At 49.4% G+C, this 268,126-nt stretch overlaps 1 protein-coding gene across 1 annotated transcript; it reads left to right on the forward strand.

Moving 5' to 3' along the window:
- The first annotated feature begins 131,393 nt into the window (after positions 1-131,393).
- On the forward strand, positions 131,394-240,916 carry gjz1 (gap junction protein zeta 1). The gene is made up of 2 exons (XM_087981815.1): positions 131,394-131,559; positions 240,043-240,916. The coding sequence occupies exon 2, from the start codon at positions 240,043-240,045 to the stop codon at positions 240,754-240,756; it is 714 nt and encodes a 237-aa protein (XP_087837941.1). The 5' UTR covers positions 131,394-131,559; the 3' UTR covers positions 240,757-240,916.
- The last annotated feature ends 27,210 nt before the right edge of the window (positions 240,917-268,126 follow it).

Below are 268,126 nucleotides of genomic sequence, written 5' to 3' on the forward strand. Positions count from 1 at the left end.
CTCAGTCCTCTCTCTCTATCTCAGGGAGATATCTGTACACTGACTGGTGTCTCTCAGTCACCTCTCGCTCTCTCAGGGAGATATCTGTACACTGACTGGTGTCTCACAGTCCTCTCTCTCTATCTCAGGGAGATATCTGTACACTGACTGGTGTCTCTCAGTCCCCTCTCTCTCTCAGGGAGATATCTGTACACTGACTGGTGTCTCTCAGTCCCCTCTCTCTCTAAGGGAGATATCTGTACACTGACTGGTGTCTCTCAGACCACTCTCTCAAGGAGATATCTGTACATTTACTGGTGTCTCTCAGAACCCTCTCTCTCTCTCAGGGAGATATCTGTAGACTGACTGGTGTATCTCAATCCCCCCTCTCTCTCTGGGAGATATCTGTACACTGACTGGTGTCTCTCAGTCTCCCCTCTCTCTCTCAGGGAGATATCTGTACACTGACTGGTGTCTCTCAGTCCCCTCTCTCTCTCAGGGAGATATCTGTACACTGACTGGTGTCTCTCAGTCCCCTCTCTCTCTCTCAGGGAGATATCTGTACACTGACTGGTGTCTCTCAGTCCCCTTTCTCTCTCTCAGGGAGATATCTGTACACTGACTGGTGTCTCTCAGTCCCCGCTCTCTCTCTCAGGGAGATATCTGTACACTGACTGGAGTCTCTCAGTCCCCTCTCTCTCAGGGAGATATCTGTACACTGACTGGTGTTTCTCAGTCCCCTCTCAAACTCTCTGGGAGATATCTGTACACTGACTGGTGTCTCTCAGTCCCCCCTCTCTCAGGGAGATATCAGTACACTGACTGGTGTCTCTCAGTCCTCCCTCTCTCAGGGAGATATCTGTACACTGACTAGTGTCTCTCAGTCCCCGCTCTCTCAGGGAGATATCTGTACACTGACTGGTGTCTCTCAGTCCCCTCTCTCTCTCAGGGAGATATCTGTACACTGACTGGTGTCTCTCAGTCCCCTTTCTCTCTCAGGGAGATATCTGTACACTGACTGGTGTCTCTCAGTCCCTTCTCCCTCTCTCTCTCTGGGAGATATCTGTACACTGACTGGTGTCTCTCAGTCCCCTCTCTCTCAGGGAGATATCTGTACACTGACTGGTGTCTCTCAGTCCCCTTTCTCTCTCAGGGAGATATCTGTACACTGACTGGTGTCTCTCAGTCCGCTCTCTCTCTCAGGGAGATATCTGTACACTGACTGGTGTCTCTCAGTCCCCCCTCTCTCTCAGGGAGATATCTGTACACTGACTGGTGTCTCTCAGTCCCCTCTCTCTCTCAGGGAGATATCTGTACACTGACTGGTGTCTCTCAGTCCCCTCTCTCTCAGGGAGATATCTGTACACTGACTGGTGTCTCTCAGTCCCCTCTCTCTCTCAGGGAGATATCTGTACACTGACTGGTGTCTCTCAGTCCCCGCTCCCTCTCTCAGGGAGATATCTGTACACTGACTGGTGTCTCTCTGTCCCCTCTCTCTCAGGGAGATATCTGTACACTGACTGGTGTCTCTCAGTCCCCCCTCTCTCTCTCAGGGAGATATCTGTACAATGACTGGTGTCTCTCAGTCCCCCCTCTCTCTCAGGGAGATATCTGTACACTGACTGGTGTCTCTCAGTCCCCTCTCTCTCTCAGGGAGATATCTGTACAATGACTGGTGTCTCTCAGTCCCCCCTCTCTCTCAGGGAGATATCTGTACACTGACTGGTGTCTCTCAGTCCCCTCTCCCTCTCTCAGGGAGATATCTGTACACTGACTGGAGTCTCTCAGTCCCTTTCTCTCTCAGGGAGATATCTGTACACTGACTGGTGTCTCTCAGTCCACTCTCTCAAGGAGATATCTGTACACTGACTGGTGTCTCTCAGTCCCCTCTCTCTCTCAGGGAGATATCTGTACACTGACTGGTGTCTCTCAATCCCCCTCTCTCTCAGCGAGATATCTGAACACTGACTGGTGTCTCTCAGTCCCTTTCTCTCTCAGGGAGATATCTGTACACTGACTGGTGTCTCTCAGTCCTCTCTCTCTCTCAGGGAGATATCTGTACACTGACTGGTGTCTCTCAGTCCACTCTCTCATGGAGATATCTGTACATTGACTGGTGTCTCTCAGTCCCCTCACTCTATCTCAGGGAGATATCTGACACTGACTGGTGTCTCTCAGTCAACTGTCTCTGTCTCAGGGAGTGATCTGTCCACTGACTGGTATCTCTCAGTCCCTCTCTCTCTGTCAGGGAGATATCTGACACTGACTGGTGTCTCTCAGTCCCCCCTCTCTCTCTCTCTCAGGGAGATATCTGTACACTGACTGGTGTCTCTCAGTCCCCTCTCTCTATCTCAGGGAGATATCTATACACTGACTGGTGTCTCTCAGTCCTCTCTCTCTCTCAGGGAGATATCTGTACACTGACTGGTGTCTCTCAGTCCCCTCTCTCTCTCTCAGGGAGATATCTGTACACTGACTGGTGTCTCTCAGTCCCCCCTCTCTCTATCACAGGGAGATATCTGTACACTGACTGGTGTCTCTCAGTCCCCTCTCTCTCTCAGGGAGATATCTGTACACTGACTGGTGTCTCTCAGTCCCCTCGCTCTTTCAGGGAGATATCTGTACACTGACTGGTGTCTCTCAGTCCCCTCTCTCTCTCAGGGAGATATCTGTACACTGACTGGTGTCTCTCAGTCCCCTCTCTCTCTCTCAGGGAGATATCTGTACACTGACTGGTGTCTCTCAGTCCCTCCTCTCTCTCAGGGAGATACCTGTACACTGACTGGTGTCTCTCAGTCCCCGCTCTCTATCTCAGGGAGATATCTGTACACTGACTGGTGTCTCTCAGTCCTCTCTCTCTCTCAGGGAGATATCTGTACACTGACTGGTGTCTCTCAGTCCCTCCTCTCTCTCAGTGAGATATCTGTACACTGACTGGTGTCTCTCAGTCCCCTCTCTCTCTCTCAGGGAGATATCTGTACACTGACTGGTGTCTCTCAGTCCCCGCTCTCTATCTCAGGGAGATATCTGTACACTGACTGGTGTCTCTCAGTCCCTCCTCTCTCTCAGGGAGATATGTGTACACTGACTGGTGTCTCTCAGTCCCCTCTCTGTCAGGGAGATATCTGTACACTGACTGGTGTCTCTCAGTCCCCTCTCTCTCAGGGAGATATCTGTACACTGACTGGTGTCTCTCAGTCCCCTCTCTCTCTTTCTCAGGGAGATATCTGTACACTGACTGGTGTCTCTCAGTCCCCTCTCTCTCTTTCTCAGGGAGATATCTGTACACTGACTGGTGTCTCTCAGTCCCCTCTCTCTCGGGGAGATATCTGTACACTGACTGGTGTCTCTCAGTCCCCTCTCTCTCTCAGGGAGATATCTGTACACTGACTGGTGTCTCTCAGTCCCCCCTCTCTCTATCTCAGGGAGATATCTGTACACTGACTGGTGTCTCTCAGTCCCCTCTCTCTCTCAGGGAGATATCTGTACACTGACTCGTGTGTCTCAGTCCCCCCTCTCTCTCAGGGAGATATCTGTACACTGACTGGTGTCTCTCAGTCCCCTCTCTCTCTCAGGGAGATATCTGTACACTGACTGGAGTCTCTCAGTCCACTCTCGCTCTGAGGGAGATATCTGTACAATGACTGGTGTCTCTCAGTCCCCTCTCTCTCTCAGGGAGATGTCTGTACACAGACTGGTGTGTCTCAGTCCACTCTCTCTCTCAGGGAGATATCTGTACACTGACTGGTGTCTCTCAGTCCTCTCTCTCTCTCTCAGGGAGATATCTGTACACTGACTGGTGTCTCTCAGTCCCCTCTCTCTCAGGGAGATATCTGTACACTGACTGGTGTCTCTCAGTCCCCTCTCTCTCTCTCTGGGAGATATCTGTACAATGACTGGTGTCTCTCAGTCCCCTCTCTCTCTCAGGGAGATGTCTGTACACAGACTGGTGTGTCTCAGTCCACTCTCTCTCTCAGGGAGATATCTGTACACTGACTGGTGTCTCTCAGTCCTCTCTCTCTCTCAGGGAGATATCTGTACACTGACTGGAGTCTCTCAGTCCCCTCTCTCTCTCAGGGAGATATCTGTACACTGACTGGTGTCTCTCATTCCCCTCTCTCTCTCTCTCTCAGGGAGATATCTGAACACTGACTGGTGTCTCTTAGTCCCCTCTCACTCTCAGGGAGATATCTGTACACTGACAGGTGTCTCTCAGTACCCTCACACTCTCAGGGAGATATCTGTGCCCTGACTGGTGTCTCTCAGTCCCCTCTCTCTCTGGGAGGTATCTGTACACTGACTGGTGTCTCTCAGTCCCCTCTCTCTCTCTCAGGGAGATATCTGTACACTGACTTGTGTCTCTCAGTCCCCTCTCTCTCTGAGCGGATATCTGGACACGGACTGGTGTCTCTCAGTCCCCTCTGCCACTTGTAGAGATATCTGTGCACTGACTGGTGTCTCTCAGTCCCCCCTCTCTCTCTCAGGGAAATATCTGTACACTGACTGGTGTCTCTCAGTCCCCTCTCTCTCTCTCAGGGAGATATCTGTACACTGACTGGTGTCTCTCAGTCCTCTCTCTCTCTCAGGGAGATATCTGTACACTGACAGGTGTCTCTCAGTCCCCTCTCTCTCTCTCAGTGAGATATCTGTACACTGACTGGTGTCTCTCAGTCCTCTCTCTCTCTCTCAGGGAGATATCTGTACACTGACTGGTGTCTCTCAGTCCCCTCTCTCTCTCAGGGAGATATCTGTACACTGACTGGTGTCTCTCAGTCCCCTCTCCCACTTGTGGAGATATCTGTACACTGACTGGTGTCTCTCAGTCCCCCCCTCTCTCTCTCAGTGAGATATCTGTACACTGACTGGTGTCTCTCAGTCCCCTCTCTCTCTCAGGGAGATATCTGTACACTGTCTGGTGTCTCTCAGTCCCCCCTCTCTCTCAAGGGAGATATCTGTACACTGACTGGTGTCTCTCAGTCCCCTCTCTCTCTCAGGGAGATATCTGTACACTGACTGGTGTCTCTCAGTCCCCTCTCTCTCAGGGCGATATCTGTACACTGACTGGTGTCTCTGAGTCCCCTCTCTCTCTCTCAGGGAGATATCTGTACACTGACTGGTGTCTCTCAGTCCCCTCTCTCTCTCAGGGAGATATCTGTACACTGACTGGTGTCTCTCAGTCCCCTCTCTCTCTCAGGGAGATATCTGTACACTGTCTGGAGTCTCACAGTCCCCCCTCTCTCTCAGGGAGATATCTGTACACTGACTGGTGTCTCTCAGTCCCCTCTCTCTCAGGGAGATATCTGTACACTGACTGGTGTTTCTCAGTCCCCTCTCAATCTCTCAGGGAGATATCTGTACACTGACTGGTGTCTCTCAGTCCCCCCTATCTCAGGGAGATATCAGTACACTGACTGGTGTCTCTCAGTCCCCGCTCTCTCAGGGAGATATCTGTACACTGACTGGTGTCTCTCAGTCCCCTCTCTCTCTCAGTGAGATATCTGTACACTGACTGGTGTCTCTCAGTCCCCTCTCTCTCTCAGGGAGATATCTGTACACTGACTGGTGTCTCTCAGTCCCCTTTCTCTCTCAGGGAGATATCTGTACACTGACTGGTGTCTCTCAGTCCCCCCTCTCTCTCAGGGAGATATCTGTACACTGACTGGTGTCTCTCAGTCCCCTCACTCTCTCAGGGAGATATCAGGACACTGACTGGTGTCTCTCAGTCCCCTTTCTCTCTCAGGGAGATATCTGTACACTGACTGGTGTCTCTCAGTCCCCGCTCTCTCTCTCAGGGAGATATCTGTACACTGACTAGTGTCTCTCAGTCCCCGCTCTCTCAGGGAGATATCTGTACACTGACTAGTGTCTCTCAGTCCCCGCTCTCTCAGGGAGATATCTGTACACTGACTGGTGTCTCTCAGTCCCCTCTCTATCTCAGGGAGATATCTGTACACTGACTGGTGTCACTCAGTCCACTCTCTCAAGGAGATATCTGTACATTGACAGGTGTCTCTCAGAACCCTCTCTCTCTCTCAGGGAGAAATCTGTACACTGACTGGTGTATCTCAGTCCCCTCTCTCTCTCAGGGAGATATCTGTACACTGACTGGTGTCTCTCAGTCCCCTCTCTCTCTCAGGGAGATATCTGTACACTGACTGGTGTCTCTCAGTCCCCTTTCTCTCTCAGGGAGATATCTGTACACTGACTGGTGTCTCTCAGTCCCCTCTCTCTCAGGGAGATATCTGTACACTGACTGGTGTCTCTCAGTCCCCTCTCTCTCTCTCAGGGAGATATCTGTACACTGACTGGTGTCTCTCAGTCCCCCCTCTCTCTCTCAGGGAGATATCTGTACACTGACTGGTGTCTCTCAGTCTCCCCTCTCTCTCAGGGAGATATCTGTACACTGACTGGTGTCTCTCAGTCCCCTCTCCCTCTCTCAGGGAGATATCTGTACACTGACTGGAGTCTCTCAGTCCCTTTCTCTCTCAGGGAGATATCTGTACACTGACTGGTGTCTCTCAGTCCACTCTCTCAAGGAGATATCTGTACACTGACTGGTGTCTCTCAGTCCCCTCTCTCTCTCAGGGAGATATCTGTACACTGACTGGTGTCTCTCAGTCCCTTTCTCTCTCAGGGAGATATCTGTACACTGACTGGTGTCTCTCAGTCCACTCTCTCATGGAGATATCTGTACACTGTCTGGTGTCTCTCAGTCCTCTCTCTCTCTCAGGGAGATATCTGTACACTGACTGGTGTCTCTCAGTCCTCTCTCTCTCTCAGGGAGATATCTGTACACTGACTGGTGTCTCTCAGTCCCCTCTCTCTCTCAGGGAGATATCTGTACATTGACTGGTGTCTCTCAGTCCCCTCACTCTATCTCAGGGAGATATCTGTACACTGACTGGTGTCTCTCAGTCAACTGTCTCTGTCTCAGGGAGTGATCTGTCCACTGACTGGTGTCTCTCAGTCCCCTCTCTCTCTGTCAGGGAGATATCTGACACTGACTGGTGTCTCTCAGTCCCCCCTCTCTCTCTCTCAGGGAGATATCTGTACACTGACTGGTGTCTCTCAGTCCCCCCTCTCTCTCAGGGAGATATCTGTACACTGACTGGTGTCTCTCAGTCCCCTCTCTCTATCTCAGGGAGATATCTGTACACTGACTGGTGTCTCTCAGTCCTCTCTCTCTCTCAGGGAGATATCTGTACACTGACTGGTGTCTCCCAGTCCCCTCTCTCTCTCAGTGAGATATCTGTCACTGACTGGTGTCTCTCAGTCCCTCCTCTCTCTCAGGGAGATACCTGTACACTGACTGGTGTCTCTCAGTCCCCGCTCTCTATCTCAGGGAGATATCTGTACACTGACTGGTGTCTCTCAGTCCCTCCTCTCTCTCAGGGAGATATCTGTACACTGACTGGTGTCTCTCAGTCCCCTCTCTGTCAGGGAGATATCTGTACACTGACTGGTGTCTCTCAGTCCCCTCTCTCTCAGGGAGATATCTGTACACTGACTGGTGTCTCTCAGTCCCCTCTCTCTCAGAGAGATATCTGTACACTGACTGGTGTCTCTCAGTCCCCTCTCTCTCTTTCTCAGGGAGATATCTGTACACTGACTGGTGTCTCTCAGTCCCCTCTCTCTCTCAGGGAGATATCTGTACACTGACTGGTGTCTCTCAGTCCCCCCTCTCTCTATCTCAGGGAGATATCTGTACACTGACTGGTGTCTCTCAGTCCCCTCTCTCTATCACAGGGAGATATCTGTACACTGACTGGTGTCTCTCAGTCCCCTCTCTCTCTCAGGGAGATATCTGTACACTGACTGGAGTCTCTCAGTCCACTCTCTCTCTGAGGGAGATATCTGTACACTGACTGGTGTCTCTCAGTCCCCTCTCTCTCTCTCTGGGAGATATCTGTACACTGACTGGTGTCTCTCAGTCCCCTCTCTCTCTCAGGGAGATGTCTGTACACAGACTGGTGTCTCTCAGTCCCCTCTCTCTCTCAGGGAGATATCTGTACACTGACTGGTGTCTCTCAGTCCTCTCTCTCTCTCAGGGAGATATCTGTACACTGGCTGGAGTCTCTCAGTCCCCTCTCTCTCTCAGGGAGATATCTGTACACTGACTGGTGTCTCTCAGTCCCCTCTGTCTCTCTCTCTCAGGATGATATCTATACACTGACAGGTGTCTCTCAGTCCCCTCTCTCTCTCTCAGGGAGATATCTGTACACTGGCTGGAGTCTCTCAGTCCCCTCTCTCTCTCTCTCAGGATGATATCTATACACTGACTGGTGTCTCTCAGTCCCCTCTCCCACTTGTGGAGATATCTGTACACTGACTGGTGTCTCTCAGTCCCCCCCTCTCTCTCTCAGTGAGATATCTGTACACTGACTGGTGTCTCTCAGTCCCCTCTCTCTCTGAGGGAGATATCTGTACACTGACTGGTGTCTCTCAGTCCCCTCTCTCTCTCAGGGAGATATCTGTACACTGTCTGGTGTCTCTCAGTCCCCCCTCTCTCTCAAGGGAGATATCTGTACACTGACTGGTGTCTCTCAGTCCCCTCTCTCTCTCAGGGAGATATCTGTACACTGACTGGTGTCTCTCAGTCCCCTCTCTCTCAGGGCGATATCTGTACACTGACTGGTGTCTCTGAGTCCCCTCTCTCTCTCTCAGGGAGATATCTGTACACTGACTGGTGTCTCTCAGTCCCCTCTCTCTCTGGGAGGTATCTGTACACTGACTGGTGTCTCTCAGTCCCCTCTCTCTCTCTCAGGGAGATATCTGTACACTGACTTGTGTCTCTCAGTCCCCTCTCTCTCTGAGCGGATATCTGGACACTGACTGGTGTCTCTCAGTCCCCTCTGCCACTTGTAGAGATATCTGTACACTGACTGGTGTCTCTCAGTCCCACCTCTCTCTCTCAGGGAAATATCTGTACACTGACTGGTGTCTCTCAGTCCCCTCTCTCTCTCTCAGGGAGATATCTGTACACTGACTGGAGTCTCTCAGTCCCCTCTCTCTCTGAGCGGATATCTGGACACTGACTGGTGTCTCTCAGTCCCCTCTGCCACTTGTAGAGATATCTGTACACTGACTGGTGTCTCTCAGTCCCACCTCTCTCTCTCAGGGAGATATCTGTACACTGACTGGTGTCTCTCAGTCCCACCTCTCTCTCTCAGGGAAATATCTGTACACTGACTGGTGTCTCTCAGTCCCCTCTCTCTCTCTCAGGGAGATATCTGTACACTGACTGGAGTCTCTCAGTCCCCTCTCTCTCTCAGGGAGATATCTGTACACTGACTGGTGTCTCTCAGTACCCCCTCTCTCTCTCAGGGAGATATCTGTACACTGACTGGTGTCTCTCAGTCCCCTCTCTCTCTCACAGTGAGATATCTGTAAACTGACTGGTGTCTCTCAGTCCTCTCTCTCTCTCAGGGAGATATCTGTACACTGACTGGTGTCTCTCAGTCCCCTCTCTCTCAGGTCGATATCTGTACACTGACTGGTGTCTCTCAGTCCCCCCTCTCTCTCTCTCAGGGAGATATCTGTATACTGACTGGTGTCTCTCAGTCCCCTCTCTCTCTCTCAGGGAGATATCTGTACACTGACTGGTGTCTCTCAGTCCCCTCTCTCTCTCTCAGGGAGATATCTGTACACTGACTGGTGTCTCTCAGTCCCCTCTCCCACTTGTGGAGATATCTGTACACTGACTGGTGTCTCTCAGTCCCCCCCTCTCTCTCTCAGTGAGATATCTGTACACTGACTGGTGTCTCTCAGTCCCCCCTCTCTCTCAGGGAGATATCTGTACACTGTCTGGTGTCTCTCTGTCCCCCCTCTCTCTCAAGGGAGATATCTGTACACTGACTGGTGTCTCTCAGTCCCCTCTCTCTCACTCTCAGCGAGATATCTGTACACTGACTGGTGTCTCTCAGTCCCCTCTCTCTCTCTCAGGGAGATATCTGTACACTGACTGGTGTCTCTCAGTCCCCTCTCTCTCTCAGGGAGATATCTGTACACTGACTGGTGTCTCTCAGTCCCCTCTCTCTCAGGGCGATATCTGTACACTGACTGGTGTCTCTGAGTCCCCTCTCTCTCTCTCAGGGAGATATCTGTACACTGACTGGTGTCTCTCAGTCCCCTCTCTCTCTCCGGGGGATATCTGTACACTGACTGGTGTCTCTCAGTCCCCTCTCTCTCTCAGGGAGATATCTGTACACTGTCTGGAGTCTCTCAGTCCCCCCTCTCTCTCAGGGAGATATCTGTACACTGACTGGTGTCTCTCAGTCCCCTCTCTCTCAGGGAGTTATCTGTACACTGACTGGTGTCCCTCCGTCCCCTCTCTCTCTCAGGGAGATATCTGTACACTGACTGGTGTCTCTCAGTCCTCTCTCTCTCTCAGGGAGATATCTGTACACTGACTGGTGTCTCTCAGTCCCCTCTCTCTCAGGGAGATATCTGTACACTGACTGGTGTCCCTCAGTCCCCTCTCTCTCTCAGCGAGATATCTGTACACTGACTGGTGTCTCTCAGTCCCCTCTCTCTCTCTCAGGGAGATATCTGTACACTGACTGGTGTCTCTCAGTCCCCTCACTCTCTCAGGGAGATATGTGTACACTGACTGGTGTCTCTGAGTCCCCTCTCTCTCTCTCAGGGAGATATCTGTACACTGACTGGAGTCTCTCAGTCCCCCCTCTCTCTCAGGGAGATATCTGTACACTGACTGGTGTCTCTCAGTCCCCTCTCTCTCAGGGAGTTATCTGTACACTGACTGGTGTCTCTCAGTCCTCTCTCTCTCTCAGGGGGATATCTGTACACTGACTGGTGTCTCGCTGTCCCCTCTCTCTCAGGGAGATATCTGTACACTGACTGGTGTCCCTCAGTCCCCTCTCTCTCTCAGCGAGATATCTGTATACTGACTGGTGTCTCTCAGTCCCCTCTCTCTCTCTCAGGGACATATCTGTCCACTGACTGGTGTCTCTCAGTCCCCTCACTCTCTCAGGGAGATATGTGTACACTGACTGGTGTCTCTCAGTCCCCTCTCTCTCGGGGAGATATCTGTACACTGACTGGTGTCCCTCAGTCCCCTCTCTCTCTCAGGGAGATATCTGAACACTGACTGGTGTCTCTCAGTCCCCTCTCTCTCTCTCAGGGAGATATCATGTACACTGTCTGGTGTCCCTCAGTCCCCCCTCTCTCTCAGGGAGATATCTGTACACTGACTGGTGTCTCTCAGTCCCCTCTCTCTCTCTCTCAGGGAGAATCTGTACACTGACTGGTGTCTCTCAGTCCCCTCTCTCTCAGGGAGATATCTGTACACTGATTGGTGTCTCTCAGTCCCCTCTCCCACTTGTGGAGATATCTGTACACTGACTGGTGTCTCTCAGTCCCCCCCCATCTCTCTCAGGGAGATATCTGTACACTGACTGGTGTCTCTCATTCCCCTCTCTCTCTCAGGGAGATATCTGTACACTGACTGGTGTCTCTCAGTCCCCTCTCTCTCAGGGAGATATCTGTACACTGATTGGTGTCTCTCAGTCCCCTCTCCCACTTGTGGAGATATCTGTACACTGACTGGTGTCTCTCAGTCCCCTCTCTTTCTGAGGGAGATATCTGTACACTGACTGGTGTCTCTCAGTCCTCTCTCTCTCTCAGGGAGATATCTGTACACTGACTGGAGTCTCTCAGTCCCCTCTCTCTCTCAGGGAGATATCTGTACACTGACTGGTGTCTCTCATTCCCCTCTGTCTCTCTCTCAGGATGATATCTATACACTGACTGGTGTCTCTTAGTCCCCTCTCTCTCTCATGGAGATATCTGTACACTGACTGGTGTCTCTCAGTCCCCTCTCTCTCAGGGCGATATCTGTGCACTGACTGGTGTCTCTCAGTCCCCCCTCTCTCTCAGGGAGATATCTGTACACTGACTGGTGTCTCTCAGTCCCCTCTCTCTCAGGGAGATATCTGTACACTGACTGGTGTCTCTCAGTCCCCCCTCTCGCTCTCAGGGAGATATCTGTACACTGACAGGTGTCTCTCAGTACCCTCACACTCTCAGGGAGATATCTGTGCCCTGACTGGTGTCTCTCAGTCCCCTCTCTCTCTGGGAGGTATCTGTACACTGACTGGTGTCTCTCAGTCCCCTCTCTCTCTCTCCGGTAGATATCTGTACACTGACTTGTGTCTCTCAGTCCCCTCTCTCTCTGAGCGGATATCTGGACACTGACTGGTGTCTCTCAGTCCCCTCTGCCACTTGTAGAGATATCTGTACACTGACTGGTGTCTCTCAGTCCCCCCTCTCTCTCTCAGGGAAATATCTGTACACTGACTGGTGTCTCTCAGTCCCCTCTCTCTCTCTCAGTGAGATATCTGTACACTGACTGGTGTCTCTCAGTCCTCTCTCTCTCTCAGGGAGATATCTGTACACTGACAGGTGTCTCTCAGTCCCCTCTCTCTCTCTCAGGGAGATATCTGTACACTGACTGGTGTCTCTCAGTCCCCTCTCTCTCTCTCAGGGAGATATCTGTACACTGACTGGCGTCTCTCAGTCCCCTCTCTCTCTCTCAGGGAGATATCTGTACACTGACTGGTGTCTCTCAGTCCCCTCTCCCACTTGTGGAGATATCTGTACACTGACTGGTGTCTCTCAGTCCCCCCCTCTCTCTCTCAGTGAGATATCTGTACACTGACTGGTGTCTCTCAGTCCCCTCTCTCTCTGAGGGAGATATCTGTACACTGACTGGTGTCTCTCAGTCCCCTCTCTCTCTCAGGGAGATATCTGTACACTGTCTGGTGTCTCTCAGTCCCCCCTCTCTCTCAAGGGAGATATCTGTACACTGACTGGTGTCTCTCAGTCCCCTCTCTCTCTCAGGGAGATATCTGTACACTGACTGGTGTCTCTCAGTCCCCTCTCTCTCAGGGCGATATCTGTACACTGACTGGTGTCTCTGAGTCCCCTCTCTCTCTCTCAGGGAGATATCTGTGCACTGACTGGTGTCTCTCAGTCCCCCCTCTCTCTCTCAGGGAGATATCTGTACACTGACTGGTGTCTCTCAGTCCCCTCTCTCTCTCCGGGGGATATCTGTACACTGACTGGTGTCTCTCAGTCCCCTCTCTCTCTCAGGGAGATATCTGTACACTGACTGGTGTCTCTCAGTCCCCTCTCTCTCAGGGAGTTATCTGTACACTGACTGGTGTCCCTCAGTCCCCTCTCTCTCTCAGGGAGATATCTGTACACTGACTGGTGTCTCTCAGTCCTCTCTCTCTCTCAGGGAGATATCTGTACACTGACTGGTGTCTCGCAGTCCCCTCTCTCTCAGGGAGATATCTGTACACTGACTGGTGTCCCTCAGTCCCCTCTCTCTCTCAGCGAGATATCTGTACACTGACTGGTGTCTCTCAGTCCCCTCTCTCTCTCTCAGGGAGATATCTGTACACTGACTGGTGTCTCTCAGTCCCCTCACTCTCTCAGGGAGATATGTGTACACTGACTGGTGTCTCTCAGTCCCCTCTCTCTCGGGGAGATATCTGTACACTGACTGGTTTCCCTCAGTCCCCTCTCTCTCTCAGGGAGATATCTGAACACTGACTGGTGTCTCTCAGTCCCCTCTCTCTCTCTCAGGGAGATATCATGTACACTGACTGGTGTCCCTCAGTCCCCCCTCTCTCTCAGGGAGATATCTGTACACTGACTGGTGTCTCTCAGTCCCCTCTCTCTCTCTCTCAGGGAGATATCTGTACACTGACTGGTGTCTCTCAGTCCCCTCTCTCTCAGGGAGATATCTGTACACTGACTGGTGTCTCTCAGTCCCCTCTCTCTCAGGGAGATATCTGTACACTGACTGGTGTCTCTCAGTCCCCTCTCCCACTTGTGGAGATATCTGTACACTGACTGGTGTCTCTCAGTCCCCCCCTCTCTCTCTTAGTGAGATATCTGTACACTGACTGGTGTCTCTCAGTCCCCTCTCTCTCTGAGGGAGATATCTGTACACTGACTGGTGTCTCTCAGTCCTCTCTCTCTCTCAGGGAGATATCTGTACACTGTCTGGTGTCTCTCATTCCCCTCTGTCTCTCTCTCAGGATGATATCTATACACTGACTGGTGTCTCTTAGTCCACTCTCTCTCTCATGGAGATATCTGTACACTGACTGGTGTCTCTCAGTCCCCTCTCTCTCTCAGGGAGATATCTGTACACTGACAGGTGTCTCTCAGTACCCTCACACTCTCAGGGAGATATCTGTGCCCTGACTGGTGTCTCTCAGTCCCCTCTCTCTCAGTGAGATATCTGTACACTGACTGGTGTCTCTCAGTCCCCTCTCTCTCTGAGGGAGATATCTGTACACTGACTGGTGTCTCTCAGTCCTCTCTCTCTCTCAGGGAGATATCTGTACACTGTCTGGTGTCTCTCATTCCCCTCTGTCTCTCTCTCAGGATGATATCTATACACTGACTGGTGTCTCTTAGTCCACTCTCTCTCTCATGGAGATATCTGTACACTGACTGGTGTCTCTCAGTCTCCTCTCTCTCTCAGGGAGATATCTGTACACTGACTGGTGTCTCTCAGTCTCCTCTCTCTCTCAGGGAGATATCTGTACACTGACTGGTGTCTCTCAGTCCCCTCTCTCTCTGAGGGAGATATCTGTACACTGACAGGTGTCTCTCAGTACCCTCACACTCTCAGGGAGATATCTGTGCCCTGACTGGTGTCTCTCAGTCCCCTCTCTCTCTGGGAGATATCTGTACACTGACTGGTGTCTCTCAGTCCCCTCTCTCTCTCTCAGGAAGATATCTGTACACTGATGGTGTCTCTCAGTCCCCTCTCTCTCTCTCAGGGAGATATCTGTACACTGACTTGTGTCTCTCAGTCCCCTCTCTCTCTGAGGGATATCTGGACACTGACTGGTGTCTCTCAGTCCCCTCTGCCACTTGTAGAGATATCTGTACACTGACTGGTGTCTCTCAGTCCCCTCTCTCTCTCTCAGGGAGATATCTGTACACTGACTGGTGTCTCTCAGTTTCCCCTCTCTCTCTCGGGGAGATATCTGTACACTGACTGGTGTACCTCAGTACCCTCTCTCTCTCTCAGGGAGATATCTGTACACTGACTGGTGTCTCTCAGTCCCCTCTCTCTCTCACAGGGAGATATCTGTACACTGACTGGTGTCTCTCAGTCCCCTCTCTCTCTCTCAGTGAGATATCTGTACACTGACTGGTGTCTCTCAGTCCTCTCTCTCTCTCAGGGAGATATCTGTACACTGACTGGTGTCTCTCAGTCCTCTCTCTCTCTCAGGGAGATATCTGTACACTGACTGGTGTCTCTCAGTCCCCTCTCTCTCTCTCAGTGAGATATCTGTACACTGACTGGTGTCTCTCAGTTCCCACTCTCTCTCTCAGGCAGATATCTGTACACTGACTGGTGTCTCTCAGTCCCCTCTCTCTCTCTCAGGTAGATATCTGTACACTGACAGGTGTCTCTCAGTCCCCTCTCTCTCTCTCAGGGAGATATCTGTACACTGACTGGTGTCTCTCAGTCCCCCCCTCTCTCTCTCAGTGAGATATCTGTACACTGACTGGTGTCTCTCAGTCCCCTCTCTCTCTGAGGGAGATATCTGTACACTGACTGGTGTCTCTCAGTCCCCTCTCTCTCTCAGGGAGATATCTGTACACTGTCTGGTGTCTCTCAGTCCCCCCTCTCTCTCAAGGGAGATATCTGTACACTGACTGGTGTCTCTCAGTCCCCTCTCTCTCTCAGGGAGATATCTGTACACTGACTGGTGTCTCTCAGTCCCCTCTCTCTCAGGCCCATATCTGTGCACTGACTGGTGTCTCTCAGTCCCCTCTCTCTCTCAGGGAGATATCTGTACACTGACTGGTGTCCCTCAGTCCCCTCTCTCTCTCAGCGAGATATCTGTACCCTGACTGGTGTCTCTCAGTCCACTCTCTCTCTCAGGGAGATATCTGTACACTGACTGGTGTCTCGCAGTCCCCTCTCTCTCAGGGAGATATCTGTACCCTGACTGGTGTCCCTCAGTCCCCTCTCTCTCTCAGCGAGATATCTGTACCCTGACTGGTGTCTCTCAGTCACCCCTCTCTCTGTCAGGGAGATATCTGTACACTGACTGGTGTCCCTCAGTCCCCTCTCTCTCTCAGCGAGATATCTGTACACTGACTGGTGTCTCTCAGTCCCCTCTCTCTCTCTCAGGGAGATATCTGTACACTGACTGGTGTCTCTCAGTCCCCTCTCTCTCTCTCAGCGAGATATCTGTACCCTGACTGGTGTCTCTCAGTCACCCCTCTCTCTGTCAGGGAGATATCTGTACACTGACTGGTGTCCCTCAGTCCCCTCTCTCTCTCAGCGAGATATCTGTACACTGACTGGTGTCCCTCAGTCCCCTCTCTCTCTCGGGGAGATATCTGTACACTGACTGGTGTCCCTCAGTCCCCTCTCTCTCTCAGCGAGATATCTGTACACTGACTGGTGTCCCTCAGTCCCCTCTCTCTCTCTCAGGGAGATATCTGTACACTGACTGGTGTCTCTCAGTCCCCTCACTCTCTCAGGGAGATATGTGTACACTGACTGGTGTCTCTCAGTCCCCTCTCTCTCGGGGAGATATCTGTACACTGACTGGTGTCCCTCAGTCCCCTCTCTCTCTCAGGGAGATATCTGAACACTGACTGGTGTCTCTCAGTCCCCTCTCTCTCTCTCAGGGAGATATCTGTACACTGACTGGTGTCTCTCAGTCCCCCCTCTCTCTCAGGGAGATATCTGTACACTGACTGGTGTCTCTCAGTCACCCCTCTCTCTCTCAGGGAGATATCTGTACAGTGACTGGTGTCTCTCAGTCCCCTCTCTCTCTCAGGGAGATATCATGTACACTGACTGGTGTCCCTCAGTTCCCCCTCTCTCTCGGGGAGATATCTGCACACTGACTGGTGTCTCTCAGTCCCCTCTCTCTCTCAGGGAGATATCATGTACACTGACTGGTGTCCCTCAGTTCCCCCTCTCTCTCGGGGAGATATCTGCACACTGACTGGTGTCTCTCAGTCCCCTCTCTCTCTCAGGGAGATATCTGTACATTGACAGATGTCTCTCAGTCCCCTCTCTCTCAGGGAGATATCTGTACACTGACTGGTGTCTCCCAGTCCCCCCTCTCTCTCAGGGAGATATCTGTACACTGACTGGTGTCTCGCAGTCCCCACTCTATCTCAGGGAGATATCTGTACACTGACTGGTGTCACTCAGTCCCCCCTCTCTCAGGGAGTTATCTTTACACTGACTGGTGTCCCTCAGTCCCCTCTCTCTCTCAGGGAGATATCTGTACACTGACTAGTGTCTCTCAGTCCCCTCTCTCTCTCTCAGGGAGTTATCTGTACACTGACTGGTGTCTCGCAGTCCCCACTCTCAGGGAGATATCTGTACACTGACTGGTGTCCCTCAGTCCCCTCTCTCTCTCAGCGAGATATCTGTACACTGACTGGTGTCTCTCAGTCCCCTCTCTCTCTCAGGGAGATATCTGTACACTGACTGGTGTCTCTCAGTCCCCCCTCTCTCTCAGGGAGATATCTGTACACTGTCTGGTGTCTCTCAGTCCCCCCTCTCTCTCAGGGAGATATCTGTACACTGACTGGTGTCTCTCAGTCCCCTCTCTCTCAGGGAGTTATCTGTATACTGACTGGTGTCCCTCAGTCCCCCCTCTCTCTCAGGGAGATATCTGTACACTGACTGGTGTCCCTCAGTCCCCCCTCTCTCTCAGGGAGATATCTGTACACTGACTGGTGTCTCTCAGTCCTCTCTCTCTCTCAGGGAGATATCTGTACACTGACTGGTGTCTCGCAGTCCCCTCTCTCTCAGGGAGATATCTGTACACTGACTGGTGTCCCTCAGTAACCCCTCTCTCTCAGCGAGATATCTGTACACTGACTGGTGTCTCTCAGTCCCCTTTCTCTCTCTCAGGGAGATATCTGTACACTGACTGGTGTCTCTCAGTCCCCTCACTCTCTCAGGGAGATATGTGTACACTGACTGGTGTCTCTCAGTCCCCTCTCTCTCAGGGAGATATCTGTACACTGACTGGTGTCCCTCAGTCCCCTCTCTCTCTCAGGGAGATATCTGAACACTGACTGGTGTCTCTCAGTCCCCTCTCTCCCTCTCAGGGAGATATCATGTAAGCTGACTGGTGTCCCACAGTCCCCCCTCTCTCTCAGGGAGATATCTGAACACTGACTGGTGTCTCTCAGTCCCCTCTCTCTCTCTCTCAGGGAGATATCTGTACACTGACTGGTGTCTCTCAGTCCCCTCTCTCTCTCTCAGGGAGATATCTGTACACTGACTGGTGTCTCTCAGTCACCCCTCTCTCTCTCAGGGAGATATCTGAACACTGACTGGTGTCTCTCAGTCCCATCGCTCTCTCAAGGAGATATCTGTACACTGACTGGTGTCTCTCAGTCCCCTCTCTCTCTCAGGGAGATATCATGTACACTGACTGGTGTCCCTCAGTCCCCCCTCTCTCTCGGGGAGATATCTGCACACTGACTGGTGTCTCTCAGTCCCCTCTCTCTCAGGGAGATATCTGTACATTGACAGATGTCTCTCAGTCCCCTCTCTCTCAGGGGGATATCTGTACACTGACTGGTGTCTCTTAGTTCTCCCACCTCTCTCTCAGGGAGATATCTGTACACTGACTGGTGTCTCTCTGTCCCCTCTAACTCTCTCTCAGGATGATATCTATACACTGACTGGTGTCTCTCATTCCCTCTCTCTCTCATGGAGATATCTGTACAATGACAGGTGTCTCTCAGTACCCTCTCACTCTCAGGGAGATACCTGTGCACTGACTGGTGTCTCTCAGTCCCCTCTCTCTCAGGGAGATATCTGTACACTGACTGGTGTCTCTCAGTCCTCTCTCTCTCAGGGAGATATCTGTACACTGACTGGTGTCTCTCAGTCCCCTCTCTCTCTCAGGGAGATATCTGTACACTGACAGGTGTCTCTCAGTCCCCTCTCTCTGTCTCTCTCAGGGGGATATCTGGACACTGACTGGTGTCTCTCAGTCCCCTCTGCAACTTGTAGAGATATCTGTACACTGACTGGTGTCTCTCAGTCCTCTCATTCTCTCTCTCTCTCTCTCAGGGAGATATCTGTACACTGACTGGTGTCTCTCAGTCCCCCCTCTCTCTCTCAGGGAGATATCTGTACACTGACTGGTGTCCCTCAGTCCCCTCCCTCTCTCTCAGGGAGATACCTGTACACTGACTGGTGTCTCTCAGTCCCCTCTCTCTCTCTCAGGGAGATACCTGTACACTGACTGGTGTCCCTCAGTCCCCTCCCTCTCTCAGGGAGATATGTGTACACTGACTGGTGTCTCTCAGTACCCTCTCTCTCAGGGAGTTATCTGTACACTGACTGGTGTCCCTCAGTCCCCTCTCTCTCTCAGGGAGATATCTGTACACTGACTAGTGTCTCTCAGTCCCCTCTCTCTCTCTCAGGGAGTTATCTGTACACTGACTGGTGTCTCGCAGTCCCCTCTCTCTCAGGGAGATATGTGTACACTGACTGGTGTCCCTCAGTCCCCTCTCTCTCTCAGCGAGATATCTGTACACTGACTGGTGTCCCTCAGTCCCCCCTCTCTCTCGGGGAGATATCTGCACACTGACTGGTGTCTCTCAGTCCCCTCTCTCTCAGGGAGATATCTGTACATTGACAGATGTCTCTCAGTCCCCTCTCTCTCAGGGGGATATCTGTACACTGACTGGTGTCTCTTAGTTCTCCCACCTCTCTCTCAGGGAGATATCTGTACACTGACTGGTGTCTCTCTGTCCCCTCTAACTCTCTCTCAGGATGATATCTATACACTGACTGGTGTCTCTCATTCCCTCTCTCTCTCATGGAGATATCTGTACAATGACAGGTGTCTCTCAGTACCCTCTCACTCTCAGGGAGATACCTGTGCACTGACTGGTGTCTCTCAGTCCCCTCTCTCTCAGGGAGATATCTGTACACTGACTGGTGTCTCTCAGTCCCCTCTCTCTCTCTGAGGGAGATATCTGTACACTGACTGGTGTCTCTCAGTCACCCCTCTCTCTGTCAGGGAGATATCTGTACACTGACTGGTGTCCCTCAGTCCCCTCTCTCTCTCAGCGAGATATCTGTACACTGACTGGTGTCTCTCAGTCCCCTCTCTCTCTCTCAGGGAGATATCTGTACACTGACTGGTGTCTCTCAGTCCCCTCTCTCTCTCTCAGCGAGATATCTGTACCCTGACTGGTGTCTCTCAGTCACCCCTCTCTCTGTCAGGGAGATATCTGTACACTGACTGGTGTCCCTCAGTCCCCTCTCTCTCTCAGCGAGATATCTGTACACTGACTGGTGTCCCTCAGTCCCCTCTCTCTCTCGGGGAGATATCTGTACACTGACTGGTGTCCCTCAGTCCCCTCTCTCTCTCAGCGAGATATCTGTACACTGACTGGTGTCCCTCAGTCCCCTCTCTCTCTCTCAGGGAGATATCTGTACACTGACTGGTGTCTCTCAGTCCCCTCACTCTCTCAGGGAGATATGTGTACACTGACTGGTGTCTCTCAGTCCCCTCTCTCTCGGGGAGATATCTGTACACTGACTGGTGTCCCTCAGTCCCCTCTCTCTCTCAGGGAGATATCTGAACACTGACTGGTGTCTCTCAGTCCCCTCTCTCTCTCTCAGGGAGATATCTGTACACTGACTGGTGTCTCTCAGTCCCCCCTCTCTCTCAGGGAGATATCTGTACACTGACTGGTGTCTCTCAGTCACCCCTCTCTCTCTCAGGGAGATATCTGTACAGTGACTGGTGTCTCTCAGTCCCCTCTCTCTCTCAGGGAGATATCATGTACACTGACTGGTGTCCCTCAGTTCCCCCTCTCTCTCGGGGAGATATCTGCACACTGACTGGTGTCTCTCAGTCCCCTCTCTCTCTCAGGGAGATATCATGTACACTGACTGGTGTCCCTCAGTTCCCCCTCTCTCTCGGGGAGATATCTGCACACTGACTGGTGTCTCTCAGTCCCCTCTCTCTCTCAGGGAGATATCTGTACATTGACAGATGTCTCTCAGTCCCCTCTCTCTCAGGGAGATATCTGTACACTGACTGGTGTCTCCCAGTCCCCCCTCTCTCTCAGGGAGATATCTGTACACTGACTGGTGTCTCGCAGTCCCCACTCTATCTCAGGGAGATATCTGTACACTGACTGGTGTCACTCAGTCCCCCCTCTCTCAGGGAGTTATCTTTACACTGACTGGTGTCCCTCAGTCCCCTCTCTCTCTCAGGGAGATATCTGTACACTGACTAGTGTCTCTCAGTCCCCTCTCTCTCTCTCAGGGAGTTATCTGTACACTGACTGGTGTCTCGCAGTCCCCACTCTCAGGGAGATATCTGTACACTGACTGGTGTCCCTCAGTCCCCTCTCTCTCTCAGCGAGATATCTGTACACTGACTGGTGTCTCTCAGTCCCCTCTCTCTCTCAGGGAGATATCTGTACACTGACTGGTGTCTCTCAGTCCCCCCTCTCTCTCAGGGAGATATCTGTACACTGTCTGGTGTCTCTCAGTCCCCCCTCTCTCTCAGGGAGATATCTGTACACTGACTGGTGTCTCTCAGTCCCCTCTCTCTCAGGGAGTTATCTGTATACTGACTGGTGTCCCTCAGTCCCCCCTCTCTCTCAGGGAGATATCTGTACACTGACTGGTGTCCCTCAGTCCCCCCTCTCTCTCAGGGAGATATCTGTACACTGACTGGTGTCTCTCAGTCCTCTCTCTCTCTCAGGGAGATATCTGTACACTGACTGGTGTCTCGCAGTCCCCTCTCTCTCAGGGAGATATCTGTACACTGACTGGTGTCCCTCAGTAACCCCTCTCTCTCAGCGAGATATCTGTACACTGACTGGTGTCTCTCAGTCCCCTTTCTCTCTCTCAGGGAGATATCTGTACACTGACTGGTGTCTCTCAGTCCCCTCACTCTCTCAGGGAGATATGTGTACACTGACTGGTGTCTCTCAGTCCCCTCTCTCTCAGGGAGATATCTGTACACTGACTGGTGTCCCTCAGTCCCCTCTCTCTCTCAGGGAGATATCTGAACACTGACTGGTGTCTCTCAGTCCCCTCTCTCCCTCTCAGGGAGATATCATGTAAGCTGACTGGTGTCCCACAGTCCCCCCTCTCTCTCAGGGAGATATCTGAACACTGACTGGTGTCTCTCAGTCCCCTCTCTCTCTCTCTCAGGGAGATATCTGTACACTGACTGGTGTCTCTCAGTCCCCTCTCTCTCTCTCTCAGGGAGATATCTGTACACTGACTGGTGTCTCTCAGTCACCCCTCTCTCTCTCAGGGAGATATCTGAACACTGACTGGTGTCTCTCAGTCCCATCGCTCTCTCAAGGAGATATCTGTACACTGACTGGTGTCTCTCAGTCCCCTCTCTCTCTCAGGGAGATATCATGTACACTGACTGGTGTCCCTCAGTCCCCCCTCTCTCTCGGGGAGATATCTGCACACTGACTGGTGTCTCTCAGTCCCCTCTCTCTCAGGGAGATATCTGTACATTGACAGATGTCTCTCAGTCCCCTCTCTCTCAGGGGGATATCTGTACACTGACTGGTGTCTCTTAGTTCTCCCACCTCTCTCTCAGGGAGATATCTGTACACTGACTGGTGTCTCTCTGTCCCCTCTAACTCTCTCTCAGGATGATATCTATACACTGACTGGTGTCTCTCATTCCCTCTCTCTCTCATGGAGATATCTGTACAATGACAGGTGTCTCTCAGTACCCTCTCACTCTCAGGGAGATACCTGTGCACTGACTGGTGTCTCTCAGTCCCCTCTCTCTCAGGGAGATATCTGTACACTGACTGGTGTCTCTCAGTCCTCTCTCTCTCAGGGAGATATCTGTACACTGACTGGTGTCTCTCAGTCCCCTCTCTCTCTCAGGGAGATATCTGTACACTGACAGGTGTCTCTCAGTCCCCTCTCTCTGTCTCTCTCAGGGGGATATCTGGACACTGACTGGTGTCTCTCAGTCCCCTCTGCAACTTGTAGAGATATCTGTACACTGACTGGTGTCTCTCAGTCCTCTCATTCTCTCTCTCTCTCTCTCAGGGAGATATCTGTACACTGACTGGTGTCTCTCAGTCCCCCCTCTCTCTCTCAGGGAGATATCTGTACACTGACTGGTGTCCCTCAGTCCCCTCCCTCTCTCTCAGGGAGATACCTGTACACTGACTGGTGTCTCTCAGTCCCCTCTCTCTCTCTCAGGGAGATACCTGTACACTGACTGGTGTCCCTCAGTCCCCTCCCTCTCTCAGGGAGATATGTGTACACTGACTGGTGTCTCTCAGTACCCTCTCTCTCAGGGAGTTATCTGTACACTGACTGGTGTCCCTCAGTCCCCTCTCTCTCTCAGGGAGATATCTGTACACTGACTAGTGTCTCTCAGTCCCCTCTCTCTCTCTCAGGGAGTTATCTGTACACTGACTGGTGTCTCGCAGTCCCCTCTCTCTCAGGGAGATATGTGTACACTGACTGGTGTCCCTCAGTCCCCTCTCTCTCTCAGCGAGATATCTGTACACTGACTGGTGTCCCTCAGTCCCCCCTCTCTCTCTCAGGGAGATATCTGTACACTGACTGGTGTCTCTCAGTCCCCTCTCTCTCAGGGAGATATCTGTACATTGACAGATGTCTCTCAGTCCCCTCTCTCTCAGGGGGATATCTGTACACTGACTGGTGTCTCTTAGTTCTCCCACCTCTCTCTCAGGGAGATATCTGTACACTGACTGGTGTCTCTCTGTCCCCTCTAACTCTCTCTCAGGATGATATCTATACACTGACTGGTGTCTCTCATTCCCTCTCTCTCTCATGGAGATATCTGTACAATGACAGGTGTCTCTCAGTACCCTCTCACTCTCAGGGAGATACCTGTGCACTGACTGGTGTCTCTCAGTCCCCTCTCTCTCAGGGAGATATCTGTACACTGACTGGTGTCTCTCAGTCCTCTCTCTCTCAGGGAGATATCTGTACACTGACTGGTGTCTCTCAGTCCCCTCTCTCTCTCAGGGAGATATCTGTACACTGACAGGTGTCTCTCAGTCCCCTCTCTCTGTCTCTCTCAGGGGGATATCTGGACACTGACTGGTGTCTCTCAGTCCCCTCTGCAACTTGTAGAGATATCTGTACACTGACTGGTGTCTCTCAGTCCTCTCATTCTCTCTCTCTCTCTCTCAGGGAGATATCTGTACACTGACTGGTGTCTCTCAGTCCCCCCTCTCTCTCTCAGGGAGATATCTGTACACTGACTGGTGTCCCTCAGTCCCCTCCCTCTCTCTCAGGGAGATACCTGTACACTGACTGGTGTCTCTCAGTCCCCTCTCTCTCTCTCAGGGAGATACCTGTACACTGACTGGTGTCCCTCAGTCCCCTCCCTCTCTCAGGGAGATATGTGTACACTGACTGGTGTCTCTCAGTACCCTCTCTCTCAGGGAGTTATCTGTACACTGACTGGTGTCCCTCAGTCCCCTCTCTCTCTCAGGGAGATATCTGTACACTGACTAGTGTCTCTCAGTCCCCTCTCTCTCTCTCAGGGAGTTATCTGTACACTGACTGGTGTCTCGCAGTCCCCTCTCTCTCAGGGAGATATGTGTACACTGACTGGTGTCCCTCAGTCCCCTCTCTCTCTCAGCGAGATATCTGTACACTTACTGGTGTCTCTCAGTCCCCTCTCTCTCTCTCAGGGAGATATCTGTACACTGACTGGTGTCTCTCAGTCCCCTCACTCTCTCAGGGAGATATGTGTACACTGACTGGTGCCTCTCAGTCCCCTCTCTCTCTCTCAGGGAGATATCTGTACACTGACTGGTGTCTCTCAGTCCCGTCTCTCTCTCACAGGGAGATATCTGTACACTGACTGGTGTCCCTCAGTCCCCTCTCTCTCTCAGGGAGATATCTGTACACTGACTGGTGTCTCTCAGTCCCCTCTCTCTCAGGGAGATATCTGTACACTGACTGGTGTCTCTCAGTCCCCTCTCTCTCTATCAGGGAGATATCTGTACACTGACTGGTGTCTCTCAGTCCCCTCTCTCTCTCTCAGGGTGATATCTGTACACTGACAGGTGTCCCTCAGTCCCCTCTCTCTCTCAGGGAGATATCTGAACACTGACTGGTGTCTCTCAGTCCCCTCTCTCTCAGGGAGATATCATGTACACTGACTGGTGTCCCTCAGTCCCCCCTCTCTCTCAGGGAGATATCTGTACACTGACTGGTGTCTCTCAGTCCCGTCTCTCTCTCTCTCAGGGAGATATCTGTACACTGACTGGTGTCTCTCAGTCCCCTCTCCCTCTCTCAGGGAGATATCTGTACACTGACTGGTGTCTCTCAGTCACCCCTCTCTCTCTCAGGGAGATATCTGTACACTGACTGGTGTCTCTCAGTCCCCTCTCTCTCTCAGGGAGTTATCTGTACACTGACTGGTGTCTCTCAGTCCCCTCTCTCTCTCAGGGAGATATCTGAACACTGACTGGTGTCTCTCAGTCCCCTCGCTCTCTCAGGGAGATATCTGTACAATGACTGGTGTCTCTCAATCCCCTCTCTCTCTCAGGGAGTTATCTGTACACTGACTGGCGTCTCTCAGTCCCCTCTCTCTCTCAGGGAGATATCTGCACACTGACTGGTGTCTCTCAGTCCCCTCTCTCTCTCAGGGAGTTATCTGTATACTGACTGGTGTCTCTCAGTCCCCTCTCTCTCAGGGCGATATCTGTACACTGACTGGTGTCTCTCAGCCCCCTCTCCCTCTCAGGGAGATATCTGTACACTGACTGGTGTCTCTCAGTCCCCTCTCTCTCTCTCAGGGAGTTATCTGTACACTGACTGGTGTCTCGCAGTCCCCTCTCTCTCAGGGAGATATCTGTACACTGACTGGTGTCCCTCAGTCCCCTCTCTCTCTCAGCGAGATATCTGTACACTGACTGGTGTCTCTCAGTCCCCTCTCTCTCTCTCAGGGAGATATCTGTACACTGACTGGTGTCTCTCAGTCCCCTCACTCTCTCAGGGAGATATGTGTACACTGACTGGTGTCTCTCAGTCCCCTCTCTCTCAGGGAGATATCTGTACACTGACTGGTGTCCCTCAGTCCCCTCTCTCTCTCAGGGAGATATCTGAACACTGACTGGTGTCTCTCAGTCCCCTCTCTCTCAGCGAGATATCATGTACACTGACTGGTGTCCCTCAGTCCCCCCTCTCTCTCAGGGAGATATCTGTACACTGACTGGTGACTCTCAGTCACCCCTCTCTCTCTCAGGGAGTTATCTGTGCACTGACTGGTGTAACTCAGTCCCCTCTCTCTCTCAGGGAGATATCTGAACACTGACTGGTGTCTCTCAGTCCCCTCGCTCTCTCAGGGAGATATCTGTACACTGACTGGTGTCTCTCAGTCCCCTCTCTCTCTCAGGGAGTTATCTGTACACTGACTGGCGTCTCTCAGTCCCCTCTCTCTCTCAGGGAGATATCTGCACACTGACTGGTGTCTCTCAGTCCCCTCTCTCTCTCTCAGGGAGATATCTGTACACTGACTGGTGTCTCTCAGTCCCCTCTCTCTCTCAGGGAGTTATCTGTATACTGACTGGTGTCTCTCAGTCCCCTCTCTCTCAGGGCGATATCTGTACACTGACTGGTGTCTCTCAGTCCCCTTTCTCTCTCAGGGAGTTATCTGTATACTGACTGGTGTCTCTCAGTCCCCTCTCTCTCAGGGCGATATCTGTACACTGATTGGTGTCTCTCAGTCCCCTCTCTCTCTCTCAGGGAGATATCTGTACACTGACAGGTGTCTCTCAGTCCCCTCTCTCTGTCTCTCTCAGGGAGATATCTGTACACTGACTGGTGTCTCTCAGTCCCCTCTCTCTCTGAGCGGATATCTGTACACTGACTGATGTCTCTCAGTCCTCTCTCTCTCAGGGAGATATCTGTACACTGTCTGGTCTCTCTCAGTCCCCCCTCTCTCTCTCAGGGAGATATCTGTACACTGACTGGTGTCTCTCAGTCCCCTCTCTCTCTCAGGGAGATATCTGTACACTGACTGATGTCTCTCAGTCCCCCCTCCCTCTCTCAGGGAGATATCTGTACACTGACTGGTGTCTCTCAGTCCCCTCTCTCTCAGGGAGATATCTGTGCACTGACTGGTGTCTCTCAGTCCCCCCTCTCTCTCTCAGGGAGATATCTGTACACTGACTGGTGTCTCTCAGTCCCCCCTCTCTCTCTCAGGGAGATATCTGTACACTGACTGGTGTCTCTCAGTCCCCTCTCTCTCTCGGGGAGAGATCTGTACACTGACTGGTGTCTCTCAGTCCCCTCTCTCTCAGGGAGATATCTGTACACTGACTGGTGTCCCTCAGTCCCCTCTCTCTCTCAGGGAGATATCTGTACACTGACTGGTGTCTCTCAATCCCCTCTCTCTCTCAGGGAGTTATCTGTACACTGACTGGCGTCTCTCCGTCCCCTCTCTCTCTCAGGGAGATATCTGCACACTGACTGGTGTCTCTCAGTCCCCTCTCTCTCTCAGGGAGTTATCTGTATACTGACTGGTGTCTCTCAGTCCCCTCTCTCTCAGGGCGATATCTGTACACTGACTGGTGTCTCTCAGTCCCCTCTCCCTCTCAGGGAGATATCTGTACACTGATTGGTGTCTCTCAGTCCCCTCTCTCTCTCTCAGGGAGTTATCTGTACACTGACTGGTGTCTCGCAGTCCCCTCTCTCTCAGGGAGATATCTGTACACTGACTGGTGTCCCTCAGTCCCCTCTCTCTCTCAGCGAGATATCTGTACACTGACTGGTGTCTCTCAGTCCCCTCTCTCTCAGGGAGATATCTGTACACTGACTGGTGTCTCTCAGTCCCCTCACTCTGTCAGGGAGATATGTGTACACTGACTGGTGTCTCTCAGTCCCCTCTCTCTCAGGGAGATATCTGTACACTGACTGGTGTCCCTCAGTCCCCTCTCTCTCTCAGGGAGATATCTGAACACTGACTGGTGTCTCTCAGTCCCCTCTCTCTCTCAGGGAGTTATCTGTACACTGACTGGCGTCTCTCAGTCCCCTCTCTCTCTCAGGGAGATATCTGCACACTGACTGGTGTCTCTCAGTCCCCTCGCTCTCTCAGGGAGATATCTGTACACTGACTGGTGTCTCTCAGTCCCATCTCTCTCTCAGGGAGTTATCTGTACACTGACTGGCGTCTCTCAGTCCCCTCTCTCTCTCAGGGAGATATCTGCACACTGACTGGTGTCTCTCAGTCCCCTCTCTCTCTCAGGGAGTTATCTGTATACTGACTGGTGTCTCTCAGTCCCCTCTCTCTCAGGGCGATATCTGTACACTGACTGGTGTCTCTCAGTCCCCTTTCTCTCTCAGGGAGATATCTGTACACTGACTGGTGTCTCTCAGTCCCCTCTCTCTCTCGGGGAGATATCTGTACACTGACTGGTGTCTCTCAGTCCCCTCTCTCTCAGGGAGATATCTGTACACTGATTGGTGTCTCTCAGTCCCCTCTCTCTCTCTCAGGGAGATATCTGTACACTGACTGGTGTCTCCCAGTCCCCTCTCTCTCAGGGAGATACCTGTACACTGACAGGTGTCTCTCAGTCCCCTCTCTCTGTCTCTCTCAGGGAGATATCTGTACACTGACTGGTGTCTCTCAGTCCCCTCTCTCTCAGGGAGATATCTGTACACTGACTGGTGTCTCTCAGTCCCCTCTCTCTCTCAGGGAGATATCTGTACACTGACTGATGTCTCTCAGTCCTCTCTCTCTCAGGGAGATATCTGTACACTGACTGATGTCTCTCAGTCCCCTCTCTCTCTCAGGGAGATATCTGTACACTGACTCGTGTCTCTCAGTCCCCTCTCTCTCTCAGGGAGATATCTGTACACTGACTGATGTCTCTCAGTCCCCCCTCTCTCTCTCAGGGAGATATCTGTACACTGACTGGTGTCTCTCTGTCCCCCCTCTCTCTCTCAGTCAGATATCTGTACACTGACTCGTGTCTCTCAGTCCCCTCTCTCTCTCAGGGAGATATCTGTACACTGACTGATGTCTCTCAGTCCCCCCTCTCTCTCTCAGGGAGATATCTGTACACTGACTGGTGTCTCTCAGTCCCCTCTCTCTCAGGGAGATATCTGTACACTGACTGGTGTCTCTCAGTCCCCTCTCTCTCTCAGGGAGATATCTGTACACTGACTGGTGTCTCTCAGTCCCCCCTCTCTCTCTCAGGGAGATATCTGTACACTGACTGGTGTCTCTCAGTCCCCTCTCTCTCAGGGAGATATCTGTGCACTGACTGGTGTCTCTCAGTCCCCTCTCTCTCTCTCAGGGAGATATCTGTACACTGACTGGTGTCTCTCAGTCCCCTCTCTCTCTCGGGGAGATATCTGTACACTGACTGGTGTCTCTCAGTCCCCTCTCTCTCAGGGAGATATCTGTACACTGACTGGTGTCCCTCAGTCCCCTCTCTCTCTCAGGGAGATATCTGTACACTGACTGGTGTCTCTCAGTCCCCTCTCTCTCTCTCAGCGAGATATCTGTACACTGACTGGTGTCTCTCAGTCCCCTCTCTCTCTCAGGGAGATATGTGTACACTGACTGGTGTCTCACAGTCCCCTCTGACTCTCTCAGGGAGATATCTGTCCACTGACTGGTGTCCCTCAGTCCCCTCGCTCTCTCAGGGAGATATCTGTACAATGACTGGTGTCTCTCAATCCCCTCTCTCTCTCTCAGGGAGATATCTGTACACTGACTTGTGTCTCTCAGTCCCCTGTCTCTCTCTCAGGGAGATATCTGTACACTGACTGGTGTCTCTCAGTACCCACCCTCTCCCTCAGGGTGATATCTGTACACTGACTGATGTCTCTCAGTACCCCCGCTCTCTCTCAGGGAGATATCTGTACACTGACTGGTATCTCTCAGTCCCCTCCCTCATCTCAGGGAGATATCTGTACACTGACTGGTGTCTCTCAGTCCCCTCTCTCTCTCTGAGGGAGATATCTGTACACTGACTGGTGTCTGTCACTCCCCGCTCTCTCTCTCATGGAGATATCTGTACACTGACTGGTGTCTCTCAGTCCCCTCTCTCTCTCAGGGAGATATCTGTACACTGACTGGTGTCTCTCAGTCCCCACTCTCACTCAGGGAGATATCTGTACACTGACTGGTGTCTCTCAGTCCCCCCTCTCTCTCAGGGAGATATCTGTACACTGACTGGTGTCTCTCAGTCCCCTCTCTCTCTCTCAGCGATATATCTGGACACTGACTGGTGTCTCTCAGTCCCCTCTCTCTCTCAGGGAGATATCTGTACACTGACTGGTGTCGCTCAGTTCCCCCCCTCTCCCTCATGGTGATATCTGTACACTGACTGATGTCTCTCAGTCCCCCCCCCTATCTCTCTCTCTCAGGGAGATATCTGAACACTGACTGGTGTCTCACAGTCCCCTCTCTCTCTCAGGGAGATATCTGTACACTGACTGGTGTCTCTCAGTCCCCTCTCTCTCAGGGAGATATCTGTACACTGACTGGTCTCTCTCAGTCCCCCCTCTCTCTCAGGGAGATATCTGGACACTGACTGGTGTCTCTCAGTCCCCTCTCTCTCTCTCTCAGGGAGATATCTGTACACTGACTGGTGTCTGTCACTCCCCTCTCTCTCTCTCATGGAGATATCTGTACACTGACTGGTGTCTCTCAGTCCCCTCTCTCTCTCTCAGGGAGATATCTGTACACTGACTAGTGTCTCTCAGTCCCCTCTCTCTCTCAGGGAGTTATCTGAACACTGACTGGTGTCTCTCAGTCCCCTCTCTCTCTCTCTCAGGGAGATATCTGTACACTGACTGGTGTCTGTCACTCCCCTCTCTCTCTCTCATGGAGATATCTGTACACTGACTGGTGTCTCTCAGTCCCCTCTCTCTCTCTCTCTCAGGGAGTTATCTGTACACTGACTGGTGTCCCTCAGTCCCCTCTCTCTCTCAGGGAGATATCTGTACACTGACTGGTGTCCCTCAGTCCCCTCTCTCTCTCAGGGAGATATCTGTACACTGACTTGTGTCTCTCAGTCCCCTCACTCTCTCAGGGAGATATGTGTACACTGACTGGTGTCTCTCAGTCCCCTCTCTCTCAGGGAGATATCTGTACACTGACTGGTGTCCCTCAGTCCCCTCTCTCTCTCAGGGAGATATCTGAACACTGACTGGTGTCTCTCAGTCCCCTCTCTCTCTCTCAGGGAGATATCTGTACACTGACTGGTGTCTCTCAGTTCCCTCTCGCTCTCAGTGAGATATCTGTACACTGACTGGTGTCTCTCAGTCCCCTCTCTCTCTCTCTCTCAGGGAGATATCTGTACACTGACTGGTGTCTCTCAGTCCCCTCTCTCTCAGGGAGATATCTGTACACTGACTGGTGTCTCTCAGTCACCCCTCTCTCTCTCAGGGAGATATCTGTACAGTGACTGGTGTCTCTCAGTCCCCTCTCTCTCTCAGGGAGTTATCTGTACACTGACTGGTGTCTCTCAGTCCCCTCTCTCTCTCAGGGAGATATCTGTACACTGACTGGTGTCTCTCAGTCCCCTCTCTCTCTCAGGGAGATATCTATACACTGACTGGTGTCTCTCAGTCCCCCCTCTCTCTCAGGGAGATATCTGAACACTGACTGGTGTCTCTCAGTCCCCTCGCTCTCTCAGGGAGTTATCTGTATACTGACTGGTGTCTCTCAGTCCCCTCTCTCTCAGGGCGATATCTGTACACTGACTGGTGTCTCTCAGTCCCCTCTCTCTCTCAGGGAGATATCTGTACACTGACTGGTGTCTCTCAGTCACCCCTCTCTCTCTCAGGGAGATATCTGTACAGTGACTGGTGTCTCTCAGTCCCCTCTCTCTCTCAGGGAGTTATCTGTACACTGACTGGTGTCTCTCAGTCCCCTCTCTCTCTCAGGGAGATATCTGAACACTGACTGGTGTCTCTCAGTCCCCTCGCTCTCTCTGGGAGATATCTGTACACTGACTGCTGTCTCTCAGTCCCCTCTCTCTCTCAGGGAGTTATCTGTACACTGACTGGCATCTCTCAGTCCCCTCTCTCTCTCTCAGGGAGATATCTGTACATTGACAGATGTCTCTCAGTCCCCTCTCTCACAGGGGATATCTATCCACTGACTGGTGTCTCTTAGTCCTCCCACCTCTCTCTCAGGGAGATATCTGTACAGTGACTGGTGTCTCTCTGTCCCCTCTCTCTATCTCTCTGGGAGATATCTGTACACTGACTGGCGTCTCTCAGTCCCCTCTCTCTCAGGGAGATATCTGCACACTGACTGGTGTCTCTCAGTCCCCTCTCTCTCTCAGGGAGTTATCTGTATACTGACTGGGGTCTCTCAGTCCCCTCTCTCTCAGGGCGATATCTGTACACTGACTGGTGTCTCTCAGTCCCCTCTCTCTCTCAGGGAGATATCTGTACACTGACTGGTGTCTCTCAGTTCCCCTCTCTCTCAGGGCGATATCTGTACACTGACTGGTGTCTCTCAGTCCCCTCTCTCTCTCAGGGAGATATCTGTACACTGACTGGCATCTCTCAGTCCCCTCTCTCTCTCTCAGGGAGATATCTGTACATTGACAGATGTCTCTCAGTCCCCTCTCTCTCAGGGGATATCTATCCACTGACTGGTGTCTCTTAGTCCTCCCACCTCTCTCTCAGGGAGATATCTGTACAGTGACTGGTGTCTCTCTGTCCCCTCTCTCTATCTCTCAGGGAGATATCTGTACACTGACTGGCGTCTCTCAGTCCCCTCTCTCTCAGGGAGATATCTGCACACTGACTGGTGTCTCTCAGTCCCCTCTCTCTCTCAGGGAGTTATCTGTATACTGACTGGTGTCTCTCAGTCCCCTCTCTCTCAGGGCGATATCTGTACACTGACTGGTGTCTCTCAGTCCCCTCTCTCTCTCAGGGAGATATCTGTACACTGACTGGTGTCTCTCAGTTCCCCTCTCTCTCAAGGCGATATCTGTACACTGACTGGTGTCTCTTAGTCACCCCTCTCTCTCTCAGGGAGATATCTGTACACTGACTGGTGTCTCTCAGTCCCCTCTCTCTCTCAGGGAGTTATCTGTACACTGACTATCTATCTATCCACTGACTGGTGTCTCTTAGTCCTCCCACTGACTGTCTCTCTGTCCCCTCTTTCTATCTCTCAGGGAGATATCTGTACACTGACTGGTGTCTCTCATTCCCCTCTGTCTCTCTCTCAGGATGATATCTATACACTGACTGGTGTCTCTTAGTCCTCCCACCTCTCTCTCAGGGAGATATCTGTACACTGACTGGTGTCTCTCTGTCCCCTCTCTCTATCTCTCAGGGAGATATCTGTACACTGACTGGCGTCTCTCAGTCCCCTCTCTCTCAGGGAGATATCTGTACACTGACTGGTGTCTCTCAGTCCCCCCTCTCTCTCAGGGAGATATCTGTACACTGACTGGTGTCTCTCAGTCCCCTCTCTCTCTCTCAGGGAGATATCTGTACACTGACTGGTGTCTCTCAGTCCCCTCTCTCTCTCTGAGGGAGATATCTGTACACTGACTGGTGTCTCTCAGTCACCCCTCTCTCTCTCAGGGAGATATCTGTACACTGACTGTTGTCTCTCAGTCCCCTCTCTCTCTCAGGGAGATATCTGTACACTGACTGGTGTCTCTCAGTCCCCTCTCTCTCTCTCAGGGAGATATCTGTACACTGACAGGTGTCTCTCAGTCCCCTCTCTCTGTCTCTCTCAGGGAGATATCTGTACACTGACTGGTGTCTCTCAGTCCCCTCTCTCTCAGGGAGATATCTGTACACTGACTGATGTCTCTCAGTCCCCTCTCTCATCTCAGGGAGATATCTGTACACTGACTGGTGTCTCTCAGTCCCCGCTTTCTCTCTGAGGGAGATATCTGTATACTGACTGGTGTCTCTCAGTCCCCTCTCTCTCAGGGAGATATCTGTACACTGACTGGTGTCTCTCAGTCCCCTCTCTCTCTCTCATGAAGATATCTGTACACTGACTGGTGTCTCTCAGTCCCCCCTCTCACTCAGGGAGATATCTGTACACTGACTGGTGTCTCTCAGTCCCCCCTCTCTCTCAGGGAGATATCTGTACACTGACTGGTGTCTCTCAGTCCCCTCTCTCTCTCTCAGCGATATATCTGGACACTGACTGGTGTCTCTCAGTCCCCTCTCTCACAGGGAGGTATCTGTACACTGACTGGTGTCTCTCAGTCCCCTCTCTCTCTCAGGGAGATATCTGTACACTGACTGGTGTCTCTCAGTCCCCTCTCTCTCTCAGGGAGATATCTGTACACTGACTGGTGTCGCACAGTTCCCCCCCTCTCTCTCTCAAGGAGATATCTGTACACTGACTGGTGTCTCTCAGTCCCCTCTCTCCCTCAGGGTGATATCTGTACACTGACTGATGTCTCTCAGTCCCCCCCCTATCTCTCTCTCTCAGGGAGATATCTGAACACTGACTGGTGTCTCACAGTCCCCTCTCTCTCTCAGGGAGATATCTGTACACTGACCCGTGTCTCCCAGTCCCCTCTCTCTCTCTCAGGGAGATATCTGTACACTGACTGGTGTCTCACAGTCCCCTCTCTCTCAGGGAGATATCTGTACACTGACTGGTGTCTCTCAGTCCCCTCTCTCTCTCTGAGGGAGATATCTGTACACTGACTGGTGTCTCTCAGTCACCCCTCTCTCTCTCAGGGAGATATCTGTACACTGACTGTTGTCTCTCAGTCCCCTCTCTCTCTCAGGGAGATATCTGTACACTGACTGGTGTCTCTCAGTCCCCTCTCTCTCTCTCAGGGAGATATCTGTACACTGACTGGTGTCTCTCAGTCCCCTCTCTCTCAGGGAGATATCTGTACACTGACTGATGTCTCTCAGTCCCCTCTCTCATCTCAGGGAGATATCTGTACATTGACTGGTGTCTCTCAGTCCCCGCTTTCTCTCTGAGGGAGATATCTGTATACTGACTGGTGTCTGTCACTCCCCTCTCTCTCTCTCATGAAGATATCTGTACACTGACTGGTGTCTCTCAGTCCCCCCTCTCACTCAGGGAGATATCTGTACACTGACTGGTGTCTCTCAGTCCCCCCTCTCTCTCAGGGAGATATCTGTACACTGACTGGTGTCTCTCAGTCCCCTCTCTCTCTCTCAGCGATATATCTGGACACTGACTGGTGTCTCTCAGTCCCCTCTCTCACAGGGAGGTATCTGTACACTGACTGGTGTCTCTCAGTCCCCTCTCTCTCTCAGGGAGATATCTGTACACTGACTGGTGTCTCTCAGTCCCCTCTCTCTCTCAGGGAGATATCTGTACACTGACTGGTGTCGCACAGTTCCCCCCCTCTCTCTCTCAAGGAGATATCTGTACACTGACTGGTGTCTCTCAGTCCCCTCTCTCCCTCAGGGTGATATCTGTACACTGACTGATGTCTCTCAGTCCCCCCCCTATCTCTCTCTCTCAGGGAGATATCTGAACACTGACTGGTGTCTCACAGTCCCCTCTCTCTCTCAGGGAGATATCTGTACACTGACCCGTGTCTCCCAGTCCCCTCTCTCTCTCTCAGGGAGATATCTGTACACTGACTGGTGTCTCACAGTCCCCTCTCTCTCAGGGAGATATCTGTACACTGACTGGTGTCTCTCAGTCCCCGCTCTATCAGGGAGATATCTGTACACTGACTGGTGTCTCTCAGTCCCCTCTCTCTCAGGGGGATATCTGTACACTCACTGGTGTCTCTCAGTCCCCCCTCTCTTTCTCTCAGGGAGATATCTGTACACTGACTGGTGTCTCTCAGTCACCTCTCTCTCTCTCTCAGGGAGATATCTGGACACTGACTGGTCTCTCTCAGTCCCCCCTCTCTCTCAGGGAGATATCTGGACACTGACTGGTGTCTCTCAGTCCCCTCTCTCTCTCTCTCAGGGAGATATCTGTACACTGACTGGTGTCTGTCACTCCCCTCTCTCTCTCTCATGGAGATATCTGTACACTGACTGGTGTCTCTCAGTCCCCTCTCTCTCTCTCAGGGAGATATCTGTACACTGACTAGTGTCTCTCAGTCCCCTCTCTCTCTCAGGGAGTTATCTGAACACTGACTGGTGTCTCTCAGTCCCCTCTCTCTCTCTCTCAGGGAGATATCTGTACACTGACTGGTGTCTGTCACTCCCCTCTCTCTCTCTCTTGGAGATATCTGTACACTGACTGGTGTCTCTCAGTCCCCTCTCTCTCTCTCTCTCAGGGAGTTATCTGTACACTGACTGGTGTCCCTCAGTCCCCTCTCTCTCTCAGGGAGATATCTGTACACTGACTGGTGTCCCTCAGTCCCCTCTCTCTCTCAGGGAGATATCTGTACACTGACTTGTGTCTCTCAGTCCCCTCACTCTCTCAGGGAGATATGTGTACACTGACTGGTGTCTCTCAGTCCCCTCTCTCTCAGGGAGATATCTGTACACTGACTGGTGTCCCTCAGTCCCCTCTCTCTCTCAGGGAGATATCTGAACACTGACTGGTGTCTCTCAGTCCCCTCTCTCTCTCTCAGGGAGATATCTGTACACTGACTGGTGTCTCTCAGTCCCCTCTCGCTCTCAGTGAGATATCTGTACACTGACTGGTGTCTCTCAGTCCCCTCTCTCTCTCTCTCTCAGGGAGATATCTGTACACTGACTGGTGTCTCGCAGTCCCCCCTCTCTCTCTCAGGGAGATATCTGTACACTGACTGGTGTCCCTCAGTCACCCCTCTCTCTCTCAGGGAGATATCTGTACAGTGACTGGTGTCTCTCAGTCCCCTCTCTCTCTCAGGGAGTTATCTGTACACTGACTGGTGTCTCTCAGTCCCCTCTCTCTCTCAGGGAGATATCTGTACACTGACTGGTGTCTCTCAGTCCCCTCTCTCTCTCAGGGAGATATCTATACACTGACTGGTGTCTCTCAGTCCCCCCTCTCTCTCAGGGAGATATCTGAACACTGACTGGTGTCTCTCAGTCCCCTCGCTCTCTCAGGGAGTTATCTGTATACTGACTGGTGTCTCTCAGTCCCCTCTCTCTCAGGGCGATATCTGTACACTGACTGGTGTCTCTCAGTCCCCTCTCTCTCTCAGGGAGATATCTGTACACTGACTGGTGTCTCTCAGTTCCCCTCTCTCTCAGGGCGATATCTGTACACTGACTGGTGTCTCTCAGTCACCCCTCTCTCTCTCAGGGAGATATCTGTACAGTGACTGGTGTCTCTCAGTCCCCTCTCTCTCTCAGGGAGTTATCTGTACACTGACTGGTGTCTCTCAGTCCCCTCTCTCTCTCAGGGAGATATCTGAACACTGACTGGTGTCTCTCAGTCCCCTCGCTCTCTCTGGGAGATATCTGTACACTGACTGCTGTCTCTCAGTCCCCTCTCTCTCTCAGGGAGTTATCTGTACACTGACTGGCATCTCTCAGTCCCCTCTCTCTCTCTCAGGGAGATATCTGTACATTGACAGATGTCTCTCAGTCCCCTCTCTCACAGGGGATATCTATCCACTGACTGGTGTCTCTTAGTCCTCCCACCTCTCTCTCAGGGAGATATCTGTACAGTGACTGGTGTCTCTCTGTCCCCTCTCTCTATCTCTCTGGGAGATATCTGTACACTGACTGGCGTCTCTCAGTCCCCTCTCTCTCAGGGAGATATCTGCACACTGACTGGTGTCTCTCAGTCCCCTCTCTCTCTCAGGGAGTTATCTGTATACTGACTGGGGTCTCTCAGTCCCCTCTCTCTCAGGGCGATATCTGTACACTGACTGGTGTCTCTCAGTCCCCTCTCTCTCTCAGGGAGATATCTGTACACTGACTGGTGTCTCTCAGTTCCCCTCTCTCTCAGGGCGATATCTGTACACTGACTGGTGTCTCTCAGTCCCCTCTCTCTCTCAGGGAGATATCTGTACACTGACTGGCATCTCTCAGTCCCCTCTCTCTCTCTCAGGGAGATATCTGTACATTGACAGATGTCTCTCAGTCCCCTCTCTCTCAGGGGATATCTATCCACTGACTGGTGTCTCTTAGTCCTCCCACCTCTCTCTCAGGGAGATATCTGTACAGTGACTGGTGTCTCTCTGTCCCCTCTCTCTATCTCTCAGGGAGATATCTGTACACTGACTGGCGTCTCTCAGTCCCCTCTCTCTCAGGGAGATATCTGCACACTGACTGGTGTCTCTCAGTCCCCTCTCTCTCTCAGGGAGTTATCTGTATACTGACTGGTGTCTCTCAGTCCCCTCTCTCTCAGGGCGATATCTGTACACTGACTGGTGTCTCTCAGTCCCCTCTCTCTCTCAGGGAGATATCTGTACACTGACTGGTGTCTCTCAGTTCCCCTCTCTCTCAGGGCGATATCTGTACACTGACTGGTGTCTCTCAGTCACCCCTCTCTCTCTCAGGGAGATATCTGTACACTGACTGGTGTCTCTCAGTCCCCTCTCTCTCTCAGGGAGTTATCTGTACACTGACTGGTGTCTCTCAGTCCCCTCTCTCTCTCAGGGAGATATCTGAACACTGACTGGTGTCTCTCAGTCCCCTCGCTCTCTCTGGGAGATATCTGTACACTGACTGGCATCTCTCAGTCCCCTCTCTCTCTCAGGGAGATATCTGTACATTGACAGATGTCTCTCAGTCCCCTCTCTCTCAGGGGATATCTATCCACTGACTGGTGTCTCTTAGTCCTCCCACCTCTCTCTCAGGGAGATATCTGTACACTGACTGGTGTCTCTCTGTCCCCTCTTTCTATCTCTCAGGGAGATATCTGTACACTGACTGGTGTCTCTCATTCCCCTCTGTCTCTCTCTCAGGATGATATCTATACACTGACTGGTGTCTCACATTCCCCTCACTCTCAGGGAGATATCTGTACACTGACTGGTGTCTCTCAGTCCCCCCTCTCTCTCAGGGAGATATCTGTACACTGACTGGTGTCTCTCAGTCCCCTCTCTCTCTCTCAGGGAGATATCTGTACACTGACTGGTGTCTCTCAGTCCCCTCTCTCTCTCTGAGGGAGATATCTGTACACTGACTGGTGTCTCTCAGTCACCCCTCTCTCTCTCAGGGAGATATCTGTACACTGACTGTTGTCTCTCAGTCCCCTCTCTCTCTCAGGGAGATATCTGTACACTGACTGGTGTCTCTCAGTCCCCTCTCTCTCTCTCAGGGAGATATCTGTACACTGACAGGTGTCTCTCAGTCCCCTCTCTCTGTCTCTCTCAGGGAGATATCTGTACACTGACTGGTGTCTCTCAGTCCCCTCTCTCTCAGGGAGATATCTGTACACTGACTGATGTCTCTCAGTCCCCTCTCTCATCTCAGGGAGATATCTGTACACTGACTGGTGTCTCTCAGTCCCCGCTTTCTCTCTGAGGGAGATATCTGTATACTGACTGGTGTCTGTCACTCCCCTCTCTCTCTCTCATGAAGATATCTGTACACTGACTGGTGTCTCTCAGTCCCCCCTCTCACTCAGGGAGATATCTGTACACTGACTGGTGTCTCTCAGTCCCCCCTCTCTCTCAGGGAGATATCTGTACACTGACTGGTGTCTCTCAGTCCCCTCTCTCTCTCTCAGCGATATATCTGGACACTGACTGGTGTCTCTCAGTCCCCTCTCTCACAGGGAGGTATCTGTACACTGACTGGTGTCTCTCAGTCCCCTCTCTCTCTCAGGGAGATATCTGTACACTGACTGGTGTCTCTCAGTCCCCTCTCTCTCTCAGGGAGATATCTGTACACTGACTGGTGTCGCACAGTTCCCCCCCTCTCTCTCTCAAGGAGATATCTGTACACTGACTGGTGTCTCTCAGTCCCCTCTCTCCCTCAGGGTGATATCTGTACACTGACTGATGTCTCTCAGTCCCCCCCCTATCTCTCTCTCTCAGGGAGATATCTGAACACTGACTGGTGTCTCACAGTCCCCTCTCTCTCTCAGGGAGATATCTGTACACTGACCCGTGTCTCCCAGTCCCCTCTCTCTCTCTCAGGGAGATATCTGTACACTGACTGGTGTCTCACAGTCCCCTCTCTCTCAGGGAGATATCTGTACACTGACTGGTGTCTCTCAGTCCCCTCTCTCTCTCTGAGGGAGATATCTGTACACTGACTGGTGTCTCTCAGTCACCCCTCTCTCTCTCAGGGAGATATCTGTACACTGACTGTTGTCTCTCAGTCCCCTCTCTCTCAGGGAGATATCTGTACACTGACTGGTGTCTCTCAGTCCCCTCTCTCTCTCTCAGGGAGATATCTGTACACTGACAGGTGTCTCTCAGTCCCCTCTCTCTGTCTCTCTCAGGGAGATATCTGTACACTGACTGGTGTCTCTCAGTCCCCTCTCTCTCAGGGAGATATCTGTACACTGACTGGTGTCTCTCAGTCCCCTCTCTCTCTCAGGGAGATATCTGTACACTGACTGATGTCTCTCAGTCCCCTCTCTCATCTCAGGGAGATATCTGTACACTGACTGGTGTCTCTCAGTCCCCGCTTTCTCTCTGAGGGAGATATCTGTATACTGACTGGTGTCTGTCACTCCCCTCTCTCTCTCTCATGAAGATATCTGTACACTGACTGGTGTCTCTCAGTCCCCCCTCTCACTCAGGGAGATATCTGTACACTGACTGGTGTCTCTCAGTCCCCCCTCTCTCTCAGGGAGATATCTGTACACTGACTGGTGTCTCTCAGTCCCCTCTCTCTCTCTCAGCGATATATCTGGACACTGACTGGTGTCTCTCAGTCCCCTCTCTCTCAGCGATATATCTGTACACTCACTGGTGTCTCTCAGTCCCCCCTCTCTTTCTCTCAGGGAGATATCTGTACACTGACTGGTGTCTCTCAGTCTCCTCTCTCTCTCTCTCAGGGAGATATCTGGACACTGACTGGTCTCTCTCAGTCCCCCCTCTCTCAGGGAGATATCTGTACACTGACTGGTGTCTGTCACTCCCCTCTCTCTCTCTCATGGAGATATCTGTACACTGACTGGTGTCTCTCAGTCCCCTCTCTCTCTCTCAGGGAGATATCTGTACACTGTCTGGTGTCTCTCAGTCCCCCCTCTCTCTCAGGGAGATATCTGTACACTGACTGGTGTCTCTCAGTCCCCTCTCTCTCTCAGGGAGATATCTGTACACTGACTGGTGTCTCTCAGTCCCCCCCCTCTCTCTCAGGGAGATATCTGTACACTGACTGGTGTCTCCCAGTCCCCCCTCTCTCTCAGGGAGATATCTGTACACTGACTGGTGTCTCTCAGGGAGATATCTGTACACTGACTGGTGTCTCTCAGTCCCCTCTCTCTCAGGGAGATATCTGTACACTGACTGGTGTCTCTCAGTCCCCCCACTCTCTCTCTCAGGGAGATATCTGTACACTGACTGGTGTCTCTCAGTCTCCTCTCTCTCTCTCTCAGGGAGATATCTGTACATTGACTGGTCTCTCTCAGTCCCCCCTCTCTCTCAGGGAGATATCTGGACACTGACTGGTGTCTCTCAGTCCCCTCTCTCTCTCTCTCAGGGAGATATCTGAACACTGACTGGTGTCTGTCACTCCCCTCTCTCTCTCTCATGGAGATATCTGTACACTGACTGGTGTCTCTCAGTCCCCTCTCTCTCTCTCAGGGAGATATCTGTACACTGACTAGTGTCTCTCAGTCCCCTCTCTCTCTCTCAGGGAGTTATCTGTACACTGACTGGTGTCTCTCTGTCCCCCCCCTATCTCTCAGGGAGTTATTTGTACACTGACTGGTGTCCCTCAGTCCCCTCTCTCTCTCAGGGAGATATCTGTACACTGACTGGTGTCCCTCAGTCCCCTCTCTCTCTCAGCGAGATATCTGTACACTGACTGGTGTCTCTCAGTCCCCTCTCTCTCTCAGGGAGATATCTGTACACTGACTGGTGTCTCTCAGTCCCCTCACTCTCTCAGGGAGATATGTGTACACTGACTGGTGTCTCTCAGTCACCTCTCTCTCAGGGAGATATCTGTACACTGACTGGTGTCCCTCAGTCCCCTCTCTCTCTCAGGGAGATATCTGAACACTGACTGGTGTCTCTCAGTCCCCTCTCTCTCTCTCAGGGAGATATCTGTACACTGACTGGTGTCTCTCAGTCCCCTCTCGCTCTCAGTGAGATATCTGTACACTGACTGGTGTCTCTCAGTCCCCTCTCTCTCTCTCTCTCAGGGAGATATCTGTACACTGACTGGTGTCTCTCAGTCCCCTCTCTCTCAGGGAGATATCTGTACACTGACTGGTGTCTCTCAGTCACCCCTCTCTCTCTCAGGGAGATATCTGTACAGTGACTGGTGTCTCTCAGTCCCCTCTCTCTCTCAGGGAGTTATCTGTACACTGACTGGTGTCTCTCAGTCCCCTCTCTCTCTCAGGGAGATATCTGTACACTGACTGGTGTCTCTCAGTCCCCTCTCTCTCTCAGGGAGATATCTGTACACTGACTGGTGTCTCTCAGTCCCCTCGCTCTCTCTGGGAGATATCTGTACACTGACTGGTGTCTCTCAGTCCCCCCTCTCTCTCAGGGAGATATCTGAACACTGACTGGTGTCTCTCAGTCCCCTCGCTCTCTCAGGGAGATATCTGTACACTGACTGGTGTCGCTCAGTCCCCTCTCTCTCTCAGGGAGTTATCTGTACACTGACTGGTGTCTCTCAGTCCCCTCTCTCTCAGGGAGATGTCTGTACACTGACTGGTGTCTCTCAGTCCCCTCTCTATCAGGGAGATATCTGTACACTGACTGGTGTCTCTCAGTCCCCTCTCTCTCAGGGGGATATCTGTACACTCACTGGTGTCTCTCAGTCCCCCCACTCTCTCTCTCAGGGAGATATCTGTACATTGACCGGTGTCTCTCAGTCCCCCCTCTCTTTCTCTCAGGGAGATATCTGTACACTGACTGGTGTCTCTCAGTCTCCTCTCTCTCTCTCTCAGGGAGATATCTGGACACTGACTGGTCACTCTCAGTCCCCCCTCTCTCAGGGAGATATCTGTACACTGACTGGTGTCTGTCACTCCCCTCTCTCTCTCTCATGGAGATATCTGTACACTGACTGGTGTCTCTCAGTCCCATCTCTCTCTCTCAGGGAGATATCTGTACACTGTCTGGTGTCTCTCAGTCCTCTCTCTCTCTCAGGGAGATATCTGTACACTGACTGGTGTCTCTCAGTCCCCCCCTCTCTCTCAGGGAGATATCTGTACACTGACTGGTGTCTCTCAGTCCCCTCTCTCTCTCAGGGAGTTATCTGTACATTGGCCCGTGTCTCCCAGTCCCCCCTCTCACTCAGGGAGATATCTGTACACTGACTGGTGTCTCTCAGGGAGATATCTGTACACTGACTGGTGTCTCTCAGTCCCCTCTCTCTCAGGGAGATATCTGTACACTGACTGGTGTCTCTCAGTCCCCCCACTCTCTCTCTCAGGGAGATATCTGTACACTGACTGGTGTCTCTCAGTCTCCTCTCTCTCTCTCTCAGGGAGATATCTGTACATTGACTGGTCTCTCTCAGTCCCCCCTCTCTCTCAGGGAGATATCTGGACACTGACTGGTGTCTCTCAGTCCCCTCTCTCTCTCTCTCAGGGAGATATCTGTACACTGACTGGTGTCTGTCACTACCCTCTCTCTCTCTCATGGAGATATCTGTACACTGACTGGTGTCTCTCAGTCCCCTCTCTCTCTCTCAGGGAGATATCTGTACACAGACTAGTGTCTCTCAGTCCCCTCTCTCTCTCTCAGGGAGTTATCTGTACACTGACTGGTGTCTCTCAGTCCCCCCCCCTCTCTCTCAGGGAGTTATTTGTACACTGACTGGTGTCCCTCAGTCCCCTCTCTCTCTCAGGGAGATATCTGTACACTGACTGGTGTCCCTCAGTCCCCTCTCTCTCTCAGCGAGATATCTGTACACTGACTGGTGTCTCTCAGTCCCCTCTCTCTCTCAGGGAGATATCTGTACACTGACTGGTGTCTCTCAGTCCCCTCACTCTCTCAGGGAGATATGTGTACACTGACTGGTGTCTCTCAGTCCCCTCTCTCTCAGGGAGATATCTGTACACTGACTGGTGTCCCTCAGTCCCCTCTCTCTCAGGGAGATATCTGAACACTGACTGGTGTCTCTCAGTCCCCTCTCTCTCTCTCAGGGAGATATCTGTACACTGACTGGTGTCTCTCAGTCCCCTCTCGCTCTCAGTGAGATATCTGTACACTGACTGGTGTCTCTCAGTCCCCTCTCTCTCTCTCTCTCAGGGAGATATCTGTACACTGACTGGTGTCTCTCAGTCCCCTCTCTCTCAGGGAGATATCTGTACACTGACTGGTGTCTCTCAGTCACCCCTCTCTCTCTCAGGGAGATATCTGTACAGTGACTGGTGTCTCTCAGTCCCCTCTCTCTCTCAGGGAGTTATCTGTACACTGACTGGTGTCTCTCAGTCCCCTCTCTCTCTCAGGGAGATATCTGTACACTGACTGGTGTCTCTCAGTCCCCTCTCTCTCTCAGGGAGATATCTATACACTGACTGGTGTCTCTCAGTCCCCCCTCTCTCTCAGGGAGATATCTGAACACTGACTGGTGTCTCTCAGTCCCCTCGCTCTCTCAGGGAGATATCTGTACACTGACTGGTGTCGCTCAGTCCCCTCTCTCTCTCAGGGAGTTATCTGTACACTGACTGGTGTCTCTCAGTCCCCTCTCTCTCAGGGAGATGTCTGTACACTGACTGGTGTCTCTCAGTCCCCTCTCTCTCTCAGGGAGATATCTGTACACAGACTGGTGTCTCTCAGTACCCTCTCTCTCAGGGAGATATCTGTACACTGACTGGCGTCTCTCAGTCCCCTCTCTCTCTGGGAGATATCTGAACACTGACTGGTGTCTCTCAGTCCCCTCTCTCTCTCTCAGCGAGATATCTGTACACTGACTGGTGTCTGTCACTCCCCTCTCTCTCTCTCATGGAGATATCTGTACACTGACTGGTGTCTCTCAGTCCCCTCTCTCTCTCTCAGGGAGATATCTGTACACTGACTAGTGTCTCTCAGTCCCCCCCCTCTCTCTCAGGGAGTTATTTGTACACTGACTGGTGTCCCTCAGTCCCCTCTCTCTCTCAGGGAGATATCTGTACACTGACTGGTGTCCCTCAGTCCCCTCTCTCTCTCAGGGAGATATCTGTACACTGACTGGTGTCTCTCAGTCCCCTCTCTCTCTCAGGGAGATATCTGTACACTGACTGGTGTCTCTCAGTCCCCTCTCTCTCTCAGGGAGATATCTGTACACTGACTGGTGTCCCTCAGTCCCCTCTCTCTCTCAGGGAGATATCTGTACACTGACTGGTGTCCCTCAGTCCCCTCTCTCTCGCAGGGAGATATCTGTACACTGACTGGTGTCTCTCTGTCCCCTCTCCCTCTCAGGGAGATATCTGTACACTGACAGGTGTCTCTCAGTCCCCTCTCTCTGTCTCTCTCAGGGAGATATCTGTACACTGACTGGTGTCTCTCAGTCCCCTCTCTCTCAGGGAGATATCTGTACACTGACTGGTGTCTCTCAGTCCCCTCTCTCTCTCTCAGGGAGATATCTGTACACTGACTGGTGTCTCTCAGTCCCCGCTTTCTCTCTGAGGGAGATATCTGTATACTGACTGGTGTCTGTCACTCCCCTCTCTCTCTCTCATGGAGATATCTGTACACTGACTGGTGTCTCTCAGTCCCCCCTCTCACTCAGGGAGATATCTGTACACTGACTGGTGTCTCTCAGTCCCCCCTCTCACTCAGGGAGATATCTGTACACTGACTGGTGTCTCTCAGTCCCCCCTCTCTCTCAGGGAGATATCTGTACACTGACTGGTGTCTCTCAGTCCCCCCTCTCTCTCAGGGAGATATCTGTACACTGACTGGTGTCTCTCAGTCCCCTCTCTCTCTCAGGGAGATATCTGTACACTGACTGGTGTCGCACAGTTCCCCCCCTCTCTCTCTCAAGGAGATATCTGTACACTGACTGGTGTCTCTCAGTCCCCTCTCTCCCTCAGGGTGATATCTGTACACTGACTGATGTCTCTCAGTCCCCCCCCTATCTCTCTCTCTCAGGGAGATATCTGAACACTGACTGGTGTCTCACAGTCCCCTCTCTCTCTCAGGGAGATATCTGTACACTGACCCGTGTCTCCCAGTCCCCTCTCTCTCTCTCAGGGAGATATCTGTACACTGACTGGTGTCTCTCAGTCCCCTCTCTCTCAGGGAGATATCTGTACACTCACTGGTGTCTCTCAGTCCCCCCACTCTCTCTCTCAGGGAGATATCTGTACATTGACCGGTGTCTCTCAGTCCCCCCTCTCTTTCTCTCAGGGAGATATCTGTACACTGACTGGTGTCTCTCAGTCCCCTCTCTATCAGGGAGATATCTGTACACTGACTGGTGTCTCTCAGTCCCCTCTCTCTCAGGGGGATATCTGTACACTCACTGGTGTCTCTCAGTCCCCCCACTCTCTCTCTCAGGGAGATATCTGTACATTGACCGGTGTCTCTCAGTCCCCCCTCTCTTTCTCTCAGGGAGATATCTGTACACTGACTGGTGTCTCTCAGTCTCCTCTCTCTCTCTCTCAGGGAGATATCTGGACACTGACTGGTCTCTCTCAGTCCCCCCTCTCTCAGGGAGATATCTGTACACTGACTGGTGTCTGTCACTCCCCTCTCTCTCTCTCATGGAGATATCTGTACACTGACTGGTGTCTCTCAGTCCCCTCTCTCTCTCTCAGGGAGATATCTGCACACTGTCTGGTGTCTCTCAGTCCCCCCTCTCTCTCAGGGAGATATCTGTACACTGACTGGTGTCTCTCAGTCCCCTCTCTCTCTCAGGGAGATATCTGTACACTGACTGGTGTCTCTCAGTCCCCCCCCTCTCTCTCAGGGAGATATCTGTACACTGACTGGTGTCTCTCAGTCCCCTCTCTCTCTCAGGGAGATATCTGTACATTGGCCCGTGTCTCCCAGTCCCCCCTCTCTCTCAGGGAGATATCTGTACACTGACTGGTGTCTCTCAGTCCCCTCTCTCTCAGGGAGATATCTGTACACTGACTGGTGTCTCTCAGTCCCCCCACTCTCTCTCTCAGGGAGATATCTGTACACTGACTGGTGTCTCTCAGTCCCCCCTCTCTCTCAGGGAGATATCTGGACACTGACTGGTGTCTCTCAGTCCCCTCTCTCTCTCTCTCAGGGAGATATCTGTACACTGACTGGTGTCTGTCACTCCCCTCTCTCTCTCTCATGGAGATATCTGTACACTGACTGGTGTCTCTCAGTCCCCTCTCTCTCTCTCAGGGAGATATCTGTACACTGACTAGTGTCTCTCAGTCCCCTCTCTCTCTCTCAGGGAGTTATCTGTACACTGACTGGTGTCTCTCAGTCCCCCCCCTCTCTCTCAGGGAGTTATTTGTACACTGACTGGTGTCCCTCAGTCCCCCCTCTCTCTCAGGGAGATATCTGTACACTGACTGGTGTCCCTCAGTCCCCTCTCTCTCTCAGCGAGATATCTGTACACTGACTGGTGTCTCTCAGTCCCCTCTCTCTCTCAGGGAGATATCTGTACACTGACTGGTGTCTCTCAGTCCGCTCACTCTCTCAGGGAGATATGTGTACACTGACTGGTGTCTCTCAGTCCCCTCTCTCTCAGGGAGATATCTGTACACTGACTGGTGTCCCTCAGTCCCCTCTCTCTCTCAGGGAGATATCTGAACACTGACTGGTGTCTCTCAGTCCCCTCTCTCTCTCTCAGGGAGATATCTGTACACTGACTGGTGTCTCTCAGTCCCCTCTCGCTCTCAGTGAGATATCTGTACACTGACTGGTGTCTCTCAGTCCCCTCTCTCTCTCTCTCTCAGGGAGATATCTGTACACTGACTGGAGTCTCTCAGTCCCCTCTCTCTCAGGGAGATATCTGTACACTGACTGGTGTCTCTCAGTCCCCCCTCTCTCTCTCAGGGAGATATCTGTACACTGACTGGTGTCTCTCAGTCCCCTCTCTCTCTCTCTCTCAGGGAGATATCTGAACACTGACTGGTGTCTCTCAGTCACCCCTCTCTCTCTCAGGGAGATATCTGTACACTGACTGGTGTCTCTCAGTCCCCTCTCTCTCTCAGGGAGATATCTATACACTGACTGGTGTCTCTCAGTCCCCTCTCTCTCTCAGGGAGATATCTATACACTGACTGGTGTCTCTCAGTCCCCCCTCTCTCTCAGGGAGATATCTGAACACTGACTGGTGTCTCTCAGTCCCCTCGCTCTCTCAGGGAGATATCTGTACACTGACTGGTGTCTCTCAGTCCCCTCTCTCTCTCAGGGAGATATCTGTACACTGACTGGTGTCTCTCAGTCCCCTCTCTCTCAGGGAGATGTCTGTACACTGACTGGTGTCTCTCAGTCCCCTCTCTCTCTCAGGGAGATATCTGTACACTGACTGGCGTCTCTCAGTCCCCTCTCTCTCAGGGAGATATCTGCACACTGACTGGTGTCTCTCAGTCCGCTCTCTCTCTCAGGGAGTTATCTGTATACTGACTGGTGTCTCTCAGTCCCCTCTCTCTCAGGGCGATATCTGTACACTGACTGGTGTCTCTCAGTCCCCTCTCTCTCTCAGGGAGATATCTGTACACTGACTGGTGTCTCTCAGTTCCCCTCTCTCTCAGGGCGATATCTGTACACTGACTGGTGTCTCTCAGTCACCCCTCTCTCTCTCAGGGAGATATCTGTACAGTGACTGGTGTCTCTCAGTCCCCTCTCTCTCTCAGGGAGTTATCTGTACACTGACTGGTGTCTCTCAGTCCCCTCTCTCTCTCAGGGAGATATCTGAACACTGACTGGTGTCTCTCAGTCCCCTCGCTCTCTCTGGGAGATATCTGTACACTGACTGGTGTCTCTCAGTCCCCTCTCACTCTCAGGGAGTTATCTGTACACTGACTGGCATCTCTCAGTCCCCTCTCTCTCTCAGGGAGATATCTGTACATTGACAGATGTCTCTCAGTCCCCTCTCTCTCAGGGGATATCTATCCACTGACTGGTGTCTCTTAGTCCTCCCACCTCTCTCTCAGGGAGATATCTGTACACTGACTGGTGTCTCTCTGTCCCCTCTCTCTATCTCTCAGGGAGATATCTGTACACTGACTGGTGTCTCTACGTCCCCCCTCTCTCTCAGGGAGATATCTGTACACTGACTGGTGTCTCTCATTCCCCTCTGTCTCTCTCTCAGGATGATATCTATACACTGACTGGTGTCTCACATTCCCCTCACTCTCAGGGAGATATCTGTACACTGACTGGTGTCTCTCAGTCCCCCCTCTCTCTCTCAGGGAGATATCTGTACACTGACTGGTGTCTCTCAGTCCCCTCTCTCTCTCTCAGGGAGATATCTGTACACTGACTGGTGTCTCTCAGTCCCCTCTCTCTCTCAGGGAGATATCTGTACACTGACTGGTGTCTCTCAGTCCCCTCTCTCTCTCTCAGGGAGATATCTGTACACTGACAGGTGTCTCTCAGTCCCCTCTCTCTGTCTCTCTCAGGGAGATATCTGTACACTGACTGGTGTCTCTCAGTCCCCTCTCTCTCAGGGAGATATCTGTACACTGACTGATGTCTCTCAGTCCCCTCTCTCATCTCAGGGAGATATCTGTACACTGACTGGTGTCTCTCAGTCCCCGCTTTCTCTCTGAGGGAGATATCTGTATACTGACTGGTGTCTGTCACTCCCCTCTCTCTCTCTCATGGAGATATCTGTACACTGACTGGTGTCTCTCAGTCCCCCCTCTCACTCAGGGAGATATCTGTACACTGACTGGTGTCTCTCAGTCCCCCCTCTCTCTCAGGGAGATATCTGTACACTGACTGATGTCTCTCAGTCCCCTCTCTCATCTCAGGGAGATATCTGTACACTGACTGGTGTCTCTCAGTCCCCTCTCTCATCTCAGGGAGATATCTGTACACTGACTGGTGTCTCTCAGTCCCCTCTCTCTCTCTCAGGGAGGTATCTGTACACTGACTGGTGTCTGTCACTCCCCTCTCTCTCTCTCAGGGAGGTATCTGTACACTGACTGGTGTCTCTCAGTCCCCTCTCTCTCTCAGGGAGATATCTGTACACTGACTGGTGTCTCTCAGTCCCCTCTCTCTCTCTCAGGGAGGTATCTGTACACTGACTGGTGTCTGTCACTCCCCTCTCTCTCTCTCAGGGAGGTATCTGTACACTGACTGGTGTCTCTCAGTCCCCTCTCTCTCTCAGGGAGATATCTGTACACTGACTGGTGTCTCTCAGTCCCCTCTCTCTCTCTCAGGGAGGTATCTGTACACTGACTGGTGTCTGTCACTCCCCTCTCTCTCTCTCAGGGAGGTATCTGTACACTGACTGGTGTCTCTCAGTCCCCTCTCTCTCTCAGGGAGATATCTGTACACTGACTGGTGTCTCTCAGTCCCCCCTCTCTCTCAGGGAGATATCTGTACACTGACTGATGTCTCTCAGTCCCCTCTCTCATCTCAGGGAGATATCTGTACACTGACTGGTGTCTCTCAGTCCCCTCTCTCTCTCTCAGGGAGGTATCTGTACACTGACTGGTGTCTGTCACTCCCCTCTCTCTCTCTCAGGGAGGTATCTGTACACTGACTGGTGTCTCTCAGTCCCCTCTCTCTCTCAGGGAGATATCTGTACACTGACTGGTGTCTCTCAGTCCCCTCTCTCTCTCAGGGAGATATCTGTACACTGACTGGTGTCTCTCAGTCCCCTCTCTCTCTCAGGGAGATATCTGTACACTGACTGGTGTCGCACAGTTCCCCCCCTCTCTCTCTCAAGGAGATATCTGTACACTGACTGGTGTCTCTCAGTCCCCTCTCATTCAGGGTGATATCTGTACACTGACTGGTGTCTCTCAGTCCCCCCTCTCTCTCTCAGGGTGATATCTGTACACTGACTGATGTCTCTCAGTCCCCCCCCTATCTCTCTCTCTCAGGGAGATATCTGTACACTGACTGGTGTCTCTCAGTCCCCTCTCTCTCAGGGAGATATCTGTACACTGACTGGTGTCTCTCAGTCCCCTCTCTCTCAGGGGGATATCTGTACACTCACTGGTGTCTCTCAGTCCCCCCACTCTCTCTCTCAGGGAGATATCTGTACATTGACCGGTGTCTCTCAGTCCCCCCTCTCTTTCTGTCAGGGAGATATCTGTACACTGACTGGTGTCTCTCAGTCTCCTCTCTCTCTCTCTCAGGGAGATATCTGGACACTGACTGGTGTCTCTCAGTCTCCCCTCTCTCAGGGAGATATCTGTACACTGACTGGTGTCTGTCACTCCCCTCTCTCTCTCTCATGGAGATATCTGTACACTGACTGGTGTCTCTCAGTCCCCTCTCTCTCTCTCAGGGAGATATCTGTACACTGTCTGGTGTCTCTCAGTCCCCCCTCTCTCTCAGGGAGATATCTGTACACTGACTGGTGTCTCTCAGTCGCCTCTCTCTCTCAGGGAGGTATCTGTACACTGACTGGTGTCTCTCAGTCCCCCCCCTCTCTCTCAGGGAGATATCTGTACACTGACTGGTGTCTCTCAGTCCCCTCTCTCTCTCAGGGAGATACCTGTACATTGGCCCGTGTCTCCCAGTCCCCCCTCTATCTCAGGGAGATATCTGTACACTGACTGGTGTCTCTCAGTCCCCTCTCTCTCTCTCAGGGAGATATCTGTACACTGACTGGTGTCTCTCAGTTCCCCCTCTCTCTCTCAGGGAGATATCTGTACACTGACTGGTGTCTCTCAGTCCGCTCTCTCTCTCAGGGAGATATCTGTACACTGACTGGTGTCTCTCAGTCCCCTCTCTCTCTCTCAGGGAGATATCTGTACACTGACTGGTGTCTCTCAGTCCCCTCTCTCTCTCTCAGGGAGATATCTGTACACTGACTGCTGTCTCTCAGTCCCCTCTCTCTCAGGGAGATATCTGTACACTGACTGGTGTCTCTCAGTCCCCTCTCTCTCTCAGGGAGATATCTGTACACTGACTGGTGTCTCTCTGTCCCCTCTCCCTCTCAGGGAGATGTCTGTACACTGACTGGTGTCTCTCTGTCCCCTCTCCCTCTCAGGGAGATATCTGTACACTGTCTGGTGTCTCTCAGTCCCCTCTCTCTCTCAGGGAGATATCTGTACACCGACTGGTGTCTCTCAGTCGCCTCTCTCTCAGGGAGATATCTGTACACTGACTGGTGTCTCTTAGTCCCCTCTCTCTCTCAGGGAGATATCTGTACACTGTCTGGTGTCTCTGAGTCCCCTCTCTCACTCAGGGAGATATCTGTACACTGACTGGTGTCTCTCCGTCCCCTCTCTCTCTCAGGGAGATATCTGTACACTGACTGGTGTCTCTCAGTCCCCTCTCTCTCTCAGGGAGATATCTGTACACTGACTGGTGTCTCTCAGTCCCCTCTCTCTCTCAGGGAGATATCTGTACACTGACTGGTGTCGCACAGTTCCCCCCCTCTCTCTCTCAAGGAGATATCTGTACACTGACTGGTGTCTCTCAGTCCCCTCTCTCCCTCAGGGTGATATCTGTACACTGACTGATGTCTCTCAGTCCCCCCCCTATCTCTCTCTCTCAGGGAGATATCTGAACACTGACTGGTGTCTCACAGTCCCTTTCTCTCTCTCAGGGAGATATCTGTACACTGACCCGTGTCTCCCAGTCCCCTCTCTCTCTCTCAGGGAGATATCTGTACACTGACTGGTGTCTCTCAGTCCCCTCTCTCTCAGGGTGATATCTGTACACTGACTGGTGTCTCTCAGTCCCCTCTCTCTCAGGGGGATATCTGTACACTCACTGGTGTCTCTCAGTCCCCCCACTCTCTCTCTCAGGGAGATATCTGGACACTGACTGGTGTCTCTCAGTCTCCTCTCTCTCTCTCTGAGGGAGATATCTGGACACTGACTGGTCTCTCTCAGTCCCCCCTCTCTCAGGGAGATATCTGTACACTGACTGGTGTCTGTCACTCCCCTCTCTCTCTCTCATGGAGATATCTGTACACTGACTGGTGTCTCTCAGTCCCCTCTCTCTCTCTCAGGGAGATATCTGTACACTGTCTGGTGTCTCTCAGTCCCCCCTCTCTCTCAGGGTGATATCTGTACACTGACTGGTGTCTCTCAGTCCCCTCTCTCTCTCAGGGAGATATCTGTACACTGACTGGTGTCTCTCAGTCCCCCCCCTCTCTCTTAGGGAGATATCTGTACACTGACTGGTGTCTCTCAGTCCCCTCTCTCTCTCAGGGAGATATCTGTACATTGCCCCGTGTCTCCCAGTCCCCCCTCTCTCTCAGGGAGATATCTGTACACTGACTGGTGTCTCTCAGTCCCCACTCTATCTCAGGGAGATATCTGTACACTGACTGGTGTCTCTCAGTCCCCTCTCTCTCAGGGAGATATCTGCTCACTGACTGGTGTCTCTCTGTCCCCTCTCCCTCTCAGGGAGATATCTGTACACTGACTGGTGTCTCTCAGTCCCCCCTCTCTCTCAGGGAGATATCTGTACACTGACTGGTGTCTCTCTGTCGCCTCTCCCTCTCAGGGAGATGTCTGTACACTGACTAGTGTCTCTCTGTCCCCTCTCCCTCTCAGGGAGATATCTGTACACTGTCTGGTGTCTCTCAGTCCCCTCTCTCTCTCAGGGAGATATCTGTACACTGACTGGTGTCTCTCAGTCCCCTCTGTCTCACTCAGGGAGATATCTGTACGCTGACTGGTGTCTCTCAGTCCCCCCACTCTCCCTCAGGGTGATATCTGTACACTGACTGATGTCTCTCAGTCCCCCCCCTCTCTCTCAGGGAGATATCTGTACACTGTCTGGTGTCTCTCAGTCCACTCTCTCTCTCTCAGGGAGATATCTGTACACTGACTGGTGTCTCTCAGTCCCCCCTCTCTCTCACAGGGAGATATCTGTACACTATCTGGTGTCTCTCAGTCCCCTCTCTCTCAGGGAGATATCTGTACATTGACTGGTGTCTCTCAGTCCCCTCTCTCTCTCACAGGGAGATATCTGTACACTGACTGGGGTCTCTCAGACCCCTCTCTCTCTCTCAGGGAGATATCTGTACACTGACTGGTGTCTCTCAGTCCCCTCTCTCTCAGGGAGATATCTGTACACTGACTGGTGTCTCTCAGTCCCCGCTCTCTCTCTCAGTGAGATATCTGTACTCTGACTGGTGTCTCTCAGTCCCCACCCTCTCTCTCAGGGAGATATCTGTACACTGTCTGGTGTCTCTCAGTTCCCTCTCTCTCAGGGAGATATCTGTACACTGACTGGTGTCTCTCAGTCTCGCCTCTCTCACTCAGGGAGATATCTGTACACTGACTGGTGTCTCTCAGTCCCCTCTCTCTCAGGGAGATATCTGTACACTGACTGGTGTCTCTCAGTCCCCTCTCTCTCTCAGGGAGATATCTGTACAGTGACTGGTGTCTCTCAGTCCCCACTCTCTCTCTCAGGGAGATATCTGTACACTTACTGTTGTCTCTCAGTCCCCCCTCTCTCTCTCTCTGGGAGAGATCTGTACACTGACTGGTGTCTCTCAGTCCTCTCTCTCTCTCTCAGGGAGATATCTGTACACTGACTGGTGTCTTTCAGTCCCCTCTCTCTCTCTCAGGGAGATATCTGTACACTGACTCGTGTCTCCCAGTCCCCTCTCTCTCTCCGGGAGATATCTGTACACTGACTGGTGTCTCTCAGTCCCCTCTCTCACTCAGGGTGATATCTGTACACTGACTAGTGTCTCTCAGTCCCCTCTCTCTCTTTCAGGGAGATATCGGTACACTGACTGGTGTCTCTCAATGTCCTCTCACTCAGGGAGATATCTGTACACTGACTGGTGTCTCTTAGACCCCCCTCTCTCTTTCAGGGAGATATCTGTACACTGACTGGTGTCTCTCAGTCCCCTCTCTCACTCAGGGAGATATCTGTACACTGACTGGTGTCTCTCAGTCCCCTCTCTCTCTCAGGGAGATATCTGTACACTGACTGGTGTCTCTCAGTCCCCTCTCTCTCTTTCACATGGAGATATCAGTACACTGACTGGTGTCTCTCAGTCCCCTCTCTCTCTCTCAGGGAGATATCTGTACACTGTCTGGTGTCTCTCAGTCCCCTCTCTCTCTATCGGGGAGATATCTGTACACTGACTGGTGTCTCTCAGTCCCCCCCCTCTCCCTCAGGGTGATATCTGTACACTGACTGATGTCTCTCAGTCCCCCCCCTCTCTCTCAGTGAGATATCAGTACACTGACTGGTATCTCTCAGTCCCCTGTCTCTCAGGGAGATATCTGTACACTGACTGGTGTCTCTCAGTCCCCTCTCTCTCAGGGAGTTATCTGTACACTGACTGGTATCTCTCATTCCCCTCTCTCTCTCTCAGGGAGATATCTGTACACTGACTGGTGTCTCTCCGTCCCCTCTCTCTCAGGGAGATATCTGTACACTGACTGGTATCTCTCATTCCCCTCTCTCTCTCTCAGGGAGATATCTGTACACTGACTGGTGTCTCTCCGTCCCCTCTCTCTCTCAGCGAGATATCTGTACACTGACTGGTGTCTCTCAGTCCCCCCACTCTCCCTCAGGGTGATATCTGTACACTGACTGGTGTCTCTCAGTTTCCCCTCTCTCTCTCTCGGGGAGATATCTGTACACTGACTAGTCTCTCTCAGTCCCCTCTCTCTCAGGGAGATATCTATACACTGACTGGTGTCTCTCAGCCCACTCTCTCTCACTCAGGGAGATATCTGTACACTGACTGGTGTCTCTCAGTCCCCTCTATCTCAGGGAGATATCTGTACACTAACTGGTGTCTCTCAGTTTCCCCTCTCTCTCTCAGGGAGTTATCTGTACACTGACTGGTGTCTCTCAGTCCCCCCTCTCTCTCAGGGAGATATCTGTACACTGACTGGTGTCTCTCAGTCCCCTCTCTCTCACTCAGGGAGATATCTGTACACTGACTGGTGTCTCTCAGTTTCCCCTCTCTCTCTATCGGGGAGATATCTGTACACTGACTGGGGTCTCTCAGTCCCCTCTCTGTCAGGGAGATATCTGAACACTGACTGGTGTCTCTCAGTCTCGCCTCGCTCACTCAGGGAGATATCTGTACACTGACTGGTGTCTCTCAGTTTCCCCTCTCTCTCTCGGGGAGATATCTGTACACTGACTGGTGTCTCTCAGTCCCCTCTCTCTCAGGGAGATATCTGTACACTGACTGGTGTCTCTCAGTCCCCTCTCTCTCTCTCAGGGAGATATCTGTACAGTGACTGGTGTCTCTCAGTCCCCACTCTCTCTCTCAGGGAGATATCTGTACACTGACTGGTGTCTCTCAGTCCCCTCTCTCTCTCAGGGAGATATCTGTAAACTGACTGGTGTCTCTCAGTTTCCCCTCTCTCTCTCTCGGGGAGATATCTGTACACTGACTGGTGTCTCTCAGTCCCCTCTGTCTCACTCAGGGAGATATCTGTACACTGACTGGTGTCTCTCAGTCCCCTCTCTCTCTCAGGGAGATATCTGTACACTGACTGGTGTCTCTCAGTTTCCCCTCTCTCTCTCAGGGAGATATCTGTACACTGACTGGTGTGTCTCAGTCCCCCCCCTCTCTCTCAGGGAGATATCTGTACACTGACTGGTGTCTCTCAGTCCCCTCTCTCTCAGGGAGATACCTGTACACTGACTGGTGTCTCTCAGTCCCCCCTCTATCTCAGGGAGATATCTGTACACTGACTGGTGTCTCTCAGTCCCCCCGCTCTCTCTCAGGGAGATATCTGTACACTGACTGGTGTCTTTCACTCCCCTCTCTCTCTCAGGGAGATATCTGTACACTGACTGGTGTCTCTCAGTCCCCCCTCTCTCTCACTCAGGGAGATATATGTACACTGACTGGTGTCTCTCAGTCCCACCTCTCTCTCAGGGAGATATCTGTACACTGACTGGTGTCTCTCAGTTTCCCCTCTCTCTCTCTCAGGGAGATATCTGTACACTGACTGGTGTCTCTCAGTCCCACCTCTCTCTCAGGGAGATATCTGTACACTGACTGGTGTCTCTCAGTTTCCCCTCTCTCTCTCTCAGGGAGATATCTGTACACTGACTGGTGTCTCTCAAACCCCTCTCTCTCTCTCAGGGAGATATCTGTACACTGACTGGTGTCTCTCAGTCCCCCCTCTCTCAGGGAGATATCTGTACACTGACTGGTGTCTCTCAGTCCCCACTCTCTCTCTCAGGGAGATATCTGTACACTGACTGGTGTCTCTCAGTCCCCGCTCTCTCTCTCAGGGAGATATCTGTACACTGACTGGTGTCTCTCAGTCCCCGCTCTCTCTCTCAGTGAGATATCTGGACACTGACTGGTGTCTCTCATTCCCCTCTCTCTATCTCAGGGAGATATCTGTACACTGACTTGTGACTCTCAGACCCCTCTCTCTCAGGGAGTTATCTGTACACTGACTGGTGTCTCTCAGTCCCCTCTCTCTCTCTCAGGGAGATATCTGTACACTGACTGTTGTCTCTCAGTCCCCCCTCTCTCTCAGGGAGATATCTGTACACTGACTGTTGTCTCTCAGTCCCCCCTCTCTCTCAGGGAGATATCTGTACACTGACTGGTGTCTCTCAGTCCCCCCTCTCTCTCAGGGAGATATCTGTACACTGACTGGTGTCTCTCAGTCCCCCCTCTCTCTCAGGGAGATATCTGTACACTGACTGGTTTCTCTCAGTCCCCTCTCTCTCTCAGGGAGATATCTGTACACTGACTGGTGTCTCTCAGTCCCCCCTCTCTCTCAGGGAGATATCTGTACACTGACTGTTGTCTCTCAGTCCCCCCTCTCTCTCAGGGAGATATCTGTACACTGACTGGTGTCTCTCAGTCCCCCCTCTCTCTCAGGGAGATATCTGTACACTGACTGGTGTCTCTCAGTCCCCCCTCTCTCTCAGGGAGATATCTGTACACTGACTGGTTTCTCTCAAACCCCTCTCTCTCTCTCAGGGAGATATCTGTACACTGACTGGTGTCTCTCAGTCCCCCCTCTCTCAGGGAGATATCTGTACACTGACTGGTGTCTCTCAGTCCCCACTCTCTCTCTCAGGGAGATATCTGTACACTGACTGGTGTCTCTCAGTCCCCGCTCTCTCTCTCAGGGAGATATCTGTACACTGACTGGTGTCTCTCAGTCCCCGCTCTCTCTCTCAGTGAGATATCTGGACACTGACTGGTGTCTCTCATTCCCCTCTCTCTATCTCAGGGAGATATCTGTACACTGACTTGTGACTCTCAGACCCCTCTCTCTCAGGGAGTTATCTGTACACTGACTGGTGTCTCTCAGTCCCCTCTCTCTCTCTCAGGGAGATATCTGTACACTGACTGTTGTCTCTCAGTCCCCCCTCTCTCTCAGGGAGATATCTGTACACTGACTGTTGTCTCTCAGTCCCCCCTCTCTCTCAGGGAGATATCTGTACACTGACTGGTGTCTCTCAGTCCCCCCTCTCTCTCAGGGAGATATCTGTACACTGACTGGTGTCTCTCAGTCCCCCCTCTCTCTCAGGGAGATATCTGTACACTGACTGGTTTCTCTCAGTCCCCTCTCTCTCTCAGGGAGATATCTGTACACTGACTGGTGTCTCTCAGTCCCCTCTCTCTCTCATCGAGATATCTGTACACTGACTGGTGTCTCTCAGTCCCCCCTCTCTCTCTCTCTGGGAGAGATCTGTACACTGACTGGTGTCTCTCAGTCCCCTCTCTCTCTGTCAGGGAGAGATCTGTACACTTACTGGTGTCTCTCAGTCCCCCCTCTCTCTCTCTCTGGGAGAGATCTGTACACTGACTGGTGTCTCTCAGTCCTCTCTCTCTCTCTCAGGGAGATATCTGTACACTGACTGGTGTCTTTCAGGCCCCTCTCTCTCTCTCTCAGGGAGATATCTGTACACTGACTGGTGTCTCTCAGTCCCCCCTCTCTCTCAGGGAGATATGTGTACACTGACTCGTGTCTCCCAGTCCCCTCTCTCTCTCCGGGAGATATCTGTACACTGACTGGTGTCTCTCAGTCCCCTCTCTCACTCAGGGTGATATCTGTACACTGACTAGTGTCTCTCAGTCCCCTCTCTCTCTTTCAGGGAGATATCTGTGCACTGACTGGTGTCTCCCAGTCCCCCCTCTCTCTCAGGGTGATATCTGTACACTGACTAGTGTCTCTCAGTCCCCTCTCTCTCTTTCAGGGAGATATCTGTACACTGACTGGTGTCTCCCAGTCCCCCCCCCCTCTCTCAGGGTGATATCTGTACACTGACTAGTGTCTCTCAGTCCCCTCTCTCTCTCTCAGGGAGATATCGGTACACTGACTGGTGTCTCTCAGTGTCCTCTCACTCAGGGAGATATCTGTACACTGACTGGTGTCTCTCAGTTCCCCCTCTCTCTCTCTGGGAGATATCTGTACACTGACTGGTGTCTCTCAGTCCCCTCTCTCTCTCTCGAGGAGATATCTGTACACAGACTGGGGTCTCTCAGTCTCCTCTCTCTCTCTCTCTCTCTCTCTCTCAGGGAGATATCTGTACACTGACTGTCGTCTCTCAGTCCCCTTTCTCTCTCGAGGAGATATCTGTACATTGACTGGTGTCTCTCAGTCCCCTCTCTCTCTCGGGGAGATATCTGTACACTGACTGGTGTCTCTCAGTCCCCTCTCTCTCTCACAGGGAGATATCTGTACACTGACTGGTCTCTCTCAGTCCCTTCTCCCTCACTCTCAGGGAGATATCTGTACACTGACTGGTGTCTCTCAGTCCCCTCTCTCTCTCTCAGGGAGATATCAGTACACAGACTGGTGTCTCTCAGTTCCCACTCTCTCAGGGAGATATCTGTACACAGACTGGTGTCTCTCAGTCCCCTCTCTTTCAGGGAGATGTCTGTACATTGACTGGTGTCTCTCAGTCCCCCCTCTCTCTTTCAGGGAGATATTTGTACACTGACTGGTGTCTCCCAGTCCCCCTCTCTCTCAGGGAGATATCTGTACACTGACTGGTGTCTCCCAGTCCCCTCTCTCTCTCTCAGGGAGATATCTGTACACTGACTGGTTTCTCTGAGATCCCTCTCTCTCTCAGGGAGATATCTGAATACTGACTGGTGTCTCTCAGTTTCCCCTCTCTCTCTCACAGGGAGATATCTCTACACTGACTGGTGTCTCTCAGTCCCCTCTCTCTCTCTCAGGGAGATATCAGTACACAGACTGGTGTCTCTCAGTTCCCACTCTCTCAGGGAGATATCTGTACACTGACTGGTGTTTCTCAGTCCCCTCTCTCTCTCAGGGAGATATCTGTACACTGACAGGTGTCTCTCAGTCCCCGCTCTCTCTCTCAGTGAGATATCTGTACTCTGACTGGTGTCTCTCAGTCCCCTCTCTCTCTCTCAGGGAGATATCTGTACACTGACTGGTGTCTCTCAGTCCCCGCTCTCTCTCTCAGTGAGATATCTGTACACTGACTGGTGTCTCTCAGTCCCCTCTCTCTCTCTCAGTGAGATATCTGTACACTGACTGGTGTCTCTCAGTCTCGCCTCTCTCTCAGGGAGATACCTGTACACTGACTGGTGTCTCTCAGTCCCCTCTCTCTCAGGGAGATACCTGTACACTGACTGGTGTCTCTCAGTCCCCTCTCTCTCTCAGGGAGATATCTGTACACTGACTGGTGTCTCTCAGTCCCCGCTCCCTCTCTCAGTGAGATATCTGTACTCTGACTGGTGTCTCTCAGTCCCCTCTCTCTCTCAGCGAGATATCTGTACACTGACTGGTGTCTCTCAGTCCCCTCTCTCTCTCAGGGAGATATCTGTACACTGACTGGTGTCTCTCAGTCCCCGCTCTCTCTCTCAGTGAGATATCTGTACTCTGACTGGTGTCTCTCAGTCCCCCCTCTCTCTCTCTCAGGGAGATATCTGTACACTGTCTGGTGTCTCTCAGTTCCCACTCTCTCAGGGAGATATCTGTACACTGACTGGTGTCTCTCAGTCCCCCCTCTCTCTCTCAGGGAGATATCTGTACACTGTCTGGTGTCTTTCAGTTCCCACTCTCTCAGGGAGATATCTGTACACAGACTGGTGTCTCTCAGTCCCCTCTCTCTCAGGGAGATGTCTGTACATTGACTGGTGTCTCTCAGTCCCCCCTCTCTCTTTCAGGGAGATATTTGTACACTGACTGGTGTCTCCCAGTCCCCCTCTCTCTCAGGGAGATATCTGTACACTGACTGGTGTCTCCCAGTCCCCTCTCTCTCTCAGGGAGATATCTGTACACTGACTGGTGTCTCTGAGATCCCTCTCTCTCTCAGGGAGATATCTGAACACTGACTGGTGTCTCTCAGTTTCCCCTCTCTCTCTCTCGGGGAGATATCTGTACAATGACTGGTGTCTCTCAGTCCCCTCTCTCTCTCAGGGAGATATCTGTACACTGACTGGTGTCTCTCAGTCCCCTCTCTCTCTCAGGGAGATATCTGTACACTGACTGGTGTCTCTCAGTCCCCTCTCTCTCACTCAGGGAGATATCTGTACACGGACTGGTGTCTCTCAGTTTCCCCTCTCTCTCTCTCTCGGGGAGATATCTGTACACTGACTGGTGTCTCTCAGTCCCCTCTCAATCCCACAGGGCGATATCTGACACTGACTGGTGTCTCTCAGTCCCCCCTCTCTCTCAGGGAGATATCTGTACACTGACTGGTGTCTCTCAGTTCCCCCTCTCTCTCTCTGGGAGATATCTGTACACTGACTGGTGTCTCTCAGTCCCCTCTCTCTCTCTCGAGGAGATATCTGTACACAGACTGGGGTCTCTCAGTCTCCTCTCTCTCTCTCTCTCTCTCTCTCTCAGGGAGATATCTGTACACTGACTGTCGTCTCTCAGTCCCCTTTCTCTCTCGAGGAGAAATCTGTACATTGACTGGTGTCTCTCAGTCCCCTCTCTCTCTCGGGGAGATATCTGTACAATGACTAGTGTCTCTCAGTCCCCTCTCTCTCTCACAGGGAGATATCTGTACACTGACTGGTCTCTCTCAGTCCCTTCTCCCTCACTCTCAGGGAGATATCTGTACACTGACTGGTGTCTCTCAGTCCCCTCTCTCTCTCTCAGGGAGATATCAGTACACAGACTGGTGTCTCTCAGTTCCCACTCTCTCAGGGAGATATCTGTACACAGACTGGTGTCTCTCAGTCCCCTCTCTCTCAGGGAGATGTCTGTACATTGACTGGTGTCTCTCAGTCCCCCCTCTCTCTTTCAGGGAGATATTTGTACACTGACTGGTGTCTCCCAGTCCCCCTCTCTCTCAGGGAGATATCTGTACACTGACTGGTGTCTCCCAGTCCCCTCTCTCTCTCTCAGGGAGATATCTGTACACTGACTGGTGTCTCTGAGATCCCTCTCTCTCTCAGGGAGATATCTGAATACTGACTGGTGTCTCTCAGTTTCCCCTCTCTCTCTCACAGGGAGATATCTCTACACTGACTGGTGTCTCTCAGTCCCCTCTCTCTCTCTCAGGGAGATATCAGTACACAGACTGGTGTCTCTCAGTTCCCACTCTCTCAGGGAGATATCTGTACACTGACTGGTGTTTCTCAGTCCCCTCTCTCTCTCAGGGAGATATCTGTACACTGACTGGTGTCTCTCAGTCCCCGCTCTCTCTCTCAGTGAGATATCTGTACTCTGACTGGTGTCTCTCAGTCCCCTCTCTCTCTCTCAGGGAGATATCTGTACACTGACTGGTGTCTCTCAGTCCCCGCTCTCTCTCTCAGTGAGATATCTGTACACTGACTGGTGTCTCTCAGTCCCCTCTCTCTCTCTCAGTGAGATATCTGTACACTGACTGGTGTCTCTCAGTCCCCTCTCTCTCTCAGGGAGATATCTGTACACTGACTGGTGTCTCTCAGTCCCCTCTCTCTCTCAGGGAGATATCTGTACACTGACTGGTGTCTCTCAGTCCCCGCTCTCTCTCTCAGTGAGATATCTGTACACTGACTGGTGTCTCTCAGTCCCCTCTCTCTCTCAGCGAGATATCTGTACACTGACTGGTGTCTCTCAGTCCCCTCTCTCTCTCAGGGAGATATCTGTACACTGACTGGTGTCTCTCAGTCCCCGCTCTCTCTCTCAGTGAGATATCTGTACTCTGACTGGTGTCTCTCAGTCCCCCCTCTCTCTCTCTCAGGGAGATATCTGTACACTGTCTGGTGTCTCTCAGTTCCCACTCTCTCAGGGAGATATCTGTACACTGACTGGTGTCTCTCAGTCCCCCCTCTCTCTCTCAGGGAGATATCTGTACACTGTCTGGTGTCTTTCAGTTCCCACTCTCTCAGGGAGATATCTGTACACAGACTGGTGTCTCTCAGTCCCCTCTCTCTCAGGGAGATGTCTGTACATTGACTGGTGTCTCTCAGTCCCCCCTCTCTCTTTCAGGGAGATATTTGTACACTGACTGGTGTCTCCCAGTCCCCCTCTCTCTCAGGGAGATATCTGTACACTGACTGGTGTCTCCCAGTCCCCTCTCTCTCTCAGGGAGATATCTGTACACTGACTGGTGTCTCTGAGATCCCTCTCTCTCTCAGGGAGATATCTGAACACTGACTGGTGTCTCGCAGTTTCCCCTCTCTCTCTCTCGGGGAGATATCTGTACAATGACTGGTGTCTCTCAGTCCCCTCTCTCTCTCAGGGAGATATCTGTACAATGACTGGTGTCTCTCAGTCCCCTCTCTCTCTCAGGGAGATATCTGTACACTGACTGGTGTCTCTCAGTCCCCTCTCTCTCAGGGAGATACCTGTACACTGACTGGTGTCTCTCAGTCCCCTCTCTCTCTCAGGGAGATATCTGTACACTGACTGGTGTCTCTCAGTTTCCCCTCTCTCTCTCAGGTAGATATCTGTACACTGACTGGTGTGTCTCAGTCCCCCCCCCTCTCTCTCAGGGAGATATCTGTACACTGACTGGTGTCTCTCAGTCCCCTCTCTCTCAGGGAGATACCTGTACACTGACTGGTGTCTCTCAGTCCCCCCTCTCTCTCAGGGAGATATCTGTACACTGACTGGTGTCTCTCAGTCCCCTCTCTCTCACTCAGGGAGATATCTGTACACGGACTGGTGTCTCTCAGTTTCCCCTCTCTCTCTCTCGGGGAGATATCTGTACACTGACTGGTGTCTCTCAGTCCCCTCTCTCTCTCAGGGAGATATCTGTACACTGACTGGTGTCTCTCAGTCCCCTCTCAATCCCACAGGGCGATATCTGACACTGACTGGTGTCTCTCAGTCCCCTCTCTCTCACTCAGGGAGATATCTGTACACTGACTGGTGTCTCTCAGTCCCCTCTCTCTCACTCAGGGAGATATCTGTACACTGACTGGTGTCTCTCAGTTTCCCCTCTCTCTCTCTCGGGGAGATATCTGTACACTGACTAGTCTCTCTCAGTCCCCTCTCTCTCAGGGAGATATCTATACACTGACTGGTGTCTCTCAGCCCCCTCTCTCTCACTCAGGGAGATATCTGTACACTGACTGGTGTCTCTCAGTCCCCTTTCTCTCAGGGAGATATCTGTACACTGACTGGTGTCTCTCAGTCCCCTCTATCTCAGGGAGATATCTGTACACTGACTGGTGTCTCTCAGTTTCCCCTCTCTCTCTCAGGGAGTTATCTGTACACTGACTGGTGTCTCTCAGTCCCCTCTCTCACTCAGGGAGATATCTGTACACTGACTGGTGTCTCTCAGTCCACTCTCTCTCTCAGGGAGATATCTGTACACTGACTGGTGTCTCTCAGTCCCCCCTCTCTCACTCAGGGAGATATCTGTACACTGACTGGTGTCTCTCAGTTTCCCCTCTCTCTCTATCGGGGAGATATCTGTACACTGACTGGTGTCTCTCAGTCCCCTCTCTCTCTCTCTCAGGGAGATATCTGTACACTGACTGGGGTCTCTCAGTCCCCTCTCTCTCAGGGAGATATCTGTACACTGACTGGTGTCTCTCAGTCTCGCCTCTCTCTCAGGGAGATACCTGTACACTGACTGGTGTCTCTCAGTCCCCTCTCTCTCAGGGAGATACCTGTACACTGACTGGTGTCTCTCAGTCCCCTCTCTCTCTCAGGGAGATATCTGTACACTGACTGGTGTCTCTCAGTTTCCCCTCTCTCTCTCTCAGGTAGATATCTGTACACTGACTGGTGTGTCTCAGTCCCCCCCCCTCTCTCTCAGGGAGATATCTGTACACTGACTGGTGTCTCTCAGTCCCCTCTCTCTCAGGGAGATACCTGTACACTGACTGCTGTCTCTCAGTCCCCCCTCTCTCTCAGGGAGATATCTGTACACTGACTGGTGTCTCTCAGTCCCCTCTCTCTCTCTCAGGGAGATATCTGTACACTGACTGGTGTCTCTCAGTCCCCCCCCTCTCTCTCAGGGAGATATCTGTACACTGACTGGTGTCTTTCACTCCCCTCTCTCTCTCAGGGAGATATCTGTACACTGACTGGTGTCTCTCAGTCCCCCCTCTCTCTCTCAGGGAGATATCTGTACACTGACTGGTGTCTCTCAGTCCCACCTCTCTCTCAGGGAGATATCTGTACACTGACTGGTGTCTCTCAGTCCCCTCTCTCTGAGGGGATATCTGTATACTGACTGGTGTCTCTCAGTTTCCCCTCTCTCTCTCTCAGGGAGATATCTGTACACTGACTGGTGTCTCTCAAACCCCTCTCTCTCTCTCAGGGAGATATCTGTACACTGACTGGTGTCTCTCAGTCCCCCCTCTCTCTCTCAGGGAGATATCTGTACACTGACAGGTGTCTCTCAGTCCCCCTCTCTCTCAGGGAGATATCTGTACACTGACTGGTGTCTCTCAGTCCCCCCTCTCTCTCAGGGAGATATCTGTACACTGACTGGTGTCTCTCAGTCCCCTCTCTCTCTCAGGGAGATATCTGTACACTGACTGGTGTCTCTCAGTCCCCCCTCTCTCTCAGGGAGATATCTGTACACTGACTGGTGTCTCTCAGTCCCCTCTCTCTCTCAGGGAGATATCTGAACACTGACTGGTGTCTCTCAGACCCCCCTCTCTCTCTCAGGGAGATATCTGTACACTGACTAGTGTCTCTCAGTCCCCGCTCTCTCTCTCAATGAGATATCTGGACACTGACTGGTGTCTCTCATTCCCCTCTCTCTATCTCAGGGAGATATCTGTACACTGACTGGTGTCTCTCAGTCCCCCCTCTCTCTCAGGGAGATATCTGTACACTGACTGGTGTTTCTCAGTCCCCTCTCTCTCTCAGGGAGATATCTGTACCCTGACTGGTGTCTCTCAGTCCCCTCTCTCTCTCAGGGAGATATCTGTACACTGACTGGTGTCTCTCAGTACCCTCTCTCTCTCAGGGAGATATCTGTACACTGACTGGTGTCTCTCAGTCCCCTCTCTCTCTCAGGGAGATATCTGTACACTGACTGGTGTCTCTCAGTCCCCCCTCTCTCTCTCAGGGAGATATCTGTACACTTACTGGTGTCTCTCAGTCCCCCCTCTCTCTCTCTCTGGGAGAGATCTGTACACTGACTGGTGTCTCTCAGTCCTCTCTCTCTCTCTCAGGGAGATATCTGTACACTGACTGGTGTCTTTCAGTCCCCTCTCTCTCTCTCAGGGAGATATCTGTACACTGACTCGTGTCTCCCAGTCCCCTCTCTCTCTCCGGGAGATATCTGTACACTGACTGGTGTCTCTCAGCCCCTCGCTCACTCAGGGTGATATCTGTACACTGACTAGTGTCTCTCAGTCCCCTCTCCCTCTTTCAGGGAGATATCTGTACACTGACTGGTGTCTCCCAGTCCCCCCTCTCTCTCAGGGTGATATCTGTACACTGACTAGTGTCTCTCAGTCCCCTCTCTCTCTCTCAGGGAGATATCGGTACACTGACTGGTGTCTCTCAGTGTCCTCTCACTCTCAGGGAGATATCTGTACACTGACTGGTCTCTCTCAGCCCCTCGCTCACTCAGGGTGATATCTGTACACTGACTAGTGTCTCTCAGTCCCCTCTCTCTCTTTCAGGGAGATATCTGTACACTGACTGGTGTCTCCCAGTCCCCTCTCTCTCTCAGGGAGATATCTGTACACTGACTCGTGTCTCCCAGTCCCCTCTCTCTCTCCGGGAGATATCTGTACACTGACTGGTGTCTCTCAGCCCCTCGCTCACTCAGGGTGATATCTGTACACTGACTAGTGTCTCTCAGTCCCCTCTCCCTCTTTCAGGGAGATATCTGTACACTGACTGGTGTCTCCCAGTCCCCCCTCTCTCTCAGGGTGATATCTGTACACTGACTAGTGTCTCTCAGTCCCCTCTCTCTCTCTCAGGGAGATATCGGTACACTGACTGGTGTCTCTCAGTGTCCTCTCACTCTCAGGGAGATATCTGTACACTGACTGGTCTCTCTCAGCCCCTCGCTCACTCAGGGTGATATCTGTACACTGACTAGTGTCTCTCAGTCCCCTCTCTCTCTTTCAGGGAGATATCTGTACACTGACTGGTGTCTCCCAGTCCCCTCTCTCTCTCAGGGAGATATCTGTACACTGACTGGTGTCTCTCAGCCCCTCGCTCACTCAGGGTGATATCTGTACACTGACTAGTGTCTCTCAGTCCCCTCTCTCTCTTTCAGGGAGATATCTGTACACTGACTGGTGTCTCTCCGTCCCCTCTCTCTCTCAGGGAGATATCTGTACACTGACTGGTGTCTCTCAGTCCCCTCTCTCTCTCAGGGAGATATCTGTACACTGACTGGTGTCTCTCAGTCCCCTCTCTCACTCAGGGAGATATCTGTACACTGACTGGTGTCTCTCAGTTCCCCCTCTCTCTCTCTGGGAGATATCTGTGCACTGACTGGTGTCTCTCAGTCCCCTCTCTCTCTCTCAGGGAGATATCTGTACACTGACTGGGGTCTCTCAGTCCCCTCTCTCTCTCAGGGTGATATCTGTACACTGACTGGTGTCTCTCAGTCCCCTCTCTCTCTCGGGGAGATATCTGTACACTGACTGGTGTCTCTCGGTCCCCTTTCTCTCTCGAGGAGATATCTGTACACAGACTGGTGTCTCTCAGTCCCCTCTCTCTCTCGGGGAGATATCTGTACACTGACTGGTGTCTCTCAGTCCCCCCTCTCTCTCTCAGGGAGATATCGGTACACTGACTGGTGTCTCTCAGTGTCCTCTCTATCAGGGAGATATCTGTACACTGACTGGTGTCTCTCAGACCCCCCTCTCTCTTTCAGGGAGATATCTGTACACTGACTGGTGTCTCCCAGTCCCCCCTCTCTCTCAGGGAGATATCTGTACACTGACTGGTGTCTCTCAGTTTCGCCTCTCTCTCTCTCGGGGAGATATCTGTACACTGACTGGTGTCTCCCAGTCCCCCCTCTCTCTCAGGGAGATATCTGTACACTGACTGGTGTCTCTCAGTCCCCTCTCTCTCACTCAGGGAGATATCTGTACACTGACTGGTGTCTCTCAGTTTCCCCTCTCTCTCTCTCGGGGAGATATCTGTACACTGACTGATGTCTCTCAGTCCCCTCTCTCTCAGGGAGATATCTGTACACTGACTGGTGTCTCTCAGTCCCCTCTCTCTCTCTCTCAGGGAGATATCTGTACACTGACTGGTGTCTCTCAGTGCCCCCTCTCTCTCTCAGGGAGATATCTGTACACTGACTGGTGTCTCTCAGTCACCTCTCTCTCTCAGGGAGATATCTGTACACTGACTGGTGTCTCTCAGTTTCCCCTCTCTCTCTCAGTGAGATATCTGTACTCTGACTGGTGTCTCTCAGTCCCCCCTCTCTCTCTCTCAGGGAGATATCTGTACACTGTCTGGTGTCTCTCAGTTCCCACTCTCTCAGGGAGATATCTGGACACTGACTGGTGTCTCTCAGTCCCCCCTCTCTCTCTCAGGGAGATATCTGTACACTGTCTGGTGTCTTTCAGTTCCCACTCTCTCAGGGAGATATCTGTACACAGACTGGTGTCTCTCAGTCCCCTCTCTCTCAGGGAGATGTCTGTACATTGACTGGTGTCTCTCAGTCCCCCCTCTCTCTTTCAGGGAGATATTTGTACACTGACTGGTGTCTCCCAGTCCCCCTCTCTCTCAGGGAGATATCTGTACACTGACTGGTGTCTCCCAGTCCCCTCTCTCTCTCAGGGAGATATCTGTACACTGACTGGTGTCTCTGAGATCCCTCTCTCTCTCAGGGAGATATCTGAACACTGACTGGTGTCTCTCAGTTTCCCCTCTCTCTCTCTCGGGGAGATATCTGTACAATGACTGGTGTCTCTCAGTCCCCTCTCTCTCTCAGGGTGATATCTGTACACTGACTGGTGTCTCTCAGTCCCCTCTCTCTCTCAGGGAGATATCTGTACACTGACTGGTGTCTCTCAGTCCCCTCTCTCTCACTCAGGGAGATATCTGTACACGGACTGGTGTCTCTCAGTTTCCCCTCTCTCTCTCTCGGGGAGATATCTGTACACTGACTGGTGTCTCTCAGTCCCCTCTCAATCCCACAGGGCGATATCTGACACTGACTGGTGTCTCTCAGTCCCCCCTCTCTCTCAGGGAGATATCTGTACACTGACTGGTGTCTCTCAGTTCCCCCTCTCTCTCTCAGGGAGATATCTGGACACTGACTGGTGTCTCTCAGTCCCCTCTCTCTCTCTCGAGGAGATATCTGTACACAGACTGGGGTCTCTCAGTCTCCTCTCTCTGTCTCTCTCTCTCTCTCTCAGGGAGATATCTGTACACTGACTGTCGTCTCTCAGTCCCCTTTCTCTCTCAAGGAGAAATCTGTACATTGACTGGTGTCTCTCAGTCCCCTCTCTCTCTCGGGGAGATATCTGTACAATGACTAGTGTCTCTCAGTCCCCTCTCTCTCTCACAGGGAGATATCTGTACACTGACTGGTCTCTCTCAGTCCCTTCTCCCTCACTCTCAGGGAGATATCTGTACACTGACTGGTGTCTCTCAGTCCCCTCTCTCTCTCTCAGGGAGATATCAGTACACAGACTGGTGACTCTCAGTTCCCACTCTCTCAGGGAGATATCTGTACACAGACTGGTGTCTCTCAGTCCCCTCTCTCTCAGGGAGATGTCTGTACATTGACTGGTGTCTCTCAGTCCCCCCTCTCTCTTTCAGGGAGATATTTGTACACTGACTGGTGTCTCCCAGTCCCCCTCTCTCTCAGGGAGATATCTGTACACTGACTGGTGTCTCCCAGTCCCCTCTCTCTCTCTCAGGGAGATATCTGTACACTGACTGGTGTCTCTGAGATCCCTCTCTCTCTCAGGGAGATATCTGAATACTGACTGGTGTCTCTCAGTTTCCCCTCTCTCTCTCACAGGGAGATATCTCTACACTGACTGGTGTCTCTCAGTCCCCTCTCTCTCTCTCAGGGAGATATCTGTACACTGACTGGTGTCTCTCAGTCCCCGCTCTCTCTCTCAGTGAGATATCTGTACTCTGACTGGTGTCTCTCAGTCCCCTCTCTCTCTCTCAGGGAGATATCTGTACACTGACTGGTGTCTCTCAGTCCCCGCTCTCTCTCTCAGTGAGATATCTGTACACTGACTGGTGTCTCTCAGTCCCCTCTCTCTCTCAGGGAGATACCTGTACACTGACTGGTGTCTCTCAGTACCCACTCTCTCTCTCAGGGAGATATCTGAACACTGACTGGTGTCTCTCAGTCCCCCCTCTCTCTCTCAGGGAGATATCTGTACACTGACTGGTGTCTCTCAGTCCCCGCTCTCTCTCAGGGAGATATCTGTTCACTGACTGGTGTCTCCCAGTCCCCGCTCTCTCTCTCAGGGAGATATCTGTACACTGACTGGTGTCTCTCAGTCCCCTCTCTCTCTCTCAGGGAGATATCTGTACACTGACTGGTGTCTCTCAGTCACCTCTCTCTCTCAGGGAGATATCTGTACACTGACTGGTGTCTCTCAGTTTCCCCTCTCTCACTCGGGGAGATATCTGTACACTGTCTGGTGTCTCTCAGTCTCCCCTCTCTCTTTCAGGGAGATATCTGTACACTGACTGGTGTCTCTCAGTCCCCTCTCTCTCTCAGGGAGATATCTGTACACTGTCTGGTGTCTCTCAGTCCCCCCTCTCTCTTTCAGGGAGATATCTGTACACTGACTGGTGTCTCTCAGTGCCCTCTCTCTCTCTCTCAGGGAGATACCTGTACACTGACTGGTGTCTCTCAGTCCCCCCTCTCTCTCTCAGGGAGATATCTGTACACTGACTGGTGTCTCTCAGTCCCCCCTCTCTCTCTCAGGGAGATACCTGTACACTGACTGGTGTCTCTCAGTCCCCTCTCATTCAGGGAGATATCTGTACACTGACTGGTGTCTCCCAGTCCCCTCTCTCTCTCTCAGGGAGATGTCTGTACACTGACTGGTGTCTCTCAGTCCCCTCTCTCTCTCGGGGAGATTTCTGTACACTGGCTGGTGTCTCTCAGTCCCCTCTCTCTCTCAGGGAGATATCTGTACACTGACTGGTGTCTCTCAGTCACCTCACTCTCTCTCAGGGAGATATCTGTACACTGACTGGTGTCTCTCAGTCCCCTCTCTCTCAGGGAGATATCTGTACACTGACTGGTGTCTCTCAGTCCCCTCTCTCTCTCGGGGGGATTTCTGTACACTGGCTGGTGTCTCTCAGTCCCCTCTCTCTCTCAGGGAGATATCTGTACACTGACTGGTGTCTCTCAGTGCCCCCCCTACTCTCTCAGGGAGATATCTGTACACTGACTGGTGTCTCCCAGTCCCCGCTCTCTCTCTCTCGGAGATAACTGTACACTGACTGGTGTCTCTCAGTCCCCTCTCATTCAGGGAGATATCTGTACACTGACTGGTGTCTCCCAGTCCCCTCTCTCTCTCGGGGAGATTTCTGTACACTGGCTGGTGTCTCTCAGTCCCCTCTCTCTCTCAGGGAGATATCTGTACACTGACTGGTGTCTCTCAGTCCCCTCACTCTCTCTCAGGGAGATATCTGTACACTGACTGGTGTCTCTCAGTCCCCCCCCTCTCTCTCAGGGAGATATCTGTACACTGACTGGTGTCTCTCAGTCCCCTCTCTCTCTCAGGGAGATATCTGTACACTGACTGGTGTCTCTCAGTCCCCTCTCTCTCAGGGAGATATCTGTACACTGACTGGTGTCTCCCAGTCCCCGCTCTCTCTCTCAGGGAGATATCTGTACACTGACTGGTGTCTCTCAGTCCCCTCTCTCTCTCTCAGGGAGATATCTGTACCCTGACTGGTGTCTCTCAGTCCCCTCACTCTCTCGGGGAGATTTCTGTACACTGGCTGGTGTCTCTCAGTCCCCTCTCTCTCTCAGGGAGATATCTGTATGCTGACTGGTGTCTCTCATTCCCCTCTCTCTCTCAGGGAGATATCTTTACACTGACTGGTGTCTCTCAGTCCCCTCTCTCTCTCAGGGAGATATCTGTACACTGACTGGTGTCTCTCAGTCCCCTTACTCTCTCTCAGGGAGATATCTGTACACTGACTGGTGTCTCTCAGTCCCCCCCCTCTCTCTCAGGGAGATATCTGTACACTGACTGGTGTCTCCCAGTCCCCCCCCTCTCTCTCAGGGAGATATCTGTACACTGACTGGGGTCTCTCAGTCCTCTCTCTCTCTCAGGGAGATATCTGTACACTGTCTGGTGTCTCTCAGTCCCTCCCTCTCTCTTTCAGGGAGATATCTGTACACTGACTCGTGTCTCTCAGTCCCCTCTCTCACTCAGGGAGATAGCTGTACACTGACTGGTGTCTCTCAGTTTCCCCTCTCTCTCTCTCGGGGGGATATCTGTACACTGACTGGTGTCTCTCAGTCCCCTCTCTCTCAGGGAGATATCTGTACACTGACTGGTGTCTCTCAGTCCTCTCTCTCACTCAGGGAGATATCTGTACACTGACTGGTGTCTCTCAGTCCCCCCTCTCTCACTCAGGGAGATATCTGTACACTGACTGGTGTCTCTCAGTTTCCCCTCTCTCTCTATCGGGGAGATATCTGTACACTGACTGGTGTCTCTCAGTCCCCTCTCTCTCTCTCTCTCTCAGGGAGATATCTGTACACTGACTGGTGTCTCTCAGTCCCCTCTCTCTCTCTCTCGGGGAGATATCTGTACACTGACTGGTGTCTCTCAGTCCCCTCTCTCTCAGGGAGATATCTGTACACTGACTGGTGTCTCTCAGTTTCCCCTCTCTCTCTCTCGGGGAGATATCTGTACACTGACTGGTGTCTCTCTGTCCCCTCTCTCTCTCAGGGAGATATCTGTACACTGACTGGTGTCTCTCAGTCCCCTCTCTCTCTCTCTCTCTCAGGGAGATATCTGTACACTGACTGGTGTCTCTCAGTCCCCTCTCTCTCTGAGGGGATATCTGTATACTGACTGGTGTCTCTCAGTTTCCCCTCTCTCTCTCTCAGGGAGATATCTGTACACTGACTGGTGTCTCTCAGTACCCCCTCTCTCTCTCAGGGAGATATCTGTACACTGAGTGGTGTCTCTCACTTCCCTCTCTCTCTCAGGGAGATCTCTGTACACTGACTGGTGTCTCTCAGTCCCTCCTCTCTCTCTCAGGGAGATATCTGTACACTGACTGGTGTCTCTCAGTCCCCTCTCTCTCTCTCAGGGAGATATCTGTACACTGACTGGTGTCTCTCAGTTTCCCCTCTCTCTCTCTCGGGGAGATATCTGTACACTGACTGGTGTCTCTCAGTCCCCTCTCTCTCTCAGGGAGATATCTTTACACTGACTGGTGTCTCTCAGTCCCCCCTCTCTCTCAGGGAGATATCTGTACACTGACTGGTGTCTCTCAGTCCCCGCTCCCTCTCAGGGAGATATCTGTACACTGACTGGTGTCTCTCAGTCCCCTCTCTCTATCTCAGGGAGATATCTGTACACTGACTGGTGTCTCTCAGTCCCCCCTCTCTCTCAGGGAGATATCTGTACACTGACTGGTGTCTCTCAGTCCCCTCTCTCTCTCAGGGAGATATCTGTACACTGACTGGTGTCTCTCAGTCCCCTCTCTCTCTCAGGGAGATATCTGTACACTGACTGGTGTCTCTCAGTCCCCTCTCTCTCTGTCAGGGAGAGATCTGTACACTTACTGGTGTCTCTCAGTCCCCCCTCTCTCTCTCTGGGAGAGATCTGTACACTGACTGGTGTCTCTCAGTCCTCTCTCTCTCTCTCAGGGAGATATCTGTACACTGACTGGTGTCTTTCAGTCCCCTCTCTCTCTCTCAGGGAGATATCTGTACACTGACTCGTGTCTCCCAGTTCCCTCTCTCTCTCCGGGAGATATCTGTACACTGACTCGTGTCTCTCAGTCCCCTCTCTCTCTCTGGGAGAGATCTGTACACTGACTGGTGTCTGTCAGTCCTCTCTCTCTCTCTCAGGGAGATATCTGTACACTGACTGGTGTCTTTCAGTCCCCTCTCTCTCTCTCAGGGAGATATCTGTACACTGACTCGTGTCTCCCAGTTCCCTCTCTCTCTCCGGGAGATATCTGTACACTGACTAGTGTCTCTCAGGCCCCTCTCTCTCTTTCAGGGAGATATCTGTACACTGACTGGTGTCTCCCAGTCCCCCCTCTCTCTCAGGGAGATATCTGTACAATGACTAGTGTCTCTCAGTCCCCCCCTCTCTCTCAGGGAGATATCGGTACACTGACTGGTGTCTCTCAGTGTCCTCTCTCTCAGGGAGATATCTGTACACTGACTGGTGTCTCTTAGACCCCCCTGTCTCTTTCAGGGAGATATCTGTACACTGACTGGTGTCTCCCAGTCCCCCCTCTCTCTCAGCGAGATATCTGTACACTGACTGGTGTCTCTCAGTTCCCCCTCTCTCTCTCCATGAGATATCTGTACACTGACTGGTGTCTCTCAGTCCCCTCTCTCACTCAGGGAGATATCTGTACATTGACTGGTGTCTCTCAGTCCCCCCTCTCTCTTTCAGGGAGATATTTGTACACTGACTGGTGTCTCCCAGTCCCCCTCTCTCTCAGGGAGATATCTGTACACTGACTGGTGTCTCCCAGTCCCCTCTCTCTCTCAGGGAGATATCTGTACACTGACTGGTGTCTCTGAGATCCCTCTCTCTCTCAGGGAGATATCTGAACACTGACTGGTGTCTCTCAGTTTCCCCTCTCTCTCTCTCGGGGAGATATCTGTACAATGACTGGTGTCTCTCAGTCCCCTCTCTCTCTCAGGGAGATATCTGTACACTGACTGGTGTCTCTCAGTCCCCTCTCTCTCTCAGGGAGATATCTGTACACTGACTGGTGTCTCTCAGTCCCCTCTCTCTCACTCAGGGACATATCTGTACACGGACTGGTGTCTCTCAGTTTCCCCTCTCTCTCTCTCGGGGAGATATCTGTACACTGACTGGTGTCTCTCAGTCCCCTCTCAATCCCACAGGGCGATATCTGACACTGACTGGTGTCTCTCAGTCCCCCCTCTCTCTCAGGGAGATATCTGTACACTGACTGGTGTCTCTCAGTTCCCCCTCTCTCTCTCTGGGAGATATCTGTACACTGACTGGTGTCTCTCAGTCCCCTCTCTCTCTCTCGAGGAGATATCTGTACACAGACTGGGGTCTCTCAGTCTCCTCTCTCTCTCTCTCTCTCTCTCTCTCAGGGAGATATCTGTACACTGACTGTCGTCTCTCAGTCCCCTTTCTCTCTCGAGGAGAAATCTGTACATTGACTGGTGTCTCTCAGTCCCCTCTCTCTCTCGGGGAGATATCTGTACAATGACTAGTGTCTCTCAGTCCCCTCTCTCTCTCACAGGGAGATATCTGTACACTGACTGGTCTCTCTCAGTCCCTTCTCCCTCACTCTCAGGGAGATATCTGTACACTGACTGGTGTCTCTCAGTCCCCTCTCTCTCTCTCAGGGAGATATCAGTACACAGACTGGTGTCTCTCAGTTCCCACTCTCTCAGGGAGATATCTGTACACAGACTGGTGTCTCTCAGTCCCCTCTCTCTCAGGGAGATGTCTGTACATTGACTGGTGTCTCTCAGTCCCCCCTCTCTCTTTCAGGGAGATATTTGTACACTGACTGGTGTCTCCCAGTCCCCCTCTCTCTCAGGGAGATATCTGTACACTGACTGGTGTCTCCCAGTCCCCTCTCTCTCTCTCAGGGAGATATCTGTACACTGACTGGTGTCTCTGAGATCCCTCTCTCTCTCAGGGAGATATCTGAATACTGACTGGTGTCTCTCAGTTTCCCCTCTCTCTCTCACAGGGAGATATCTCTACACTGACTGGTGTCTCTCAGTCCCCTCTCTCTCTCTCAGGGAGATATCAGTACACAGACTGGTGTCTCTCAGTTCCCACTCTCTCAGGGAGATATCTGTACACTGACTGGTGTTTCTCAGTCCCCTCTCTCTCTCAGGGAGATATCTGTACACTGACTGGTGTCTCTCAGTCCCCGCTCTCTCTCTCAGTGAGATATCTGTACTCTGACTGGTGTCTCTCAGTCCCCTCTCTCTCTCTCAGGGAGATATCTGTACACTGACTGGTGTCTCTCAGTCCCCGCTCTCTCTCAGGGAGATATCTGTACACTGACTGGTGTCTCTCAGTCCCCTCTCTCTCTCAGGGAGATATCTGTACACTGACTGGTGTCTCTCAGTCCCCGCTCTCTCTCTCAGTGAGATATCTGTACACTGACTGGTGTCTCTCAGTCCCCTCTCTCTCTCAGCGAGATATCTGTACACTGACTGGTGTCTCTCAGTCCCCTCTCTCTCTCAGGGAGATATCTGTACACTGACTGGTGTCTCTCAGTCCCCGCTCTCTCTCTCAGTGAGATATCTGTACTCTGACTGGTGTCTCTCAGTCCCCCCTCTCTCTCTCTCAGGGAGATATCTGTACACTGTCTGGTGTCTCTCAGTTCCCACTCTCTCAGGGAGATATCTGTACACTGACTGGTGTCTCTCAGTCCCCCCTCTCTCTCTCAGGGAGATATCTGTACACTGTCTGGTGTCTTTCAGTTCCCACTCTCTCAGGGAGATATCTGTACACAGACTGGTGTCTCTCAGTCCCCTCTCTCTCAGGGAGATGTCTGTACATTGACTGGTGTCTCTCAGTCCCCCCTCTCTCTTTCAGGGAGATATTTGTACACTGACTGGTGTCTCCCAGTCCCCCTCTCTCTCAGGGAGATATCTGTACACTGACTGGTGTCTCTCAGTCCCCTCTCTCTCTCTCTCAGGGAGATATCTGTACACTGACTGGTGTCTCTGAGATCCCTCTCTCTCTCAGGGAGATATCTGAACACTGACTGGTGTCTCGCAGTTTCCCCTCTCTCTCTCTCGGGGAGATATCTGTACAATGACTGGTGTCTCTCAGTCCCCTCTCTCTCTCAGGGAGATATCTGTACACTGACTGGTGTCTCTCAGTCCCCTCTCTCTCTCAGGGAGATATCTGTACACTGACTGGTGTCTCTCAGTCCCCTCTCTCTCACTCAGGGAGATATCTCTACACGGACTGGTGTCTCTCAGTTTCCCCTCTCTCTCTCTCGGGGAGATATCTGTACACTGACTGGTGTCTCTCAGTCCCCTCTCTCTCTCAGGGAGATATCTGTACACTGACTGGTGTCTCTCAGTCCCCTCTCAATCCCACAGGGCGATATCTGACACTGACTGGTGTCTCTCAGTCCCCTCTCTCTCACTCAGGGAGATATCTGTACACTGACTGGTGTCTCTCAGTCCCCTCTCTCTCACTCAGGGAGATATCTGTACACTGACTGGTGTCTCTCAGTTTCCCCTCTCTCTCTCTCGGGGAGATATCTGTACACTGACTAGTCTCTCTCAGTCCCCTCCCTCTCAGGGAGATATCTATACACTGACTGGTGTCTCTCAGCCCCCTCTCTCTCACTCAGGGAGATATCTGTACACTGACTGGTGTCTCTCAGTCCCCTCTCTCTCAGGGAGATATCTGTACACTGACTGGTGTCTCTCAGTCCCCTCTATCTCAGGGAGATATCTGTACACTGACTGGTGTCTCTCAGTTTCCCCTCTCTCTCTCAGGGAGTTATCTGTACACTGACTGGTGTCTCTCAGTCCCCCCTCTCTCACTCAGGGAGATATCTGTACACTGACTGGTGTCTCTCAGTTTCCCCTCTCTCTCTATCGGGGAGATATCTGTACACTGACTGGTGTCTCTCAGTCCCCTCTCTCTCTCTCTCAGGGAGATATCTGTACACTGACTGGGGTCTCTCAGTCCCCTCTCTCTCAGGGAGATATCTGTACACTGACTGGTGTCTCTCAGTCTCGCCTCTCTCTCAGGGAGATACCTGTACACTGACTGGTGTCTCTCAGTCCCCTCTCTCTCAGGGAGATACCTGTACACTGACTGGTGTCTCTCAGTCCCCTCTCTCTCTCAGGGAGATATCTGTACACTGACTGGTGTCTCTCAGTTTCCCCTCTCTCTCTCTCAGGTAGATATCTGTACACTGACTGGTGTGTCTCAGTCCCCCCCCCTCTCTCTCAGGGAGATATCTGTACACTGACTGGTGTCTCTCAGTCCCCTCTCTCTCAGGGAGATACCTGTACACTGACTGGTGTCTCTCAGTACCCCCTCTCTCTCAGGGAGATATCTGTACACTGACTGGTGTCTCTCAGTCCCCTCTCTCTCTCTCAGGGAGATATCTGTACACTGACTGGTGTCTCTCAGTCCCCCCCCCTCTCTCTCAGGGAGATATCTGTACACTGACTGGTGTCTTTCACTCCCCTCTCTCTCTCAGGGAGATATCTGTACACTGACTGGTGTCTCTCAGTCCCCCCTCTCTCTCTCAGGGAGATATCTGTACACTGACTGGTGTCTCTCAGTCCCACCTCTCTCTCATGGAGATATCTGTACACTGACTGGTGTCTCTCAGTCCCCTCTCTCTGAGGGGATATCTGTATACTGACTGGTGTCTCTCAGTTTCCCCTCTCTCTCTCTCAGGGAGATATCTGTACACTGACTGGTGTCTCTCAAACCCCTCTCTCTCTCTCAGGGAGATATCTGTACACTGACTGGTGTCTCTCAGTCCCCCCTCTCTCTCTCAGGGAGATATCTGTACACTGACTGGTGTCTCTCAGTCCCCCTCTCTCTCAGGGAGATATCTGTACACTGACTGGTGTCTCTCAGTCCCCCCTCTCTCTCAGGGAGATATCTGTACACTGACTGGTGTCTCTCAGTCCCCTCTCTCTCTCAGGGAGATATCTGTACACTGACTGGTGTCTCTCAGTCCCCCCTCTCTCTCAGGGAGATATCTGTACACTGACTGGTGTCTCTCAGTCCCCTCTCTCTCTCAGGGAGATATCTGAACACTGACTGGTGTCTCTCAGACCCCCCTCTCTCTCTCAGGGAGATATCTGTACACTGACTGGTGTCTCTCAGTCCCCGCTCTCTCTCTCAATGAGATATCTGGACACTGACTGGTGTCTCTCATTCCCCTCTCTCTATCTCAGGGAGATATCTGTACACTGACTGGTGTCTCTCAGTCCCCCCTCTCTCTCAGGGAGATATCTGTACACTGACTGGTGTTTCTCAGTCCCCTCTCTCTCTCAGGGAGATATCTGTACCCTGACTGGTGTCTCTCAGTCCCCTCTCTCTCTCAGGGAGATATCTGTACACTGACTGGTGTCTCTCAGTACCCTCTCTCTCTCAGGGAGATATCTGTACACTGACTGGTGTCTCTCAGTCCCCTCTCTCTCTCAGGGAGATATCTGTACACTGACTGGTGTCTCTCAGTCCCCCCTCTCTCTCTCAGGGAGATATCTGTACACTTACTGGTGTCTCTCAGTCCCCCCTCTCTCTCTCTCTGGGAGAGATCTGTACACTGACTGGTGTCTCTCAGTCCTCTCTCTCTCTCTCAGGGAGATATCTGTACACTGACTGGTGTCTTTCAGTCCCCTCTCTCTCTCTCAGGGAGATATCTGTACACTGACTCGTGTCTCCCAGTCCCCTCTCTCTCTCCGGGAGATATCTGTACACTGACTGGTGTCTCTCAGCCCCTCGCTCACTCAGGGTGATATCTGTACACTGACTAGTGTCTCTCAGTCCCCTCTCCCTCTTTCAGGGAGATATCTGTACACTGACTGGTGTCTCCCAGTCCCCCCTCTCTCTCAGGGTGATATCTGTACACTGACTAGTGTCTCTCAGTCCCCTCTCTCTCTCTCAGGGAGATATCGGTACACTGACTGGTGTCTCTCAGTGTCCTCTCACTCTCAGGGAGATATCTGTACACTGACTGGTGTCTCTCAGTCCCCTCTCTCTCAGGGAGATACCTGTACACTGACTGGTGTCTCTCAGTCCCCTCTCTCTCTCAGGGAGATATCTGTACACTGACTGGTCTCTCTCAGCCCCTCGCTCACTCAGGGTGATATCTGTACACTGACTAGTGTCTCTCAGTCCCCTCTCTCTCTTTCAGGGAGATATCTGTACACTGACTGGTGTCTCCCAGTCCCCTCTCTCTCTCAGGGAGATATCTGTACACTGACTGGTGTCTCTCAGCCCCTCGCTCACTCAGGGTGATATCTGTACACTGACTAGTGTCTCTCAGTCCCCTCTCTCTCTTTCAGGGAGATCTCTGTACACTGACTGGTGTCTCTCCGTCCCCTCTCTCTCTCAGGGAGATATCTGTACACTGACTGGTGTCTCTCAGTCCCCTCTCTCTCTCAGGGAGATATCTGTACACTGACTGGTGTCTCTCAGTCCCCTCTCTCACTCAGGGAGATATCTGTACACTGACTGGTGTCTCTCAGTTCCCCCTCTCTCTCTCTGGGAGATATCTGTGCACTGACTGGTGTCTCTCAGTCCCCTCTCTCTCTCTCAGGGAGATATCTGTACACTGACTGGGGTCTCTCAGTCCCCTCTCTCTCTCAGGGTGATATCTGTACACTGACTGGTGTCTCTCAGTCCCCTCTCTCTCTCGGGGAGATATCTGTACACTGACTGGTGTCTCTCGGTCCCCTTTCTCTCTCGAGGAGATATCTGTACACAGACTGGTGTCTCTCAGTCCCCTCTCTCTCTCGGGGAGATATCTGTACACTGACTGGTGTCTCTCAGTCCCCCCTCTCTCTCTCAGGGAGATATCGGTACACTGACTGGTGTCTCTCAGTGTCCTCTCTATCAGGGAGATATCTGTACACTGACTGGTGTCTCTCAGACCCCCCTCTCTCTTTCAGGGAGATATCTGTACACTGACTGGTGTCTCCCAGTCCCCCCTCTCTCTCAGGGAGATATCTGTACACTGACTGGTGTCTCTCAGTTTCGCCTCTCTCTCTCTCGGGGAGATATCTGTACACTGACTGGTGTCTCCCAGTCCCCCCTCTCTCTCAGGGAGGTATCTGTACACTGACTGGTGTCTCTCAGTCCCCTCTCTCTCACTCAGGGAGATATCTGTACACTGACTGGTGTCTCTCAGTTTCCCCTCTCTCTCTCTCGGGGAGATATCTGTACACTGACTGATGTCTCTCAGTCCCCTCTCTCTCTCTCAGGGAGATATCTGTACACTGACTGGTGTCTCTCAGTTTCCCCTCTCTCTCTCTCGGGGAGATATCTGTACACTGACTGGTGTCTCTCAGTTTCCCCTCTCTCTCTCTCGGGGAGATATCTGTACACTGACTGATGTCTCTCAGTCCCCTCTCTCTCTCTCAGGGAGATATCTGTATACAGACTGGTGTCTCTCAGTCCCCTCTCTCTCAGGGAGATATCTGTACACTGACTGGTGTCTCTCAGTCCCCTCTCTCTCTCTCTCAGGGAGATATCTGTACACTGACTGGTGTCTCTCAGTGCCCCCTCTCTCTCTCAGGGAGATATCTGTACACTGACTGGTGTCTCTCAGTCACCTCTCTCTCTCAGGGAGATATCTGTACACTGACTGGTGTCTCTCAGTTTCCCCTCTCTCTCTCAGTGAGATATCTGTACTCTTACTGGTGTCTCTCAGTCCCCCCTCTCTCTCTCTCAGGGAGATATCTGTACACTGTCTGGTGTCTCTCAGTTCCCACTCTCTCAGGGAGATATCTGGACACTGACTGGTGTCTCTCAGTCCCCCCTCTCTCTCTCAGGGAGATATCTGTACACTGTCTGGTGTCTTTCAGTTCCCACTCTCTCAGGGAGATATCTGTACACAGACTGGTGTCTCTCAGTCCCCTCTCTCTCAGGGAGATGTCTGTACATTGACTGGTGTCTCTCAGTCCCCCCTCTCTCTTTCAGGGAGATATTTGTACACTGACTGGTGTCTCCCAGTCCCCCTCTCTCTCAGGGAGATATCTGTACACTGACTGGTGTCTCCCAGTCCCCTCTCTCTCTCAGGGAGATATCTGTACACTGACTGGTGTCTCTGAGATCCCTCTCTCTCTCAGGGAGATATCTGAACACTGACTGGTGTCTCTCAGTTTCCCCTCTCTCTCTCTCGGGGAGATATCTGTACAATGACTGGTGTCTCTCAGTCCCCTCTCTCTCTCAGGGAGATATCTGTACACTGACTGGTGTCTCTCAGTCCCCTCTCTCTCTCAGGGAGATATCTGTACACTGACTGGTGTCTCTCAGTCCCCTCTCTCTCACTCAGGGAGATATCTGTACACGGACTGGTGTCTCTCAGTTTCCCCTCTCTCTCTCTCGGGGAGATATCTGTACACTGACTGGTGTCTCTCAGTCCCCTCTCAATCCCACAGGGCGATATCTGACACTGACTGGTGTCTCTCAGTCCCCCCTCTCTCTCAGGGAGATATCTGTACACTGACTGGTGTCTCTCAGTTCCCCCTCTCTCTCTCTGGGAGATATCTGTACACTGACTGGTGTCTCTCAGTCCCCTCTCTCTGTCTCTCTCTCTCTCTCTCAGGGAGATATCTGTACACTGACTGTCGTCTCTCAGTCCCCTTTCTCTCTCAAGGAGAAATCTGTACATTGACTGGTGTCTCTCAGTCCCCTCTCTCTCTCGGGGAGATATCTGTACAATGACTAGTGTCTCTCAGTCCCCTCTCTCTCTCACAGGGAGATATCTGTACACTGACTGGTCTCTCTCAGTCCCTTCTCCCTCACTCTCAGGGAGATATCTGTACACTGACTGGTGTCTCTCAGTCCCCTCTCTCTCTCTCAGGGAGATATCAGTACACAGACTGGTGACTCTCAGTTCCCACTCTCTCAGGGAGATATCTGTACACAGACTGGTGTCTCTCAGTCCCCTCTCTCTCAGGGAGATGTCTGTACATTGACTGGTGTCTCTCAGTCCCCCCTCTCTCTTTCAGGGAGATATTTGTACACTGACTGGTGTCTCCCAGTCCCCCTCTCTCTCAGGGAGATATCTGTACACTGACTGGTGTCTCCCAGTCCCCTCTCTCTCTCTCAGGGAGATATCTGTACACTGACTGGTGTCTCTGAGATCCCTCTCTCTCTCAGGGAGATATCTGAATACTGACTGGTGTCTCTCAGTCCCCTCTCTCTCTCTCAGGGAGATATCTGTACACTGACTGGTGTCTCTCAGTCCCCGCTCTCTCTCTCAGTGAGATATCTGTACACTGACTGGTGTCTCTCAGTCCCCTCTCTCTCTCAGGGAGATACCTGTACACTGACTGGTGTCTCTCAGTACCCACTCTCTCTCTCAGGGAGATATCTGAACACTGACTGGTGTCTCTCAGTCCCCCCTCTCTCTCTCAGGGAGATATCTGTACACTGACTGGTGTCTCTCAGTCCCCGCTCTCTCTCAGGGAGATATCTGTTCACTGACTGGTGTCTCCCAGTCCCCGCTCTCTCTCTCAGGGAGATATCTGTACACTGACTGGTGTCTCTCAGTCCCCTCTCTCTCTCTCAGGGAGATATCTGTACACTGACTGGTGTCTCTCAGTCACCTCTCTCTCTCAGGGAGATATCTGTACACTGACTGGTGTCTCTCAGTTTCCCCTCTCTCACTCGGGGAGATATCTGTACACTGTCTGGTGTCTCTCAGTCTCCCCTCTCTCTTTCAGGGAGATATCTGTACACTGACTGGTGTCTCTCAGTCCCCTCTCTCTCTCAGGGAGATATCTGTACACTGTCTGGTGTCTCTCAGTCCCCCCTCTCTCTTTCAGGGAGATATCTGTACACTGACTGGTGTCTCTCAGTGCCCTCTCTCTCTCTCTCAGGGAGATACCTGTACACTGACTGGTGTCTCTCAGTCCCCCCTCTCTCTCTCAGGGAGATATCTGTACACTGACTGGTGTCTCTCAGTCCCCCCTCTCTCTCTCAGGGAGATACCTGTACACTGACTGGTGTCTCTCAGTCCCCTCTCATTCAGGGAGATATCTGTACACTGACTGGTGTCTCCCAGTCCCCTCTCTCTCTCTCAGGGAGATGTCTGTACACTGACTGGTGTCTCTCAGTCCCCTCTCTCTCTCGGGGAGATTTCTGTACACTGGCTGGTGTCTCTCAGTCCCCTCTCTCTCTCAGGGAGATATCTGTACACTGACTGGTGTCTCTCAGTCACCTCACTCTCTCCCAGGGAGATATCTGTACACTGACTGGTGTCTCTCAGTCCCCTCTCTCTCAGGGAGATATCTGTACACTGACTGGTGTCTCTCAGTCCCCTCTCTCTCTCGGGGGGATTTCTGTACACTGGCTGGTGTCTCTCAGTCCCCTCTCTCTCTCAGGGAGATATCTGTACACTGACTGGTGTCTCTCAGTGCCCCCCCTACTCTCTCAGGGAGATATCTGTACACTGACTGGTGTCTCCCAGTCCCCGCTCTCTCTCTCTCGGAGATAACTGTACACTGACTGGTGTCTCTCAGTCCCCTCTCATTCAGGGAGATATCTGTACACTGACTGGTGTCTCCCAGTCCCCTCTCTCTCTCGGGGAGATTTCTGTACACTGGCTGGTGTCTCTCAGTCCCCTCTCTCTCTCAGGGAGATATCTGTACACTGACTGGTGTCTCTCAGTCCCCTCACTCTCTCTCAGGGAGATATCTGTACACTGACTGGTGTCTCTCAGTCCCCCCCCTCTCTCTCAGGGAGATATCTGTACACTGACTGGTGTCTCCCAGTCCCCGCTCTCTCTCTCAGGGAGATATCTGTACACTGACTGGTGTCTCTCAGTCCCCCCTCTCTCTCAGGGTGATATCTGTACCCTGACTGGTGTCTCTCAGTCCCCTCACTCTCTCGGGGAGATTTCTGTACACTGGCTGGTGTCTCTCAGTCCCCTCTCTCTCTCAGGGAGATATCTGTATGCTGACTGGTGTCTCTCATTCCCCTCTCTCTCTCAGGGAGATATCTTTACACTGACTGGTGTCTCTCAGTCCCCTCTCTCTCTCAGGGAGATATCTGTACACTGACTGGTGTCTCTCAGTCCCCTTACTCTCTCTCAGGGAGATATCTGTACACTGACTGGTGTCTCTCAGTCCCCCCCCTCTCTCTCAGGGAGATATCTGTACACTGACTGGTGTCTCCCAGTCCCCCCCCTCTCTCTCAGGGAGATATCTGTACACTGACTGGGGTCTCTCAGTCCTCTCTCTCTCTCAGGGAGATATCTGTACACTGTCTGGTGTCTCTCAGTCCCTCCCTCTCTCTTTCAGGGAGATATCTGTACACTGACTCGTGTCTCTCAGTCCCCTCTCTCACTCAGGGAGATAGCTGTACACTGACTGGTGTCTCTCAGTTTCCCCTCTCTCTCTCTCGGGGGGATATCTGTACACTGACTGGTGTCTCTCAGTCCCCTCTCTCTCAGGGAGATATCTGTACACTGACTGGTGTCTCTCAGTCCTCTCTCTCACTCAGGGAGATATCTGTACACTGACTGGTGTCTCTCAGTCCCCCCTCTCTCACTCAGGGAGATATCTGTACACTGACTGGTGTCTCTCAGTTTCCCCTCTCTCTCTATCGGGGAGATATCTGTACACTGACTGGTGTCTCTCAGTCCCCTCTCTCTCTCTCTCTCTCAGGGAGATATCTGTACACTGACTGGTGTCTCTCAGTCCCCTCTCTCTCTCTCTCGGGGAGATATCTGTACACTGACTGGTGTCTCTCAGTCCCCTCTCTCTCAGGGAGATATCTGTACACTGACTGGTGTCTCTCAGTTTCCCCTCTCTCTCTCTCGGGGAGATATCTGTACACTGACTGGTGTCTCTCTGTCCCCTCTCTCTCTCAGGGAGATATCTGTACACTGACTGGTGTCTCTCAGTCCCCTCTCTCTCTCTCTCTCTCAGGGAGATATCTGTACACTGACTGGTGTCTCTCAGTCCCCTCTCTCTCTGAGGGGATATCTGTATACTGACTGGTGTCTCTCAGTTTCCCCTCTCTCTCTCTCAGGGAGATATCTGTACACTGACTGGTGTCTCTCAGTACCCCCTCTCTCTCTCAGGGAGATATCTGTACACTGAGTGGTGTCTCTCACTTCCCTCTCTCTCTCAGGGAGATCTCTGTACACTGACTGGTGTCTCTCAGTCCCTCCTCTCTCTCTCAGGGAGATATCTGTACACTGACTGGTGTCTCTCAGTCCCCTCTCTCTCTCTCAGGGAGATATCTGTACACTGACTGGTGTCTCTCAGTTTCCCCTCTCTCTCTCTCGGGGAGATATCTGTACACTGACTGGTGTCTCTCAGTCCCCTCTCTCTCTCAGGGAGATATCTTTACACTGACTGGTGTCTCTCAGTCCCCCCTCTCTCTCAGGGAGATATCTGTACACTGACTGGTGTCTCTCAGTCCCCGCTCCCTCTCAGGGAGATATCTGTACACTGACTGGTGTCTCTCAGTCCCCTCTCTCTATCTCAGGGAGATATCTGTACACTGACTGGTGTCTCTCAGTCCCCCCTCTCTCTCAGGGAGATATCTGTACACTGACTGGTGTCTCTCAGTCCCCTCTCTCTCTCAGGGAGATATCTGTACACTGACTGGTGTCTCTCAGTCCCCTCTCTCTCTCAGGGAGATATCTGTACACTGACTGGTGTCTCTCAGTCCCCTCTCTCTCTGTCAGGGAGAGATCTGTACACTTACTGGTGTCTCTCAGTCCCCCCTCTCTCTCTCTGGGAGAGATCTGTACACTGACTGGTGTCTCTCAGTCCTCTCTCTCTCTCTCAGGGAGATATCTGTACACTGACTGGTGTCTTTCAGTCCCCTCTCTCTCTCTCAGGGAGATATCTGTACACTGACTCGTGTCTCCCAGTTCCCTCTCTCTCTCCGGGAGATATCTGTACACTGACTCGTGTCTCTCAGTCCCCTCTCTCTCTCTGGGAGAGATCTGTACACTGACTGGTGTCTCTCAGTCCTCTCTCTCTCTCTCAGGGAGATATCTGTACACTGACTGGTGTCTTTCAGTCCCCTCTCTCTCTCTCAGGGAGATATCTGTACACTGACTCGTGTCTCCCAGTTCCCTCTCTCTCTCCGGGAGATATCTGTACACTGACTAGTGTCTCTCAGGCCCCTCTCTCTCTTTCAGGGAGATATCTGTACACTGACTGGTGTCTCCCAGTCCCCCCTCTCTCTCAGGGAGATATCTGTACAATGACTAGTGTCTCTCAGTCCCCCCCTCTCTCTCAGGGAGATATCGGTACACTGACTGGTGTCTCTCAGTGTCCTCTCTCTCAGGGAGATATCTGTACACTGACTGGTGTCTCTCAGTTCCCCCTCTCTCTCTCTGGGAGATATCTGTACACTGACTGGTGTCTCTCAGTCCCCTCTCTCTCAGGGAGATATCTGTACACTGACTGGTGTCTCTCAGTTCCCCCTCTCTCTCTCAGGGAGATATCTGTACACTGACTGGTGTCTCTCAGTTCCCCCTCTCTCTCTCTGGGAGATATCTGTACACAGACTGGGGTCTCTCAGTCTCATCTCTCTCTCTCTCTCTCTCTCTCTCTCAGGGAGATTTCTGTACACTGACTGTCGTCTCTCAGTCCCCTTTCTCTCTCGAGGAGATATCTGTACATTGACTGGTGTCTCTCAGTCCCCTCTCTCTCTTGGGGAGATATCTGTACACTGACTAGTGTCTCTCAGTCCGCCCCTCTCTCTCAGGGAGATATCGGTACACTGACTGGTGTCTCTCAGTGTCCTCTCTCTCAGGGAGATATCTGTACACTGACTGGTGTCTCTCAGTCCCCTCTCTCTTTCAGGGAGATATCTGTACACTGACTGGTGTCTCCCAGTCCCCCCTCTCTCTCAGGGAGATATCTGTACACTGACTGGTGTCTCTCAGTTTCCCCTCTCTCTCTCTCGCGGCGAGATATCTGTACACTGACTGGTGTCTCTCAGTCCCCTCTCTCTCACTCAGGGAGATATCTGTACACTGACTGGTGTCTCTCAGTTTCCCCTCTCTCTCTCTCGGGGAGATATCTGTCCACTGACTGATGTCTCTCAGTCCTCTCTCTCTCAGGGAGATATCTGTACACTGACTGGTGTCTCTCAGTCCCCTCTCTCTCTCTCTGGGAGATATCTGTACACTGACTGGTGTCTCTCAGTCCCCTCTCTCTCTCTCAGGGAGATATCTGTACACTGACTGGTGTCTCTCAGTCACCTCTCTCTCTCAGGGAGATATCTGTACACTGACTGGTGTCTCTCAGTTTCCCCTCTCTCTCTCGGGGAGATATCTGTACACTGACTGGTGTCTCTCAGTCCCCTCTCTCTCTCAGGGAGATATCTGTACACTGTCTGGTGTCTCTCAGTCCCCCCTCTCTCTTTCAGGGAGATATCTCCCCACTGACTGGTGTCTCTCAGTGCCCTCTCTCTCTCTCTCAGGGAGATATCTGTACACTGTCTGGTGTCTCTCAGTCCCCCCTCTCTCTTTCAGGGAGATATCTGTACACTGACTGGTGTCTCTCAGTGCCCTCTCTCTCTCTCTCAGGGAGATACCTGTACACTGACTGGTGTCTCTCAGTCCCCCCTCTCTCTCTCAGGGAGATATCTGTACACTGACTGGTGTCTCTCAGTCCCCTCTCTCTCAGGGAGATATCTGTGCACTGACTGGTGTCTCTCAGTCCCCTCTCTCTCTCTCAGGGAGATATCTGTACACTGACTGGTGTCTCTCAGTCCCCCCTCTCTCTCTCAGGGAGATATCTGTACACTGACTGGTGTCTCTCAGTCCCACCTCTCTCTCAGGGAGATATCTGTACACTGACTGGTGTCTCTCAGTCCCCTCTCTCTCAGGGAGATATCTGTACACTGACTGGTGTCTCTCAGTCCCACCTCTCTCTCAGGGAGATATCTGTACACTGACTGGTGTCTGTCAGTCCCCGCTCTCTCTCAGGGAGATATCTGTTCACTGACTGGTGTCTCCCAGTCCCCGCTCTCTCTCTCAGGGAGATATCTGTACACTGACTGTAGTCCCTCAGTCCCCTCTCTCTCTCTCAGGGAGATATCTGTACACTGACTGGTGTCTCTCAGTCACCTCTCTCTCTCAGGGAGATATCTGTACACTGACTGGTGTCTCTCAGTTTCCCCTCTCTCTCTCGGGGAGATATCTGTACACTGACTGGTGTCTCTCAGTCCCCTCTCTCTCTCAGGGAGATATCTGTACACTGACTGGTGTCTCTCAGTCCCCTCTCTCTCTCAGGGAGATATCTGTACACTGTCTGGTGTCTCTCAGTCCCCCCTCTCTCTTTCAGGGAGATATCTGTACACTGACTGATGTCTCTCAGTGCCCTCTCTCTGTCTCTCAGGGAGATACCTGTACACTGACTGGTGTCTCTCAGTCACGCCCCTCTCTCTCAGGGAGATATCTGTACACTGACTGGTGTCTCTCAGTCCCCCCTCTCTCTCTCAGGGAGATACCTGTACACTGACTGGTGTCTCTCAGTCCCCCCTCTCTCTCAGGGAGATATCTGTACACTGACTGGTGTCTCTCAGTCCCCCCTCTCTCTCTCAGGGAGATTTCTGTACACTGACTGGTGTCTCTCAGTCCCCTTTCATTCAGGGAGATATCTGTACACTGACTGGTGTTTCCCAGTCCCCTCTCTCTCAGGGAGATATCAGTACACTGACTGGTGTCTCTCAGTCCCCTCTCTCTCTCAGGGAGATATCTGTACTCTGACTGGTGTCTCTCAGGGAGATATCTGTACACTGACTGGTGTCTCTCAGACCCCTCTCTGTCTCAGGGACATATCTGTACACTGACTGGTGTCTCTCAGTCCCCTCTCTCTCAGGGAGATATCTGTACACTGACTGGTGTCTCTCAGTCCCCTCTCTCTCTCGGGGAGATTTCTGTACACTGGCTGGTGTCTCTCAGTCCCCTCTCTCTCTCTCAGGGAGATATCTGTACTCTGACTGGTGTCTCTCAGGGAGATATCTGTACACTGACTGGTGTCTCTCAGTCCCCTCTCTCTCTCGGGGAGATTTCTGTACACTGGCTGGTGTCTCTCAGTCCCCTCTCTCTCTCAGGGAGATATCTGTACACTGACTGGTGTCTCTCAGTCCCCTCTCTCTCTCAGGGAGATATCTGTACACTGACTGGTGTCTCTCAGTCCCCCCCCTTCTCTCTCAGGGAGATATCTGTACACTGACTGGTGTCTCCCAGTCCCCGCTCTCTCTCTCAGGGAGATATCTGTACACTGACTGGTGTCTCCCAGTCCCCGCTCTCTCTCTCAGGGAGATATCTGTACACTGACTGGTGTCTCTCAGTCCCCTCTCTCACTCTCAGGGAGATATCTGTACACTGACTGGTGTCACTCAGTCCCCTCTCTCTCTCAGGGAGATATCTGTACACTGACTGGTGTCTCTCAGTCCCCCCCCTTCTCTCTCAGGGAGATATCTGTACACTGACTGGTGTCTCCCAGTCCCCGCTCTCTCTCTCAGGGAGATATCTGTACACTGACTGGTGTCTCTCAGTCCCCCCTCTCTCTCTCAGGGAGATTTCTGTACACTGGCTGGTGTCTCTCAGTCCCCTCTCTCTCTCAGGGAGATATCTGTACACTGACTGGTGTCTCTCAGTCCCCTCACTCTCTCTCTGGGAGATATCTGTACACTGACTGGTGTCTCTCAGTCCCCTCACTCTCTCTCAGGGAGATATCTGTACACTGACTGGTGTCTCTCAGTCCCCTCACTCTCTCTCAGGGAGATATCTGTACACTGACTGATGTCTCTCAGTCCCCCCACTCTCTCTCAGGGAGATATCTGTACACTGACTGGTGTCTCCCAGTCCCCCACCTCTCTCTCAGGGAGATATCTGTACACTGACTGGGGTCTCTCAGTCCCCTCTCTCTCTCAGGGAGATATCTGTACACTGTCTGGTGTCTCTCAGTCCCTCCCTCTCTCTTTCAGGGAGATATCTGTACACTGACTCGTGTCTCTCAGTCCCCTCTCTCTCTCTCAGGGAGATATCTGTACACTGACTGGTGTCTCTCAGTTTCCCCTCTCTCTCTCTCGGGGAGATATCTGTACACTGACTGGTATCTCCCAGTCCCCGCTCTCTCTCTCAGGGAGATATCTGTACACTGACTGGTGTTTCTCAGTCCCCTCTCATTCAGGGAGATATCTGTACACTGACTGGTGTCTCTCAGTCCCCTCTCTCTCTCTGTCAGGGAGAGATCTGTACACTTACTGGTGTCTCTCAGTCCCCCCTCTCTCTCTCTCTGGGAGATATCTGTACACTGACTGGTGTCTCTCAGTCCCCTCTCTCTCTCAGGGAGATATCTGTACACTGACTGGTGTCTCTCAGTTTCCCCTCGCTCTCTCTCGGGGAGATATCTGTACACTGACTGGTGTCTCTCAGTCCCCTCTCTCTCTCAGGGAGATATCTGTACACTGACTGGTGTCTCTCAAGGGAGATTTCTGTACACTGACTGGTGTCTCTCAGTCCCCTCTCTCTCTCTCAGGGAAATATCTGTACACTGACTGGTTTCTCTCAGTCCCCTCTCTCTCTCAAGGGAGATGTCTGTACACTGACTGGTGTCTCTCAGTCCCCTCTCTCTGAGGGAGATATCTGTACACTGGCTGGTGTCTCTCAGTCCCCTCTCTCTCTCAGGGAGATATCTGTACACTGACTGGTGTCTCTCAGTCCCCTCATTCTCTCTCAGGGAGATATCTGTACACTGACTGGTGTCTCTCAGTCCCCCCCCTCTCTCTCAGGGAGATATCTGTACACTGACTGGTGTCTCTCAGTCCCCTCTCTCTCTCTCAGGGAGATATCTGTACACTGACTGGTGCCTCTCAGTCCCCTCTCTCTCTCAAGGGAGATGTCTGTACACTGACTGGTGTCTCTCAGTCCCCTCTCTCTGAGGGAGATACCTGTACACTGGCTGGTGTCTCTCAGTCCCCTCTCTCTCTCAGGGAGATATCTGTACACTGACTGGTGTCTCTCAGTCCCCTCATTCTCTCTCAGGGAGATATCTGTACACTGACTGGTGTCTCTCAGTCCCCTCATTCTCTCTCAGGGAGATATCTGAACACTGACTGGTGTCTCTCAGTCCCCCCCCTCTCTCTCAGGGAGATATCTGTACACTGACTGGTGCCTCTCAGTCCCCTCTCTCTCTCTCAGGGAGATATCTGTACACTGACTGGTGTCTCTCAGTCCCCTCTCTCTCTCAGGGAGATATCTGTACACTGACTGGTGTCGCTCAGTCCCCTCTCTCTCTCAGGGAGATATCTGTACACTGACTGGTGTCTCTCAGTCCCCTCATTCTCTCTCAGGGAGATATCTGTACACTGACTGGTGTCTCTCAGTCCCCCCCCTCTCTCTCAGGGAGATATCTGTACACTGACTGGTGTCTCCCAGTCCCCTCTCTCTCTCTCAGGGAGATATCTGTACACTGACTGGTGCCTCTCAGTCCCCTCTCTCTCTCTCAGGGAGATATCTGTACACTGACTGGTGTCTCCCAGTCCCCTCTCTCTCTCTCAGGGAGATGTCTGTACACTGACTGGTGTCTCTCAGTCCCCTCTCTCTCTCAGGGAGATATCTGTACACTGACTGGTGTCGCTCAGTCCCCTCTCTCTCTCAGGGAGATACCTGTACACTGACTGGTGTCTCTCAGTCCCCTCTCTCTCTCTCTCTCTCTCAGGGAGATATCTGTACACTGACTGGTGTCTCTCAGTCCCCTCTCTCTCAGGGAGAATTCTGTACACTGACTGGTGTCTCTCAGTCCGCCCTCTCTCTCTCTCTGGGTGATATCTGTACACTGTCTGGTGTCTCTCAGTCCCCCCTTTCTCTCAGGGAGATATCTGTACACTGACTGGTGTCTCTCAGTCCCCTCTCTCTCTCAGGGAGATATCTGTACACTGACTGGTGTCTCCAAGTCCCCCCTCTCTCTCTGGGAGATATCTGTACACTGTCTGGTGTCTCTCAGTCCTCTCTCTCTCTCAGGGAGATATCTGTACACTGACTGGTGTCTCTCAGTCCCCCCTTTCTCTCTCAGGGAGATATCTGTACACTGACTGGTGTCTCTCAATTCCCATCTCTCTTTCTCAGGGATATATCTGTACACTGTCTGGTGTCTCTCAGTCCCCTCTCTCTCTCAGGGAGATTTCTGTACACTGTCTGGTGTCTCTCAGACCCCTCTCTCTCTCTGGGAGATATCAGTACACTGTCTGGTGTCTCTCAGTCCCCTCTCTCTCTCAGGGACATATCTGTACACTGACTGGTGTTTCTCAGTCCCCCCTCTCTCTTTCAGGGAGATATCTGTACACTGACTGGTGTCTCTCAGTCCCCTCTCTCTCTCGGGGAGATATCTGTACACTGACTGGTGTCTCTCAGTCCCCTCTCTCTCTGAGGGAGATATCTGTACACTGACTGGTGTCTCTCAGTCCCCTCTCTCTCTCAGGGAGATATCTGTACACTGACTGGTGTCTCTCAGTCCCCTCTCTCTCTCAGGGAGATATCTGTACACTGACTGGTGTCTCTCAGTCCCCTCTCTCTCTCAGGGAGATATCTGTACACTGACTGGTGTCTCTCAGTCCCCTCCCTCTCTCTCAGGGAGATATCTGTACACTGACTGGTGTCTCTCAGTTTCCCCTCTCTCTCTCTCGGGGAGATATCTGTACACTGACTGGTGTCTCTCACTCCCCTCTCTCTCTCAGGGAGATATCTGTACACTGATTGGTGTCTCTCAGACCCCCCTCTCTCTCAGGGAGATATCTGTACACTGACTGGTGTCTCTCAGTCCCCTCTCTCTCTCAGGGAGATATCTGTACACTGACAGGTGTCTCTCAGTCCCCTCTCTCTCTGAGGGGATATCTGTACACTGACTGGTGTCTCTCAGTCCTCCCTCTCTCAGGGAGATATCTGTACACTGACTGGTGTCTCTCACTCCCCTCTCTCTCTCAGGGAGATATCTGTACACTGACTGGTGTCTGTCAGTCCCCCCTCTCTCAGGGAGATATCTGTACACTGACTGGTGTCTCTCAGTTTCCCCTCTCTCTCAGGGAGATATCTGTACACTGACTGGTGTCCTCACTCCCCTCTCTCTCTCAGGGAGATATCTGTACACTGACTGGTGTCTCTCAGTCCCCCCTCTCTCAGGGAGATATCTGTACACTGACTGGTGTCTCTCAGTCCCCCCTCTCTCTCTCAGGGAGATATCTGTACACTGACTGGTGTCTCTCAGTCCCCGCTCTCTCTCTCAGTGAGATATCTGTATACTGACTGGTGTCTCTCAGTCCACTCTCTCTCTCAGGGAGATATCTGTACACTGACTGGTGTGTCTCAGTCCCCCCTCTCTCTCTCAGGGAGATATCTGTCCACTGACTGGTGTCTCTCAGTTTCCCCTCTCTCTCTCAGGGAGATATCTGTACACTGACTGGTGTCTCTCAGTCCCCGCTCTCTCTCTTAGTGAGATATCTGTATACTGACTGGTGTCTCTCAGTCCCCTCTCTCTCTCAGGGAGATATCTGTACACTGTCTGGTGTCTCCAAGTCCCCCCCCTCTCTCTGGGAGATATCTGTACACTGTCTGGTGTCTCTCAGTCCTCTCTCTCTCTCAGGGAGATATCTGTACACTGACTGGTGTCTCTCAGTCCCCCCTCTCTCTCTCAGGGAGATATCTGTACACTGACTGGTGTCTCTCAGTCCCCTCTCTCTCTCAGGGAGATATCTGTACATTGGCCCGTGTCTCCCAGTCCCCCCTCTCTCTCAGGGAGATATCTGTACACTGACTGGTGTCTCTCAGTCCCCTCTCTCTCTCTCAGGGAGATATCTGTACACTGTCTGGTGTCTCCAAGTCCCCCCCCTCTCTCTGGGAGATATCTGTACACTGTCTGGTGTCTCTCAGTCCTCTCTCTCTCTCAGGGAGATATCTGTACACTGACTGGTGTCTCTCAGTCCCCCCTCTCTCTCTCAGGGAGATATCTGTACACTGACTGGTGTCTCTCAGTCCCCTCTCTCTCTCAGGGAGATATCTGTACATTGGCCCGTGTCTCCCAGTCCCCCCTCTCTCTCAGGGAGATATCTGGACACTGACTGGTGTCTCTCAGTCCCCTCTCTCTCTCGGGGAGATATCTGTACACTGACTGGTGTCTCTCAGTCCCCCCTCTCTCTCTCAGGGAGATATCTGTACACTGACTGGTGTCTCTCAGTCCCCTCACTCTCTCAGGGAGATATCTGTACACGGACTGGTGTCTCTCAGTCCCCTCTCTCTATCTCAGGGAGATATCTGTACACTGACTGGTTTCTCTCAGTCCCCCCTCTCTCTCAGGGAGATATCTGTACACTGACTGGTGTCTCTCAGTCCCCCCTCTCTCTCAGGGAGATATCTGTACACTGACTGGTGTCTCTCAGTCCCCTCTCTCTCTCTCAGGGAGATATCTGTACACTGACTGGTGTCTCTCAGTCCCCCCTCTCTCTCAGTGAGATATCTGTACACTGACTGGTGTTTCTCAGTCCCCTCTCTCTCTCTCAGGGAGATATCTGTACACTAACTGGTGTCTCTCAGTCCCCGCTCTCTCTCTCAGGGAGATATCTGTACACTGACTGGTGTCTCTCGGATCCCGCTCTCTCTCTCAGTGAGATATCTGTACACTGACTGGTGTCTGTCAGTCCTCTCTCTCTCAGGGAGATATCTGTACACTGACTGGTGTCTCTCAGTCCCCTCTCTCTCTCAGGGAGATATCTGTACACTGACTGGTGTTCTCAGTCCCCTCTCTCTCTCAGGGAGATATCTGTACACTGACTGGTGTCTCTCAGTCCCTTCTCTCTCTCAGGGAGATATCTGTACACTGACTGGTGTCTCTCAGTCCCCTCCCTCTCTCTCAGGGAGATATCTGTACACTGACTGGTGTCTCTCAGTTTCCCCTCTCTCTCTCTCGGGGAGGTATCTGTACACTGACTGGTGTCTCTCAGTTTCCCCTCTCTCTCTCGGGGAGATATCTGTACACTGACTGGTGTCTCTCAGTCCCCCCTCTCTCTCTCTCAGGGAGATATCTGTACACTGACTGGTGTCTCTCACTCCCCTCTCTCTCTCAGGGAGATATCTGTACACTGATTGGTGTCTCTCAGACCCCCCTCTCTCTCAGGGAGATATCTGTACACTGACTGGTGTCTCTCAGACCCCCCTCTCTCTCAGGGAGATATCTGTACACTGACTGGTGTCTCTCAGTCCCCTCTCTCTCTCAGGGAGATATCTGTACACTGACTGGTGTCTCTCACTCCCCTCTCTCTCTCAGGGAGATATCTGTACACTGACTGGTGTCTCTCAGTCCCCTCTCTCTCTCAGGGAGATATCTGTACACTGACTGGTGTCTCTCAGTCCCCTCTCTCTCTCAGGGAGATATCTGTACACTGACTGGTGTCTCTCAGTCCCCTCTCTCTCTCAGGGAGATATCTGTACACTGACTGGTGTCTCTCAGTCCCCTCTCTCTCTCAGGGAGATATCTGTACACTGACTGGTGTCTCTCAGTCCCCTCTCTCTCTCAGGGAGATATCTGTACACTGACTGGTGTCTCTCAGACCCCCCTCTCTCTCAGGGAGATATCTGTACACTGACTGGTGTCTCTCAGTCCCCCCTCTCTCTCAGGGAGATATCTGTACACTGACTGGTGTCTCTCAGTCCCCTCTCTCTCTCAGGGAGATATCTGTACACTGACTGGTGTCTCTCAGTCCCCTCTCTCTCTCAGGGAGATATCTGTACACTGACTGGTGTCTCTCAGTCCCCTCCCTCTCTCTCAGGGAGATATCTGTACACTGACTGGTGTCTCTCAGTTTCCCCTCTCTCTCTCTTGGGGAGGTATCTGTACACTGACTGGTGTCTCTCAGTTTCCCCTCTCTCTCTCGGGGAGATATCTGTACACTGACTGGTGTCTCTCAGTCCCCCCTCTCTCTCTCTCAGGGAGATATCTGTACACTGACTGGTGTCTCTCACTCCCCTCTCTCTCTCAGGGAGATATCTGTACACTGACTGGTGTCTCTCAGTACCCTCTCTCTCTCAGGGAGATATCTGTACACTGACTGGTGTCTCTCAGTCCCCTCTCTCTCAGGGCGATATCTGTACACTGACTGGTGTCTCTCACTCCCCTCTCTCTCTCAGGGAGATATCTGTACACTGACTGGTGTCTCTCAGTCCCCCCTCTCTCAGGGAGATATCTGTACACTGACTGGTGTCTCTCAGTCCCCTCTCTCTCTCTCAGGGAGATATCTGTACACTGACTGGTGTCTCTCAGTTTCCCCTCTCTCTCAGGGAGATATCTGTACACTGACTGGTTTCTCTCACTCCCCTCTCTCTCTCAGGGAGATATCTGTACACTGACTGGTGTCTCTCAGTCCCCCCTCTCTCAGGGGGATATCTGTACACTGACTGGTGTCTCTCAGTACCCCCTCTCTCTCTCAGGGAGATATCTGTACACTGACTGGTGTCTCTCAGTCCCCGCTCTCTCTCTCAGTGAGATATCTGTACACTGACTGGTGTCTCTCAGTCCCCTCTCTCTCAGGGAGATATCTGTACACTGACTGGTGTCTCTCAGTCCTCTCTCTCTCTCTCAGGGAGATATCTGTACACTGACTGGTGTCTCTCAGTCCCCTCTCTCTCTGAGGGGATATCTGTACACTGACTGGTGTCTCTCAGTCCTCCCTCTCTCAGGGAGATATCTGTACACTGACTGGTGTCTCTCACTCCCCTCTCTCTCTCAGGGAGATATCTGTACACTGACTGGTGTCTCTCAGTCCCCGCTCTCTCTCTCAGTGAGATATCTGTACACTGACTGGTGTCTCTCAGTCCCCTCTCTCTCAGGGAGATATCTGTACACTGACTGGTGTCTCTCAGTCCTCTCTCTCTCTCTCAGGGAGATATCTGTACACTGACTGGTGTCTCTCAGTCCCCTCTCTCTCTGAGGGGATATCTGTACACTGACTGGTGTCTCTCAGTCCTCCCTCTCTCAGGGAGATATCTGTACACTGACTGGTGTCTCTCAGTCCCCCCTATCTCAGGGAGATATCTGTACACTGACTGGTGTCTCTCAGTCCCCTCTCTCTCTCTCAGGGAGATATCTGTACACTGACTGGTGTCTCTCAGTTTCCCCTCTCTCTCAGGGAGATATCTGTACACTGACTGGTGTCTCTCACTCCCCTCTCTCTCTCAGGGAGATATCTATACACTGACTGGTGTCTCTCAGTCCCCCCTCTCTCAGGGGGATAACTGTACACTGACTGGTGTCTCTCAGTACCCCCTCTCTCTCTCAGGGAGATATCTGTACACTGACTGGTGTCTCTCAGTCCCCGCTCTCTCTCTCAGTGAGATATCTGTATACTGACTGGTGTCTCTCAGTCCACTCTCTCTCTCAGGGAGATATCTGTACACTGACTGGTGTCTCTCAGTCCCCTCTCTCTCTCAGGGAGATATCTGTACACGGACTGGTGTCTCTCAGTCCCCTCGCTCTCTCAGGGAGATATCTGTACACTGACTGGTGTCTCTCAGTCCCATCTCTCTCTCTCTCAGGGAGATATCTGTACACTGACTGGTGTCTCTCAGTCCCCCCTCTCTCAGGGGGATATCTGTACACTGACTGGTGTCTCTCAGTACCCCCTCTCTCTCTCAGGGAGATATCAGTACACTGACTGGTGTCTCTCAGTTTCCCCTCTCTCTCTCTCGGGGAGGTATCTGTACACTGACTGGTGTCTCTCAGTTTCCCCTCTCTCTCTCGGGGAGATATCTGTACACTGACTGGTGTCTCTCAGTCCCCTCTCTCTCTCAGGGAGATATCTGTACACTGACTGGTGTCTCTCAGTCCCATCTCTCTCTCTCTCAGGGAGATATCTGTACACTGACTGGTGTCTCTCAGTCCCCCCTCTCTCTCTCAGGGAGATATCTGTACACTGACTGGTGTCTCTCAGTCCCCTCTCTCTCTCAGGGAGATATCTGTACACTGATTGGTGTCTCTCAGACCCCCCTCTCTCTCAGGGAGATATCTGTACACTGACTGGTGTCTCTCAGTCCCCTCACTCTCTCAGGGAGATATCTGTACACTGACTGGTGTCTCTCAGTACCCTCTCTCTCTGAGGGGATATCTGTACACTGACTGGTGTCTCTCAGTCCTCCCTCTCTCAGGGAGATATCTGTACACTGACTGGTGTCTCTCACTCCGCTCTCTCTCAGGGAGATATCTGTACACTGACTGGTGTCTCTCAGTCCCCCCTCTCTCAGGGAGATATCTGTACACTGACTGGTGTCTCTCAGTCCCCTCTCTCTCTCTCAGGGAGATATCTGTACACTGACTGGTGTCTCTCAGTCCCCGCTCTCTCTCTCAGTGAGATATCTGGACACTGACTGGTGTCTCTCAGTTTCCCCTCTCTCTCAGGGAGATATCTGTACACTGACTGGTGTCTCTCAGTCCCCTCTCTCTCTCTCGGGGAGATATCTGTACACTGACTGGTGTCTCTCAGTCCCCCCTCTCTCAGGGGGATATCTGTACACTGACTGGTGTCTCTCAGTCCCCTCTCTCTCTCTCAGGGAGATATCTGTACACTGACTGGTGTCTCTCAGTCCTCTCTCTCTCTCTCAGGGAGATATCTGTACACTGACTGGTGTCTCTCAGTCCCCTCTCTCTCTGAGGGGATATCTGTACACTGACTGGTGTCTCTCAGTCCTCCCTCTCTCAGGGAGATATCTGTACACTGACTGGTGTCTCTCACTCCCCTCTCTCTCTCAGGGAGATATCTGTACACTGACTGGTGTCTCTCAGTCCCCCCTCTCTCAGGGAGATATCTGTACACTGACTGGTGTCTCTCAGTCCCCTCTCTCTCTCTCAGGGAGATATCTGTACACTGACTGGTGTCTCTCAGTTTCCCCTCTCTCTCAGGGAGATATCTGTACACTGACTGGTGTCTCTCACTCCCCTCTCTCTCTCAGGGAGATATCTGTACACTGACTGGTGTCTCTCAGTCCCCCCTCTCTCAGGGAGATATCTGTACACTGACTGGTGTCTCTCACTCCCCTCTCTCTCTCAGGGAGATATCTGTACACTGTATGGTGTCTCTCAGTCCCCCCTCTCTCAGGGGGATATCTGTACACTGACTGGTGTCTCTCAGTCCCCCCTCTCTCAGGGAGATATCTGTACACTGACTGGTGTCTCTCAGTACCCCCTCTCTCTCTCAGGGAGATATCTGTACACTGACTGGTGTCTCTCAGTCCCCGCTCTCTCTCTCAGTGAGATATCTGTATACTGACTGGTGTCTCTCAGTCCACTCTCTCTCTCAGGGAGATATCTGTACACTGACTGGTGTCTCTCAGTCCCCTCTCTCTCTCAGGGAGATATCTGTACACGGACTGGTGTCTCTCAGTCCCCTCGCTCTCTCAGGGAGATATCTGTACACTGACTGGTGTCTCTCAGTCCCATCTCTCTCTCTCTCAGGGAGATATCTGTACACTGACTGGTGTCTCTCAGTCCCCCCTCTCTCAGGGGGATATCTGTACACTGACTGGTGTCTCTCAGTACCCGCTCTCTCTCTCAGTGAGATATCTGTATACTGACTGGTGTCTCTCAGTCCACTCTCTCTCTCAGGGAGATATCTGTACACTGACTGGTGTCTCTCAGTCCTCCCTCTCGCTCTCAGGGAGATATCTGTACACTGACTGGTGTCTCTCAGCCCCCTCTCTCTCTCAGGGAGATATCTGTACACTGACTGGTGTCTCTCAGTACCCGCTCTCTCTCTCAGTGAGATATCTGTATACTGACTGGTGTCTCTCAGTCCACTCTCTCTCTCAGGGAGATATCTGTACACTGACTGGTGTCTCTCAGTCCTCCCTCTCGCTCTCAGGGAGATATCTGTACACTGACTGGTGTCTCTCAGTCCCCGCTCTCTCTCTCAGTGAGATATCTGTATACTGACTGGTGTCTCTCAGTCCACTCTCTCTCTCAGTGAGATATCTGTACACTGTCTGGTGTCACTCAGTCCCTTCCTCTCTCTTTCAGGGAGATATCTGTACACTAACTGGTGTCTCTCAGTCCCCTCTCTCTCTCAGGGAGATATCTGTACACTGACTGGTGTCTCTCAGTCCCCCCTCTCTCTCTCAGGGAGATATCTGTACACTGACTGGTGTCTCTCAGTCCCCTCTCTCTCTCTCAGGGAGATATCTGTACACTGACTGGTGTCTCTCATTCCCCCCTCTCTATCTCAGGGAGATATCTGTACACTGACTGGTGTCTCTCAGTCCCCTCTCTCGATCAGGGAGTTATCTGTACACTGACTGGTGTCTCTCACTCCCCTCTCTCGATCAGGGAGATATCTGTACACTGACTGGTGTCTCTCAGTCCCCCCTCTCTCTCAGGGAGATATCTGTACACTGACTGGTGTCTCTCAGTCCCCCCTCTCTATCTCAGGGAGATATCTGTACACTGACTGGTGTCTCTGAGTCCCCTCTCTCGATCAGGGAGTTATCTGTACACTGACTGGTGTCTCTCACTCCCCTCTCTCGATCAGGGAGATATCTGTACACTGACTGGTGTCTCTCAGTCCCCCCTCTCTCTCAGGGAGATATCTGTACACTGACTGGTGTCTCTCAGTCCGCCCTCTCTCTCTCTCTGGGTGATATCTGTACACTGACTGGTGTCTCCAAGTCCCCCCTCTCTCTCAGGGAGATATCTGTACACTGACTGGTGTCTCTGAGTCCCCTCTCTCTCTCAGGGAGATATCTGTACACTGACTGGTGTCTCCAAGTCCCCCCTCTCTCTCTGGGAGATATCTGTACACTGTCCGGTGTCTCTCAGACCCCCCTCTCTCTCAGGGAGATATCTGTACACTGACTGGTGTCTCTCAGTCCCCCCTCTCGCTCTGGGAGATATCTGTACACTGTCCGGTGTCTCTCAGACCCCCCTCTCTCTCAGCGAGATATCTGAACACTGACTGGTGTCTCTCAGTCCCCCCTCTCTCTCAGGGAGATATCTGTACACTGACAGGTGTCTCTCAGTCCCCTCTCTCTCTCAGGGAGATGTCTGTACACTGACTGGTGTCTCTCAGTCCCCTCTCTCTCTGAGGGGATATCTGTACACTGACTGGTGTCTCTCAGTCCTCCCTCTCTCAGGGAGATATCTGTACACTGACTGGTGTCTCTCAGTCCCCCTTTCCCTCTCTCAGGGAGATATCTGTACACTGACTGGTGTCTCTCACTCCCCTCTCTCTCTCAGGGAGATATCTGTACACTGACTGGTGTCTCTCAGTCCCCGCTCTCTCAGGGAGATATCTGTACACTGACTGGTGTCTCTCAGTCCCCCCTCTCTCTCTCAGGGAGATATCTGTACACTGACTGGTGTCTCTCAGTCCCCTCTCTCTCTCAGGGAGATATCTGTACACTGACTGGTGTCTCTCAGTCCCCTCTCTCTCTCAGGGAGATATCTGTACACTGACTGGTGTCTCTCAGTCCACTCTCTCTCTCAGGGAGATATCTGTACACTGACTGGTGTCTCTCAGTCCCCGCTCTCTCTCTCAGTGAGATATCTGTATACTGACTGGTGTCTCTCAGTCCACTCTCTCTCTCAGGGAGATATCTGTACACTGACTGGTGTCTCTCAGTCCACTCTCTCTCTCAGTGAGATATCTGTACACTGTCTGGTGTCACTCAGTCCCCTCTCTCTCTCTCTCAGGGAGATATCTGTACACTGACTGGTGTCTCTCAGTCCCCCCTCTCTCTCTCAGGGAGATATCTGTACACTGACTGGTGTCTCTCAGTCCCCTCTCTCTCTCAGGGAGATACCTGTACACTGACTGGTGTCTCTCAGTCCCCTCTCTCTCAGGGAGATATCTGTACACTGACTGGTGTCTCTCAGTCCCCTCTCTCTCTCAGGGAGATATCTGTACACTGACTGGTGTCTCTCAGTCCCCCCTCTCTATCTCAGGGAGATATCTGTACACTGACTGGTGTCTCTCAGTCCCCTCTCTCGATCAGGGAGTTAACTGTACACTGACTGGTGTCTCTCAGTCCCCTCTCTCGATCAGGGAGATATCTGTACACTGACTGGTGTCTCTCAGTCCCCTCTCTCTATCTCAGGGAGATATCTGTACACTGACTGGTGTCTCTCAGTCCCCCCTCTCTCTCAGGGAGATATCTGTACACTGACTGGTGTCTCTCAGTCCCCTCTCTCTCTCTCTCTCAATTATATATCTGCACACTGACTGGTTTCTCTCAGTCCCCTCTCTCTCAGGGAGATATCTGTACACTGACTGGTGTCTCCAAGTCCCCCCTCTCTCTCAGGGAGATATCTGTACACTGACTGGTGTCTCTCTGTCCCCTCTCCCTCTCAGGGAGATATCTGTACACTGACTGGTGTCTCTCAGTCCCCTCTCTCTCTCAGGGAGATATCTGTACACTGACTGGTGTCTCTCAATTCCCATCTCTCTTTCTCAGGGATATATCTGTACACTGTCTGGTGTCTCTCAGTCCCCTCTCTCTCTCAGGGAGATATCAGTACACTGTCTGGTGTCTCTCAGACCCCTCTCTCTCTCAGGGAGATATCAGTACACTGTCTGGTGTCTCTCAGTCCCCTCTCTCTCTCAGGGAGATATCTGTACACTGACTGGTGTCTCTCAGTCCCCCCTCTCTCTTTCAGGGAGATATCTGTACACTGACTGGTGTCTCTCAGTCCCCTCTCTCTCTCTCGGGGAGATATCTGTACACTGACTGGTGTCTCTCAGTCCCCTCTCTCTCTCAGGGAGATATCTGTACACTGACTGGTGTCTCTCAGTCCCCTCCCTCTCTCTCAGGGAGATATCTGTACACTGACTGGTGTCTCTCAGTTTCCCCTCTCTCTCTCTCGGGGAGATATCTGTACACTGACTGGTGTCTCTTACTCCCCTCTCTCTCTCAGGGAGATATCTGTACACTGACTGGTGTCTCTCAGTCCCCTCTCTCTCTCAGGGAGATATCTGTACACTGACTGGTGTCTCTCAGTCCCCTCCCTCTCTCTCAGGGAGATATCTGTACACTGACTGGTGTCTCTCAGTTTCCCCTCTCTCTCTCTCGGGGAGATATCTGTACACTGACTGGTGTCTCTCAGTCCCCTCTCTCTCTCAGGGAGATATCTGTACACTGACTGGTTTCTCTCAGACGCCCCTCTCTCTCAGGGAGATATCTGTACACTGACTGGTGTCTCCCAGTCCCCTCTCTCTCTGAGGGGATATCTGTCCACTGACTGGTGTCTCTCAGTTTCCCCTCTCTCTCTCAGGGAGATATCTGTACACTGACTGGTGTCTCTCAGTTCCCCCTCTCTCTCTGGGAGATATCTGTACACTGACTGGTGTCTCTCAGTCCCCTCTCTCTCTCTCTCTCAGGGAGATATCTGCACACTGACTGGTGTCTCTCAGTCCCCTCTCTCTCTCTCTGGGTGATATCTGTACACTGACTGGTGTCTCCAAGTCCCCCCTCTCTCTCAGGGAGATATCTGTACACTGAATGGTGTCTCTCAGTCCCCTCTCTCTCTCAGGGAGATATCTGTACACTGACTGGTGTCTCCAAGTTCCCCCTCTCTCTCTGGGAGATATCTGTACACTGTCTGGTGTCTCTCAGTCCTCTCTTTCTCTCAGGGAGATATCTGTACACTGACTGGTGTCTCTCAGTCCCCTCTCTCTCTCTCAGGGAGATATCTGTACACTGCCTGGTGTCTCTCAGTCCCCTCTCTCTCTCAGGGAGATATCTGTACATTGGCCCGTGTCTCCCAGTCCCCCCTCTCTCTCAGCGAGATATCTGGACACTGACTGGTGTCTCTCAGTCCCCTCTCTCTCTCAGGGAGATATCTGTACACTGACTGGTGTCTCTCAGTCCACTCTCTCTCTCAGGGTGATATCTGTACACTGACTGGTGTCTCTCTGTCCCCTCTCCCTCTCAGGGAGATATCTGTACACTGACTGGTGTCTCTCTGTCCCCTCTCCCTCTCAGGGAGATATCTGTACACTGTCTGGTGTCTCTCAGACCCCTCTCTCTCTCAGGGAGATATCAGTACACTGTCTGGTGTCTCTCAGTCCCCTCTCTCTCTCTCGGGGAGATATCTGTACACTGACTGGTGTCTCTCAGTCCCCTCTCTCTCTCTCAGGGAGATATCTGTACACTGTCTGGTGTCTCTCAGTCCCCTCTCTCTCACAGGGAGATATCTGGACACTGACTGGTGTCTCTCAGTCCCCCCTCTCTCTCAGGGAGATATCTGTACACTGTCTGGTGTCTCTCAGTCCCCTCTCTCTCAGGGAGATATCTGTACACTGACTGGTGTCTCTCAGTCCACTCTCTCTCTCTCAGGGTGATATCTGTACACTGACTGGTGTCTCTCAGTCCTCTTTCTCTCTCGAAGGGAGATATCTGTACACTGACTGGTGTCTCTGTGTCCCCTCTCTCTCTCAGGGAGATATCTGTACACTGACTGGTGTCTCTCAGTCCCTTCTCTCTCTCTCAGGGAGATATCTGTACACTGACTGGTTTCTCTGAGTCCCCTCTCTCTCTCAGGGAGATATCTGTACACTGACTGGTGTCTCTCAGTCCCCTCTCTCTCTCTCAGTGAGATATCTGTACACTGACTGGTGACTCTCAGTCCCCTCTCTCTCTCAGGGAGATATCTGTACACTGACTGGTGTCTCTCAGTCCCCTCTCTCTCTCTCAGGGAGATATCTGTACACTGACTGGTGTCTCTCAGTCCCCTCTCTCTCTCTCAGGGAGATATCTGTACACTGACTGGTGTCTCTCAGTCCCCTCTCTCTCAGGGAGATATCTGTACACTGACTGGTGTCTCTCAGTCCCCTCTCTCTCTCTCAGGGAGATATCTGTACACTGACTGGTGTCTCTCAGTCCCCGCTCTCTCTCTCAGTGAGATATCTGTACACTGACTGGTGTCTCTCAGTCCCCTCTCTCTCTCAGGCAGATATCTGTACACTGTCTGGTGTCTCTCAGTCCCCCCTCTCTCTCTGGGAGAGATCTGTACACTGACTGGTGTCTCTCAGTCCTCTCTCTCTCTCTCAGGGAGATATCTGTACACTGACTGGTGTCTCTGAGTCCCCTCTCTCTGTGTCAGGGAGACATCTGTACACTGACTGGTGTCTCTCGGTCCCCTCTCTCTCTCTCAGGGAGATATCTGTACGCTGACACGTGTCTCCCAGTCCCCTCTCTCTCTCTCAGGGAGATATCTGTACACTGACTGGTGTCTCTCAGTTCAACCCTCTCTCTCTCTGGGAGATATCTGTACACAGACTGGGGTCTCTCAGTCCCCTCTCTCTCTCAGGGAGATATCTGTACACTGACTGGTGTCTCTCAGTCCCCTCTCTCTCTCTCAGGGAGATATCTGTACACTGATTGGTGTCTCTCAGTCCCCTCTCTCTCTCAGGGAGATATCTGTACACTGACTGGTGTCTCTCAGTTTCCCCTCTCTCTCTCTCGGGGAGATATCTGTACACTGACTGGTGTCTCTCACTCCCCTCTCTCTCTCAGGGAGATATCTGTACACTGACTGGTGTCTCTCAGTTTCCCCTCTCTCTCTCTCAGGGAGATATCTGTACACTGACTGGTGTCTCTCAGTCCCCCCTCTCTCTCAGGGAGATATTTGTACACTGACTGGTGTCTCTCAGTCCCCTCTCTCTCTCTCAGGGAGATATCTGTACACTGACTGGTGTCTCTCAGTCCCCTCTCTCTCAGGGAGATATCTGTACACTGACTGGTGTCTCTCAGTCCCGTCTCTCTCAGGGAGATATCTGTACACTGACTGGTGTCTTTCAGTCCCCTCGCTCTCTCTCAGGGAGGTATCTGTACACTGACTGGTGTCTCTCAGTCCCCGCTCTCTCTCAGTGAGATATCTGTACACTGACTGGTGTCTCTCAGTCCCCTCTCTCTCTCAGGCAGATATCTGTACACTGTCTGGTGTCTCTCAGTCCCCCCTCTCTCTCTCTGGGAGAGATCTGTACACTGACTGGTGTCTCTCAGTCCTCTCTCTCTCTCTCAGGGAGATATCTGTACACTGACTGGTGTCTCTGAGTCCCCTCTCTCTGTGTCAGGGAGATATCTGTACACTGACTGGTGTCTCTCAGTCCCCTCTCTCTCTGAGGGGATATCTGTACTCTGTCTGGTGTCTCTCAGCCCCCTCTCTCTCTCTCAGGGAGATATCTGTACACTGACTGGTGTCTCTCAGTCCCCCCTCTCTCTCTCAGGGAGATATCTGTACACTGACTGGTGTCTTTCAGTCCCCTCTCTCGCTCAGGGAGATATCTGTACACTGACTGGTGTCTCTCAGTTTCCCCTCTCTCTCTCTCAGGGAGATATCTGTACACTGACTGGTGTCTCTCAGTCCCCTCTCTCTCTCAGGGAGATATCTGTACACTGACTGGTATCTCTCAGTCCCCTCTCTCACTCTCAGGGAGATATCTGTACACTGACTGGTGTCTCTCAGTCCCCTCTCTCTCTCAGGGAGATATCTGTACACTGACTGGTGTCTCTCAGTCCCCTCTCTCTCTCTCAGGGAGATATCAGTACACTGACTGGTGTCTCTCAGTCCCCTCTCTCTCTCAGGGAGATATCTGTACACTGACTGGTGTCTCTCAGTTTCCCCTCTCTCTCTCTCAGGGAGATATCAGTACACTGACTGGTGTCTCTCAGTCCCCTCTCTCTCACAGGGAGATATCTGGACACTGACTGGTGTCTCTCAGTCCCCCCTCTCTCTCAGGGAGATATCTGTACTCTGTCTGGTGTCTCTCAGTCCCCTCTCTCTCAGGGAGATATCTGTACACTGACTGGTGTCTCTGAGTCCCCTCTCTCTCTCTCAGGGTGATATCTGTACACTGACTGGTGTCTCTCAGTCCTCTTTCTCTCTTGCAGGGAGATATCTGTACACTGACTGGTGTCTCTCAGTCCCATCTCTCTCTCTCTCTCAGGGAGATATCTGTACACTGACTGGTGTCTCTCAGTCCCCTCTCTCTCTCAGGGAGATATCTGTACACTGACTGGTGTCTCTGAGTCCCCTCTCTCTCTCAGGGAGATATCTGTACACTGACTGGTGTCTCTCAGTCCCCTCTCTCTCTCTCAGGGTGATATCTGTACACTGACTGGTGTCTCTCAGTCCTCTTTCTCTCTTGCAGGGAGATATCTGTACACTGACTGGTGTCTCTCAGTCCCATCTCTCTCTCTCTCTCAGGGAGATATCTGTACACTGACTGGTGTCTCTCAGTCCCCTCTCTCTCTCAGGGAGATATCTGTACACTGACTGGTTTCTCTGAGTCCCCTCTCTCTCTCAGGGAGATATCTGTACACTGACTGGTGTCTCTCAGTCCCCCCTCTCTCTATCTCAGGGTGATATCTGTACACTGACTGGTATCTCTCAGTCCCCCCTCTCTCTCTCTCAGGGAGATATCGGTACACTGACTGGTGTCTCTCAGTCCCCTCTCTCTCTCTCAGGGAGATATCTGTACACTGACTGGTGTCTCTCAGTCCCCTCTCTCTCTCAGGGAGATATCTGTACACTGACTGGTGTCTCTCAGTCCCCTCTCTCTCTCAGGTAGATATCTGTACACTGACTGGTGTCTCTCAGTCCCCTCTCTCTCTCTCAGGGAGATATCTGTACACTGACTGGTGTCTCTCAGTCCCCGCTCTCTCTCTCTCAGGGAGATATCTGTACACTGTCTGGTGTCTCTCAGTCCCCCCCCTCTCTCACTCAGGGAGATATCTGTACACTGACTGGTGTCTCTCAGTCCTCTCTCTCTCTCTCAGGGAGATATCTGTACACTGACTGGTGTCTCTCAGTCCCCTCTCTCTCTCTCAGGGAGATATCTGTACACTGACTGGTGTCTCTCAGTCCCCTCTCTCTCTCAGGGAGATGTCTGTACGCTGACTCGTGTCTCCCAGTCCCCTCTCTCTCTCTCTGGGAGATATCTGTACACTGACTGGTGTCTCTCAGTCCCGCTCTCACTCAGGGAGATATCTGTACACTGACTGGTGTCTCTCAGTTCGCCCTCTCTCTCTCTGGGAGATATCTGTACACTGACTGGTGTCTCTCAGTTCCCCCTCTCTCTCTCTGGGAGATATCTGTACACTGACTGGTGTCTCTCAGTCCCCATCCTCTCTCTCAGGGAGATATCTGTACACTGACTGGTGTCTCTCAGTCCCCTCTCTCTCTCAGGGAGATATCTGTACACTGACTGGTGTCTCTCAGTTTCCCCTCCCTCTCTCTCGGGGAGATATCTGTACACTGACTGGTGTCTCTCACTCCCCTCTCTCTCTCGGGGAGATATCTGTACACTGACTGGTGTCTCTCACTCCCCTCTCTCTCTCAGGGAGATATCTGTACACTGACTGGTGTCTCTCAGTCCCCCCTCTCTCAGGGAGATATCTGTACACTGTCTGGTGTCTCTCAGCCCTCTCTCTCTCTCAGGGAGATATCTGTACACTGACTGGTGTCTCTCAGTCCCCTCTCTCTCTCAGGGAGATATCTGTACACTGACTGGTGTCTCTCAGTTTCCCCTCTCTCTCTCAGGGAGATATCTGTACACTGACCCGTGTCTCCCAGTCCCCTCTCTCTCTCTCAGGGAGATATCTGTACACTGACTGGTTTCTCTGAGTCCCCTCTCTCTCTCAGGGAGATATCTGTACACTGACCCGTGTCTCCCAGTCCCCTCTCTCTCTCTCTCAGGGAGATATCTGTACACTGACTGGTGTCTCTCAGTCCCTCCTCTCTCTCTCAGGGAGATATCTGTACACTGACTGGTGTCTCTCAGACCCCCCTCTCTCTCAGGGAGATATCTGTACACTGACTGGTGTCTCTCAGTTTCCCCTCTCTCTCTCAGGGAGATATCTGTACACTGACCCGTGTCTCTCAGTCCCCTCTCTCTCTCTCTCAGGGAGATATCTGTACACTGACTGGTGTCTCTCAGTCCCTCCTCTCTCTCTCAGGGAGATATCTGTACACTGACTGGTGTCTCTCAGACCCCCCTCTCTCTCAGGGAGATATCTGTACACTGACTGGTGTCTCTCAGTTTCCCCTCTCTCTCTCAGGGAGATATCTGTACACTGACCCGTGTCTCCCAGTCCCCTCTCTCTCTCTCAGGGAGATATCTGTACACTGACTGGTGTCTCTCAGTCCCTCCTCTCTCTCTCAGGGAGATATCTGTACACTGACTGGTGTCTCTCAGACCCCCCTCTCTCTCAGGGAGATATCTGTACACTGACTGGTGTCTCTCAGTCCCCTCTCTCTCTCTCGGGGAGATATCTGTACACTGACTGGTGTCTCTCACTCCCCTCTCTCTCTCAGGGAGATATCTGTACACTGACTGGTGTCTCTCAGTCCCCCCTCTCTCAGGGAGATATCTGTACACTGACTGGTGACTCTCAGTCCCCTCTCTCTCTCTCGGGGAGATATCTGTACACTGACTGGTGTCTCTCAGCCCTCTCTCTCTCTCAGGGAGATATCTGTACACTGACTGGTGTCTCTCAGTCCCCTCTCTCTCTCAGGGAGATATCTGTACACTGACTGGTGTCTCTCAGTTTCCCCTCTCTCTCTCAGGGAGATATCTGTACACTGACCCGTGTCTCCCAGTCCCCTCTCTCTCTCTCAGGGAGATATCTGTACACTGACTGGTTTCTCTGAGTCCCCTCTCTCTCTCAGGGAGATATCTGTACACTGACCCGTGTCTCCCAGTCCCCTCTCTCTCTCTCAGGGAGATATCTGTACACTGACTGGTGTCTCTCAGTCCCTCCTCTCTCTCTCAGGGAGATATCTGTACACTGACTGGTGTCTCTCAGTCCCCTCTCTCTCTCACAGGGAGATATCTGTACACTGACTGGTGTCTCTCAGTCCCCTCTCTCTCAGGGAGATATCTGTACACTGACTGGTGTCTCTCAGTCCCCTCACTCTCAGGGAGATATCTGTACACTGACTGGGGTCTCTCAGTCCCCTCTCTCTCTCTCGGAGAGATATCTGTACACTGACTGGTGTCTCTCAGTCCCCTCTCTCTCAGGGAGATATCTGTACACTGACTGGTGTCTCTGAGTCCCCTCTCTCTCAGGGAGATACCTGTACACTGACTGGTGTCTCTCAAACCCAACTCTCTCTTTCAGGGAGATATCTGTACACTGACTGGTGTCTCCCAGTCCCCCCTCTCTCTCAGGGAGATATCTGTACACTGACTGGTGTCTCTCAGTTTCCCCTCTCTCTCTCGTGGAGATAGCTGTACACTGACTGGTGTCTCTCAGTTTCCCCTCTCTCTCTCTCAGGGAGATATCTGTACACTGACTGGTGTCTCTCACTCCCCTCTCTCTCTCGGGGAGATATCTGTACACTGACTGGTGTCTCTCACTCCCCTCTCTCTCAGGGAGATATCTGTACACTGACTGGTGTCTCTCAGTCCCCTCTCTCTCTCTCAGGGAGATACCTGTACACTGACTGGTGTCTCTCAGTCCCCCCTCTCTCTCTCAGGGAGATATCTGTACACTGACTGGTGTCTCTCAGTCCCCTCTCTCTCTCACAGGGAGATATCTGTACACTGACTGGTGTCTCTCAGTCCCCTCTCTCTCAGGGAGATATCTGTACACTGACTGGTTTCTCTCAGTCCCCTCTCTCTCTCAGGGAGATATCTGTACACTGACTGGTGTCTCTGAGTCCCCTCTCTCTGTGTCAGGGAGATATCTGTACACTGACTGGTGTCTCTCAGTCCCCTCTCTCTCAGGGAGATATCTGTACACTGACTGGTTTCTCTCAGTCCCCTCTCTCTCTCAGGGAGATATCTGTACACTGACTGGTGTCTCTGAGTCCCCTCTCTCTCTCAGGGAGATATCTGTACACTGACTGGTGTCTCTGAGTCCCCTCTCTCTGTGTCAGGGAGATATCTGTACACTGACTGGTTTCTCTCAGTCCCCTCTCTCTCTCAGGGAGATATCTGTACACTGACTGGTGTCTCTGAGTCCCCTCTCTCTGTGTCAGGGAGATATATGTACACTGACTGGTGTCTCCCAGTCCCCCCTCTCTCTCAGGGAGATATCTGTACACTGACTGGTGTCTCTGAGTCCCCTCTCTCTGTGTCAGGGAGATATCTGTACACTGACTGGTGTCTCTCAGTCCCCTCTCTCTCAGGGAGATATCTGTACACTGACTGGTGTCTCTGAGTCCCCTCTCTCTCAGGGAGATATCTGTACACTGACTGGTGTCTCTCAAACCCAACTCTCTCTTTCAGGGAGATATCTGTACACTGACTGGTGTCTCCCAGTCCCCCCTCTCTCTCAGGGAGATATCTGTACACTGACTGGTGTCTCTGAGTCCCCTCTCTCTGTGTCAGGGAGATATCTGTACACTGACTGGTGTCTCTCAGTCCCCTCTCTCTCAGGGAGATATCTGTACACTGACTGGTGTCTCTGAGTCCCCTCTCTCTCAGGGAGATATCTGTACACTGACTGGTGTCTCTCAAACCCAACTCTCTCTTTCAGGGAGATATCTGTACACTGACTGGTGTCTCCCAGTCCCCCCTCTCTCTCAGGGAGATATCTGTACACTGACTGGTGTCTCTCAGTCCCCTCTCTCTCACTCAGGGACATATCTGTACACTGACTGGTGTCTCTCAGTCCCCCCTCTCTCTCTCAGGGACATATCTGTACACTGACTGGTGTCTCTCAGTCCCCCCTCTCTCTCTCAGGGAGATATCTGTACACTGACTGGTGTCTCTCAGTCCCCTCTCTCTCAGGGAGATATCTGTACACTGACTGGTGTCTCTCAGTCCCCCCTCTCTCACTCAGGGAGATATCTGTACACTGACTGGGGTCTCTCAGTCCCCTCTCTCTCTCTCGGGGAGATATCTGTACACTGACTGGTGTCTCTCAGTCCCCTCTCTCTCAGGGAGATATCTGTACACTGACTGGTGTCTCTCAGTCCCCCCTCTCTCTCTCAGGGAGATATCTGTACACTGTCTGGTGTCTCTCAGTTTCCCCTCTCTCTCTCTCGGGGAGATATCTGTACACTGACTGGTGTCTCTCAGTTTCCCCTCTCTCTCTCTCGGGGAGATATCTGTACACTGACTGGTGTCTCTCAGTTCCCCCTCTCTCTCTCTGGGAGATATCTGTACACTGACTGGTGTCTCACAGTCCCCTCCCTCTCTCTCAGGGAGATATCTGTACACTGACTGGTGTCTCTCAGTCCCGCTCTCACTCAGGGAGATATCTGTACACTGACTGGTGTCTCTCAGTCCCCTCTCTCTCTCTCAGGGAGATATCTGTACACTGACTGGTGTCTCTCAGTCCCCTCTCTCTCTCTCAGCGAGATATCTGTACCCTGACTGGTGTCTCTCAGTCCCCTCTCTCTCTCAGGGAGATATCTGTACACTGACTGGTGTCTCTGAGTCCCCTCTCTCTCTCAGGGAGATATCTGTACACTGACTGGTGTCTCTCAGTCCCCTCTCTCTCTCTCAGGGTGATATCTGTACACTGACTGGTGTCTCTCAGTCCTCTTTCTCTCTTGCAGGGAGATATCTGTACACTGACTGGTGTCTCTCAGTCCCATCTCTCTCTCTCTCTCAGGGAGATATCTGTACACTGACTGGTGTCTCTCAGTCCCCTCTCTCTCTCAGGGAGATATCTGTACACTGACTGGTTTCTCTGAGTCCCCTCTCTCTCTCAGGGAGATATCTGTACACTGACTGGTGTCTCTCAGTCCCCCCTCTCTCTATCTCAGGGTGATATCTGTACACTGACTGGTATCTCTCAGTCCCCCCTCTCTCTCTCTCAGGGAGATATCGGTACACTGACTGGTGTCTCTCAGTCCCCTCTCTCTCTCTCAGGGAGATATCTGTACACTGACTGGTGTCTCTCAGTCCCCTCTCTCTCTCAGGGAGATATCTGTACACTGACTGGTGTCTCTCAGTCCCCTCTCTCTCTCAGGTAGATATCTGTACACTGACTGGTGTCTCTCAGTCCCCTCTCTCTCTCTCAGGGAGATATCTGTACACTGACTGGTGTCTCTCAGTCCCCGCTCTCTCTCTCTCAGGGAGATATCTGTACACTGTCTGGTGTCTCTCAGTCCCCCCCCTCTCTCACTCAGGGAGATATCTGTACACTGACTGGTGTCTCTCAGTCCTCTCTCTCTCTCTCAGGGAGATATCTGTACACTGACTGGTGTCTCTCAGTCCCCTCTCTCTCTCTCAGGGAGATATCTGTACACTGACTGGTGTCTCTCAGTCCCCTCTCTCTCTCAGGGAGATGTCTGTACGCTGACTCGTGTCTCCCAGTCCCCTCTCTCTCTCTCTGGGAGATATCTGTACACTGACTGGTGTCTCTCAGTCCCGCTCTCACTCAGGGAGATATCTGTACACTGACTGGTGTCTCTCAGTTCGCCCTCTCTCTCTCTGGGAGATATCTGTACACTGACTGGTGTCTCTCAGTTCCCCCTCTCTCTCTCTGGGAGATATCTGTACACTGACTGGTGTCTCTCAGTCCCCATCCTCTCTCTCAGGGAGATATCTGTACACTGACTGGTGTCTCTCAGTCCCCTCTCTCTCTCAGGGAGATATCTGTACACTGACTGGTGTCTCTCAGTTTCCCCTCCCTCTCTCTCGGGGAGATATCTGTACACTGACTGGTGTCTCTCACTCCCCTCTCTCTCTCGGGGAGATATCTGTACACTGACTGGTGTCTCTCACTCCCCTCTCTCTCTCAGGGAGATATCTGTACACTGACTGGTGTCTCTCAGTCCCCCCTCTCTCAGGGAGATATCTGTACACTGTCTGGTGTCTCTCAGCCCTCTCTCTCTCTCAGGGAGATATCTGTACACTGACTGGTGTCTCTCAGTCCCCTCTCTCTCTCAGGGAGATATCTGTACACTGACTGGTGTCTCTCAGTTTCCCCTCTCTCTCTCAGGGAGATATCTGTACACTGACCCGTGTCTCCCAGTCCCCTCTCTCTCTCTCAGGGAGATATCTGTACACTGACTGGTTTCTCTGAGTCCCCTCTCTCTCTCAGGGAGATATCTGTACACTGACCCGTGTCTCCCAGTCCCCTCTCTCTCTCTCAGGGAGATATCTGTACACTGACTGGTTTCTCTGAGTCCCCTCTCTCTCTCAGGGAGATATCTGTACACTGACCCGTGTCTCTCAGTCCCCTCTCTCTCTCTCTCAGGGAGATATCTGTACACTGACTGGTGTCTCTCAGTCCCTCCTCTCTCTCTCAGGGAGATATCTGTACACTGACTGGTGTCTCTCAGACCCCCCTCTCTCTCAGGGAGATATCTGTACACTGACTGGTGTCTCTCAGTTTCCCCTCTCTCTCTCAGGGAGATATCTGTACACTGACCCGTGTCTCCCAGTCCCCTCTCTCTCTCTCAGGGAGATATCTGTACACTGACTGGTGTCTCTCAGTCCCTCCTCTCTCTCTCAGGGAGATATCTGTACACTGACTGGTGTCTCTCAGACCCCCCTCTCTCTCAGGGAGATATCTGTACACTGACTGGTGTCTCTCAGTCCCCTCTCTCTCTCTCGGGGAGATATCTGTACACTGACTGGTGTCTCTCACTCCCCTCTCTCTCTCAGGGAGATATCTGTACACTGACTGGTGTCTCTCAGTCCCCCCTCTCTCAGGGAGATATCTGTACACTGACTGGTGACTCTCAGTCCCCTCTCTCTCTCTCGGGGAGATATCTGTACACTGACTGGTGTCTCTCAGCCCTCTCTCTCTCTCAGGGAGATATCTGTACACTGACTGGTGTCTCTCAGTCCCCTCTCTCTCTCAGGGAGATATCTGTACACTGACTGGTGTCTCTCAGTTTCCCCTCTCTCTCTCAGGGAGATATCTGTACACTGACCCGTGTCTCCCAGTCCCCTCTCTCTCTCTCAGGGAGATATCTGTACACTGACTGGTTTCTCTGAGTCCCCTCTCTCTCTCAGGGAGATATCTGTACACTGACCCGTGTCTCCCAGTCCCCTCTCTCTCTCTCAGGGAGATATCTGTACACTGACTGGTGTCTCTCAGTCCCTCCTCTCTCTCTCAGGGAGATATCTGTACACTGACTGGTGTCTCTCAGTCCCCTCTCTCTCTCACAGGGAGATATCTGTACACTGACTGGTGTCTCTCAGTCCCCTCTCTCTCTCTCAGGGAGATATCTGTACACTGACTGGTGTCTCTCAGTCCCCTCTCTCTCAGGGAGATATCTGTACACTGACTGGTGTCTCTCAGTCCCCTCACTCTCAGGGAGATATCTGTACACTGACTGGGGTCTCTCAGTCCCCTCTCTCTCTCTCGGAGAGATATCTGTACACTGACTGGTGTCTCTCAGTCCCCTCTCTCTCAGGGAGATATCTGTACACTGACTGGTGTCTCTGAGTCCCCTCTCTCTCAGGGAGATATCTGTACACTGACTGGTGTCTCTCAAACCCAACTCTCTCTTTCAGGGAGATATCTGTACACTGACTGGTGTCTCCCAGTCCCCCCTCTCTCTCAGGGAGATATCTGTACACTGACTGGTGTCTCTCAGTTTCCCCTCTCTCTCTCGTGGAGATAGCTGTACACTGACTGGTGTCTCTCAGTTTCCCCTCTCTCTCTCTCAGGGAGATATCTGAACACTGACTGGTGTCTCTCACTCCCCTCTCTCTCTCGGGGAGATATCTGTACACTGACTGGTGTCTCTCACTCCCCTCTCTCTCAGGGAGATATCTGTACACTGACTGGTGTCTCTCAGTCCCCTCTCTCTCTCTCAGGGAGATACCTGTACACTGACTGGTGTCTCTCAGTCCCCCCTCTCTCTCTCAGGGAGATATCTGTACACTGACTGGTGTCTCTCAGTCCCCTCTCTCTCTCACAGGGAGATATCTGTACACTGACTGGTGTCTCTCAGTCCCCTCTCTCTCAGGGAGATATCTGTACACTGACTGGTTTCTCTCAGTCCCCTCTCTCTCTCAGGGAGATATCTGTACACTGACTGGTGTCTCTGAGTCCCCTCTCTCTGTGTCAGGGAGATATCTGTACACTGACTGGTGTCTCTCAGTCCCCTCTCTCTCAGGGAGATATCTGTACACTGACTGGTTTCTCTCAGTCCCCTCTCTCTCTCAGGGAGATATCTGTACACTGACTGGTGTCTCTGAGTCCCCTCTCTCTCTCAGGGAGATATCTGTACACTGACTGGTGTCTCTGAGTCCCCTCTCTCTGTGTCAGGGAGATATCTGTACACTGACTGGTTTCTCTCAGTCCCCTCTCTCTCTCAGGGAGATATCTGTACACTGACTGGTGTCTCTGAGTCCCCTCTCTCTGTGTCAGGGAGATATATGTACACTGACTGGTGTCTCCCAGTCCCCCCTCTCTCTCAGGGAGATATCTGTACACTGACTGGTGTCTCTGAGTCCCCTCTCTCTGTGTCAGGGAGATATCTGTACACTGACTGGTGTCTCTCAGTCCCCTCTCTCTCAGGGAGATATCTGTACACTGACTGGTGTCTCTGAGTCCCCTCTCTCTCAGGGAGATATCTGTACACTGACTGGTGTCTCTCAAACCCAACTCTCTCTTTCAGGGAGATATCTGTACACTGACTGGTGTCTCCCAGTCCCCCCTCTCTCTCAGGGAGATATCTGTACACTGACTGGTGTCTCTGAGTCCCCTCTCTCTGTGTCAGGGAGATATCTGTACACTGACTGGTGTCTCTCAGTCCCCTCTCTCTCAGGGAGATATCTGTACACTGACTGGTGTCTCTGAGTCCCCTCTCTCTCAGGGAGATATCTGTACACTGACTGGTGTCTCTCAAACCCAACTCTCTCTTTCAGGGAGATATCTGTACACTGACTGGTGTCTCTCAGTCCCCTCTCTCTCACTCAGGGACATATCTGTACACTGACTGGTGTCTCTCAGTCCCCCCTCTCTCTCTCAGGGACATATCTGTACACTGACTGGTGTCTCTCAGTCCCCCCTCTCTCTCTCAGGGAGATATCTGTACACTGACTGGTGTCTCTCAGTCCCCTCTCTCTCAGGGAGATATCTGTACACTGACTGGTGTCTCTCAGTCCCCCCTCTCTCACTCAGGGAGATATCTGTACACTGACTGGGGTCTCTCAGTCCCCTCTCTCTCTCTCGGGGAGATATCTGTACACTGACTGGTGTCTCTCAGTCCCCTCTCTCTCAGGGAGATATCTGTACACTGACTGGTGTCTCTCAGTCCCCCCTCTCTCTCTCAGGGAGATATCTGTACACTGTCTGGTGTCTCTCAGTTTCCCCTCTCTCTCTCTCGGGGAGATATCTGTACACTGACTGGTGTCTCTCAGTTTCCCCTCTCTCTCTCTCGGGGAGATATCTGTACACTGACTGGTGTCTCTCAGTTCCCCCTCTCTCTCTCTGGGAGATATCTGTACACTGACTGGTGTCTCACAGTCCCCTCCCTCTCTCTCAGGGAGATATCTGTACACTGACTGGTGTCTCTCAGTCCCGCTCTCACTCAGGGAGATATCTGTACACTGACTGGTGTCTCTCAGTCCCCTCTCTCTCTCTCAGGGAGATATCTGTACACTGACTGGTGTCTCTCAGTCCCCTCTCTCTCTCTCAGGGAGATATCTGTACACTGACTGGTGTCTCTCAGTTTCCCCTCTCTCTCTCTCTGGGAGATATCTGTACACTGACTGGTGTCTCTCAGTCCCCTCTCTCTCTCAGTGAGATATCTGTACACTGACCCGTGTCTCCCAGTCCCCTCTCTCTCTCACAGGGAGATATCTGTACACTGACTGGTTTCTCTCAGTCCCCTCTCTCTCTCAGGGAGATATCTGTACACTGACCCGTGTCTCCCAGTCCCCTCTCTCTCTCTCAGGGAGATATCTGTACACTGACTGGTTTCTCTCAGTCCCCTCTCTCTCTCTCAGGGAGATATCTGTACACTGACTGGTGTCTCTCAGTCCTCTCTCTCTCAGGGAGATATCTGTACACTGACTGGTGTCTCTCAGTCCCCTCTCTCTCTCACAGGGAGATATCTGTACACTGACTGGTGTCTCTCAGTCCCCTCTCTCTCAGGGAGATATCTGTACACTGACTGGTTTCTCTCAGTCCCCTCTCTCTCTCAGGGAGATATCTGTACACTGACTGGTGTCTCTGAGTCCCCTCTCTCTGTGTCAGGGAGATATCTGTACACTGACTGGTGTCTCTCAGTCCCCTCTCTCTCTCTCGGAGAGATATCTGTACACTGACTGGTGTCTCTCAAACCCAACTCTCTCTTTCAGGATGATATCTGTACACTGACTGGTGTCTCCCAGTCCCCCCTCTCTCTCAGGGAGATATCTGTACACTGACTGGTGTCTCTCAGTTTCCCCTCTCTCTCTCGGGGAGATAGCTGTACACTGACTGGTGTCTCTCAGTCCCCTCTCTCTCACTCAGGGACATATCTGTACACTGACTGGTGTCTCTCAGTCCCCTCTCTCTCACTCAGGGACATATCTGTACACTGACTGGTGTCTCTCAGTCCCCCCTCTCTCTCTCAGGGAGATATCTGTACACTGACTGGTGTCTCTCAGTCCCCTCTCTCTCAGGGAGATATCTGTACACTGACTGGTGTCTCTCAGTCCCCCCTCTCTCACTCAGGGAGATATCTGTACACTGACTGGTGTCTCTCAGTCCCCTCTCTCTCTCAGGGAGATATCTGTACACTGACTGGTGTCTCTCAGTTTCCCCTCTCTCTCTCAGGGAGATATCTGTACACTGACCCGTGTCTCCCAGTCCCCTCTCTCTCTCTCAGGGAGATATCTGTACACTGACTGGTTTCTCTGAGTCCCCTCTCTCTCTCAGGGAGATATCTGTACACTGACCCGTGTCTCCCAGTCCCCTCTCTCTCTCTCAGGGAGATATCTGTACACTGACTGGTGTCTCTCAGTCCCTCCTCTCTCTCTCAGGGAGATATCTGTACACTGACTGGTGTCTCTCAGTCCCCTCTCTCTCTCACAGGGAGATATCTGTACACTGACTGGTGTCTCTCAGTCCCCTCTCTCTCAGGGAGATATCTGTACACTGACTGGTGTCTCTCAGTCCCCTCACTCTCAGGGAGATATCTGTACACTGACTGGGGTCTCTCAGTCCCCTCTCTCTCTCTCGGAGAGATATCTGTACACTGACTGGTGTCTCTCAGTCCCCTCTCTCTCAGGGAGATATCTGTACACTGACTGGTGTCTCTGAGTCCCCTCTCTCTCAGGGAGATATCTGTACACTGACTGGTGTCTCTCAAACCCAACTCTCTCTTTCAGGGAGATATCTGGACACTGACTGGTGTCTCCCAGTCCCCCCTCTCTCTCAGGGAGATATCTGTACACTGACTGGTGTCTCTCAGTTTCCCCTCTCTCTCTCGTGGAGATAGCTGTACACTGACTGGTGTCTCTCAGTTTCCCCTCTCTCTCTCTCAGGGAGATATCTGTACACTGACTGGTGTCTCTCACTCCCCTCTCTCTCTCGGGGAGATATCTGTACACTGACTGGTGTCTCTCACTCCCCTCTCTCTCAGGGAGATATCTGTACACTGACTGGTGTCTCTCAGTCCCCTCTCTCTCTCTCAGGGAGATACCTGTACACTGACTGGTGTCTCTCAGTCCCCCCTCTCTCTCTCAGGGAGATATCTGTACACTGACTGGTGTCTCTCAGTCCCCTCTCTCTCTCACAGGGAGATATCTGTACACTGACTGGTGTCTCTCAGTCCCCTCTCTCTCAGGGAGATATCTGTACACTGACTGGTTTCTCTCAGTCCCCTCTCTCTCTCAGGGAGATATCTGTACACTGACTGGTGTCTCTGAGTCCCCTCTCTCTGTGTCAGGGAGATATCTGTACACTGACTGGTGTCTCTCAGTCCCCTCTCTCTCAGGGAGATATCTGTACACTGACTGGTTTCTCTCAGTCCCCTCTCTCTCTCAGGGAGATATCTGTACACTGACTGGTGTCTCTGAGTCCCCTCTCTCTCTCAGGGAGATATCTGTACACTGACTGGTGTCTCTGAGTCCCCTCTCTCTGTGTCAGGGAGATATCTGTACACTGACTGGTTTCTCTCAGTCCCCTCTCTCTCTCAGGGAGATATCTGTACACTGACTGGTGTCTCTGAGTCCCCTCTCTCTGTGTCAGGGAGATATATGTACACTGACTGGTGTCTCCCAGTCCCCCCTCTCTCTCAGGGAGATATCTGTACACTGACTGGTGTCTCTGAGTCCCCTCTCTCTGTGTCAGGGAGATATCTGTACACTGACTGGTGTCTCTCAGTCCCCTCTCTCTCAGGGAGATATCTGTACACTGACTGGTGTCTCTGAGTCCCCTCTCTCTCAGGGAGATATCTGTACACTGACTGGTGTCTCTCAAACCCAACTCTCTCTTTCAGGGAGATATCTGTACACTGACTGGTGTCTCCCAGTCCCCCCTCTCTCTCAGGGAGATATCTGTACACTGACTGGTGTCTCTGAGTCCCCTCTCTCTGTGTCAGGGAGATATCTGTACACTGACTGGTGTCTCTCAGTCCCCTCTCTCTCAGGGAGATATCTGTACACTGACTGGTGTCTCTGAGTCCCCTCTCTCTCAGGGAGATATCTGTACACTGACTGGTGTCTCTCAAACCCAACTCTCTCTTTCAGGGAGATATCTGTACACTGACTGGTGTCTCCCAGTCCCCCCTCTCTCTCAGGGAGATATCTGTACACTGACTGGTGTCTCTCAGTCCCCTCTCTCTCACTCAGGGACATATCTGTACACTGACTGGTGTCTCTCAGTCCCCCCTCTCTCTCTCAGGGACATATCTGTACACTGACTGGTGTCTCTCAGTCCCCCCTCTCTCTCTCAGGGAGATATCTGTACACTGACTGGTGTCTCTCAGTCCCCTCTCTCTCAGGGAGATATCTGTACACTGACTGGTGTCTCTCAGTCCCCCCTCTCTCACTCAGGGAGATATCTGTACACTGACTGGGGTCTCTCAGTCCCCTCTCTCTCTCTCGGGGAGATATCTGTACACTGACTGGTGTCTCTCAGTCCCCTCTCTCTCAGGGAGATATCTGTACACTGACTGGTGTCTCTCAGTCCCCCCTCTCTCTCTCAGGGAGATATCTGTACACTGTCTGGTGTCTCTCAGTTTCCCCTCTCTCTCTCTCGGGGAGATATCTGTACACTGACTGGTGTCTCTCAGTTTCCCCTCTCTCTCTCTCGGGGAGATATCTGTACACTGACTGGTGTCTCTCAGTTCCCCCTCTCTCTCTCTGGGAGATATCTGTACACTGACTGGTGTCTCACAGTCCCCTCCCTCTCTCTCAGGGAGATATCTGTACACTGACTGGTGTCTCTCAGTCCCGCTCTCACTCAGGGAGATATCTGTACACTGACTGGTGTCTCTCAGTCCCCTCTCTCTCTCTCAGGGAGATATCTGTACACTGACTGGTGTCTCTCAGTCCCCTCTCTCTCTCTCAGGGAGATATCTGTACACTGACTGGTGTCTCTCAGTTTCCCCTCTCTCTCTCTCTGGGAGATATCTGTACACTGACTGGTGTCTCTCAGTCCCCTCTCTCTCTCAGGGAGATATCTGTACACTGACCCGTGTCTCCCAGTCCCCTCTCTCTCTCACAGGGAGATATCTGTACACTGACTGGTTTCTCTCAGTCCCCTCTCTCTCTCAGGGAGATATCTGTACACTGACCCGTGTCTCCCAGTCCCCTCTCTCTCTCTCAGGGAGATATCTGTACACTGACTGGTTTCTCTCAGTCCCCTCTCTCTCTCTCAGGGAGATATCTGTACACTGACTGGTGTCTCTCAGTCCTCTCTCTCTCAGGGAGATATCTGTACACTGACTGGTGTCTCTCAGTCCCCTCTCTCTCTCACAGGGAGATATCTGTACACTGACTGGTGTCTCTCAGTCCCCTCTCTCTCAGGGAGATATCTGTACACTGACTGGTTTCTCTCAGTCCCCTCTCTCTCTCAGGGAGATATCTGTACACTGACTGGTGTCTCTGAGTCCCCTCTCTCTGTGTCAGGGAGATATCTGTACACTGACTGGGGTCTCTCAGTCCCCTCTCTCTCTCTCTCGGAGAGATATCTGTACACTGACTGGTGTCTCTCAAACCCAACTCTCTCTTTCAGGATGATATCTGTACACTGACTGGTGTCTCCCAGTCCCCCCTCTCTCTCAGGGAGATATCTGTACACTGACTGGTGTCTCTCAGTTTCCCCTCTCTCTCTCGGGGAGATAGCTGTACACTGACTGGTGTCTCTCAGTCCCCTCTCTCTCACTCAGGGACATATCTGTACACTGACTGGTGTCTCTCAGTCCCCTCTCTCTCACTCAGGGACATATCTGTACACTGACTGGTGTCTCTCAGTCCCCCCTCTCTCTCTCAGGGAGATATCTGTACACTGACTGGTGTCTCTCAGTCCCCTCTCTCTCAGGGAGATATCTGTACACTGACTGGTGTCTCTCAGTCCCCCCTCTCTCACTCAGGGAGATATCTGTACACTGACTGGGGTCTCTCAGTCCCCTCTCTCTCTCTCGGGGAGATATCTGTACACTGACTGGTGTCTCTCAGTCCCCTCTCTCTCAGGGAGATATCTGTACACTGACTGGTGTCTCTCAGTCCCCCCTCTCTCTCTCAGGGAGATATCTATACACTGACTGGTGTCTCTCAGTCCCCTCTCTCTCTCTCAGGGAGATATCTGTACACTGACTGGTGTCTCTCAGTCCCCCCTCTCTCTCTCAGGGAGATATCTCTCCACTGACTGGTGTCTCTCAGTTCGCCCCTCTCTCTCTCAGGGAGATATCTATACACTGACTGGTGTCTCTCAGTCCCCTCTCTCTCAGGGAGATATCTGTACACTGACTGGTGTCTCTCAGTCCCCCCTCTCTCTCTCAGGGAGATATCTATACACTGACTGGTGTCTCTCAGTCCCCTCTCTCTCTCTCAGGGAGATATCTGTACACTGACTGGTGTCTCTCAGTCCCCTCTCTCTCTCTCAGGGAGATATCTGTACACTGACTGGTGTCTCTCAGTCCCCTCTCTCTCTCTCAGGGAGATATCTATACACTGACTGGTGTCTCTCAGTCCCCTCTCTCTCTCTCAGGGAGAAATCTGTACACTGACTGGTGTCTCTCAGTCCCCCCTCTCTCTCAGGGAGATATCTGTACACTGACTGGTTTCTCTCAGTCCCCTCTCTCTCTCAGGGAGATATCTGTACACTGACTGGTGTCTCTGAGTCCCCTCTCTCTGTGTCAGGGAGATATCTGTACACTGACTGGGGTCTCTCAGTCCCCTCTCTCTCTCTCGGAGAGATATCTGTACACTGACTGGTGTCTCTCAAACCCAACTCTCTCTTTCAGGATGATATCTGTACACTGACTGGTGTCTCCCAGTCCCCCCTCTCTCTCAGGGAGATATCTGTACACTGACTGGTGTCTCTCAGTTTCCCCTCTCTCTCTCGGGGAGATAGCTGTACACTGACTGGTGTCTCTCAGTCCCCTCTCTCTCACTCAGGGACATATCTGTACACTGACTGGTGTCTCTCAGTCCCCTCTCTCTCAGGGAGATATCTGTACACTGACTGGTGTCTCTCAGTCCCCCCTCTCTCACTCAGGGAGATATCTGTACACTGACTGGGGTCTCTCAGTCCCCTCTCTCTCTCGGGGAGATATCTGTACACTGACTGGTGTCTCTCAGTCCCCTCTCTCTCAGGGAGATATCTGTACACTGACTGGTGTCTCTCAGTCCCCCCTCTCTCTCTCAGGGAGATATCTATACACTGACTGGTGTCTCTTAGTCCCCTCTCTCTCTCTCAGGGAGATATCTGTACACTGACTGGTGTCTCTCAGTCCCCCCTCTCTCTCTCAGGGAGATATCTCTCCACTGACTGGTGTCTCTCAGTCCCCCCTCTCTCTCTCAGGGAGATATCTATACACTGACTGGTGTCTCTCAGTCCCCTCTCTCTCAGGGAGATATCTGTACACTGACTGGTGTCTCTCAGTCCCCCCTCTCTCTCTCAGGGAGATATCTATACACTGACTGGTGTCTCTCAGTCCCCTCTCTCTCTCTCAGGGAGATATCTGTACACTGACTGGTGTCTCTCAGTCCCCTCTCTCTCTCTCGGGGAGATATCTGTACACTGACTGGTGTCTCTCAGTCCCCTCTCTCTCTCTCAGGGAGATATCTATACACTGACTGGTGTCTCTCAGTCCCCTCTCTCTCTCTCAGGGAGATATCTGTACACTGACTGGTGTCTCTCAGTCCCCCCTCTCTCTCAGGGAGATATCTGTACACTGACTGGTGTCTCTCAGTTTCCCCTCTCTCTCTCTCGGGGAGATATCTGTACACTGACTGGTGTCTCTCAGTTTCCCCCCTCTCTCTCTCAGGGAGATATCTGTACACTGACTGGTGTCTCTCAGTCCCCTCTCTCTCTCTCAGGGAGATATCTGTACACTGACTGGTGTCTCTCAGTCCCCTCTCTCTCAGGGAGATATCTGTACACTGACTGGTGTCTCTCAGTCCCCTCTCTCTCTCAGGGAGATATCTGTACACTGACTGGTGTCTCTCAGTTTCCCCTCTCTCTCAGGGAGATATCTGTACACTGAGTGGTGTCTCTCAGTCCCCCCCTCTCTCTCAGGAAGATATCTGTACACTGACTGGTGTCTCTCAGTCCACTCTCTCTCTCAGGGAGATATCTGTACACTGACTGGTGTCTCTCAGTCCCCACTCTCTCTCTGTCAGGGAGCGATCTGTACACTGACTGGTGTCTCTCAGTCCCCCCTCTCACTCTCTCAGGGAGATATCTGTACACTGACTGGTGTCTCTCAGTCCTCTCTCTCTCTCTCAGGGAGATATCTGTACACTGACTGGTGTCTTTCAGTCCCCTCTCTCTCTCTCAGGGAGATATCTGTACGCTGACTCGTGTCTCCCAGTCCCCTATCTCTCTCTCTGGGAGATATCTGTACACTGACTGGGGTCTCTCAGTCTCCTCTCTCTCTCTCTCAGGGAGATATCTGTACACTGACTGTCGTCTCTCAGTCCCCTTTCTGTCTCGAGGAGATATCTGTACACTGACTGGTGTCTCTCAGTCCCCTCTCTCTCTCGGGGAGATATCTGTACAATGACTGGTGTCTCTCAGTCCCTCCTCTCTCTCTCAGGGAGATATCTGTACACTGACTGGTGTCTCTCAGTCCCCCCCCTCTCTCTCAGGGAGATATCTGTACACTGACTGGTGTCTCTCAGTGTCCTCTCTCTCAGGGAGATATCTGTACACTGACTGGTGTCTCTCAGTCCCCCCTCTCTCTCTCAGGGAGATATCTGTACACTGACTGGTGTCTCTCAGTGTCCTCTCTCTCAGGGAGATATCTGTACACTGACTGGTGTCTCCCAGTCCCCCCTCTCTCTCAGGGAGATATCTGTACACTGACTGTCGTCTCTCAGTCCCCTCTCTCTCTCGGGGAGATATCTGTACACTGACTGGTGTCTCTCAGTCCCCTCTCTCTCAGGGAGATATCTGTACACTGACTGGTGTCTCTCAGTCCCCCCTCTCTCTCTCAGGGAGATATCTGTACACTGACTGGTGTCTCTCAGTCCCCCCTCTCTCTCTCAGGGAGATATCTGTACACTGACTGGTGTCTCTCAGTCCCCCCTCTCTCTCTCTGGGAGATATCTGTACACTGACTGGTGTCTCTCAGTCCCCTCTCTCTCAGGGAGATATCTGTACACTGACTGGTGTCTCTCAGTCCCCTCTCTCTCTCTCAGGGAGATATCTGTACACTGACTGGTGTCTCTCAGTGTCCTCTCTCTCTCTCAGGGAGATATCTGTACACTGACTGGTGTCTCTCAGTGTCCTCTCTCACGGAGGGAATGTAAGGGGTTACAAAATTAGGGAGGGGGTGTAGGGGGTTTACAGAGACGGAGGGTGAGCGTATAGGGGGGTTACAGAGACAGGGAGGGGCTGTAAGGGGTTACAGAGACAGGGAGGGGGTGTCGGGGGTTGCAGGGATAGGGAGGGGGTGTAGGGGGTTACAGAGATAGGGAGGGGGTGTAGGGGGTTACAGAGACAGGGAGGGGGTGTAGGGGGTTACAGAGATAGGTTGGGGGAGTAGGGGGTTACAGGGATAGGGAGGGGGTGGAGGGGGTTACAGGGAGAGGGAGGGGGTGTAGGGGGTTACAGGGATAGGGAGGGGGTGGAGGGGGTTACTGGGATAGGGAGGTGGTGTAGGGGGTTACCGGGATAGGGAGGGGGTGTAGGGGGTTACAGGGATAGGGAGGGGGTGTAGGGGGGTTACAGAGATAGGGTGGGGTTGTATGGGGTTACAGAGACAGGGAGGGGGTGTAGGGGGTTACAGAGACAGGGAGGGGGTGTAGGGGGTTTGCAGAGACAGGGAGGGGGTGTAGGGGGGTTACAGAGACAGGGAGGGGGTGTAGGGGGTTACAGAGACAGGGAGGGGGTGTAGGGGGTTTGCAGAGACAGGGAGGGGGTGTAGGGGGGTTACAGAGACAGGGAGGGGGTGTAGGGGGGTTACAGAGACAGGGAGGGGGTGTAGGGGGTTACAGAGACAGGGAGGGGGTGTAGGGGGGTTACAGAGATAGGGAGGGGGTGTAGGGGGTTACAGAGACAGGGAGGGGGTGTAGGGGGGTTACAGAGATAGGGAGGGGGTGTAGGGGGTTACAGGGATAGGGAGGGGGTGGAGGGGGTTACAGGGATAGGGAGGGGATGGAGGGGGTTACAGGGATAGGGAGGGGGTGGAGGGGATTACTGGGATAGGGAGGGGGTGTAGGGGGGTTACAGGGATAGGGAGGGGGTGGAGGGGGTTACTGGGATAGGGAGGGGGTGTAGGGGGTTACAGAGATAGGGAGGGGGTGGAGGGGGTTACAGAGACAGGGAGGGGGTGTAGGGGGTTACAGAGATAGGGAGTGGGTGTAGGGGGTTACAGATACAGGGAGGGGGTGTAGGGGGGTTACAGAGACAGGGAGGGGGTGTAGGGGGTTACAGAGATAGGGAGTGGGTGTAGGGGGATACAGAGACAGGGAGGGGGTGTAGGGGGTTACAGAGAAGGGAGGGGGTGTAGGGGGTTACAGAGACAGGGAGGTGGTGTAGGGGGGTTACAGAGACAGGGAGGGGGTGTAGGGGGTTACAGAGACAGGGAGGGGGTGTAGGGGGATACAGGGAGAGGGAGGGGGTGTCGGTGGATACAGAGACAGGGAGGGGGTGTAGGGGGTTACAGAGACAGGGAGGTGGTGTAGCGGGTTACAGAGACAGGGAGGGGGTGTAGGGGGGTTACAGAGACAGGGAGGGGGTGTAGGGGGTTACAGAGACAGGGAGGGGGTGTAGGGGGGTTACAGAGACAGGGAGGGGGTGTAGGGGGTTACAGAGACAGGGAGGGGGTGTAGGGGGTTACAGAGCCAGGGAGGGGGTGTAGGGGGTTACAGAGACAGGGAGGGGGTGTAGGGGGTTACAGAGACAGGGAGGGGGTGTAGGGGGGTTACAGAGACAGGGAGGGGGTGTAGGGGGTTACAGAGACAGGGAGGGGGTGTAGGGGGGTTACAGAGACAGGGAGGGGGTGTAGGGTGTTACAGAGATAGGGAGGGGGTGTAGGGGGGTTACAGAGACAGGGAGGGGGTGTAGGGGGTTACAGAGACAGGGAGGGGGTGTAGGGGGTTACAGAGACAGGGAGGGGGTGTAGGGGGTTACAGAGACAGGGAGGGGGTGTAGGGGGTTACAGAGACAGGGAGGGGGTGTAGGGGGTTACAGAGATACGGAGTGGGTTTGGAGTTGTTGGTGGTTGCCAGGGGAACAGTATGTTACAGGAGCCGGAGCTGGGAGTCTGTGAGGAATTCCGCACTATCTCCTGCTGAATGTCTCTGTGTCTGTGAGTGAGTGAATGCCCACAGTGCACTCTGTGGGAAGTGACCTTGGCCAGGCTCCAGGCAGTGGGTGTGGGGAAGACAGATCACATTCCTGGCTGCGGGAACGCTCTGGTCTGTCCTCAGGGATCAGGGAGAGACTGGGCGCTGTCTCTACACCCACAGCACCCCAACTGCTGGACGTCCCACGTTTACCGCAGTGTAAGTGTTCGGGAGCATCTGAGCCACGGGCAGGTGCCAGGGAGCAGTGACTCCCTCTCTCTGTCTCTGTCTGTGGGTGTTTGTGTGTGTGTGTCACACAGTCTGTCTCTCACTGAGACCATCCGACAGTGCGGCACTCCCTCAGCACTGACCCTCCAACAGTGCCCACTCCCCCAGCCCTGACGCTCCGACAGTGCCCACTCCCTCAGCACTGACCCTCCGACAGTGCCCACTCCCTCAGCACTGACCCCCTGACAGTGCCCACTCCCTCAGCACTGACCCTCCAACAGTGCCCACTCCCCCAGCCCTGACGCTCCGACAGTGCCCACTCCCTCAGCACTGACCCTCCGACAGTGCCCACTCCCTCAGCACTGACCCTCCCACTGTGCCCACTCCCTCAGCACTGACCCTCCCACAGTGCCCACTCCCTCAGCACTGACCCTCCGACAGTGCCCACTCCCTCAGCACTGACCCTCTGACAGTGCCCACTCCCTCAGCACTGACCCTCCGACAGTGCCCACTCCCTCAGCACTGACCCTCCGACAGTGCCCACTCCCTCAGCACTGACCCTCCGACAGTGCCCACTCCCTCAGCACTGACCCCCTGACAGTGCCCACTCCTTCAGCACTGACCCTCCGACAGTGCCCACTCCCTCAGCACTGACCCTCCGGTGCCCACTCCCTCAGCACTGACCCCCTGACAGTGCCCACTCCCTCAGCACTGACCCTCCCACAGTGCCCACTCCCTCAGCACTGACCCTCCCACAGTGCCCACTCCCTCAGCACTGACCCTCCGACAGTGCCCACTCCCTCAGCACTGACCCCCTGACAGTGCCCACTCCTTCAGCACTGACCCTCCGACAGTGCCCACTCCCTCAGCACTGACCCTCCGACAGTGCCCACTCCCTCAGCACTGACCCTCCGACAGTGCCCACTCCCTCAGCACTGACCCCCTGACAGTGCCCACTCCCTCAGCACTGACCCTCCCACAGTGCCCACTCCCTCAGCACTGACCCTCCCACAGTGCCCACTCCCTCAGCACTGACCCTCCGACAGTGCCCACTCCCTCAGCACTGACCCCCTGACAGTGCCCACTCCTTCAGCACTGACCCTCCGACAGTGCCCACTCCCTCAGCACTGACCCTCCGACAGTGCCCACTCCCTCAGCACTGACCCTCCGACAGTGCCCACTCCCTCAGCACTGACCCCCTGACAGTGCCCACTCCCTCAGCACTGACCCTCCGACAGTGCCCACTCCCTCAGCACTGACCCTCCGACAGTGCCCACTCCCTCAGCACTGACCCTCCGACAGTGCCCACTCCCTCAGCACTGACCCTCCGACAGTGCCCACTCACTCAGCACTGACCCTCCGACAGTGCGGCACTCCCTCAGCACTGACCCTCCGACAGTGCCCACTCCCTCAGCACTGACCCTCCGACAGTGCCCACTCCCTCAGCACTGACCCTCCGACAGTGCCCACTCCCTCAGCACTGACCCTCCGACAGTGCCCACTCCCTCAGCACTGACCCTCCGACAGTGCCCACTCACTCAGCACTGACCCTCTGACAGTGCCCACTCACTCAGCACTGACCCTCCGACAGTGCCCACTCCCTCAGCACTGACCCTCCGACAGTGCGGCACTCCCTCAGCACTGACCCTCCGACAGTGCGGCACTCCCTCAGCACTGACCCTCCGACAGTGCGGCACTCCCTCAGCACTGACCCTCCGACAGTGCGGCACTCCCTCTGCACTGACCCTCTGACAGTGCCCGTTCCCTCTGCGTGTGTATTTGTGTGGTTTCTCAGAGAGACCCAGGGTTGGCGGGGGGTGTGGGTGGTACCCAGCCTGAGAGGGGTCGGTCAGTGTCCCAAAAGCCGCTTTCGTATCCCAGTGTAAACGGCTTTGTGCCGGGATTTGGTGGTTTCAGTCCCTCCCCCAAGTTGTCCTTTCGATTTCGGGAATGGGGAAGGTCCATGCCAGTCATATCCCCCTGACAACCACTTCCTCACTGGGTGACTCAGCGCAGTGCCCAGCCTCCAACCCGAAAGCAGGAAACATCCAAATGCAGTTTGTGCAGCGAGTCTAACTGCTGCAGACACCAGCAGGATCCAAGCGGGAGGTACACTCCTGTCGCACCAGTATCTGCAGCTCACTCCTCCAGCCCATATCACCGTATCGTGGTGATCTGACAGCACTCGGATCCCAGAGGGTATCGGCTGGTCCTGGGGAGATCACTGAGCTGGAAACGCAGACTGCCCCTTGACGGGGACAGAGGTGAGTGCTGCTGTCTCACTCAGCCAGGGACCCGGGTTCGGTTACAACCCTATCCTCATCCAACAGTCCGTGTGGGGCTGGCACATTAACCCGTCAGCAATCCCTCCCACGATCCGAACCCTGCGCAGGCTGGGGATGGGGAGTTGTGCCAGTGTTCACCACCAACCACATCGAAGCGATTCCAAAATTAACCCAAACAAATAAATCAATTCACAATTCAGACATTACATCAGGCAGAGAGGACATTACAGAGCCACAAATCAGGAGGGTACAGTAATGTAGCGGTTATATTCCTGGTTTGGGATGTTAGAGGGTACAGTAATGTAGGGGTTATATTCCTGGTTTGGGATGGTAGAGGGTACAGTAATGTAGGTGTTATATTCCTGGTTTGGGATGGGAGAGGGTACAGTAATGTAGGGGTATTATTCCTGGTTTGGGATGGCAGAGCGTACAGTAATGTAGGGGTTATATTCCTGGTTTGGGATGGAAGAGGGTACAGTAATGTAGGGGGAATATTCCTGGTTTGGGATGGTAGAGGGTACAGTAATGTAGGGGTTATATTCCTGGTTTGGGATGTTAGATGGTACAGTAATGTAGAGGTTATATTCCTGGTTTGGGATGGTACAGGGTACAGTAATGTAGGGGTTATATTCCTGGTTTGGGATGGTACAGGGAACAGTAATGTAGGGGTTATATTCCTAGCTTGGGGGTGATAGTGGGGACAGGAATGTAGGGGTTATATTCCTGGTTTGGGATGGTAGAGGGTACAGTAATGTAGGGGTTATATTCCTGGTTTGGGATGGTAGAGGGTACAGTGAGGTAGGGGTTATATTCCAGGTTTGGGAAGGTTGAGGGTACAGTAATTTAGCGGGAATATTCCGGGTTTGGGATGGTAGAGGGTACAGTAATGTAGGGGTTATATTCCTGGTTTGGGATGGTAGAGGGTACAGTAATGTAGGGGTTATATTCCTGGTTTGGGATGGCAGAGGGTACAGTAATGTAGGGGTTATATTCCTGGTTTGGGATGTTAGAGGGTACAGTAATGTAGGGGTATATTCCTGGTTTGGGATGGTGGAGGGTACAGTAATGTCGGGGGTATATTCCTGGTTTGGGATGGTAGAGGGTACAGTAATGTAGGGGTTATATTCCTGGTTTGGGATGGAAGAGGGTACAGTAATGTAGGGGTTATATTCCTGGTTTGGGATGTTAGAGGGTACAGTAATGTAGGGGTTATATTCCTGGTTTGGGATGGTAGAGGGTACAGTAATGTAGGGGTTATATTCCTGGTTTGGGATGGTAGAGCGTACAGTAATGTAGGGGTTATATTCCTGGTTTGGGATGGAAGAGGGTACAGTAATGTAGGGGGTATATTCCTGGTTTGGGATGGTACAGGGAACAGTAATGTAGGGGTTATATTCCTGGTTTGGGATGTTAGATGGTACAGTAATGTAGAGGTTATATTCCTGGTTTGGGATGGTACAGGGTACAGTAATGTAGGGGTTATATTCCTGGTTTGGGATGGTTCAGGGAACAGTAATGTAGGGGTTATATTCCTAGCTTGGGGGTGATAGTGGGGACAGGAATGTAGGGGTTATATTCCTGGTTTGGGATGGTAGAGGGTACAGTGAGGTAGGGGTTATATTCCTAGTTTGGGAAGGTTGAGGGTACAGTAATTTAGCGGGAATATTCCGGGTTTGGGATGGTAGAGGGTACAGTAATGTAGGGGTTATATTCCTGGTTTGGGATGGTAGAGGGTACAGTAATGTAGGGGTTATATTCCTGGTTTGGGATGGTAGAGGGTACAGTAATGTAGGGGTTATATTCCTGGTTTGGGATGGGAGAGGGTACAGTAATGTAGGGGTTATATTCCTGGTTTGGGATGTTAGAGGGTACAGTAATGTAGGGGTATATTCCTGGTTTGAGATGGTGGAGGGTACAGTAATGTCGGGGGTATATTCCTGGTTTGGGATGGTAGAGGGTACAGTAATGTAGGGGTTATATTCCTGGTTTGGGATGGAAGAGGGTACAGTAATGTAGGGGTTATATTCCTGGTTTGGGATGGTAGAGGGTACAGTAATGTAGGGGTTATATTCCTGGTTTGGGATGGTAGAGGGGACAGTAATGTAGGGGTTATAATCCTGGTTTGGGATGGTAGAGGGTACAGTAATGTAGGGGTTATATTCATGGTTTGGGATGCTAGAGGGTACAGTAATGTAGGGGTAATATTCCTGGTTTGGGATGGTAGAGGGTACAGTAATGAAGGGTTTTTTTTCCTGGTTTGGGATGTTGGAGGGTACAGTGATGTTGGGGTTATATTCCTGGTTTGGGATGGTAGAGGGGACAGTAATGTAGGGGTTATATTCCTGGTTTGGGATGTTAGAGGGTACAGTAATGTAGGGGTTATATTCCTGGTTTGGGATGGTAGAGGGTACAGTAATGTAGGGGTTATATTCCTGGTTTGGGATGGGAGAGGGTACAGTAATGTAGGGGTTATATTCCTGGTTTGGGATGTTAGAGGGTACAGTAATGTAGGGGTATATTCCTGGTTTGGGATGGTGGAGGGTACAGTAATGTAGGGGGTATATTCCTGGTTTGGGATGGTAGAGGGTACAGTAATGTAGGGGTTATATTCCTGGTTTGGGATGGTAGAGGGTACAGAAATGTAGGGGTTATATTCCTGGTTTGGGATGGTAGAGGGTACAGTAATGTAGGGGTATATTCCAGGTTTGGGATGGTAGAGGGTACAGTAATGTAGGGGTTATATTCCTGGTTTGGGATGGTAGCGGGTACAGTAATGTAGGGGTTATATTCCTGGTTTGGGATGGTAGAGGGTACAGTAATGTAGGGGTTATATTCCTGGTTTGGGATGGTAGAGGGTACAGTAATGTAGGGGTTATATTCCTGGTTTGGGATGGTAGAGGGTACAGTAATGTAGGGGTTATCTTCCTGGTTTGGGATGGTAGAGGGTACAGTAATGTAGGGGTTATATTCCTGGTTTGGGATGGTAGAGGGTACAGTAATGTAGGGGTTATATTCCTGGTGTGGGATGGTAGAGGGTACAGTAATGTAGGGGTTATATTCCTGGTTTGGGATGGTTGAGGGTACAGTAATGTAGGGGTTATATTCCTGGTTTGGGATGGTAGAGGGTACAGTAATGGAGGGGTTATATTCCTGGTTTGGGATGGTAGAGGGTAAAGTAATGTAGGGGTTATATTCCTGGTTTGGGATGGTAGAGGGTACAGTAATGTAGGGGTTATATTCCTGGTTTGGGATGGTAGAGGGTACAGTAATGTCGGGGTTATATTCCTGGTTTGGGATGGTAGAGGGTACAGTAATGTAGGGGTTATATTCCTGGTTTGGGATGTTAGAGGGTACAGTAATGTAGGGGTTATATTCCTGGTTTGGGATGGTAGAGGCCACAGTAATGTAGGGGTTATATTCCTGGTTTGGGATGGAAGAGGTTACAGTAATGTAGGGGTTATATTCCTGGTTTGGGATGTTAGAGGGTACAGTAATGTAGGGGTATATTCCTGGTTTGGGATGGTGGAGGGTACAGTAATGTAGGGGGTATATTCCTGGTTTGGGATGGTAGAGGGTACAGTAATGTAGGGGTAATATTCCTGGTTTGGGATGGAAGAGGGTACAGTAATGTAGGGGTTATATTCCTGGTTTGGGATGGTAGAGGGAACAGTAATGTAGGGGTTATATTCCTGGTGTGGGATGGTAGAGGGTACAGTAATGTAGGGGTTATATTCCTGGTTTGGGATGGTTGAGGGTACAGTAATGTAGGGGTTATATTCCTGGTTTGGGATGGTAGAGGGTACAGTAATGTAGGGGTTATATTCCTGGTTTGGGATGGTAGAGGGTACAGTAATGTAGGGGTTATATTCCTGGTTTGGGATGGTAGAGGGTACAGTAATGTAGGGGTTATATTCCTGGTTTGGGATGGTAGAGGGTACAGTAATGTAGGGGTTATATTCCTGGTTTGGGATGGTAGAGGGTACAGTAATGTAGGGGTTATATTCCTGGTTTGGGATGGTAGAGGGTACAGTAATGTAGGGGTTATATTCCTGGTTTGGGATGGTAGAGGGTACAGTAATGTAGGGGTTATATTCCTGGTTTGGGATGGTAGAGGGTACAGTAATGTAGGGGTTATATTCCTGGTTTGGGATGGTCGAGGCTACACTAATGTTGGGGTTATATTCCTGGTTTGGGATGGTAGAGGGTGCAGTAATGTAGGGGTTATATTCCTGGTTTGGGATGGTAGTTGGTACAGTAATGTAGGGGGTATATTCCTGGTTTGGGATGGTAGAGGGGACAGTAATGTAGGGGTTATATTCCTGGTTTGGGATGGTAGAGGGTACAGTAATGTAGGGGTTATATTCCTGGTTTGGGATGGTAGAGGGTACAGTAATGTTGGGGTTATATTCCTGGTTTGGGATGGTAGAGCGTACTGTAATGTAGGGGTTATATTCCTGGTTTGGGATGGTATAGGTACAGTAATGTAGGGGTTATATTCCTGGTTTGGGATGGAAGAGGGTACAGTAATGTAGGGGGTATATTCCTGGTTTGGGATGGTAGAGCGTACTGTAATGTAGGGGTTATATTCCTGGTTTGGGATGGTATAGGTACAGTAATGTAGGGGTTATATTCCTGGTTTGGGATGGTAGAGGGTACAGTAATGTAGGGGGTATATTCCTGGTTTGGGATGGTAGAGCGTACTGTAATGTAGGGGTTATATTCCTGGTTTGGGATGGTAGAGGGTACAGTAATGTAGGGGGTATATTCCTGGTTTGGGATGTTGGAGGGTACAGTAATGTAGGGGCTATATTCCTGGTTTGGGATGGTAGAGGGTACAGTAATGTTGGGGTTATATTCCTGGTTTGGGATGGTCGAGGGTACAGTAATGTTGGGGTTATATTCCTGGTTTGGGATGGTAGAGGGTACAGTAATGTAGGGGTTATATTCCTGGTTTGGGATGGTAGAGGGTACAGTAATGGAGGGGTTATATTCCTGGTTTGGGATGGTAGAGGGTACAGAAATGTAGGGGTTATATTCCTGGTTTGGAATGGTAGAGGGTGTAGTAATGTAGGGGTTATATTCCTGGTTTGGGATGGTAGAGGGTACAGTAAGGTAGGGGTATATTCCTGGTTTGGGATGGTAGTGGGTACAGTAATGTAGGGGTTATATTCCTGGTTTGGGATGGTAGAGGGTACAGTAATGTAGGGGTTATATTCCTGGTTTGGGATGGTAGAGGGTACAGTAATGTAGGGGTTATATTCCTGGTTTGGGATGTTAGAGGGTACAGTAATGTAGGGGTTATATTCCGGGTTTGGGATGGTAGAGGGTACAGTAAGGTAGGGGTATATTCCTGGTTTGGGATGGTAGTGGGTACAGTAATGTAGGGGTTATATTCCAGTTTTGGGATGGTAGAGGGTACAGTAATGTAGGGGTTATATTCCTGGTTTGGGATGTTAGAGGGTACAGTAATGTAGGGGTTATATTCCTGGTTTGGGATGGTTGAGGGTACAGTAATGTAGGGGTTATATTCCTGGTGTGGGATGGTAGAGGGTACAGTAATGTAGGGGTTATATTCCTGGTTTGGGATGGTTGAGGGTACAGTAATGTAGGGGTTATATTCCTGGTTTGGGATGGTAGAGGGTACAGTAATGTAGGGGTTATATTCCTGGTTTGGGATGGTAGAGGGTACAGTAATGTAGGGGTTATATTCCTGGTTTGGGATGGTAGAGGGTACAGTAATGTAGGGGTTATATTCCTGGTTTGGGATGGTAGAGGGTACAGTAATGTAGGGGTTATATTCCTGGTTTGGGATGGTAGAGGGTACAGTAATGTAGGGGTTATATTCCTGGTTTGGGATGGTAGAGGGTACAGTAATGTAGGGGTTATATTCCTGGTTTGGGATGGTAGAGGGTACAGTAATGTAGGGGTTATATTCCTGGTTTGGGATGGTAGAGGGTACAGTAATGTAGGCGTTATATTCCTGGTTTGCGATGGTAGAGGCTACACTAATGTAGGGGTTATATTCCTGGTTTGGGATGGTAGAGGGTGCAGTAATGTAGGGGTTATATTCCTGGTTTGGGATGGTAGTGGGTACAGTAATGTAGGGGTTATATTCCTGGTTTGGGATGGTAGAGGGTACAGTAATGTTGGGGTTATATTCCTGGTTTGGGATGGTAGAGCGTACTGTAATGTAGGGGTTATATTCCTGGTTTGGGATGGTAGAGGGTACAGTAATGTAGGGGTTATATTCCTGGTTTGGGATGGTATAGGTACAGTAATGTAGGGGTTATATTCCTGGTTTGGGATGGTAGAGGGTACAGTAATGTAGGGGGTATATTCCTGGTTTGGGATGGTAGAGCGTACTGTAATGTAGGGGTTATATTCCTGGTTTGGGATGGTAGAGGGTACAGTAATGTAGGGGGTATATTCCTGGTTTGGGATGTTGGAGGGTACAGTAATGTAGGGGCTATATTCCTGGTTTGGGATGGTAGAGGGTACAGTAATGTTGGGGTTATATTCCTGGTTTGGGATGGTCGAGGGTACAGTAATGTAGGGGTTATATTCCTGGTTTGGGATGGTAGAGGGTACAGTAATGTAGGGGTTATATTCCTGGTTTGGGATGGTAGAGGGTACAGTAATGTAGGGGTTATATTCCTGGTTTGGGATGGTAGAGGGTACAGAAATGTAGGGGTTATATTCCTGGTTTGGAATGGTAGAGGGTGTAGTAATGTAGGGGTTATATTCCTGGTTTGGGATGGTAGAGGGTACAGTAAGGTAGGGGTATATTCCTGGTTTGGGATGGTAGTGGGTACAGTAATGTAGGGGTTATATTCCTGGTTTGGGATGGTAGAGGGTACAGTAATGTAGGGGTTATATTCCTGGTTTGGGATGGTAGAGGGTACAGTAATGTAGGGGTTATATTCCTGGTTTGGGATGTTAGAGGGTACAGTAATGTAGGGGTTATATTCCGGGTTTGGGATGGTAGAGGGTACAGTAAGGTAGGGGTATATTCCTGGTTTGGGATGGTAGTGGGTACAGTAATGTAGGGGTTATATTCCAGTTTTGGGATGGTAGAGGGTACAGTAATGTAGGGGTTATATTCCTGGTTTGGGATGTTAGAGGGTACAGTAATGTAGGGGTTATATTCCTGGTTTGGGATGGTTGAAAGTACAGTAATGTAGGGGTTATATTCCTGGTTTGGGATGGTAGAGGGTACAGTAATATAGGGGGTATATTCCTGGTTTGGGATGGTAGTGGGTACAGTAATTTAGGGGTTATATTCCAGGTTTGGGTTGATTGAGGGTACAGTAATGTAGGGGTATATTCCAGGTTTGGGATGGTAGAGGGTAGAGTAATGTAGGGGTATATTCCAGGTTTGGGATGGTAGAGGGTACAGTAATATAGGGGTTATATTCCTGGTTTGGGATGTTAGAGGGTACAGTAATGTAGGGGTTATATTCCAGGTTTGGGATGGTAGAGGGTACAGTAATGTAGGGGTTATATTCCTGGTTTGGGATGGTAGAGGGTACAGTAATGTAGGGGTTATATTCCTGGTTTGGGATGGTATAGGTACAGTAATGTAGGGGTTATATTCCTGGTTTGGGATGGTAGAGGGTACAGTAATGTTGGGGGTATATTCCTGGTTTGGGATGGTAGAGCGTACTGTAATGTAGGGGTTATATTCCTGGTTTGGGATGGTAGAGGGTACAGTAATGTAGGGGGTATATTCCTGGTTTGGGATGTTGGAGGGTACAGTAATGTAGGGGCTATATTCCTGGTTTGGGATGGTAGAGGGTACAGTAATGTTGGGGTTATATTCCTGGTTTGGGATGGTCGAGGGTACAGTAATGTAGGGGTTATATTCCTGGTTTGGAATGGTAGAGGGTACAGTAATGTAGGGGTTATATTCCTGTTTTGGGATGGTAGAGGGTACAGTAATGTAGGGGTATATTCCAGGTTTGGGATGGTAGAGGGTACAGTAATGTAGGGGTATATTCCAGGTTTGGGATGGTAGAGGGTACAGTAATGTAGGGGTTATATTCCTGTTTTGGGATGGTAGAGAGTACAGTAATGTAGGGGTTATATTACTGGTTTGGGATGTTAGAGGGTACAGTAATGTAGGGGTTATATTCCAGGTTTGGGATGGTAGAGGGTACAGTAATGTAGGGGTTATATTCCTGGTTTGGGATGTTAGAGGATACAGTAATGTAGGGGTTATATTCCTGGTTTGGGATGGTAGAGGGTACAGTGATGTAGGGGGTATATTCCTGGTTTGGGATGGTAGAGGGTACAGTTATGTAGGGGTATATTCCTGGTTTGGGATGGTTGAGGGTACAGTAATGTAGGGGTTATATTCCTGGTTTGGGATGGTAGAGGGTACAGTAAAGTAGGGGTTATATTCCTGGTTTGGGATGGTAGAGGGTACAGTAATGTAGGGGTTATATTCCTGGTTTGGGATGGTAGAGGGTACAGTAATGTAGGGGTTATATTCCAGGTTTGGGATGGTAGAGGGTACAGTAATGTAGGGGTTATATTCCTTGTTTGGGATGGTAGAGGGTACAGTAATGTAGGGGTTATATTCCTGTTTTGGGATGGTAGAGGGTACAGTAATGTAGGGGTTATATTCCTGGTTTGGAATGGTAGAGGGTACAGTAATGTAGGGGTTATATTCCTGGTTTGGGATGTTAGAGGGTACAGTAATGTAGGGGTTATATTCCTGGTTTGGGATGGTAGAGGGTGTAGTAATGTAGGGGTTATATTCCTGGTTTGGGATGTTAGTGGATACAGTAATGTAGGGGTTATATTCCTGGTTTGGGATGGTAGAGGGTACAGTAATGTAGGGGTTATATTCCTGGTTTGGGATGGTAGAGGGTACAGTAATGTCGGGGTTATATTCCTGGTTTGGGATGGTAGAGGGTACAGTAATGTAGCGGTTATATTCCTGGTTTGGGATGTTAGAGGATACAGTAATGTAGGGGTTATATTCCTGGTTTGGGATGGTAGAGGGTACAGTAATGTAGGGGTTATATTCCTGGTTTGGGATGGTAGAGGGTACACTAATGTAGGGGTTATATTCCTGGTTTGGGATGGTAGATGGTACAGTAAAGTAGGGGTTATATTACTGGTTTGGGATGGTAGAGGGTACAGTAATGTAGGGGAATATTCCAGGTTTGGGAGGGTAGAGGGTACAGTAATGTAGGGGTTATATTCCTGGTTTGGGATGGTAGAGGGTACAGTAATGTAGGGGTATATTCCAGGTTTGGGATGGTAGAGGGTACAGTAATGTAGGGGTTATATTCCTGGTTTGGGATGGTCGAGGGTACAGTCATGTAGGGGTTATATTCCTGGTTTGCGATGGTTGAGGGTACAGTCATGTAGGGGGCATATTCCTGTTTTGGGATGGTAGAGGGTACAGTAATGTAGGGGGTTTATTCCTGGTTTGGGATGTTAGAGGGTACAGTAATGTAGGGGTTATATTCCTGGTTTGGGATGGTAGAGGGTACAGTAATGTAGGGGTTATATTCCTGGTTTGGGATGGTAGAGGGTACAGTAATGTAGGGGTTATATTCCTCGTTTGGGATGGTATAGGGTACAGTAATGTAGGGGTTATATTCCTGGTTTAGGATGGTAGAGGGTACAGTAATGTAGGGGTTATATTCCTGGTTTGGGTTGGTAGTGGGTACAGTAATGTAGGGGTTATATTCCTGGTTTGGGATGGTAGTGGGTACAGTAATGTAGGGGTTATATTCCTGGTTTGGGATGGTAGAGGGTACAGTAATGTAGGGGTTATATTCCTGGTTTGGGATGTTAGTGGGCACATTAATGTAGGGGTTATATTCGTGGTTTGGGATGGTAGAGGGTACAGTAATGTAGGGGTTATATTCCTGGTTTGGGATGGTAGAGGGTACTGTGAGGGAGGGGTTATATTCCTGGTTTGGGATGGTAGAGGGTACAGTAATGTAGGGGTTATATTCCTGGAATGGGATGTTAGAGGGTACAGAAATGTAGGGGGTATATTCCTGGTTTGGAATGGTAGAGGGTACAGTAATGTAGGGGTTATATTCCTGGTTTGGGATGTTCGAGGATACAGTAATGTAGGGGTTATATTCCTTGTTTGGGATGGTTGAGGGTAAAGAAATGTAGAGGTTATATTCCTTGTTTGGGATGGTAGAAGGTACAGTAATGTAAGGGTTATATTCCTGGTTTGGGATGGTAGAGGGTACAGAAATGTAGGGGTTATATTCCTGGTTTGGGATGGTAGAGGGAACAGTAATGTAGGGGTTATATTCCGGGTTTGGGATGGTAGAGGGTACAGTAATGTAGGGGTTATATTCCAGGTTTGGGATGGTAGAGGGTACAGTAATGTAGGGGTAATATTCCTGGTTTGGGATGGTAGAGGGTACAGTAATGTAGGGGTTATATTCCTGGTTAGGGATGGTAGAGGGTACAGTAATGTAGGGGTTATATTCCTGGTTAGGGATGGTAGAGGGTACAGTAATGTAGAGGGTATATTCCTGGTTTGGGATGGTAGAGGGTACAGTAATGTAGGGGTTATATTCCTGGTTTGGGATGGTAGAGGGTACAGTAATGTAGGGGTTATATTCCTGGTTTGGTACGGTAGAGGGTACAGTAATGTAGGGGTTATATTCCTGGTTTGGGATGGTAGAGGGTACAGTAATGATGGGGTTGCATTCCTGGTTAGGAATGGTAGAGGGTGTAGTAATGTAGGGGTTATATTTCTGGTTTGGGATGGTAGAGGGTACAGTAATGTAGGGGTTATATTCCAGGTTTGGGATGGGAGAGGGTACAGTAATGTAGGGGTTATATTCCTGGTTTGGGATGGTAGAGGGTACAGTAATGTAGGGGTTATATTCCAGGTTTGGGATGGGAGAGGGTACAGTAATGTAGGGGTTATATTCCTGGTTTGGGATGGTAGAGGGTACAGTAAGGTAGGGGTATATTCCTGGTTTGGGATGGTAGTGGGTACAGTAATGTAGGGGTTATATTCCTGGTTTGGGATGGTAGAGGGTACAGTAATATAGGGGGTATATTCCTGGTTTGGGATGGTAGTGGGTACAGTAATGTAGGGGTTATATTCCAGGTTTGGGATGGTAGAGGGTACAGTAATGTAGGGGTATATTCCAGGTTTGGGATGGTAGAGGGTACAGTAATGTAGCGGTTATATTCCTCGTTTTGGATGGTCAAGGGTACAGTAATGTAGGGGCTATATTCCTGGTTTGGGATGGGAGAGGGTACAGTAATGTAGGGGCTATATTCCTGGTTTGGGATGGGAGAGGGTACAGTAATGTAGGGGATATATTCCTGTTTTGGGATGGTAGAGGGTACAGTAATGTAGGGGATATATTCCTGGTTTGGGATGGTAGTGGGTACAGTAATGTAGGGGATATGTTCCTGGTTTGGGATGGTAGAGGGTACAGTAATGTAGGGGTTATATTCCTGGTTTGGGATGGTCGAGGTGACAGTAATGTAGGGGTTATATTCCTGGTTTGGGATGGTAGAGGGTACCATAATGTAGGGGTTATATTCCTGGTTTGGGATGGTATAGGGTACAGTAATGTAGGGGTTATATTCCTGGTTTAAGATGGTAGAGGGTACAGTAATGTACTGGTTATATTCCTGGATTGGGATGTTAGAGGGTACAGAAATGTAGGGGGTATATTCCTGGTTTGGAATGGTAGAGGGTACAGTAATGTAGGGGTTATATTCCTGGTTTGGGATGTTAGAGGGTACAGTAATGTAGGGGTTATATTCCAGGTTTGGGATGGTTGAGGCTACAGTAATGTAGGGGTTATATTCCTGGTTTGGGATGGTAGAGGGTACAGTAACGTAGGGGTTATATTCCTGGTTTGGGATGTTAGAGGGTACAGTAATATAGGGGGTATATTCCTGGTTTGGGATGGTAGAGAGTAAAGTAATGTAGGGGTTATATTCCTTGTTTGGGATGGTAGAGGGAAAAGAAATGTAGAGGTTATATTCCTTGTTTGGGATGGTAGAGGGTACAGTAATGTAAGGGTAATATTCCTGGTTTGGGATGGTAGAGGGTACAGAAATGTAGGGGTTATATTCCTGGTTTGGGATGGTAGAGGGAACAGTAATGTAGGGGTTATATTCCTGGTTTGGGATGGTAGAGGGTACAGAAATGTAGCGGTTATATTCCTTGTTTGGGATGGTAGAGGGAACAGTAATGTAGGGGTTATATTCCTGGTTTGGGATGGTATAGGGTACAGTAATGTAGGGGTTATATTCCTGGTTTGGGATGGTAGAGGGTTCAGTAATGTCGGGGTTATATTCCTGGTTTGGGATGGTAGAGGGTACAGTAATGTAGGGGTTATATTCCTGGTTTGGGATGGTAGAGGGTACAGTAATGTAGGGGTTATATTCCTGGTTTGGGATGGTAGAGGGTACAGTAATGTAGGGGTTATATTCCTCGTTTTGGATGGTCAAGGGTACAGTAATGTAGGGGTTATATTCCTGGTTTGGGATGGGAGAGGGTACAGTAATGTAGGGGTTATATTCCTGGTTTGGGATGGGAGAGGGTACAGTAATGTAGGGGTTCTGTTCCTGGTTTGGGATGGTGGAGGGTACAGTAATGTAGGGGTTATATTCCTGGTTTGGGATGGTAGAGGGTACAGTAAGGTAGGGGTTATATTCCTGGTTTGGGATGTTAGAGGGTACAGTAATGTAGGGGTTATATTCCAGGTTTGGGATGGTAGAGGGTACAGTAATGTAGCGGTTATATTCCTCGTTTTGGATGGTCAAGGGTACAGTAATGTAGGGGTTATTTTCCTGGTTTGGGATGGTAGTGGGTACAGTAATGTAGGGGTTATATTCCTGGTTTGGGATGGTAGAGGGTACAGTAATGTAGGGGTTATATTCCTGGTTTGGGATGGTAGAGGGGACAGTAATGTAGGGGTTATATTCCTGGTTTGGGATGTTAGAGGGTACAGTAATGTAGGGGGTATATTCCTGGTTTGGGAAGGTAGAGGGTACAGTAATGTAGGGGTTATATTCCTGGTTTGGGATGGTAGAGGGTACAGTAATGTAGGGGTTATATTCCAGGTTTGGGATGGGAGAGGGTACAGTAATGTAGGGGTTATATTCCTGGTTTGGGATGGTAGAGGGTACAGTAAGGTAGGGGTATATTCCTGGTTTGGGATGGTAGTGGGTACAGTAATGTAGGGGTTATATTCCTGGTTTGGGATGGTAGAGGGTACAGTAATATAGGGGGTATATTCCTGGTTTGGGATGGTAGTGGGTACAGTAATGTAGGGGTTATATTCCAGGTTTGGGATGGTAGAGGGTACAGTAATGTAGGGGTATATTCCAGGTTTGGGATGGTAGAGGGTACAGTATTGTAGCGGTTATATTCCTCGTTTTGGATGGTCAAGGGTACAGTAATGTAGGGGCTATATTCCTGGTTTGGGATGGGAGAGGGTACAGTAATGTAGGGGTTATATTCCTGGTTTGGGATGGTAGAGGGTACAGTAATGTAGGGGTTATATTCCTGGTTTGGGATGGGAGAGGGTACAGCAATGTAGGGGTTATATTCCTGGTTTGGGATGGGGGAGGGTACAGTAATGTAGGGGTTCTGTTCCTGGTTTGGGATGGTGGAGGGTACAGTAATGTAGGGGTTATATTCCTGGTTTGGGATGGTAGAGGGTACAGTAAGGTAGGGGTTCTTTTCCTGGTTTGGGATGTTAGAGGGTACAGTAATGTAGGGGTTATATTCCAGGTTTGGGATGGTAGAGGGTACAGTAATGTAGCGGTTATATTCCTCGTTTTGGATGGTCAAGGGTACAGTAATGTAGGGGTTATTTTCCTGGTTTGGGATGGTAGTGGGTACAGTAATGTAGGGGTTATATTCCTGGTTTGGGATGGTAGAGGGTACAGTAATGTAGGGGTTATATTCCTGGTTTGGGATGGTAGAGGGGACAGTAATGTAGGGGTTATATTCCTGGTTTGGGATGTTAGAGGGTACAGTAATGTAGGGGGTATATTCCTGGTTTGGGAAGGTAGAGGGTACAGTAATGTAGGGGTTATATTCCTGGTTTGGGATGATGGAGGGTACCATAATGTAGGGGTTATATTCCTGGTTTGGGATGGTAGAGGGTACAGTAATGTAGGGGTTATATTCCTGATTTGGGATGGTAGAGGGTACAGTAATGTAGGGGGTATATTCCTGGTTTGGGATGGTAGAGGGTACAGTAATGTAGGGGGTATATTCCTGGTTTGGGATGTTAGAGGGTACAGTTATGTAGGGGGTATATTCCTGGTTTGGGATGGGAGAGGGTACAGTAATGTAGGGGTAATATTCCTGGTTTGGGATGGTAGAGGGTAAAGTAATGTAGGAGTTATATTCCTGGTTTGGGATGGTAGAGGGTACAGTAATGTAGGGGTTATATTCCTGGTTTGGGATGGTAGAGGGTACAGTAATGTAGGGGGTATATTCCTGGTTTGGGATGGTCGAGGGTACAGTAATGTAGGGGTTATATTCCTGGTTTGGGATGTTAGAGGGTACAGTAATGTAGGGGTTATATTCCTGGTTTGGGATGGTAGAGGGTACAGTAATGTAGGGGTTATATTCCTGGTTTGGGATGTTAGAGGGTACCATAATGTAGCGGTTATATTCCTGGTTTGGGATGGTAGAGGGTACCATAATGTCGGGGTTATATTCCTGGTTTGGGATGGTAGAGGGTACAGTAATGTAGGGGTTATATTCCTGGTTTGGGATGGTAGAGGGTACAGTAATGTAGGGGTTATATTCCTGGTTTGGGATGGGAGAGGGTACAGTAATGTAGGGGTTATATTCCTGGTTTGGGATGGTAGAGGGTACAGTAATGTAGCGGTTATATTCCTTGTTTGGGATGGTAGAGGGAACAGTAATGTCGGGGTTATATTCCTGGTTTGGGATGGTAGAGGGTACAGTAATGTAGGGGTTATATTCCTGGTTTGGGATGGTAGAGGGTACAGTAATGTAGGGGTTATATTCCTGGTTTGGGATGGTAGAGGGTACAGTAATGTAGGGGTTATATTCCTGGTTTGGGATGGGAGAGGGTACAGTAATGTAGGGGTTATATTCCTGGTTTGGGATGTTAGAGGGTACCATAATGTAGGGGTTATATTCCTGGTTTGGGATGTTAGAGGGTACCATAATGTCGGGGTTATATTCCTGGTTTGGGATGGTAGAGGGTATAGTAATGTAGGGGTTATATTCCTCGTTTTGGATGGTAGAGGGTACAGTAATGTAGGGGTTATATTCCTGGTTTGGGATGGGAGAGGGTACAGTAATGTAGGGGTTATATTCCTGGTTTGGGATGGTAGAGGGTACAGTAATGTAGCGGTTATATTCCTTGTTTGGGATGGTAGAGGGAACAGTAATGTCGGGGTTATATTCCTGGTTTGGGATGGTAGAGGGTACAGTAATGTAGGGGTTATATTCCTGGTTTGGGATGGTAGAGGGTACAGTAATGTAGGGGTTATATTCCTGGTTTGGGATGGTAGAGGGTACAGTAATGTAGGGGTTATATTCCTGGTTTGGGATGTTAGAGGGTACAGTAATGTAGGGGTTATATTCCTGGTTTGGGATGGTAGAGGGTACAGTAATGTCGGGGTTATATTCCTGGTTTGGGATGGTAGAGGGTACAGAAATGTAGGGGTTATATTCCTGGTTTTGGATGTTAGAGGGTACAGTAATGTAGGGGTTATATTCCTGGTTTGGGATGGTAGAGGGTACAGTAATGTAGGGGTTATATTCCTGGTTTGGGATGGTAGAGGGTACAGTAATGTAGGGGTTATATTCCTGGTTTGGGATGGTCGAGGGTACCATAATGTAGGGGTTATATTCCTGGTTTGGGATGGTAGAGGGTACAGTAATGTAGGGGTAATATTCCTGGTTTGGGATGTTAGAGGGTACAGTAATGTAGGGGGTATATTCCTGGTTTGGGATGGTCGAGGGTACAGTAATGTAAGGGTTATATTCCTGGTTTGGGATGGTAGAGGGTACAGAAATGTAGGGGTTATATTCCTGGTTTGGGATGTTAGAGGGTACAGAAATGTAGGGGTTATATTCCTGGTTTGGGATGTTAGAGGGTACCATAATGTAGGGGTTATATTCCTGGTTTGGGATGGTAGAGGGTACCATAATGTAGGGGTTATATTCCTGGTTTGGGATGGTAGAGGGTACCATAATGTAGGGGTTATATTCCTGGTTTGGGATGGTAGAGGGTACAGTAATGTAGGGGTTATTTTCCTGGTTTGGGATGGTAGTGGGTACAGTAATGTAGGGGTTATATTCCTGGTTTGGGATGGTAGAGGGTACAGTAATGTAGGGGTTATATTCCTGGTTTGGGATGTTAGAGGGTACAGTAATGTAGGGGGTATATTCCTGGTTTGGGAAGGTAGAGGGTACAGTAATGTAGGGGTTATATTCCTGGTTTGGGATGGTGGAGGGTACCATAATGTAGGGGTTATATTCCTGGTTTGGGATGGTAGAGGGTACAGTAATGTAGGGGTTATATTCCTGGTTTGGGATGTTAGAGGGTACCATAATGTAGGGGTTATATTCCTGGTTTGGGATGGTAGAGGGTACCATAATGTCGGGGTTATATTCCTGGTTTGGGATGGTAGAGGGTACAGTAATGTAGGGGGTATATTCCTGGTTTGGGATGGTAGAGGGTACAGTAATGTAGGGGTAATATTCCTGGTTTGGGATGGTAGAGGGTACAGTAATGTAGGGGTTATATTCCTGGTTTGGGATGGTAGAGGGTACAGTAATGTAGGGGTTATATTCCTGGTTTGTGATGTTAGAGGGTACAGTAATGTAGGGGGTATATTCCTGGTTTGGGATGGGAGAGGGTACAGTAATGTAGGGGTAATATTCCTGGTTTGGGATGGTAGAGGGTACAGTAATGTAGCGGTTATATTCCTGGTTTGGGATGTTAGAGGGTATAGTAATGTTGGGGTTATATTCCTGGTTTGGGATGGTAGAGGGAACAGTAATGTAGGGGTTATATTCCTGGTTTGGGATGGGAGAGGGTACAGTAATGTAGGGGTTATATTCCTGGTTTGGGATGGTAGAGGGTACAGTAATGTAGGGGTTATATTCCTGGTTTGGGATGGTAGAGGGTACAGTAATGTCGGGGTTATATTCCTGGTTTGGGATGGTAGAGGGTACAGTAATGTAGGGGTTATATTCCTGGTTTGGGATGGGAGAGGGTACAGTAATGTAGGGGTTATATTCCTGGTTTGGGATGGTAGAGTGTACAGTAATGTAGCAGTTATATTCCTTGTTTGGGATGGTAGAGGGAACAGTAATGTAGGGGTTATATTCCTGGTTTGGGATGGTAGAGGGTACAGTAATGTCGGGGTTATATTCCGGGTTTGGGATGGTAGAGGGTACAGTAATGTCGGGGTTATATTCCTGGTTTGGGATGGTAGAGGGTACAGTAATGTAGGGGGAATATTCCTGGTTTGGGATGGTAGAGGGTACAGTAATGTAGGGGTTATGTTCCTGGTTTGGGATGGTAGAGGGTACAGTAATGTAGGGGTTATATTCCTGGTTTGGGATGGTAGAGGGTACAGTAATGTAGGGGTTATATTCCTGGTTTGAGATGGGAGAGGGTACAGTAATGTAGGGGTTATATTCCTGGTTTGGGATGTTAGAGGGTTCAGTAATGTAGGGGTTATATTCCTGGTTTGGGATGGTAGAGGGTACAGTAATGTAGGGGTTATATTCCTGGTTTGGGATGGTAGAGGGTACAGAAATGTATGGGTTAAATTCCTGGTATTGGATGTTAGAGGGTACAGTAATGTAGGGGTTATATTCCTGGTTTGGGATGGTAGAGGGTACAGTAATGTAGGGGTAATATTCCTGGTTTGGGATGGTAGAGGGTAAAGTAATGTAGGGGTTATATTCCTGGTTTGGGATGGTAGAGGGTACAGTAATGTAGGGGTTATATTCCTGGTTTGGGATGGGAGAGGGTACAGTAATGTAGGGGTTATATTCCTGGTTTGGGATGTTAGAGGGTACAGTAATGTAGGGGTTATATTCCTGGTTTGGGATGGTAGAGGGTACAGTAATGTAGGGGTTATATTCCTGGTTTGGGATGGTAGAGGGTACAGTGAGGTAGGGGTTATATTCCTGGTTTGCGATGGGAGAGGGTACAGTAATGTAGGGGTTCTATTCCTGGTTTGGGATGTTAGAGGGTACAGTAATGTTAGGGTTATATTCCTGGTTTGGGATGGTAGAGGGTACAGTAATGTAGGGGTTATATTCCTGGTTTGGTATGGTAGAGTGTACAGTAATGTAGGGGGTATATTCCTGGTTTGGGATGGTCGAGGGTACAGTAATGTAAGGGTTATATTCCTGGTTTGGGATGGTAGAGGGGACAGTAATGTAGGGGTTATATTCCTGGTTTGGGATGTTAGAGGGTACCATAATGTAGGGGTTATATTCCTGGTTTGGGATGGTAGAGTGTACCATAATGTAGGGGTTATATTCCTGGTTTGGGATGGTCGAGGGTACCATAATGTAGGGGTTATATTCCTGGTTTGGGATGGTAGAGGGTACAGTAATGTAGGGGGTATATTCCTGGTTTGGGATGTTAGAGGGTACAGTAATGTAGGGGTTATATTCCTGGTTTGGGATGGGAGAGGGGACAGTAATGTAGGGGTTATATTCCTTGTTTGGGATGGTTGAGGGTAGAGTAATGTAGGGGTTATATTCCTGGTTTGGGATGGTAGAGGGTAAAGCAATGTAGGGGTTATATTCCTGGTTTGGGATGGTAGAGGGTACAGTAATGTAGGGGTTATATTCCTGGTTTGGCATGGTAGAGGGGACAGTAATGTAGGGGTTATATTCCTTGTTTGGGATGGTAGAGGGTACAGTAATGTAGGGGTTATATTCCTGGTTTGGGATGGTAGAGGGTACAGTAATGTAGGGGTTATATTCCTGGTTTGGGATGGGAGAGGGTACAGTAATGTAGGGGTTATATTCCTGGTTTGGGATGGTAGAGGGTACAGTGATGTAGGGGTTATATTCCTGGTTTGGGATGGTATAGGGTACAGTAATGTAGGGGTTATATTCCTGGTTTGGGATGGTAGAGGGTACAGTAATGTAGGGGGTATATTCCTGGTTTGGGATGGTAGAGGGTACAGTAATGTAGCGGTTATATTCCTTGTTTGGGATGGTAGAGGGTACAGAAATGTAGGGATTATATTCCTTGTTTGGGATGGTAGAGGGAACAGTAATGTAGGGGTTATATTCCTGGTTTGGGATGGTAGAGGGTACAGAAATGTAGGGGTTATATTCCTTGTTTGGGATGGTAGAGGGTACAGTAATGTAGCGGTTATATTCCTGGTTTGGGATGGTAGAGGGTACAGTAATGTAGGGGTTATATTCCTGGTTTGGGATGGTTGAGGGTACAGTAATATCGGGGTTATATTCCGGGTTTGGGATGGTAGAGGGTACAGTAATGTTGGGGTTATAATCCTGGTTTGGGATGGTAGAGGGTACAGTAATGTAGGGGTTATATTCCTGGTTTGGGATGGTAGAGGGTACAGTGAGGTAGGGGTTATATTCCTGGTTTGGGATGGTAGAGGGTACAGTAATGTAAGGGTTATATTCCTGGTTTGGGATGGTAGAGGGTACAGTAATGTAAGGGTTATAATCCTGGTTTGGGATGGTAGAGGGGATAGTAATGTAGGGGTTATATTCCGGGTTTGGGATGGTAGAGGGTACAGTAATGTTGGGGTTATAATCCTGGTTTGGGATGGTAGAAGGGACAGTAATGTAGGGGTTATATTCCTGGTTTGGGATGGTAGAGGGTACAGTAATGTAGTGGTTATATTCCTGGTTTGGGATGGTAGAGGTTACAGTAATGTAGGGGTTATATTCCTGGTTTGGGATGTTAGAGGGTACAGTAATGTAGGGGTTATATTCCTGGTTTGCGATGGTAGAGGGTACAGTAATGTAGGGGTTATATTCCGCGTTTGGGATGGTAGAGGGTACAGTAATGTTGGGGTTATAATCCTGGTTTGGGATGGTAGAGGGTACAGTAATGTAGGGGTTATATTCCTGGTTTGGGATGGTAGAGGGTACAGTAATGTAGGGGTTATATTCCTGGTTTGGGATGGTAGAGGGTACAGTGAGGTAGGGGTTATATTCCTGGTTTGGGATGGTAGAGGGTACAGTAATGTAGGGGTTATATTCCTGGTTTGGGATGGTAGAGGGTACAGTAATGTAGGGGTTATATTCCTGGTTTGGGATGGTAGAGGGTACAGTAATGTAAGGGTTATATTCCTGGTTTGGGATGGTAGAGGGTACAGTAATGTTGTGGTTATATTCCTGGTTTGGGATGGTAGAGGGTACAGATATGTAGGGGTTATATTCCTGGTGTGGGATGGTAGAGGGTACAGTAATGTAGGGGTTATATTCCTGGTTTGGGATGGTAGAGGGTACAGTGAGGTAGGGGTTATATTCCTGGTTTGGGATGGTAGAGGGTACAGTAATGTAGGGGTTATATTCCTGGTTTGGGATGGTCGAGGTGACAGTAATGTAGGGAGAATTTTCCTGGTTTGGGATGGTAGAGGGTACAGTGAGGTAAGGGTTATATTCCTGGTTTGGGATGTTAGAGGGTACAGTAATGTAGGGGTTATATTCCTGGTTTGGGATGGTAGAGGGTAGAGTAATGTAGGGGTTATTTTCCTGGTTTGGGATGTTACAGGGTACAGTAATGTAGGGGGTATATTCCTGGTTTGGGATGGTCGTGGTGACAGTAATGTAGGGAGAATTTTCCTGGTTTGGCATAGTAGAGGGTACAGAAATGTAGGGGTTATATTCCTGGTTTGGGATGGTAGAGGGTACAGTAATGTAGGGGTTATATTCCTCGTTTGGATGGTAGAGGGTACAGTAATGTAGCGGGTATATTCCTGGTTTGGGATGGTAGAGGATACAGTAATGTAGGGGTTATATTCCTCGTTTGGATGGTAGAGGGTACAGTAATGTAGCGGGTATATTCCTGGTTTGGGATGGTAGAGGGTACAGTAATGTAGGGGTTATATTCCTGGTTTGGGATGGTAGAGGGTACAGTAATGTAGGGGCTATATTCCTGGTTTGGGATGGGAGAGGGTACAGTAATGTAGGGATTATATTCCTGGTTTGGGATGGTAGAGGGTACAGTAATGTAGGGGCTATATTCCTGGTTTGGGATGGGAGAGGGTACAGTAATGTAGGGGTTATATTCCTGGTTTGGGATGTTAGAGGGTACAGTAATGTAGAGGGTATATTCCTGGTTTGGGATGGTAGTGGGTACAGTAATGTAGGGGTTATATTCCTGGTTTGCGATGGGAGAGGGTACAGTAATGTAGGGGTAATATTCCTGGTTTGGGATGGTAGAGGGTAAAGTAATGTAGGGGTTATATTCCTGGTTTGGGTTGGTAGATGGTACAGTAATGTAGGGGTTATATTCCTGGTTTGGGATGGTAGAGGGTACAGTGAGGTAGGGGTTATATTCCTGGTTTGGGATGGTAGAGGGTACAGTAATGTAGGGGTTATATTCCTGGTTTGGGATGGTAGAGGGTACAGTAATGTAGGGGTTATATTCCTGGTTTGGGATGGTAGAGGGTACAGTAATGTAGGGGTTATATTCCTGGTTTGGGTTGTTAGAGGGTACAGTAATGTAGGGGTTATATTCCTGGTTTGGGATGGTAGTGGGTACTGTGATGTTGGGGTTATATTCCTGGTTTGGGATGGTAGAGGGTACAGTAATGTAGGGGTTATATTCCTGGTTTGGGATGGGAGAGGGTACAGTAATGTAGGGGTAATATTCCTGGTTTGGGATGGTAGAGGGTAAAGTAATGTAGGGGTTATATTCCTGGTTTGGGATGGTAGAGGGTACAGTAATGTACGGGTTATATTCCTGGTTTGGGATGGTAGAGGGTACAGTAATGTAGGGGTTATATTCCTCGTTTTGGATGGTCAAGGGTACAGTAATGTAGGGGTTATATTCCTGGTTTGGGATGGTAGAGAGTAAAGTAATGTAGGGGTTATATTCCTGGTTTGGGATGGTAGAGGGTACAGTAATGTAGGGGTTATATTCCTGATTTGTGATGGGAGAGGGTACAGTAATGTAGGGGTTATATTCCTGGTTTAGGATGCTAGTGGGTACAGTAATGTAGGGGTTATATTCCTGGTTTGGGATGGTAGTGGGTACAGTAATGTAGGGGGTATATTCCTGGTTTGGGATGGTAGAGGGTAAACTAATGTAGGGGTTATATTCCTGGTTTGGGATGTTAGAGGGTACAGTAATGTCGGGGTTATATTCCTGGTTTGGGATGTTAGAGGGTACAGTAATGTAGGGGGTATATTCCTGGTTTGGGATGGGAGAGGGTACAGTAATGTAGGGGTTATATTCATGGTTTGGGATGGTAGAGGGTACAGTAATGTAGGGGTTATATTCCTGGTTTGGGATGGTAGAGGGTACAGTGATGTAGGGGTTATATTCCTGGTTTGGGATGGTCGAGGGTACAGTAATGTCGGGGTTATATTGCTGGTTTGGGATGGTAGAGGGTACAGTAATGTAGGGGTTATATTCCTGGTTTGGGATGGTATAGGGTACAGTAATGTAGGGGTTATATTCCTGGTTTGGGATGGTTGAGGGTACAGTGATGTAGGGGTTATATTCCTGGTTTGGGATGGTAGAGGGTACAGTAATGTAGGGGTTATATTCCTGGTTTGGGATGGTAGAGGGTACAGTAATGTAGGGGTTATATTCCTGGTTTGAGATGGTAGAGGGTACAGTAAAGTAGAGGTTATATTCCTGGTTTGGGATGGTCGAGGATACAGTAATGTAGGGGTTATATTCCTGGTTTGGGATGGTAGTGGATACAGTAATGTAGGGGTTATATTCCTGGTTTGGGATGGTAGAGGGTACAGTAATGTAGGGGTTATATTCCTGGTTTGGGATGTTAGAGGGTTCAGTAATGTCGGGGTTATATTCCTGGTTTGGGATGGGAGAGGGTACAGTAATGTTGGGGTTATAATCCTGGTTTGGGATGGTAGAGGGTACAGTAATGTAGGGGTTATATTCCTGGTTTGGGATGGTAGAGGGTACAGTAATGTAGGGTTAATATTCCTGGTTTGGGATGGGAGAGGGTACAGTAATGTAGGGGGTATATTCCTGGTTTGGGATGGTAGAGGGTACAGTAATGTAGGGGGAATATTCCTGGTTTGGGATGGTAGAGGGTACAGTAATGTAGGGGTTATATTCCTGGTTTGGGATGGTAGAGGGTACAGTAATGTAGGGGTTATATTCCTCGTTTTGGATGGTCAAGGGTACAGCAATGTAGGGGTTATATTCCTGGTTTGGGATGGACAAGGGTACAGTAATGTAGGGGTTATATTCCTCGTTTTGGATGGTCAAGGGTACAGCAATGTAGGGGTTATATTCCTCGTTTTGGATGGTCAAGGGTACAGTAATGTAGGGGTTATATTCCTGGTTTGGGATGGGAGAGGGTACAGTAATGTAGGGGTTATATTCCTGGTTTGGGATGGTAGAGGGTAAAGTAATGTAGGGGTTATATTCCTCGTTTTGGATGGTAGAGGGTACAGTAATGCAGAGATTATATTCCTGGTTTGGGATGGTAGAGGGTACAGGAATGTAGGGGTTATATTCCTGGTTTGGGATGGTAGAGGGTACAGTAATGTAGGGGATATATTCCTGGTTTGCGTTGGTAGATGGTACAGTAATGTAGGGGTTATATTCCTGGTTTGGGATGGTAGAGGGTACAGTAATGTAGGGGATATATTCCTGGTTAGGGATGATAGAGGGTACTGTAATGTAGGGGTTATATTCCTGGTTTGGGATGGTAGAGGGTACAGTAATGTAGGGGTTATATTCCTGGTTTGGGATGGTAGAGGGTACAGTAATGTAGGGGTTATATTCCTTGTTTGGGATGGTAGAGTGTACAGTAATGTAGGGGTTATATTCCTGGTTTGGGATGGTAGAGGGTACAGAAATGTAGGGGTTATATTCCTGGTTTGGGATGGTAGAGGGTACAGTAATGTAGGGGATATATTCCTGGTTTGCGTTGGTAGATGGTACAGTAATGTAGGGGTTATATTCCTGGTTTGGGATGGTAGAGGGTACAGTAATGTAGGGGTTATATTCCTGGTTTGGGATGGTAGAGGGTACAGTAATGTAGGGGTGACATTCCTGGTTTGGGATGGTAGAGGCTACAGTAATGTAGGGGTTATATTCCTGGTTTGGGATGGTAGAGGGTACAGTAATGTAGGGGTTATATTCCTGGTTTGGGATGGTTGAGGGTACAGTAATGTAGGGGTTATATTCCTGGTTTGGGATGGTAGAGGGTACAGTAATAGAACATAGAACATAGAAGAATACAGCGCAGTACAGGCCCTTGGGCCCTCGATGTTGCGCCGATCCAAGCCCACCTAACCTACACTAACCCACTATCCTCCATATACCTATCCAATGCCCTCTTAAATGCCCATAAAGAGGGAGAGTCCACCACTGTTACTGGCAGGGCATTCCATGAACTAACGACTCGCTGAGTGAAGAACCTACCCCTAACATCAGTCCTATATCTACCCCCCCTTAATTTAAAGCTATGCCCCCTTGTAATACCCGACTCAATACGCGGGAAAAGGTTCATACTGTCGACCCTATCTAACCCCCTAATCATCTTGTACACCTCAATCAAGTCACCCCTAAACCTTCTTTTCTCTAGTGAAAACAGCCCCAAGTGCCTCAGTCTTTCCTCATACGATTTTCCTTCCATACCAGGCAACATCCTGGTAAACCTCCTCTGCACCCGTTCCAATGCCTCCACATCCTTCCTATAGTATGGCGACCAAAACTGCACACAATATTCCAGATGCGGCCGTACCAGAGTCTTATACAACTGCATCATGACCTCAGGACTCCGGAACTCAATTCCTCTACCAATAAAAGCCAGTACGCCATATGCCTTCCTCACCGCACTATTTACCTGGGTGGCAACTTTCAGAGATCTGTGTACATGGACACCAAGATCCCTCTGCTCATCCACACTACCAAGTATCCGACCATTAGCCCAGTACCCCATCTTTTTGTTATTCTTCCCAAAGTGAATCACCTCGCACTTAGCTACATTGAATTCCATCTGCCACCTTTCTGCCCAGCTCTGCAGCTTCTCTATATCCTGCTGTAACCTGCCACATGCTTCCTCACTGTCAACAACTCCTCCGACTTTTGTGTCATCCGCAAACTTGCTCACCCAACCTTCTAACCCCTCTTCCAGGTCATTTATAAAAATGACAAACAGCAATGGTCCCAAAACAGATCCTTGCGGAACACCACTAGTGACGGCACTCCATGAAGAAACTTTGCCATCAACTACTACCCTCTGTCTTCTTCCATCCAGCCAATTCCTAATCCAAACCTCCAACTCACCCTCAATGCCATACCTCCGTATTTTCTGCAGTAGCCTACCATGGGGAACCTTATCAAACGCCTTACTAAAATCCATATATACCACATCTACCGCTTTCCCCTCATCAACCTCCTTCGTCACCTTTTCAAAGAATTCAATAAGGTTTGTGAGGCACGACTTGCCCTTCACAAAACCATGCTGACTATCCTTGATCACATTATTCCTATCTAGATGTTCATAAATCCTATCCCTTACAATTCTCTCTAAGATTTTGCCCACAACAGAAGTGAGACTCACCGGCCTATAGTTACTAGGGCTATCCCTACTCCCCTTTTTGAACAAGGGAACCACATTTGCTATCCTCCAGTCTTCTGGGACTACTCCTGTAGACAAAGAGGACATAAAAATCAAGGCCAATGGCTCTGCAATCTCCTCCCTTGCTTCCCAGAGAATCCTAGGATAAATGCCGTCAGGCCCAGGGGACTTATCTATTTTCACCTTTTCCAGGATTTCCAACACCTCTTCTCTACATACCTCAAAGCCATCCATTCTACTTATTTGTGCCTCAGTATTCTCATCGACAACAATGCCCTGTTCCTGAGTGAATACTGAAGAAAAGTATTCATTCAGTGTCTCCCCAATCTCTTCCGCCTCCACACGCAACTTCCCCCTACTATCCTTGACTGGACCTATTCCTACCCTAGTCATTCTTTTATTCCTAACATACCTATAGAAAGCCTTAGGGTTTTCCCTAATCCTATCTACTAAGGACCTTTCATGTCCCCTCCTTGCTGCTTTTAGCTCTCTCTTCAGGTCCTTCCTGGCTACCCTATAACTCTCAATCGCACCAATTGAACCTTCACGTCTCATCTTGAGATAGGCCGCCCTCTAGGGGTTATATTCCTGGTTTGGGATGGTAGAGGGTACAGTAATGTAGGGGTGACATTCCTGGTTTGGGATGGTAGAGGCTACAGTAATGTAGGGGTTATATTCCTGGTTTGGGATGTTAGAGGGTACAGTAATGTAGGGGTTATATTCCTCGTTTTGGATGGTCAAGGGTACAGTAATGTAGGGGTTATATTCCTGGTTTGGGATGTTAGAGGGTACAGTAATGTAGGGGTTATATTCCTGGTTTGGGATGGTAGAGGGTACAGTAATGTAGGGGTTATATTCCTCGTTTTGGATGGTCGAGGGTACAGTAATGTAGGGGGTATATTCCTGGTTTGGGATGGTAGAGGGTACAGTAATGTAGGGGTTATATTCCTGGTTTGGGATGGTAGAGGGTACAGTGAGGTAGGGGTTATATTCCTGGTTTGGGATGGTAGAGGGTACAGGAATGTCGGGGTTAAATTGCTGGTTTGGGATGGTAGAGGGTACAGTGATGTAGGGGTTATATTCCTGGTTTGGGATGGTAGAGGGTACAATAATGTAGGGGTTATATTCCTGGTTTGGGATGGTAGAGGGTACAGAAATGTAGGGGTTATATTCATGGTTTGGGATGGTAGAGCGTACAGTAATGTAGGGGTTATATTCCTGGTTTGGGATGGTAGTGGGTACAGTAATGTAGGGGTTATATTCCTGGTTTGGGATGGTAGAGGGTACAGTAATGTAGGGGTTATATTCCTGGTTTGGGATGGTAGAGGGTACAGTAATGTAGGGGTTATATTCCTGGTTTGGGATGGTAGAGGGTACAGTAATGTAGGGGTTATTTTCCTGGTTTGGGATGGTAGAGGGTACAGTAATGTAGGGGTTATATTCCTGGTTTGGGATGGTAGTGGGTACAGTAATGTAGGGGTTATATTCCTGGTTTGGGATGGTAGAGGGTACAGTAATGTAGGGGTTATATTCCTGGTTTGGGATGGTAGTGGGTACAGTAATGTAGGGGGTATATTCCTGGTTTGGTATGGCAGAGGGTACAGTAATGTAGGGGGTTTATTCCTGGTTTGGGATGGTAGTGGGTACAGTAATGTAGGGGGTATATTCCTGGTTTGGGATGATAGAGGGTACAGTAATGTAGGGGGTTTATTCCTGGTTTGGGATGTTAGAGGGTACAGTAATGTAGGGGTTATATTCCTGGTTTGGGATGGTCAAGGGTACAGTAATGTAGGGGTTATATTCCTGGTTTGGGATGGTAGTGGGTACAGTAATGTAGGGGTTATATTCCTGGTTTGGGATGGTAGAGGGTACAGTAATGTAGGGGTTATATTCCTGGTTTGGGATGGTCAAGGGTACAGTAATGTAGGGGTTATGTTCATCGTTTTGGATGGTAGAGGGTACAGTAATGTAGGGGTTATATTCCTGGTTTGGGATGGTAGAGGGTACAGTAATGTAGGGGTTATATTCCTGGTTTGGGATGGTAGTGGGTACAGTAATGTAGGGGCTATATTCCTGGTTTGGGATGGTAGAGGGTACAGTAATGTAGGGGTTGTATTCCAGGTTTGGGATGGTAGAGGGTACAGTAATGTAGGGGCTATATTCCTGGTTTGGGATGGTCGAGGGGACAGTTATGTATGGGTTATATTCCGGATTTGGGATGGTAGAGGGTACAGTAATGTAGGGGTTATATTCCTGGTTTGGGATGGTAGAGGGTACAGTAATGTAGGGGTTATATTCCTGGTTTGGGATGGTAGAGGGTACAGTAATGTAGGGGTTATATTCCTGGTTTGGGATGGTAGAGGGTACAGTAATGTAGGGGTTATATTCCTGGTTTGGGATGGTAGAGGGTACAGTAATGTAGGGGTTATATTCCTCGTTTGGATGGTAGAGGGTACAGTAATGAAGCGGTTATATTCCTGGTTTGGGATGGTAGAGGGTACAGTAATGTAGGGGTTATATTCCTGGTTTGGGATGGTAGAGGGTACAGTAATGTAGGGGTTATATTCCTCGTTTGGATGGTAGAGGGTACAGTAATGTAGCGGTTATATTCCTGGTTTGGGATGGTAGAGGGTACAGTAATGTAGCGGTTATATTCCTGGTTTGGGATGGTAGAGGGTACAGTAATGTAGGGTGAATATTCCTGGTTTGGGATGGTAGAGGGTACAGTAATGTAGGGGTTATATTCCTGGTTTGGGATGGTAGAGGGTACAGTAATGTAGGGGCTATATTCCTGGTTTGGGATGGTCAAGGGTACAGTAATGTAGGGGTTATATTCATGGTTTGGGATGGTAGAGGGTACAGTAATGTAGGGGTTATATTCCTGGTTTGCGATGGTAGAGGGTACAGTAATGTAGGGGCTATATTCCTGGTTTGGGATGGTCAAGGGTACAGTAATGTAGGGGTTATATTCCTGGTTTGGGATGGTAGAGGGTACAGTAATGTAGGGGTTATATTCCTGGTTTGCGATGGTAGAGGGTACAGTAATGTAGGGGCTATATTCCTGGTTTGGGATGGTCAAGGGTACAGTAATGTAGGGGTTGTATTCCTGGTTTGGGATGGTATAGGGTACAGTAATGTAGGGGGTATATTCCTGGTTTGGGATGGTAGAGGGTACAGTAATGTAGGGGTTATATTCCTGGTTTGGGATGGTAGAGGGTACAGTAATGTAGCGGTTATATTCCTGGTTTGGGATGGTAGAGGGGACAGTAATGTAGAGGTTATGTTCCTGGTTTGGGATGGTAGAGGGTACAGTAATGTAGGGGTTATATTCCTGGTTTGGGATGGTAGAGGGTACAGTAATGTAGGGGCTATATTCCTGGTTTGGGATGGTCGAGGGGACAGTTATGTATGGGTTATATTCCGGATTTGGGATGGTAGAGGGTACAGTAATGTAGGGGTTATATTCCTGGTTTGGGATGGTAGAGGGTACAGTAATGTAGGGGTTATATTCCTTGTTTGGGATGGTAGAGGGTACAGTAATGTAGGGGTTATATTCCTGGTTTGGGATGGTAGAGGGTACAGTAATGTAGGGGTTATATTCCTGGTTTGGGATGGTAGAGGGTACAGTAATGTAGGGGTTATATTCCTCGTTTGGATGGTAGAGGGTACAGTAATGAAGCGGTTATATTCCTGGTTTGGGATGGTAGAGGGTACAGTAATGTAGGGGTTATATTCCTGGTTTGGGATGGTAGAGGGTACAGTAATGTAGGGGATATATTCCTCGTTTGGATGGTAGAGGGTACAGTAATGTAGCGGTTATATTCCTGGTTTGGGATGATAGAGGGTACAGTAATGTAGCGGTTATATTCCTGGTTTGGGATGGTAGAGGGTACAGTAATGTAGGGTGAATATTCCTGGTTTGGGATGGTAGAGGGTACAGTAATGTAGGGGTTATATTCCTGGTTTGGGATGGTAGAGGGTACAGTAATGTAGGGGCTATATTCCTGGTTTGGGATGGTCAAGGGTACAGTAATGTAGGGGTTATATTCATGGTTTGGGATGGTAGAGGGTACAGTAATGTAGGGGTTATATTCCTGGTTTGCGATGGTAGAGGGTACAGTAATGTAGGGGCTATATTCCTGGTTTGGGATGGTCAAGGGTACAGTAATGTAGGGGTTATATTCCTGGTTTGGGATGGTAGAGGGTACAGTAATGTAGGGGTTATATTCCTGGTTTGCGATGGTAGAGGGTACAGTAACGTAGGGGTTATATTCCTGGTTTGGGATGGTATAGGGTACAGTAATGTAGGGGTTATATTCCTGGTTTGGGATGGTAGAGGGTACAGTAATGTAGCGGTTATATTCCTGGTTTGGGATGGTAGAGGGGACAGTAATGTAGAGGTTATGTTCCTGGTTTGGGATGGTAGAGGGTACAGTAATGTAGGGGTTATATTCCTGGTTTGGGATGGGAGAGAGTACAGTAATGTAGGGTTAATATTCCTGGTTTGTGATGGTAGAGGGTAAAGTAATGTAGGGGGTATATTCCTGGATTGGGATGTTAGAGGGTACCGTAATGTAGGGGTTATATTCCTGGTTTGGGATGGTAGAGGGTACAGTAATGTAGGGGTTATATTCCTGGTTTGGGATGGAAGAGGGTACAGTAATGTAGGGGTAATATTCCTGGTTTGGGATGTTAGAGGGTACAGTAATGTAGGGGTTATATTCCTGGTTTGGCATGGTAGAGGGTAAAGCAATGTAGGGGTTATATTCCTGGTTTGGGATGGTAGAGGGTAAAGTAATGTAGGGGTTATATTCCTGGTTTGGGATGGTAGAGGGTACAGTAATGTAGGGGTTATATTCCTCGTTTTGGATGGGAGAGGGTACAGTAATGTAGGGGTTATATCCCTGGTGTGGGATGGTAGAGGGTAAAGTAATGTAGGGGTTATATTCCTGGTTTGGGATGGTAGAGGGTACAGTAATGTAGGGGTTATATTCCTGGTTTGGGATGGTAGAGGGTACAGTAATGTCGGGGTTATATTCATGGTTTGGGATGGGAGAGGGTACAGTAATGTAGGGGTTATATTCCTGGTTTGGGATGGTAGTGGAGACAGTAATGAAGCGGTTATATTCCTGGTTTGGGATGGTAGAGGGTACAGTAATGTAGGGGTTATATTCCTGGTTTGGGATGGTAGAGGGTACAGTAATGTTGGGGTTATATTCCTGGATTGGGATGGTAGAGGGTACAGTAATGTAGGTGTTATATTCCTGGTTTGGGATGGTAGAGGGTACAGTAATGTAGGGGGTATATTCCTGGTTTGGGATGGTAGAGGGTACAGTAATGTAGGGGTTATATTCCTGGTTTGGGATGGTAGAGGGTAGAGTAATGTAGGGGCTATATTCCTGGTTTGGGATGGGAGAGGGTACAGTAATGTAGGGGTTATATTCCTGGTTTGGGATGGTAGTGGGTACAGTAATGTAGGGGTTATATTCCTGGTTTGGGATGGTAGAGGGTAGAGTAATGTAGGGGCTATATTCCTGGTTTGGGATGGTAGAGGGTACAGTAATGTAGGGGTTATATTCCTGGTTTGGGATGGTAGAGGGTACAGTAATGTAGGGGTTATATTCCTCGTTTTGGATGGTCAAGGGTACAGTAATGTAGGGGTTATATTCCTGGTTTGGGATGGTAGAGGGTACAGTAATGTAGGGGTTATATTCCTGGTTTGGCATGGGAGAGGGTACAGTAATGTAGGGGTAATATTCCTGGTTTGGGATGTTAGAGGGTACAGTAATGTAGGGGTTATATTCCTGGTTTGGGATGGTAGAGGGTACAGTAATGTAGGGGTTATATTCCTGGTTTGGCATGGGAGAGGGTGCAGTAATGTAGGGGTAACATTCCTGGTTTGGGATGGTAGAGGGTAAAGCAATGTAGGGGTTATATTCCTGGTTTGGGATGGTAGAGGGTACAGTAATGTAGGGGTATATTCCTCGTTTTGGATGGGAGAGGGTACAGTAATGTAGGGGTTATATCCCTGGTGTGGGATGGTAGAGGGTAAAGTAATGTAGGGGTTATATTCCTGGTTTGGGAGGGTAGAGGGTACAGTAATGTCGGGGTAATATTCATGGTTTGGGATGGGAGAGGGTACAGTAATGTAGGGGTTATATTCCTGGTTTGGGATGGTAGTGGAGACAGTAATGTAGGGGTTATATTCCTCGTTTGGATGGTAGAGGGTACAGTAATGTTGGGGGTATATTCCTGGTTTGGGATGGTAGAGGGTATAGTAATGTAGGGGTTATATTCCTGGTTTGAGATGGTAGAGGGTACAGTAAAGTAGAGGTTATATTCCAGGTTTGGAATGGTAGAGGGTACAGAAATGTAGGGGGTATATTCCTGGTTTGGGATGTTAGAGGGTTCAGTAATGTCGGGGTTATATTCCTGGTTTGGGATGGGAGAGGGTACAGTAATGTAGGGGTTATATTCCTGGTTTGGGATGGTAGAGGGTACAGTAATGTAGGGGTTATATTCCTGGTTTGGGATGGTAGAGTGTACAGTAATGTAGGGGTTATATTCCTGGTTTGGGATGGTAGAGGGTACAGTAATGAAGCGGTTATATTCCTGGTTTGGGATGTTAGAGGGTACTGTAATGTAGGGGTTATATTCCTGGTTTGGGATGGTAGAGGGTACAGTAATGTAGGGGTTATATTCCTGGTTTGGGATGGTAGTGGGTACAGTAATGTAGGGGTTATATTCCTGGTTTGGGATGGTAGAGGGTACAGTAATGTAGGGGTTATATTCCTCGTTTGAAATGGTAGTGGGTACAATAATGTAGGGGTTATTTTCCTGTTTTGGGATGGTAGAGTGTACAGTAATGTAGGGGTTATATTCCTGGTTTGGGATGGTAGAGGGTACAGTAATGTAGGGGTTATATTCCTGGTTTGGGATGTTAGAGGGTACTGTAATGTCGGGGTTATATTCCTGGTTTGGGATGGTAGAGGGTACAGTAATGTAGGGGTTATATTCCTGGTTTGGGATGGTAGTGGGTACAGTAATGTAGGGGCTATATTCCTGGTTTGGGATGGTAGAGGGTACAGTAATGTAGGGGTTGTATTCCAGGTTTGGGATGGTAGAGGGTACAGTAATGTAGGGGCTATATTCCTGGTTTGGGATGGTCGAGGGGACAGTTATGTATGGGTTATATTCCGGATTTGGGATGGTAGAGGGTACAGTAATGTAGGGGTTATATCCCTGGTTTGGGATGGTAGAGGCTACAGTAATGTAGGGGTTATATTCCTGGTTTGGGATGGTAGAGGGTACAGTAATGTAGGGGTTATATTCCTGGTTTGGGATGGTAGAGGGTACAGTAATGTAGGGGTTATATTCCTGGTTTGGGATGGTAGAGGGTACAGTAATGTAGGGGTTATATTCCTCGTTTGGATGGTAGAGGGTACAGTAATGAAGCGGTTATATTCCTGGTTTGGGATGGTAGAGGGTACAGTAATGTAGGGGTTATATTCCTGGTTTGGGATGGTAGAGGGTACAGTAATGTAGGGGTTATATTCCTCGTTTGGATGGTAGAGGGTACAGTAATGTAGCGGTTATATTCCTGGTTTGGGATGGTAGAGGGTACAGTAATGTAGCGGTTATATTCCTGGTTTGGGATGGTAGAGGGTACAGTAATGTAGGGTGAATATTCCTGGTTTGGGATGGTAGAGGGTACAGTAATGTAGGGGTTATATTCCTGGTTTGGGATGGTAGAGGGTACAGTAATGTAGGGGCTATATTCCTGGTTTGGGATGGTCAAGAGTACAGTAATGTAGGGGTTATATTCATGGTTTGGGATGGTAGAGGGTACAGTAATGTGGGGTTATATTCCTGGTTTGCGATGGTAGAGGGTACAGTAATGTAGGGGCTATATTCCTGGTTTGGGATGGTCAAGGGTACAGTAATGTAGGGGTTATATTCATGGTTTGGGATGGTAGAGGGTACAGTAATGTAGGGGTTATATTCCTGGTTTGCGATGGTAGAGGGTACAGTAATGTAGGGGCTATATTCCTGGTTTGGGATGGTCAAGGGTACAGTAATGTAGGGGTTATATTCCTGGTTTGGGATGGTAGAGGGTACAGTAATGTAGGGGTTATATTCCTGGTTTGCGATGGTAGAGGGTACAGTAACGTAGGGGTTATATTCCTGGTTTGGGATGGTATAGGGTACAGTAATGTAGGGGTTATATTCCTGGTTTGGGATGGTAGAGGGTACAGTAATGTAGCGGTTATATTCCTGGTTTGGGATGGTAGAGGGGACAGTAATGTAGAGGTTATGTTCCTGGTTTGGGATGGTAGAGGGTACAGTAATGTAGGGGTTATATTCCTGGTTTGGGATGGGAGAGAGTACAGTAATGTAGGGTTAATATTCCTGGTTTGTGATGGTAGAGGGTAAAGTAATGTAGGGGGTATATTCCTGGATTGGGATGTTAGAGGGTACCGTAATGTAGGGGTTATATTCCTGGTTTGGGATGGTAGAGGGTACAGTAATGTAGGGGTTATATTCCTGGTTTGGGATGGAAGAGGGTACAGTAATGTAGTGGTAATATTCCTGGTTTGGGATGTTAGAGGGTACAGTAATGTAGGGGTTATATTCCTCGTTTTGGATGGTCAAGGGTACAGTAATGTAGGGGTTATATTCCTGGTTTGGCATGGTAGAGGGTAAAGCAATGTAGGGGTTATATTCCTGGTTTGGGATGGTAGAGGGTACAGTAATGTAGGGGTTATATTCCTGGTTTGGGATGGTAGAGGGTACAGTAATGTAGGGGTTATATTCCTGGTTTGGGATGGTAGAGGGTACAGTAATGTAGGGGTTATATTCCTCGTTTGGATGGTAGAGGGTACAGTAATGAAGCGGTTATATTCCTGGTTTGGGATGGTAGAGGGTACAGTAATGTAGGGGTTATATTCCTGGTTTGGGATGGTAGAGGGTACAGTAATGTAGGGGTTATATTCCTCGTTTGGATGGTAGAGGGTACAGTAATGTAGCGGTTATATTCCTGGTTTGGGATGGTAGAGGGTACAGTAATGTAGCGGTTATATTCCTGGTTTGGGATGGTAGAGGGTACAGTAATGTAGGGTGAATATTCCTGGTTTGGGATGGTAGAGGGTACAGTAATGTAGGGGTTATATTCCTGGTTTGGGATGGTAGAGGGTACAGTAATGTAGGGGCTATATTCCTGGTTTGGGATGGTCAAGGGTACAGTAATGTAGGGGTTATATTCATGGTTTGGGATGGTAGAGGGTACAGTAATGTAGGGGTTATATTCCTGGTTTGCGATGGTAGAGGGTACAGTAATGTAGGGGCTATATTCCTGGTTTGGGATGGTCAAGGGTACAGTAATGTAGGGGTTATATTCATGGTTTGGGATGGTAGAGGGTACAGTAATGTAGGGGTTATATTCCTGGTTTGCGATGGTAGAGGGTACAGTAATGTAGGGGCTATATTCCTGGTTTGGGATGGTCAAGGGTACAGTAATGTAGGGGTTATATTCCTGGTTTGGGATGGTAGAGGGTACAGTAATGTAGGGGTTATATTCCTGGTTTGCGATGGTAGAGGGTACAGTAACGTAGGGGTTATATTCCTGGTTTGGGATGGTATAGGGTACAGTAATGTAGGGGTTATATTCCTGGTTTGGGATGGTAGAGGGTACAGTAATGTAGCGGTTATATTCCTGGTTTGGGATGGTAGAGGGGACAGTAATGTAGAGGTTATGTTCCTGGTTTGGGATGGTAGAGGGTACAGTAATGTAGGGGTTATATTCCTGGTTTGGGATGGGAGAGAGTACAGTAATGTAGGGTTAATATTCCTGGTTTGGGATGGTAGAGGGTAAAGTAATGTAGGGGGTATATTCCTGGATTGGGATGTTAGAGGGTACCGTAATGTAGGGGTTATATTCCTGGTTTGGGATGGTAGAGGGTACAGTAATGTAGGGGTTATATTCCTGGTTTGGGATGGAAGAGGGTACAGTAATGTCGGGGTAATATTCCTGGTTTGGGATGTTAGAGGGTACAGTAATGTAGGGGTTATATTCCTGGTTTGGCATGGGAGAGGGTGCAGTAATGTAGGGGTAACATTCCTGGTTTGGGATGGTAGAGGGTAAAGCAATGTAGGGGTTATATTCCTGGTTTGGGATGGTAGAGGGTACAGTAATGTAGGGGTTATATTCCTCGTTTTGGATGGGAGAGGGTACAGTAATGTAGGGGTTATATCCCTGGTGTGGGATGGTAGAGGGTAAAGTAATGTAGGGGTTATATTCCTGGTTTGGGATGGTAGAGGGTACAGTAATGTAGGGGTTATATTCCTGGTTTGGGAGGGTAGAGGGTACAGTAATGTCGGGGTTATATTCATGGTTTGGGATGGGACAGGGTACAGTAATGTAGGGGTTATATTCCTGGTTTGGGATGGTAGTGGAGACAGTAATGAAGCGGTTATATTCCTGGTTTGGGATGGTAGAGGGTACAGTAATGTAGGGGTGATATTCCTGGTTTGGGATGGTAGAGGGTACAGTAATGTAGGGGTTATATTCCTGGTTTGGGAGGGTAGAGGGTACAGTAATGTAGGGGTTATATTCATGGTTTGGGATGGGAGAGGGTACAGTAATGTAGGGGTTATATTCCTCGTTTGGATGGTAGAGGGTACAGTAATGAAGCGGTTATATTCCTGGTTTGGGATGGTAGAGGGTACAGTAATGTAGGGGTTATATTCCTGGTTTGGGATGGTAGAGGGTACAGTAATGTAGGGGTTATATTCCTCGTTTGGATGGTAGAGGGTACAGTAATGTAGCGGTTATATTCCTGGTTTGGGATGGTAGAGGGTACAGTAATGTAGCGGTTATATTCCTGGTTTGGGATGGTAGAGGGTACAGTAATGTAGGGTGAATATTCCTGGTTTGGGATGGTAGAGGGTACAGTAATGTAGGGTGAATATTCCTGGTTTGGGATGGTAGAGGGTACAGTAATGTAGGGGTTATATTCATGGTTTGGGATGGTCAAGGGTACAGTAATGTAGGGGTTATATTCATGGTTTGGGATGGTAGAGGGTACAGTAATGTAGGGGTTATATTCCTGGTTTGCGATGGTAGAGGGTACAGTAATGTAGGGGCTATATTCCTGGTTTGGGATGGTCAAGGGTACAGTAATGTAGGGGTTATATTCCTGGTTTGGGATGGTAGAGGGTACAGTAATGTAGGGGTTATATTCCTGGTTTGCGATGGTAGAGGGTACAGTAATGTAGGGGGTATATTCCTGGTTTGGGATGGTAGTGGGTACAGTAATGTAGGGGTTATATTCCTGGTTTGGGATGGTAGAGGGTACAGTAATGTAGGGGTTATATTCCTGGTTTGCGATGGTAGAGGGTACAGTAATGTAGGGGCTATATTCCTGGTTTGGGATGGTCAAGGGTACAGTAATGTAGGGGTTATATTCCTGGTTTGGGATGGTATAGGGTACAGTAATGTAGGGGGTATATTCCTGGTTTGGGATGGTAGAGGGTACAGTAATGTAGGGGTTATATTCCTGGTTTGGGATGGTAGAGGGTACAGTAATGTAGCGGTTATATTCCTGGTTTGGGATGGTAGAGGGGACAGTAATGTAGAGGTTATGTTCCTGGTTTGGGATGGTAGAGGGTACAGTAATGTAGGGGTTATATTCCTGGTTTGGGATGGGAGAGAGTACAGTAATGTAGGGTTAATATTCCTGGTTTGGGATGGTAGGGGGTAAAGTAATGTAGGGGGTATATTCCTGGATTGGGATGTTAGAGGGTACCGTAATGTAGGGGTTATATTCCTGGTTTGGGATGGTAGAGGGTACAGTAATGTAGGGGTTATATTCCTGGTTTGGGATGGAAGAGGGTACAGTAATGTAGGGGTAATATTCCTGGTTTGGGATGTTAGAGGGTACAGTAATGTAGGGGTTATATTCCTCGTTTTGGATGGTCAAGGGTACAGTAATGTAGGGGTTATATTCCTGGTTTGGCATGGGAGAGGGTGCAGTAATGTAGGGGTAACATTCCTGGTTTGGGATGGTAGAGGGTAAAGCAATGTAGGGGTTATATTCCTGGTTTGGGATGGTAGAGGGTACAGTAATGTAGGGGTTATATTCCTCGTTTTGGATGGGAGAGGGTACAGTAATGTAGGGGTTATATCCCTGGTGTGGGATGGAAGAGGGTAAAGTAATGTAGGGGTTATATTCCTGGTTTGGGATGGTAGAGGGTACAGTAATGTAGGGGTTATATTCCTGGTTTGGGATGGTAGAGGGTACAGTAATGTCGGGGTTATATTCATGGTTTGGGATGGGAGAGGGTACAGTAATGTAGGGGTTATATTCCTGGTTTGGGATGGTAGTGGAGACAGTAATGTAGGGGTTATATTCCTCGTTTGGATGGTAGAGGGTACAGTAATGTTGGGGGTATATTCCTGGTTTGGGATGGTAGAGGGTATAGTATTGTAGGGGTTATATTCCTGGTTTGGGATGGTAGAGGGTACAGTAAAGTAGAGGTTATATTCCAGGTTTGGAATGGTCGAGGGTACAGAAATGTAGGGGGTATATTCCTGGTTTGGGATGTTAGAGGGTTCAGTAATGTCGGGGTTATATTCCTGGTTTGGGATGGGAGAGGGTACAGTAATGTAGGGGTTATATTCCTGGTTTGGGATGGTAGAGGGTACAGTAATGTAGGGGTTATATTCCTGGTTTGGGATGGTAGAGGGTACAGTAATGTAGGGCTTATATTCCTCGTTTGAAATGGTAGTGGGTACAATAATGTAGGGGTTATTTTCCTGGTTTGGAATGGTAGAGGGTACAGTAATGTAGGGGTTATATTCCTGGTTTGGGATGGTAGAGGGTACAGTAATGTAGGGGTTATATTCCTGGTTTGGGATGTTAGAGGGTACTGTAATGTAGGGGTTATATTCCTGGTTTGGGATGGTAGAGGGTACAGTAATGTAGGGGTTATATTCCTGGTTTGGGATGGTAGTGGGTACAGTAATGTAGGGGTTATATTCCTGGTTTGGGATGTTAGAGTGTACAGTAATGTAGGGGTTATATTCCTGGTTTGGGATGGTAGAGGGTACAGTAATGTAGGGGTTATATTCCTGGTTTGGGATGGTAGAGGGTACAATAATGTAGGGGTTATATTCCTGGTTTGGGATGTTAGAGGGTACTGTAATGTAGGGGTTATATTCCTGGTTTGGGATGGTAGAGGGTACAGTAATGTAGGGGTTATATTCCTGGTTTGGGATGGTAGTGGGTACAGTAATGTAGGGGTTATATTCCTGGTTTGGGATGGTAGAGGGTACAGTAATGTAGGGGTTATATTCCAGGTTTGGGATGGTAGAGGGTACAGTAATGTAGGGGCTATATTCCTGGTTTGGGATGGTCGAGGGGACAGTTATGTATGGGTTATATTCCGGATTTGGGATGGTAGAGGGTACAGTAATGTAGGGGTTATATTCCTGGTTTGGGATGGTAGAGGGTACAGTAATGTAGGGGTTATATTCCTGGTTTGGGATGGTAGAGGGTACAGTAATGTAGGGGTTATATTCCTGGTTTGGGATGGGAGAGGGTACAGTAATGTAGGGGTTATATTCCTGGTTTGGGATGGTAGAGGGTACAGTAATGTAGGGGTTATATTCCTCGTTTGGATGGTAGAGGGTACAGTAATGAAGCGGTTATATTCCTGGTTTGGGATGGTAGAGGGTACAGTAATGTAGGGGTTATATTCCTGGTTTGGGATGGTAGAGGGTACAGTAATGTAGGGGTTATATTCCTCGTTTGGATGGTAGAGGGTACAGTAATGTAGCGGTTATATTCCTGGTTTGGGATGGTAGAGGGTACAGTAATGTAGCGGTTATATTCCTGGTTTGGGATGGTAGAGGGTACAGTAATGTAGGGTGAATATTCCTGGTTTGCGATGGTAGAGGGTACAGTAATGTAGGGGTTATATTCCTGGTTTGGGATGGTAGAGGGTACAGTAATGTAGGGGCTATATTCCTGGTTTGGGATGGTCAAGGGTACAGTAATGTAGGGGTTATATTCATGGTTTGGGATGGTAGAGGGTACAGTAATGTAGGGGTTATATTCCTGGTTTGCGATGGTAGAGGGTACAGTAATGTAGGGGCTATATTCCTGGTTTGGGATGGTCAAGGGTACAGTAATGTAGGGGTTATATTCCTGGTTTGGGATGGTAGAGGGTACAGTAATGTAGGGGTTATATTCCTGGTTTGGGATGGTAGAGGGTACAGTAATGTAGGGGTTATATTCCTGGTTTGGGATGGTATAGGGTACAGTAATGTAGGGGGTATATTCCTGGTTTGGGATGGTAGAGGGTACAGTAATGTAGGGGTTATATTCCTGGTTTGGGATGGTATAGGGTACAGTAATGTAGGGGGTATATTCCTGGTTTGGGATGGTAGAGGGTACAGTAATGTAGGGGTTATATTCCTGGTTTGGGATGGTAGAGGGTACAGTAATGTAGCGGTTATATTCCTGGTTTGGGATGGTAGAGGGGACAGTAATGTAGAGGTTATGTTCCTGGTTTGGGATGGTAGAGGGTACAGTAATGTAGGGGTTATATTCCTGGTTTGGGATGGGAGAGGGTACAGTAATGTAGGGTTAATATTCCTGGTTTGGGATGGTAGAGGGTAAAGTAATGTAGGGGGTATATTCCTGGATTGGGATGGCAGAGGGTACTATAATGTAGGGGTTATATTCCTGGTTTGGGATGATAGAGGGTTCAGTAATGTAGGGGTTATATTCCTGGTTTGGGATGGGAGAGGGTACAGTAATGTAGGGGTTATATTCCTGGTTTGGGATGGTAGAGGGTACAGAAATGTAGGGGTTATATTCCTGGTTTGGGATGATAGAGGGTTCAGTAATGTCGGGGTTATATTCCTGGTTTGGGATGGGAGAGGGTACAGTAATGTAGGGGTTATATTCCTGGTTTTTAGATGGTATAGGGTACAGTAATGTAGGGGTTATATTCCTGGTTTGGGATGTTAGAGGGTACAGGAATGTAGGGGTTATATTCCTGGTTTGGGATGATAGAGGGTACAGTAATGTAGGGGTTATATTCCTGGTTTGGGATGGTATAGGGTACAGTAATGTAGAGGGTATATTCCTGGTTTATGATGGTAGAGGGTACAGTAATGTAGGGGTTATATTCCTTGTTTGGGATGGTAGAGAGTACAGTAATGTAGGGGTTATATTCCTTGTTTGGATGGTAGAGGGTACAGTAATGTAGGGGGTATATTCCTGGTTTGGGATGGTAGAGGGTACAGTAATGTAGGGGTTATATTCCTGGTTTGGGATGGTAGAGGGTACAGTAATGTAGGGGTTATATTCCTGGTTTGGGATGGTAGAGGGTACAGTAATGTAGGGGTTATATTCCTGGTTTGGGATGGTAGAGGGTACAGTAATGTAGGGGTTATATTCCTCATTTGGATGGTAGAGGGTACAGTAATGTAGGGGCTATATTCCTGGTTTGGGATGTTAGAGGGTACAGTAATGTAGGGGTTATATTCCTGGTTTGGGATGGTAGAGGGTACAGTAATGTAGGGGTTATATTCCTGGTTTGGGATGGTAGAGGGTACAGTAATGTAAGGGTTATATTCCTGGTTTGGGATGTTAGAGGGTACAGTAATGTAGGGGCTATATTCCTGGTTTGGGATGGGAGAGGGTACAGTAATGTAGGGGTTATATTCCTGGTTTGGGATGGTAGAGGGTACAGTAATGTAGGGGTTATATTCCTGGTTTGGGATGGGAGTGGGTACAGTAATGTAGGGGTTATATTCCTGGTTTGGGATGGTAGTGGGTACAGTAATGTAGGGCTTATTTTCCTGGTTTGGGAATGTAGAGGGTACAATAATGTAGGGGTTATATTCCTCGATTTGGATGGTTAAGGGTACAGTAATGTAGGGGTTATATTCCTGGTTTGGGATGGTAGAGGGTACAGTAATGTAAGGGTTATATTTCTGGTTTGGAATGGTAGAGGGCACAGTAATGTAGGGGCTATATTCCTGGTTTGGGATGGGAGAGGGTACAGTAATGTAGGGGTTATGTTCCTGGTTTGGGATGGTAGTGGGTACAGTAATGTAGGGGTTATATTCCTGGTTTGGGATGGTAGAGGGTACAGTAATGTCGGGGTTATATTCCTGGTTTGGGATGGTAGAGGGTACAGTAATGTAGGGGGTATATTCCTGGTTTGGGATGGTAGAGGGTACAGTAATTTAGGGTTTATGTTCCTGATTTGGGATGGTAGAGGGTTTAGTAATGTAGGGGTTATATTCCTGGTTTGGGATGGTAGAGGGTACAGTAATGTAGGGGTTATATTCCTGGTTTGGGATGGTATAGGGTACAGTAATGTAGGGGGTATATTCCTGGTTTGGGATGGTACAGGGTACAGTAATGTAGGGGTTATATTCCTGGTTTGGGATGGTAGAGGGTACAGTAACGTAGGGGTTATATTCCTGGTTTGGGATGGTAGAGGGTACAGTGATGTAGGGGTTATATTCCTGGTTTGGGATGGTAGAGGGTACAGTAATGTAGGGGTTATATTCCTGGTTTGGGATGGTAGAGGGTACAGTAATGTAGGGGTTATATTCCTCATTTTGGATGGCAGAGGGTACAGTAATGTAGGGGGTATAATCCTGGTTTGGAATGGTAGAGGGTACAGTAATGTAGGGGTTATATTCCTGGTTTGGGATGGTAGAGGGAATAGTAATGTAGGGGTTATTTTCCTGTTTTGGGATGGTAGAGGGTACAGTAATGTAGGGGTTATATTCCTGGTTTGGGATGGTCGAGGGTACAGTGAGGTAGGGGTTATATTCCTGGTTTGGGATGGTAGAGGGTACAGTGATGTAGGGGGTATATTCCTAGTTTGCGATGTTAGAGGCTACAGTAATGTAGGGGTTATATTCCTGGTTAGGGATGTTAGAGGGTACAGTAATGTTGGGGTGACATTCCTGGTTTGGGATGATAGAGGGTACAGTAATGTTAGGGTTATATTCCTGGTTTTGGATGGTAAAGGATACAGTAATGTAGAGGTTATATTCCTGGTTTGGGATGTTAGAGGGTACAGTAATGTAGGGGTTATATTCCTGGTTTGGGATGGTAGAGGGTACAGTGAGGTAGGGGTTATATTCCTGGTTTAGGATGGTAGAGGGTACAGTAATGTAGGGGTATATTCCAGGTTTGGGATGGTAGAGGGTACAGTAATGTAGGGGTTATATTCCAGGTTTGGGATGGTGGAGGGTACAGTAATGTAGGGGTTATATTCCTGGTTTGGGATGTTAGAGGGTACAGTAATATAGGGGTTATATTCCTGGTTTGGGATGGTGGAGGGTACAGTAATGTAGGGGTTATATTCCTGGTTTGGGATGGTAGAGGGTACAGTAATGTAGGGGTTATATTCCTGGTTTGGGATGGTAGTGGGTACAGTAATGTAGGGGTTATATTCCTGGTTTGGGATGGTAGAGGGTACAGTAATGTAGGGGTTATATTCCTGGTTTGGGATGGTAGAGGGTACAGTAATGTAGGGGTTATATTCCTGGTTTGGGATGGTAGAGGGTTTAGTAATGTAGGGGTTATATTCCTGGTTTGGGATGGTAGAGGGTAAAGTAATGTAGGGGTTATATTCCTGGTTTGGGATGGTAGAGGGTACAGTAATGTAGGGGTTATATTCCTGGTTAGGGATGTTAGAGGGTACAGTAATGTAGGGGGTATATTCCTGGTTTGGGATGGTAGAGGGTACAGTAATGTAGGGGTTATATTCCTGGTTTGGGATGGTAGAGGGTTTAGTAATGTAGGGGTTATATTCCTGGTTTGGGATGGTAGAGGGTAAAGTAATGTAGGGGTTATATTCCTGGTTTGGGATGGTAGAGGGTACAGTAATGTAGGGGGTATATTCCTGGTTTGCGATGTTAGAGGGTACAGTAATGTTGGGGTGACATTCCTGGTTTGCGATGATAGAGGGTACAGTAATGTAGGGGTTATATTCCAGGTTTGGGATGGTAGAGGGTGCAGTAATGTAGGGGTTATATTCCTGGTTTGGGATGTTAGAGGGTACAGTAATGTAGGGGTTATATTCCTGGTTGGGGATGTTAGAGGGTACAGTAATGTAGGGGTTGTATTCCTGGTTTGGGATGGTAGAGGGTACAGTAATGTATGGGTTATATTCCTGGTTTGGGATGGTAGAGGGTACAGTAATGTAGGGGTATATTCCTGGTTTGGGATGGTAGAGGGTACAGTAATGTTGGGGTTATATTCCTGGTTTGGGATGTTAGAGGGTACAGTAATGTAGGGGTTATATTCCTGGTTTGGGATGGTAGTGGGTACAGTAATGTAGGGGTATATTCCAGGTTTGGGATGGTATAGGGTACAGTAATGTAGAGGTTATATTCCTGGTTAGGGATGGTAGAGGGTACAGTAATGTAGGGGTTATATTCCTGGTTTGGGATGGTAGTGGGTACAGTAATGTAGGGGTTATATTCCTGGTTTGGGATGGTAGATGGTACAGTAATGTAGGGGTATATTCCAGGTTTGGGATGGTAGTGGATACAGTAATGTAGGGGTTATATTCCTGGTTTGGGATGGTAGAGGGTACAATAATGTAGGGGTTATATTCCTGGTTTGGGATGTTAGAGGGTTCAGTAATGTCGGGGTTATGTTCCTGGTTTGGGATGGGAGAGGGTACAGTAATGTAGGGGTTATATTCCTGGTTTGGGATGGTAGAGGGTACAGTAATGTAGGGGTTATATTCCTGGTTTGGGATGGTCGAGGGGACAGAAATGTAGGGGTTATATTCCTGGTTTGGGATGATAGAGGGTTCAGTAATTTCGGGGTTATATTCCTGGTTTGGGATGGGAGAGGGGACAGTAATGTAGGGGTTATATTCCTGGTTTGGGATGGTAGAGGGTACAGTAATGTAGGGGTTATATTCCTGGTTTGAAATGGTAGAGGGTACAGTAATGTAGGGGGTATATTCCTGGTTTGGGATGGTAGAGGGTACAGTAATGTAGGGGTTATATTCCTGGTTTGGGATGATCGAGGGTACAGTGATGTAGGGGTTATATTCCTGGTTTGGGATGGTAGAGGGTACAGTAATGTAGGGGTTATATTCCTGGTTTGGGATGGTAGAGGGTACAGTAATGTAGGGGTTATATTCCTGGTTTGGGATGGTAGAGGGTACAGTAATGTCGGGGTTATATTCCTGGTTTGAAATGGTAGAGGGTACAGTAATGTAGGGGTTATATTCCTGGTTTGGGATGGTTGAGGATACTGTAATGTAGGGGTTATATTCCTGGTTTGGGATGGTACAGGGTACAGTAATGTAGGGGTTATATTCCTGGTTTGGGATGGTAGAGGGTACAGTAATGTAGGGATTATATTCCTGGTTTGGGATGGTAGAGGGCACAGTAATGTAGGGGTTATATTCCCGGTTTGGGATGGTAGTGGGTACAGTAATGTAGGGGTTATATTCCTGGTTAGGGATGTTAGAGGGTACAGTAATGTTGGGGTGACATTCCTGGTTTGGGATGGTAGAGGGTACAGTAATGTAGGGGTTATATTCCTGGTTTGGGATGGTATAGGGTACAGTAATGTAGGGGGTATATTCCTGGTTTGGGATGGTACAGGGTACAGTAATGTAGGGGTTATATTCCTGGTTTGGGATGTTAGAGGATACAGTAATGTAGGGGTTGTATTCCTGGTTTGGGATGGTAGAGGGTACAGTAATGTAGGGGTTATATTCCTGGTTTGGGATGGTAGAGGGTACAGTAATGTAGGGGTATAGTCCTGGTTTGGGATGGTAGAGGGTACAGTAATGTTGGGGTTATATTCCTGGTTTGGGATGTTAGAGGGTACAGTAATGTAGGGGTTATATTCCTGGTTTGGGATGGTAGTGGGTACAGTAATGTAGGGGGTATATTCCTGGTTTGGGATGGTATAGGGTACAGTAATGTAGAGGTTATATTCCTGGTTTGGGATGGTAGAGGGTACAGTAATGTAGGGGTTATATTCCTGGTTTGGGATGGTAGAGCGTACAGTAATGTAGCGGTTATGTTCCTGATTTGGGATGGTAGAGGGTTTAGTAATGTAGGGGTTATATTCCTGGTTTGGGATGGTAGAGGGTACAGTAATGTAGGGGTTATATTCCTGGTTTGGGATGGTATAGGGTACAGTAATGTAGGGGGTATATTCCTGGTTTGGGATGGTACAGGGTACAGTAATGTAGGGGTTATATTCCTGGTTTGGGATGGTAGAGGGTACAGTAACGTAGGGGTTATATTCCTGGTTTGGGATGGTAGAGGGTACAGTGATGTAGGGGTTATATTCCTGGTTTGGGATGGTAGAGGGTTTAGTAATGTAGGGGTTATATTCCTAGTTTGGGATGGTAGAGGGTACAGTAATGTAGGGGTTATATTCCTCGTTTTGGATGGTAGAGGGTACAGTAATGTAGGGGGTATATTCCTGGTTTGGGATGGTAGAGGGTACAGTAATGTAGGGGTTATATTCCTGGTTTGGGATGGTAGAGGGAACAGTAATGTAGGGGTTATTTTCCTGGTTTGGGATGGTAGAGGGTACAGTAATGTAGGGGTTATATTCCTGGTTTGGGATGGTAGAGGGTACAGTGAGGTAGGGGTTATATTCCTGGTTTGGGATTGTAGAGGGTACAGTGATGTAGGGGGTATATTCCTGGTTTGCGATGTTAGAGGCTACAGTAATGTAGGGGTTATATTCCTGGTTAGGGATGTTAGAGGGTACAGTAATTTTGGGGTGACATTCCTGGTTTGGGATGATAGAGGGTACAGTAATGTTAGGGTTATATTCCTGGTTTTGGATGGTAAAGGGTACAGTAATGTAGGGGTTATATTCCTGGTTTGGGATGTTAGAGGGTACAGTAATGTAGGGGTTATATTCCTGGTTTGGGCTGGTAGAGGGTACAGTAATGTAGGGGTTATATTCCTCGTTTGGATGGTAGAGGGTACAGTAATGTAGGGGGTATATTCCTGGTTTGGGATGGTAGAGTGTACAGTAATGTAAGGGTTATATTCCTGGTTTGAGATGGTAGAGGGTACACTAATGTGGGGGTTATATTCCTGGTTTGGGATGGTAGAGGGTACAGTAATGTAAGGGTTATATTCCTGGTTTGGGATGGTAGAGGGTACAGTAATGTAGGGGCTATATTCCTGGTTTGGGATGGGAGAGGGTACAGTAATGTAGGGGTTATATTCCTGGTTTGGGATGGTAGAGGGTACAGTAATGTAGAGGTTATATTCCTGGTTTGGGATGGTAGAGGGTACAGTAATGTAGGGGTTATATTCCTGGTTTGGGATGGTAGAGGCTACAGTAATGTAGGGGTTATATTCCTGGTTTGCGATGTTAGAGGGTACAGTAATGTAGGGGTTATATTCCTGGTTTGGGATGTTAGAGGGTACAGTAATGTAGGGGTTATATTCCTGGTTAGGGATGTTAGAGGGTACAGTAATGTTGGGGTGACATTCCTGGTTTGGGATGGTAGAGGGTACAGTAATGTAGGGGTTATATTCCTGGTTTGGGATGGTAGTGGGTACAGTAATGTCGGGGTATATTCCAGGTTTGGGATGGTAGAGGGTATAGTAATGTAGGGGTTATATTCCTGGTTTGGGATGTTAGAGGGTACAGTAATGTAGGGGTTATATTCCTGGTTTGGGATGGTAGAGGGTACAGTAATGTAGGGGTATATTCCTGGTTTGGGATGGTAGTGGGTACAGTAATGTAGGGGTTATATTCCTGGTTTGGGATGGTAGAGGGTACAGTAATGTAGGGGTTATATTCCTGGTTTGGGATGGTAGAGGGTACAGTAATGTAGGGGTTATATTCCTGGTTTGGGATGGTAGAGGGTACAGTGATGTAGGGGTTATATTCCTGGTTTGGGATGGTAGAGGGTACAGTAATGTAGGGGTTATATTCCTGGTTTGGGATGGTAGAGGGTACAGTAATGTCGGGGTTATATTCCTGGTTTGGGATGGTAGAGGGTACAATAATGTAGGGGTTATATTCCTGGTTTGGGATGGTAGAGGGTACAGTAATGTAGGGGTTATATTCCTGGTTTGGGATGGTAGAGGGTACAGTAATGTAGGGGTTATGTTCCTGGTTTGGGATGGTAGAGGGTACAGTAATGTAGGGGTTATATTCCAGGTTTGGGATGGTAAAGGGTACAGTAATGTAGGGGGTATATTCCTGGTTTGGGATGGTACAGGGTACAGTAATGTAGGGGTTATATTCCTGGTTTGGGATGGTAGAGCGTACAGTAATGTAGGGGTTATATTCCTGGTTTGGGATGGTATAGGGTACAGTAATGTAGGGGGTATATTCCTGGTTTGGGATGGTACAGGGTACAGTAATGTAGGGGTTATATTCCTGGTTTGGGATGGTAGAGGGTACAGTAATGTAGGGGTTATATTCCTGGTTTGGGATGGTAGAGGGTACAGTAATGTAGGGGTTATATTCCTGGTTTGGGATGGTAGAGGGTACAGTAATGTAGGGATTATAATCCTGGTTTGCGATGGTAGAGGGTACAGTAATGTAGGGGTTATATTCCTGGTTTGGGATGGTAGAGGGTACAGTAATGTAGGGGTTATATTCCTGGTTTGGGATGGTAGAGGGTTTAGTAATGTAGGGGTTATATTCCTGGTTTGGGATGGTAGAGGGTACAGTAATGTAGGGGTTATATTCCTGGTTTGGGATGGTAGAGGGTACAGTAATGTAGGCGTTATATTCCTGGTTTGGGATGGTAGAGGGAACAGTAATGTAGGGGTTATTTTCCTGGTTTGGGATGGTAGAGGGTACAGTAATGTAGGGGTTATATTCCTGGTTTGGGATGGTAGAGGGTACAGTGAGGTAGGGGTTATATTCCTGGTTTGGGATGGTAGAGGGTACAGTGATGTAGGGGGTATATTCCTGGTATGCGATGTTAGAGGCTACAGTAATGTAGGGGTTATATTCCTGGTTAGGGATGTTAGAGGGTACAGTAATGTTGGGGTGACATTCCTGGTTTGGGATGGTAGAGGGTACAGTAATGTAGGGGTTATATTCCAGGTTTGGGATGGTAGAGGGTACAGTAATGTAGGGGTTATATTCCTGGTTTGGGATGTTAGAGGGTACAGTAATGTAGGGGTTATATTCCTGGTTTGGGATGTTAGAGGGTACAGTAATGTAGGGGTTATGTTCCTGGTTTGGGATAGTAGTGGGTACAGTAATGAAGGGTTTACATTCCTGGTTTGGGATGGTAGATGGTACAGTAATGTAGGGGTTATATTCCTGGTTTGGGATGGTAGAGGGTACAGTAATGTCGGGGTATATTCCAGGTTTGGGATGGTAGAGGGTACAGTAATGTAGGGTTTATATTCCTGGTTTGGGATGGTAGAGCGTACAGTAATGTAGGGGTTATGTTCCTGATTTGGGATGGTAGAGGGTTTAGTAATGTACGGGTTATATTCCTGGTTTGGGATGGTAGAGGGTACAGTAATGTAGGGGTTATATTCCTGGTTTGGGATGGTAGAGGGTACAGTAATGTAGGGGTTATATTCCTGGTTTGGGATGGTAGAGGGTACAGTAATGTAGGGGTTATATTCCTGGTTTGGGATGGTATAGGGTACAGTAATGTAGGGGGTATATTCCTGGTTTGGGATGGTACAGGGTACAGTAATGTAGGGGTTATATTCCTGGTTTGGGATGGTAGAGGGTACAGTAACGTAGGGGTTATCTTCCTGGTTTGGGATGGTAGAGGGTACAGTGATGTAGGGGTTATATTCCTGGTTTGGGATGGTAGAGGGTACAGTAATGTAGGGGTTATATTCCTGGTTTGGGATGGTAGAGGGTTTAGTAATGTAGGGGTTATATTCCTGGTTTGGGATGGTAGAGGGTACAGTAATGTAGGGGGTATATTCCTGGTTTGGGATGGTAGAGGGTACAGTAATGTAGGGGTTATATTCCTCGTTTTGGATGGTAGAGGGTACAGTAATGTAGGGGGTATATTCCTGGTTTGGGATGGTAGAGGGTACAGTAATGTAGGGGTTATATTCCTGGTTTGGGATGGTAGAGGGAACAGTAATGTAGGGGTTATATTCCTGGTTTGGGATGGTAGAGGGTACAGTGAGGTAGGGGTTATATTCCTGGTTTGGGATGGTAGAGGGTACAGTGATGTAGGGGGTATATTCCTGGTTTGCGATGTTAGAGGCTACAGTAATGTAGGGGTTATATTCCTTGTATGGGATGTTAGAGGGTACAGTAATGTAGGGGTTATATTCCTGGTTAGGGATGTTAGAGGGTACAGTAATGTTGGGGTGACATTCCTGGTTTGGGATGATAGAGGGTACAGTAATGTAGGGGTTATATTCCAGGTTTGGGATGGTCGAGGGTACAGTAATGTAGGGGTTATATTCCTGGTTTGGGATGTTAGAGGGTACAGTAATGTAGGGGTTGTATTCCTGGTTTGGGATGGTAGAGGGTACAGTAATGTATGGGTTATATTCCTGGTTTGGGATGGTAGAGGGTACAGTAATGTAGGGGTATATTCCTGGTTTGGGATGGCAGAGGGTACAGTAATGTTGGGGTTATATTCCTGGTTTGGGATGTTAGAGGGTACAGTAATGTAGGGGGAATATTCCTGGTTTGGGATGGTAGTGGGTACAGTAATGTAGGGGTATATTCCAGGTTTGGGATGGTATAGGGTACAGTAATGTAGAGGTTATATTCCTGGTTAGGGATGGTAGAGGGTACAGGAATGTAGGGGTTATATTCCTGGTTTGGGATGGTAGAGGGTACAGTAATGTAGGGGTTATATTCCTGGTTTGGGATGGTAGATGGTACAGTAATGTAGGGGTATATTCCAGGTTTGGGATGGTAGTGGATACAGTAATGTAGGGTTATATTCCTGGTTTGGGATGTTACAGGGTACAGTAATGTAGAGGGTATATTCCTGGTTTGGGATGGTAGAGGGTACTGTAATGTAGGGGTTATATTCCTGGTTTGAGATGGTAGAGGGTACAGTAAAGTAGAGGTTATATTCCTGGTTTGAGATGGTAGAGGGTACAGTAAAGTAGAGGTTATATTCCTGGTTTGGGATGTTAGAGGGTTCAGTAATGTCGGGGTTATATTCCTGGTTTGGGATGGGAGAGGGTACAGTAATGTAGGGGTTATATTCCTGGTTTGGGATGGTAGAGGGTACAGTATTGTAGGGGTTATATTCCTGGTTTGGGATGGTCGAGGGTACAGAAATGTAGGGGTTATATTCCTGGTTTGGGATGATAGAGGGTTCAGTAATGTCGGGGTTATATTCCTGGTTTGGGATGGGAGAGGGTACTGTAATGTAGGGGTTATATTCCTGGTTTGGGATGGTAGAGGGTACAGTAATGTAGGGTTATATTCCTGGTTTGAAATGGTAGAGGGTACAGTAATGTAGGGGGTATATTCCTGGTTTGGGATGGTAGAGGGTACAGTAATGTAGGGGTTATATTCCTGGTTTGGGATGATCGAGGGTACAGTGATGTAGGGGTTATATTCCTGGTTTGGGATGGTACAGGGAACAGTAATGTAGGGGTTATATTCCTGGTTTGGGATGGTAGAGGGTACATTAATGTAGGGGTTATATTCCTGGTTTGGGATGGTAGAGGGTACAGTAAGGTAGGGGTTATATTCCCGGTTTGGGATGGTAGTGGGTACAGTAATGTAGGGGTTATATTCCTGGTTAGGGATGTTAGAGGGTACAGTAATGTTGGGGTGACATTCCTGGTTTGGGATGATAGAGGGTACAGTAATGTAGGGGTTATATTCCTGGTTTGGGATGGTAGAGGGTACAGTAATGTAGGGGTTATATTCCTGGTTTGGGATGTTAGAGGGTACAGTAATGTAGGGGGTTATATTCCTGGTTTGGGATGTTAGAGGGTACAGTAATGTAGGGGTTGTATTCCTGGTTTGGGATGGTAGAGGGTACAGTAATGTACGGGTTATATTCCTGGTTTGGGATGGTAGAGGGTACAGTAATGTAGGGGTATATTCCTGGTTTGGGATGGTAGAGGGTACAGTAATGTTGGGGTTATATTCCTGGTTTGGGATGTTAGAGGGTACAGTAATGTAGGGGTTATATTCCTGGTTTGGGATGGTAGTGGGTACAGTAATGTAGGGGTATATTCCAGGTTTGGGATGGTATAGGGTACAGTAATGTAGAGGTTATATTCCTGGTTTGGGATGGTAGAGGGTACAGTAATGTAGGGGGTATATTCCAGGTTTGGGATGGTAGTGGATACAGTAATGTAGGGGTTATATTCCTGGTTTGAGATGTTACAGGGTACAGTAATGTAGAGGGTATATTCCTGGTTTGGGATGGTAGAGGGTACAGTAATGTAGGGGTTATATTCCTGGTTTGGGATGGTAGAGGGTACAGTAATGTAGGGGTTATATTCCTGGTTTGGGATGGTAGAGGGTACAGTAATATAGGGGTTATATTCCTGGTTTGGGATGGTAGAGGGTACAGTAATATAGGGGTTATATTCCTGGTTTGGGATGGTAGAGGGTACAGTAAAGTAGAGGTTATATTCCTGGTTTGGGATGTTAGAGGGTTCAGTAATGTCGGGTTATATTCCTGGTTTGGGATGGGAGAGGGTACAGTAATGTAGGGGTTATATTCCTGGATTGGGATGGTAGAGGGTACAGTAATATAGGGGTTATATTCCTGGTTTGGGATGGTCGAGGGTACAGTAATGTAGGGGTTATATTCCTGGTTTGAAATGGTAGAGGGTACAGTAATGTAGGGGGTATATTCCTGGTTTGGGATGGTAGAGGGGACAGTAATGTAGGGGTTATATTCCTGGTTTGGGATGATCGAGGGTACAGTGATGTAGGGGTTATATTCCTGGTTTGGGATGGTAGAGGGTACAGTAATGTTGGGGCTATATATTCCTGGTTTGGGATGGTACAGGGTACAGTAATGTCGGGGTTATATTCCTGGTTTGAAATGGTAGAGGGTACAGTAATGTAGGGGTTATATTCCCGGTTTGGGATTGTAGTGGGTACAGTAATGTAGGGGTACTATTCCTGGTTTGGGATGGTAGAGGGTATAGTAATGTAGGGGTTATATTCCTGGTTTGGGATGTTAGAGGGTACAGTAATGTAGGGGTTATATTCCTCGTTTTGGATGGTCAAGGGTACAGTAATGTTGGGGGTATATTCCTGGTTTGGGATGGGAGAGGGTACAGTAATGTAGGGGTTATATTCCTGGTTTGGGATGGTAGAGGGTGCAGTGAGGTAGGGGTTATATTCCTAGTTTGGGAAGGTTGAGGGTACAGTAATTTAGCGGGAATATTCCTGTTTTGGGATGGTAGAGGGTACAGGAATGTAGGGGTTATATTCCTGGTTTGGGATGGTAGAGGGTACAGTAATGTAGGGGTTATATTCCTGGTTTGGGATGGTAGTGGGTACAGTAATGTAGGGGTATATTCCAGGTTTGGGATGGTAGAGGGTACAGTAATGTCGGGGTTATATTCCTGGTTTTGGATGTTAGAGGGTACAGTAATGTAGGGGTTATATTCCTGGTTTGGGATGGTAGTGGGTACAGTAATGTAGGGGTATATTCCTTGTTTGGGATGGTAGAGGGTACAGTAATGTAGGGGTATATTCCAGGTTTGGGATGGTTGAGGGTAAAGTAATGTAGGGGTTATATTCCTGGATTGGGATGGTAAAGGGTACAGTAATGTAGGGTTTATATTCCTGGTTTGGGATGGTAGATGGTACAGTAATGTAGGGGTTATATTCCTGGTTTGGGATGGTAGAGGGTACAGTAATGTAGGGGTTATATTCCTGGTTTGGGATGGTAGAGGGTACAGTAATGTAGGGGTATATTCCAGGTTTGGGATGGTAGAGGGTACAGTAATGTAGGGGTTATATTCCTGGTTTGGGATGTTAGAGCGTACAGTAATGTAGGGGTTATGTTCCTGGTTTGGGATGGTAGAGGGTACAGTAATGTAGGGGTTATATTCCTGGTTTGGGATGGTCGAGGGTACAGTAATGTAGGGGGTATATTCCTGGTTTGGGATGGTACAGGGTACAGTAATGTAGGGGTTATATTCCTGGCTTGGGGGTGATAGTGGGGACAGTAATGTAGGGGTTATATTCCTGGTTTCGGATGGTAGAGGGTACAGTAATGTAGGGGTTATATTCCTGGTTTGGGATGGTAGAGGGTACAGTAATGTAGGGGTTATATTCCTGGTTTGGGATGGTAGAGGGTACAGTAAGGTAGGGGTTATATTCCTGGTTTGGGATGGTAGAGGGTACAGTGATGTAGGGGTTATATTCCTGGTTTGGGATGGTAGTGGGTACAGTAATGTAGGGGTATATTCCTTGTTTGGGATGGTAGAGGGTACAGTAATGTAGGGGTATATTCCAGGTTTGGGATGGTTGAGGGTACAGTAATGTAGGGGTTATATTCCTGGTTTGGGATGGTAAAGGGTACAGTAATGTAGGGTTTATATTCCTGGTTTGGGATGGTAGATGGTACAGTAATGTAGGGGTATATTCCAGGTTTGGGATGGTAGAGGGTACAGTAATGTAGGGGTTATATTCCTGGTTTGGGATGTTAGAGCGTACAGTAATGTAGGGGTTATGTTCCTGGTTTGGGATGGTAGAGGGTACAGTAATGTAGGGGTTATATTCCTGGTTTGGGATGGTCGAGGGTACAGTAATGTAGGGTTTATATTCCTGGTTTGGGATGGTAGATGGTACAGTAATGTAGGGGTATATTCCAGGTTTGGGATGGTAGAGGGTACAGTAATGTCGTGGGTATATTCCTGGTTTGGGATGGTAGATGGTACAGTAATGTAGCGGTTATATTCCTGGTTTCGGATGGTAGAGGGTACAGTAATGTAGGGGTATATTCCTGGTTTGGGATGGTAGAGGGTACAGTAATGTCGGGGTTATATTCCTGGTTTGGGATGTTAGAGGGTACAGTAATGTAGGGGTTATATTCCTGGTTTGGGATGGTAGTGGGTACAGTAATGTAGGGGTATATTCCTTGTTTGGGATGGTAGAGGGTACAGTAATGTAGGGGTATATTCCAGGTTTGGGATGGTTGAGGGTACAGTAATGTAGGGGTTATATTCCTGGTTTGGGATGGTAAAGGGTACAGTAATGTAGGGTTTATATTCCTGGTTTGGGATGGTAGATGGTACAGTAATGTAGGGGTATATTCCAGGTTTGGGATGGTAGAGGGTACAGTAATGTAGGGGTTATGTTCCTGGTTTGGGATGGTAGAGGGTACAGTAATGTAGGGGTTATATTCCTGGTTTGGGATGGTCGAGGGTACAGTAATGTAGGGGGTATATTCCTGGTTTGGGATGGTACAGGGTACAGTAATGTAGGGGTTATATTCCTGGCTTGGGGGTGATAGTGGGGACAGTAATGTAGGTGTTATATTCCTGGTTTGGGATGGTAGAGGGTACAGTAATGTAGGGGTTATATTCCTGGTTTGGGATGGTAGAGGGTACAGTAACGTAGGGGTTATATTCCTGGTTTGGGATGGTAGAGGGTACAGTGATGTAGGGGTTATATTCCTGGTTTGGGATGGTAGAGGGTACAGTAATGTAGGGGTTATATTCCTGGTTTGGGATGGTAGAGGGTACAGTAATGTAGGGGTTATATTCCTGGTTTGGGATGGTAGAGGGTACAGTAATGTAGGGGTTATGTTCCTGGTTTGGGATGGTAGAGGGGACAGTAATGTCGGGGTTATATTACTGGTTTGGGATGGTAGAGGGTACAGAAATGTAGGGGTTATATTCCTGGTTTGGGATGGTAGAGGGTACAGTAATGTAGGGGTTTTATTCCTGGTTTGGGATGGTAGAGGGTACAGTAATGTAGGGGTTATATTCCTGGTTTGGGATGGTAGAGGGTACAGTAATGTAGGGGGTATATTCCTGGTTTGGGATTGTAGAGGGTACAGTAATGTAGGGTTTATATTCCTGGTTTGGGATGGTAGATGGTACAGTAATGTAGGGGTATATTCCAGGTTTGGGATGGTAGAGGGTACAGTAATGTAGGGGTTATATTCCTGGTTTGGGATGTTAGAGCGTACAGTAATGTAGGGGTTATGTTCCTGGTTTGGGATGGTAGAGGGTACAGTAATGTAGGGGTTATATTCCTGGTTTGGGATGGTCGAGGGTACAGTAATGTAGGGGTTATATTCCTGGTTTGGGATGGTATAGGTACAGTAATGTAGGGGTTATATTCCTGGTTTGGGATGTTAGAGGTTACAGAAATGTAGGGGGTTATATTCCTGGTTTGGGATGGTAGAGGGTACAGTAATGTAGGGGTTATATTCCTGGTTTGGGATGGTAGAGGGTACAGTAATGTAGGGGTTATATTCCTGGTTTGGGATGGTATAGGGTACAGAAATGTAGGGGTTATATTCCTGGTTTGGGATGGTATAGGGTACAGAAATGTAGGGGTTATATTCCTGGTTTGGGATGGTAGAGGGTACAGTAATGTAGGGGTTATATTCCTGGTTTGGGATGGTATAGGGTACAGAAATGTAGGGGTTATATTCCTGGTTTGGGATGGTATAGGGTACAGTAATGTCGTGGGTATATTCCTGGTTTGGGATGGTAGATGGTACAGTAATGTAGCGGTTATATTCCTGGTTTCGGATGGTAGAGGGTACAGTAATGTAGGGGTATATTCCTGGTTTGGGATGGTAGAGGGTACAGTAATGTCGGGGTTATATTCCTGGTTTGGGATGTTAGAGGGTACAGTAATGTAGGGGTTATATTCCTGGTTTGGGATGGTAGTGGGTACAGTAATGTAGGGGTATATTCCTTGTTTGGGATGGTAGAGGGTACAGTAATGTAGGGGTATATTCCAGGTTTGGGATGGTTGAGGGTACAGTAATGTAGGGGTTATATTCCTGGTTTGGGATGGTAAAGGGTACAGTAATGTAGGGTTTATATTCCTGGTTTGGGATGGTAGATGGTACAGTAATGTAGGGGTATATTCCAGGTTTGGGATGGTAGAGGGTACAGTAATGTAGGGGGTATATTCCTGGTTTGGGATGTTAGAGCGTACAGTAATGTAGGGGTTATGTTCCTGGTTTGGGATGGTAGAGGGTACAGTAATGTAGGGGTTATATTCCTGGTTTGGGATGGTCGAGTGTACAGTAATGTAGGGGGTATATTCCTGGTTTGGGATGGTGCAGGGTACAGTAATGTAGGGGTTATATTCCTGGCTTGGGGGTGATAGTGGGGACAGTAATGTAGGGGTTATATTCCTGGTTTGGGATGGTAGAGGGTACAGTAATGTAGGGGTTATATTCCTGGTTTGGGATGGTAGAGGGTACAGTAACGTAGGGGTTATATTCCTGGTTTGGGATGGTAGAGGGTACAGTGATGTAGGGGTTATATTCCTGGTTTGGGATGGTAGAGGGTACAGTAATGTAGGGGTTATATTCCTGGTTTGGGATGGTAGAGGGTACAGTAATGTAGGGGTTATATTCCTGGTTTGGGATGGTAGAGGGTACAGTAATGTAGGGGTTATGTTCCTGGTTTGGGATGGTAGAGGGGACAGTAATGTCGGGGTTATATTACTGGTTTGGGATGGTAGAGGGTACAGAAATGTAGGGGTTATATTCCTGGTTTGGGATGGTAGAGGGTACAGTAATGTAGGGGTTTTATTCCTGGTTTGGGATGGTAGAGGGTACAGTAATGTAGGGGTTATATTCCTGGTTTGGGATGGTAGAGGGTACAGTAATGTAGGGGGTATATTCCTGGTTTGGGATTGTAGAGGGTACAGTAATGTAGGGGTTATATTCCTGGTTTGAGATGGTAGAGGGTACAGTAATGTAGGGGTTATATTCCTGGTTTGGGATGGTAGAGGGTACAGTAATGTAGGGGTTATATTCCTGGTTTGGGATGGTAGAGGGTACAGAAATGTAGGGGTTATATTCCTGGTTTGGGATGTTAGAGGGTACAGTAATGTAGAGGTTATATTCCTGGTTTGGGATGGTAGAGGGTACAGTAATGTAGGGGTTATATTCCTGGATTGGGATGTTAGAGGGTACAGTGATGTAGGGGTTATATTCCTGGTTTGGGATGGTCGAGGGTACAGTAATGTAGGGGTTATATTCCTGGTTTGGGATGGTATAGGTACAGTAATGTAGGGGTTATATTCCTGGTTTGGGATGTTAGAGGTTACAGAAATGTAGGGGGTTATATTCCTGGTTTGGGATGGTAGAGGGTACAGTAATGTAGGGGTTATATTCCTGGTTTGGGATGGTATAGGGTACAGAAATGTAGGGGTTATATTCCTGGTATGGGATGGTATAGGGTACAGTAATGTCGGGGGTATATTCCTGGTTTGGGATGGTAGATGGTACAGTAATGTAGCGGTTATATTCCTGGTTTCGGATGGTAGAGGGTACAGTAATGTAGGGGTATATTCCTGGTTTGGGATGGTAGAGGGTACAGTAATGTAGGGGTTATATTCCTAGTTTGGGATGGTAGAGCGTACAGTAATGTAGGGGTTATGTTCCTGGTTTGGGATGGTAGAGGGTACAGTAATGTAGGGGGTATATTCCTGGTTTGGGATGGTAGAGGGTACAGTAATGTAGGGGTTATATTCCTGGTTTGGGATGTTAGAGGGTACAGTAATGTAGGGGTGATATTCCTGGTTTGGGATGTTAGAGGGTACAGTAATGTAGGGGTGATATTCCTGGTTTGGGATGTTAGAGGGTACAGTAATGTAGGGGTTATATTCCTGGCTTGGGAGTGATAGTGGGGACAGTAATGTAGGGGTTATATTCCTGGTTTGGGATGGTAGAGGGTACAGTAATGTAGGGGTTATATTCCTGGTTTGGGATGGGAGAGGGTACTTTAATGTAGGGGTTATATTCCTGGTTTGGGATGGTAGAGGGTACAGTAATGTAGGCGTTATATTTCTGGTTTGGGATGGTAGAGGGTACAGTAATGTAGGGGTTATATTCGTTGTTTGTGATGGGAGAGGGTACAGTAATGTAGGCGTTATATTCCTGGTTTGGGATGGTATAGGGTACAGTAATGTAGGGGTTATATTCTTGGTTTGGGATGGTAGAGGATACAGGAATGTAGGGGTTATATTCCTGGTTTGGGATGGTAGAGCGTACAGTAATGTAGGGGTTATATTCCTGGTTTGGGATGGTAGAGGGTACAGTAATGTAGGGGTTATATTCCTGGTTTGGGATGGTAGAGGGTACAGTAATGTAGGGGTTATATTCCTGGTTTGGGATGGTAGAGGGTACAGTAATGTAGGGATTATATTCCTGGTTTGGGATGGTAGAGGGTACAGTAATGTAGGGGTTATATTCCTGGTTTGGGATGGTAGAGGGTACAGTAATGTAGGGGTTATATTCCTGGTTTGGGATGGTAGAGGGTACAGTAATGTAGGGGTTATATTCCTGGTTTGGGATGGTAGAGGGTACAGTAATGTAGGGGTTATAATCCTGGTTTGGGATGGTAGAGGGTACAGTAATGTAGGGGTTATATTCCTGGTTTGGGATGGTAGATGGTACAGTAATGTAGGGATTATATTCCTGGTTTGGGATGGTAGAGGGTACAGTAATGTAGGGGTTATATTCCTGGTTTGGGATGGTAGAGAGTACAGTAATGTAGGGGTTATATTCCTGGTTTGGGATGGTAGAGGGTACAGTAATGTAGGGATTATATTCCTGGTTTGGGATGGTAGAGGGTACAGTAATGTAGGGGTTATATTCCTGGTTTGGGATGGTAGAGGGTACAGTAATGTAGGGGTTATATTCCTGGTTTGGGATGGCATTGGGTACAGTAATGTAGGGGTTATATTCCTGGTTTGGGATGGTAGAGGGTACAGTAATGTAGGGGTTATATTCCTGGTTTGGGATGGTAGATGGTACAGTAATGTCGGGGTTATATTACTGGTTTGGGATGGTAGAGGGTACAGTAATGTAGGGGTTATATTCCTGGTTTGGGATGGTAGAGGGTACAGTAATGTAGGGGGTATATTCCTTGTTTGTGATGGGAGAGGGTCCAGTAATGTAGGGGTTATATTCCTGGTTTGGGATGGTATAGGGTACAGTAATGTAGGGGTTATATTCCTGGTTTGGGATGGTAGAGGGTACAGTAATGTAGGGGTTATATTCCTGGTTTGGGATGGTATAGGGTACAGTAATGTAGGGGTTATATTCCTGGTTTGGGATGGTAGAGGGTACAGTAATGTAGGGGTTATATTCCTGGTTTGGGATGTTAGAGGGTACAGTAATGTAGGGATTATATTCCTGGTTTGGGATGTTAGAGGGTACAGTAATGTAGAGGTTATATTCCTGGTTTGGGATGGTAGAGGGTACAGTAATGTAGGGGTTATATTCCTGGATTGGGATGTTAGAGGGTACAGTGATGTAGGGGTTATATTCCTGGTTTGGGATGGTCGAGGGTACAGTAATGTAGGGGTTATATCCCTGGTTTGGGATGGTATAGGTACAGTAATGTAGGGGTTATATTCCTGGTTTGGGATGGTAGAGGGTACAATAATGTAGGGGTTATATTCCTGGTTTGGGATGTTAGAGGGTTCAGTAATGTCGGGGTTATATTCCTGGTTTGGTATGGTAGAGGGTACAGTAATGAAGGGGTTATATTCCTGGTTTGGGATTGTATAGGGTACAGAAATGTAGGGGTTATATTCCTGGTATGGGATGTCAGAGGGTACAGTAATGTAGGGGTTATATTCCTGGTTTGGGATGGTAGAGGGTACAGTAATGTAGGGATTATATTCCTGGTTTGGGATGGTAGAGGGTACAGTAATGTAGGGGTTATATTCCTGGTTTGGGATGTTAGAGGGTACAGTAATGTAGAGGTTATATTCCTGGTTTGGGATGGTATAGGGTACAGTAATGTAGGGGGTATATTCCTGGTTTGGGATGGTATAGGGTACAGTAATGTAGGAGTTATATTCCTGGATGGGGATGGTAGAGGGTACAGTAATGTAGGGGGTATATTCCTGGTTTGGGATGGTAGAGGGTACAATAATGTAGGGGTTATATTCCTGGTTTGGGATGTTAGAGGGTTCAGTAATGTCGGGGTTATATTCCTGGTTTGGTATGGTAGAGGGTACAGTAATGAAGGGGTTATATTCCTGGTTTGGGATTGTATAGGGTACAGAAATGTAGGGGTTATATTCCTGGTATGGGATGTCAGAGGGTACAGTAATGTAGGGGTTATATTCCTGGTTTGGGATGGTAGAGGGTACAGTAATGTAGGGGTTATATTCCTGGTTTGGGATGGTAGAGGGTACAGTAATGTAGGGGGTATATTCCTTGTTTGTGATGGGAGAGGGTCCAGTAATGTAGGGGTTATATTCCTGGTTTGGGATGGTATAGGGTACAGTAATGTAGGGGTTATATTCCTGGTTTGGGATGGTAGAGGGTACAGTAATGTAGGGGTTATATTCCTGGTTTGGGATGGTATAGGGTACAGTAATGTAGGGGTTATATTCCTGGTTTGGGATGGTAGAGGGTACAGTAATGTAGGGGTTATATTCCTGGTTTGGGATGTTAGAGGGTACAGTAATGTAGGGATTATATTCCTGGTTTGGGATGTTAGAGGGTACAGTAATGTAGAGGTTATATTCCTGGTTTGGGATGGTAGAGGGTACAGTAATGTAGGGGTTATATTCCTGGATTGGGATGTTAGAGGGTACAGTGATGTAGGGGTTATATTCCTGGTTTGGGATGGTCGAGGGTACAGTAATGTAGGGGTTATATCCCTGGTTTGGGATGGTATAGGTACAGTAATGTAGGGGTTATATTCCTGGTTTGGGATGGTAGAGGGTACAATAATGTAGGGGTTATATTCCTGGTTTGGGATGTTAGAGGGTTCAGTAATGTCGGGGTTATATTCCAGGTTTGGTATGGTAGAGGGTACAGTAATGAAGGGGTTATATTCCTGGTTTGGGATTGTATAGGGTACAGAAATGTAGGGGTTATATTCCTGGTATGGGATGTCAGAGGGTACAGTAATGTAGGGGTTATATTCCTGGTTTGGGATGGTAGAGGGTACAGTAATGTAGGGATTATATTCCTGGTTTGGGATGGTAGAGGGTACAGTAATGTAGGGGTTATATTCCTGGTTTGGGATGTTAGAGGGTACAGTAATGTAGAGGTTATATTCCTGGTTTGGGATGGTATAGGGTACAGTAATGTAGGGGGTATATTCCTGGTTTGGGATGGTATAGGGTACAGTAATGTAGGAGTTATATTCCTGGATGGGGATGGTAGAGGGTACAGTAATGTAGGGGGTATATTCCTGGTTTGGGATGGTAGAGGGTACAGAAATTTAGGGGTTATATTCCTTGTTTGGGATGGTAGAGGGAACAGTAATGCAGGGGTTATATTCCTGGTTTGGGATGGGAGAGGGTACAGTAATGTAGGGGTTATATTCCTGGTTTGGGATGGTAGAGGGTACAGTAATGTAGGGGTTATATTCCTGGTTTGGGATGGTAGAGGGTACCGTAATGTCGGGGTTATATTCCTGGTTTGGGATGGTAGAGGGTACAGTCATGTAGGGGTTATATTCCTTGTTTGTGATGGGAGAGGGTACAGTAATGTAGGGGTTATATTCCTGGTTTGGGATGGTAGAGGGTACAGTAATGTAGGTGTTATATTCCTGGTTTGGGATGGTAGAGGGTACTGTAATGTAGGGGTTATATTCCTGGTTTGGGATGGTAGAGGGTACAGTAATGTAGGGGTTATATTCCTGGATTGGGATGTTAGAGGGTACAGTAATGTAGGGGTTATATTCCTGGTTTGGGATGGCCGAGGGTACAGTAATGTAGGGGTTATATTCCTGGTTTGGGATGGTAGAGGGTACAGTAATGTAGGGGTTATATTCCTGGTTTGGGATGGTAGAGGGTACAGTAATGTAGGGGTTATATTCCTGGTTTGGGATGGCCGAGGGTACAGTAATGTAGGGGTTATATTCCTGGTTTGGGATGGTAGAGGGTACAGTAATGTAGGGGTTATATTCCTGGTTTGGGATGGTAGAGGGTACAGTAATGTAGGGGTTATATTCCTGGTTTGGGATGGTAGAGGGTACAGTAATGTAGGGGTTATATTCCTGGTTTGGGATGTTACAGGGTACAGTAATGTAGGGTGTATATTCCTGGTTTGGGATGGTAGAGGGTACAGTAATGTAGGGTTGAAATTCATGGTTTGGGATGTTAGAGGGTACAGTAATGTAGGGGTGAAATTCCTGGTTTGGGATGTTAGAGAGTACAGTAATGTAGGGGGTATATTCCTGGTTTGGGATGGTATAGGGTACATTAATGTAGGGGTTATATTCCTGGTTTGGGATGGTAGAGGGAACAGTAATGTAGGGGGTATATTCCTGGATGGGGATGGTAGAGGGTACAGTAATGTAGGGGGTATATTCCTGGCTTGGGATGGGAGAGGGTAAAGTAATGTAGGGGTTATATTCCTTGTTTGGGATGGTAGAGGGTACAGAAATTTAGGTGTTATATACCTTGTTTGGGATGGTAGAGGGTACAGAAATGTAGGGGTTATATTCCTGGTTTGGGATGGTAGAGGGTACAGTAATGTAGGGGTTATATTCCTGGTTTGGAATGGTGGAGGGTACAGTAATGTAGGGGTTATATTCCTGGCTTGGGGGTGATAGTGGGGACAGTAATGTAGGCGTAATAGTCCTGGTTTGGGATGGTATAGGGTACAGTAATGTAGAGGTTATATTCCTGGTTAGGGATGGTAGAGGGTACAGGAATGTAGGGGTTATATTCCTGGTTTGGGATGGTAGAGGGTACAGTAATGTAGGGGTTATATTCCTGGTTTGGGATGGTAGAGGGTACAGTAATGTAGGGGTTATATTCCTGGTTTGGGATGGCCGAGGGTACAGTAATGTAGGGGTTATATTCCTGGTTTGGGATGGTAGAGGGTACAGTAATGTAGGGGTTATATTCCTGGTTTGGGATGGTAGAGGGTACAGTAATGTAGGGGTTATATTCCTGGTTTGGGATGGTAGAGGGTACAGTAATGTAGGGGTTATATTCCTGGTTTGGGATGTTACAGGGTACAGTAATGTAGGGTGTATATTCCTGGTTTGGGATGGTAGAGGGTACAGTAATGTAGGGGTGAAATTCATGGTTTGGGATGTTAGAGGGTACAGTAATGTAGGGGTGAAATTCCTGGTTTGGGATGTTGGAGGGTACAGTAATGTAGGGGGTATATTCCTGGTTTGGGATGGCCGAGGGTACAGTAATGTAGGGGTTATATTCCTGGTTTGGGATGGTAGAGGGTACAGTAATGTAGGGGTTATATTCCTGGATTGGGATGTTAGAGGGTACAGTAATGTAGGGGTTATATTCCTGGTTTGGGATGGCCGAGGGTACAGTAATGTAGGGGTTATATTCCTGGTTTGGGATGGTAGAGGGTACAGTAATGAAGCGGTTATATTCCTGGTTTGGGATGGTAGAGAGTACAGTAATGTAGCGGTTATATTCCTGGTTTGGGATGGTAGAGGGTACAGTAATGTAGGAGTTATGTTCCTGGTTTGGGATGGTAGAGGGTACAGTAATGTAGGGGTTATATTCCTGTTTTGGGATGGTAGAGGGTACAATAATGTAGGGGTTATATTCCTGGTTTGGGATGGTAGAGGGTACAATAATGTAGGGGTTATATTCCTGGTTTGGGATGGTAGAGGGTACAATAATGTAGGGGTTATATTCCTGGTTTGGGATGGTAGAGGGTACAGTAATGTAGGGGTTATATTCCTGGTTTGGGATGGTAGAGGGTACAGTAATGTTGGGGGTATATTCCTGGTTTGGGATGTTAGAGGGTACAGAAATGTAGGGGTTATATTCCTGGTTTGGGATGTTAGAGGGTACAGAAATGTAGGGGTTATATTCCTGGTTTGGGATGGTAGAGGGTACAGTAATGTACGGCTAATATTCCTCGTTTGGGATGGTAGAGGGTACAGTAATGTAGGGGTTATATTCCTGGTTTGGGATGTTAGAGGGTACAGAAATGTAGGGTTTATATTCCTGGTTTGGGATGGTAGAGAGTACAGTAATGTAGGGGTTATATTCCTGGTTTGGGATGGTAGAGGGTACTGTAATGTAGGGGGTATATTCCTGGTTTGGGATGGTAGAGGGTACAGTAATGTAGGGCTAATATTCCTCGTTTGGATGGTAGAGGGTACAGTAATGTAGGGGGTATATTCCTGGTTTGGGATGGTAGAGGGTACAGTAATGAAGCGGTTATATTCCTGGTTTGGGATGGTAGAGAGTACAGTAATGTAGCGGTTATATTCCTGGTTTGGGATGGTAGAGGGTACAGTAATGTAGGAGTTATGTTCCTGGTTTGGGATGGTAGAGGGTACAGTAATGCAGGGGTTATATTCCTGGTTTGGGATGGTAGAGGGTACAGTAATGTAGGGGTTATATTCCTGGTTTGGGATGGTAGAGGGTGCAGTAATGTAGGGGTTATATTCCTGGTTTGGGATGGGAGAGGGTACAGTAATGTAGGGGTTATATTCCTGGTTTGGGATGGGAGAGGGTACAGTAATGTAGGGGTTATATTCCTGGTTTGGGATGGTAGAGGGTACAGTAATGTAGGGGTATTATTCCTGGTTTGGGATGGTAGAGGGTACAGTAATGTAGGGGTATTATTCCTGGTGTGCGATGGTAGAGGGTAAAGTAATGTAGGGGTTATGTTTCTCGTTTTGGATGGTAGAGGGTACAGTAATGCAGAGGGTATATTCCTGGTTTGGGATGGTAGTGGATACAGTAATGTAGGGGTTATATTCCTGGTTTGGGATGGTAGAGGGTACAGTAATGTAGGGGTTATATTCCTGTTTTGGGATGGTAGAGGGTACAATAATGTAGGGGTTATATTCCTGGTTTGGGATGGTAGAGGGTACAGTAATGTTGGGGGCATATTCCTGGTTTGGGATGTTAGAGGGTACAGAAATGTAGGGGTTATATTCCTGGGTTGGGATGTTAGAGGGTACAGAAATGTAGGGGTTATATTCCTGGTTTGGGATGGTAGAGGGTACAGTAATGTAGGGCTAATATTCCTCGTTTGGGATGGTAGAGGGTACAGTAATGTAGGGGTTATATTCCTGGTTTGGGATGTTAGAGGGTACAGAAATGTAGGGGTTATATTCCTGGTTTGGGATGGTAGAGGGTACAGTAATGTAGGGGTTATATTCCTGGTTTGGGATGGTAGAGAGTACAGTAATGTAGGGGTTATATTCCTGGTTTGGGATGGTAGAGGGTACTGTAATGTAGGGGTTATATTCCTGGTTTGGGATGGTAGAGGGTACAGTAATGTAGGGCTAATATTCCTCGTTTGGATGGTAGAGGGTACAGTAATGTAGGGGGTATATTCCTGGTTTGGGATGGTAGAGGGTACAGTAATGTAGGGGTTATATTCCTGGTTTGGGATGGTAGAGGGTACAGTAATGTAGGGGTTATATTCCTGGTTTGGGATGGTAGTGGGTACAGTAATGTAGGGGTTATATTCCTGGGGTGCGATGATAGAGGGGAAAGTAATGTAGGGGTTATTTTCCTCGTTTTGGATGGGAGAGGCTACAGTAATGCAGAGGGTATATTCCTGGTTTGGGATGGTAGAGGGTACAGGAATGTAGGGGTTATATTCCTGGTTTGGGATGGTATAGGGTATAGTAATGTAGGGGTTATATTCCTGGTTTGGGATGGTAGAGGGTACAGTAATGTAGGGGTTATATTCCTGGTTTGGGATGGTATAGGGTACAGTAATGTAGGGGTTATATTCCTGGTTTGGGATGGTAGAGGGTACAGTAATGTAGGGGTTATATTCCTGGTTTGGGATGGTATAGGGTACAGAAATGTAGGGGTTATATTCCTGGTTTGGGATGGTAGTGGATACAGTAATGTAGGGGTTATATTCCTGGTTTGGGATGGTAGTGGATACAGTCATGTGGAGGTTATATTCCTGGATTGGGATGTTAGAGGGTACAGTAATGTAGGGGTTATATTCCTGGTTTGGGATGGTAGTGGATACAGTCATGTAGAGGTTATATTCCTGGTTTGGGTTGGTAGAGGGTACAGTAATGTAGGGGTTATATTCCTGGTTTGGGATGTTAGAGGGTACAGTAATGTAGGGGTTATATTCCTGGTTTGGGATGGTATAGGGTACAGTAATGTAGGGGGTATATTCCTGGTTTGGGATGGTATAGGGTACAGTAATGTAGGAGTTATATTCCTGGATGGGGATGGTAGAGGGTACAGTAATGTAGGGGTTATATTCCTGGTTTGGGATGGTATAGGGTACAGTAATGTAGGGGGTATATTCCTGGTTTGGGATGGTATAGGGTACAGTAATGTAGGAGTTATATTCCTGGATGGGGATGGTAGAGGGTACAGTAATGTAGGGGTTATATTCCTGGTTTGGGATGGTAGAGGGTACAGTAATGTAGGGGGTCTCTTCCTGGTTTGGGATGGTAGAGGGTAAAGTAATGTAGGGGTTATATTCCTGGTTTGGGATGGTAGAGGGTACAGTAATGTAGGGGTTATATTCCTGGTTTGGAATGGGAGAGGGTACAGTAATGTAGGGGTTATATTCCTGGTTTGGGATGGTAGAGGGTACAGTAATGTAGGGGTTATATTCCTGGTTTGGGATGGTAGATGGTACAGTAATGTAGGGGTTATATTCCTGGTTTGGGATGGTAGAGGGTACAGTAATGTAGGGGTTATATTCCTGGTTGGGGATGGTAGAGGGTACAGTAATGTCGGGGTTATATTACTGGTTTGGGATGGTAGAGGGTACAGTAATGTAGGGGTTATATTCCTGGTTTGGGATGGTAGAGGGTACAGTAATGTAGGGGTTATATTCCTGGTTTGGGATGGTAGAGGGTACTGTTCTGTAGGGGTTATATTCCTGGTTTGGGATGGTAGAGGGTACAGTAATGTAGGGGTTATATTCCTGGATTGGGATGTTAGAGGGTACAGTAATGTAGGGGTTATATTCCTGGTTTGGGATGGTCGAGGGTACAGTAATGTAGGGGTTATATTCCTGGTTTGGGATGGTAGCGGGTACAGTAATGTAGGGGTTATATTCCTGGTATGGGATGGTATAGGTACAGTAATGTAGGGGTTATATTCCTGGTTTGGGATGGTAGAGGGTACAGTAATGTAGGGGTTATATTCCTGGTTTGGGATGTTACAGGGTACAGTAATGTAGGGTTTATATTCCTGGTTTAGGATGGTAGAGGGTACAGTAATGTAGGGGTGAAATTCCTGGTTTGGGATGTTAGATGGTACAGTAATGTCGGGGTGAAATTCCTGGTTTGGGATGTTAGAGGGTACAGTAATGTAGGGGGTATATTCCTGGTTTGGGATGGTATAGGGTACAGTAATGTAGGGGTTATATTCCTGGATGGGGATGGTAGAGGGTACAGTAATGTAGGGGGTATATTCCTGGTTTGGGATGGTAGAGGGTAAAGTAATGTAGGGGTTATATTCCTTGTTTGGGATGGTAGAGGGTACAGAAATTTAGGGGTTATATTCCTTGTTTGGGATGGTCGAGGGAACAGTAATGTAGGGGTTATATTCCTGGTTTGGGATGGTAGAGGGTACAGTAATGTAGCGGTTATATTCCTGGTTTGGGATGGTAGAGGGTACAGTAATGGAGGGGTTATATTCCTGGTTTGGGATGTTAGAGGGTACAGTAATGTAGGGGTTATATTCCTGGTTTGGGATGGTAGAGGGTACAGTAATGTAGGGGTTATGTTCCTGGTTTGGGATGATAGAGGGTACAGTAATGTAGGGGTTATATTCCTGGTTTGGGATGTTAGAGGGTACAGTAATGTAGGGGTTATATTCCTGGTTTGGGATGGTAGAGGGTACAGTAATGTAGGGGTTATGTTCCTGGTTTGGGATGATAGAGGGTACAGTAATGTAGGGGTTATATTCCTGGTTTGGGATGGTAGAGGGTACAGTAATGTAGGGGTTATGTTCCTGGTTTGGGATGATAGAGGGTACAGTAATGTAGGGGTTATATTCCTGGTTTGGGATGTTAGAGGGTACAGTAATGTAGGGGTATATTCCTGGTTTGGGACGTTAGTGGGTACAGTAATGTCGGGGTTATATTCCTGGTTTGGGATAGTGGAGGGTTTAGTAATGTAGGGGCTATATTCCTGGTTTGGGATGGTAGAGGGTACAGTAATGTAGGGGTTATATTCCTGGTTTGGGATGGTAGAGGGTACAGTAATGTAGGGGTTATATTCCTGGTTTGGGATAGTAGAGGGTACAGTAATGTAGGGGTTATTTTCCTGGTTTGGGATGTTAGAGGGTACAGTAATGTAAGGGTTATATTCCTGGTTTGGGATGGTAGAGGGTACAGTAATGTAGGGGTTATATTCCTGGTTTGGGATGGTAGAGGGTACAGTAATGTAGGGGTTATATTCCTGGTTTGGGATGGTAGAGGGTACAGTAATGTAGGGGTTATATTCCTGGTTTGGAATGGTAGAGGGTACAGTAATGTAGGGGTTATATTCCTGGTTTGGAATGGTACAGGGTACAGTAATGTACGGGTTATATTCCTGCTTTGGGATGTTAGAGGGTACAGTAATGTAGGGGGTATATTCCTGGTTTGGGATGTTAGAGGGTACAGAAATGTAGGGGTTATATTCCTGGTTTGGGATGGTAGAGGGTACAGTAATGTAGGGGTTATATTCCTGGTTTGGGATGGTAGAGGGTACAGTAATGTAGGGGGTATATTCCTGGTTTGGGATGGTAGAGGGTACAGTAATGTAGGGGTTATATTCCTGGTTTGGGATGGTAGAGGGTACAGTAATGTAGGGGTTATATTCCTGGTTTGGAATGGTAGAGGGTACAGTAATGTAGGGGTTATATTCCTGGTTTGGGATGTTACAGGTTTCAGTAATGTACGGGTTATATTCCTGGTTTGGGATGTTAGAGGGTACAGAAATGTAGGGGTTATATTCCTGGTTTGGGATGGTAGAGGGTACAGTAATGTAGGGGTTATATTCATGGTTTGGGATGGTAGAGGGTACAGTAATGTAGCGGTTATATTCCTGGTTTGGGATGGTAGAGGGTACAGTAATGTAGGGGTTATATTCCTGGATTGGGATGGTAGAGGGTACAGTGATGTAGGGGTTATATTCCTGGTTTGGGATGGTCAAGGGTACAGTAATATAGGGGTTATACTCCTGGTTTGGGATGGTATAGGTACAGTAATGTAGGGGTTATATTCCTGGTTAGGGATGTTAAAGGGTACGGAAATGTAGGGGTTATATTCCTGGTTTGGGATGTTAGAGGGTACAGTAATGTAGGGCTTATATTCCTGGTTTGGGATGGTAGAGGGTACAGAAATGTAGGGGTTATATTCCTGGTTTGGGATGTTAGAGGGTATAGAAATGTAGGGGTTATATTCCTGGTTTGGGATGGTATAGGGTACAGTAATGTAGGGGTTATATTCCTGGTTTGGGATGGTAGAGGGTACAGTAATGTAGGGGGTATATTCCTGGTTTGGGATGGTAGAGGATAAAGTAATGTAAGGGTTATATTCCTTGTTTGGGATGGTAGAGGGTACAGAAATTTAGGGGTTATATTCCTTGTTTGGGATGGTAGATGGAACAGTAATGTAGGGGTTATATTCCTGGTTTGGGATGGTAGAGGGTACAGTAATGGAGGAGTTATATTCCTGGTTTGGGATGGTAGAGGGTACAGTAATGTAGCGGTTATATTCCTGGTTTGGGATGGTAGAGGGTACAGTAATGTAAGGGTTATATTCCTGGTTTGGGATGGTAGCGGGTACAGTAATGTAGGGGTTATATTCCTGGTTTGCGATGGTAGAGCGTACAGTAATGTAGGGGTTATATTCCTGGTTTGGGATGGTAGAGGGTACAGTAATGTAGGGGTTATATTCCTGGTTTGGGATGGTAGAGGGTACAGTAATGTAGGGGTTATATTCCTGGTTTGGGATGGGAGAGGGTACAGTAATGTAGGGTTTATATTCCTGGTTTAGGATGGTAGAGGGTACAGTAATGTAGGGGTGAAATTCCTGGTTTGGGATGTTAGTGGGTACAGTAATGTAGGGGGTATATTCCTGGTTTGGGATGGTATAGGGTACAGTAATGTAGGGGTTATATTCCTGGATGGGGATGGTAGAGGGTACAGTAATGTAGGGGGTATATTCCTGGTTTGGGATGGTAGAGGGTAAAGTAATGTAGGGGTTATATTCCTTGTTTGGGATGGTAGAGGGTACAGAAATTTAGGGGTTATATTCCTTGTTTGGGATGGTCGAGGGAACAGTAATGTAGGGGTTATATTCCTGGTTTGGGATGGTAGAGGGTACAGTAATGTAGCGGTTATATTCCTGGTTTGGGATGGTAGAGGGTACAGTAATGTAGGGGTTATATTCCTGGTTTGGGATGTTAGAGGGTACAGTAATGTAGGGGTTATATTCCTGGTTTGGGATGGTAGAGGGTACAGTAATGTAGGGGTTATGTTCCTGGTTTGGGATGATAGAGGGTACAGTAATGTAGGGGTTATATTCCTGGTTTGGGATGTTAGAGGGTACAGTAATGTAGGGGTTATATTCCTGATTTGGGATGGTAGAGGGTACAGTAATGTAGGGGTTATATTCCTGGTTTGGGATGGTGGAGGGTTTAGTAATGTAGGGGCTATATTCCTGGTTTGGGATGGTAGAGGGTACAGTAATGTAGGGGTTATATTCCTGGTTTGGGATGGTAGAGGGTACAGTAATGTAGGGGTTATATTCCTGGTTTGGGATGGTAGAGGGTACAGTAATGTAGGGGTTATATTCCTGGTTTGGGATGTTAGAGGATACAGTAATGTAAGGGTTATATTCCTGGTTTGGGATGGTAGAGGGTACAGTAATGTAGGGGGTATATTCCTGGTTTGGGATGGAAGAGGGTACAGTAATGTTGGGGTTATATTCCTGGTTTGGGATGGTAGAGGGGACAGTAATGTAGGGGGTATATTCCTGGTTTGGGATGGTAGAGGGTACAGTAATGTAAGGGTTATATTCCTGGTTTGGGATGGTAGAGGGTACAGTAATGTAGGGGGTATATTCCTGGTTAGGGATGTTAGAGGGTACGGAAATGTAGGGGTTATATTCCTGGTTTGGGATGTTAGAGGGTACAGTAATGTAGGGCTTATATTCCTGGTTTGGGATGGTAGAGGGTACAGAAATGTAGGGGTTATATTCCTGGTTTGGGATGTTAGAGGGTATAGAAATGTAGGGGTTATATTCCTGGTTTGGGATGGTATAGGGTACAGTAATGTAGGGGTTATATTCCTGGTTTGGGATGGTAGAGGGTACAGTAATGTAGGGGTTATATTCCTGGTTTGGGATGGTAGCGGGTACAGTAATGTAGGGGTTATATTCCTGGTTTGCGCTGGTAGAGCGTACAGTAATGTAGGGGTTATATTCCTGGTTTGGGATGGTAGAGGGTACAGTAATGTAGGGGTTATATTCCTGGTTTGGGATGGTAGAGGGTACAGTAATGTAGGGGGTATATTCCTGGTTTGGGATGGAAGAGGGTACAGTAATGTTGGGGTTATATTCCTGGTTTGGGATGGTCGAGGGTACAGTAATGTAGGGGGTATATTCCTGGTTTGGGATGGTAGAGGGTACAGTAATGTAAGGGTTATATTCCTGGTTTGGGATGGTAGAGGGTACAGTAATGTAGGGGGTATATTCCTGGTTAGGGATGTTAGAGGGTACGGAAATGTAGGGGTTATATTCCTGGTTTGGGATGTTAGAGGGTACAGTAATGTAGGGCTTATATTCCTGGTTTGGGATGGTAGAGGGTACAGAAATGTAGGGGTTATATTCCTGGTTTGGGATGTTAGAGGGTATAGAAATGTAGGGGTTATATTCCTGGTTTGGGATGGTATAGGGTACAGTAATGTAGGGGTTATATTCCTGGTTTGGGATGGTAGAGGGTACAGTAATGTAGGGGTTATATTCCTGGTTTGGGATGGTAGCGGGTACAGTAATGTAGGGGTTATATTCCTGGTTTGCGCTGGTAGAGCGTACAGTAATGTAGGGGTTATATTCCTGGTTTGGGATGGTAGAGGGTACAGTAATGTAGGGGTTATATTCCTGGTTTGGGATGGTAGAGGGTACAGTAATGTAGGGGTTATATTCCTGGTTTGGGATGGGAGAGGGTACAGTAATGTAGGGGTTATATTCCTGGTTTGGGATGGTAGAGGGTACAGTAATGTAGGGGTTATATTCCTGGTTTGGGATGGTAGATGGTACAGTAATGTAGGGGTTATATTCCTGGTTTGGGATGGTAGAGGGTACAGTAATGTAGGGGTTATATTCCTGGTTGGGGATGGTAGAGGGTACAGTAATGTCGGGGTTATATTACTGGTTTGGGATGGTAGAGGGTATAGTAATGTAGGGGTTATATTCCTGGTTTGGGATGGTAGAGGGTACAGTAATGTAGGGGTTATATTCCTGGTTTGGGATGGTAGAGGGTACTGTAATGTAGGGGTTATATTCCTGGTTTGGGATGGTAGAGGGTACAGTAATGTAGGGGTTATATTCCTGGATTGGGATGTTAGAGGGTACAGTAATGTAGGGGTTATATTCCTGGTTTGGGATGGTCGAGGGTACAGTAATGTAGGGGTTATATTCCTGGTTTGGGATGGTAGCGGGTACAGTAATGTAGGGGTTATATTCCTGGTTTGCGATGGTATAGGTACAGTAATGTAGGGGTTATATTCCTGGTTTGGAATGGTAGAGGGTACAGTAATGTAGGGGTTATATTCCTGGTTTGGGATGTTACAGGGTACAGTAATGTAGGGTTTATATTCCTGGTTTAGGATGGTAGAGGGTACAGTAATGTAGGGGTGAAATTCCTGGTTTGGGATGTTAGAGGGTACAGTAATGTCAGGGTGAAATTCCTGGTTTGGGATGTTAGAGGGTACAGTAATGTAGGGGGTATATTCCTGGTTTGGGATGGTATAGGGTACAGTAATGTAGGGGTTATATTCCTGGATGGGGATGGTAGAGGGTACAGTAATGTAGGGGGTATATTCCTGGTTTGGGATGGTAGAGGGTAAAGTAATGTAGGGGTTATATTCCTTGTTTGGGATGGTAGAGGGTACAGTAATGTAGCGGTTATATTCCTGGTTTGGGATGGTAGAGGGTACAGTAATGGAGGGGTTATATTCCTGGTTTGGGATGTTAGAGGGTACAGTAATGTAGGGGTTATATTCCTGGTTTGGGATGGTAGAGGGTACAGTAATGTAGGGGTTATGTTCCTGGTTTGGGATGATAGAGGGTACAGTAATGTAGGGGTTATATTCCTGGTTTGGGATGTTAGAGGGTACAGTAATGTAGGGGTTATATTCCTGGTTTGGGATGGTAGAGGGTACAGTAATGTAGGGGTTATATTCCTGGTTTGGGATGGTAGAGGGTACAGTAATGTAGGGGGTATATTCCTGGTTTGGGACGTTAGTGGGTACAGTAATGTCGGGGTTATATTCCTGGTTTGGGATGGTGGAGGGTTTAGTAATGTAGGGGCTATATTCCTGGTTTGGGATGGTAGAGGGTACAGTAATGTAGGGGTTATATTCCTGGTTTGGGATGGTAGAGGGTACAGTAATGTAGGGGTTATATTCCTGGTTTGGGATGGTAGAGGGTACAGTAATGTAGGGGTTATATTCCTGGTTTGGGATGTTAGAGGGTACAGTAATGTAAGGGTTATATTCCTGGTTTGGGATGGTAGAGGGTACAGTAATGTAGGGGTTATATTCCTGGTTTGGGATGGTAGAGGGTACAGTAATGTAGGGGTTATATTCCTGGTTTGGGATGGTAGAGGGTACAGTAATGTAGGGGTTATATTCCTGGTTTGGAATGGTAGAGGGTACAGTAATGTAGGGGTTATATTCCTGGTTTGGAATGGTACAGGGTACAGTAATGTACGGGTTATATTCCTGCTTTAGGATGTTAGAGGGTACAGTAATGTAGAGGGTATATTCCTGGTTTGGGATGTTAGAGGGTACAGAAATGTAGGGGTTATATTCCTGGTTTGGGATGGTAGAGGGTACAGTAATGTAGGGGTTATATTCCTGGTTTGGGATGGTAGAGGGTACAGTAATGTAGGGGGTATATTCCTGGTTTGGGATGGTAGAGGGTACAGTAATGTAGGGGTTATATTCCTGGTTTGGGATGGTAGAGGGTACAGTAATGTAGGGGTTATATTCCTGGTTTGGAATGGTAGAGGGTACAGTAATGTAGGGGTTATATTCCTGGTTTGGGATGTTACAGGGTACAGTAATGTACGGGTTATATTCCTGGTTTGGGATGTTAGAGGGTACAGAAATGTAGGGGTTATATTCCTGGTTTGGGATGGTAGAGGGTACAGTAATGTAGGGGTTATATTCATGGTTTGGGATGGTAGAGGGTACAGTAATGTAGCGGTTATATTCCTGGTTTGGGATGGTAGAGGGTACAGTAATGTAGGGGTTATATTCCTGGATTGGGATGGTAGAGGGTACAGTAATGTAGGGGTTATATTCCTGGTTTGGGATGGTCGAGGGTACAGTAATATAGGGGTTATACTCCTGGTTTGGGATGGTATAGGTACAGTAATGTAGGGGTTATATTCCTGGTTAGGGATGTTAGAGGGTACGGAAATGTAGGGGTTATATTCCTGGTTTGGGATGTTAGAGGGTACAGTAATGTAGGGCTTATATTCCTGGTTTGGGATGGTAGAGGGTACAGAAATGTAGGGGTTATATTCCTGGTTTGGGATGTTAGAGGGTATAGAAATGTAGGGGTTATATTCCTGGTTTGGGATGGTATAGGGTACAGTAATGTAGGGGTTATATTCCTGGTTTGGGATGGTAGAGGGTACAGTAATGTAGGGGGTATATTCCTGGTTTGGGATGGTAGAGGATAAAGTCATGTAAGGGTTATATTCCTGGTTTGGGATGGTAGAGGGTACAGTAATGTAGGGGTTATATTCCTGGTTTGGGATGGTAGAGGGTACAGTAATGTAGGGGTTATATTCCTTGTTTGGGATGGTAGATGGAACAGTAATGTAGGGGTTATATTCCTGGTTTGGGATGGTAGAGGGTACAGTAATGTAGGGGTAATATTCCTGGTTTGGGATGGTAGAGGGTACAGTAATGTAAGGGTTATATTCCTGGTTTGGGATGGTAGCGGGTACAGTAATGTAGGGGTTATATTCCTGGTTTGCGATGGTAGAGCGTACAGTAATGTAGGGGTTATATTCCTGGTTTGGGATGGTAGAGGGTACAGTAATGTAGGGGTTATATTCCTGGTTTGGGATGGTAGAGGGTACAGTAATGTAGGGGTTGTATTCCTGGTATGGGATGGTAGAGGGTACAGTAATGTAGGGGTTATATTCATGATTTGGGATGTTAGAGGGTACAGTAATGTAGGGGTTATATTCCTGGTTTGGGATGGTAGAGGGTACAATAATGTAGGGGTTATATTCCTGGTTTGGGATGGTAGAGGGTACAGTAATGTAGGGGTTATATTCCTGGTTTGGGATGGTAGAGGGTACAGTAATGTAGGGGTTATATTCCTGGTTTGGGATGGTAGAGGGTACAGTAATGTAGGGGTTATATTCCTGGTTTGGGATGGTAGAGGGTACAGTAATGTAGGGGTTATATTCCTGGTTTGGGATGTTATAGTGTACAGAAATGTAGGGGTTATATTCCTGGTTTGGGATGGTAGAGGGTACAGTAATGTAGGGGTTATATTCCTGGTTTGGGATGGTAGAGGGTACAGTAATGTAGGGGTTATATTCCTGGTTTGGGATGTTATAGTGTACAGAAATGTAGGGGTTATATTCCTGGTTTGGGATGTTAGAGGGTACAGTAATGTAGGGGTTATATTCCTGGTTTGGGATGGTAGAGGGTACAGTAATGTAGGGGTTATATTCCTGGTTTGGGATGGTAGATGGTACAGTAATGTAGGGGTTATATTCCTGGTTTGGGATGGTAGAGGGTACAGTAATGTAGGGGTTATATTCCTGGTTGGGGATGGTAGAGGGTACAGTAATGTCGGGGTTATATTACTGGTTTGGGATGGTAGAGGGTATAGTAATGTAGGGGTTATATTCCTGGTTTGGGATGGTAGAGGGTACAGTAATGTAGGGGTTATATTCCTGGTTTGGGATGGTAGAGGGTACTGTAATGTAGGGGTTATATTCCTGGTTTGGGATGGTAGAGGGTACAGTAATGTAGGGGGTATATTCCTGGATTGGGATGTTAGAGGGTACAGTAATGTAGGGGTTACATTCCTGGTTTGGGATGGTCGAGGGTACAGTAATGTAGGGGTTATATTCCTGGTTTGGGATGGTAGCGGGTACAGTAATGTAGGGGTTATATTCCTGGTTTGGGATGGTATAGGTACAGTAATGTAGGGGTTATATTCCTGGTTTGGAATGGTAGAGGGTACAGTAATGTAGGGGTTATATTCCTGGTTTGGGATGTTACAGGGTACAGTAATGTAGGGTTTATATTCCTGGTTTAGGATGGTAGAGGGTACAGTAATGTAGGGGGTATATTCCTGGTTTGGGATGGTCGAGGGTACAGTAATGTAGGGGTGAAATTCCTGGTTTGGGATGTTAGAGGGTACAGTAATGTCAGGGTGAAATTCCTGGTTTGGGATGTTAGAGGGTACAGTAATGTAGGGGGTATATTCCTGGTTTGGGATGGTATAGGGTACAGTAATGTAGGGGTTATATTCCTGGATGGGGATGGTAGAGGGTACAGTAATGTAGGGGGTATATTCCTGGTTTGGGATGGTAGAGGGTAAAGTAATGTAGGGGTTATATTCCTTGTTTGGGATGGTAGAGGGTACAGAAATTTAGGGGTTATATTCCTTGTTTGGGATGGTCGAGGGAACAGTAATGTAGGGGTTATATTCCTGGTTTGGGATGGTAGAGGGTACAGTAATGTAGCGGTTATATTCCTGGTTTGGGATGGTAGAGGGTACAGTAATGGAGGGGTTATATTCCTGGTTTGGGATGTTAGAGGGTACAGTAATGTAGGGGTTATATTCCTGGTTTGGGATGGTAGAGGGTACAGTAATGTAGGGGTTATGTTCCTGGTTTGGGATGATAGAGGGTACAGTAATGTAGGGGTTATATTCCTGGTTTGGGATGTTAGAGGGTACAGTAATGTAGGGGTTATATTCCTGGTTTGGGATGGTAGAGGGTACAGTAATGTAGGGGTTATATTCCTGGTTTGGGATGGTAGAGGGTACAGTAATGTAGGGGGTATATTCCTGGTTTGGGACGTTAGTGGGTACAGTAATGTCGGGGTTATATTCCTGGTTTGGGATGGTGGAGGGTTTAGTAATGTAGGGGCTATATTCCTGGTTTGGGATGGTAGAGGGTACAGTAATGTAGGGGTTATATTCCTGGTTTGGGATGGTAGAGGGTACAGTAATGTAGGGGTTATATTCCTGGTTTGGGATGGTAGAGGGTACAGTAATGTAGGGGTTATATTCCTGGTTTGGGATGTTAGAGGGTACAGTAATGTAAGGGTTATATTCCTGGTTTGGGATGGTAGAGGGTACAGTAATGTAGGGGTTATATTCCTGGTTTGGGATGGTAGAGGGTACAGTAATGTAGGGGTTATATTCCTGGTTTGGGATGGTAGAGGGTACAGTAATGTAGGAGTTATATTCCTGGTTTGGAATGGTAGAGGGTACAGTAATGTAGGGGTTATATTCCTGGTTTGGAATGGTACAGGGTACAGTAATGTACGGGTTATATTCCTGCTTTAGGATGTTAGAGGGTACAGTAATGTAGGGGGTATATTCCTGGTTTGGGATGTTAGAGGGTACAGAAATGTAGGGGTTATATTCCTGGTTTGGGATGGTAGAGGGTACAGTAATGTAGGGGTTATATTCCTGGTTTGGGATGGTAGAGGGTACAGTAATGTAGGGGGTATATTCCTGGTTTGGGATGGTAGAGGGTACAGTAATGTAGGGGTTATATTCCTGGTTTGGGATGGTAGAGGGTACAGTAATGTAGGGGCTATATTCCTGGTTTGGAATGGTAGAGGGTACAGTAATGTAGGGGTTATATTCCTGGTTTGGGATGTTACAGGGTACAGTAATCTACGGGTTATATTCCTGGTTTGGGATGTTAGAGGGTACAGAAATGTAGGGGTTATATTCCTGGTTTGGGATGGTAGAGGGTACAGTAATGTAGGGGTTATATTCATGGTTTGGGATGGTAGAGGGTACAGTAATGTAGCGGTTATATTCCTGGTTTGGGATGGTAGAGGGTACAGTAATGTAGGGGTTATATTCCTGGATTGGGATGGTAGAGGGTACAGTAATGTAGGGGTTATATTCCTGGTTTGGGATGGTCGAGGGTACAGTAATATAGGGGTTATACTCCTGGTTTGGGATGGTATAGGTACAGTAATGTAGGGGTTATATTCCTGGTTAGGGATGTTAGTGGGTACGGAAATGTAGGGGTTATATTCCTGGTTTGGGATGTTAGAGGGTACAGTAATGTAGGGCTTATATTCCTGGTTTGGGATGGTAGAGGGTACAGAAATGTAGGGGTTATATTCCTGGTTTGGGATGTTAGAGGGTATAGAAATGTAGGGGTTATATTCCTGGTTTGGGATGGTATAGGGTACAGTAATGTAGGGGTTATATTCCTGGTTTGGGATGGTAGAGGGTACAGTAATGTAGGGGGTATATTCCTGGTTTGGGATGGTAGAGGATAAAGTCATGTAAGGGTTATATTCCTGGTTTGGGATGGTAGAGGGTACAGTAATGTAAGGGTTATATTCCTGGTTTGGGATGGTAGAGGGTACAGTAATGTAGGGGTTATATTCCTGGTTTGCGATGGTAGAGCGTACAGTAATGTAGGGGTTATATTCCTGGTTTGGGATGGTAGAGGGTACAGTAATGTAGGGGTTATATTCCTGGTTTGGGATGGTAGAGGGTACAGTAATGTAGGGGTTATATTCCTGGTATGGGATGGTAGAGGGTACAGTAATGTAGGGGTTATATTCATGATTTGGGATGTTAGAGGGTACAGTAATGTAGGGGTTATATTCCTGGTTTGGGATGGTAGAGGGTACAATAATGTAGGGGTTATATTCCTGGTTTGGGATGGTAGAGGGTACAGTAATGTAGGGGTTATATTCCTGGTTTGGGATGGTAGAGGGTACAGTAATGTAGGGGTTATATTCCTGGTTTGGGATGTTATAGTGTACAGAAATGTAGGGGTTATATTCCTGGTTTGGGATGGTAGAGGGTACAGTAATGTAGGGGTTATATTCCTGGTTTGGGATGGTAGAGGGTACTGTAATGTAGGGGTTATATTCCTGGTTTGGGATGGTAGAGGGTACAGTAATGTAGGGGTTATATTCCTCGTTTGGATGGTAGAGGGTACAGTAATGTAGGGGTTATATTCCTGGTTTGGGATGGTAGAGGGTACAGTAATGTAGGGGTTATATTCCTGGTTTGGGATGGTAGAGGGTACAGTAATGTAGGGGTTATATTCCTGGTTTGGGATGGTAGAGGGTACAGTAATGTAGGGGGTATATTCCTGGTTTGGGATGGTAGAGGGTACAGTAATGTAGGGGTTATATTCCTGGTTTGGGATGGTAGAGGGTACAGTAATGTAGGGGTTATATTCCTGGTTTGGGATGGTAGTGGGTACAGTAATGTAGGGGTTATATTCCTGGTTTGGGATGGTAGAGGGTACTGTAATGTAGGGGTTATATTCCTGGTGTGCGATGGTAGAGGGTAAAGTAATGTAGGGGTTATGTTCCTCGTTTTGGATGGGAGAGGCTACAGTAATGCAGAGGGTATATTCCTGGTTTGGGATGGTAGAGGGTACAGGAATGTAGGGGTTATATTCCTGGTTTGGGATGGTATAGGGTACAGTAATGGAGGGGTTATATTCCTGGTTTGGGATGGTAGAGGATACAGTAATGTAGGGGTTATATTCCTGGTTTGGAATGGTAGAGGGTACAGTAATGTAGGGGTTATATTCCTGGTTTGGGATGGTACAGGGTACAGTAATGTAGGGGGTATATTCCTGGTTTGGGATGGTAGTGGGTACAGTAATGTAGGGGTTATATTCCTGGTTTGGGATGGTAGAGGGGACAGTAATGTAGGGGTTATATTCCTGGTTTGGGATGTTACAGGGTACAGTAATGTAGGGGTTATATTCCTGGTTTGGAATGGTAGAGGGTACATTAATGTAGGGGTTATATTCCTGGTTTGGGATGGGAGAGGGTACAGTGATGTAGGGGGTATATTCCTGGTTTGGGATGGTAGAGGGTACAGTAATGTAGGGGTTATATTCCTGGTTTGGGATGGTAGAGGCTACAGTAATGTAGGGGTTATATTCCTGGTTTGGGATGGGAGAGGGTACAGTAATGTAGGGGGTATATTCCTGGTTTGGGATGGTAGAGGGTACAGTAATGTAGGGGTTATATTCGTGGTTTGGGATGGTAGAGGGTACAGTAATGTAGGGGTTATATTCCTGGTTTGGGATGGTAGAGGGTACAGTAATGTAGGGGTTATATTCCTGGTTTGGGATGGTAGAGGGTACAGTAATGTAGGGGTTATATTCCTCGTTTGGATGGTAGAGGGTACAGTAATGTAGGGGGTATAATTCTGGTTTGGGATGGTAGAGGGTACAGTAATGTAGGGGTTATATTCCTGGTGTGCGATGGTAGAGGATAAAGTAATGTAGGGGTTATGTTCCTCGTTTTGGATGGGAGAGGCTACAGTAATGCAGAGGGTATATTCCTGGTTTGGGATGGTAGAGGGTACAGGAATGTAGGGGTTATATTCCTGGTTTGGGATGGTATAGGGTACAGTAATGTAGGGGTTATATTCCTGGTTTGGGATGGTAGAGGGGACAGTAATGTAGGGGTTATATTCCTGGTTTGGGATGTTACAGGGTACAGTAATGTAGGGGTTATATTCCTGGTTTGGGATGGGAGAGGGTACAGTAATGTAGGGGTTATATTCCTGGTTTGGGATGGGAGAGGTTACAGTAATGTAGGGGTTATATTCCTGATTTGGGATGGTTGAGGGTACAGTAATGTAGGGGTTATATTCCTGGTTTGGGATGGTAGAGGGTACAGTAATGTAGGGATTATATTCCTGGTTTGGGATGGTAGAGGGTACAGTAATGTAGGGGGTATATTCCTGGTTTGCGATGTTAGAGGGTACAGTAATGTAGGGGTTATATTCCTGGTTTGGGAAGGTAGAGGGTACAGTAATGTAGGGGTTATATTCCTGGTTTAGGATTGTAGAGGGTACAGTAATGTAGGGGTTATATTCCTGGTTTGGGATGGTAGTGGGTACAGTAATGTAGGGGTATATTCCAGGTTTGGGATGGTAGAGGGTACAGTAATGTAGGGGTTATATTCCTGGTTTGGGATGTTAGAGGGTACAGTAATGTAGGGGTTATATTCCTGGTTTGGGAAGGTAGAGCGTACAGTAATGTAGGGGTTATATTCCAGATTTGGGATGGTAGAGGGTACAGTAATGTAGGTGTTATGTTCCTGGTTTGGGATGGTAGAGGGTACAGTAATGTAGGGGGTATATTCCTGGTTTGGGACGTTAGTGGGTACAGTAATGTCGGGGTTATATTCCTGGCTTGGGGGTGATAGTGGGGACAGTAATGTAGGGGTTATATTCCTGGTTTGGGATGGTAGAGGGTACAGTAATGTAGGGGTTATATTCCTGGTTTGGGATGGTAGAGGGTACAGTAATGTAGGGGTTATATTCCTGGTTTGGGATGGGAGAGGGTACAGTAATGTAGGGGTTATATTCCTGGTTTGGGATGGTAGAGGGTACAGAAATGTAGGGGTTATATTCCTGGTTTGGGATGGTAGAGGGTACAGTAATGTAGGGGTTATATTCCTGGTTTGGAATGGTGGAGGGTACAGTAATGTAGGGGTAATATTCCTGGTTTGGGATGGGAGAGGGTACAGTAATGTACGGGTTATATTCCTCGTTTGGACGGGAGAGGGTACAGTAATGTAGGGGGTATATTCCTGGTTTGGGATGGTATAGGGTACAGTAATGTAGGGGTTATATTCCTGGTTTGGGATGGTAGAGGATACAGTAATGTAGGGGTTATATTCCTGGTTTGGAATGGTAGAGGGTACAGTAATGTAGGGGTTATATTCCTGGTTTGGGATGTTACAGGGTACAGTAATGTAGGGGTTATATTCCTGGTTTGGAATGGTAGAGGGTACAGTAATGTAGGGGTTATATTCCTGGTTTGGGATGGTAGAGGGTACAGTAATGTAGGGGTTATATTCCTGGTTTGGGATGGTAGAGGGTACAGTAATGTAGGGGTTATATTCCTGGTTTGGGATGGTAGAGGGTACAGTAATGTAGGGGTTATATTCCTGGTTTGCGATGGTAGAGGGTACAGTAATGTAGGGGTTATATTCCTGGTTTGGGATGGTAGAGGGTACAGTAATGTAGGGGGTATATTCCTGGTTTGGGATGGTAGAGGGTACAGTAATGTAGGGGGTATATTCCTGGTTTGGGATTATAGAGGGTTTAGTAATGAAGGGGTTATATTCCTGGTTTGGGATGGTAGAGGGTACAGTAATGTAGGTGTTATATTCCTGGTTTGGGATGGTAGAGTGTACAGTGAGGTAGGGGTTATATTCCTGGTTTGGGACGGTTGAGGGTACAGTAATGTAGGGGTTATATTCCTGGTTTGGGATGGTAGAGGGTACAGTAATGTAGGGGTTATATTCCTGGTTTGGGATGGTAGAGTGTACAGTGAGGTAGGGGTTATATTCCTAGTTTGGGAAGGTTGAGGGTACAGTAATGTAGGGGTTATATTCCTGGTTTGGGATGGTAGAGGGTACAGTAATGTCGGGGTTAAGTTGCTGGTTTGGGATGGGAGAGGGTACAATAATGTAGGGGTTATATTCCTGGTTTGGGATGGTAGTGGGTACAGTAATGTAGGGGTATATTCCAGGTTTGGGATGGAAGAGGGTACAGTGATGTAGGGGTTATATTCCTGGTTTGGGATGGTAGAGGGTACAGTAATGTAGAGGTTATATTCCTGGTTTGGGATGGTAGAGGGTACAGTAATGTAGGGGTTATATTCCTTGTTTGGGATGGGAGAGGGTACAGTAATGTAGGGGTTATATTCCTGGTTTGGGATGGTAGTGGGTACAGTAATGTAGGGGTATATTCCAGGTTTGGGATGGTAGAGGGTACAGTAATGTAGGGGTTATATTCCTGGTTTGGGATGTTAGAGGGTACAGTAATGTAGGGGTATATTCCAGATTTGGGATGGTAGCGGGTACAGTAATGTAGCGGTTATGTTCCTGGTTTGGGACGTTAGTGGGTACCGTAATGTCGGGGTTATATTCCTGGTTTGGGATGGTAGAGGGTACAGTAATGTAGGGGTTATATTTCTCGTTTGGGATGGTAGAGGGTACAGTAATGTAGGGGTTATATTCCTGGTTTGGGATGGTAGTGGGTACAGTAATGTAGGGGTTATATTCCTGGTTTGGGATGGGAGAGGATACAGTAATGTAGGGGTTATATTCCTGGTTTGGGATGGTATAGGGTGCAGTAATGTAGGGGTTATATTCCTGGTTTGGGATGGTATAGGGTGCAGTAATGTAGGGGTTATATTCCTGGTTTGGGATGGTAGTGGGTACAGTAATGTAGGGGTATATTCCAGGTTTGGGATGTTAGAGGGTACAGTAATGTAGGGGTTATATTCCTGGTTTGGGATGGTAGAGGGTACAGTAATGTAGGGGCTATATTCCTGGTTTGGGATGGTAGTGGGTACAGTAATATAGGGGTTATATTCCTGGTTTGGGATGGTAGAGGGTACAGTAATGTAGGGGTTATATTCCTGGTTTGGGATGGTAGAGGGTACAGTAATGTAGGGGTTATATTCCTGGTTTGGGATGGTAGAGGGTACAATAATGTAGGGGTTATATTCCTGGTTTGGGATGGTAGAGGGTACAATAATGTAGGGGTTATATTCCTGGTTTGGGATGGTAGAGGGTACAGTAATGTAGGGGTTATATTCCTGGTTTGGGATGTTAGAGGGTACAGAAATGTAGGGGTTATATTCCTGGTTTGGGATGGTAGTGGGTACAGTAATGTAGGGGTTATATTCCTGGTTTGGGATGGTAGAGGGTACAGTAATGTAGAGGTTATATTCCTGGTTTGGGATGGTAGAGGGTACAGTAATGTAGGGGTTATATTCCTGGTTTGGGATGGTAGAGGGTACAATAATGTAGGGGTTATATTCCTGGTTTGGGATGGTAGAGGGTACAATAATGTAGGGGTTATATTCCTGGTTTGGGATGGTAGAGGGTACAATAATGTAGGGGTTATATTCCTGGATTGGGATGGTAGAGGGTACAGGTTTGTAGGGGTTATCTTCCTGGTTTGGGATGTTAGAGGGTACAGAAATGTAGGGGTTATATTCCTGGTTTGGGATGGTAGAGGGTACAGTAATGTAGGGGTTATATTCCTCGTTTGGATGGTAGAGGGTACAGTAATGTAGGGGGTATATTCCTGGTTTGGGATGGTAGAGGGTACAGTAATGTAGGGGTTATATTCCTGGTTTGGGATGGTAGAGGGTACTGTAATGTAAGGGTTATATTCCTGGTTTGGGATGGTAGAGGGTACAGTAATGTAGGGGTTATATTCCTGGTTTGGGATGGTAGAGGGTACAGTAATGTAGGGGTTATATTCCTGGTTTGGGATGGTAGAGGGTACAGTAATGTAGGGGTTATATTCCTGGTTTGGGATGGTAGAGGGTACAATAATGTAGGGGTTATATTCCTGGTTTGGGATGGTAGAGGGTACAATAATGTAGGGGTTATATTCCTGGTTTGGGATGGTAGAGGGTACAATAATGTAGGGGTTATATTCCTCGTTTGGATGGTAGAGGGTACAGTAATGTAGGGGGTATATTCCTGGTTTGGGATGGTAGAGGGTACAGTAATGTAGGGGTTATATTCCTGGTTTGGGATGGTAGAGGGTACAGTAATGTAGGGGTTATAGTCCTGGTTTGGGATGGTAGAGGGTACAGTAATGTAGGGGCTATATTCCTGGTTTGGGTTGGTAGAGGGTACTGTAATGTAAGGGTTATATTCCTGGTTTGGGATGGTAGAGGGTACAGTAATATAGGGGTTATATTCCTGGTTTGGGATGGTAGAGGGGACAGTAATGTAGGGGTTATATTCCTGGTTTGGGATGGTTGAGGGTACAGTAATGTAGGGGTTATATTCCTGGTTTGGGATGGTTGAGGGGACAGTAATGTAGGGGTTATATTCCTGGTTTGGGATGGTAGAGGGTACAGTAATGTAGGGGTTATATTCCTGGTTTGGGATGGTAGAGGGTACAGTAATGTAGGGGTTATATTCCTGGTTTGGGATGGTAGAGGGGACAGTAATGTAGGGGTTATATTCCTGGTTTGGGATGGTAGAGGGTACAGTAATGTAGGGGTTATATTCCTGGTTTGGGATGTTACAGGGTACAGTAATGTAGGGGTTATATTCCTGGTTTGGGATGGGAGAGGGTACAGTAATGTAGGGGTTATATTCCTGGTTTGGGATGGGAGAGGGTACAGTAATGTAGGGGTTATATTCCTCGTTTGGATGGGAGAGGGTACAGTATTGTAGGGGGTATATTCTTGGTTTAGGATGGTAGAGGGTACAGTAATGTAGGGGTTATATTCCTCGTTTTGGATGGTAGAGGGTACAGTAATGTAGGGGTTATATTCCTGGTTTGGGATGGTAGTGGGTACAGTAATGTAGGGGTTATATTCCTGGTTTGGGATGGTAGAGGGTACAGTAATGTAGGGGTTATATTCCTGGTTTGGGATGGTAGAGGGTACAGTAATGTAGGGGTTATATTCCAGGTTTGGGATGGTAGAGGGTACAGTAATGTAGGGGTTATATTCCTGGTTTGGGATGTTAGAGGTAACAGTAATGTAGGGGTTATATTCCTGGTTTGGGAAGGTAGAGGGAACAGTAATGTAGGGGTTATATTCCAGATTTGGGATGGTAGAGGGTACAGTAATGTAGGGGTTATGTTCCTGGTTTGGGATGGTAGAGGGTACAGTAATGTAGGGGGTATATTCCTGGTTTGGGACGTTAGTGGGTACAGTAATGTCGGGGTTATATTCCTGGCTTGGGGGTGATAGTGGGGACAGTAATGTAGGGGTTATATTCCTGGTTTGGGATGGTAGAGGGTACAGTAATGTAGGGGTTATATTCCTGGTTTGGGATGGGAGAGTGTACATTAATGTAGGGGTTATATTCCTGGTTTGGGATGGTAGAGGGTACAGTAATGTAGGGGTTATATTCCTGGTTTGGGATGGTAGAGGATACAGTAATGTAGGGGTTATATTCCTGGTTTGGGATGTTAGAGGGTACAGTAATGTAGGGGTTATATTCCTGGTTTGGGATGGTAGAGGGTACAGTAATGTAGGGGTTATATTCCTGGTTTGGGATGGTAGAGGGTACAGTAATGTAGGGTTATATTCCTGGTTTGGGATGTTAGAGGGTACAGTCATGTAGGGGTTATATTCCTGGTTTGGGATGGTAGAGGGTACAGTAATGTAGGGGTTATATTCCTGGTTTGGGATGGTATAGGGTTCAGTAATGTAGGGGTTATATTCCTGGTTTGGGATGGTAGAGGGTACAGTAATGTAGGGGTTATATTCCTGGTTTGGGATGGTAGAGCGTACAGTAATATAGGGGTTATATTCCTGGTTTGGAATGGTAGAGGGTACAGTAATGTAGGGGTTATATTCCTGGTTTGGGATGTTACAGGGTACAGTAATGTACGGGTTATATTCCTGGTTTGGGATGTTAGAGGGTACAGAAATGTAGGGGTTATATACCTGGTTTGGGATGGTAGAGGGTACAGTAATGTAGGGGTTATATTCATGGTTTGGGATGGTAGAGGGTACAGTAATGTAGCGGTTGTATTCCTGGTTTGGGATGGTAGAGGGTACAGTAATGGAGGGGTTATATTCCTGGATTGGGATGGTAGAGGGTACAGTGATGTAGGGGTTATATTCCTGGTTTGGGATGGTCGAGGGTACAGTAATATAGGGGTTATACTCCTGGTTTGGGATGGTATAGGTACAGTAATGTAGGGGTTATATTCCTCGTTAGGGATGTTAGAGGGTACGGAAATGTAGGGGTTATATTCCTGGTTTGGGATGGTAGAGGGTACAGTAATGTAGCGGTTATATTCCTGGTTTGGGATGGTATAGGGTCCAGAAATGTAGGGGTTATATTCCTGGTTTGGGATGGTAGAGGGTACAGTAATGTTGGGGTTATATTCCTGGTTTGGGATGGTAGAGGGTACAGTAATGTAGGGGTTATATTCCTGGTTTGGGATGGGAGAGGGTACAGTAATGTAGGGGTTATATTCCTGGTTTGGGATGGTAGAGGGTACAGTAATGTAGGGGTTATATTCCTGGTTTGGGATGGTAGAGGGTACAGTAATGTAGGGGTTATATTCCTGGTTTGGGATGGTAGAGGGTACAGTAATGTAGGGGTTATATTCCTGGTTTGGGATGGTAGAGGGTACAGTAATGTAAGGGTTATATTCCTGGTTTGGGATGTTACAGGGTACAGTAATGTACGGGTTATATTCCTGGTTTGGGATGTTAGAGGGTACAGTAATGTAAGGGTTATATTCCTGGTTTGGGATGTTACAGGGTACAGTAATGTACGGGTTATATTCCTGGTTTGGGATGGGAGAGGGTACAGTAATGTAGGGGTTATATACCTGGTTTGGGATGGTAGAGGGTACAGTAATGTAGGGGTTATATTCATGGTTTGGGATGGTAGAGGGTACTGTAATGTAGCGGTTATATTCCTGGTTTGGGATGGTAGAGGGTACAGTAATGGAGGGGTTATATTCCTGGATTGGGATGGTAGAGGGTACAGTGATGTAGGGGTTATATTCCTGGTTTGGGATGGTCGAGGGTACAGAAATATAGGGGTTATACTCCTGGTTTGGGATGGTATAGGTACAGTAATGTAGGGGTTATATTCCTCGTTAGGGATGTTAGAGGGTACGGAAATGTAGGGGTTATATTCCTGGTTTGGGATGGTAGAGGGTACAGTAATGTAGCGGTTATATTCCTGGTTTGGGATGGTATAGGGTCCAGAAATGTAGGGGTTATATTCCTAGTATGGGATGTTAGAGGGTACAGTAATGTAGGGGTTATATTCCTGGTTTGGGATGGTAGAGGGTACAGAAATGTAGGGGTTATATTCCTGGTTTGGGATGGTAGAGGGGACAGTAATGTAGGGGTTATATTCCTGGTTTGGAATGGTAGAGGGTACAGTAATGTAGGGGTTATATTCCTGGTTTGGGATGGTAGAGGGTACAGGAATATAGGGGTTATATTCCTGGTTTGGGATGGTATAGGGTACAGTAATGTAGGGGTTATATTCCTGGTTTGGAATGGTAGAGGGTACAGTAATGTAGGGGTTATATTCCTGGTTTGGGATGGTAGAGGGGACAGTAATGTAGGGGTTATATTCCTGGTTTGGGATGTTACAGGGTACAGTAATGTAGGGGTTATATTCCTGGTTTGGGATGGGAGAGGGTACAGTAATGTAGGGGTTATATTCCTGGTTTGGGATGGGAGAGGTTACAGTAATGTAGGGGTTATATTCCTGATTTGGGATGGTTGAGGGTACAGTAATGTAGGGGTTATATTCCTGGTTTGGGATGGTAGAGGGTACAGTAATGTAGGGATTATATTCCTGGTTTGGGATGGTAGAGGGTACAGTAATGTAGGGGGTATATTCCTGGTTTGCGATGTTAGAGGGTACAGTAATGTAGGGGTTATATTCCTGGTTTGGGATGGTAGAGGGTACAGTAATGTAGGGGTTATATTCCTGGTTTAGGATGGTAGAGGGTACAGTAATGTAGGGGTTATATTCCTGGTTTGGGATGGTAGTGGGTACAGTAATGTAGAGGTATATTCCAGGTTTGGGATGGTAGAGGGTACAGTAATGTAGGGGTTATATTCCTGGTTTGGGATGTTAGAGGGTACAGTAATGTAGGGGTTATATTCCTGGTTTGGGAAGGTAGAGGGTACAGTAATGTAGGGGTTATATTCCAGATTTGGGATGGTAGAGGGTACAGTAATGTAGGGGTTATGTTCCTGGTTTGGGATGGTAGAGGGTACAGTAATGTAGGGGGTATATTCCTGGTTTGGGACGTTAGTGGGTACAGTAATGTCGGGGTTATATTCCTGGCTTGGGGGTGATAGTGGGGACAGTAATGTAGGGGTTATATTCCTGGTTTGGGATGGTAGAGGGTACAGTAATGTAGGGGTTATATTCCTGGTTTGGGATGGTAGAGGGTACAGTAATGTAGGGGTTATATTCCTGGTTTGGGATGGGAGAGGGTACAGTAATGTAGGGTTTATATTCCTGGTTTGGGATGGTAGAGGGTACAGTAATGTAGGGGTTATATTCCTGGTTTGGGATGGTAGAGGGTACAGTAATGTAGGGGTTATATTCCTGGTTTGGAATGGTAGAGGGTACAGTAATGTAGGGGTTATATTCCTGGTTTGGGATGGGAGAGGGTACAGTAATGTAGGGGTTATATTCCTCGTTTGGATGGGAGAGGGTACAGTAATGTAGGGGGTATATTCCTGGTTTGGGATGGTATAGGGTACAGTAATGTAGGGGTTATATTCCTGGTTTGGGATGGTAGAGGATACAGTAATGTAGGGGTTATATTCCTGGTTTGGAATGGTAGAGGGTACAGTAATGTAGGGGGTATATTCCTGGTTTGGGAGGATAGGGTACAGTAATGTAGGGGTTATATTCCTGGTGTGGGATGGTTGAGGATACAGTAATGTAGGGGTTATATTCCTGGTTTGGAATGGTAGAGGGTACAGTAATGTAGGGGGTATATTCCTGGTTTGGGATGGTAGAGGGTATAGTAATGTAGGGGTTATATTCCTGGTTTGGGATGTTACAGGGTACAGTAATGTAGGGGTTATATTCCTGGTTTGGAATGGTAGAGGGTACAGTAATGTAGGGGTTATATTCCTGGTTTGGGATGGTAGAGGGTACAGTAATGTAGGGGTTATATTCCTGGTTTGGGATGGTAGAGGGTACAGTAATGTAGCGGTTATATTCCTGGTTTGGGATGGTAGAGGGTACAGTAATGTAGGGGTTATATTCCTGGTTTGCGATGGTAGAGGGTACAGTAATGTAGGGGTTATATTCCTGGTTTGGGATGGTAGAGGGTACAGTAATGTAGGGGGTATATTCCTGGTTTGGGATGGTAGAGGGTACAGTAATGTAGGGGGTACATTCCTGGTTTGGGATTATAGAGTGTTTAGTAATGAAGGGGTTATATTCCTGGTTTGGGATGGGAGAGGGTACAGTGAGGTAGGGGTTATATTCCTAGTTTGGGACGGTTGAGGGTACAGTAATGTAGGGGTTATATTCCTGGTTTGGGATGGTAGAGGGTACAGTAATGTAGGGGTTATATTCCTGGTTTGGGATGGTAGAGTGTACAGTGAGGTAGGGGTTATATTCCTAGTTTGGGAAGGTTGAGGGTACAGTAATTTAGCGGGAATATTCCTGGTTTGGGATGGTAGAGGGTATAGTAATGTCGGGTTAAGTTGCTGGTTTGGGATGGGAGAGGGTACAGTAATGTAGGGGTTATATTCCTGGTTTGGGATGGTAGTGGGTACAGTAATGTAGGGGTATATTCCAGGTTTGGGATGGTAGAGGGTACAGTAATGTAGCGGTTATGTTCCTGGTTTGGGACGTTAGTGGGTACAGTAATGTCGGGGTTATATTCCTGGTTTGGGATGGTAGAGGGTACAGTAATGTAGGGGTTATATTCCTCGTTTGCGATGGTAGAGGGTACAGTAATGTAGGGGTTTTTTTCCTGGTTTGGGATGGTAGAGGGTACAGTAATGTAGGGGTTATATTCCTGGTTTGGGATGGTATAGGGTTCAGTAATGTAGGGGTTATATTCCTGGTTTGGGATGGTAGAGGGTACAGTAATGTAGGGGTTATATTCCTGGTTTGGGATGGTATAGGGTACAGTAATGTAGGGGTTATATTCCTGTTTTGGGATGGTAGAGGGTACAGTAATGTAGGGGTTATATTCCTGGTTTGGGATGGTAGAGGGTACAATAATGTAGGGGTTATATTCCTGGTTTGGGATGGTAGAGGGTACAGTAATGTAGGGGCTATATTCCTGGTTTGGGATGGTAGAGGGTACAATAATGTAGGGGTTATATTCCTGGTTTGGGATGGTAGTGGGTACAGTAATGTAGGGGTTATATTCCTGGTTTGGGATGGTAGAGGGTACAGTAATGTAGGGGTTATATTCCTGGTTTGGGATGGTAGAGGGTACAGTAATGTAGGGGTTATATTCCTGGTTTGGGATGGTAGAGGGTACAATAATGTAGGGGTTATATTCCTGGTTTGGGATGGTAGAGGGTACAATAATGTAGGGGTTATATTCCTGGTTTGGGATGGTAGAGGGTACAGTAATGTAGGGGTTATATTCCTGGTTTGGGATGTTAGAGGGTACAGAAATGTAGGGGTTATATTCCTGGTTTGGGATGGTAGAGGGTACAGTAATGTAGGGGTTATATTCCTCGTTTGGATGGTAGAGGGTACAGTAATGTAGGGGTTATATTCCTGGTTTGGGATGGTAGAGGGTACAGTCATGTAGGGGTTATATTCCTGGTTTGGGATGGTATAGGTACAGTAATGTAGGGGTTATATTCCTGGATTGGGATGGTCGAGGGTACAGTTATGTAGTGGTTATAGTCCTGGTTTGGGATGGTAGTGGGTACAGTAATGTAGGGGTTATATTCCTGGTTTGGGATGGTAGAGGGTACTGTAATGTAAGGGTTATATTCCTGGTTTGGGATGGTAGAGGGTACAGTAATGTAGGAGTATTATTCCTGGTGTGCGATGGTAGAGGGTAAAGTAATGTAGGGGTTATGTTCCTCGTTTTGGATGGGAGAGGCTACAGTAATGCAGAGGGTATATTCCTGGTTTGGGATGGTAGAGGGTACAGGAATGTAGGGGTTATATTCCTGGTTTGGGATGGTATAGGGTACAGTAATGTAGGGGTTATATTCCTGGTTTGGGATGGTAGAGGGGACAGTAATGTAGGGGTTATATTCCTGGTTTGGGATGGTTGAGGGTACAGTAATGTAGGGGTTATATTCCTGGTTTGGGATGGTTGAGGGGACAGTAATGTAGGGGTTATATTCCTGGTTTGGGATGGTAGAGGGTACAGTAATGTAGGGGTTATATTCCTGGTTTGGGATGGTAGAGGGTACAGTAATGTAGGGGTTATATTCCTGGTTTGGGATGGTAGAGGGGACAGTAATGTAGTGGTTATATTCCTGGTTTGGGATGGTAGAGGGTACAGTAATGTAGGGGGTATATTCCTGGTTTGGGACGTTAGTGGGTACAGGAATGTCGGGGTTATATTCCTGGCTTGGGGATGATAGTGGGGACAGTAATGTAGGGGTTATATTCCTGGTTTGGGATGGTAGAGGGTACAGTAATGTAGGGGTTATATTCCTGGTTTGGGATGGTAGAGGGTACAGTAATGTAGGGGTTATATTCTTGGTTTGGGATGGGAGAGGGTACAGTAAAGTAGGGATTATATTCCTGGTTTGGGATGGTAGAGGGTACAGTAATGTAGGGGTTATATTCCTGGTTTGGGATGGTAGAGGGTACAGTCATGTAGGGGTTATATTCCTGGTTAGGGATGGTAGAGGGTACAGTAATGTAGGGGTTATATTCCTGGTTTGGGATGGTAGAGGGTACAGTAATGTAGGGGTTATATTCCTGGTTTGGGATGTTAGAGGGTACAGTAATGTAGGGGTTATATTCCTGGTTTGGGATGGTAGAGGGTACAGTAATGTAGGGGTTATATTCCTGGTTTGGGATGGTATAGGGTTCAGTAATGTAGGGGTTATATTCCTGGTTTGGGATGGTAGAGGGTACAGTAATGTAGGGGTTATATTCCTGGTTTGGGATGGTAGAGCGTACAGTAATGTAGGGGTTATATTCCTGGTTTGGAATGGTAGAGGGTACAGTAATGTAGCGGTTATATTCCTGGTTTGGGATGTTACAGGGTACAGTAATGTACGGGTTATATTCCTGGTTTGGGATGTTAGAGGGTACAGAAATGTAGGGGTTATATACCTGGTTTGGGATGGTAGAGGGTACAGTAATGTAGGGGTTATATTCATGGTTTGGGATGGTAGAGGGTACAGTAATGTAGCGGTTATATTCCTGGTTTGGGATGGTAGAGGGTACAGTAATGGAGGGGTTGTATTCCTGGATTGGGATGGTAGAGGGTACAGTGATGTAGGGGTTATATTCCTGGTTTGGGATGGTCGAGGGTACAGAAAAAAGGGGTTATACTCCTGGTTTGGGATGGTATAGGTACAGTAATGTAGGGGTTATATTCCTCGTTAGGGATGTTAGAGGGTACGGAAATGTAGGGGTTATATTCCTGGTTTGGGATGGTAGAGGGTACAGTAATGTAGCGGTTATATTCCTGGTTTGGGATGGTATAGGGTCCAGAAATGTAGGGGTTATATTCCTAGTATGGGATGTTAGAGGGTACAGTAATGTAGGGGTTATATTCCTGGTTTGGGATGGTAGAGGGTACAGAAATGTAGGGGTTATATTCCTGGTTTGGGATGTTAGAGGGTACAGAAATGTAGGGGTTATATTCCTGGTTTGGGATGGTATAGGGTACAGTAATGTAGGGGTTATATTCCTGGTTTGGGACGGTAGAGGATAAAGTAATGTAGGGGGTATATTCCTTGTTTGGGATGGTAGAGGGTACAGAAATTTAGGGGTTATATTCCTTGTTTGGGATGGTAGAGGGAACAGTAATGTAGGGGTTATATTCCTGGTTTGGGATGGTAGAGGGTACAGTAATGTAGGGGTTATATTCCTGGTTTGGGATGGTATAGGGTACAGTAATGTAGGGGTTATATTCCTGGTTTGGGATGGTAGAGGGAACAGTAATGTAGGGGTTATATTCCTGGTTTGGGATGGTAGAGGGTACAGTAATGTAGGGGTTATATTCCTGGTTTGGGATGGTAGAGGGTACAGTAATGTAGGGGTTATATTCCTGGTTTGGGATGGTAGAGGGTACAGTAATGTAGGGGTTATATTCCTGGTTTGGGATGGTAGAGGGTACAATAATGTAGGGGTTATATTCCTGGTTTGCGATGGTAGAGCGTACAGTAATGTAGGGGTTATATTCCTGGTTTGGGATGTTAGAGGGTACAGTAATGTAGGGGTTATATTCCTGGTTTGGGATGATAGAGGGTACAGTAATGTAGGGGTTATATTCCTGGTTTGGGATGGTAGAGGGTACAGTAATGTAGGGGTTATATTCCTGGTATGGGATGGTAGAGGGTACAGTAATGTAGGGGTTATATTCATGGTTTGGGATGTTAGAGGGTACAGTAATGTAGGGGTTATATTCCTGGTTTGGGATGGTATAGGGTACAGTAATGTAGGGGTTATATTCATGGTTTAGGATGTTAGAGGGTACAGTAATGTAGGGGTTATATTCCTGGTTTGGGATGTTAGAGGGTACAGTAATGTAGGGGTTATATTCCTGGTTTGGGATGATAGAGGGTACAGTAATGTAGGGGTTATATTCCTGGTTTGGGATGGTAGAGGGTACAGTAATGTAGGGGTTATATTCATGGTTTGGGATGGGAGAGGGTACAGTAATGTAGGGGTATTATTCCTGGTGTGCGATGGTAGAGGGTAAAGTAATGTAGGGGTCCTATTCCTGGTTTGGGATGGTAGAGGGTACAGTAATGTAGGGGTTATATTCATGGTTTGGGATCGGAGAGGGTACAGTAATGTAGGGGTTATATTCCTGGTTTGGGATGGTAGTGGGTACAGTAATGTAAGGGTTATATTCCTGGTTTGGGATGGTAGTGGGTACAGTAATGTCGGGGTTATATTCCTGGTTTGGGATGGTAGAGGGTACAGTAATGTAGGGGTTATATTCCTGGTTTGGGATGGTAGAGGGTACAGTAAAGTAGGGGTTATATTCCTGGTTTGGGATGGTAGAGGGTACAGGAATGTAGGGGTTATATTCCTGGTTTGGGATGGTAGTGGGTACAGTAATGTAAGGGTTATATTCCTGGTTTGGGATGGTAGAGGGTACAGTAAAGTAGGGGTTATATTCCTGGTTTGGGATGGTAGAGGGTACAGGAATGTAGGGGTTATATTCCTGGTTTGGGATGGTAGAGGGTACAGTAAAGTAGGGGTTATATTCCTGGTTTGGGATGGTAGAGGGTACAGTAATGTAGGGGTTATATTCCTGGTTTGGGATGGTAGAGGGTACAGTAAAGTAGGGGTTATATTCCTGGTTTGGGATGGTAGAGGGTACAGGAATGTAGGGGTTATATTCCTGGTTTGGGATGGTAGAGGGTACAGTAAAGTAGGGGTTATATTCCTGGTTTGGGATGGTAGAGGGTACAGTAATGTAGGGGTATTATTCCTGGTGTGGGATGGTAGTGGGTACAGTAATGTAAGGGTTATATTCCTGGTTTGGGATGGTAGTGGGTACAGTAATGTCGGGGTTATATTCCTGGTTTGGGATGGTAGAGGGTACAGTAATGTAGGGGTTATATTCCTGGTTTGGGATGGTAGAGGTTACAGTAAAGTAGGGGTTATATTCCTGGTTTGGGATGGTAGAGGGTACAGGAATGTAGGGGTTATATTCCTGGTTTGGGATGGTAGAGGGTACAGTAATGTAGGGGGAATATTCCTGGTTTGGGATGGTAGAGGGTACAGTAATGTAGGGGTTATATTCCTGGTTTGGGATGGTAGAGGGTACAGTAATGTAGGGGTTATATTCCTCGTTTGGATGGTAGAGGGTACAGTAATGTAGGGGTTATATTCCTGGCTTGGGATGGTAGAGGGTACAGTAATGTAGGAGGTATATTCCTGGTTTGGGATGGTAGAGGGTACAGTAATGTAGGGGTTATATTCCTGGTTTGAGATGGTAGAGGGTACAGTAATGTAGGAGGTATATTCCTGGTTTGGGATGGTAGAGGGTACAGTAATGTAGGGGTTATATTCCTGGTTTGAGATGGTAGAGGGTACAGTAATGTAGGGGTTATATCCCTGGTTTGGGATGGTATAGGGTACAGAAATGTAGGGGTTATATTCCTCGTTTGGATGGTAGAGGGTACAGTAATGTAGAGGGTATATTCCTGGTTTGGGATGGTAGAGGGTACAGTAATGTAGTGGTTATATTCCTCGTTTGGATGGTAGAGGGTACAGTAATGTAGGGGGTATATTCCTGGTTAGGGATGGTAGAGGGTACAGTAATGTAGGGGTTATATTCCTGGTTTGGGATGGTAGAGGGTACAGTAATGAAGGGGCTATATTCCTGGTTTGGGATGGGAGAGGGTACAGTCATGTAGGGGTTATATTCCTGGTTTGGGATGGTAGAGGGTACAGTAATATAGGGGTTATATTCCTGGTTTGGGATGTTAGAGGGTACAGTAATGTAGGGGTTATATCCCTGGTTTGGGATGGTAGAGGGTACAGTAATGTAGGGGTTATATTCCTGGTTTGGGATGGTAGAGGGTACAGTAATGTAGGGGTTATATTCCTGGTTTGGGATGGTAGTTGGTACAGTAATGTAGGGGTTATATTCCTGGTTTGGGATGTTAGAGGGTACAGTAATGTAGGGGGTATATTCCTGGTTTGGGATGGTTGAGGGAACAGTAATGTAGGGGGTATATTCCTGGTTTGGGATGTTAGAGGGTACAGTAATGTAGGGGTTATATTCCTGGTTTGGGATGGTAGAGGGTACAGTAATGAAGGGGGTATATTGCAGGTTTGGGATGGTAGAGGGTACAATAATGTAGGGGTTATATTCCTGGTTTGGGATGGTAGAGGGTACAGTAATGTAGGGGGTATATTCCTGGTTTGGGATGGTAGAGGGTACAGTAATGTAGGGGTTATATTCCTGGTTTGAGATGGTAGAGGGTACAGTAATGTAGGGGTTATATTCCTGGTTTGGGATGGTCGAGGGTACAGTAATGTAGGGGTTATATTCCTGGTTTGGGATGGTAGTGGATACTGTAATGTAGGGGTTATATTCCTGGTTTGGGATGGTAGAGGGTACAGTAATGTAAGGGTTATATTCCTGGTTTGAAATGGTAGAGGGTACAGTAATGTAGGGGTTATATTAGTGGTTTGGGATGGTAGAGGGTCGTGTAATGTAGGGGTTATATTCCTGGTTTGGGATGGTCGTTGATACTGTAATGTCGGGGTTATATTCCTGGTTTGGGATGGTAGAGGGAACAGTAATGTAGGGCTTATATTCCTGGTTTGGGATGGTAGAGGGTACAGTAATGTTGGGGTTATATTCCTGGTTTGGAATGGTACAGGGTACAGTAATGTACGGGTTATATTCCTGCTTTAGGATGTTAGAGGGTACAGTAATGTAGGGGGTATATTCCTGGTTTGGGATGTTAGAGGGTACAGAAATGTAGGGGTTATATTCCTGGTTTGGGATGGTAGAGGGTACAGTAATGTAGGGGTTATATTCCTGGTTTGGGATGGTAGAGGGTACAGTCATGTAGGGGCTATATTCCTGGTTTGGGTTGGTCAAGGGTACAATAATGTAGCGGTTATATTCCTGGTTTGGGATGGTAGAGGGTACAGTAATGTAGGGGTTATATTCCTGGTTTGGGATGGTAGAGGGTACAGTAATGTAGCGGTTATATTCCAGGTTTGGGATGGTAGAGGGTAAAGTAATGTAGGGGTTATATTCCTGGTTTGGGATGGTAGAGGGTACAGTAATGTAGGGGTTATATTCCTGGTTTGGGATGGTAGAGGGTACAGTAATGTAGGGGTAATATTCCTGGTTTGGGATGGTAGAGGGTAAAGTAATGTAGGGGTTATATTCCTGGTTTGGGATGGTAGAGGGTACAGTAATGTAGGGGTTATATTCCTGGTTTGGGATGGTAGAGGGTACAGTAATGTAGGGGTAATATTCCTGGTTTGGGATGGTAGAGGGTATAGTAATGTAGGGGTTATATTCCTGGTTTGGGATGGTAGAGGGTACAGTAATGTAAGGGTTATATTCCTGGTTTGGGATGGTAGAGGGTACAGTAATGTAGGGGTTATATTCCTGGTCTGGGATGGTAGAGTGTTCAATAATGTAGGGGTTATATTCCTGGTTCGAGATGGTAGAGGGTACAGTAATGTAGGGGTTATATTCCTGGTTTGGGATGGTAGAGGGTACAGTAATGTAGGGGTTATATTCCTGGTTTGGGATGGTAGAGGGTACAGTAATGTAGGGGTTATATTCCTGGTTTGGGATGGTAGAGGGTACAGTAATGTAGGGGTTATATTCCTGGTTTGGGATGGTAGAGGGTACAGTAATGTAGGGGTTATATTCCTGGTTTGGGATGGTAGTGGGTACAGAAATGTAGGGGTTATATTCCTGGTTTGGGATGGTAGTGGGTACAGAAATGTAGGGGTTATATTCCTGGTTTGGGATGATAGAGGGTACAGTAATGTAGGGGTTATATTCCTGGTTTGAAATTGTAGAGGGTACAGTAATGTAGGGGTTATATTCCTGGTTTGCGATGGTCAAGGGTACAGTAATGTAGAGGGTATATTCCTGGTTTGGGATGGTAGAGGGTACAGTAATGTAGGGGTTATATTGCTGGTTTGGGATGGTAGAGGGTACAGTAATGTAGGGGTTATATTCCTCGTTTGGATGGTAGAGGGTACAGTAATGTAGGGGGTATATTCCTGGTTTGGGATGGGAGAGGGTACAGTAATGTAGGGGTTATATTCCTGGTTTGGGATGGTAGAGGGTACAGTAATGTAGGGGGTATATTCCTGGTTTGGGATGGTAGAGGGTACAGTAATGAAGCGGTTATATTCCTGGTTTGGATGTTAGAGGGTACAGTAATGTAGGGGTTATATTCCTGGTTTGGATGGTAGAGGGTACAGTAATGTAGGGGGTATATTCCTGGTTTGCGATGGTAGAGGGTACAGTAATGTAGGGGTTATATTCCTGGTTTGGGATGGTAGAGGGTACAGTAATGTAGGAGGTATATTCCTGGTTTGGGATGGTAGAGGGTACAGTAATGTAGGGGTTATATCCCTGGTTTGGGATGGTATAGGGTACAGAAATGAAGGGGTTATATTCCTCGTTTGGATGGTAGAGGGTACAGTAATGTAGAGGGTATATTCCTGGTTTGGGATGGTAGAGGGTACAGTAATGTAGGGGTTATATTCCTCGTTTGGAAGGTAGAGGGTACAGTAATGTAGGGGGTATATTCCTGGTTAGGGATGGTAGAGGGTACAGTAATGTAGGGGTTATATTCCTGGTTTGGGATGGTAGAGGGTACAGTAATGAAGGGGCTATATTCCTGGTTTGGGATGGGAGAGGGTACAGTCATGTAGGGGTTATATTCCTGGTTTGGGATGGTAGAGGGTACAGTAATATAGGGGTTATATTCCTGGTTTGGGATGTTAGAGGGTACAGTAATGTAGGGGTTATATTCCTGGTTTGGGATGGTAGAGGGTACAGTAATGTAGGGGTTATATTCCTGGTTTGGGATGGTAGAGGGTATAGTAATGTAGGGGTTATATTCTTGGTTTGGGATGGTAGTTGGTACAGTAATGTAGGGGTTATATTCCTGGTTTGGGATGTTAGAGGGTACAGTAATGTAGGGGTTATATTCCTGGTTTGGGATGGTTGAGGGAACAGTAATGTAGGGGGTATATTCCTGGTTTGGGATGGTTGAGGGAACAGTAATGTAGGGGGTATATTCCTGGTTTGGGATGTTAGAGGGTACAGTAATGTAGGGGTTATATTCCTGGTTTGGGATGGTAGAGGGTACAGTAATGTAGGGGGTATATTCCAGGTTTGGGATGGTAGAGGGTACAGTAATGTAGGGGTTATATTCCTGGTTTGGGATGGTAGAGGGTACAGTAATGTAGGGGGTATATTCCTGGTTTGGGATGGTAGAGGGTACAGTAATGTAGGGGTTATATTCCTGGTTTGAGATGGTAGAGGGTACAGTAATGTAGGGGTTATATTCCTGGTTTGGGATGGTCGAGGGTACAGTAATGTAGGGGTTATATTCCTGGTTTGGGATGGTAGTGGATACTGTAATGTAGGGGTTATATTCCTGGTTTGGGATGGTAGAGGGTACAGTAATGTAGGGGTTATATTCCTGGTTTGAAATGGTAGAGGGTACAGTAATGTAGGGGTTATATTAGTGGTTTGGGATGGTAGAGGGTCGTGTAATGTAGGGGTTATATTCCTGGTTTGGGATGGTCGTTGATACTATAATGTCGGGGTTATATTCCTGGTTTGGGATGGTAGAGGGAACAGTAATGTAGGGCTTATATTCCTGGTTTGGGATGGTAGAGGGTACAGTAATGTTGGGGTTATATTCCTGGTTTGGGATGGTAGAGGGTACAGTAATGTAGGGGTTATATTCCTGGTTTGGGATGGTAGAGGGTACAGTAATGTAGGGGTTATATTCCTGGTTTGGGATGGTAGAGGGTACAGTCATGTAGGGGCTATATTCCTGGTTTGGGATGGTCAAGGGTACAGTAATGTAGCGGTTATATTCCTGGTTTGGGATGGTAGAGGGTACAGTAATGTAGGGGTTATATTCCTGGTTTGGGATGGTAGAGGGTACAGTAATGTAGGGGTTATATTCCTCGTTTTGGATGGTCACGGGTACAGTAATGTAGGGGTTATATTCCAGGTTTGGGATGGTAGAGGGTAAAGTAATGTAGGGGTTATATTCCTGGTTTGGGATGGTAGAGGGTACAGTAATGTAGGGGTTATATTCCTGGTTTGGGATGGTAGAGGGTACAGTAATGTAGGGGTAATATTCCTGGTTTGGGATGGTAGAGTGTAAAGTAATGTAGGGGTTATATTCCTGGTTTGGGATGGTAGAGGGTACAGTAATGTAGGGGTTATATTCCTGGTTTGGGATGGTCGAGGGTCCAGTAATGTAGGGGTTATATTCCTGGTCTGGGATGGTAGAGTGTTCAATAATGTAGGGGTTATATTCCTGGTTCGAGATGGTAGAGGGTACAGTAATGTAGGGGTTATATTCCTGGTTTGGGATGGTAGAGGGTACAGTAATGTAGGGGTTATATTCCTGGTTTGGGATGGGAGAGGGTACAGAAATGTAGGGGTTATATTCCTGGTTTGGGATGGTAGATGGTACAGTAATGTAGGGGTTATATTCCTCGTTTGGGATGGTAGTGTGTACAGTAATGTAGGGGTTATATTCCTGGTTTGGGATGGTAGAGGGTACAGTAATGTAGGGGTTATATTCCTGGTTTGGGATGGTAGTGGGTACAGAAATGTAGGGGTTATATTCCTGGTTTGGGATGGTAGTGGGTACAGAAATGTAGGGGTTATATTCCTGGTTTGGGATGATAGAGGGTACAGTAATGTAGGGGTTATATTCCTGGTTTGAAATTGTAGAGGGTACAGTAATGTAGGGGTTATATTCCTGGTTTGCGATGGTCAAGGGTACAGTAATGTAGAGGGTATATTCCTGGTTTGGGATGGTAGAGGGTACAGTAATGTAGGGGTTATATTGCTGGTTTGGGATGGTAGAGGGTACAGTAATGTAGGGGTTATATTCCTCGTTTGGATGGTAGAGGGTACAGTAATGTAGGGGTTATATTCCTGGTGTTGGATGGTAGAGGGTACAGTAATGTAGGGGGTATATTCCTGGTTTGGGATGGTAGAGGGTACAGTAATGTAGGGGTTATATTCCTGGTTTGGGATGGTAGAGGGTACAGTAATGTAGGGGGTATATTCCTGGTTTGGGATGGTAGAGGGTACAGTAATGTAGGGGTTATATTCCTGGTTTGGATGGTAGAGGGTACAGTAATGTAGGGGGTATATTCCTGGTTTGGGATGGTAGAGGGTACAGTAATGTAGGGGTTATATTCCTGGTTTGGGATGGTAGAGGGTACAGTAATGTAGGGGTTATATTCCTGGTTTGGATGGTAGAGGGTACAGTAATGTAGGGGGTATATTCCTGGTTTGGGATGGTAGAGGGTACAGTAATGTAGGGGTATATTCCTGGTTTGGGATGGTCGAGGTGACAGTAATGTAAGGGTTATATTCCTCGTTTTGGATGGTCAAGGGTAAAGTAATGTAGGGGTTATATTCCTGGTTTGGGATGGTAGAGGGGACAGTGAGGTAGGGGTTATATTCCTGGTTTGGGATAGTTGAGGGTACAGTAATGTAGGGGTTATATTCCTGGTTTATGATGGTAGAGGGTACAGTAATGTAGGGGTTATATTCATGGTTTGGGATGGTAGAGGGTACAGTAATGTAGGGGTTAAATTCCTGGTATGGGATGGTAGAGGGTACAGTAATGTAGGAGCTATGTTCCTGGTTTGGGATGGTAGAGGGTACAGTAATGTAGGGGTATATTCCTGGTTTGGGATGGTCGAGGTGACAGTAATGTAAGGGTTATATTCCTCGTTTTGGATGGTCAAGGGTAAAGTAATGTAGGGGTTATATTCCTGGTTTGGGATGGTAGAGGGGACAGTGAGGTAGGGGTTATATTCCTGGTTTGGGATGGTTGAGGGTACAGTAATGTAGGGGTTATATTCCTGGTTTGGGATGGTAGAGGGTACAGTAATGTAGGGGTTATATTCATGGTTTGGGATGGTAGAGGGTACAGTAATGTAGGGGTTAAATTCCTGGTTTGGGATGGTAGAGGGTACAGTAATGTAGGGGTTATATTCCTCGTTTGGATGGCAGAGGGTACAGTAATGTAGGGGTTATATTCCTGGTTTGGGATTGTGGCGGGTACAGTAATGTAGGGGTTATATTCCTGGTTTGGGATTGTGGCGGGTACAGTAATGTAGGGGTAATATTCCTGGTTTGGGATGGTAGAGGGTAAAGTAATGTAGGGGTTATGTTCGTCGTTTTGGATGGTAGATGGTACAGTAATGTAGGGGTTATATTCCTGGTTTGGGATGTTAGAGGGTACAGTAACGTAGAGGTTATATTCCTGGTTTGGGATGGTAGAGGGTACAGTAATGGAGGGGTATTATTCCTGGTTTGGGATGGTAGAGGGAACAGTAATGTAGGGGTTATATTCCTCGTTTGGGATGGTAGAGGGTACAGTAATATAGGGGTTATATTCCTGGTTTGGGATGGTAGAGGATACAGTAATGTAGGGGCTATGTTCCTGGTTTGGGATGGTAGAGGGTACAGTAATGTAGGGGTATATTCCAGGTTTGGGATGGTAGAGGGTACAGTAATGTAGGGGTTATATTCCTGGTTTGGGATGGGAGAGGGTACAGTAATGTAGGGGTTATATTCCTGGTTTGGGATGTTAGAGGGTACAGTAATGTAGGGGGAATATTCCTGGTTTGGGATGGTAGAGGGTACAGTAATGTAGGGGTTATATTCCTGGTTTGGGATGGTAGAGGGTACAGTAATGTAGGGGTTATATTCCTGGTTTGGAATGGTACAGGGTACAGTAATGTAGGGGTTATATTCCTGGTTTGGGATGGTAGAGGGTACAGAAATGTAGGGGTTATATTCCTGGTTTGGGATGGTACAGGGTACAGTAATGTAGGGGTTATATTCCTGGTTTGGGATGTTAGAGGGTGCAGTAATGTAGGGGTTATATTCCTGGTTTGGGATGGTAGTGGGTACAGTAATGTAGGGGTTATATTCCTGGTTTGGGATGGTAGAGGGTACAGTAATGTAGTGGTTATATTCCTGGGTTTGGGATGGTAGAGGGTACAGTAATGTAGGGGCTATATTCCTGGTTTGGGATGGTAGAGCGTACTGTCATGTAGGGGTTATATTCCTGGTTTGGGATGGTAGAGGGTACAGTAATGTAGGGGTTATATTCCTGGTTTGGGATGGTAGAGGGTACAGTAATGTAGGGGTTATATTCCTGGTTTGGGATGGAAGAGGGCACAGTAATGTAGGGGTTATATTCCTGGTTTGTGATGTTAGAGGGTACAGTAATGTAGGGGTTATATTCCTGGTTTGGGATGGTAGAGGGTACAGTAATGTAGGGGTTATATTCCTGGTTTGGGATGGTAGAGGGTACAGTAATGTAGGGGTATTATTCCTGGTTTGGGATGGCAGAGGGTACAGTAATGTAGGGGTTATATTCCTGGTTTGGGATGGTAGAGGGTACAGTAATGTAGGGGTTATATTCCTGGTTTGGAATGGTACAGGGTACAGTAATGTAGGGGTTATATTCCTGGTTTGGGATGGTAGAGGGTACAGAAATGTAGGGGTTATATTCCTGGTTTGGGATGGTACAGGGTACAGTAATGTAGGGGTTATATTCCTGGTTTGGGATGTTAGAGGGTGCAGTAATGTAGGGGTTATATTCCTGGTTTGGGATGGTAGTGGGTACAGTAATGTAGGGGTTATATTCCTGGTTTGGGATGGTAGAGGGTACAGTAATGTAGGGGTTATATTCCTGGGTTTGGGATGGTAGAGGGTACAGTAATGTAGGGGCTATATTCCTGGTTTGGGATGGTAGAGCGTACTGTCATGTAGGGGTTATATTCCTGGTTTGGGATGGTAGAGGGTACAGTAATGTAGGGGTTATATTCCTGGTTTGGGATGGTAGAGGGTACAGTAATGTAGGGGGTATATTCCTGGTTTGGGATGGTAGAGGGTACAGTAATGTAGGGGTTATATTCCTGGTTTGGGATGGAAGAGGGCACAGTAATGTAGGGGTTATATTCCTGGTTTGTGATGTTAGAGGGTACAGTAATGTAGGGGTTATATTCCTGGTTTGGGATGGTAGAGGGTACAGTAATGTAGGGGTTATATTCCTGGTTTGGGATGGTAGAGGGTACAGTAATGTAGGGGTATTATTCCTGGTTTGGGATGGCAGAGGATACAGTAATGTAGGGGTTATATTCCTGGTTTGGGATGTTAGAGGGTACAGTAATGTAGGGGTTATATTCCTGGTTTGGGATGGTAGAGGGTACAGTAATGTAGGGGTTATATTCCTGGTTTGGGATGTTAGAGGGTACAGTAATGTAGGGGTTATATTCCTGGTTTGGGATGGTAGAGGGAACAGTAATGTAGGGGTTATATTCCTAGTTTGGGATGGTAGAGGGTACAGTAAGGTAGGGGTTATATTCATGGTTTGGGATGGTAGAGGGTACAGTAATGTAGGGGTTATATTCCTGGTTTGGGATGGCAGAGGATACAGTAATGTAGGGGTTATATTCCTGGTTTGGGATGTTAGAGGGTACAGTAATGTAGGGGTTATATTCCTGGTTTGGGATGGTAGAGGGTACAGTAATGTAGGGGTTATATTCCAGATTTGGGATGGTAGAGGGTACAGTAATGTAGGGGTTATATTCCTGGTTTGGGATGGTAGAGGGTACAGTAATGTAGGGGTTATATTCCTGGTTTGGGATGTTAGAGGGTGCAGTAATGTAGGGGTTATATTCCTGGTTTGGGGTGGTAGTGGGTACAGTAATGTAGGGGTTATATTCCTGGTTTGGGATGGTAGAGGGTACAGTAATGTAGGGGTTATATTCCTGGTTTGGGATGTTAGAGGGTACAGTAATGTAGGGGTTATATTCCTGGTTTGGGATGGTAGAGGGTACAGTAATGTAGGGGTTATATTCCTGGTTTGGGATGGTAGAGGGTACAGTAATGTAGGGGTTATATTCCTGGTTTGGGATGGTAGAGGGTACAGTAATGTAGGGGGAATATTCCTGGTTTGGGATGGTAGAGGGTACAGTAATGTAGGGGGAATATTCCTGCTTTGGGATGGTAGAGGGTACAGTAATGTAGGGGGAATATTCCTGGTTTGGGATGGTAGAGGGTACAGTAATGTAGGGGTTATATTCCTGGTTTGGGATGGTAGAGGGTACAGTAATGTAGGGGTTATATTCCTGGTTTGGGATGGTAGTGGGTACAGTAATGTAGGGGTTATATTCCTGGTTTGGGATGGTAGAGGGTACAGTAATGTAGGGGTTATATTCCTGGTTTGGGATGGTAGAGGGTACAGTAATGTAGGGGTTATAATCCTGGTTTGGGATGGTAGAGGGTACAGTAATGTAGGGGTTATATTCCTGGTTTGGGATGTTAGAGGGTACAGTAATGTAGGGGTTATAATCCTGGTTTGGGATGGTAGAGGGTACAGTAATGTAGGGGTTATATTCCTGGTTTGGGATGGTAGAGGGTACAGTAATGTAGGGGTTATATTCCTGGTTTGGGATGGTAGAGGGTACAGTAATGTAGGGGTTATAATCCTGGTTTGGGATGGTAGAGGGTACAGTAATGTCGGGGTTATATTCCTGGTTTGGGATGGTAGAGGGTACAGTAATGTAGGGGTTATATTCCTGGTTTGGGATGGTAGAGGGTACAGTAATGTAGGGATTATATTCCTGGTTTGGGATGGTAGAGGGTACAGTAATGTAGGGGTTATATTCCTGGTTTGGGATGGGAGAGGGTACAGTAATGTAGGGGTTATATTCCTGGTTTGGGATGGGAGAGGGTACAGTAATGTAGGGGTTATATTCCTGGTTTGGGATGGTAGAGGGTACAGTAATGTAGGGGTTATATTCCTGGTTTGGGATGGTAGAGGGTACAGTAATGTAGGGGTTATAATCCTGGTTTGGGATGGTAGAGGGTACAGTAATGTCGGGGTTATATTCCTGGTTTGGGATGTTAGAGGGTACTGTAATGTAGGGGTTATAATCCTGGTTTGGGATGGTAGAGGGTACAGTAATGTAGGGGTTATATTCCTGGTTTGGGATGGTAGAGGGTACAGTAATGTAGCGGTTATATTCCTGGTTTGGGATGGTGGAGGGTACAGTAATGTAGGGGTTATATTCCTGGTTTGGGATGTTAGAGGGTACAGTAATGTAGGGGTTATATTCCTGGTTTGGATGGTAGAGGGTACAGTAATGTAGGGGTTATATTCCTGGTTTGGGATGGTAGAGGGTACAGTAATGTAGGGGTTATATTCCTGGTTTGGGATGGTAGAGGGTACAGTAATGTAGGGGTTATATTCCTGGTTTGGGATGGTATAGGGTACAGTAATGTAGGGGTTATATTCCTGGTTTGGGATGGTAGAGGGTACAGTAATGTAGGGGTTATATTCCTGGTTTGGGATGGTAGAGGGTACAGTAATGAAGGGGTTATATTCCTGGTTTGGGATGGTAGATGGTACAGTAATGTAGGGGGTATATTCCTGGTTTGGGATGGTGGAGGGTACAGTAATGTAGGGGTTATATTCCTGGTTTGGGATGTTAGAGGGTACAGTAATGTAGGGGGTATATTCCTGGTTTGGGATGGTGGAGGGTACAGTAATGTCGGGGGTATATTCCTGGTTTGGGATGGTAGAGGGTACAGTAATGTGTGCGGGTGAGTGTGGGCGTGCCGGCTAACCTATGACTTTCCTTCCCCCCCCCCCCCCCCTTCCCGTCCTCCCCCCCCCCCCCTCCCCCCCCCCCTCCCCTTCCCGCCCTCCCCCCGGCCCGGTTACAGATGGCCGCGGCCTACCTGGTTGGCCTGAGCCGCCTGGCTGGAGTTGCTGGGAGCTGTGTGTCGGGCGTTCCGGGCCTGTCTCTGTGGTCGGGCCTGATGGGATTTCGGCTGCTGGCTTTGTTCATCGCTGACCGCCCCTGGGGCAGCGGGCAGCCCCACCTCCTGTGTAACCTCTCTACCGCCTCCACCTCGGAATTCTGCGCCAACTCCTGCTACAACCACCACTTCCGCTTCCCCGTCGACCTCTTCTGGCACCTCAGCTTCCTGCTGGCCCTTCTGCCCGTCTTCTTGCTCTACCTGCTGGGCTCCCGCCCCAGGCCGGGCCTAGCCCCGGACGGGCTGAGCGGCGGAGGCGGCTTGAGCCTGGAGGAGGCCTCAGGCCGGGCCCAGGCCCCAGCCTCGGCCCGGGGGTCGCGACCTTGGCCCTCCATCGCCTGCGGACTCGCCCTGCTGGGCCTCGAGTCCGCCTTCCTGGGGGTCCTGCTGAAGGTCCAGCTGCCCCTGGTGCTGCCCGCCTCCATCCGCTGCCCCGTGCCCCCAGGGGGCGCCTGCGCTGGGGCCGGAGGGGGCGCACTGACCTGTATCCTCACTGCCCGCTCTGACAAGTTGGGGGCGCTCTACGTCATGGCCTTCAGCTCCTTCCTCAACGTGGCTGTCTCCCTGGGTTATATCGCCAGCACCTGCCTGGCCCCTAGGGGGTGCTGCTTGACCTGAGTCCACCCTCACGGCCCCCTCCCACCCGACTCCCTATGTCCCCCTCCCCCTCCCTTCCCCCGATGGCCATTTTGATGCCAATCCCAGATTTCACCAGAAGAAATCCCGGTCTCTTGGTCCATCCCGCTCTATTCCCCGGGCACCAGGCCTGTCACTTTATATCCCCCCTCCCTCACGTTGCCCCCCCCCCCATAACCCTCCCAACCCTCATTCCCTCCACCCCCAGGATTACCAGGTGGCCTGTGAGCCAGAGGCCTAAGCGGGAAGGCTTCGTGGAGCCCTGACCAGGCCACAGACGATGGCCCTCGATGAGGCCTACCTCTCCGCCTGGGCAGAGTCTGACCCATGACGCTCCGGGAGAGGTCCGTGGTCATTGGGATGGTCGTTAACCTCGCCCCCCACCACTGCGCTGCAGGATGGCTCTTCGGAAGTGTCCTAGGCCTCAACCACCTGCAGTTGGCTCATCGATGACCTGCCATCTGTCAGAAGGGGTCCAGTGAGGGATGGTCCGCACAATGGTTACGCAGTGTTCGGCTCCACAGGCCGCTCGCTCAGATACTGGCGCAGTCCGTGTCCCAAACTCAGCAAGATGGGGACAGCATCCAGGATCGGAGCTGACAAGGAACATTGGCAACACACAAACGCCAGGCTATGACCATCGCCAAGAAGAGAGAATCTAACCATCGCCCCCTTGACGTTCAATGGTGTTACCGTCACTGAATCCCCCCCTCCCCCCCCACTATCAACATCCTGGGGGTTCCCATTGAGAGAGAATCTAACCATCCCCCTTGACGTTCAATGGCAGTGCATCCACAAAGCTCCCCTCCCCTCTGCCCACCCACGCTGAGTGTACCATCTACAGGGGGCACCGCGGGCACTCACCGACGATCCTCTGACAGCTCCTTCCGAATCCCACGGCGCGCTTGTATCTCGAGGGACAGCAGAAACCCGGGAATGACACTCCCCACCCCCGCGAGCGATTCCCCACCCCCCCCCCCACACCCCTAACCCTGCCCTTCTTCCCCGCTGGGAATTACCTCCCTGCGCCGAGAGGGCGTCTGGATCCGAATCCTGGGATTCCATCCCTCGGGAACATTGTGGCTCCACGCACAGCAACACTCCCACTCCCAGTCCCCCCACCGTCACCCTTCTCTGCCAGGATTGGGGAGGGCAACTAGGGACAGGGGGTCACATATAGCCCACCTCCCTGGGGGCGAATGGGAATAAGCGCCCCTCCCTAATCGCCCTCCATTCCCCCAGGCCGGAGGATGGGTCACAGCCCATGCCCCGTCTTCCCCACACTGGCCCCCCCCCCCACCTTGCTCCTGGTCTCCGTTCGGGAGGAAAGGAGTGGGCAGGGTGCCTCCGGGGAGATATCCAGAGGAAGGGACGATCCCGGGTCCCGTGAGCGCTCCCCCTTCTCCCGAACTCCGAGGGGGTTCGGGAAACAATGTCGCGACTCCATCTCGGTGACCTCGGGCGGGGTGTTTCTGTCGGCAACTGAATAAACTCTGGGCGTGCAGGAAGTGAGGCGTTCTGTCATTTCTCTCCAGCTCCCTACGCAGCCCGGTCGCCATAATAGTGGCTCCCTCTCCACGATTGGTCAGGCTGATGGCCTACGCAGGGTGGGCAAATCCGCCAACTCTCAGCTAGGCCCGAGAGGGAAACTTTGGACTTACCTGCTCAGGGTGTGTGCATGAGTGAGTGTGTGTGTGTGCGTGTATGTGTGTGGGGGGGTGTATGTGTGTGGGGGGGGTTGTGCGTGTTGGGGGTGAGTGTGTGAGAGTGTGTTTGTGTGTGTCGTTATGTGTGTGGGTTTGAGGGTGGGTGTGTGTGTGTGGGGGAGGTGTGTGCGTGTTGGGGGTGAGTGTGCGAGAGTGTGTGTGTGTTTATATGTGTGGGTGTGAGGGTGGGTGGGTGTGGGTGTGTGTGTGTGTTGGGGGTGAGTGTGTGAGAGTGTGTGTGCGTTTATATGTGTGGGTGTGAGTGTCTGTATGTGGGGGGTGAGTGTTGGGGGTGAGTGTGTGAGTGTGTGTGTGTTTATATGTGTGGGTGTGTGTGGGTGTGTGCGTGAGTGTGTGTGTGTTTATATGTGTCGTTGTGAGGGTGTGTATGTGTTAGGGGGTGCGTGTGTGAGAGTGTGGGTGTGAGTATGTGAGAGAGAGTGTGGGTGTGTGAGAGAGTGTGGGTGTGTGGGAGTGTGAGTGTGTGTGAGAGAGAGTGTGGGTGTGTGGGAGTGTGTGTGTGTGTGAGAGAGAGTGTGGGTGTGAGTATGGGCGTGAGAGTGTGTGTGTGGGTGAGAGTGTGTGTGTGGGTGAGAGTGTGTGTGTGGGTGAGAGTCTGTGTGTGTGGGTGAGAGTCTGTGTGTGTGGGTGAGTGTGGGTGTGGGTGTGGGTGTGAGTGTGGGTGTGAGTGTGAGTGTGAGTGTGGGTGTGGGTGTGGGTGTGGGTGTGGGTGTGGAGCTGTGAGAGTGTGTGTGTGAGTGATCATGTGTGAGTGTGGGTGCGTGAGTGTGGGTGCGTGAGTGTGGGTGTGTGAGTGCGTGTGTGAGATTGCGTGGGTGTGAGTGTATGTTTGTGTGAGTGTGTGTGTGTTTGTGTGAGAGAGAGCATGTGTGAGAGTGTGTGTGTGAGAGAGAGTATGTGGGTGTGTGAGTGTGGGTGTGAGTGTGTGTGGGTGTGGGTGTGTGAGTGTGCGAGTATGTGGGTGTGAGTATGGGTGTGAGAGAGTGTGTGTGAGTGTGGGGGTGTGAGTGTGTGGGTGTGTGTGTGTGTGTGTGGGTGTGAGTGTGCATGTGAGGGTGTGGGTGTGTGAGTATGTAGGTGTGAGTGTGGGTGTGAGAGTTTGTGTGGGTGTGACTGTATGTGGGTGTGAGTATATGTGTGTGAGAGTGGGTGGGTGTGTGAGTGTGGGTGTGAGTGTGTGTGGGTGTGAGTGTGTGTGGGTGGGAGAGTGTGGGTGTGAATGTGTGGGTGTGAGTGTATGTGGGTGCGTGAGTGTGAGTGTGGGTGTGAGTATATGTGTGTGGATGTGTGTGAGTGTGGATATGAGTGTGTGGGTGTGAGTGTGTGGGGGTATGAGTGTGGGTGTGAGGGTGTGTGTGAGGGTGTGTGTGAGGGTGTGTGTGAGGGTGTGTGTGAGGGTGTGTGTGAGAGTATGGGCGTGAGAGAGTGTGTGTGTGGGTGTGAGTGTGTGTGGGTGTGAGAGTGTGGGTGTGAGTGTGTGGGGGTGTGAGTGTGGGTGTGAGTGTGTGGGTGTGTGAGTGAGTGTGTGTGGGTGTGAGTGTGTGGGTGTGAGAGAGTTTGTGTGAGTGTGTGGGTGTGAGTGTATGTGGGTGCGTGAGTGTGGGTGTGAGTATATGTGTGTAGGTGTGTGTGAGTGTGGATATGAGTGTGTGGGTGTGAGTGTGTGGGGGTGTGAGTGTGGGTGTGAGTGTGTGTGAGTGTGTGGGTGTGAGTATGGGCGTGAGAGAGTGTGTGGGTGAGAGTGTGTGTGTGTGGGTGAGAGTGTGTATGTGTGGGTGAGAGTGGGTGTGTGAGTGGGTGTGTGAGTGGGTGTGTGAGTGGGTGTGAGTGTGAGGGTGAGGGTGTGGGTGTGAGAGTGTGTGGGTGTGAGTGTGTGGCTGTGAGAGTGTGTGTGTGAGTATGCGGGTGTGAGTGTCTGTGTGAGAGAGTGTCGGTGTTTGTGAGTGTGGGTGTGTTGGTGTGAGTGTGTGTGTGAGAGTGTGTGTGAGTGTTCATGCGTGAGTGTGGGCATGTGAGAGTGTGGGTGTGAGTGTGGGTGTGTGTGGGTGTGTGAGTGCGTGTGTGAGAGTGCGTGGGTGTGAGTGTGTGTGTGTTTGTGTGAGAGAGAGTGTGTGTTAGAGAGAGTGTGTGAGTGTGTGTGTGGTTGTGTGAGAGTGAGCATGTGTGAGAGTGTGTGTGTGAGAGAGAGTATGTGGGTGTGAGTGTGGGTGTGAGTGTGTGTGGGTGTGTGAGTGTGCGAGTATGTGTGTGTGTGAGTGTGGGGGGTGTGAGTGTGGGGGGTGTGAGTGTGGGGGGTGTGAGTGTGGGGGGTGTGAGTGTGTGGGTGTGTGTGTGTGAGAGTGTGTGGGTGTGAGTGTGTGTGAGTGTGCATGTGTGAGTGTGGGTGTGAGGGTGTGGGTGTGTGAGTATGTGGGTGTGAGGGTGTGGGTGTGTGAGTATGTGGGTGTGAGCATGGGTGTGAGAGAGTGTGGGTGTGAGAGTTTGTGTGGGTGTGAGTGTATGTGGGTGTGAGTATATGTGTGTGAGAGTGTGTGGGTGTGAGAGTGTGGATATGCGTGTGTGGGTGTGAGTGTGTGTGGGTGTAAGTGTGTGGGTGTGAGTGTATGTGGGTGCGTTAGTGTGAGTGTGGGTGCGAGTATATGTGTGTGGGTGTGTGAGAGTGTGGATATGAGTGTGTGGGTGTGAGTGTGTGGGGGTGTGAGTGTGGGTGTGAGGTTGTGTGTGAGTGTGTGGGTGTGAGTATGGGCGTGAGAGAGTGTGTGTGTGGGTGTGAGTGTGAGTGTGTGTGGGTGTGTGAGTGTGAGTGTGTGGGGGTGTGAGTGTGAGTGTGTGGGGGTGTGTGGGTGTGGGTGTGAGAGTGTGGGTATGAGAGTTTGTGTGAGTGTGTGGGTGTGAGTGTATGTGGGTGCGTGAGTGTGGGTGTGAGTGTGGGTGTGAGTATATGTGTGTGGGTGTGGGTGTGTGTGGGTGTGTGTGGGTGTGTGTGGGTGTGTGTGGGTGTGAGTGGGTGTGAGTGGGTGTGAGTGTGTGTGGGTGTGAGTGTGTGTGGGTGAGAGAGTTTGTGTGAGTGTGTGGGTGTGAGTGTATGTGGGTGCGCAAGTGTGGGTGTGAGTGTGGGTGTGAGTATATGTGTGTAGGTGTGTGTGAGTGTGGATATGAGTGTGTGGGTGAGAGTGTGTATGTGTGTGAGTGTGGGTGTGAGTGTGTGTGGGTGTGAGTGTGAGTGTGTGTGGGTGTGAGTGTGAGTGTGTGTGGGTGTGAGAGTGTGGGTGTGAGTGTGGGTGTGAGTGTGTGGGGGTGTGAGTGTGGGTGTGTGGGTGTGTGTGGGTGTGAGAGTGTGAGTGGGTGTGTGTATGTTTGCATGTGGGTGTGAGTATGTGTGTGTGAGAGTGTGTGGGTGTGAGAGTGTTTGGGTGTGAGAGAGTGGGTGGGTGTGTGTGTGTGGGTGTGTGTATGTGGGAGTGTGTGAGAGAGAGTGTGGGTGTGAGTGAGTGTGTGGGTGAGAGAGTGTGTGGGTGAGAGTGGGTGTGTGGGTGAGAGTGGGTGTGTGGGTGAGAGTGGGTGTGTGAGTGTGAGTGTGTGTGGGTGTGAGAGTGTGGGTGTGAGTGTGAGTGTGTGGGGGTGTGAGTGTGGGTATGTGTGTGTGGGTGTGTGTGTGGGTGTGAGAGTGTGAGTGGGTGTGTGTATGTTTGCATGTGGGTGTGAGTATGTGTGTGTGAGAGTGTGTGTGTGTGAGAGAGTGGGTGTGTGGGTGTGTGTGGGTGGGTGTGTGTGGGTGTGAGTATGTGAGAGAGAGTGTGGGTGTGTGAGAGTGTGTGGGAGTGTGAGTGTGTGGGTGAGAGAGTGTGTGGGTGAGAGAGTGTGTGGGTGAGAGAGTGTGTGTGTGAGTATGCGGGTATGAGTGTCTGTGAGAGAGTGTCGGTGTTTGTGAGTGTGGGTGTGTGGCTGTGAGTGTGGGTGTGAGTGTGTGTGGGTGTGTGTGTGAGTGTGCGAGTATGTGGGTGTGAGTATGGGTGTGAGAGTGTGTGTGTGAGTGTGGGGGTGTGAGTGTGTGGGTGTGTGAGTGTGGGTGCGAGTGTGTGGATGCGAGTGTGTGTGAGTGTGCATGTGTGAGTGTGTGTGGGTGTGGGTGTGTGAGTATGTGGGTGTGAGCATGGGTGTGAGAGTGTGGGTGTGAGAGTGTGGGTGTGAGAGTTTGTGTGGGTGTGAGTGTATGTGGGTGCGTGAGTGTGGGTGTGAGAGTGTGGGTGTGAGAGTGTGGGTGTGAGAGTTTGTGTGGGTGTGAGTGTATGTGGGTGCGTGAGTGTGGGTGTTAGTGTATGTGAGTGTGAGTATATGTGTGTGAGAGTGTGTGGGTGTGTGAGTGTGGGTATGCGTGTGTGGGTGTGAGTGTGTGTGGGTGTGAGTGTGTGTGGGTGTGAGTGTGTGTGGGTGTGAGAGTGTGGGTGTGAGAGTGTGGGTGTGAGAGTGTGGGTGTGTGTGTGGGTGTGAGTATGTGGGTGTGAGTATGTGGGTGCGTGAGTGTGGGTATGAGTGTGTGGGTATGAGTGTGTGGGTATGAGTGTGTGGGTGTGAGTGTGTGGGTGTGAGTGTGTGGGTGTGAGTGTGTGGGGGTGTGAGTGTGGGTGTGAGGGTGTGTGTGAGTGTGAGTATGAGTGTGTGTGGGTGTGAGAGTGTGGGTGTGAGTATGAGTGTGTGTGGGTGTGAGAGTGTGAGTGTGTGGGGGTGTGAGTGTGTGTGTGGGGGTGTGAGTGTGTGGGGGTGTGAGTGTGTGTGTGGGTGTGAGAGAGTGTGTGGGTGTGTGTGAGTGGGTGTGAGTATGGGCGTGAGCCTGTGTGGGTGTGAGAGTGAGTGTGGGTGTGTGTGAGTGTGAGTGTGTGTGGGTGTGAGTTTGTGTGTGTGGGCGTGAGAGTGTTGGCGTGAGAGTGTGGGTGTGGGTGTGGGTGTGTGTGTGAGACTGTGTGGGTGTGAGAGTGTGAGTGTGTGAGTGTGTGTGAGTGTGTGTGTGACTGTGTGGGTGTGGGTGTGAGAGGGTGTGAGTGTGTGGGTGTGAGTGTGTGTGGGTGTGAGTGTGTGTGGGTGAGAGTGTGTGTGGGTGAGAGTGTGTGTGGGTGAGAGAGGGTGTGGCTGTGAGTGTGTGGCCGTGTGAGTGAGGGTGTGAGTGAGGGTGTGAGTGTGGGTGAGGGTGTGGGTGTGAGTTTGTGTGTGGGAGTGTGTGGGTGTGAGTGTGTGTGTGACTGTGTGGGTGTGAGTGTGTGGGTGTGAGTGTGTTTGAGTGTGTGTGTGGGCGTGAGTGTGTGAGTGTGTGTGGGTGTGAGTGTGTGTGTGGGTGTGAGTGTGTGTGTGGGTGTGAGTGTGTGTGTGACTGTGTGGGTGTGAGTGTGTGTGAGTGTGAGTATATGTGTGTGAGAGTGTGTGGGTGTGAGAGTGTGGATATGCGTGTGTGGGTGTGAGTGTGTGGGTGTGAGAGTGTGGGTGTGAGAGTGTGGGTGTGAGAGTGTGGGTGTGAGTGTGTGGGTGTGAGAGTGTGGGTGTGAGAGTGTGGGTGTGAGAGTGTGGGTGTGAGAGTGTGGGTGCGAGTGTGGATATGAGTGTGTGGGTGTGAGTGTGTGGGGGTGTGAGTGTGAGTGGGTGTGAGTATGGGCGTGAGAGTGAGTGTGGGTGTGTGTGAGTGTGAGTGTGTGTGGGTGTGAGTTTGTGTGTGTGGGCGTGAGAGTGTGGGCGTGAGAGTGTGGGCGTGGGTGTGGGTGTGTTTGTGAGAGTGTGTGGGTGTGAGTTTGTGTGTGTGGGTGTGAGTGTGGGTGTGAGTGTGTGAGAGTGTGTGGGTGAGAGTGTGTGTGGGTGAGAGAGGGTGTGGCTGTGAGTGTGTGGCCGTGTGAGTGAGGGTGTGAGTGAGGGTGTGAGTGTGGGTGAGGGTGTGGGTGTGAGTTTGTGTGTGGGAGTGTGTGGGTGTGAGTGTGTGTGTGACTGTGTGGGTGTGAGTGTGTGGGTGTGAGTGTGTTTGAGTGTGTGTGTGGGTGTGAGTGTGTGTGTGGGTGTGAGTGTGTGTGTGACTGTGTGGGTGTGAGTGTGTGTGAGTGTGAGTATATGTGTGTGAGAGTGTGTGGGTGTGAGAGTGTGGATATGCGTGTGTGGGTGTGAGTGTGTGGGTGTGAGAGTGTGGGTGTGAGAGTGTGGGTGTGAGAGTGTGGGTGTGAGAGTGTGGGTGCGAGTGTGGATATGAGTGTGTGGGTGTGAGTGTGTGGGGGTGTGAGTGTGAGTGGGTGTGAGTATGGGCGTGAGAGTGAGTGTGGGTGTGTGTGAGTGTGAGTGTGTGTGGGTGTGAGTTTGTGTGTGTGGGCGTGAGAGTGTGGGCGTGAGAGTGTGGGCGTGGGTGTGGGTGTGTGTGTGAGAGTGTGTGGGTGTGAGTTTGTGTGTGTGGGTGTGAGTGTGGGTGTGAGTGTGTGAGAGTGTGTGGGTGTGAGTGTGTGTGTGACTGTGTGGGTGTGGGTTTGAGAGGGTGTGGGTGTGTGGGTGTGTGTGTGAGTGTGTGTGGGTGAGAGTGTGTGTGGGTGAGAGTGTGTGTGGGTGAGAGTGTGTGTGTGTGTGAGAGGGTGTGGCTGTGAGTGTGTGGCCGTGTGAGTGAGGGTGTGAGTGAGGGTGTGAGTGTGAGAGTGTGAGTGTGTGGGTGAGGGTGTGGGTGTGAGTTTGTGTGGGTGAGGGTGTGGGTGTGAGTTTGTGTGTGGGAGTGTGTGGGTATGAGTGTGTGTGTGACTGTGTGGGTGTGAGTGTGTGGGTGTGAGTGTGTTTGAGTGTGTGTGTGGGTGTGAGTGTGTGGGTGTAACTGTGTGGGTGTGAGTGTGTGTGAGTATGTGTGTGGGCGTGAGTGTGTGAGTGTGTGTGTGGGTGTGAGTGTGTGTGTGGGTGTGAGTGTGTGTGTGACTGTGTGGGTGTGAGTGTGTGTGTGACTGTGTGGGTGTGAGTGTGTGGGTGACTGTGTGGGTGTGAGTGTGTGTGAGTGTGTGTGTGGGCGTGAGTGTGTGAGAGTGTGTGGGTGTGAGAGTGTGGGTGTGGGTGTGAGAGTGTGGGTGTGAGTGTGGGTGTGTAGGTGTGAGTGTATGTGGGTGTGTGAGTGTGGGTGTATGTGGGTGAGAGTTTGTGTGTGTGAGTGTGTGTGAGTGTAGGTGTGAGTATGGGCGTGAGAGTGTGTGTGGGTGTGAGTATGGGTGTGAGAGAGGGTGTGGGTGTGAGTGTGTGTGTGTGGGTGAGAGTGTTTGGGTGTGAGAGTGTATGTGTGTGAGTTTGGGTGGGTGTGAGTGTGTGTGACTGTGTGGGTGTGGGTGTGTGTGACTGTGTGGGTGTGGGTGTGAGTGTGTGAGTGTGGGTGTGAGTGTATGTGGGTGAGTGTGGGTGTGAGTGAGTGTGGGTGTGAGTGAGTGTGGGTGTGAGTGAGTGTGGGTGTGAGTGAGGGTGTGTGTGGGTGTGAGTGAGGGTGTGGCTGTGAGGGTGTGGGTGTGTGTGTGGGTGTGAGAGTGGGTGTGGGTGTGAGAGTGTGGGTGTATGTGGGTGTGTGAGTGTGGGTGTATGTGGGTGAGAGTTTGTGTGTGTGAGTGTGTGTGAGTGTGGGTGTGAGTATGGGCGTGAGAGTGTGTGTGGGTGTGAGTATGGGTGTGAGAGAGTGTGTGTGTGGGTGAGAGTGTTTGGGTGTGAGAGTGTATGTGTGAGAGTTTGGGTGTGAGTGTGTGGGTGTGAGTGTGTGGGTGTGAGTGAGTGTTTGGGTGTGTGAGTGTGGGTGTGAGAACGGGTGTCTGAGTGTGTGTGTGAGAACGGGTGTGAGAGAGTGTGTGTGTGAGTGTGGATGAGAGAGAGTGTGTGTGTGGGTGTGAGGGTGTGGGTGTGAGAGTGTGGGTGTGAGTGTGAGTGTGGGTCTGAGAGTGTGTGGGTCTGAGAGTGTGTGGGTCTGAGAGTGTGTGGGTGTGAGAGTGTGGGTGTGAGAGTGTGGGTGTGAGAGTGTGGGTGTGAGAGTGTGGGTGAGAGTATGTGGGTGTGAGTGTATGTGTGTGAGTGTGGGTGGGTGTGAGTGTGTGGGGTGTGAGTGTGGGTGTGAGAGAGTGTGGGTGTGAGTGTGTGTATGAGAGTGTGTGAGTGTGTGTGTGAGAGAGTGTGTGTGGGTGCGAGTGTGTGGGTGTGAGAATGTTGGTGTGTGTGGGTGTGAGTGTCGGTGTGTGAGTGTGAGTGTGGGTGTGAGAGAGTGTGGGTGTGAGTGTGTGTGTGAGAGAGTGTGTGTGGGTGCGAGTGTGTGGGTGTGAGAATGTTGGTGTGTGTGAGTGTGGGTATGAGTGTCGGTGAGTGTGTGTGTGTGTGAGAGAGTGTGAGTGTGTGCGTGTGTGTGAGAGAGTGTGTGTGTGAGTGTGTGTATGAGAGTGTGTGAGTGTGGGTGTGAGAGAGTGTGGGTGTGAGTGTGTGTATGAGAGTGTGTGAGTGTGTGTGTGAGAGAGTGTGTGTGGGTGTAAGTGTGTGAGTGTGTGAATGAGTGTGGGTGTGATTGTGTGGGTGTGAGAATGTTGGTGTGTGTGTGTGTGGGTGTGAGAATGTTGGTGTGTGTGAGTGTGAGTGTCGGTGAGTGTGTGTGTGAGAGAGAGTGTGTGTGAGTGTGTATTTGTGAATGTGGGTGTGTGAGATTGTGTGAGAGTGTGGGTGTGAGTGTGTGGGCGTGAGTGTGTGTGTGCAGGTGGGTGAGAGTGTGAGTGTGTGAATGAGTGTGTGGGTGTGGGCGTGTGGATGTGGGTGTGTGAGTGTGTGAATGAGTGTGTGGGTGTGAGTGTGTGGGTGTGAGAATGTTGGTGTGTGTGAGTGTCAGTGCGTGAGTGTGTGTGAGAGAGAGTGTGTGTGAGTGTGTATTTGTGAGTGTGGGTGTGTGAGATTGTGTGTGAGTGTGGGCGTGAGTGTGTGGGCGTGAGTGTGTGGGCGTGAGTGTGTGGGCGTGAGTGTGTGTGCGAGAGTGTGGGTGTGAGAGTATGTGGGTGTGAGTGTATGTGTGTGAGTGTGTGTGGGTGTGAGTGTGTGGGGTGTGAGTGTGGGTGTGAGTGTGAGTGTGTGTGAGCATGAGAGTGTGTGTGTGTGTGTGTGAGGGTGTGTGTGAGGGTGTGTGTGAGGGTGTGTGTGAGGGTGTGTGTGAGGACGGGTGTGAGGACGGGTGTGAGAACGTGTGTGAGAGTGTGGATGTGAGAGAGTGTGTGGGTGCGAGAGTGTGTGTGTGTGAGAGCGTGAGTGTGTGTGTGAGAGTGTGCGAGTGTGGGTGTGGGTGTGAGTGTGTGTGAGCATGAGAGTGTGGGTGTGTGAGTGTGTGGGTGTGTGAGTGTGTGGGGGGGTGAGACTGGGTGTGAGAGTGTGTGGGTGTGAGTGTATGTGAGAGTAGGTGTGTGAGAGAGTGTGTTTGAGAGTGGATGTGTGTGAGTGAGTGTGTGTGTGTGAGTGTGGGTGTGTGAGTGTGGGTGTGAGTGTGTTGGTGTGAGCGTGTGGGTATGAGCGTGTGGGTGTGAGGGTGTGGGTGTGAGGGTGTGGGTGTGAGGGTGTGGGTGTGAGGGTGTGTGTGAGGGTGTGTGTGAGGGTGTGTGTGAGGGTGTGTGTGAGGGTGTGTGTGAGGACGGGTGTGAGGACGGGTGTGAGGACGGGTGTGAGGACGGGTGTGAGAACGTGTGTGAGAGTGTGGATGTGAGAGAGTGTGTGGGTGCGTGAGTGTGTGTGTGTGAGAGCGTGAGTGTGTGTGTGAGAGTGTGCGAGTGTGGGTGTGGGTGTGAGTGTGTGTGAGCATGAGAGTGTGGGTGTGTGAGTGTGTGGGTGTGTGAGTGTGTGGGGGGGTGAGACTGGGTGTGAGAGTGTGTGGGTGTGAGTGTATGTGAGAGTAGGTGTGTGAGAGAGTGTGTTTGAGAGTGGATGTGTGTGAGTGAGTGTGTGTGTGTGAGTGTGGGTGTGTGAGTGTGGGTGTGAGTGTGTTGGTGTGAGTGTGTGGGTATGAGCGTGTGGGTATGAGCGTGTGGGTGTGAGTGTGTGGGTGTGAGTGTGTGGGTGTGAGGGTGTGGGTGTGAGGGTGTGGGTGTGAGGGTGTGGGTGTGAGGGTGTGGGTGTGAGTGTGTGGGTGAGAGTTGTGTGGGTGTGTGAATGTTGGTGTGTGTGTGTGAGTGTGTGTGAAAGTGTGTGTGTGTGTGTGTGTGTGTGTGAGTGTGTGTGTGTGTGAGAGTGTGTGAGACAGAGTGTGTGTGTGAGAGTGTGTGAGACAGAGTGTGTGTGTGAGAGTGTGTGTGTGTGTGTGAGAGTGTGTGAGTGTGTGTGTGAGAGTGTGTGAGACAGAGTGTGTGTGTGAGAGTGTGTGAGACAGAGTGTGTGTGTGAGTGTGTGAATGAGTGTGGGTGTGAGTGTGTGGGTGTGAGTGTGTGTGTGGGTGTGAGTGTGTGGGGTGTGAGTGTGGGCGTGAGTGTGTGGGCGTGAGTGTGTGTGTGTGCAGGTGGGTGTGAGTGTGTGTGTGAGAGTGTGTGGGTGTGGGCGTGTGGGTGTGAGAATGTTGGTGTGCGTGAGTGTGGGTGTGAGTGTCGGTGAGTGTCGGTGAGTGTGTGTGTGAGTGTGTGTATGATAGTGTGTGAGTGTGGGTATGAGAGTGTGTGAGTGTGGGTGTGAGAGAGTGTGGGTGTGAGTGTGTGTATGAGAGTGTGTGAGTGTGTGTGTGAGAGAGTGTGTGGGTGTAAGTGTGTGAGTGTGTGAATGAGTGTGGGTGTGAGTGTGTGGGTGTGAGAATGTTGGTGTGTGTGAGTGTGGGTGTGAGTGTCGGTGAGTGTGTGTGTGAGAGTGTGTGTGAGAGAGAGTGTGTGTGAGTGTGTATTTGTGAATGTGGGTGTGTGAGATTGTGTGTGAGTGTGGGTGTGAGTGTGTGGGCGTGAGTGTGTGTGTGCAGGTGGGTGTGAGTGTGAGTGTGTGAATGAGTGTGTGGGTGTGAGCGTGTGGGTGTGTGAGTGTGTGAATGAGTGTGTGGGTGTGAGTGTGTGTGAGTGTGTGCGTGAGTGTGTGTGAGAGAGAGTGTGTGTGAGTGTGGGTGTGTGAGTGTGGGCGTGAGTGTGTGGGTGTGAGCATGTGGGTGTGAGTGTGTGTGTGAGAGTGTGAGGGTGTGTGTGTGTGAGGGTGTGTGTGTGTGAGGGTGTGTGTGAGGGTGTGTCTGAGGGTGTGTCTGAGTGTGTGTGTGAGAACGGGTGTGAGAGAGTGTGAGAGAGTGTGTGGGTGCGTGAGTGTGTGTGTGTGAGAGGGTGAGTGAGTGTGTGTGTGAGTGGGTGAGAGTGTGGGTGTGAGTGTGTGGGTGTGAGTGTGGGTGTGGGTGTGAGTGTGTGTGAGCATGAGAGTGTGGGTGTGTGAGTGTGTGGGGGTGTGAGACTGTGGGTGTGAGAGTGTGTGGGTGTGAGTGTATGTGAGAGTAGGTGTGTGAGAGAGTGTGTTTGAGAGTGGATGTGTGTGAGTGAGTGTGTGTGTGTGCAGGTGGGTGTGAGTGTGTGTGTGGGTGTGAGTGTGTGGGTGTGAGTGTGTGGGTGTGAGCGTGTGGGTGTGCGAGTGTGTGGGTGTGTGGGTGTGGGTGTGAGTGTGTGGGTGAGAGTTGTGTGGGTGTGTGAATGTTGGTGTGTGTGTGTGAGTGTGTGTGTGTGAGAGTGTGTGTGTGTGTGAGAGAGTGTGAGAGTGTGTGAGAGAGTGTGTGTGAGAGAGTGTGTGTGTGAGAGTGTGTGAGACTGAGTGTGTGTGAGAGTGTGGGTGTGAGAGTGTGGGTGCGAGAGTGTGGGTGCGAGAGTGTGTGCGCGAGAGTGTGCGCGAGAGTGTGCGCGAGAGTGTGCGAGTGTGTGTGAGAGTGTGTGAGCGCGTGTGTGAGAGTGTGTGAGCGCGTGGGTGTGAGTATGGGGGTGTGAATGAGTGTGGGTGTGTGAGAGTGTGTGTGCGTGTGAGGGTGTGTGAGGGCGTGTGAGGGTGTGTGAGTGCGTGGGTGTGAGTATGGGTGTGTGAGTGTGCTGGTGTGAGTGTGGGTGTGTGAGAGTGTGTGAGGGTGTGTGAGATGTGGGTGTGGGTGTGAGTGTTTGTGTGAGAGAGTGTGTGTGTGTGAGAGTGTGCATGTGTGTGAGTGTGGGTTTGTGTGTGTTTGTGTGAGAGAGAGTGTGTGTGTGAGCGTGTATTTGTGAGTGTGTGTGTGAGGGTGTGGGTGCGTGGGTGTGTGGGTGTGAGTGTGTGGGCATGTGAGTGTGGGTGTGAGTGTGAGGGTGTGTGAATGCGTGGGTGTGAGTATAGGTGTGAGAGCGTGTGGTGTGAGAGTGTGTGAGTGTGTGTGAATGTGGGCGTGTGTGAGTGTGGGCGTGTGATTGTGGGTGTGAGTGTGTGGGTGTGAGAGTGTGTGAGGGTGTGTGAGTGCGTGGGTGTGAGTATGGGTGTGTGAGTGTGCGGGTGTGGGTGTGTGAGAGTGTGGGTGTGTGTGAGTGTGTGTGTGTGAGTGTGTGTGTGTGGTTGTGTGTGAGTGTGGGTGTGTGAGAGTATTTGTGAGAGAGAGTGTGTGAGAGTGTGGGTGAGTGAGTTTGGGTGTGAGAGTGTGTGGGTGTGAGTGTGTGTATGAGAGACTGTGTGGTTGCGTGAGTGTGAGTGTGAGTGTGTGGGTGTGAGTGTGTGGGTGTGAGTGTGAGGGTGTGTGAGTGTGAGGGTGTGTGAGTGTGTGGGTGTGAGTGTGTGTGAGCATGTGTGTGAGTGTGTGTGGGTGCGTGAGTGTGGGCGTGAGTGTGAGTGTGTGTGAGAGTGTGTGAGTGTGTGGGTGTGTGAGTGTGTGGGTGTGTGGGTGTGTGAGTGTGTGGGTGTGTGTGAGTGTGTGGGTATGAGAGTGTGTGGGTATGAGAGTGTGTGGGTGTGTGAGTGTGGGTGTGAGAGGGTGTGGGTGTGAGAGGGTGTGGGTGTGAGTGTGGGTGTGAGCGTGAGTGTGTGGGTGTGAGTGTGGGTGTGAGAGAGAGAGTGTGTGGGTGTGTGGGTTTGATTGTGTGGGTGTGAGCGTGTGTGGGTGTGAGTGTGGGTGTGAGTGTGTGTGAGAGTGTGGGTGTGAGAGTGTGTGGGTGTGAGTGTGTGTGTGTGAGAGTGTGGGTGTGAGAGTGTGTGTGTGTGAGAGTGTGGGTGTGAGAGTGTGTGAGAGAGAGTGTGTGGGTGTGAGAGTGTAAGGGTGTGTGAGAGTGTGGGTGTGTGAGTGTGTGTGAGTGTGGACGTGTGTGGGTGTGAGTGTGGTTGTGTGTGAGTGTGAGAGTGGGTGTGAGTGTGTGTGTGTGAGTGTGTGTGTGTGTGAGTGTGTGTTTGTGTGAGAGAGTGTGTGAGTGTGTATTTGTGAGTGTGTGTGAGTGTTAGTGTGAGTGTGTGTGTGGGTGTGGGTGTGGGTGTGAGTGTGTGTGAGCGTGTGAGTGTGAGGGTGTGTGAGTGCATGGGTGTGAGTATGGGTGTGAGTATGGGTGTGAGTGAGTGTGTGTGTGAGAGTGTGTTTGAGTGTGTGGGTGTGTGTGTGAGAGTGTGGATGTGTGTGTGAGTGTGAGTGTGAGTGTGGGTGTGTGTGAGTGTGGGTGTGTGTGAGTGTGGGTGTGTGTGAGTGTGGGTGTGTGAGTGTGTGTGTGTGTGAGAGTGTGCGTGTGTGAGAGTGTGGGTGTGTGAGAGAGAGTGTGTGTGTTTGTGTGAGAGAGAGTGTGTGTGAGAGAGTGTATTTGTGAGTGTGAGTGTGTGGGCGTGAGTGTGTGGGCGTGAGTGTGTGGGCGTGAGTGTGTGGGGGTGTGTGAGTGGGGGTGTGTGAGTGGGGGTGTGTGAGTGGGGGTGTGTGCAGGTGGGTGTGTGTGTGTGGGTGTGAGAGTGTGTGGGTGTGAGTGTATATGTGTGATTGTGGGTGAGTGGGTGGGTGAGTGTGTGTGCGTGTGTGAGTGTGTGTGAGAGAGTGTGTGTGTTTGTGTGAGAGAGAGTGTGTGTGAGAGAGTGTGTGTGTTTGTGTGAGAGAGAGTGTGTGTGAGAGAGAGTGTGTGTGTGTGAGTGTGTATTTGTGAGTGTGGGCGCGAGTGTGTGGGCGCGAGTGTGTGGGTGTGCAGGTGGGTGTGAGAGTGTGTGGGTGTGAGTGTATATGTGTGATTGTGGGTGTGAGAGTGTGGGTGTGAGTGTGTGGGTGTGTGATTCTGGGTGTGTGATTGTGGGTTTATGATTTTGGGTGTGAGAGTGTGTGGGTATGAGAGTGTGTGGGTGTGAGTGTATATGTGTGATTGTGTGTGTGAGAGAGTGTGTGTGTTTGTGTGTGTGAGAGAGTGTGTGTGTTTGTGTGTGTGAGAGAGTGTGTGTGAGAGAGTGTGTGTATTTGTGTGAGAGAGAGTGTGTGTGTGAGTGTGTATTTGTGAGTGTGGGCGCGAGTGTGTGGGTGGGTGAGTGTGTGGGTGGGTGAGTGTGTGCGTGAGAGTGTGTGGGTGTGAGTGTGGGTGTGTGAGAGTGTGTGAGTGTGTGTGTGAGAGAGTGTGTGTGTTTGTGTGAGAGAGAGTGTGTGTGAGAGAGTGTGTGTGTTTGTGTGAGAGAGAGTGTGTGTGTGAGTGTGTATTTGTGAGTGTGGACGTGAGTGTGTGGGTGTGTGAGTGTGTGGGTGTGAGAGTGTGTGGGTGTGAGTGTATATGTATGATTGTGGGTGTGAGAGTGTGGGTGTGAGAGTGTGGGTGTGAGCGTGTGAGTGTGTGGGTGTGAGTGTGTGGGTGGGTGAGTGTGTGGGTGGGTGAGTGTGTGGGTGAGTGTGTGTGTGGGTGAGTGTGTGTGTGTGTGAGTGTGTGCATGTGTGAGTGTGTGTGTTTGTGTGTGAGAGAGTGTGTGTGTGAGTGTGTATTTGTGAGTGTGGGTGTGTGAGTGTGGGTGTGAGTGTGTGGGAGCGAGTGTGTGGGCATGAGTTTGTGGGTGTGTGTGTGGGTGTGTGTTTGTGTGTGTGTGCGTGTTTGTGTGTGTGTGCGCAGGTGGGTGTGAGTGTGTGTGTGTGTGAGAGTGTGTGTGTGAGAGTGTGTGGGTGTGAGTGTATATGTGTGATTGTGGGTGTGAGAGTGTGGGTGTGAGATTCTGGGTGTGTGATTCTGGGTGTGTGATTCTGGGTGTGAGAGTGTGTGGGTGGTGAGAGTGTGTGGGTGGTGAGAGTGTGTGGGTGGTGAGAGTGTGTGGGTGTGAGTGTGTGTGGGTGTGAGTGTGTGTGGGTGAGTGTGTGCGAGTGTGTGTGTGTGGGTGTGAGTGTGTGTGGGTGAGTGTGTGCGAGTGTGTGAGTGTGGGTGTGTGAGAGTGTGTGAGAGAGTGTGTGTTTGTGTGAGAGAGAGTGTGTGTGAGAGAGAGTGTGTGTGTGAGTAAGTATTTGTGAGTGTGGGCGTGAGTTTGTGGGTGTGTGTGGGTGTGTGTGTGTGTGTGCAGGTGGGTGTGAGTGTTTGTGGGTGTGAGAGTGTGTGGGTGTGAGTGTATATGTGTGATTGTGGGTGTGAGTGTGTGGGTGTGAGTGTGTGGGTGTGAGATTGTGTGTGTGTGTGTGTGTGTGCAGGTGGGTGTGAGTGTTTGTTGGTGTGAGAGTGTGTGGGTGTGAGTGTATATGTGTGATTGTGGGTGTGAGTGTGTGGGTGTGAGAGTGTGTGGGTGTGAGTGTATATGTGTGATTGTGTGGGTGTGAGAGTGTGTGTGTGGGTGTGATTGTGGGTGTGAGAATGTGTGAGTGAGAGTGTATATGTGTGATTGTGAGTGTGTGGGTGTGAGTGTACATGCGTGAGTGTGTGGGTGTGTGTGTGTGGGTGTGAGTGTACATGTGTGAGTGTGTGGGTGTGAGTGTATATGTGTGATTGTGGGTGTGAGAGTGTGTGGGCGTGAGTGTATATGTGTGATTGTGTGGGTGTGAGAGTGTGTGTGTGGGTGTGATTGTGGGTGTGAGAATGTGTGAGTGAGAGTGTATATGTGTGATTGTGAGTGTGTGGGTGTGAGTGTACATGTGTGAGTGTGTGGGTGTGAGTGTACATGTGTGAGTGTGTGGGTGTGAGTGTATATGTGTGATTGTGGGTGTGAGAGTGTGTGGGCGTGAGTGTATATGTGTGATTGTGAGTGTGGGTGTGAGAGTGTGTGGGCGTGAGTGTATATGTGTGATTGTGAGTGTGGGTGTGAGAGTGTGTGGGCGTGAGTGTATATGTGTGATTATGAGTGTGGGTGTGAGAGTGTGGGTGTGGGTGTGAGTGTATATGTGTGATTGTGGGTGTGAGAGTGTGTTTGTGAGTGTGTGGGTGAGAGTGTATATGTGTGATTGTGAGTGTGTGGGTGAGTGTACATGTGTGGGTGTGTGTGTGTGGGTGTGAGTGTACATGTGTGAGTGTGTGGGTGTGAGAGTGTGTGGGTGTGAGTGTATATGTGTGATTGTGGGTGTGAGAGTGTGTGGGTGTGAGTGGGTGTGGGTGTGAGTGGGTGTGGGTGTAAGTGTATATGTGTGATTGTGGGTGTGAGAGTGTGTGGGTGTGAGTGTATATGTGTGATTGTGGGTGTGAGAGTGTGTGTGTGTGAGTGGGTGTGGGTGTTAGTGTATATGTGTGATTGTGGGTGTGAGAGTGTGTGGGTATGAGTGTGTGTGGGTGTGAGTGTATATGTGTGATTGTGGGTGTGAGAGTGTATGGGTGTGAGTGTGTGTGGTTGTGCGTGTATATGTGTGATTGTGGGTGTGAGAGTGTGTGGGTGTTAGTGTGTGTGGGTGTGCGTGTATATGTGTGATTGTGGGTGTGAGAGTGTATGGGTGTGAGTGTGTGTGGTTGTGCGTGTATATGTGTGATTGTGGGTGTGAGTGTGTGAGTGTGTGAGTGGGTGTGGGTGTTAGTGTATATGTGTGATTGTGGGTGTGAGAGTGTGTGGGTGTGATTGGGTGTGGGTGTTAGTGTATATGTGTGATTGTGGGTGTGAGAGTGTGTGGGTGTGAGTGGGTGTGGGTGTTAGTGTATATGTGTGATTGTGGGTGTGGGTGTGTGTGGGTGTGAGTGTATGGGTGTGAGTGTGTGTGGGTGTGCGTGTATATGTGTGATTGTGGGTGTGAGAGTGTGAGGGTGTGAGTGTGTGTGGGTGTGCGTGTATATGTGTGATTGTGGGTGTGAGAGTGTGTGGGCATGTGAGTGTGGGTGTGAGTGTGAGGGTGTGTGAATGCGTGGGTGTGAGTATAGGTGTGAGAGCGTGTGGTGTGAGAGTGTGTGAGTGTGTGTGAATGTGGGCGTGTGTGAGTGTGGGCGTGTGATTGTGGGTGTGAGTGTGTGGGTATGAGAGTGTGTGAGGGTGTGTGAGTGCGTGGGTGTGAGTATGGGTGTGTGAGTGTGCGGGTGTGGGTGTGTGAGAGTGTGGGTGTGTGTGAGTGTGTGTGTGTGTGAGTGTGTGAGAGTGTGGGTGTGTGAGAGTATTTGTGAGAGAGAGTGTGTGAGAGTGTGGGTGAGTGAGTGTGGGTGTGAGAGTGTGTGGGTGTGAGTGTGTGTATGAGAGACTGTGTGGTTGCGTGAGTGTGAGTGTGAGTGTGTGGGTGTGAGTGTGAGGGTGTGTGAGTGTGAGGGTGTGTGAGTGTGTGGGTGTGAGTGTGTGTGAGCATGTGTGTGAGTGTGTGTGGGTGCGTGAGTGTCGGCGTGAGTGTGAGTGTGTGTGAGAGTGTGTGAGTGTGAGAGTGTGTGTGAGTGTGAGTGTGTGTGAGTGTGTGGGTGTGTGAGTGTGTGGGTGTGTGAGTGTGTGGGTGTGTGAGTGTGTGGGTGTGTGTGAGTGTGTGGGTATGAGAGTGTGTGGGTATGAGAGTGTGTGGGTGTGTGAGTGTGTGGGTGTGTGAGTGTGGGTGTGAGAGGGTGTGGGTGTGAGAGGGTGTGGGTGTGAGTGTGGGTGTGAGCGTGAGTGTGTGGGTGTGAGTGTGGGTGTGAGAGAGAGTGTGTGGGTGTGTGAGTTTGATTGTGTGGGTGTGAGTGTGTGAGCGTGTGTGGGTGTGAGTGTGGGTGTGAGTGTGTGTGAGAGTGTGGGTGTGAGAGTGTGTGGGTGTGAGTGTGTGTGTGAGAGAGAGTGTGTGGGTGTGAGAGTGTAAGGGTGTGTGAGAGTGTGTGTGTGTGAGTGTGCGTTTGTGTGTGAGAGTGTGGGTGTGTGGGTGTGTGAGTGTGTGTGAGTGTGGACGTGTGTGGGTGTGAGTGTGGTTGTGTGTGAGTGTGAGAGTGGGTGTGAGTGTGTGTGTGTGAGTGTGTGTGTGTGTGAGTGTGTGTTTGTGTGAGAGAGAGTGTGTGATTGTGTGTGTGAGAGAGTGTGTGTGTTTGTGTGTGAGAGAGTGTGTGTGTTTGTGTGTGTGAGAGAGTGTGTGTGTTTATGTGTGTGAGAGAGTGTGTGTGAGAGAGTGTGTGTGTTTGTGTGAGAGAGAGTGTGTGTGTGAGTGTGTATTTGTGAGTGTGGGCGCGAGTGTGTGGGCGCGAGTGTGTGGGTGGGTGAGTGTGTGGGTGGGTGAGTGTGTGCGTGAGAGTGTGTGGGTGTGAGTGTGGGTGTGTGAGAGTGTGTGAGTGTGTGTGTGAGAGAGTGTGTGTGTTTGTGTGAGAGAGAGTGTGTGTGAGAGAGTGTGTGTGTTTGTGTGAGAGAGAGTGTGTGTGTGAGTGTGTATTTGTGAGTGTGGACGTGAGTGTGTGGGTGTGAGAGTGTGTGGGTATGAGAGTGTGTGGGTGTGAGTGTATATGTGTGATTGTGTGTGTGAGAGAGTGTGTGTGTTTGTGTGTGAGAGAGTGTGTGTGTTTGTGTGAGAGAGTGTATATGTGTGATTGTGGGTGTGAGAGTGTGTGGGTGTGAGTGGGTGTGGGTGTTAGTGTATATGTGTGATTGTGGGTGTTAGAGTGTGTGGGTGTGAGTGTATATGTGTGATTGTGGGTGTGAGAGTGTGTGTGTGTGAGTGGGTGTGGGTGTTAGTGTATATGTGTGATTGTGGGTGTGAGAGTGTGTGGGTGTGCGTGTTTCTGTGTGATTGTGGGTGTGAGAGTGTGTGGGTATGAGTGTGTGTGGGTGTGAGTGTATATGTGTGATTGTGGGTGTGAGAGTGTATGGGTGTGAGTGTGTGTGGTTGTGCGTGTATATGTGTGATTGTGGGTGTGAGAGTGTGTGGGTGTTAGTGTGTGTGGGTGTGCGTGTATATGTGTGATTGTGGGTGTGAGAGTGTATGGGTGTGAGTGTGTGTGGTTGTGCGTGTATATGTGTGATTGTGGGTGTGAGTGTGTGAGTGTGTGAGTGGGTGTGGGTGTTAGTGTATATGTGTGATTGTGGGTGTGAGAGTGTGTGGGTGTGATTGGGTGTGGGTGTTAGTGTATATGTGTGATTGTGGGTGTGAGAGTGTGTGGGTGTGAGTGGGTGTGGGTGTTAGTGTATATGTGTGATTGTGGGTGTGGGTGTGTGTGGGTGTGAGTGTATGGGTGTGAGTGTGTGGGTGTGCGTGTATATGTGTGATTGTGGGTGTGAGAGTGTGTGGGTGTGCGTGTATATGTGTGATTGTGGGTGTGAGAGTGTGAGGGTGTGAGTGTGTGTGGGTGTGCGTGTATATGTGTGATTGTGGGTGTGAGAGTGTGTGGGCATGTGAGTGTGGGTGTGAGTGTGAGGGTGTGTGAATGCGTGGGTGTGAGTATAGGTGTGAGAGCGTGTGGTGTGAGAGTGTGTGAGTGTGTGTGAATGTGGGCGTGTGTGAGTGTGGGCGTGTGATTGTGGGTGTGAGTGTGTGGGTATGAGAGTGTGTGAGGGTGTGTGAGTGCGTGGGTGTGAGTATGGGTGTGTGAGTGTGCGGGTGTGGGTGTGTGAGAGTGTGGGTGTGTGTGAGTGTGTGTGTGTGTGTGAGTGTGTGTGAGTGTGGGTGTGTGAGAGTATTTGTGAGAGAGAGTGTGTGAGAGTGTGGGTGAGTGAGTGTGGGTGTGAGAGTGTGTGGGTGTGAGTGTGTGTATGAGAGACTGTGTGGTTGCGTGAGTGTGAGTGTGAGTGTGTGGGTGTGAGTGTGAGGGTGTGTGAGTGTGAGGGTGTGTGAGTGTGTGGGTGTGAGTGTGTGTGAGCATGTGTGTGAGTGTGTGTGGGTGCGTGAGTGTCGGCGTGAGTGTGAGTGTGTGTGAGAGTGTGTGAGTGTGAGAGTGTGTGTGAGTGTGAGTGTGTGTGAGTGTGTGGGTGTGTGAGTGTGTGGGTGTGTGAGTGTGTGGGTGTGTGTGAGTGTGTGGGTGTGAGAGGGTGTGGGTGTGAGAGGGTGTGGGTGTGAGTGTGGGTGTGAGCGTGAGTGTGTGGGTGTGAGTGTGGGTGTGAGAGAGAGTGTGTGGGTGTGTGAGTTTGATTGTGTGGGTGTGAGTGTGTGAGCGTGTGTGGGTGTGAGTGTGGGTGTGAGTGTGTGTGAGAGTGTGGGTGTGAGAGTGTGTGGGTGTGAGTGTGTGTGTGAGAGAGAGTGTGTGGGTGTGAGAGTGTAAGGGTGTGTGAGAGTGTGTGTGTGTGAGTGTGCGTTTGTGTGTGAGAGTGTGGGTGTGTGGGTGTGTGAGTGTGTGTGAGTGTGGACGTGTGTGGGTGTGAGTGTGGCTGTGTGTGAGTGTGAGAGTGGGTGTGAGTGTGTGTGTGTGAGTGTGTGTGTGTGTGAGTGTGTGTTTGTGTGAGAGAGAGTGTGTGAGTGTGTGTGTGTGAGTGTGTGTGTGAGTGTGTGTTTGTGTGAGAGAGAGTGTGTGAGTGTGTATTTGTGAGTGTGTGTGAGTGTTAGTGTGAGTGTTAGTGTGGGTGTGGGTGTGGGTGTGGGTGTGAGTGTGTGTGAGCGTGTGAGTGTGAGGGTGTGTGAGTGCATGGGTGTGAGTATGGGTGTGAGTATGGGTGTGAGTGAGTGTGTGTGTGAGAGTGTGTTTGAGTGTGTGGGTGTGTGTGTGAGAGTGTGGATGTGTGTGTGAGTGTGAGTGTGTGTGAGTGTGAGTGTGGGTGTGTGTGAGTGTGGGTGTGTGTGAGTGTGGGTGTGTGAGTGTGTGTGTGTGAGAGTGTGCGTGTGTGAGAGTGTGCGTGTGTGAGAGTGTGGGTGTGTGAGAGAGAGTGTGTGTGTTTGTGTGAGAGAGAGTGTGTGTGAGAGAGTGTATTTGTGAGTGTGAGTGTGTGGGCGTGAGTGTGTGGGCGTGAGTGTGTGGGCGTGAGTGTGTGGGGGTGTGTGAGTGGGGGTGTGTGTGTGTGTGTGTGCAGGTGGGTGTGTGTGTGTGTGGGTGTGAGAGTGTGTGGGTGTGAGTGTATATGTGTGATTGTGGGTGAGTGGGTGGGTGAGTGTGTGTGCGTGTGTGAGTGTGTGTGAGAGAGTGTGTGTGTTTGTGTGAGAGAGAGTGTGTGTGAGAGAGTGTGTGTGTTTGTGTGAGAGAGAGTGTGTGTGAGAGAGAGTGTGTGTGTGTGAGTGTGTATTTGTGAGTGTGGGCGCGAGTGTGTGGGCGCGAGTGTGTGGGTGTGCAGGTGGGTGTGAGAGTGTGTGGGTGTGAGTGTATATGTGTGATTGTGGGTGTGAGAGTGTGGGTGTGAGTGTGTGGGTGTGTGATTCTGGGTGTGTGATTGTGGGTTTATGATTTTGGGTGTGAGAGTGTGTGGGTATGAGAGTGTGTGGGTGTGAGTGTATATGTGTGATTGTGTGTGTGAGAGAGTGTGTGTGTTTGTGTGTGAGAGAGTGTGTGTGTTTGTGTGTGTGAGAGAGTGTGTGTGTTTATGTGTGTGAGAGAGTGAGTGTGAGAGAGTGTGTGTGTTTGTGTGAGAGAGAGTGTGTGTGTGAGTGTGTATTTGTGAGTGTGGGCGCGAGTGTGTGGGCGCGAGTGTGTGGGTGGGTGAGTGTGTGGGTGGGTGAGTGTGTGCGTGAGAGTGTGTGGGTGTGAGTGTGGGTGTGTGAGAGTGTGTGAGTGTGTGTGTGAGAGAGTGTGTGTGTTTGTGTGAGAGAGAGTGTGTGTGAGAGAGTGTGTGTGTTTGTGTGAGAGAGAGTGTGTGTGTGAGTGTGTATTTATGAGTGTGGACGTGAGTGTGTGGGTGTGAGAGTGTGTGGGTGTGAGAGTGTGTGGGTGTGAGTGTATATGTATGATTGTGGGTGTGAGAGTGTGGGTGTGAAGTGTGGGTGTGAGCGTGTGAGTGTGTGGGTGTGAGTGTGTGGGTGGGTGAGTGTGTGGGTGAGTGTGTGTGTGGGTGAGTGTGTGTGTGGGTGGGTGTGTGCATGTGTGAGTGTGTGTGTTTGTGTGAGAGAGAGTGTGTGTGTGAGTGTGTATTTGTGAGTGTGGGTGTGTGAGTGTGGGCGTGAGTGTGTGGGAGCGAGTGTGTGGGCATGAGTTTGTGGGTGTGTGTGTGTGGGTGTGTGTTTGTGTGTGTGTGCGTGTTTGTGTGTGTGTGCGCAGGTGGGTGTGAGTGTGTGTGTGTGTGAGAGTGTGTGTGTGAGAGTGTGTGGGTGTGAGTGTATATGTGTGATTGTGGGTGTGAGAGTGTGGGTGTGTGATTCTGGGTGTGTGATTCTGGGTGGTGAGAGTGTGTGGGTGGTGAGAGTGTGTGGGTGTGAGAGTGTGTGGGTGTGAGAGTGTGTGGGTGTGAGTGTGTGTGGGTGTGAGTGTATATGTGTGAGTGTGGGTGTGAGTGTGTGTGGGTGTGAGTGTGTGTGGGTGTGAGTGTGTGTGGGTGAGTGTGTGCGAGTGTGTGTGTGTGGGTGTGAGTGTGTGTGGGTGTGAGTGGGTGTGGGTGTTAGTGTATATGTGTGATTGTGGGTGTGAGAGTGTGTGGGTGTGAGTGTATATGTGTGATTGTGGGTGTGAGAGTGTGTGTGTGTGAGTGGGTGTGGGTGTTAGTGTATATGTGTGATTGTGGGTGTGAGAGTGTGTGGGTGTGAGTGTATATGTGTGATTGTGTTTGTGTGAGAGAGTGTGTGTGTGAGAGAGAGTGTGTGTGTGTGAGTGTGTATTTGTGAGTGTGGGCGCGAGTGTGTGGGCGCGAGTGTGTGGGTGTGCAGGTGGGTGTGAGAGTGTGTGGGTGTGAGTGTATATGTGTGATTGTGGGTGTGAGAGTGTGGGTGTGAGTGTGTGGGTGTGTGATTCTGGGTGTGTGATTGTGGGTTTATGATTTTGGGTGTGAGAGTGTGTGGGTATGAGAGTGTGTGGGTGTGAGTGTATATGTGTGATTGTGTGTGTGAGAGAGTGTGTGTGTTTGTGTGTGTGAGAGAGTGTGTGTGTTTGTGTGTGTGAGAGAGTGTGTGTGAGAGAGAGTGTGTGTGAGAGAGTGTGTGTGTTTGTGTGAGAGAGAGAGTGTGTGTGTTTGTGTGAGAGAGAGTGTGTGTGTGAGTGTGTATTTGTGAGTGTGGGCGCGAGTGTGTGGGCGCGAGTGTGTGGGTGGGTGAGTGTGTGGGTGGGTGAGTGTGTGCGTGAGAGTGTGTGGGTGTGAGTGTGGGTGTGTGTGAGTGTGTATTTGTGAGTGTGGGTGTGTGAGTGTGGGCGTGAGTGTGTGGGAGCGAGTGTGTGGGCATGAGTTTGTGGGTGTGTGTGTGTGGGTGTGTGTTTGTGTGTGTGTGCGTGTTTGTGTGTGTGTGCGCAGGTGGGTGTGAGTGTGTGTGTGTGTGAGAGTGTGTGTGTGAGAGTGTGTGGGTGTGAGTGTATATGTGTGATTGTGGGTGTGAGAGTGTGGGTGTGTGATTCTGGGTGTGTGATTCTGGGTGGTGAGAGTGTGTGGGTGGTGAGAGTGTGTGGGTGGTGAGAGTGTGTGGGTGTGAGAGTGTGTGGGTGTGAGAGTGTGTGGGTGTGAGTGTATATGTGTGAGTGTGGGTGTGAGTGTGTGTGGGTGTGAGTGTGTGTGGGTGTGAGTGTGTGTGGGTGTGAGTGTGTGTGGGTGAGTGTGTGCGAGTGTGTGTGTGTGGGTGTGAGTGTGTGTGGGTGAGTGTGTGCGAGTGTGTGAGTGTGGGTGTGTGAGAGTGTGTGAGAGAGTGTGTGTTTGTGTGAGAGAGAGTGTGTGTGAGAGAGAGTGTGTATGTGAGTAAGTATTTGTGAGTGTGGGCGTGAGTTTGTGGGTGTGTGTGGGTGTGTGTGTGTGTGTGCAGGTGGGTGTGAGTGTTTGTGGGTGTGAGAGTGTGTGGGTGTGAGTGTATATGTGTGATTGTGGGTGTGAGTGTGTGGGTGTGAGTGTGTGGGTGTGAGATTGTGTGTGTGTGTGTGTGTGTGTGTGTGTGCAGGTGGGTGTGAGTGTTTGTTGGTGTGAGAGTGTGTGGGTGTGAGTGTATATGTGTGATTGTGGGTGAGTGTGTGGGTGTGAGAGTGTGTGGGTGTGAGTGTATATGTGTGATTGTGTGGGTGTGAGAGTGTGTGTGTGGGTGTGATTGTGGGTGTGAGAATGTGTGAGTGAGAGTGTATATGTGTGATTGTGAGTGTGTGGGTGTGAGTGTACATGCGTGAGTGTGTGGGTGTGTGTGTGTGGGCGTGGGTGTACATGTGTGAGTGTGTGGGTGTGAGTGTATATGTGTGATTATTGGTGTGAGAGTGTGTGGGCGTGAGTGTATATGTGTGATTGTGAGTGTGGGTGTGAGAGTGTGTGGGCGTGAGTGTATATGTGTGATTGTGAGTGTGGGTGTGAGAGTGTGGGTGTGAGTGTATATGTGTGATTGTGGGTGTGTGAGTGTGTGGGTGTGAGTGTATATGTGTGATTGTGAGTGTGAGAGTGTGTGGGTGTGAGTAGGTGTGGGTGTTAGTGTATATGTGTGATTGTGGGTGTGAGAGTGTGTGGGTGTGAGTGTATATGTGTGATTGAGGGTGTGAGAGTGTGTGTGTGAGTGTGTGGGTGAGAGTGTATATGTGTGATTGTGAGTGTGTGGGTGAGTGTACATGTGTGGGTGTGTGGGTGTGGGTGTGAGTGTATATGTGTGATTGTGGGTGTGAGAGTGTGTGGGTGTTAGTGTGTGTGGGTGTGCGTGTATATGTGTGATTGTGGGTGTGAGAGTGTATGGGTGTGAGTGTGTGTGGTTGTGCGTGTATATGTGTGATTGTGGGTGTGAGTGTGTGGGTGTGAGTGGGTGTGGGTGTTAGTGTATATGTGTGATTGTGGGTGTGAGAGTGTGTGGGTGTGATTGGGTGTGGGTGTTAGTGTATATGTGTGATTGTGGGTGTGAGAGTGTGTGGGTGTGAGTGGGTGTGGGTGTTAGTGTATATGTGTGATTGTGGGTGTGGGTGTGTGTGGGTGTGAGTGTGTGTGTGTGAGTGTGTGTGGGTGTGCGTGTATATGTGTGATTGTGGGTGTGAGAGTGTGTGGGTGTGCGTGTATATGTGTGATTGTGGGTGTGAGAGTGTGAGGGTGTGAGTGTGTGTGGGTGTGCGTGTATATGTGTGATTGTGGGTGTGAGAGTGTGTGGGCATGTGAGTGTGGGTGTGAGTGTGAGGGTGTGTGAATGCGTGGGTGTGAGTATAGGTGTGAGAGCGTGTGGTGTGAGAGTGTGTGAGTGTGTGTGAATGTGGGCGTGTGTGAGTGTGGGCGTGTGATTGTGGGTGTGAGTGTGTGGGTATGAGAGTGTGTGAGGGTGTGTGAGTGCGTGGGTGTGAGTATGGGTGTGTGAGTGTGCGGGTGTGGGTGTGTGAGAGTGTGGGTGTGTGTGAGTGTGTGTGTGTGTGTGAGTGTGTGTG

This window comes from Chiloscyllium plagiosum, unplaced genomic scaffold (assembly GCF_037043375.1).
Source record: "Chiloscyllium plagiosum isolate Xiang-an unplaced genomic scaffold, Cpla_swu_hap1 HiC_scaffold_41, whole genome shotgun sequence".
Taxonomy (NCBI): domain Eukaryota; kingdom Metazoa; phylum Chordata; class Chondrichthyes; order Orectolobiformes; family Hemiscylliidae; genus Chiloscyllium; species Chiloscyllium plagiosum.

What these genes read in the sequence shown, in the direction of transcription:
- gjz1 (XM_087981815.1), top strand. Translation starts at nt 240,043, where the DNA reads ATGGCCGCGGCCTACCTGGTTGGCCTGAGCCGCCTGGCTGGAGTTGCT.